Raw genomic sequence first — 288,358 nt, 5'->3', positions numbered from 1 at the left:
GAGTGAGCAAGACTGCTGGGGGATCCGATCTCATTTGAGTTATAGATCCTTTTTTGTTGAAGACTTCGAAAAGGCAAAAATGAATCCATTCATCTTTCTAATTTCATTTCCTAGGACTTCTTGAAGCACAAGAAGCCATGTCATGAACATTCTGTGCTATTTTGATAGCAGTGGGAAGGGGACTAGGGGACATGAAATAAGAGCGGTTGTTTCTCCTCTTAACGAGCTTTTCCTTGATGATCTGATACCAATTCAGCTATACTTCTGTATGACTATACACACATATCGCTATTCCACACAACTGTAAATACGAATTTTGTGCTAAGCATTTTCAGATTTGTACGATCTCTTCTTTATATAAAAGAACTTCTTTATATATAGAAACTTCTTTATATATAGAAACATACCCACAAGCCACGGCCAAGATTTGAAGACATGTTTTTGACTCCTAGATTGAAATCTTTTCCGTTGCACCTATGTGGTTCTCATAGTGTGGACCACAGACCACCAACTTCAGCATCAGCGGGGAGCACATTAGAAATGCAGAATCTCAAGTCCTACACCAGGCCTCCGGGATCAGAAACTGTTTTACCAGGATCTGCAGGTGATCTACATGCACACTTGAAGTCTGAGAAGCTGACATTCCACCATACCCACTCCTCCAAGTAGAGGGCATTCGTGTCTAGCTATGGCATTATTCTGGATATAAAATAGCTGAGAAAAGTTCTGTACACAGTTTGAAAATTCTATGCCGTTAAGACACCATATGGGATTAAAATGTAAGCTACAAAGCAGGGTGTACAGAATAATTTAATTTTAAAATAAATTTTATATAAATAGGCATGTATATCTATGCAGAGACTAAAGACTGGAAAAATTTAGGTGAAAATGTTCTCTCTGGTGATGGAAATATGAGCAATTTTTTCTTTTCTTTTCTTTTTTTTTAAGGTTACTTTGAGAAATACCTACTAATTTTTAAAAGTTAGTTTTTGGTAATTTTCACTGAATCCAGTCAGCTAAGGGAAGAGAAAAGTAAGGCACAGAAAAATCACAAATGAGCATAAAAGAGTCCAATGGACTGCCACTACTATTGATGAAAAATTGATCAGTCAATCGAAGAAAGAAATGGAAGATTTTATTCAAGTCAAATTTGAGGGTTTTAACCCAGGAGGAGCCTCTCAGAAAGCTCTAAGAACTGTTCCGCCAGTTAGAAGTAAAGGCAAAGTTACATAAGTTTTTTGAGACAGAGGGCTGTCCATCAAATGAGATGTTATTGACAGTTTACATAATCCAGATCTAAGCCTCATCCTAGTGGGTCATGTGATTCTTTACAAGGTCAAGAAGGAGTGCTCTGTCTTAAGGAGTTGTCTTGTTGATGCTAGGAGAATGTTGCTCTTTATGGTTGAGCTGGTATTTCTGCCAGTGGGAGAGGTTTGGTGCATAATGCAGATACACGATGCACAGTGCGGGGGGAGAGAGGACACCAAATTGCAGAGAAATTTTTTTGTATTTACTTGTCTTGCCATAAAATAAGAGTTTTATTTCACACCAGTGAAGTTTTCTAGGATTAAACCCACCAAGCACAGGGGCTCACAAGCATTCTGATGTATCAACCTCCTGCAGCCAATCCACTCCCCGCCAGTGAGGGGCTCGTGCTTCTGCCCCGGAAGGGGCAGCCCTGCGTAGGTTTTCTAGAGTCTGTTCTTCTCCCCCACAGTGTGAATAATCAGGCATCATGTTAGCCATAACTCATCCAAAACCCAGAGTATGAAAAATTCTGGGCATGTTAACAACAACAAATACTATAAACATAAAGAGATAATATTTTATAAATAGAGGCAAAATCCCCAAATAAACAGAAAAGGAACAGAACACCAACCACCCACATTGTTCAGCCAAAGAATTCTTAACTACAATGGGATCTTGTCTGTGGAGGGTGGGGAAGGTGGGAAGCATCAACACGTGAAAGACACTGGACCCAGGTCAGATTGCTGAAGGAAATGTCGAGTTCGGCTTCCTTCTAGCTGCTTAACCTGGGGCAAGTCCCTTAATTCCAGGTCCTCTCTTTTCATACCGTGGTCAGCTTCCCGATCCTCCACGTAGAGGATTTACTGAGAGCTTCGATAGCTGTCAAGTGTACAAATGTGAGACTTGCCCTGTCGTGCCGGTCTAAGGAAAACCACACACCTGTGTGTCTCCTCCACTCTCACTTCCCTTCTGCAATGCTGTTTCACTTTCAACACCAGACATGTGAGTTTTCCATACACCAAGCAATTCTGTAACCCCAGCTGGCTGTCCTACAATGTAATTCAGTTCTGACTGTCTAGCGGGGAGAGTGTCAGATCCCCCAAGTGAAGGGCTCAGTCCCACAAGACAGCCCTCCACCTCCCCTCACTTCGGATGTGAATCTCGGGTCCCAGGTTTCCACCTGTACTTTTTTTTTTTTTTATTGAAGTACAGTCAGTTACAATGTGTCGATTTCTGGTGTACAGTCCAGTGTCCCAGTCATGTGTATACATACAGATATTCATTTTCATATTCTTTTTTATTAAAGGTTATTACAAGATACTGAATATAGTTCCCTGTGCTATATAGCAGAAACTTATTTTAAATCTATTTTTATATATAGTGGCTAACATTTGTAAATTTCAAACTCCCAAATTTATCCCTTCCCACCCCCTTTCCCCAGTAACCATAAGATTGTTTACTGTGTCTGTGAGTCTGTTTTGTAAATGAGTTCATAGTGTCCTTTTTTTCTTTCTTTCTTTTTTTTAGATTCCACATGTAAGTGATATCATATGGTATTTTCTTTCTCTTTCTGACTTGCTTCACTTAGCATGACGATCTCTAGGTCCATCCATGTTGCTGCAAGTGGCATTATTTTATTCTTTTTTATGGCTGAGTAGTATTCCATTGTAAAAATATACCACAACTTCTTTATCCAGTCATCTGTTTATGAACATTTAGGTTGTTTCCATTTCTTGGCTGTTGTTATATAGCTACAAACATTGGGGTGCATGTAACTTGAATTAGAGTTCTCTCTGGATTAGAGTTCCCAGAAGTGGGATTGCTGGATCATATGGTAAGTCTATTTTTACTTTTTTGAGGAATCTCCATACTGTATTCCATAATGGCTCCACCAAACTACATTCTCACCAGCAGTGTAGGAGGGTTCCCTATTCTCCACATCCTCTCCAGCATTTATTTGTGGACATTTGAATGATGACCATTCTGACTGGTGTGAGGTGATACCTCATTGTAGTTTTGATTTGCATTTCTCTGATAATTAGCAATATCGAGCATTTTTTCATATGCCTATTGGCCATTTGTATGTCTTCATTGGAAAATTGCTTGTTTAGGTCTTTGCCCATTTTTTGATTGGGTTTTTTTGTTGTTGTTTTTGTTGTTGTTATTAAGTTGTATGAGCTGTTCATATATTCTGGAAATGAAGCCTTTGTCAGTTGCATCATTTACAAATACTTTTCTCTCATTCCATAAGTTGTTGTTTTGTTTTGCTTATGGTTTTCCTTTGCTGTGCAAAAGCTTATAAGTTTAATTAGGTCCCCTTTGTTTATTTTTGCTCTTATTTCTGTTGCCTGGGTAGACTGCCCTAGGAGAACATTGCTAAGACTTATGTCAGAGAATATTTTGCCTATATTTTCTTCAAGGAGCTTTATTGTGTCTTGTCTTATACATAAGCCTTTAAGCCATTTTGAGTTTATTTTTGTGTATGGTGTGAGGGAGTGTTCTAACTTCACTGATTTACATGCAGTTGTCCAATTTTCCCAACACCATTTGCTGAAGAGATTGTCTTTTCTCAATTGTATGTTCTTGCCTCCTTTGTCGAAGATTAATTGACCAAACGTTTGTGGGTTTTTTTCTGGGCCCTCTATCCTGTTCCATTGATCCATGTGTCTGTTTTTCCACCTCTACTTCTGACCTAGGGTCTATGAATCTGAGGTTCCCATGACCCCTCCCTGGGCTCAATTTATTTGCCAGAGCAGCTCACAGAACGCAGGAAATTGTTTACTTACTAGACTACCAGCTTATTATGGAGGAGTATGTCTCAGGAACAGCCAGATAGAAGAGATGCACAAGGCAGGTTGCATGGAAAGGGTTGTGGAGCTTCTGTGCATCCCCTTCCCTCTCCTACCACCTCCAAAAAGCTCATCAGATCTTGCTGTTCTAGAATTTTTAGAGAGCTTCAGTCTCCAGCCCTCTCCCCTTCCCAGAGATCAATGAGTGGGACTCAAATTTCCAACCCTCTATCACTTGGTTTTTCTGGTGACCACCCCCATCAGGAGATTCTGCTGGGACCCACACTAAATCACCCCATTAGCATAAAGCTAATGAAAGGGCTTGTCATAAATAACAAAAGATACTCTTAGGAAATTACAAGGGTTTTAGGAGCTTGGTGCCAAGAACTCAGCACAAAGATTCAATATATGTCTTATTATACCACAGCTGGTTAGTCAACATTTTCTCCACTAAATCCATTCTTTGCCCTTCTCTGAGCTAGTCTGTGCCTTGAGAGGCTGGTGTCTCTGGGCTGTGTTGTCCAGACTCCCTTGCCCACTGGCTTCTGTTGGATTTGGCCCATGGGAAGGAGCAAGAAGAGATTAAAGAGAGGAGGAGGCAGAGGTGAGGGTATTTACTCCCTCCCTCCTGCTCCCTTCTTGTCAGATACCTATGTCATCTTAAAGAATCCTCAGGAGCATCGAGCCATCATCTCTACTGTGCAGTGCTGCAGGCTGGAAGGCATTCTCCAGATTTTGAAGGGGTTTTGTGCTAATCATTGAGTAGTTAGTCTCTTATTCACATTGCTGCCAAACGCTGAGCAGATAAGCCTCAGAACCTTAGGACAGGGAGCAGTATGGGGCATAATTAAGCCAAGTAGTTCCCAGACTACGAGTGACAGTCCCCTGGTATCCAAGGAGCTCTGGAAGAGAACACCCAACATGTGCGCTTATCTCTGGCGTTGTCATCAGTGTCACAATACAAAAACTCTGTTATTTTCCAAATGAGGGTGGATAGAATCATGTCAAAATACCAAACCTTGTAAAGGCAGGACTGAACTCACAGGGGCTTGGAAATGATCACACATTCTCAGTGTGATTAAAAGTATAGTTACCATCATGGAGGACCTTTTTTAATATCAAAATTTTGGAAATAACTTCATCTAAGCTCACTTGCAAGGAATTCACTCTTTTTGTCATTTTGATTTATCATTTTAGGTAAGTTATTTTTCCTTCCATTGATTTATTCCACAAAACCTACCTGAACTCTTCATATATGTTCAGCATTGAAATAAACATTTGGATTCTTTCAAAAAGTGAAAGGACAAACATCGTCTCATGGACCCTATGTTCTAGTGTAGGGACACTCATTAGCAAATTATTCTCCAAATATTTCTTTAAATTACATTTGTGGCATGTGCTTATAGTGAGAGTTATGGGGTGAGAGTGTAGACATATCAAGGGACATTGCCCAGTCTAAAATGTCAGGGAAACCTTCCCTAAGGAAGAGCTATTTAAGCTGAGACTTGTTAATACTCTTGAAGGAAACCACTTTGCCCCACTTTGCCCTTCGTTAAGTCTGTGACCAGCCCATGGGACCTATCTGGCACTGTGTACACTGTGCAGCAACTCCCCAGTGACTTGTTCTTGCACTTGGGCTGGAAAGAACTTTAAAATGAGCACTTAAAAAATGTTATTAAAGTACAGTTGGTGTACAATGTGATATAAGTTTCAGGTATGTGACATAGTGATTCACGATTTTTGAAGGTTATACTCCATTTATAGTCATTATAAAATATTGGCTATATTCCCTGTGTTGTACAAATGATATATCCTTGTAAATGACTTATTTTATACATAGGAGTTTGTACCTTTTAATTCCCTACCCCCAATTTGCCCCCACCCCCTGCTGGTAACCACTAGTTTGTTCTCTGTATTGGTAAGTCTCTTTCTTTTTTGTTATATTCACTAGTTTTATTTTTTAGTTTCCACATTTAAGTGATATCATACAGTGTTTGTCTTTCTCTGTCTGACTTATTTTGTTAAGCATATTACCCTCCAAGTTCATTCATGTTGTTTCAGATGCCAAAATTTTATTTTTTATTATGACTGAGTAGTACTCCACTGTGTGTGTATGTGTGTGTGTGTGTGTGTGTGTGTGTACACCACATCTTCCTTATTCATTCATCTGTTCAAAAAATAAGCACTTTTAAATTATCATATTCGTTTGCACTCCTGTTACAGAGGGGCATTCTGCTTCTTGCCATGCATATATTTGAAGATGCTCATTTTTAAGACCCCTCATGGGAGATTGCAAAAGAGGATGGTTAAGCAGAAGTCTTATCATTGTGATTTGATAGCATTTTTCTTTCCTATTAAGAAATTAACTTGGAGCAGTTGGCAAGTGTGCATATATTTGTTTATTTTAAAAATAGTTCTGGGTTATGTTGAATAATATATTAGCCTTTGAATCTCAGAATAGTTTCCTCAGAGTTTTCAGTGCAGATACATGATGTTGATTCAGAATCTGGTTCTGGCATGTGCTGTGGAGATGATGATTTTTACAAAATCATTTTCTCCCAGTCATCAGACTGGGAGAAAGAGAGCTCTCACTCTGTTAAAGACAGGGTTGTCAAAGCTCTGAGATTTGAACTTAATTTTGCACTGGACTTTAAATAATTCTTGAAGTCCTCTAATGTTTGAGAAAAAGAAAGTGACGCATAGAAAACTGTCTAGTCCCTGCTATTTCCGAAGGCCAGTGGCCTTTCTTGTTACCGCTCAAATCATAGCACACGTAACACCACAATCATCAGTGGGCCTCCACACCAGGGAAGTGTCCTCATTTATGAAATTAGGATAATACTAATACTTACCTTCTATGCTTGCTGGGAGGTTTAAGTGAGGCAATGCCAGTAACAGACTTACCGCAATAGCTTGCACACAGCAACAGTGAAAAAGTGCTGGCTGTCATGATTAGCACTGCTATTGTGCTAGTTGGAGAGGGGGCCGTGTCCTCACCATCACACTCTTAGCATCCACGACAGTGTCGGGCATCCAGAAGATGCTCATAATTTGTGGAATGAGTAAAGATATAATTAAAGATCTAGGATGCCCAGAGTTTAGAATTCGGAAATGTCCCTATTGATTTTTTACTGCTTACATCAAGAAACCCAGTTAGGGAACATGACCTCACCACGACCCTGAGAAAAGTGAAAAATGCAGTGGTTTTATCCTAAACAACAACAGAAAGAATGTGTTTCTAATTAAGGGGAAAAAAAGAAAAAGAAAAAAGAAACCTTGACCACTAGCTTCCAAATGCTGACTTCTGGAAAGAAAGTAGAAAACTCCAAATCTAAATAAAAATCTTCAGCTTCTCCAAGACCCATGCTCAGGGCCATATCAGCTAATGCTCCGGGAGGGAGTAATTTCCATCTGCCAATGAAACTAGCTTCCCTTTGTAAATCCCCTTTTATAGGCAGAATTCCTTTTCGATTTCCTTGTGGTTTTATTCCACTTTGTGGGCTGCTTGCAATATTCCAGTTGGAGGGAGCAAAAGGGAGAGAGGGGGCAAAATGCAGGGTGAGTTCCTCCAAATGTCAGTCTGGGTGGTGCCAAGACAGCTGGGCCCGAAAACCCGCACCCGGGGAGGGGCACTGGTGTGGCGGGGAAGGATGTGAGCTCAGCCTCATCTGGTTTCTTTTAATGCTCGCAGCAAAGGGCCTGCGTTATTGCATTCTTTCTCGATGTCTTACATAAAATCAGATTATTAAGTGCAGAGACAGTCAACTGTTCTCTGTCCTCCTGGCTAGTGGTTTAGCATCACCATGGCAACATCAATAAACAGAGAAGTAAATTAACCTCTGAAGAAGTCTGCCAGCTTGACCGTCCAGATTGCTCTTACTTTCCCTTCTTCAATGCACACACACACACACACAGACACACTCACACACACTGTCGTGTAATTGTTGTTTTTCTGGTTAAATTCATGTGCCGTTGGACCCAATGGTGACAAGACCAAGATCCAGCTTGGTTCCTGTCAGCCTTCTATTTAAAAAACCTTCAGTTCCTTCCTGTTGCCTGCAGAATTAAGTCTGATTCCTTTGCACGGTGTTCAAAGTTCTCGATCTCTTTCAGAGCCACATGTCTGCAATGATTTGTCAATGGCCCCCCTAAACCATTCAAGGAGAAAAAGGTCTGCTTTTCTTGTAAGACTCTTGCCTGGCTTGGCACTTCCACCCAAGCCTCCGGCGACCATCTCAGTATCATCAAGGCAACCTTCACGTCCACCTCCAACACTGAATCTGAAACTCCCCCTCCTCTCTGTTTCTCCTGCCACCAGCCCGGACCAAGCCATCCCAGGTCCAACCTGGGTGACCTGTGCAGGACTGGCCTCATCCCTCCTTCTCCGGTCCTGCACCATCTGTTTTTGACCCAGCCGTCAGAATGATCTTTTAACACATAAAATGTACTAATTCACTCTCCTGCTCAAAGCCCTTCAGTGACTTCCCTGGCCCAAAGATTAAGTCCAAAGGCCTTACGATGCCCCCTGGGCCCTGTGTGACCTGGCCTGTCCCTGTTCATGGGACAGCCTGCCTCCATCCCCGGCGCTTACCCTCCAGAATCACTGGCCTAATTTCCGTTAGTCAAACATGCAAGCACCTCCCTGCTTTCAGCCTTTGCGTTTTCTCTGAGTCTAGAACCCTTTCCTCTGATCATTATGGGGTTGACACCTTCTTATCGCCGTTCAGTTCTCAGTTTAAATGTTTTCTCCTTAGAAAATGTCTTGATCACCCTATTCACAGTCACCCTCCATCCCTCCTCAACACTATTAAATTGTTGTATTTTGTTTCCTTGATAGCACGTAGCCCTATCTTGTGTTATCTTGCTTATTAACTTGATACATTAATTAATGAATCGTTGTGTCTTTCTGTTAGAGTGGAAGTAGGGCGGGGACTCTTTGCTCACCACAGAATCCCCAGCCCCTAGTAAATTGCCTGGCACCCAAAAGACCGGCAATAACTCTTTTTTGAGTGAATCAAGAAATAAGCCTCGTTTCTCAAGACCCAGTTTGTATGTGACCTTCCTTGGGAAGCCTTTCTTACCCACTACTAGCAACCTCCTCTCCCGCCCACAAGTACCCCCTACGTGGCATCCATCACCTCCTTTCTTTTAGGGGAGTGATTTGTACAGCAGCTATTTCTTCTCTATTAAACTGTAGCTTCTTAAAGACCATCTCACTTGTTTTCTATAACTTACCACACCTGTCCTTTTACATCAGAGGTGCTCAGTAAATGAACGTAAGTGTTTTGCTTCTTAACCCGGCCATCACCCCACAGGCACAGGCCTGGTTCTGTGCTGGCCCCCGGCTACATGTTGAAGCAGATAATGTTGATTTCTTGGCCACTAATTATAGCAGACACTTTCAGTGACCTCGGCCCACAGCAGCCGTGTGAGCTGGTGAGGACAGGTCTTCGCAAGCTGAAGCGTAATGGCCGGTGTCCCCAGGTGGGTACCACACACGAGCCTTCTTCAAAGTCCAGCAGGCTGTTGGAGAGCTGTTGCGGGAGAGCTGTCACCCCCACCAACCAATGGAGACAGAAACTGGGAATAAGCGCCTCACTCTCCTGTTCTTCGTGTGGGCCATTTGGGGAGACATTCTAAACAGTTTCCAGATGTCCTGGCAGAACCAAGCCTCTGTCATGTTTGCAGTACCCTCCATGATACACTTTTAGACTGGATTTTTATCCTTTCTTGTGTCAATCTCCCTCTCCCCTCATTCCTGCTTCCTGAGACCACCTTCCAAATAAATTCTCTGTAAATAATTTCTTGCCACAGGCTCTGCTTCAAAGAAACTCAAAATGAAACATTAACTTTTCATCTAAGAATTTCCTTTGCTTTCAACAGTGGTGTGGAAAAAACTGAATAGCCGCATGGAAAATGATGAAGTTGGACCCTTACATCATACAAAGATGAACTCAAAATGGATCAAAAACCTAAACATAAGAGCTAAAACTATAGCACTCTTAGAAGAAAACACAGGGGAAGGCATCATGACATTGGCTCTGGAAATGATTTCTTGGATATAACACCAAAAGAACAGGCAATGAAAGAAAAAATAGATAAAATGGACTGCACAAAATTTTAAACTTTCATGCATCAAAGGACTCTATTAACAGAGTAAAAATACATCCCAGGGAGTAGGAGAAAATATTTGCAAATCAGGTATCTGATAAGGTGTTAATATCTGGAATATATAAAGAACTCCTGCAACTCAGCAACAACAAAAACCAAACAATGCAATTCAAAAATGAGCAAAGGATCTGATAGCCATTTCTCTATAGAAGATACACAGATGGCCAACAAGCATGCAAAAAGATGATGCAACATCGCTAATCATTAGGGAGATGCAAATCAAAGCCATAATGAGATACCACTTCACATCCACTGGGATGGCTATCAAAAACCCAGATTATAACAAGTGTTAGCAAGGATGTAGAGAAATTGGAACCCTTGTGCATTGCTGGTAGGAATGTAAAATGGTTCGGCCTTTATGGAAATCAGTACAGCAGTTCCTCAAAAAACTGAACGTAGAATTACCATATAATCCAGCCATTCCACTTATGGGTATCTACTACAAAGAACCAAAAGCAGGGTCTCAGACAGATATTTGCATGCACAGCAGCATTATTCACAATAGCCCAAAGGAAAAAGCCACCCAAGTGTCTACTGACAGATGATTGAATAAACAAAATGTAGTGTATACACGTAATGGAATATTATCCAGCCTTAAAAAGGAGAGCAGTTCTGGCACATGGTACAACATGGAAGAATTTCAATGACATTGCTAAGTAAAATAAACCAGTCACGAACAAATACTATATGGTTCCACTTACACTGTGGACTGAGAGTAGCCAAAATCACAGAGACAAAAAGTACAACGGTGGTTGCCAGGGGCTGGAGTAGGTGTGGGAGCTGCTGTTTAATGGGGACAGAATGTCAGTTTGGGAGGATGAAAAATTCTGGAGATGGATGGTCATGATTGCACAACAACGTGAGTGTGTTTAATGCTCCTGAAGTGTACACTTAAAAATGATTAAACTGGTAAAAACAAACAAAACAAACAAACAAAACCCCCAAAAGCCCAGACTCCTTTGCTGCAAATTATAGAGACAGAAAGTAGGTTATTGGTTGCCTACACCTGCAGGGAGGGTTGGGGGAAATAGGGAGTAAATACTAATAATGGGTGAAAGGTTTCTTTTGCGGTGATGAAAATGTTCTAAAATTGACAGTGGTGATGGTTGCACAACTCTGTGAAACACTAAAAGCTATTGGAATGTATGCTTGAAATGGGGGAATGATGTGATATGAGAATTATATCTCAGTAAGGTTGTTGTATGTTAAAAAAAGAAACCTCCCTTGCCATTTGACAGCCCTTCTACTTAGGTATCTCATAACAATCTTGGTCATCTATCACATGCCTCCTCTTCACATCCAAAAATTCAAATGTCTTTCTTCTCCATCAAAATTAACTATGCCGCCTTTCCTTTTCATCCTGCTGTCTAAAAATAATATGATACAGGTTTATGTTTTTTAAAAGCCCTAATGAGTTCCTATGAATAAACACACTTGATAAAGAGCCTCTGAGACTGAAAAGTTTGAACTAATGTGGAAAGTCCAGGAAACCTGGCAGAGCGAGGAGAATATATTTAGTTAGGTGTCACAGCAAACGCACTAAGGCTGCCCATGATCGCTTCTCTTTTTGTTGCCAGGAGGAATAGAAACTATCGGTCACAGGGCTAAGCCTTCAGGTTCCAGAAAGGAAAAAGAGAGAAAATGGAACAGAGCTTCCCAGCAGCCTGAGTCACCGGACTCGGCATTACAGTGGTGTTCCAGATCACCGTGGGTCCCCCAAAGATAAAATCCTAGCAGTCACTGAAGAGCTCGAGATTAGAAGGGGCAATCTGGGCTCTAGGGCAGCCCTGCTCTATGTCAAAGATAAAGCCAGACACTAGTTAAAGCGGTAAGGACAGATTTTAGTCCTACTGTCCTACTGCAAATGGGAAGAGGCCCGTGTGAACTGACCTCAACTTGATTCGGACAGAAGTGACTGGGTGTTTTAAAGGGAGAATGAGGGCTTAGGGAGTGTGGTGAGCAGAGGCTCAGGAGAGCCAGGGAAGTGAAAAATTACAAAGCTGGGAAGGGAGGGGCGGTCCATGTGAAGCCACCTGGTTTGTTGACTAACGGCTGCTACCAAAGTTGGGCTCCTCGCCTCCCACCGAGGCTGGGAGACGGGGTCCTCTCCTCGGGTGTTGGTGGAACAAACAGTGAATTCTTTTGGCAGCCTAATTTTTCTCAGGTGGGCACTTAAAGGGGGTTAGGGTCATCCTAAGGGTGAGGCCTTGAGCTGGGAGATGTCAGCATTTTGTCCATGTTTTTATAGGCCAAGGTTGAGACCTAGTGAAGAGATGTCAGAGGACCTGGCTGGAGTTTGGTCAAGGAGGCAATCTGTCATCTGTCACTTAGGAGCTGTGTGATCCTGGGTGAGTCACATATTGTCTCTGACCCCTAGTTGTTAAGACCAAAATCAAATTCTTCTAGGCCCAGTACCGGTACCAATACCACACCCCTACCATAGACTCCTCTTGTCCTGGAAGGGAGCGGACTTGGATTTGAGTCTCATTTCAGTACTTCTTAGCTTTCCATCTTGAACAAGTCATGCAGCCACAGTGTTCACGAATGACCTTAAATGACGACCAATGACCTTTACAAAGACTAAAATCTCTGACTCCTGCTTCACTACATTTCCTTGAATATTCCAAAGGTGTGTATAATGTTACTTGGGACTTTTACTATTTTGTGAGGTAAAGTGAAAAAATTTTAAGTTCTCAAACGTTCTTCAGTTGAGGACTGGTTAAGTAAACCACACACTCAAACCTTGGCATCCTAAGCAAAAATTTAAACATAGATCTTTATAATAGACTTAGAACAAAGGCCGAGAAACACAAAGTAGGGGAGAAAATCAAGTCATAGAACAGAATTATTAATTAGATCTCGTTTCAATTTTTATTAAATACAAAACATATAAATAGGTAATATGTGAATATGTACACAGACATGTTTGTGTGTATAGAAGTAAAAGCTTGGTAGAATTCATCACACCAAACACTAATATACCTGGACTGTAGACTACTGTGTGTGTGTTATATGAGTGAATGTGGGTCTTGGGGAGTACATGACAAATTAAATTTAAGATTAGAATCCATCAGTGAGGACACCACTTTTCCTTTCATAATTTAGTTAATTTTTGCCAGACAACTGTGCTAAGTATTTTATATTTAGTAACTCATTTAATCATCCAAACAACCTGAAAGGTGATTATTATTAATACAATTATTATTATTCCCATTTTATTTATTTATTTATTTATTTATTTATTTATTTATTTATTTATTTATTTATTTATTTTATTTATTTATTCCCATTTTAAAGATTAGGAAAATGAGGCACAGAGAGGTTAAGAAACTTGCTCAGTATCACACTATTGTAAAGTGCCAAAGTCAAGATTCTGCCTGTGGCACTGACTTCAGAGTTTTTCCTCTTTAATCAGTATTTTACTTCCTAGCTAATTGACATAAAAATATAAAATAAATGCTTATCAGAAGAGCAATCTCTAATTTGAAAATGGTTCTTGTGCCCTCATCAAAAGGCCACCATTTACAGATTTCTCCATTCTCCATTTAATATGGGGAAATATTTCCAATATAGGAATGTGCATAGGCCTCTTGTATTACTTTAATACCCATCACTAATATTTGTTCTTACTAACACATAGTTTAAAATCTTCAAATTATCCGTTTGATTTCCATGCCTTTGTATAAATAGTCAACAAACTGAGTGAGGGGGAAATCCCAGTATCTGAAATTCGGAAAAGTGTTGCTCCCTACTTGCTTCTGCATATTGCCCCTGCCTCTAATCTGAGGAAGAGCAAATGTCTGTAGATAAATCCATAAGCCAGAAAACTCATTGTTTGAGAGTAAAAATGAAAAAGACTGAAAATTTTTTCAACTGCTTGAAGACAAAAAGAGTAATTTAATTAGAATACAATTTCTTGGTTATCCAGCATGCACCGAATAGAAATCGTTCTGAAAGATGACAGGAAAATGTCAGCTCTCTTTGGGCCAATCCACTCCACTTTCTCAGCAAAGAGCATGGAGTTAGCCATAGAAAGGAAAGCGGGAATGGGGACTCAAACATAACTCTCCACCCCTGCCCCCAACACACACACAGACACACACAGACATGGTATATAGTCATCACATAAAATGAACAAGGAAGCTCACTCAGCCGCTTGTCTGCAATCCTTTATTGCATGACATCAACCAGTTTGAAATTCTCACATCCCCCTTTTGTGAAATCACATCCTTCCTACTTCATCTCTCACAGGAAACAATTGCAAAGCATCAATTCTTTGTTGAGTGCTTTGAACATGAAGGATTTATAAGTAGAAGACACGATAAAGGCAAAGTAATACCCTGGGGCCAGTGATGCAGGTAGACTTCTCTTCTTTTTCCTTTTCCTCTTTCTGCTCCATATGAACCTTGACCCCCTGCCTCTCCTGGTTCCCTGGTCTCATTGCTTTGGAAGCCACCTGTTTCACAGGCACATTCCCTGTTCTGTGTTTAATCAGACAGGTTTCCTAGCATCTGAAAATGACAGAAACTACTTTTGTTTCCACCATTTAAACTATTTTTTGTTTCCATCATTTTGATGTAGGAGGGGGTGGGAGAGGTGTGGCCCATTTCATAGCAGAAGAGAACAGAATTCCATCCTGCCCAGGGGCAGAGACTGTGAGCCAGTCTCCAGAAACATCTACTCTTCTTTCTGGGGCTAGAGCTAGAAAATGTCTTCCAGGCTACCTTGTGGTTAGTGTCATTGGTTCATAAAAAGCTCCCAGCTCTCATGCTTCCTCTGACTTGATGCTAAAAAATGACAGCAATCAGAGAAGCTAGATGTTGAAGGTAGCAGAAGCATGGAATGGAAGGAACCTGCATCACCCTGTGCAGGAGAGTTACTGTCCAGTCAGAAACACTTACTGTGGGTTTTATGTGGACAAGAAATCAACTTCTCTTGTATTTGAGCCATTATGCATTTTGCAGTGTGTTTGTTACAGCATCTATTTTTGCCTAACTAATACAAGTTTTCTTCCACTGAAAGAAAGACTGATATGAAGAGGCCATGGCTAAGACTCTGATCAGGTTAACAGAAGACTATGATGTCAGCAGGACCCCACAATCATCCATTGTGGTTGGGAAAATAAAGACCTCAAGATCAAGAGACAGACTGAAAGACCAAGAAATCAAATCAAAAGAACTAAATAGTTCTATATCCAGAAGAAGACTTTTTAAAGTTTTCTGGAGTAATCCAAGAGTGGCAAAAAGGCTCAGAAATGCACATACAGGGCTTGAATATATAGACTGGAGGGATGAAAGGTAAATGCTAAAGAGAGGATGAAATGGAAAAAATAAAATGGCAGCAGTGTGAGGACCTGCAGAGAAGTTGGCCAGTGACCGTTGCTAGCAGTCTGACTGGCAATAGGATTTTAGGAACATGAGAACCTAGCATTACATTTTATATCATCAGCTTTGTTACATGACATAATTCTCTTTAACTAATATGGTATATTTCCTTCTATTGGCATATTTTTTAAAAATCAAGGAAAATATGCTGTAGGTACATCTGGGTCAAACCTAGCCTACCGGAGAATAGAGTAGATAGAAAGGTAAGAGTGACAGTAACAATTCATCAAAAGCCAGCAATATGAGAAAGCAATGAATAGGAAAATATGTAAGCCTCCAAGAACTTTTAAGGTTAATGGGAGAATGCTGGATTTCCTACTATTTGTGGATATGTAGTAATGCAAATTATACTTTAACACTGGCTCTGAAGTTGGGCTCCCTGTGATTTAACCCAAGTCTCAACAGTTACTAACTGTGCCTCTTTGGACAAGTTAATTTATTTCTCTGGGCCCTATAAAAAGAGGCTAATACTAGACCCTGTCTCATAGTGGTGTTATGAGGGATAAATCAATAAATTGATGTTCAGAGGAATAAATCAATAGAACCTGGCATATAGTAAGCCTTCAGCATATTTAAACTATTATTATTGTCATTATTTTTACTATTACATCTGGAAGATAATATTGGGGAGTCAGGAATTGGGGATGATCAAAGCTTTTAGAATATGTATTTTTAAGAAGTGATTTATAGCAAGTGACATTTATGTCCAACTGTTATGAGTATGAAATTAGTTGGCAAAGAAAGAAATGATTGCCTAAAGAAACATTATTAAAATAAGGTTATTTCCTGCCAAAATGGCTAACATTAAAAAGATTGACCTTTTTTTTGCTCTTATTTTTTTAGTGAAGTGTAGTCAATTTACAATGTTAGTTTCAAGTGTATAGCAAAGTGATTCAGTTATACATATACATACATACATATATGTATTTTCCATTTTTTTCCATTATGGCTCATTACAAGAAATTGAATATAGTTCCCTGTGCTATACAGTTGGTCCTTGTTGTTTATCTGTTTTATAAATAATAATGTGTATCTGTTAATCCCAAACTTCTAAGAATTTACCATTTTTTAATTCAAACTGAAATTCTTATCTAGTGCCAGAAGGAGTAAAAATGGATACAACCACATTGAAATGGCTTAGTATCATCCATTAATATTGAGCAGACACAAACCTGTGGCCCAGCAATTCACTACTAGATGTATTCCCAGTAGAAATCTATGTGTCTGGTCACTAAAAACTCCATAGAAGGAGGTTTATCGCAGCATCATTCTTGGTAGCCTCAAACTGGAAACAACCCCAATGTCCATCAAGAGTAGAATGGATAAATAAATTAATACCATGTAATCCTACAAAGAAATAATAGTAATAAATGAGCTCCTGCTACATACAAAAACATGGGCAATCTTCCCAAAATAAAGTTAAGAGAAAAAAGGCAGGATTAGATAATTTGAATGGATGAATGAATGAATGGTTTGAAATGAATGGTTCATTTATATGCAATGAATATACAGAGTTAAGCATATACAGTGTTATAACTATATAATGAACACATAGTGTTGAATACTGTATACTGAGATGAATATATAGTGTTAGATGTCCGGGTAGTAATGACCCTGAAGAGGCAGGGGTAATGATTGAGAAAGGACACAAGCAAGATTTTTTAGCAACATTCTAGTTTTTTCCACGGGAAGTGGCTATTCAGGCATGTTCACTTTGCCATAATTCTGCAAACTACACACTTATGATTTGTGCTCTGTTATACTTCAGTGAGAATTTTTTAAAAAGAGGACCCTTGGTAAGGTTGGATTCAGGGTCAGTCCCCAACAAGATCCAAGGTGGGATTTGCTCTCTGTTCCCAGGATCGCAAACTTTCAGTCTCCATTATTGTTGGAGACGAAACCATAGAAAAGACTATGGCCTTACCACAAAATAATCTAAAAACAATGACGTTTCTTAAAGGCACTAAGCAGTAAACCACATATTACGCTCAGTTCCCCCACAAGCCAATAATTCCATATAAAGTTTAAAGAAGCGAAAAAAAGTTCTTCCATTTCCACAAACCTATTTGTCTTACCATTTCCCTTGCTCTGCACAGTGGGAATTTTCTTTTTTCTTTCTGTTTTTGAATTGGCTATTTTAGAACCAATTTGGAATGCATTTGAATAGATTCTAACCAAAAAAAGTGATTTGTGAATTTTTCTATTAAAAAAAGTTTCAAGTTCAGTCACCCAGTCATTCCTACATTTGGGGATACCATTTTGTCCCTCAAAATATTTCATCATAAATTTAATATTCAGAACTCCCAATCAAAAAGACCCCTCATTTTCATCACTACTTACACTTGTAGTTATGTATTTAGTGTGTGTTTGCTTAAATTTCTGTCTCACATACGAGATCATCCACTTCATTGGGACAGAGATTAAATCTTTTTTGGCTCTTTTTTTTTTTTTTTAATATATTCAGGATCTAGAAGATATAGGAATAAAATAAATGACTAAATATTTGTATGAGTTACCAATGTCAATATGTTTCCAAACATTTTTAAGGGAGCAGCCACAAATCTGCAGATCCCGATACATCAAGTATATAAAAGTTAAGGTGCCAGATTGTCTTCAGGTATCTCTATACAGTCCTAAGGATCCTTACAGCAGAGTATGAAGACAATCTGAGGACCTAGATAAATAACTGTATTGTTTTCTGTGCTGGGTAGAACAATTCATGTATTCGGCTAGCAGGAAATTTTCTGGATGCATCTAGCAGATCTGCAATACACAAGAGCAAAGCAAAGAGACACTAGACCACTGTGAAGCCATTATCATCAACCTCATCAGTCAACCCAAGCCTATTATTTCGTGTGGACTCTCCCTTTCCATCATTCAGCAATTTGTTCACCCATGTGAAGATGTCAAGTAGAATAGTGAAAATAGATCTTTATTTCCTGAACAATTACTCTGTGCTTGTGCTGTGCTAAGCGCTTGACAAGCATGATGTTAGGTAATCCTACTTATTACCACCATTTTGTAGCTGAAAGAAGTTGAGTCTAGAACACATTTAAAAACTGGACACAAATCAAATATCTGCTAAATTGGGATTTGAATCAAATTATTGGTTCACTCATTGATTCAGCAAATATATGTATTTGAGTGTCTGCTTTGTTAGATCTAATTCGTATTTATCCCTAAACAACTTCCATATACCACCACCAGCTAAATGCCTATTGTTGCAAGATGCCCCACATTTTCCCCAAATCCATGTATTCATTTTCTTTTTTACCACGAGTGAGAAGTCTTTTAGCTTACTATTTAAAAAAAAAATTATCATTAATATTACTCTGAATGACAGTCAATATCAGTGAAAGGAAGGTATGTTTGCCTTGTGTGCTAGGCATCCTAATTCTACTCCTCAGAAGGTCTATAAGGAGTTAGCCCCATTCTCCCAGGAAAGAGCAGGAATGATGGTCACCTTGACCATGGCCTTGAACATGCAGCTTAATGGAGTAGAGATTGGACAATGAACAGAATGATAAAAGAGAAATTAAACACAGTAGACTCCCAGGCATCTGTCTGTGGTTAACTCTATGGAAAACAAAAAGTGATTCAGGGAGAAATATAAAGAATCTTTTCCATCTTACCATCTACATTCCACGTGAGCCTCTCATCAGCTTATAGTCCAGATGTTCCTTTTTCTGAACTTAGATTGTACTTACATTCCTATTCAGAGAACCATTTTTATTTGAAAATCTCCAAGGCTTTTTCCCCAGAATCAGATGGAAAAAGCAAGACAATATAAAATGAAGAGATTATATCATCCAACTCTACAAGAATCCTATTTAGAATCCTCCTCCAAACCAGGCTTTTTTTCCTTATTGGGCCATGTGGTTAGTTAATTAGGAAGTATGATGTTTCTGTTATTTTGTTTTTTGACTTAGAGAATTCACAGATATACATAGAATTGACTGGGATTTGGGTTTGGGACATACACTGTGTAGTGGGGTAAAATTAGCCCAGAGAGATCATTTCAAGGCTTCTAAAGAAAATGTCAGAATAGTGACTTGGATAGGGAGATTGGCTTCTCCAGGAAATGTAGCTCTAATCTCAAGGGTGATGTCTAAGAGCTGAGATGAGGTGAGAGACTCACATTAGTTCTCAGTAAACTTCTGAGTCCACACAAGGACCTCAATGGTTGTATATGACTGCTCCTTCTTGTTGTTTGTATAGTGTCCGATTTATAATGCATGCATTTTCTGCTTTTTTGCATGTGATTCTTCATAGGAAGAAGCTAATGAACTTAATACTATGAGATATTTACTCAGAATTACTAGAAGTGATAATATACTATGTAGAAAATCAATATGAAAAGCAGGCAAAATAACGTCACTGTAAAATCAATGCTCTCCTATATGAATTCATTCATTCATTCATTCAATAAATTCAACAAATATTTATTGGGTCTCTAGACATGTGCCCAGCACTGTTTAAGGCATTGGGCTTATAATAATAATTTTTAAACAGGACAAAACCTTTACCTTCCTGGGGAAGACAAATAAAATTAATAAGTATATTAAATTACATGAGAGAAGGTATTAATCACAATAAAGTAAAATAAAGACAGGAATGGGGTTAGGGAGTGAAGTGGGAATGATATAATTTTAAATAGGGAGGTCAAAGAAAGCCTTATTAAGAAGATTGACTGTATTAGTCAAGGTTCTCTGGGGAAACATAACCATAGGATATAGATACATAGAAAGAGATTTATTATGAGAGATTGGCTCACACATTTATGGAGGCTGAGAAGTCCCAATATCTGCCATCTGTCAGCGGCAGGTTGGGGAAGACCGGTGGCATAGTTCCAGTCCAAACTCAAAGGACTGAGAACCAGGAGCACCAGAGTCCTAGAACAGGAGAAGGTGGATGTCTGATCTCAAGCGGAGAGGAAATTTATCCTTCTTTCTCCTTTGTATGCTATTCAAGCCCTCAACAGATTGGAGGATGCCTACGGACATTGTTAAAGATGATCTTTTTTACTCAGTCTACTGATTCAAATGCTAATATCTTCCAGAAACATCCTGACACACACCCAAAAATAGTGTTTTGCCAGCTATCTGAGCATCCCTGAGATCTATCAGTTTGACATAAAATTAACCATCACAGTGACATTTGAAAGGCTTGAAGTTGAGTGAAGAAACCATAAAGACAGCTAGAAAAAGAGTGCACAAAGTTCAAGGCTGAGCCAAAGTCAAGTTCAAAGCCCTGAGATAGAGTTATGCTTGTTGTTTTGGAAGGGACAAGACCACTGTGGCTAGAACAAAGCCAGAAGGGGAAAGTTGTAGGAAGTAGACTAGAAAGTAGTAAGAAGCCACACAATTTGCTGACATTTGTCCCAGTTTGAGCAGAAATAAATTCAAAATATCATAAATCAGCGGTGCACGTATCCAAAGCTATTTGCTTAGGTCAGTTATCAAGACATAGGAATAGATACTATTTGATTAGTAAGTAAACAGTAATTTTTAAAAATTAAAGATAACCACTCCTCACAAAAATATTTATGAGCCCAGAAAACTTGATGGAGGGAGTATATTTGAATTAGTTTATGACAACATAGAAAGTCAGGGAGAATTCAGAAAACAAATGTAGGACTTTTGATTACACCATCTGAGATACTCATAGATGTGTCTCTATATTGCAGAACCAACATCTTGTTGAAGGGATATCTGAGAAAGGATTTCTCTACCATTAGTAATCAAAATGCAATTCAAAATTGGTTTAACTAACAAAGGAGGTGTCTTGCCTTGTATAACTAGAATGTTCAAAGTTAGCAATGGCCTCAGGATTGATTTAATTCAGCAACTCCACAATGTCACCAAGGACTCATGTTTCCATCAGTGTACTTGGCCTTCCATATTGACAATATTATCCTGAGAACGGCCATCCTCAAGAAAAAAAAGGCCACAGCAGTGCCAGATTTCATATCCTCATACCATACCGTCAGAAGGTGGGAAGAGATGCTTTTTAGACGCTCTCTTAGAAGAATGAGGGAGTTCCAAAATTACTCAGCAAAGGTTTTCCTTCTGTTTCATTGACCTAAACTGGGTCAAAAGTACATTCCTCATCTAAACCTTCAGCTAGATGAATTGCATGCACCGATGTCAAAGAACTGGGTTGTGATGGTTCATTCATTCACTCATTCAGCAAAAATTTATTTAATTGAAGTTTAGTTGATTTACAATGTTGTGTCACTTTCTAGTGTACAGCATAGTGATTCAGTCATATATATGTATATATTCTTTTTCATTATAAGTTATTACAAGATATTGAGTGTAGTTTCCTGTGTTATACAGTAGGACCTTGTCACTTACCTATTTTATGTATAGTAGTGTGTAAGTTTTATATATAGTAGTTTGTATCTGCTAATTCCAAACTTGTAATTTATCCCTTCCTCCTTTTCTCTTGGTAACCATAAGTTTCTTTTCTATGTTTATGAGTCTGTTTCTGTTTTGTAAATAAGTTCATTTGTATCATTTTTTTTTTAGTTTCACATATAAGTGATATCATATGATATTTGTCTTTCTCTTTCTGACTTATTTCACTTAGTATGATAATCTCTAGATCCATTCATGTTGCTGCAAATGGTATTACTTCATTCTTTTTATGGCTGAGTAGTATTCCATTATATATATATATTCTGTTGTGTGCCAGGCATTGCTCTAAGCATTTCGAATATGGTGATAATCAAAATAAAGATTCATATTATCATGTAGGGGAGACAGACATTAAAATAATTGAGTGAATTATATAAAAGTTCTGATGGTGATAAATACTATGGAATAAATGGGGGGAAGGCAGGGGAAAAAAGAATTGGAATATTAGAAGTTGAAAGAGATGGTTTCAATTTTAAAATGAGGTGGTTAGCACAGGATTCTTTAGGAAGATGGCATCTGAACAAAGCCTTCAAGGAGAGGAGGAAGTTAACTATCAGATTACCTTCCGGAAAAGCATTCCAAGTAGAATCAATAGCCAATGCAAAGACCCTAAGACAAGAGCTCGCATAGCACGTTCAAAGAACGGCAGTGAGGCCACAGTGGTGTGAGGGAAGGATCAGAGGCAAGATGAGGTCAGAGACCATGGAATCTGATCCTGCAAGTCTTGTGAGCCCTTGTAAAGTCTTGACTGGCGTGACTATTATTTGGAATGAAAGGGAGGGTCACTGTAGATCTTTTCAGCAGAAAATTACATGACCTGACTTGTTTTAAAAGGAGCCATCTGTTTGATGAATTATGAATGGACTCCAGAGGGACAAGAGCTGAAATAGAGGGTCCACTTAGGAGCCTACTGAAGTAATGCAGGTGCTGCTCAGATGAGGGTGGTAGCAGGAAGTTGTGAAAAGGAGTCAGATTCAGAATATGTCCTGACAGTTGAGCTAACAAGAGTTTCTGCTGGGTTGGATATAGGGTATGAAAGACAGGCAGGAGTGAGAGATGATTCTAAGCTTTTGGGTCTCAGCAACTGGAAAAATAGTGTTAGCAATGAATGAGGAAGAGAAGGCTCCGGAGGAGCAAGATTTCAGTGGAAGAACAGGAATTCAGTTTTGACACCTCAGTTTAAGATGATAAGAGGGTAGCTGAATATAGAAGCCTATAGATTATAAGAGGGTACTGAATTGGAATAAAAACTAGGGAGTCCTCAGCCTGTGGGTATTATGAGATCATCAGAGAAGTGAGAGATCCGGCTGGAGGTCAAGTAAGATTACAACTGAGTATGGAGCATTGGGTTTAGCAATATGGAGATTATTGGTGACCATGAGAAGAGGAGTTTTAATGGAGTGATAGAGAGGAAAAGATGTGATAGAAAGTTTACAAAGAAAGCCTCTACCACTTCCTTCCTCCTTGTATGGGAAAGTTGTTCTCACGTCAAGAAGGAAGTCTAATACTCCTCTCTTTGAATTTTTGTGACTTTGACCAATAGACGTAATGTCCTGGGAAATTACAATGTACCCAGGCTTCTTCAACACTTCTGTTTGGAATGTTCCTGCTTGGAACCCAGTGACCATAGTGAGAGGAACCCAAGCCACATGGAGAGGCTATATCTCAACATTCCAGCTGATGGTCCCTGTTGATAGTCAGACAATGGTCAGCTCTGCAAATGAGGCATCATAGATGTTCAACCCAGTCCGTCTGTTAGGTGACTCCTGCCTCAGCCACTATCTGAGTACAACCATGCTGTGGGTTGGGTTCCCCAGAAAGTAGATTCTGAGATAGAGACGTTTCCTTAGGGAGTGCTCTGGGAATGAATACCTATAGAATATATGGAAGGCAAAAGTGGGAAGCAGATTGACGGAGCAGTGAAGTTCCTAAGCAATCCCATCAGAACTTCAACTGACGCTTTTAGGGAGTTCTGAGGATGGGATGGTTCCTTGTATCTGTTCCAAGTAGGGATAAAAGAGTTGTGCTTTATATGCCCTGTATTAATCGGTCCTTGGATACGGGCTACCCTGGGAAGGGTGTGAGACCCTGGGTGAGGTGATTCTCATGAACTGAGGCTTTCCCTGAAAAAGACCAACAGCTGAGGGCTGTCAGCCACACTCCCAGCAACTGCTGTAATGAGTCCTTCATTTCTGAAGCCAGATCGGATTGACATCGCAGGGATCATGACAAACTTCTTGATAGATCCCAAGGGAGAGCTGCCCAGCTGAGCCCAGTCAACCACAGAATCATGGGAGGTGACAATAAATTGTTGTGTTAAACAAGTCAGGGTCTGGGGATGAGAGCTGGTTAAGCAGTCGTGGATAACCAGAAGGGAAGGTGGAACAAGGCCTGAGCTTTGGAGCACCACGACGTTAGGAGTCTGGAGAGAGGAGGGGGAGCCAGCAGAAAGTCAGAGGAGTTACCAGCAAAGTAGGGGATAAAGCAATCTGTTGTGGCAGACTTGGCCCCGTAGACCCTCATTCCACCCCTCAGCCTCTTCCTCTTGGATCTGTATGGCAGTGGCACTGATCGCTGCAAGCTGGTTTTCCAAGATTCTCATGCTAGTTGTTTTCCAGCTGGGACTAGTTTGTGAAGGGCACTGATGGGAAATTGGAGGTAGGGAGAAAAGGGAAACCAGGGATTTTCTTTCTTTCCCTGGTTGTGGCTGTATCTCTTTCCTGGCCCCAGCTTCCACCAGACAAATCCTCCATGCTTCTAGCTTCTGCTGGATCCCTCCAGCCCATGGACTTGTCCCTCCTCTTTGTTCCTCCAGCCTAGCTTGATACTGTGTTTCTGCCGTTGCCAGTCTCTGGTTTTCTCACTTTCTCCTGTTTGACTTTTTAACTCTTTTGTCACCTCTGTTATCAAGCCCTGAATTAAATTCCTCTTGTCAAATACTAAGAATAATTTGCATATTCTTGATTAGATCCTGATTTGATTTGGTCCTGAAAGCCAAGTGAAGAAAGTATGTCAGAAAGGAAGGAGTAATTAACTCTGCAATATGCTGCCGAGAGGTCAAGGAAGCTGAGGGCTGAGAACGGATGATTAGATTTCACAAAACGGAGATCACTGGTGACATGACCAGGGGAGTTTCAATAGCGTGGTCGGCAAGAAAAAGATCACTTAGGTTAAATCAGGGACCACCTCTGCAGCTGTGGTAGGGCCAGTCCCCCACAGGACCATCGTAGGGAAGACAGAGAATGGATGGGGGGAAATAACTACAGTATCTACTCTCACCAAGGGAGAGGCAGAAGGCTGAGACCACAAGAGGGAATTCATCTCTGTGGAAAAAGCCAGCGACCAAAGTCAGGACCTTCCAGCAAATAAACTCAAGGACTCAGGTGCATGACAAAAATACATGCCAAAGCAGGAAGGTAAAGTTACTTAAGGAAAATCCAGAAATTCTGGTTAAAGCACCAGAAAAATTCAGAATCCCTTTGGGGAACAGTGACTTTCTGCTTTCCAAACTTCATTTTTGGAATTGGACAAACCAATTAACAGTATATTGTGGGTGAATTTATTGCAGGAGGTTGTGTAAGTTGATAAAATATGTTTATCTGCAATAAACTTCAGAATACAACATTTTTGAGTAGGGATTTCACTTGAGTGAAGCTTATCTGAAGAAATAATCCAAAAAAAGGAAAATGTTTAGGCGTGAAGATGAATACTGAACTAATATTTATTGGAATAGAAAAGTTGGAAGCATAATTGTTTAGGAATCTGGGAATATGTAGTTAAACTATAGAGCATCCACTCAGAAGACTCATATGAAAACCGTTGAAAGTTATGGTTCTATACATAAAAAATACAAATAATTTAATGCTCAGCTTTTAGGATGAAGGATGCAGCATTTATATGCAGAGCATAATTATAACTAAGTGAAAATATGCCAACACGTAGCAATGTGAGGATGGTGAGACCCTTGGTCAGCTTTCTACTCTCTTATGCTTTATTCATTGACCATGTATAATTTTTTAATAGTGGGAAAAAAACTCTTTAAAAATAAAAAAAATTCAAGTGATATGAGACAGATTATTTTCTTTGAAGAAATTCTGTATTAAGGAGACACAATAGAGATGGTTTCTTTTATTCTTAGGATAGACCATATTTTAGTTTATCAGAGCCTTAATCTGAGTTCCATTTTCTTTGGTTACTGGTGATCAGAACAATATTTAACTTGTGTCAAAGCTGCCTCCCTTTCAGCCTTTTATATCCCATTACTGAAGTGTTTAATTCACTTGTCATATCATAATACTTGAACTGACAAAATTGCTTATATGCAAATGTCTTGGCCAACTGCTGCAAGTTTCTGGGATCCTAATTACATAGATGAAAGCTTGTGTTGCATGCAAATGGATTGAAAACCTTCACAGAGAGAGGAATAAGAAAAAAATATGCTGTAATAAAAATATCTTTAACACAATCTTTAGGAGAAAAAAATGGGGGATTGAATCCGAGATGAAATTATGTCTTTCAAATATATTACAAGCTCTCAGTCTCAAATTTGAAAGTTTCTGTCCACAAATCTCCCCATCCAGAACCAACACCCTTTTCAAACCACTCTGTTATTTCAAAACCTAAATGGATAGCTTACGAGTTATGCTTTCTTTGTATTGTTGGAGAGTGTATGCCAACAAAAGATAAGGGAGCTCTCAGACATTAAGCTCAGAAGAATGTCAATGTCAACCAGTATAGTACTTCCAGCAAACCCCAGGAACAAAGAAATATTTGGGATTCCATTGGAAATGAAGAGAATCAGACAGTTCTTTTTGCTTCTTCTTAATGTTAACCAAGAAGCATTAAGCAACATTATCTGCTTGGCTTTGATCATAACAGCAAAACATTCCAGATATCTTATGCAGACAAGGAGTAGAGGTCTAAACTTCAGTTCCCCTTACATTCCTCAAATTATTTTAAAAGATGAATAAACAGTGGATATGTTGTTTTGATAACCCAAGAGATTCTAATCAGGTATATGAACTTTTTTCTCCAAAATTTAGTGTTTTTCTTTCCCTCAGGTCAGACACTATGTTTTTTCCCACTCAAAATTGTTCAGATTCCTCCTCACCCACTAATAGGTTAATGACCAGCCTAATCCATTTGAGTTTTAACAGCATCTTCAGTCAAAAACAGGGAATTGTATAGGACAATGGATATAGCATAGCTTTAAAAGCATAGACCTATGGGTCAAATTTCCTGGATTCAGATCCAGCCTTTACCACTTACTAGTTGAGTGGCCTTAGGCAAGGACCTAACCTCTTTGAGAATCATGGGTTCATTCCTGAAATAAGGATAACATGAGTATCTTTCTCCAAGGAATATTGTGAGACTAAATGAATGAATACATTTAGAGTGGCCCTTGGTGCATTGTATGTACTTAATAAAGCATTAGCTGTAATTATAATCAGCAACCTTTGTGTCCGGCTCCAGGAAATTCTTTGGAGATGATTATACCCACCCTTCAAGATAATGTGGTAGGACTGATAATTAATCTCTCTAGCTCATTTAAGTGAACATCTGGTAAAGTTTTCATTCCAAACAGTATCATTTGGAATGACTCGGCCAGACCATGACTAAATAAGGCAAACATTCTCTAATTCTACTGTATTGCTGACCAGAAATGTTTTTCCCCCTCTGCTTAGAGCCAGAGACAATGTTGAGACACGGTGGTAATTCATTTCATTTTACAGACAAGGGAGTGGTTAAGCTAAATACATGGAATCCAACTACAAATATCTGGGTAAAATATTTTTTAAGAGCAGACAATTACAACACCATTCTTATTCTCTGGGAATGTAACCACCAAATCCTGGTTATTTTGTGTAATAATTTCCCTCTTACAGAGAGAAAAGAAGGAGCCAATATAACTGATTAACAAACAGCAATCTTCATCAAAGTTGCCCGCTGCTTTGTAAAATGTAATACTTTGTCCACAAAACCTTTGTGCCCCAAGGATTCTAAAAATAGCAAAGACCTCTTTACTCCGTAAGAATAAGAGAGATGCAGAGATCTTTGAGGTTGTCTTTTGTTCAACCACCACAGTTAAGACTGATAATTTAAGAGTGAAGCAGAAAACTGACTTATTTAAGGCCGTGTGGCAAATTTAGCACAAATCTGGAACTAGGACTAGATCACCTAACTCCTAAAGTAGAACCTTTCACACCTTTCCCATGCTTCCCCAAACTCCACTGCCTGCGATTATGAATGAGAGGGTCTGGGCACCTTCACTTCCGGAGAGATATCAGTGTAGGTTTCCTCCTTCTATTGTGTTTTTTGCAAGTTGCAGCCAAAGTTCTTTTCCATCCTGACCACCTGCACACCATATGTAGCATTTTGGCACTTCAAGTTGCGGGTGTGCCAAAAAAAAATTCCAGTAAGTGATCAACATACATTGTACCTGGGATGATTCTAATGATCTATTATTGAAGACACAAAATAGATCGGGTCCTGGGCTGAATGCTTCATAGGGACGACTTGGTTGACTTCTCACAAGAACCTTATGATGTAGTTAATATTATTAACACTCGTTGACAGATGAGAAGATTGAGACTTAGCAAAGTTAAGTCAGTCGCATAAAGTCTCCCGGGTGTAAAGTATCAGAGTCTATCCACTTTGATAATCTTACCCCTCAAGCTTGTAGGTAAGTTTTTTTTTCTGTTTTGGGACTATCGCTGCCATCCACACATCTATCACTGTCTGATTGTTCTATTTCTTGCTTTAGGTTCGTATGCGTGTGCTCTAGATTTGTTGGCTTAATGCTGTTTTTTCCAGTATCTTACTTATCTAACAAGAGCTTAGATAATAGTTAGGTGCCTGGCGTTGTTCTAAGCTATATATATATCACATATATATTTATTTCATCTTTACTGCAACCAAGGGAGTTTGGTAAAATTAGTATCTTCATTTTATAGGCAAGGAAACTCAGGCATGTGTGTAACTTGCCCAAGGTCACACAGCTAGTAAAAGACAGATTGGACCATAAATTTGCATCATTTAATGTTATACTTTTTTCTCTTATTTTCTTTCTTTTTTTTTTTCAAGAGCGTATTCTCAAAAGAAAATTTTAAGTAGAAATGTTCTGATAGAAGGAAGATTGGGTTGGCCCAGATTTCCCCTCAACTCTCATCCCATAAGTCATCTTTGGGGTATACCAAGGATCAGAATCTGAAAACCACTGCTTTAGACTGTAAGTCATTTTTTCTTCCTCAGTTATTTCGCATAATTATTATCTGTTCTCAACCCAAAAGAATCGTGTTGCCACAAGCAATAACTTGCGGGTGATGTTGCAACCATTTAAAAAGTGATCTTCATAAGGGCTAAGTAATAACATGGCCAGGTGGCTATACTGCAATATTGAATGGAGCAAAGGAACACAGAGCTGCAGGCATTATGTGGTCACAGCTGTATAAAAATCCACGTGTCTGTACGCCTTTGAGGGGCTGTGTTAGAGTAGTGGGGTTATGGGTGATGTTTTTCTTGTTCAAATTTCATCTGAAGCTATTCTACCACCTAAATGAAAAATGACTCCAGCAACATACCAAAACAAAGAAATATTCCTGAGAAAGGACGTATCCTTTAACCTAAAGGAAAGACTTAGTTGTAGATGAACTATCAGGATAGCCACTTTTCTCCAGATTATGTTTTTGGGATATCTGTCTCATAATGCTTACTAGCATTTGGTAGATTATGTTAAGGGTGTTGCTCTGGAAAGTTAGTCAAGAGACTGACAAATTGAATTGCGCCCATCCTCTTTAAATAGAATGTAGCAATTAAAATTATTATTCACAGTGAGTATGTTATGGCATAGAAGCATGTTCAGGTTAAATAAAAAGCAATATAATGTTTAAAAGGAAAGCAAAATATAATATTGTGTGTACAGTGTGATGACAATTATAATAAGGAATAATTTAGAAAAGAAATACACCAAAATATTAAGACTGAGTTGGAGAGAAAGCAGTTGGATCATTTTCCCCCTTTCTTTTTATTTTTCTGTATTTTCCAAATGTTTTATAATAAACACAAACTATATTATAATGTAAAAGTATAAACTGAAGTTTTAAGAAGAATTAAGAACTCTTAAGTAAAAAGCAAGAGACTCAGCATCTTATTTGAGGATTCTGAGAGTAGCAGAAATTGTTCACAGTTCCATTTCCCATCTACCCATCCATGAGGGATGAGAGACCGAAGAAACTGGAAGATCATTCGGTCTAAATGTAGCCCTCAGATTTCTCAAAACCACATAGATAGCTCGTATTTTGCTCTCTAGGGTCTTAGACAAAAGTCAGGTTTCAAAAGCTTATGCACCTTGTGAAATTTTAGGAAAGAGCCTCTTCTCCAAGAAGCCATTTGTTTTTCCTTTTAAATACAGCTCAACTTCAAAGATATTACAAAAATTAGAAAAAGAAAATATTATATTGATTGCATTTTCCATTTGAGACCAACAGAAACACTTCTGTTTAGGAAACATCTGCACCATCTCAGAAACTCGCAAACCTGGCTGGTTACCAGAACCACCTGCGAAGCTTTAAACCTAATAGCAGGTGATTGGGCTCGCAGGAGACTGCGACTCAGTAGACAAGGGATGCGGGTCCTCTCTGGTTTGTTTACGCAAAGACCTGTAACTAAGCTAAAATATATTATCTTCGTGTGACCAGCCACATTCTCATTTTCTCTGGGATGTTCTGATTTTAGCCCTGAACATCCCGCATCCCAGGAAGTTCCTCAGTGCTGAGGAAACAGAGCCAGTTGGTCACCCTAAATCATCTTTGCAGACTCCTAACCGGGACATACCCTTGGATCACTTCTAGTCATTGTGCAAACACAGAGAAATGAAGGACAGAAAGAATGGAGTGAAATCTTTGAAATGTACAACTCATCTTTCTCAGACGTGAAGCCATCAAAATGGTCACATTGGAAAAAAGTAAAACCACTTAGTTTTTAAATCTTCCAGCTTCTTGGATGTTTCTCTTTCCCAATGAACATTTTACTTAAGAGACCATGATGGGGGTTCTTAGCTGTTATGACTCTATTTTAAAATGCCTCTTAGGAAAAAGCCAAAAGAATGACAGTTTTATCCAAAATGTAGGTCCAGTCCTCAACCATCATGGATAAACATTGCCTTTATTTTTGTTTCTTTCTTTTTTTTTCCTTTTTGGAGTTCCAATGGTAAGATAATGAGCTCAAACATTAACTGAAGGGCTTTCTTTCAAAGTTTGAGCTGGAATTAAAGCGTCTGGGTCACTTGTTTCATCTGCTGAAGTTGGACTGGGTTGGTGTATAAATTCTTGCACTGTGTTACCCTCTTCAGCCTTTGTTCAATAACAATCTAGTTGGAGGTGTCGAGTAAGACCTCTTGAGCATCAACAATGGGAGGGGTGATGTGTGTTATCATTAGAGATTCATTCTATTATGAGAAGCACACACTGAACCATGAGAAATCACACGACTTTAAGCAAGCCGCTTACAAATGTAGTAAAGAGTGACTTTTGCCCTTTCCACATCAAATCACAGTGTGGAGGCAAAAAGACCAGTTATTGTTCAATCATTGTCCCAAATAAAGAGACACTATTTTCCTAGGAAAAGCAAAACCCTGTTATTCTTACCTTTCTCAACTCTGTGTCAAAGAGAAGGAAATTATATGGATGTTCTAAAAGATATGATTTCCTAACAAGCCCTATTGACATTCATCCCCAGTGCAGAATCTTGGGGAAAGTGGGCTTATAAAATTTTAATAGCTTTGGCTGTGCTTTCAAGTGTCTTATTTACTTTAACAACAGGCTTCCTAACCATGATCCCAGAGCAAGGAATCTGTTGCTGAATCAGTCTGTCATCGAGCTGGGGCCGAGGAAAATCTGAGGGATGGCAATGCTTTGGTGGCCAGCGCGCAGTCAGCAGGCAGTGCTGTGTAGTGGCTTTGCATACCAGTGATCGTGTTCAAATCCAGGCTCTCCCTCTTACTAACTCTGCAACCGCAGGAAAGATGTTTTACCTTTAAGCCTCCGTCCCCACCTATAAAATGGAGCAAAAATTCTAGCCCCAGAGAGCTTTTTTGCAGCTTGAATGAAATAAGCAAGGCAGCAAACACAGAGTGGGATGTGAGGTGTGTGCTGGGTGAGTGCTGGTGGCTGATGTAATTCTGTCTCTCTCATGCTCTGTGCTCCAGCCACGTGTGGTAGATTAGTTCCTACAATGAACATATTCAGTCTCGCCTGTAGGCCTTCACAGATCTCCTTGCACCTGCAGAAGCTCCCCAGCCCCTCACCTTAGTAAATCTCATCATCCTTCCTGCTCAGTTACTAGGGGAAGCCTTCCCCACTCACCTAAACCACAGGCTGGTCATAACATTTTCCTGAACTCTCCCTTTGTTTGTCAGAGCTGTCCCATAATAAGCACTTAACAAATGATAATTATTTACTAACACCATTCTTGTTGAGAAACTTACTGTCAGAAATCAAATAAATGGCAGGGGGAGGGGAAACAGCTTTACAAAAGTAATGGATTCTCCCACCTCTTGTGGCAGGTAACCAGGTTACAGCAGAAGGTATCACGTAGCATTTGCCAAACTTCAGTCATTCTTATGCTAACATCAGGATGTCTACCATATCTGCAATATTCATACTCTGCCCAGAATTTTCTTTATATTGGTTCATTTTGTTGTTGTTTAGGTCGGTCTGTTTTGAAGAAATATTAAATCACAACCCTTAATGAGAAACCAGTCTTTGGGAACCACCTACCTATTTCATCTCTCTCCTTTTCCACATCAGGAGACTGAGGCCTGGAGAAGGGAAGGAACTTTCCGCCAGTCTTTTGCCAAGTATGTCTCAATGGCATATCAACGGAGAGAATTCAGATTTCCCACTTTTTCACCCGCATCCTTTACAGTACTCCCCGCTGCCTCGTGGGAGTTTCATTCTAGACAAGTCCTGTTTTTGTGTGCCTGACACATTTGGAAGGGACTGCAGAATAATCCATACTTACTTTTGCTCATTTATAAAGCTAACTAAGGAACCACACTGGTGGTAGCTGTTTCTGGTATAAAATAACGCCCTAACCCAATGGAGTCATTTATGTTTCAGAAACCATGACTGACTGGTGACTTCCTAGCTCTTGAGATCCGCTCCAGTAGCTTCTCCCTACTTTACCAACAAGTAAAAACAATAGTTAATTCGAACAAACTTCATCATTGCAGTAAAGGTATTGTAATGGAAAAGCTGTTTCTTCTTTATAAAAAGCTTTATTGAGATTAACTCACATTTCATACAATTGAATTACACTATTCAGTGTTTTTAGTGTGTTCCCAGGGTTGTGCAACCATCACCACGATATAATCTTAAAAGTTTTTCCCCCTGAAAGAAACCAGCATCCATTACTAGACAATCTCCATTGCCCCACCTTCCCACTCCCCAGTCCCCTGAACACTAAGTCATCACTAATCTGCTTAATCTACTTCCTGTCTCCATGGATTTGCCTGGACTTTTCATATAAGTGGTCTCATATAATACATGGTCTTCTGTGACTGACTTCTTTCACTTAGCATAATGTTTTCAAGGTTAGTCATGCTGTTGCATATATCAGCACGCCACTTATTTTTATAGCCAATTAATGGTCCGATGTATGAATATCCATTCATCAGTTGTTGGACATTTGGGTTTTCCACTTTATGGTATCTATGAATAACGCTGCTATAAATAGCCACGTACAAGTTTTTGTGTGGATGTATGTTTTCATTTCTCTTGGGTGTGGAATTACTGGGTCATGTGGCAGTTCTACGTAAAGCTATTGTTCTGCCTGCCCCAAATCCTTGACTCTTCCCTCTAGTAACAGTCTTTCCCACTTTCCATTTTGCTGTGTAATTTCTCCTACTTCAGCTACAGTCTTGGTGGAACTGTTAATCAGTTCATCAGAACCTGCCCTGGCCAAGGGGGGAGCATGTGATCCAAGTCCTGTCAATCAGATGCCCTCTCCCTGAAATTTGGTTCTTTGGCAGAAGGACAGTGAGGCTGAGAAAGGGAGGAACTCATTCATCACTGTCCATTCACCTTCTACATCACTTTCTACCATCTATATCTCAGGGCTGTACTTATGTTTCAACTTTTTCTTCAAGTATCATGTTATACCAAATCCTTCCAAAAAAATTCCTTGATTTTTTTTTTTCCTCTTAAGCAGGTCAAAGGCAGCTTTGTTGCTTGCATCTACCTTTAGCCACATTTTGAATACTTTCTTTGGATAAATAAAAATACATACCTATTTCTTACCCCAAACTAGTCTTTCTTTTGATGCTACACTGGACTCAGTTGACTAACTCAAATCTTTCCCCCTACCCAAGTCCATCATCCAAGAGGGAAAGGAAAAACACTCTCCATTATATGCCCTGATCCCCAAAATGTGGAATTCAAACAAGTCCTTGAATTCGCCCTGTGTTTCAAAGACAAAAATGCTTATACCAGAGCTACCAGCAGTGGTTTCTTCTTTCTTGGTCAAGTTATAATCTCAGGCTTTCACAGCAGTCTGGTCCCTACTCTTTCATGTATGTAAGGAGGATGCAGTTAAGACAAGTTAAAGGTTTTGCATACCTTCATCCTGAATTAAACCACAGGCCCACAGAAGGGTTCTTCAAATCCAGAGAATAGGTCCTGAACTCTTCTTTCCAACTGTGAAAGATAAAATGCATGGGTAATTAAAGAGATGATTTTGTCCCTGCTATTGCAATAAGGAAAATGTTCATTAATGAAGAGCATCTCAAAGGAAAAGACAGGGACCTGTGGTTTATAGAGGGAAGTAGATAAGGCATCATGCGGCAGAGTGGAGATGGGTGATAACTGAGTCATATGGGAAGGGTTGTCCTTTGAGTTTAGATTTTCCTGATACAGTAAAGCTAAGGAACACTTAGGTGAAATTCAGTGTAGTTCCTTCCTTCCTTCCTTCCTTCCTTCCTTCCTTCCTTCCTTCCTTCCTTCCTTCCTTCCTTCCTTCCTTCTTTCCTTCCTTCATTTCTTTTTTCTTCTTTCTGTATTTTTGTTCACTCAGGAAAAGTATCTTCCTTTATGCTGGGACTAGGGCTCTGGGCTTAAGACAGAGGATCCCGCTCTTAGGTTCCTGTGAAAGGAAACAGAGCTTAGTAGGTGTCTTGACCTGCATAGGCTGAGGAAGCACTTGGTTTTGAGGCAGATTCTCTTCCTCCCACTGCCTCATTCTCATCATTTGCCTTCCCATGTCACCTCCCCCTCTTGGTTTCTATGCCTTGGATCAAGATGCCATTCTGTCTGGATAGCACATCCACATTTCCCTACTACCTCTCAGGTCAGTCTAAATGCCTTTTCCACCCAGGAATTTTTCTAGATTTCAAATGAAGTATATGAGTTGGCTTTGATGGTTTCTACCTTCTACCAAGCCCCATGGCATTTCTTACAGAGAGATCTACTTTTTCTTAGTTTTATGTAAGGTGGTATCTAAAAGTAGCTTCAGGATAACCTCCAGTCCCCTCTTCCCACTGAACTGCCTCTCCTAAATGCCTCACACAGAAATTCTAACAGGTTCCCGGAGCTGAATGACTCTCTCCCTCTTTTATTTATATTCTTTAATAATCTGCCTTACTGAAATCATTTGTAAATATCAGCTCCGGTAGTATGTATCATGTGTCTTTCTCCCAGAATGCCTTTCACACCTATTGGGTGTAAGTCTTCCTGGGTTTGAGGAGCAAAAGTGAACTGTACTTATTACAGGGAAAAACTGCGCCTCAGTGGAAAACAATACCTTGTCTACAGTGCATACTTCCAGTGCTGTCTTACTCTGGTTCTATGGGAGTTACTGTTCTGAAAGCTGTGAATAACTGATAGCAAGGTAAAAGAATTCTTGTCTATAGACATGCAAATTATGTCCGGTGGAGGAGGTCCAACTGACTCTCTGCCCCCAATGTGGAAGAGTTCTGTTTAGCCTCCACTTTACATTCATTTGAATATTTCTGATCTATAAGTGTGCTTTTTTTTTTTAGTGGTGCTTTTAACACATCTCAGGTTTCCTCTTGAATGAATTAATATAATTTTTGACATGTGTTCATATTTAGATCTATATGAGAATCATAATTTTACCTTTTTTTGAAAATTATATTTTACCAAGATTGAGTGCAGTAAATTGCTCAGATCATCCAGGTTCATTGAGGAAACGAGTTCAGGGGAAACAGAGTGTAGTAGTTAAGAATATAGGATTTGCAGTTAGACTCCCTGGATTCAAGGTGTACCCAGATCTACCACTTTTTTTTTCTCCTAAGCTCTGTGACCTTAGGTATGCTGCTTAACTTCTCTGTGCCTCAGCAAACATAACAGTACTTGTATAAGGTTGTAAGGATTACATGAGCTCCTCAATGTGTGGCATATAGTAAGGACTCAGTAAATACCAGCTTTTAATACTATGATTTAATAAGGAGACATGTAAGTAGATTCTGGGCCCCAGTAAATCTTATCAGGTTAAAAACAGCAAAAATTTTCCAATCACATGTCTTAGGTATCACAGTCACAGTTCCACGTGTAGCAGGACAAGTTGAGGTGTCAGAAAGAGGTAAAATCAAACACACTTGAGCTATCATCTGCCACCTAGTCCCACTTTACAAATGCAAATAAGGCATTAAAATGTTAGCCCTGGGATTTTCAAAACAAAGCCTCTTGGTTGACAGACAATAGGCCCTTCCTGTTTCTCTCTCTCACTTTTAGACACCACCTCTGACACCCTCCCAGGATTTCTTACCCATCTCCCCTCTTGACTCAAAATAGGAAATGGGCTGGGGCACGACGATCAGGGTTATTTCTGTCTCAGGAGACCCATTTTCAAGGTACCAATTTAGAAACCCTTTCTAGCCAATTCCTGCTAATGTATTGTCTGAGACATTTTGGGGTCCTCTGTGACCTTACATTTTACCATCTCCGTTTCTGGCCAGATGATAACAAAGCTTCTTTGTAAGTATCTCTGATTGGCTGTCAGAAGGACAGAGATAAAAAAGAAGATAAAGAACCCAGAAATGGTAAGTTAGACTGAACTGGAAAGCAGCCTTTATCTTCACACACATGGCAATTTGTGAACTACACTCAGGAGGAAGAAATTTTATCTCAGGTAAACAATCAGAGTGCTGTTTGGTTCAGTTTCTTGTTTGTTTGTTTGTTTGTTTTAGGAGGAAAGTTTTTTTTTTTTAGCTGCTTTTGTTTTATCTGTATCAGAACAAACTTTTGAAGATTTTGATGCATAGTTTTAGTTTGAAGTGTCTGCTTTTCCACTATGTGATCATCTCCTTAAGTAAAAGATGAGAACCACATCGATTTTTTTTCTTCAAGTGTCAAGATTCTTAATTATGAATTCATAGACCCTTAAGAGGTCAAAATAGCTGAACATTTGAAACATATATATTTTAATAAATTCTTCTGGGGGCTTTACTTTTGTTAGCTATTTGAAAGGGCTAAAGATTAACCCAAATTTATGACTCACTGATTTAGCGGATTTTTTAAAAGATGGAGTAATGTTATCCTTTCTTCCAGTCAGTAGGCAAAACGGACAGGCAAGTGAAGAAGGGATTTTGACTCAGCCTTTGTTCTGCCTCTCCTCCAAGGCCAGCGCTTGGCTTTGAGTGAATGTAATTCAGGGATGGAGAGAGGGATTGCAGAAAGCCACAGAGTATGTGATCATTGCAATTTCACAGACTAGCAGGAGACCACTTTTCAAAATTCTCATTTATTCCGTGCCATCAAAAAATAAAGAGAATTGGGTTCATCTTTCATTTGGAGAAGTAAGCCTTCAAGGTCAACTAGTTTAGTGAAGTGGACCAAGTTCATTCCAGTGCCAGATAATGTTCTGACTTTTTAGAATGTTTGGAGGGATTTGTTCTCTGACGAGAGTGAAAAGTCACCACATTAAGGCTATCAATGACTCATTGCAAAGGTCAGTGGGGAGAGACTATTCTCTGCCCCTAGCACAGCATAAATGGTTGAATTCATTCTCCCAGTTTCCAACCTGCTTCTGAAATGTCCTGGACTAGAGAAAGCAGAGGGGAACGGGGGATGGGGGAGCTTATTTATTGCTCAGTTTAGTTCCTCAGTAGACAGCACAGCCATATTGAAAAAGTTTTTAATCATGTATTTAGCAAGACTCAAAAAAGGAAGTTGCTTTTGATGAAGGAATTTCATATTTAGGAATCATTTACCTCTGAACAGCATCTTTAGAAGTAGACCTGGACCATCATTAGCTTTAAAAAGTTCTCCAAGTGATTCTAATGTAAAGCCAGAATTGAGAGTCATTGGTTAGAGTCAGAAAAATCTGGTTTTTCACACCGTTTCACTATAAATCACTTCAGACTCAAAGCCTGTTTCCTTATCTCTAAAGTGGGGACAGGCAACAAATAATATGTTAGACTACAATAAATATGGAAAAGGGGGAAAAAAGAAGGGCACACTCTTAAAATGATATGTTAATCCTTTCCCATCCCACAATAGACACTCTCCTCCACAAAGAGTTATAAAAGTGACAAATGTCTCATTACCATATTCAAATGTAATGAATTTTAAATGACTGGGCTTTTTAAGGTGATTAATTCTGACCAAGCACTTTTTCCTCTTGGCTGAGAGAACAATAATCATTAATTTACAGTAAGCAGGTGATTCACAGTCTACTCACACACAAGAGATTTCCTGGCCAGAGCCAGTGGGGAAGATCAAGCCATCTTGGCTGGCTGCCTGTCCTTCCATGGGATTATTATTAAGATGAAGTGTATGCCCAGCTGAGACAGTTGTCCTAATCACCATGCATCTTCTGGGGATGTTCCCCGATCCCCGCCACATGTCCTTTGTCTCCTTTCTAATAACACGAGCAACCATTTTGGAGAGCTTTCTCCCTGCCAGTCAATTTGTGCTAATGATTTTACGTACAGTATTGCATTTAACCCTCAGAACAGCTTTGTGAATGAAGTCTATTATCTCCATTTTACAGACGAGGAAATAAGCTTAGAAAGGTTAAAAACATGCCCGTGGGCACAGAGCTAATATTGAACACACAGATTTGAATTCAATTCTATCTGGCTCTTAACCATTACCCTAAATTTCTTCTTGGCCCAGCCAGATTCTGCCTTTTGTTCTAGCTCAAATCAGAGAACAAGTAACGTATCCATCTCAGAAAACCCATACTTAGTGTTTTTGTTACTATAATAACTAGCATTTTTGAAGGCTTACCAGGCATCAGGTACTTTCTATGCCTTCAGCTTTCCGTTCAGCCACCTCTTCTAGACTTTCTACACAAATTCTTAAATTTGTAAACTAATGAATTTTTTTACACATTGAAAATTATGTATATGTACTTACATATGTATATCATTATCATGTCTATTCACTTTATTTCTCACCCTCTTTGATACCTTCTTCTGCTCATAGGAAACTATCTGCACTTCCAAGAACCAGCCACGCTATCTCCTGCCTGTGGGGTTTTGCATACAGTCTTCTGCAGCATGCTCCTTCAAGTTCACTTTCCTGCTCCTTACTCATTCTTTTTTTTTTTTTTTTTTTGAGCAAAGGTAGATTTATTCAGAGAGATACATTGAAAGGCAAGAGAAAGTCCACGAGGTGTGGGGGTTGGGTGCTCAGATTAAAAGTAGGTATACATTCCATAGACAGAATGTGGGCCATCTCCAAAGAGAGAGGGCCTCATTCTTTAGATCTTGGTTTCCCACACCCTCCAGAGATGGCTTTATGTGCCCCATGTCTGAGCTGATCTTTTCGGTAGCACTAGCGTCATATTTTCATATCCTTTACTCAAAATTTATGTCTTCTCTGTGATGTTGGGAGCTCCTATACCACAATGATTGATTCACCAGCTGTTCTTAGCAAAATGCCTGCGTATTGTAGAAACTTGGGATTTTTTTTTTTTAATTAGGGAATTCACTCCAATTTCTGTAATCTGGGCGGCACCACATGCCACATTTCAGAACCTTGCATTGCCAGCCTTCGTGAGGTGTAACTAAAAGCTATTTGGTACAGCACAGCAGGAACATGTAGACCTATTTTACTTGATCAATGACTTTCTCTTTTCTTTTTCAATTAGCTTTTCCTGAGCCATTCTCAAACTTTGCATTTAAAATTTTTTTTTAATTTTTATTTTACTTTCACTTTTATTTATTTATTTTTGTTTTTTGTTTTGGTGGGGAGGTAATTAGGTTTATTTATTTATTTATTTAATGGAGGTCCTGGGGATGGAAGCCAGGACATCATGCATGCTAAACATACACTCTACCACTAAGCTATACCTTCTCCCCTCAAACTTCGCATTTGACAGACATAGACACATTAGCTAAAATCAGTTTGTTGCAGATTTAGAAATAGGACTAGGGAGCCATTGGAGTAATTAAATTACTAGCCTCATCCAGACTTCTTTTGGTCCTTCTTGATACATGGAACACAAGTTCAGTTCTTTGGAGTTAATGTTAAAATTTAAAGCAGAGTATTTTGGCTTATAAAAAATAGCAAAGTCAAAACAGGATGCTGTACCATAGTGTACAAGATCTTTTTAAGCACCCTTTATAAAGTAAAAAACAATCTAGAACCAGTCAGAGCGTTCTAGTGTAGGTTAGAAAAGTCCCAGGTTGCATGACTTACAATCAGTATGACCTATCACCATTTAGAACAGAGAATCCTGAGCGTTCTGGGGATTTGCTCTTTGGAAAATTCCATCAGTCGCCAAACTGTATTCAGGTGTGTGAACTGCCCTTGAAAGGACCTATGAGGTGTGGTGCTGAAAGAACAGTTCCTAGGGAAGCCTTTTCACCTACACCAGCACAGACAGGGAAGTGTGACCTGGCGATCTTCTCCAAGTTAGGAAGCACCAGCAACATGAAACAGAGAAAGAGCTTCAGTTGAGATGGTTTCTGATTAGAGATAACAAAGGATACTGTTTCTTAGAATGTGCCCTGACTGAGAGCCACCTGCCGCAGAAATACCTGGGAGATGCATGCAGATTTCTTGAATATATTCAGACTTTTGCTTATCTGTTGTCAAACTGCTGTTTAAAAAAGCTGCACCTACAAATATCCCCAGAGGTGATGAAAACATATTTTACTATGTATTTATCAGCCTGAACTCACTATAAATCAAAGGTTGACAGACTTTTGCTGTAAAGGGCCAGATAAATACTTTCAGTTTTGTGAACTGAGCAGTCCCTGTTGCAATGATTCACCCCTGCAGCTGCAGTGGGAAAGCAGCCATAGGCAATACGTAAACAGATGAGCATGACTGTTTTCCAATAATACTTAATTTATGGACTTTAAAAATTGAAACATATGATTTTCACATGTCATAAAATATTTTCTGGGTTTTTTTTCCAGCTTATTTTTATTTTTTTATTGAGATAAAAAAACCACAAAACATAAAATTCACCATTTACCCATTTTAAAGTGTATAATTCAGTACTTTTTAGTATATGTATTCACAATGGTGTGCAACCATGACCATGATGGAGTTTGTTTTTTTTTAATTGAGGTACAATTGGCATATAACATTATATTAGTTTCAGGTGCACAACAAAATGATTTGGCATTTGTATACATTGTGAAACAATCACCACAATTCTAGTTATGAATATCCATCACTGTATGTAGTTACCATTTTTTCTTTTTTTTCTTGTGTTGAGAACTTGTAAGATTTACTGTCTTAGTTTTTTTACCCCAAGTATTTAAAAATGGAGAAAACATTCTTAACTTGCATGCCACAGAAAAATAGAAATTGAGTTGGATTTGGCCCACGGTCTGCAATTTGCTGACCACTAAGATGGGTGTCATTAAGTTGGCCATAGTAATAATCACAGAAATTACTTTTGGATTGCACTTAACTTTCACAACATGGATAAAAGATAAAACTCCTGAATCTTCCCCTATGCACTTCCACCATTCCCTTCTAAAAGAAGAGAAGAAATTTTTATTTCAACTTAATGGAAAAAGCCCTGCAAGGGTTATCACCTGCAGAGGAGCTGGGAGACTTAGCCACGTGCACATAAATGAAGTTCTCAAGTCTCCAACTTCAGACCACGTCTGAGCCTCATCATGAGAACTTCTGAGGCCACCTAGAGTCGAAGGGGGCTGCTGATTCTGCAGTAGGAGCAGCTGATGGAGGCTGCCTACCTGGGAGAATCATCTTACTGTGACCACATAGGCAAGAGTCTGCCACTGATCTACCTCACAGGATTTGGCTTCTCCAGCTCAAATATTCGTGGAGGTTCTTATTCAACTAATAACTCATGGAGATATTCCCTAAGACTTTCTCCCTAAATTTAATAAAAATTTCCATTTCACATACACTTCTACAACTATACCATTTCATCCTTACAGCAATCTTGCTGGAACCTTATAGCAACTTTGCAAAATAGATAAATCTGTTAGGTTTACTGTCCTATTGTTCAAATTGTAAAGATTCAGGCTCTCTGCCTAAGAGCCCTCTATTAGTAACTGACGCCGCCTGAAGTAGAATCCCGATTCCCTAATGCGCTCTTCCCACCGCTTCACAAGGACTCTCAAAAAATCCTGCTCAACACAGACATTTTATTTAATTCAGTATATGGTTTGTTGTCTGTTACTAGGCACTGTACTATCATTTTGTGCATTTGTGCTGATGCCTTGAATACTATAGGGCAACATTCTTTTGTTAAAATATAATTTTGAATTATGTGGTCATATCCATGTCCCTATAACCATCCTCAAATATTATACATATAGATATTTGATACTTTGAACTTATTTTGATTCTTTGATATTTTGGTGCTTAGTGTAGTCTCAAGCAGTAAGTGCTAAGTAGGGAAAGAAGTTGTATAGACATGTAAGAAATGGCTAGGCTGGCCCACTTTTCAACAACTTTCCCAATGGAATAAGAGTATTATTATGAAATCCTCACCTATTAAAGATTCTGGCCTATGTCTCTTTGTGGCAAGTAGAATTCTAAGGTGGCCCCCAACTGTCCTGCTACCCTGGTTGTATACACTTCTCTCAGTTATTTAATCAAACATTAATCTAGGTGCTGCTCTGAAAAGCTTTTTAAGATGCAATTAAGACCATTAATCAGCTGATTTTAAATTAGGGAAATTATCCTGGGTGGGCCTTGCCTAATCAGGTGACACTTGGGGGAGGAAAAAAAATCAGTCAGAAACTGAAAGCAACAGAGATTCTCCTGCTGATCTTGAAATTGCACATAGCCATGTTGTGAACTGCCTGGGAAGGGGATCACATGGCAAGGACATTAGGGTGGCCTCTAGGGGCTTGGAGTGGTCCCTGGGTGATAGTCAGCCTGGCTGGTGGACATGTAACTGCAAAGAACTGAACTCTGCCACCAGTCAATGAGCTTGGAAGGGGACCCCAAGACTGAGATGCGATCTCAGCCTTATCTGACACATTGAGTTCAACTTGGTGAGACCTGACCAGAGGTCCCAGCTAACCTCTCCCCAGATTCCTGACCCTTGAAAACTCTGAGATTAAAAAAAAAGTGTTGTTTAAGCTGCTAAATTTGTGGTAATTTGTTATAGAGCAATGGAAAACAAATACACTTTCATACAGAGAGAATGAAATGTTTCTTCAGGTGCCCATATGTATTATTTACTCTGTTATTTCACCCCCTGCCCTGCTCCCCAGTTAGACAGAATTCTGCTTATCTCATCAGCCACAGATCTAAGCTTTGCTATTGAATCACTGGTTTTCCCACAACTGTTCTCCCTTGACAACAAGAGTTCAACTCTCATCTTAAGCACACTGCAGACTCATTTAAAAACTCTCCCTTTCCGTGGTGGAAATTTGTCTCTCAATTCTAAATCTTTCTCCAAACCCTCCTTACACTCCACATTGAGATTTACTGCTCCAGCCTTCTCTTCACCTCCCAAACCACTCAGCAAGGGATGGGAAATCCATATAGTGGGAGCTGGAGGAGTTATCCCTGTCAGGAGAATTTCAGTGCTTTCCTGCAAAAGCATTGAAGTCTTCAGTAGTAGAACAGAAGTGCTAAAAAGGCTTTCAGACAGCAATATGAAGACAGGAGAAATTTTGGTAAAGGGCACATGCAGAAGTGATGGTGACATCTGAAATCATTCCTAGGAACTCATGGCTATCAGTAAGGTTAATATTGCAAAGCAGGTAGGGCGCAGTGCACACTTATTTTCCTAATCAAAAAGTTTCTCCCCTTTTATTCAGGGTCCCCCACATTCAAGCCCTGTCCAATCTTCCTGGACTTACCCATTACTAGCCTGCAGGCCCTGTGCTCTCCAGCCAAGCAGGACTGCTCACTGCTCTCCCCCGTTTCTCAGTCGGCCAGGAATGACCTCACCCATCGTCAAAATCCCACTCACTCTTTGTGACTTGCGGTTTGCTTTTCAGAAGGATTTTGCTGATCTGTCATTCTCTTTTCCTCTTACGACACTTATTACAATCTAAGCAGCATTATATTTGAATACTTGTCTTATCTCCTGTATTATAAACTCCCGCAACACCTTGAATATTCCCTGGCACAAAATAAGTACTCAATAAATATGTAATGAATTGAATTAATTAAAGAGACTGTTTCCCTTTTGTCACTCCAGAGGGTTCTCCTCGTCCCTTAGCTGAGGGAGAGTGGACTCGACTCAGATATTGTCTCCCCTGCATATTTTAGGACAACAAACAGAGCAGATCTTTGGATTAAAAAAAAAAAAAGAATGAATAGGCTAATTCAAGAATTCACAGTGTTTTACAAGAACAGATTTCAAAGTGGTTTCTTAGATATTATCCAATGTCTTCAAAGGTAAAAAAACAACAAGCAAGCTTAATTTCTGTACCATCAGGTATACTAGAATTTGGGAAAGAGTACACAAAGGTCTACAGAAATAGTTATATATCTAATAAAATTGAATCTGCCTTCCCCATGGGGAGTTTTCATTTATGCCTTGTCCTGAATTAAAGACTTCTCAGGATCCAGATGTAAAAAGCACTGGTAAAAATCCAAATGGTGAAATTAATCATCATTATATGATTTAAGCTTGTATTTTAATTACTGATTATTGAATTTTTCAGAAGTAATTATGTGCTTGCCAGCCAATGTCAAAAATTATATCCGTAACAGAATAATCCAGCTAACAGTATTGCATCCTCACTGTATTTTGTTTCAAGAGTAATTCCCAAGGTCTACATCCACTGGACTTATCACAATACTGTAGATGTTTTATAAATCCTATCCAAATCTTGAGTCACTCAAGTTTTTTAGTTCAATAATGAATTTTAAGTAAAAATTAAGCCATAAAATAAATTATTACATTAAAGATAAAACACTTCACTAGGTAATTAATCTACTGCTATAATTTTTGTGTAGTATTTGACCTCCAACTTTCTTTTGAAAACCCTTCTAATTTATGTACTCAAAAAATATATGTTTTTAAGAATTTAGGTTAGTCCATCTTGATATACTCCAATTATTCCTGGAAAATCAGTCAATCTTATTGCAAAAGACTGCAATATATATTTTTGTAGGTGTAAATTTTATAGCCAAAAAATTCTTTCTGATACAACTAATGATTTTGTAGTATATTATTTGAGTGTAAAGTCATATTGAATAGTTTTTGAAAAGAAATAAACACTTTAGCAAGTTAACATTGTATTTTAAATGTTATAATTCCTAGTGACCAGCCCACATTAAGAAGTATTTAAAAAGTTGTTAGACATCATATAGTCATAACTAAGTAAATTTTAATAGGAACTCTGCTTTAAAATAACCGTCTTTAAAAACTTCTGTATCATTATTTTTAGCATATTTTTATACAAAAAGTTTCACATACACATCTGACTATATCTTTGGTCTGAGATAGCTTTGGAAACCAATGTCTGAGAGGTTTTAGGATTAGAATAGGAAGTAATCTGACTTAGTTTCCCAAAATATATTTGCACTTCAGTTATGACTCAGAGTGATTAGTAATTATTAGCTAGATTTTACATACAGTTCCATCTATAATTAAAAAACAAAAATTAGATACCCTTAGCTCAACACTTGTTTATTTGTTTATCGATTGAATTGCAGAAACTGGCACCAGGCATTGAAGAAAAGAAAACAACAACATTTGTAGAGAACAGTTACAGCTTTGTATGTCACACCTCCCTTTTTTTTTTTAACACCACAGCCTTTTATTCCCATTTTGTTGATGAGGGAACAGAAATAGAGCATTTATGCAATTCCCCCAAATTCTCTGAGCCCATGGTGGACCCATGATTGTGGTCTGGTTTTGCTGACTACAAATCCCAAGCCTTTGTCAAACATACCACACCCAACGTGAATACTCTGTTATTTCTTCATCAGAAATGGAAATTGGAGCTACACAATTAAACTAATTATCCCTCTACAATGTTTTCCTTCATGTTTCCAATATAAATCACTCTAAGAACTTGAAGCATTGAAGGGATCCTGTTTCCTATCCATTCATCTTAATTATGAAAGATCTGGAAGAATAAGGCGTTCCAGGGAGCTGCCTAAACAAGGAGATATTTATTAACTGAAAAATGAAATCAGACAACAGCCGTGGGATAAGAAGGCATCTCTGATGCATTTGTGTTTTCTGAATCTATATGTAGCAGTAAAATTCTCAATGAAAGAACTATTCACCGTGTTTCCAATTTTTCTCTCCCGTATCTCTGAGTGTATCTGTCATTCATACTCTTGCCTGTCAGCTATTTATGTTGGAGCCAGGATGTTTCCTAGTCTTGTGGAGCCAGCAAATTTCTGTCTGGACTAAAAGGAGCTTCTCTTTTTAGACTGTCATTTTATTTGACTGTCTTTCTTTGTACATTACTTAGTTTAGGCTCAAGGGAAAGCTGAAATAAAGTCATCTTTTTATGTGCTAAACGTACATTTCATGTCTGGGGTCCTTGAGCCACTCAAGGTATGATAATATTTCCAATAAGAGCAAAATGGTTGTTTTTTGAGCCTGTTTCTAACAGAGTTAGTATTGATTGTTTCAGAAACCCAGCCATCTGAAGACACCCACCTTCTGTTAGAGTTTGAGCTGGGTATTTTCTGCCCTCATACATGAATTCTGATTGCCTTTATTTTAGCAGAAGATACCCTAATGTTATTCTGCAAACCTTGGTTTTCTAGGAGTGAGGGGCTTCTGTCTACTATCCCTGACCAATGGGTACTTTTAAAAGAAAGTAATTAAACTAAGACAGTATAAGACAGTAGTTTCTTTGATAAGAAAAAGAGTTTAAAAAATTTTTTTATTTTTTGTTGGGGAAAGTAATGAGTTTTTTTGTTGTTTTTTAATGGCAGTACTGGGGATTGAACCTGGGACCTCGTGCATGCTAAGCACGTGCTCTACCACAGAGGTATACCCTCCCCCACATAAGCCTTAATTAAAGGATCAGGTTCCAACAGATAGCAGACCCTAGGAGAGTAAGAGAGATTACTAGAGATCAGTGGTTCTTTTTCTGTTGGAGGAAGAGACACCTAGGGCACTGCGACTCCACTATGGTTTATTGCTTAAAAAATGTAATTAAAATATGATGAAAAGTAAGCATTTACAGATTCTAGACAGTGAGTACATAGGCACTTGTTAAATTACCTTCTGCTTTTCTGTAGTTTTGAAATATTCATTGAAAAGGAAGGGAGGGAGGGAGAGAGAAACAAAGGATTCATTCCTGTTACATTTTTCTCTGCATGGCAAAAGGTAAGGGAGGATTATTTTCATTCTAAGTAATCAGAATAAGATTGTTACAACAATAATGTAAAACCAGTGAGATTCCTTTCGTAAATGAGCAAAAAAACAAAGAGTAACTGGGAAAAAAATAAAATAAGTACATTTTTTAAAACCTTGGAAACACATGATGAAGCATTGTGGCTGGTTTTACCCAGGCTGGACAGGTTCTAAGTTTTGTCTGTTTGTTTTTTTCTGTCTCATCCTTTAACTGGATTTTATGTCTGGCCCAGACTTCGAGATTTTCATTGAGAGGATTAAGTTGTACCTGTGGGCCCTCATCAAGGAAGCCAGAGAATTAGAGCATTTGAAGTGAGCTCTGTTTCATTTTAGTCAGCAGCTACTTCCATATGTCTCCTTCACACTCAAGGCAGAAGAAAAGTCTGCGATTGAAAATGCCTTTCAAGTGTTTGAGAACAGTAATTTTGAGAGCAGTAACATCACAGAGAGATGCTTTATGTCTAAAATGGGGAAGGCAACCCCAACAACTCCCCACAAGTGAGGTGATTATGTCTTGTCTTATTAACTAATCCTTTGGTGGAAAGGATTTGCCTGGAGGACATTTTATAAAGCCCTCATTTCACACCCTCATCATTTTCTCATCATTTTCTCACTTAGCTATCCAACTGCTGGGAGGCTTTGCATGAGGTGACAACTTGACTCTGATGAGGAACCTAATTTTCCTTTATTTTTGGTTTTCATCTTAGATAATAGGTCTTCATAACAGAGCACTAACAGCTTTGTTTGAAAATTCTCCATCAGCAATTGTCAACATGCTCAATATGTGCATTTTCATCTGAAATAACATCCTGGACACACATTTAAAAATAACAAACTATAGTTATAAAAAGTTAACTCACACTTATTATAGAGATTTTGAGATTTTGGAAAATAGAGGAATGTTTGAAAGAAGAAACTAAAAGGTACTTGATCCTGCAACTTATCCTTTATTAATATTTTTACATATATCCTTATTGTTTCCCCCTAAACGTATAGATTCATGAAATAGCAGGAATTTTTTTTTTTTTTGGATACAGTTGGGATTACTAAAAATACTTTATAAGCTGGCTTTAATATGAATACTTTGGTCATCAAATATTGAGGTGAAACCGAGTTGTGATCTGTCAGGAAAATTTTTAGAGTGTGATGGAGGTATATTGGAAATTGCAGTCATTTTTAGACATATATACAGACATTATTACAGTGTCAATTTGTTCCTTAAAACCCTGCAAAGCTAAAGTTACAGGGCATGGTCAAGCTCATTATTACAAACCCTCTGTGATATAACTGATATATGTAAATATACTCTGAGGAGTCTGTTTCTGTTTTGTAAATAAGTTCATTTGTCTTTTTTAATATTCCACATGTAAGTAATGTCATATGGTATTATTATTTCTCTTTCTGACTTACATCACTTAGAGTGACAATCTCCAGGTCCACCTATGTTGCCGCAAATGGCATTATTTTATTCTTTTTTTATGGCTGAGTAGTATTCCATTGTATAAATATACCACAGCTTTATCCAGCTATCTGTTGATGAACATTTAGGTTGTTCCATGTCTTGGCTATTGTAAGTGGTGCTGCTATGAACATTGGGGTGCATGTGCCTTTTCAAATTAAAGTTTTCTCTGTATATATGCTCAGGAGTGGGATTGCTGGATCATAGAGTAAATCTATTTTTAGTTTTTTGAGGAATCTCCATGCTGTTTTCCATACTGGCTGCACCAAACTACATTCCCACCAACAGTGTGGGAGGGTTCCCTTTTCTCTACACCCTCTCCAGCATTTATCATTTGCGGACTTTTGAATGATGGCCATTCTGACTGGCGTGAGATGATACCTCATTGTAGTTTTGATTTGCATTTCTCTGATAATTAATGATATTGATCATTTTTTCATGTGCCTGTTGGCCATTTGTATGTCTTTACGGGAGAACTGCTTGTTGTAGGTCTTCTGCCCATTTTTGGATTGGGTTTTTTTAGTTTGTTTGTTTGTTATTAAGTTGTATAAACTGTTTATATATTCTAGAAATTAAGCCTTGTCAGTCTCATCTTTTGCAAATATTTTCTGTCATTCTGTAGGTTTTGTTTTGCTTATGGTTTCCTTTATTGTGCAAAAGCTTATAAGTTTAATTAGGTCCCATTTGTTTGTTTTTGCTTTTATTTCCATTGCCTGGGTAGGCTGCCCTAGGAGAACACTGCTAAGATTTATGTCAGATAATGTTTTGCCTATGTTTTCTTCTAAGAGGTTTACAGTGTCTTGTCTAATGTTTAAGGCAACAAACTTATGGTTACCTGTGGGGGAAGGGGATGGGAAGGGATAAATTGGGAGTTCGAGATTTGCAGATACTAACTACTATATATAAAATAGATAAACAATGAGTTTATACTGTATAGCACAGGAAACTATATTCAATCTCTTGTAGTAACCTATAATGAAAAAGAATATAAATACAAATATATGTATGTATTTGTATGACTGAACTATTATGCTGTACACCAGAAATTGACACAACATTGGAAACTGACCATACTTCAGTTAAAAATAAAATAAAATAAATATACTCTGAGAAAATGGTAGACTGATGGTTATTGAGCACCTACTGTGTGTCAGGCAGAGTGCTGAATATTTTGCAAAGATTGTCCCATCATATACTGCATTTATTGGGTGAAAAATGAGATGTCTAACGTGTGTACTTACAAAGTAGGAAAGAGATAATGTAAGCTCAAAACCCTGCACTTCAAAGAAGGAAAAGACAGAGGGTGGGTTTTGATCAGAAATACTTAAATTCACCTGAGTCAAGATAAACTGCATAACTCCTCTATTTCCTCCTTGTTTTGAGCATGGAGGCACAGCCTTAGTGTGTATTCAAACTTTATCTTCTGTTGGGTAGATTTTTGCCTTACAAGAATGCAGTGCAATGTACTTTGCATAAGAGAGAGCCTGGGCGCCTGCTGTATTGGGATTGCTCTGCGCATGCTTACTGCTGAGGAGTCTCTGCCTTCCTCTTTCTTATCAGTAGGTAATAGAAGATGCCTCTGGAGTACATTTCCCTAAAGTTATGATCGGATATGCACTGGGCTCACAACACAAGCCATCTCAATGCAAAGTGGCAAGTCATTTGCTACAGAGTTACAGGAAATGCAAATTTGACCTGGTGTGTGACAAGTTGAAAGCTCTATTTTGTTGCTCATGTTATAGAAACAGCACACGGTTTTGGATAACTTTTTCACTGGGAGGTGACCTAAGATGGCCATAGACATCATGCTGCTCTTACGTTTGTGACTGTCCTAAGTAAGATATCCTCTGCCTTAGTGGGGAGAGAGGTGAGAAAATCGGCATGTGTTGATGGAAGTAATGCCTTTGCTAGGAGGACACTGGTAAGAAATTTCCTTTTTAAATTAATTAAATTTTAAAAATTGAATTATTGTCATTTTACAACGTGTTAATTTCTGGAGTACTGTATAGTGATTCATATATATATATTCCTTTTCATATTCTTTTCCATTATAAACCATTACAGGGCATTGAATAGAGCTCCCTATACTATACAGTAGGACTTTGTTTATCTATTTTATACATAGTAGTTAGTATCTGAAAATCCCAAACTCCCAGTTTATCCCTTCACCCACCCCTTTCCTCACAGGTAACCATAAATTTGTTTTCTATGTCTTATGAATAAATAAGTTCATTTATGTCATTTTTTTAGATTATGTCATTTTTTAGATTCCACATACAAGTAATATCATATGCTATTTTTCTTTCTCTTTCTGGCTTACTTCACCTCGTATGACAATATCCAGGTCCATCCATGTTGCTGCAAATGGCATTATTTTCTTTATTATGGTATTCCATTGTGTGTGTGTGTATATATATACATACACACATATATAAAACAACTTCTTTATCCAATCATCTGTCTATGGACATCTAAGTTGCTTGGTAGGATATTTCTTTATGTTTGTATTTACCTTAAAGTTAACCTCTGCCCAAGAACAGCTGGAGGCACTTAGAATAATCTCCTTTGTTAACATCTTACTTTTGGTCTCCCCTTATGTTATCTCTTTGGAGCCTTAGAGCAGAACTCTGTCAAGGGGCAGTTTTTAAGATCAGTGGCTCTGAATTAGCTAGTAGAGGATTTAAATTCTAACTTGGAGTGCCAGCTGTGATACTTTGGGCAAGGAACTTAACTTGCCTAGGCCTCGTTTTCTCCACTGGTAAAATGAGACAAATAATCACACCCAATTTATGGGGTTGTCATGAAGGCTAAGGCAGTGCAGATGGAATTCGCAGGACAAAGTCTTACTCAAGGAATGAAGTCCTTAATAATCCTGTTAGGTGGGTCAGACAAATACGAAGGAGAAAGACATCCAGAAGTTAAGTAAGTTGCCTGGCCCAAGTAAACATGGTTGTAGAGCTGGAGTCAGATTAGCCATTCCTATTTCAGTCTTTGTTGAAAGGCTGCTATGCTTTCTTCATCAAACACATGTGTGTCTATGCAGCTGTTGACTCTTAAACATGATGTTTTGTTAACAAATATAATTACGAAGCATCTACAGTGTAACAGAGTGGTGACGCAATGTGGCTGTACCAGCAGGGCTCCTCTACACTTGTGCGCCCACACGCGGGAGCACATACAAGCCTGCATCTTCGGTCAGAATGTGCTCCAACCCTTGGACTCTTTGCACGTATCTTGCTTCTAGTTATGATTCTGTCATAAGTTGGGCGTTTACTCAGAGCCTCAGCTTCTTTGCTAGGAAAATAATGGTACCTGACTTGTAGTGTTTTTTTAAGATTAATCAAGACACTGTATGGAAGTCCTTAGCACTGAGCCTGGCACAGAATAAAATCCTAAGTCTCAGCGAATATCTTTATTGTTGCCCTTGCTGGTGGTGCCGGGGCCAGTGGTATTTACAGAAAGTCAAAGGGGGAAAGACTTGAAGTCTTTCCTGACCAGTCAATTAAAAAGTGGGCTATCTTATTTTCTTCATAGCTCTTGTGACTATCTGACTTGACCCATCTTATTTACTGTCCGTTCCCATCCCACCTAGAATTATGTTCTGCAGAGGAGGGAACCCACGACAGCGATGGCCATATATAGTAAATGTCCCCCTAACAGTCTGTAAATGATTAATGACTGGAGGAGAGGTTAAGAGCAATGGGAAAGAGGAGGGAAGAACCTAGAGGAGCAAACAGAGAGGGAATGGCCTGTTTTACTGTCTTCTCACATGAATTTCTGGGTCCATCCCCAACCAGCATTGGTTTAAAAGGAGCAGCTGCCCAGAGGAAGTCAGCTTAAGAAATCACGAGTAATTTTGTTAAAGCAGAGGCAGTTTTGCAAGTGCCTTTCTCCTCACTGGGGTTAAGTATAACTTGTGTCAATATTCTTGTCTTTGTCAGGTCAACTTCCATCCCTCAAACCTCCAAGGCTGTCACAGACCTGTCACTGAGATCCCATTTTCCAATAGCAATTCCCCCCGAGACTGGAGTTCAGAGTTTCAGTTCATCAACTTCGGTGCAGATGCCTTCAGAGAATGTGTCTCTGTACACAGAGAAGCCAGCTCCGGGGCATTAAAGGAATTCATACGTATGTGTGAAACAGTTACACTAATGAGTGGCACACAGCAACCTCACTATAAATGTTCCCTGTTGTCACTGTTATTACTATGATTGTTATCCCTTCATTCAAAAAGGATTTTTGGACGTTAACTTATATGTCTCTAGATGTTCTAGACTCAAGATATTCAAGGGTAAACTCAGCAGACCAGGTACCTGCCTTCATGGAGCTTATGTAGTAGGGAATTCAGAAAATGAAGTTGAGTATGTCTGTTGGGCAGACCAGTTAATGACTGGACTACCTCAATGGGTGATTGTAGACTATACTTTCCGTGGTGGGGACATGTCCCCAACTGCCTTGGTTACCACTCCAGTATCTCCTGAAGAGCACAGTAGGCACCCAGTTCATGTTGGATGTCTAAATAAATGCATGAGTGAATTTCCGAGAGGGGTGGGTTTAAGGTGGGCATCACAGGTTCTGGGTTTAGGCTGTGTGTGCAAATGCGACACAGGCCCTGCACTTTGCGGACTCTGTTTACGAGGCAAAGTCCGGCTTCGAGTGTATGTGGCTGGATGTGGGGAAGAGGATGAGGTAGTGAGAGCATGCCTATGCATGTGGAAAACCTGTGTGTGTGTCAGGCAACAGGAAAGGCAAAGTCTTTGGTTGTACATTTTGGAGGTAAATCTGGACTTGTGTGTGTGGCCATGTGTAGGGTTCTGACCTCAGTATGTCAGGCATCAGCCAGGGGGTTGTTGTATGAGGACAGGGTATTAAGAGTACTTTGCAAGGCCTGTCTGTGATCTGCAATGTAATTGTGTATGAGGCAACTGTGTATACGTATGAAGGGTGGGTAAAAAGCAAAGTCTAGGGTGGTATACAGGAAGTAAGAGTGGGTTTAAGTGTGTGAGTCAATTATAGGCTTTTGTGATGGTCAGTGAAGTAAGAGGGTCTGTGTGTGTGTGTGTGTGTGTGTGTGTGTGTGTGTGTGTGTAAACCAATAATCCAGGAGTTCATTATGTGAGGGTGCAGGTTTGCGAGGCAGATTCTAGAACGGGGAGCAACTGTGAGACAAGTCTAAGATTAGGATGAGACAAGTCTGGGATTATGGGTAAACAAAGTCTAGGACTGTGAGTCTGGTAAATCTGAGTTTGTGTGTGTGTGTGTGTGTTGTTATAAATCAGGAAGGACTTGGCTTTGAAATCAACCCACCTGAGCGAACAAGGTTTCCATGCCTGAGCAGGGCAGAGAGATTTGTGTTCGTGAGGCCAACTCGGGAGTTGGTGTGGGGAAAGCAGGCTTTGTGCGCACGTGTGAGTGAGGCAAGTTCTCTGAGTGTGAATTGGGGGTTGTTGGGCGAGCGGGAAGAGTGTGTGTGCGCGCGCGCGCGCGTGTATGTGTGTGTATGTGTGTGTGTGTGCGCGCGCGCGCGCGCTCGCGACGGCGCCAAGTTGGATTTCTCCTTTGATGGGCAACAGGGATGCGTGATCGCGGCAGGACACCTTAGGGTCCGGGCGCGCTGGGTGGTGCGGCCCGCGGGGCGGGCGGAACTCGCCGCCGCTCCGGCCCCTGCGCCGCGCTCGCTGGCTGGGGGCTCGCCGGGACTGGCAGGAACCGGAGCAGCACTGCCGCCTCTGGCGCGAAGGCTCAGGCGCCTCCTCCCGCCCCAGTCACTGTGGCTCGGCGCGCGCTGCCGGCAGCTGCCCTTTCCGCCTCTCGGGAAGAGGACCCGCGGGCCGCGGTCGCCATCCAAGCATGGCCTCGGGCCGCAGAGGCTGGGACAGCTCCCACGAAGATGATCTGCCCGTGTACCTGGCCCGGCCGGGCACCACCGACCAGGTCCCGCGGCAGAAGTACGGCGGCATGTTCTGCAACGTGGAGGGCGCCTTCGAGAGCAAGACGCTGGATTTCGATGCCCTGAGCGTGGGGCAGCGGGGCGCGAAGACTCCCCGGAGCAGCCAGGGCAGCGGCCGCGGCTCGGGGGGCCGCCCCGGGGCGGAGGGGGACACCCCACGCCGGGGCCCAGGCCGGGAGGAGAGCCGGGAGCCCGCGCCCGCATCGCCCGCGCCCGCCGGCGTGGAGATCCGGAGCGCCACCGGCAAGGAGGTTTTGCAGAACCTCGGGCCCAAGGACAAGGTAAGGGGGCTCCGGTCCCTTCTCCGCTGCCCTCGGTCCCTTCCCAGCCCGGGGCCCTGTGGCCCGGGCACAACTTTCTCCCGCTCACTTTGCACTGGGATGGAGGACTAGGGGGAGGAAAAGGGAACCCTCCGCTGAGTGCACTGAGACCTCCCAGCCCAGAGCTGCATGCCTGCAGCATCTTCGTGCGTGCGGGGCCAGGGTGCCTGGGCCCCCCCGCCTCCCTGCCGCACCCCCGGGCCATCGATTCTGAGTGGGTGTGTCAAAGCCGTTAGCCCAGGAAGAAGAGTGATTTCCAGCCCTTCTCTCAGTCTGAGTATCTACCAGCACGATTTTCTTGGTCTCCCCTCTGACCCCAGATTAAATCTCAACTTGGGTCAAGGGGGCAGAGGGCTAACTGGTGCTGGAAAATGGGGTCATTTCCACAGTACCCGGATGAAAGTGCAGGCTGGGCCGTCTCACTCTTCAAACATCAGGTCTGCCCCTGAAACTTTTGGGTGTGGAGCCAGTAGACTAAACACCCGAATCTCCATGCCTCGCTTCTGTCCTAGGTCAACATTTCACATCTGTGTTTGTAAAATGTATATTTGTGTAGGTAGTTCGGCCCCATACTGGGTACCACGGGGATCCTGCCATCTCTGGAAGAGTATTGTTGTATTTTTGAAAACAGGGGAGCGTGTTAAGCGTGCACATTACACTCGCACGAGCTACAAGTTCCCTGCTGCTCTTCCATGTGCCAAAGCCAATTTCTTCTGTATGTATGTTTTTGAGAAACTCATGTCATATTGAGCTGACTTAAGATGTGGCACTGAAATCCAGCCTGCCCTCATTTATTTGTTTATTTCATAGAACATGGAGACCATAGTTCAGAAAATTTAGGGCCTGGGCAGGGTTGGAGTATTAAGAGTTCAAACGGTCGCTTTTGAGTTGGGGAACAGTAGTAATTAGATACCTCACCCTTGTCTAGATAATGACTGCAAAATCTATCTGCATATATTATACTAATATATTATGAATACTACTGCTAATAATATTATGAATGATAACCTGAAATGGAAATGTTTGCCTCAGAACAATTACAGTTAAAGCTTCCCTTCAGATGTTTTTCCATTAAAATGCAATGAGCCAATCAAAGGACAGCACATCTCTGCACTATTTGATTTTTGGAAGTTTTTTTTTTTTAAACAAAGCTTTCTTTAACTATTGATAACAACAGGGAAAGGACTGAAATTAGTACTGTTTAAAGGTGCCTTGGGGAACTTGGTCAGTGTGCCCTAGAGTCACTGATTTAGTTTGTGATTTTCACATCATCCTTAGAGTATGGGATTCCTCTAGGCCCTGCTCAAATACCCTTTTAGGGAATACTGCTGATATTTTGGAAAGGGTTTCCCAACTGAAGAATGGCCTTAGGGAAAGGTTATTGGTTCTCTTTAGGTCTGACTTTGGTAAGTATTGAAATGTTCCCTTCCTGACTCTCAGGGGCGGGAGAAGTGATGGAAGAGGTCGGTAACAATTGCTGTGAGTCAGTGCTATTCCCTTTGCTGGAACACCCCTGATGTAAGCCAGATAATATGCCTGCTTTGCAAGATTTAAGAATGGTAACTAGAGAAAGGGAAAATGTTCCTCCTTTAAACCCAACAATTCTCTCGTTTTCCTTCCTTTTGCAAACCCTATACTTTGGGCTCCTAATTGAAAAATAATAATATAACGTAAGCATCAGCAGGATTTCTGGTGCTACATGGTTATTTCTAAGTTCGGGCTTGCTGTTGGCTTCATTCAGGCCATGTTATTTTCTCTAATTTGGTTGACTCATGCTGTTAGAAGAGACAGCCGAGGTTATCTACTTCTGAACTTGATTATCCTTGAGAATAAGGATGTGTGTTCAGATTTATCTTTGTGGCTGAAATGCCTGGTGTGTTGGAGGTGCTGGATGAAAGTTTGATACATTAAACCTCCTTAATGAAGCCCATCTCTTTTGCTACATAGATGCAAAATCATCATTTGGCCTCTGTTTAAACACTGCCATTTTCAGGGAGCTCACTACTTCAGGAAGCAATTTTGGATGACTTTCCGTTAAAAAAAAAATTAAATAAAGCCCAAATCTGTTTGCCTATAATTTATACAAACTGTTCTTAGTTCTGACCACTGGAAATATATGAATAATTATGTTTCCTTACTCTGAGTTATTTTAATGAGTTTCAGCACGTGGGCTCGTGAATCTGTCAGAAAAGGTGAGGTAATGCCACAGTAACAAACAGTCCCCAAATCTCAATGGCTTAATCAAACAATAACAGTTTATTTTTTGCTCCTGCTTCTTGTCCATCATGGATCTGCAGGGCAGCTCTGCTCATCATTGTCCCTCAGAGACTTAGATTGATGGAGATTCCATGTCCTCACATCCATGGTGGGAACAGCATGTGGCGAATTGCACACAGACTCCTAAACTCCCACACTAGTCATGAGTATGATTTATGCTCATATTTCATGGGCCAGAGCCAATCATTAGACCATGTCCAACTTTAGAAAAATTGAGAGAGTGCAATCTTACTGTGATCGTGTAAGACAGTGGTTAGAAATATTTGAGAAATAGCTTTAATATCTCTCCCAGATCTGGGGATGGATTACTGGGATGAAAACTGGCTCAACTCTTACAAATTATATGACCATAAATGTGTAACTGATTCTCTGCACCTCAGTTTTCTCTTTTGCAAAATGCAGATAACAGTGACTACTTTGCACAGGGTACTCAATACATGTTAGTTATTATTACTCTTTGATTTTTACTGCCCTTCATATGTTTTCAGGGCAATTATCACATTCTCCCTAAAATTCTCTTTTTTAGCCTTATTCCTAGCTTCTTCAGCTCTGCCTTGTATGAGCCTTTAGCCATTTGGGTTTGCTTTTCAGGTTATACTATATTTTGTAAATATCCTTCTGAAACTGTGGTGCCCAGAACTGAAAACAGTGTTAGAGATGAGATACAGCTGTGGCAGAGTGCATTAGGCTAGTTACTTTCCGTGATTTTTACACAACATATGCTTCTGTAATAAAGATTACAGATAATAATTCAGCAATCCATGTCCTGCTATTGTCTCCGTAGTAAACTTCATGTCATTCAAGCCTTTAGAAACTTTTCCACATAAGTCAGGATATCTACATACTATGCTGGTACCATTGAACTTAAAACAAAACCAAAAGGAAAAAAAAATACTTTAACTGTAAGATTCTATTTTTTGTCCTTCTATAATATTCCTTACCATCTTAGCTCATCTTTCTATTATCATGATAATGTTGAAGCTTAATTCTGTGATACAATGTCCCTTACCCCAGCTTTGGACTGTCTGCAGATTTGATAATAAGTATCTCTTTTTGAGCTCTTTCCTTGTTCCTGACATAAATATATATATATATATATTTTTTTTTTTCCTTTTTTCTCTCACAGAAAATGATTTTAAGGAAATTGAAACCCAGAGAATCTAAGTGTTTAGCCCCAAATCACATGGATAGTAAGTGGGGAGGCAGAATTCAAACTGATTTTTGTGATTCCAGAGGCCATCCTTTTTCTAAACTGGGAGGTTGCTTCATTATTTTAATTCAGTGAGCCTGACCATTGTCTGTTCCTGACATATTACTATAATATAGAGCAAGGACAGATCTTCCCTCCACACCTAAGAGAACTTCCTCCTCTCCCTGCCAGCCCTTTATTCAGGATGCTTGGTGATCAGTTTTGCTCAGTCTTTAAGAAACAGTTGCTACAAAATCTTTATTCTTCCAATTTGATTCCAAAGCTATCAAAAGAGTTGTGTTAAATATCATGATACAATTAAAACATGCTTTGTCTCTAGCATACCTAGTTATTAATTCCCACCTTAAGAAAATGAATTTAGTTAATAAACGAATAAATTGTGAAGGGGTTAAATAACAAAAGTGTTGGCACAATAAAAATGTAAAAAAATGTCACTGAATTATCTTCCAAATGCCAAGTGCCAAGTTTGAGGTGTCACTGGGTGTGGTTGAGGTATCTATTGTGGTTCTGGACCTATTTGTAAACACCTTGTTAAATGACGTATTTACATTTTTTTTTTCTCATGATAGGCACTCATATTGCCAAAGTTCTCCACACAACTTTTTGTTTATAATGTTTTGACAGTCAGTACATAAAAAAGCAATTGTAAGTGAAAAGTAAATATTTTTTCACCATTTGTCAAGCTGGTTTCTATGCATGCAGAATTTTTCCAGCAGAGAGGAAATTACTAAAGGGAAGAGAATTATGATATGTGGTCTGCCAAGAGCAAATAATTCTGCAAAGACTCTATCATCCAGTGAAAACAAAGTAATGACATCATGGTTACATGGGTCCATTGATAACTGCCTTTTGGGAGCTGGAGATCATCTCTAGTTCCCTGTTTCTCACATGGGCCACTTCTGTGCAAGATGTTTGTGTGTGAAATCAGCAGGGCTTCTGGGTCTCGGAGGAGAGAATTTGAAACAGATGAGATGTGGCTCTTACTTTTTTACCGTTTGCCATTAGTTTTTTTTCTTTTCTTTTCTTTTCTTTTCTTTTCTTTTCTTTTCTTTTCTTTTCTTTTCTTTTCTTTTCTTTTCTTTTCTTTCCCTCCCCTCCCCTCCCCTCCCCTCCCCTCCCCTCCCCTCCCCTCCCCTCCCCTCCCCTCCCCTCCCCTCCCCTCCCCTCCCCTCCCCTCCCCTTCCCTTCCCTTCCCTTCCCTTCCCTTCCCTTCCCTTCCCTTCCCTTCCCTTCCCTTCCCTTCCCTTCCCTTCCCTTCCCTTCCCTTCCCTTCCCTGTCCTAGGCGATGATTTTCAAAACGATTCAGAGAAATCAAAGTTTTCCTCCTTACCCTAGACAAGAGAAGACAGCTGGCGATAGATTCTAGGCTTGTAAAAGCCTCTCTAGTCATCAGAATCCAAACCCCACAGTGTCAGTGAATTTTACAAGGCTGCTCTGACAAACTAAAGTGTGCACTCAGGCTAGGAGAAAACAACTCTTACTTACCTGGCCCTTGGGCCACACTTGAATCTGGGAGTATATTTACTTAGCCAAACTTGGAAGTGTTTGAAACCATTCAGAACTTTAGTTTAGTTTGACAGGAGGCATTTGAGGAACATAAAAAAAAATGTGCCTTCTAAGTAATGCTGTGATTGGCAGAGTTCCCTCCAAGTAATGGTTCCTGGAGACAGGGTTTTTGCTGACAGCTCTTGTAAGTAATGTTTTAGAAGGCTGGAGGACGGTCTGTGATGCTTTCCTGAGTGATTTCTGTAGCTGATTCTCTGTATGATTAGGGTCCACTGGGCATTATCCCTACAAATAATGTTCCTGTGAGACAGTGGATAACGCTTCCTAGGAAGAGGAGATCTGGCCGAGGAGAATGCAATCCGTATCTGGAAGTTCAGCCCTCCTTTTGCAAGAGGAGGTCGAATGTCCATTTGGGTGGGGAAGCACTTTTTAAAAATTAAACTTTTAGGGAAATGTAATGTTAAAATGTATCTGCACTCTTTACATGGACTCACATAGCATTCAAAACACAGTTCTACTCTGTCAAAACACAGAGATGAGGCAGAAAAAAAGACAAGTGGATAAAGCATTAGCTTCTTTTAACCAGCTAGATCTAAATTGTAGGCAAGTTACCTCCTTTCTGAGTTTTAGTTTCCTCTTTTCTAAAATGAAGGGGCTGGACCAGATGGTCACTGCTGTGGTGGTCTGTAAGCTTTTCTGATGGTACACCTTCATGCAAAAATTTTTTGAGCATGCTCCCTTTCTATATATGTGTATATATACATATATGTACACAGCACATGTATAATTACATATATGTATATATTACATAATATGTGCGTATATATACATACATCTCTGTATATATATGTATATACATACATATGTATACACATGCACATATATAAAAATTACATATATAAATGGTGTAATATCCTATGACATAAAATACAAAGAAAAAGTACAAATTAGAAAAGAAGCAATATCATCATGAATACAAATATAAATCCTACTTTTTTTTTCTTGTATCCTGGTGGCACATCCCGCCGACCCAGTTGGTGAGTGCTTGTATTTCTAGGATCTTTGGAACAAAGCCACACCAGTCAGTGGTTCTAATATAGCCACTAAAGAGTTCATTGTCAGTCTGAGTTCCTCATGGACATACCCACCTTTATGGACTGGTGTCTAAGAGAAAAGTTCAGAACTGTTGAAGGCTTGTGAGGAGGCTGCAGACTGGATGCTAGTTAGTGCTCAGTGTTTTCCTTCCAGATGTATATGTGGGTTTGGGCCAGTGAAGTGTGGACAACAAGGGTCCCCATAAAGATAACGAGGAGTCCCCAAATCTCCCTTCATGCACTAATTTTCTCTTTTCCCTTTTATTCAAAAATATTTACTAATCACCAGCTATGTAGGCACACAATCAAAGACTCATATTGAAGGAACAAAGGTGAACCCAATAGATAAGCATTAGGGAAACATAAACTGCCTTTCTTTATAATCTTTCAGAGAAAACGGCCATTAACACAATAGTGTATTTTTTTACTCCAAAACAGAAGTGGGAATATGCAGTATTCTCTGTTTTTAAACTGTTTTTTCCCACCACTTTTAAAAACATTTAATAAACTGTATTTTTGAGAGCAGTTTTAGGTTCGTAGCATAACTGAGTGGAAAGTATAGAGATTTCCCATGTATTTCCCACCTCCACGCTTGCATAGACTCCTCCATTATCAGCATCCTCCACCAGAGTGGTGCTTTGTCACAATTGGTGAACCTGCGTTGGCACATTGTTACCCAAAGTCCAGAGTTTACACTAGGGTTCAGTCTTGGTGTTGTACATGCTGTGGACTTTGACAAATGTAGAATGACACGTATCCACCATTATAGTATCATACAGAGTATTTTCACTGCCCTGAAAATCCTTTGTGCTTTGCGTATTCATCCCTCCCTTTCTTCTGACCCCCGGCATCTACACATCTTAGTACTGCTCTACAGTTTTGCCTTTTCCAGGAATCGTATAACATCTAACCTTTTCCAGGAATCGTATAATATCTAACCTTTTCCAGGAATCATATAATATCTAACCTTTTCAGAGGGCCTTCTTTTACTCAGTAATATGCATTTGGTAAACCAAATACATCTTTTCATAGTTTAATAACTCATTTCTTTTTAGCACTGCATATTCCAGCGTCTAGATTGACTACAGTTTTTTTGTCCATTCACTTACTAAAGGACATTTTGATTGCGTCCAAGTTTTGGCAATTACGACTAAAGCTGTTGTAAACATTCATTTACAGCTTTTTTTTTTTTTGTGGCCATAAATTTGCAATTTGTTTGGATAAGTTGAGTGTGATTGCTGGATCATATGGTAAGAGTATGTTTAGTTTTGTAAGAAATCTCCATACTGTCTTCCAAAGTGGCTGTAACATTTTGCATTCCCAGCCTCAGTGAGTGAGAGTTTCTGTTGCTCTACATCCTCACCAGCATTTGGTGTTGTCATTGTTTCAGATTTTGGCTGTTCTAATAGTGTGTAGTGGTATTTCATTGTTGCTTTAATTTGCAATTCCCTAATGACATACAGTGTTGGACATGTTTTCATATGCTTACTTGTCATCTGTATGTCTTCTTGTGAGGTGTCTGTTCAGGTCTTTTGCCCACTTTTAGATTGGGTTGTTCATTTTTTTATTGTTTGTTGTTTTAAGAATTCTTCCTTTGTATATTTTGAATAAAAATCCTGTATCACGTGTGTCTCTTGCAAGTATTTTCTCCCAGTCTGTGCCTTGTCCTTTGATTCTCTTGACATTTTTTTTTTCTTTTTTGTGGAGAAGTCTTTAATTTTAATCAAGTCCAGCTTACCCATTATTTCTGTCATGAATTGTACCTTTGATGTTGTACCCAAAAAGTCATTGCCATACCCAAGGTCATCTAGGTTTTCTTCTATCTTATCTTCTAAGGGTATATAGTTTTGCATTTTACATTTAAGTTTGTGATCCATTTTGAGTTAAATTTTGTGACAGATGTAAGATCTGGATTCATTTTGTTGCATGTGAATATCTGGTTGTTCCAGCACCATTTGTTCAAAAAAAAAAAAACTGTCTTTGCTCCATTGTATTGCCTTTGCTCCTTTGTTGAAGATCAGTTGACTATATTTATATGGATCTTTTTCTAGGCTCTCTATTCTGATCCATTAATCTATTTGTTTATCCATTTACCAAAACCATACTGTCTTGATAACTGAAGCTTTATATTAAATCTTGAACTTGGATCATGTTCGTTCCTTAGAGTTTCTCACCATTAGGTCTTCAGATTGTCCATTGCTTCTTGTGTGGGTTTTAACAGATTGTGTCTTTCAAGGAATTAGTCCATTTCATTTGGGTTATCAAATTTATGGGAATAGAGTTTTTTTGTAATATTTCTTTATTATCCTTTTAATGTGCATAGGAATCTCTAGAGATGTCCCTTCTCTTATTTCTGATATAAATAATTCATGTCTTCTCTTTTTTTCTTAGTTATCCTGCCTAGATGCTTATCAATTTTACTGATCTTTTTGAAAAACCAGCTTTTGGTTTAATTTTCTTTATTGCTTTTTTCTTATCAATTTAATTGATTTAGGTTCTAATTTTTATTTTATCTTTTCTTTCACTTACTTTGGATCTAGTTTGTCTTCCTTTTCTAGTTTCCTAAGATGGAAGCTTAGACTGTTGATTTTAAATCTTTCTTCTTTTCTAATATATACATTCAGTGTTACAAGTTTTCCTCTAAGCATTGCTTTAATTGCATCCCACAGATTTTGGCATGTTGTCTTTTCACTTTTATTTAGATCAAAATATTTTAAAATTTCTTTGGAGATTTCTTTTTTGACCCATGTGTTATTTAGAAGGATGTTGTTTAACCTCCAAGTATTCTGGAGATTTTCCAGCTATCTTCCTCTTTTTGATTTCTAGTTTAATTGTTTTGTGGTCTGAGAACAGATATTAATGTGATTTCTTTTCTTTTAAATTTGTTAAAGCATGTTTTGTAGCCCAGAATATGATCTATCTTGGTGAATGTTCTATGTGAGCTTGAGAAGAATGTATAGTCTTCTGTTGTTGGATGAAACAATCTGTAGATACCAGTTATGTCTACTTTATTGATAGTGCTGTTGAATTTAACTGTGTCCTTATTTTCTGCCTGCTGGATTTGTCCATTTTTGATAGAAGGATATTAAAATCTCCAAGTATAATAGAGGATTTATCTATTTCTCCAATTCTATCACGTTTTGCCTTAAATATTCTATTTTTAGGCACATATACATTAAGAATTATTGTGCCTTCCTGGAGAATTGACCCTTTTATCACTATGTAATGCCCTTCTTAATTACTGATAACTTTTCTACTTTGAAGTCTGCTCTATCTGAAATTAATACAGCTACTCCTGCTTTCTTTTAATTAGTGTTAACATGGTATGTTTTTCTCCATCCACTTTTAGTTTGTATGTACCCTTATATCTAAAGTTGGTTTCTTGTAGACAGCGTATAGCTGGGTTATATTTTTTTTATCAACTCTGACAGTCTTTGTCTTTTAATTGGTACATTTATTTAGACCACTGATATTCAAAGTGATTATTGATGTATTGGGTTAATATTTACTCAATTTGTAAATGTTTTCTACTTGTTGTTCTTGTTCTTATTTTTGTCTACCTTTCTTTTCCTGCCTTTTTTGATTTTAATTGAGGATTTTATACGATTCCATTGTCTCTCCTTTCTTAGCGTTATCAATTATACGTCTTTGGTACTTTTTTATTGTTTGCCCCTGATTTTGTGATATACATTTACAACGAATCCAAGTCTACTTTTCAAATAACACTGTACTGCTTCACAGGTAGTGCAAGTCTCGTTAATAACAAAATAGTCCCAATTCCTCCCTCCTGTCCCTTGTATCATTGCTATTATTCACTTCACTTATGTGTAAGCCTAAATAAGTCAATAAATAATTGACTGCATTTTTCCTATTATTATTTTGAACAAACTGTGAACATATTAGGTCAATTAAAAATAAGAAAATTAAGTTTATTTTATCTTCACTTGATCCTTATCTAGTGTTCTTCCCTTCTTTATGTAGATCCAAATTTCTGACATATATCATTTTCCTTCTCTCTGAAGAACTTTTAACATTTCTCAGAAGGCAGATCTGCTGCCAACAAATTCCCTCAATTTTCCTTTGTCTGAGGAAGTTTTTATTTTCTCCTTCACTTTTGAAGGATATTTCACAAGGTCAGAGTTGTAGGCTGTTTGTTTTTTTCCCCTCTCAACACTTTAAATATTGTACTCCATTCTCTTCTTGCTTCCTTTGTTTCTGAGAAGTCTGATGTAACTCTTACCTTTGTACCTCTATAGGTAAGGTGTTTCCCCTCTCTTCAGCTTCTTTCAAGATTTTTTTCCTTTATCTCAACTTTGAATATGATATGCTTAGCTGTAGGGGTTTTGCTGTTGTTTGTTTTTGGCTTAGCATTCTGTGAGCTTCCTGGATTTGTGGTTTGGTGTCTAACCTTAATTTGGGGGAAATTCTCAGTCATTCTTTTTTTTAAAAATTGAGGTATAGGCAGCTTACAATGTTGTGTCAATTTCTTGTATACAGCATAATAGTTCAGTCATATATATACACAAGTATATTCATTTTCTTATTCTTTTTCATTATAGGTTATTACAAGATACTGAATAGAGTTCCCTGTGCTATGCAGTAGAAACTTGTTTATCTGTTTTACATAAATAAAATAGTATCGGCAAATCTCGAACTCACAATTTATCAGTCGTTATTTCTTTAAATATTGCTTTTGTTTCTTTTCCTCCTGATAGTCCCATGTGTGCACATTACACTTTTTGTAGTTGTCCCAAAGTTCTTGGATATTCTGGTTTTTTTTCCAGTCTTTCTTTCTCTTTTCTCACTTTTGGAAGTTTCTTTTATTGTAAGTGCAAATTCAGAGCAGCTTTCCTCGGTTGCATCTAGTCTTCTAAGGAGCCCATCAAAGGCATTCTTCATTTCTGTTACAATGTTTTTGATCGCTAGCATTTTTCTGATTTATTTGTTAGGATTTCCGTCTCTCTGCTTACATTGTCTATCTGTTCTTGCATGCTTCTGCTTTTTCCATTGAAACCCTTAACGTATTAATCATAGTTTTTCTAAACCCCTGGTCTGGTAATTCCAACATTCCTGCCATATCTGACTCTGTTTCTGATGCTCATTCAAATCTCTTCACACTGTGTGTTTTTTTTTTTTTTGCCTTTCAGTATGCCTTGTTATTTTTTGTTGAAAGCTAGACACAATGTACTGAGCAAAAGGAGCTCCAGTAAACAGACCTTTATTAACTTGGGGGTAAGATGTGGACAGAGGGGAAGCATTCTGTAGTGCTATGATTAGGTCCCAGTCTTTGGGTAAATCTGTGCCTCTAAACTGTGAACTTCACCAACATCTTAATCCTTCCTTGACACCCAGTAGGATGTTTGGAGGGGGCTGGAGTTGTATATTTTCCTTCTAGAGGTGGCTAGTGCAGGGTATTGCCTCCTCTCCACCCCCCCACCCCCCCAGGTAGGTTAGGCTCTGATGAAACCCCAGCAGGTTGGGCTCTGGTAAAATGGTTTCTTCTGAAGTCTGGCCTCTTTAAGAAGAACAGAGGCCCTGATGTGTTTCACAATGGTTCCTCTTCCCCTCTCGCTGCCAGAAGCAGCAGAGGATTTTTCTCTGATGTTCCCTGTGAGGTCCAGGTAGGGCTCTTGGAGCTAAAAGGTGCAGAACTATGAGGGCCCTCTGATAACTGGGTAAGTGGGCTCCCCTGGGGCGTTTACTTCTCTGTTGTCCACGCTGCGCCTCCAGCTACTGTCAGTCCCAGTTCAGGTTTTCCTGCCTCAGCACTGGTTCCTGTGGGAACAAACGTTTGCTTCTGATTTTCTGTTCAGGTTGGTTGTGATTCTTCTCTGTATTCACTTGTCTGTTTCTCCACTTTGGGGGGCAGTGGTTTTCCCTGTGTCCTCCCCGTTCTCCTGGGTCTCAGAGTTGTTGGTTTGTTGGTTTGCTCAGCTTTTTACTTGTGGTTAGGATGGCGTGGAGACTTCTTAGCTCCTTACGTGATGGACCAGGAACCCTAAACTATTCTATTAAACTTAAGTTACTATGGCATCTTTAGAGCACCAACAGTTTTCCAAAATATAATTTACAATAGCTGTCTAGTACTCTGTTGTGAGACACCACCCATTTAATAATGTACTCCCTTTAATTGGGCATTTATTTTACTTTTACTTCCTCTTCTTCTGCTGTTGTAAATAAGGAAGGGGTAGACCTCCTTCTAGCCAAATCTTTTTGTGTATTCATTTCGTTACCATTTCTCAGTGGAAAATTCCCAGCAATGGCCACCTGTGATTGGTCATTTTCAAGCTGCAGGAACATTGAGCGTGGGATGGTTGTTTCCTACGTGAAACTTCACAGGCAGGGCTCTACAGTGTGTAAAGCCAGGGAAGTGTTTTGTGTAAATTTTATAAGAAAGATGGGTACAGCCTGGACCATATTGCTCAACAGCAGATGAGATTAAGGGGCTGCAAGAGTCCGGTAAATGGGGACAAGGAAAAAGACAAGGGAAGAAGATTTTAAGCCTTAACTGGAGAGAAAAACATAGGAAGAAAGATAAATTTGTAAAAGGAAATCCGCTAAAAGAACAGATTTTTTTTTCTCTACCAAAGTAATTCCCACCATAATAATCTCTGGGAATTTTACTTTTCCTTGGGTTTAGGTGCACAAATACCAATTTCAAGATGTGTTCTAATGAAAAGCCCCATTTGTGGAGTACCACTTTATGCAAGGCACTGCTGTCTCTATTCCTCACAATAACTCTACATAATAGGTATGAAATCTGCAGAGTCTGGAAGAGAGACTGGATCTCAGAGCAGGTACTTGACTTCCTATAGTCAGGCAACTGAAAATGGACAGTCAGGATTTAAGCTCTAGGAGTAGGATGGTCTGATTGCTTTTTCTATACTACTTTGCTGTTCTCCTTACATCCAGTGGCAGGTAAACTTTGGTATTGAGTGTCCAGAGCCTAGAACTGGCTTGGTTGAGAGGATTATCTAAAAGAAAAGGTCTTCTGGGAGGTGAAGGGATGGGGCTTCCAGAATTAAAATAGGAAAGCAGAGTTTGGTCAAGTCCAAAAGTGAACTCAGTGGCTAAAACAGAAAATATTGGAAAATAGGAGGCCCTGGAAAGGGACAGGAAATAGAGCAAGGGAAGGAAAAAATAGAAAGGGACGCTGGTAGTTGTCATGAAATACCTCAAATGCTTGATAATTATTTGTATTGGGTGCTGTGGCTTGCTAGTTGGTTGACCTGATTTAAAGGCATCTGCTAAGGGCAGATGGTTTTCGAAAGATGGTGGCTGAAATGGAGCTCAGATCCAGGCCTGCAGGACCCCAGAGCCCACACACCACTATTAAAGACAGTCTCTTTGGAGGGCAGAATCACTTGGTTTATTTCCAAGAAGCTAGACTATGTCCATAGAGAAAAGATACAGTGCTTACATGGAATTGAAAGTGGGCGGGGGAGGGGCTGTTTTCCTCTGACTCCATCCTGTCACGTAGAAATAAATAAAGCCAATGAAATGGAAAGTTGTGTGATAAATGGATACTGAGTGAGACGGAAAAAAAATACAGTTGATGGTATTTCACACAGTTGGTAAGAAGGGAAAACCTTCCCAGAGAGATAGGAAGCCAGTGAGATTACAGGTGAGGAGTGGGGAGTTTCAAGTGGAGGTGATTTGAAATGAAGGCAGTATCTGGCAATGCTTGCTTTTGGCTAAGAGTTTGCAAATAAAGGCTGAGGCATCCCTCAGTTGTCTACAGCAGGAGTCTGTAAAAGTCCAGATAGTTAATATCTTAGGCTTTTCAGGCTATAAGGTATCTGTCCCAAGTACTAAATGCCATGCAACAAAGCCATCCACAGACCATATGTAAATGAATGGGTGTGGCTGTGTACCAATAAAACCTTATTTGCAAAATCAGGTGGTGCCCTGGATTTGATCCAAGAGCAAGAGTTTGCTGATCCCTGATCTTGAATACAAGAAAAGGGGCAGGTGTGTGTGTGTGTGTGCGCGCGTGTGTGTGTTTGCATGTGTGATGGAATGGCAGAGTGAGTCATGGCCACTTGTCAATATGAAAAGATTTAGAATTTGATGTAGATATGGGAACTATGCAAGATAATCTAAAAGGCTCAGAAACTCCCCTCCCCTTTTCAGGATGTCTGAGGTTGGAGGAGGATATTAAAAGTAAATTCATATATGGCAATGAAGGGGTGAACAATGCAAGATATTTTAGAGAATGAAGTAAGAAGTGGAGGCAAGGCTTTGTCAAGAACAGAGACTGGGGAAAGGGGGAGGTTGCCGAGGGTAACCTGGATGTGACAATGGGAAAGAAAGAAAGAAAGGCAGTCCAAGCTATTAGAAAGGAGGAGGTCAAGCTCTGCTGGGGTGCTAAGATAAAGGAGAGGTGCCAAGACAGCAAAGAGCTTGGAGCTACAAAGAGGAGAGGGGACAGTGGACAAGACTTCTTGGAGATGTTACCAGAACATGACACTATTAAGTGAACAGGGAGAAGGCAAAGCTCACTCACTCTTAAGACATGTCAACAGATTAAAAATGAGGAGCTTTGAGGGCTAACATATTGGCTTGTCCAATAAAAGTGCGATTAGGAATTTTCAGAGGAAGGGTGTGATTGGGTGGGTGTTTATTACCTTTTGGAAGATGCGTGCTCACTGTTCAGGAAATCTGACTTCTGGGTGGGGAGCTCAGCTGTGGCTGGTTCCACTGGAGGGAGAGTCGGTGGCTCTCTACTCACTCTTTCCTTCATTGATTCTTTCATCCTTTCACGGGTCCAACAGATATTTACTGAGAGTCCACCATGAGCTCTTCAGGGTCACCAGCAATCAGGGAGATCTGTTGGGTATGTGAAGGGATATCGTTGTGGACAAAGGGATGGCAGCTTCAAAAGTGAGTGCTCAGAAGAAGGCACTGGTTGTGCATTAGACCAGAGGAGGGAGAGGGCAGGAGATAGCTTTTCATGGAAAGATTTCTCCATCCCAAGACAGGTCCATCCAACTAGAGGGTAGAGTCTCAGAGGCAGAAGCAGTTTCAACGATCATTTTGTCTCTTTCGCTTTATAAATAGGAAAATTGAGACCTCAAGAGGGGATTAAGGATGAAAAATAAAATTTATTGAGTGCTTATTTTATGCCAGGCACTGTTTTTTTAATACAGTAGTAAGATATACAAAACATAAAGTTCACCATTTTTAACCATTTTAAAGTGCATTTCTGTGGTAGTAAGTACATTTACAATGTTGTACAATCATCACCACTATCGAGGTCTAAATCATTTCATCCCCCTAAAGGGAAACTCTGTCCCCTTAAGCAGTCACCACCTCCCCAACCCCCACTCCCTCCAGACCTTGGCAACCACTGATCTGCTTTCTGTCTGTGTAGATTTGCCTATTCTGGACGTTTCATAGAAATGGAGGCTCTTTGGGTCTGGCTTCTTTCACTGAGTGTGTTTTCAGGACTCATTTGTGTTGGAGCCTCCATCAGTACTCTGTTCTTTCTGTGGCTGGATCCTGTTCCCTTGTATGGATATACTGCACTTTGTTTTTTCATCCACCAGCTGATGGACATTTGGGTTGTTTCGACTTTTTGGCTGTTGTGACCAGTGCTGTGCCAGGCGCTTTGTAAAACACTTTGCACTTAGTAATTTAATTCTTTTCACAGAAACCTCGGAGGCAGGTTTTCTAATGACAGCTATTTTACAAGTGAGGAAAGAGAGATCAGGTCGTGTGCCCGAGTCACACACTTAGAAGAAGGGGGTTGGGAGGGTGGAAGTAAAACCCAGATTTCCTGTTTCCCTGGCCAGCGCTCTTCCCACGCTGCCCACGAGCTCAGCTGCAAGGGCAGGACCCGCCACGTGCTCCTGAGGACGCTGCCTCCCTGGCCGTCACAGTCACGTGGGCTCAGTGTATTTGCTATAAATGAGGTGCATTAGACTCCTCTGCTGAAGAATACACAGAAAACGAAGGAAGGACTAGAGATCATTTATAAGAAGTCATTCTTTACTTTAATATTAAATATATAGGACAACTGATTCAATAGCAGGACATAAATAATTTATGGCCTATTCAAAGGGCAGAATACATAGCACCATTAAGAACAATACTGTGGAAGCCTGCTGGCATGAGAAAGTGTTCCTGGTTCCTCAGCCCTCTGAAGGAAGGCACTATCCACTCCTTGGGTAGGAAGACAGGCTCACAGAGGTTCCATAACCTGCAGGAGCTCAAACAGCTTGCAAAGCCAGAATTCTGTCTGAATCCTCAAACCCACCCTCTCAGCCACAACAAAAAAATTAAACAGAAATTTAACAAAATCTTAGCCATGGGAGAGTGGATTATACTTGTATTTTAGTCTATTTTTTTCAGAACACTTTCCGCATTGCCTCCTGGGACCCCACATTGCTTTTGAAATTGAATGAGAGCATCTTGTTCAAGTCAACCTCAAATCAACCTCTTTTACTAAGTAAAAGATAGAACCTCTCATGGAAGAAAATAAGGGGCACCAACAAAAGCGAGGGATCTCGGTGCTGGCGAGAAACCCTCAGTGGAGGTCCTGTTGTATGGTTGCTTTATCTTCTCCACATTTGGGAACTATTAGTGAATGTTGACCACCCCTTTTTCCTAAATAAGCATTTCTATGTCCCCATTCCTTGCAAAGCTCTTCTGATGATTTGAGAAGCTGTTAATAAACCACACCAAATCATCCACTGTTGTCACCTGGTCTTGGTTGCCATGGTGGAAATTGGAAGCATTCGGTTTCTTAAGTTATGACCCTCAGTTCTCTAACCTCGATCTAAAATTAAAAAAAAAATTTTTTTCGGAATTATTTTTCTTGTGAGAACTTTTTAAGATCTATTGTCTTAGCAACTTTGAAATCTACAGTGTAGTATTATTAACTGTAGTCACCATGCTGTACATTACATCCTCAGGACCTGTTTATTTTATAAGTGGGAGAAGTTTGTACCTTTTGACCCCCTTCACCCACTCCTCCCACCCCCATAACCACCAGTTTCTGAATCTATGAGCTTTTTCCCCCCCTTTTTTTTAGATTCCATGTATAAATGAGATCCTCATTTCTAGTTCCTGCCAGTGAGCACTTGCTTGGGGCCTGATTTTTATCTTCTCTATGTCATCTCCACACAGGATTTGAGAAATAACCTTTCTTCACATTGTTAATACAAGAACAATATTAGTTTGTTACTGTTTGTTACTGTGGGTAGTTAGGAAAAACTAGTTATTGTTGCTAAGGACTTAGGTTGTTGATACTTAATTCCAAATTTCCCCTTTCAAGTCTGTCTCTCAGTCAGTCAGCAGTGATGTGTCTCTACAATAGCTACAATATTGTCATCATTTCCATAGAAACCGTCCATAAAGCTGCAAACACTGGATTACCCCCTCCCTGCAGGCAGAGGCAGGAAGGCCAGATGGTCTGTGAAGGGGAAAAGGCCCTCGATGGGACATAAATCACTTGATGCGGGGGTTGTGAGGGGGAAGGTGGGGGGATGGGTGGGGTTTGACAAAGGGGGAGGGGGTGGGGGGGGAGGAAACCACGTTAGGAGGAAGACTGTGTTGGGTGCAGTCTTTGCCACCGGGTGAAATTCCCAAATGAAGTGGCCAGCCGTGCGGGCTTCTTTCCAGGGCTGGTGTCTGGGCCTGGTTATTTGCTTGTAACCAGACGCTGAGGAAGCTGGAGACAGAGATTTCTTCCTGTGTGGGCTGCTGACTTCCCTGGTCGACAGCTGCAGACAGACAGACAGACAGACAGAAGGCCCTGGTCAGCTCCTGTGTGTGTGAAGATAGGGATTCTGTACTTCTGTGGTGTGTAATACCATCCCGGTGTTCCAGGCTGGACCCTTCATAGGGATCTCTCTTTGGACCTTCACGGCATCACGAAGGGGATGATATTATTATTCCCATTTTACAGGTGGGGTAATTGGGCTTCTCTCACTCCCTCTCCTTCAGATCTCAGCTTCATCTTGAGGGTTTCTAGGGACCTTTCATGAGCCCTTGAAACCAGATGAGGTACACCTGTATGCTCCCTAATGCACCTCTATTTGATCCTTATCAGTTTGTGTTATAAATTCTTATGTACTCCTTTCCCACTAGCCTGGAATCCCTGAGGGCAGGGCCCTTCCACAGTGATTATCTCATAATTGGTGCTCAATACGTATTTTTGAATGAATGAATGAGATAGTTTCAGTAACTTAATCAAAATTTGTCTTTTTTACATTTGTATACCTGGCAATTAGCACAGTCTCTCATTTGTAATAAAACCTCATTAAATATTTGAATGAAATGGTGAATAAATGAACATCAGCTAACTCTTTACACAGTGTCTCCAGGAGTCACACCAAGCTTTTCTGACTTCAGGTGCTGTGTTGCATTAGCTGATAGAAGAGGTCATTGTCGTGTTAGGCCAGGCAATTCAAAGTGCTTGACTTCCTGCCAGCATCCTGGTCCTGTCTGCTTTTAGAAGCTCATCTTATTATATAACAGCTCTTACACTTATCTGAAGCCACCCTCAGCCTGGTGGAAAGAACATTTGTCTGACCGCCAAGAGACTAAGGGTGAGACATGGTTCTCCATTACTTACTGTATAAATTTGGCCAAATCCCTTGGACGTTCTGGGCCTTAGTTCCTCTATTTTTAAAATAAAATGTTAGTTTGAGTTAAATTTGAGATTTTCTAGTAGCATACCTCTTCTTTTAGGGAAAAAAAAAGTAATCTTATCCATAAACCCAATGAAAGTGGAGCCGCATGGATAGAGGCCTTCCCCAGCTTCAGTGGGAGGTCTGTCCCACCTCCCCTCTGGGCAGCCTCTGAGGAAGGTCACTGGGCAATGAAGTCTCTGGTCAACACAGGTAGGGACCCATAAGAATAGATTATGTTCAGGGCTCCTCTCCTTCTGAAGTTCAAGAATTCTAGAAACACGGGCACTGAGCCCCACAATCTATGTAGTCAGTCCTGGGCCGATGGTATGTCCCACCTGTCCTTACCAATACGCCTTGTGTTGGAGACTTGGGGGTCTTCTGATTTTTGGACTCATAACTGCCACTGCCCCAAAGGGTATTACCATTGAGCAAGTCAGTTCATGTCTCTGAGCCAGTTTCCTTCACTACACATTGGGGCAGGTATTCCTTCATGGTTGGGTTTTATGAGACTTACAGTGACAACTACCATTTACTGTGTAAATGACGAAGTTCTTAGCAAATTTTGTTGGGAGAGGCGACGCACCGTGGGCTTTGGGTATCCCTGCGTGTTCTTGCTAGTTATCCCCCAAATGCAAGGCTCTGAGGGCTCTTTACTGGGATCATTTCTCATGGTTTATGTTTTCAGAGCGCGAGCTTGGGACATGAGGTAACGTTTCCCCCAGACAAAGAGTAGTCTGACTTCAGCTTCTTGTTAAAGTGGTGAATCCCCCAAGCACAGTGTTCTCCACAGCACAGCCCACTGTGTGTGCAGGCATCCATGATGGGCTGTCTGCATCGTCCCTGTGAGGCTTGGGAGGCGTGAGCCATCAATGAAAACCAACATGAAACTGGCTAATGCTTTTGTTATGAGTAATAGCGTCTTTGTCTCTGACCCAGGAGTCTCCTCTTCTGCCAGCATGCATGAAACAGTAACAAGCCAACTTGTTAGTTGTGAGCAGGACAAACTCTCAGACCCTACACAGTTCTTGACATGTTATATATGTATTATATGACATTCATTAAATGATCACCATAACCATATGCAGTGGGTAGTCTGAGTAATCACAGTTCATAGATAACAAAACGAAGTTTCACAACAAAGTTCAGTAACTCTCCAGAGATCATACAGCTATTTCATGGCAGGACCAAGATTAAACTAATGTCTGCCTTACTCCAAAGGCAGTTCCATTACATTAACTGTAATGTACTTCCTTTCTGAATCATATGATATGAATCATTTGAAGTAATGGCTATGAAATCCCTCCCAAATGCTCAAGGATTATATACATATGTTATTATTATTAATGAAAATATAATGATGATGTGAGCACTAAGAAATTGATTCATTTCAACACATTTGTATTGATTATCTCCTATGGCCCCAGTTTCCTGTATCAGATAAAGCCGCCTATTTAACTTTTGGGGGTTTTTTGGGGGGTGAGGGTAAGGTAATTAGGTTTGTTTATTTGTTTACTTAAATGGAGGTACTGGGGATTGAACCCAGGACATTGTGTGTGCTAAGCATGCACTCTACCACTGAGCTACACCCTCCCCCAATAAGCCACCTATAAATTGCTGTGGAGAACCTGGGGTTAGTAATCAGCATGCTGCTTACTAGCTGTGTGACATTGGACAGATAGTCCACATCTTTTTTTTCAGTCATAAAGATAGACACCATCATAGCTAGTTCAGAAAGAAGGGATTTAATACAGAGAATTGAGAATACACGTGTTGGAAGCTACCAGAGCAAAAAGGAACATAGCAGTTAATTTAGAGATAGTTAGTGGAAGTACCAGCCACCCAAGGCTGAGGGAACAGAGAGGTAGGGCTGCCCAGATGGTGGTGCTCACAGCTGCTCCCCTGCAGGGCTGGCGCTCAGAGTTCCGAGGAGGGATCTCCCCTTGGCTGCTCCCGATGCCCTTGAGAGGGTGTAGCAGCGCACACTACTGTGTATAAAATAGACAAACAGGAAGTCCTACTGTATAGCACAGAGAACTATATTCAATATCTTATAATAACCTATATGGAAAAGAATCTGGAAAAAAATGTATATGTATAACTGAATTACTTTGCTGTACCCCTGAAACATAAGTCAACTGTACTTCAATACAAAAATTCTAAGCAAACAAAGTAAAGTGAGAGAAGCCGGAGGTTGCAGACTGCAGCTACGGGAGGGATGCTGCAGGGAAAGAGAAGCAGGAAAGAAGTTCTGTTTCCCTCTTCTTTGCTTTCGCTTTTCCATTTTCTGCCTTCTGTTTTTTTAATTTAATAGGAAACTAGCTGGTTATGGGTCCTGGGTGATGCAGTTTGCAGAGGTCTGGCTGTGTAGAGATTAGAGGGTACAGACTGTGAAAGGATGGACTTGGGGCCGAGGAACAGTAGGCAAGTAGCAGACACAATTGCCGTCCCTGGGTCCCCTGTCTGTAAAATGGGGATGATGTCTATCTCACTGTATTCCTTTGGCGGATTAAAGGAAATAACCACTCAGTTGCTTGAGACTGATTGTAAGTGCCCAATAAGTGTAAGCTTTTACTGCTCTGATTATGCTAAGCTTGCTTGAGGAATAATCTGCCACCTTTGCCTGTGTTCCAGGGGGGCTTGGGTGTTGTGCTTGCTTCAGGGATTATCAGGCCAGCTGGGAAGCTGACTTTCCTAAACCCCATGTAGAGAACAGGCTTCAGAACTCAGCAGTTGCCCTTGAGAGTCAAGATGGGAACCCTCTCCCCAGAGGCATTTAATTAGCTGCTTGTCAGAATGGTGTTGAGAGATGCAGTGGCTGTCTGAGATTGGATCTGTGGTTGCTCTGATGTGGGTTTCTCAGTTTCCTTCATTTGTCATCCTGCTTCCTCTCTTTCTCAACGTAAAGGCCCCCTCGCCTTTCACTTCTCTCTCTTTCAACCCTTGCTTCAGACAAGATAAAATGTCCTTGGCTGAGGCAGCAAGATTTGCACGCCACCCAGCTCCTCCTCTGTGCTTGAGCTTCCTGCTGGAGCAGCCTCTCACAGTGCGCCGCCTGCTCAAGTTTCAGCAACATAGCCTGCTAATTAGGGATTTCGATTGTGTAGAAACAACCAGTGTGCAAATCCCTGCACCATGTTTTATTAACTCTCTGATCGTGGGCAGATCACCTCTCTGAGCCTCAGTTTCCTCATCTGAGATGAGCTTGGGAATTGTATGTATATGTCATGGGGTCGTTGGAAAAATCAAAGAAGGTAGTTCGTGTAAAGCCCTAAACCCAGCATGCCTCACGTTTCACAAATCCTTAGTATACGGTAACTATTATGACTGCCTATCTGCACTTTTTTTTCCTTTTATAAATTCCTGAAATACTCAGAGATGAATTTATTTAATCCACAAAGGTTTGTTGGTCACCTGTGAGGTGCCAGATACTGTGCAGATAATTTGGCGATCCAGAAATGAGCAAGATGCAAACCTGACTTGGTGAAAATAGAATAGAGTTCTGCCTTTAAGGTGCAAACATTTTGGGAAGGGGCTGGTCAGGTTCACAACACACTTGCAGTACAGGGTGATCAGCGTTACAATAGGGATATGCACATGGGGCCACAGGGGCTAAGGGACAGATGGGAGACTGAACCTGGGCTTGGGGGATAGGGAAGGCTTCCCATGGTCCCAGGGCACACTTGTGTTATCCTGGCCAAATATGCATGTATGGTACAGTGATGGGAAATTTATGGGGGGGGTGTGTGTGTGTGTTGGTGGAAGGACTGGGCGTTGGGGTGACTGGGGGTGTTTCCAGGCCACTGATCTGTAAAAGAGAAAGCATAGCATGCATAAGAACTGGAAATCCTGTAGATAGTAGGGGAATCAATTTGGCAAAAGTCAATGTCAGAGAGGTCTGCCAGGGCCAAATTACACAGAACCTTACAGAGCATGTGCTGGACCACAGATCCTGGGAGCCTTCTTGCATTCTCTTTTCTGCCTCCGTTCCAAAATTGCCATCTGTGTCTCAGACCACACTTAAATCTTATGACCTTTGTCTAACCAACAATCAGTTATCTTCTTTCTTGCTAAGACAGTCCTAATGTTGTTGAGGGGGACAGTGTGCCCAGCTTGGAAAACCTCCATTTTCCAGCCTCCCTTACAGATGGAGATACACATAGCTGAATGTTAGTCCTCACTAACACTGCTGTGTACAACCTGGAGATACAATGAAAATAAAAAGTCAGAGTGTGTATTGAAAAGATCTGTGACCCTCTTCTAACAGACCAGTAATTAAAGAAGAAACATTTGAAACTTTGAGAGATGCCCTATCTTACAGAGTGCATAACCCAGGATAAATCCTTTATGAAAAACATTTTTATAAGAGCAGTAATTAAAACGGGAGCTCAAAATGGTAGGACACAAGAGACATGAATTCTGGTTCCAGCTCTAAAAAGTCTAATTGTGATTCTGAATGAGCCATTAACTGTCAAATAATACAATTCCCTAGGAAGATGGAAATAAAGTCTCTCCTGCAGTATTACGGTGAAGATCAGAAGAAACATGGTAATAATAATACCACTAGCTAATATTCATTGAGTGTTTCCTGTATTTCAGGCAGTGTTCTAAGCATATTAATGTATCATTTCACTTAAAACAGAACATTATAATAATCTATGAATGCTACCATTTTATAGATACATGAAATGAGGCAGAGAGACTGAATCACTTGCCCAAAGTCAGAGAGCTTCTAGTGGGAGGGGTCAGGGTTAGAATCTCTGCCATCTGACTCCAGAGCCCGAGAGAGATCACATTCTTAAGACTAATCTCATCATGTGGTAGAGATTTTGAAAAGCTGTATACTACATACAAAAGGAAGATTGTTATCACTTCCACAAGTGACTTGCATGGATCACTGAGGCTCAGAATAGATAAAATATGCTAAAACTCATCTTGTACTGGGTGGTGCTCGATATTTCTTTAAAGATGCCAGGGGTCTTTCAAAATCTGACATATTTTCAGAATCAAAGTTGTCTTGTAGACCATCTTTCTTTCCCTCTGCTTGCCTTTAACACCTTTGACTTTGAGTTCTGCAATTTTAGTAAAAGTGTTTCTTTGAACACAACATATTTTTTGAATCTGAGAATTCACATGTTCCGACAATTCCAGAAATGTCTTAGCCATTATTTTTGGAGTATGGCCTCTCTCCATTCCCTCCCCTTTTATATCTGGAATGGCTGTTAATTATGGGGAGCCATCTCACTCATGTCTAGGTCTCTTAACCTGTCTATTTTATTTTCCGTTTCTTTTCTTTCTTCACAGTTAGAGTTATTTGATCACATTTACATTCTCACAAGCTTCCTCTTCAGATGTATTTAATGTGTGTCTAACTGTCCATTAAGTGTTTAATTTCACTGGCTGTTTTTTTCATTTCCAAAAGGTATATTCCCTTCCCCCTTCTTAAAATCTGCATTTTCTGTTTGGATAATGTCTGATTCTGTTCCTGTAGTTAACTGTTATTTTTTACTGAGAATTTCATCATCTTAAACATACTGATTTTTATTGTATCTGATTATTCTATTGTATGAAGTTTTCAGGGGACTTACTATACTTATTGTGTCTTCTCAGTCTTGCTCATGGTAGATTATGTTCTTAATGTGTTTTGTAATTTCTAATTGTGAGCTCATGTTAGGTGATGCTTTTTCTGGAAGAGCCTACTGAACCTGGGTCCAGGGTATCTCTTTTGAGTGGGTTTGCTTTTGCCAGATGCCTCAGTGCTTTCTTTGCCATGATCATTTTTAATGTTAATACCCCACTTTAAGAATTCCTCTGATTTAAAATAAAATCTAAACCTGTGTGAAGATCCTCTCATTGTTTCAAATTCTAATGAGGTTTGCCCCTCAATACCCCATCGAGAGAATGGACCAAGGCAAAAAAGCGCCCTGTCATCATCCTTTATTAATAAAAAGATTTTCCTAGTTTACCTTTTTCATGACAGAACCAAAATTTATGTGGGGCCTCTGTTCCAATCTCTCCCTCTTTGGTGAGGACCAAACAGACTCCTTTCTTATTGTCCCAGAGCTTTAAAATCCAACCCCTTGGTTACCAAGATGGGCAAATTCCCATAAGGCAGCCAACATGTCAGCTCTTCTGCTTACTTCTGTTTGCAGTTCCTATGTTTTTACCCCTAACTGTGCATTTATATATTTTATATTGGAAAGGTTAGGTTATCACATCTACTGTATTTCTGTCCTCATCATTATGAACACCAATTATTTTATGGTTTTAAAAAACTGTCCTTTGACTTGACCCTGGATAACTGAAAGTTTGTATTAATTCTGATAAGATCAACTTGTTTCTTCCTTTGTTATGCGATTGAGGGACTCATTGGTGTTAGGAATTAATTTTCTGTGCCAAAATTATAGATTAATTCAAATCCTTAATTTAATTTTGAATTTCAAGATGCGATTTATGACCACGTGTAGCTGTATCAGTTCCAGCTGTATCCCACCACTCACTTGGCTCTATGAGCTTGGTCAAGTAACAGAGATTCATTGTGTCTCCTTTTTGTCTTTGTAAAAAGGGCCATAATAATAGTATTAATCTCAGCAGCTTGTTATGAGAATTACGTAATGGATGTAAAACATTTAGAAAAAGTCTTGGGACGTAGCACTTAGTAATTACACTGGTCATTGTTCTTACTGTTATTATCTGTAGAAGCGGTATAATAATCATATAGTCATTTCTGAGGATGTGTTCATTGGTGCTACTTTGTGTTCACGCTACTTTGTGTTCATGGCTTTAATCCAAGTAAATTAACTTCAGATTTTTTTTTCACTCTGATTTTCCTGTCTAAAACCTTTAGGAGTGTTTTCAAGAGTTTGAGTCATCGTTCTCATTATGGTAACATGTTAAGGCAATCCTTGATGTGGGATTTCTTCTGTAATTTCTAATTACTTAGATCTTTCCACCCTTCCTAAGGAATTTTTTACTTATTCTTTAATTTAGCTTGTATTTCTGAACTAGCTTTGAGGCTCTGCTTTGTTCCAGGTGTTCTTTCCATTCCGTTTAATAATTTTTTCCATTTTGAGCCATTTATCTTGTGAGTTAGGTCTTTCTGGCTAGTCTTTAACAATAATGATCAAGTTGCATCAATCCTAAGAATTATCTCAAAAATATACATGCAGGCTTTCAGGTAAGAGTATCTTCTTCAGAACTCATTTTGACTTTCCTTTTGAAATGCCATTATTTTAACTTTATCTCTTGAAATGATTATAGGTTCACTGGAAGTTGCAAAAAATGGTACGTAGAGTTCTTTGAATGAAGTTCTTTTGCTCAGCTTTCATCAGTGGTCACATCTTATGTAACAGAAGTACAATACCAAAACCAGAAAACTAACGTTGGTACAGTAATGTTCACTAGGTGGTAGGGACTCATTCACATTTCACTCTGTGTGTGTGTGTGTGGTTCTATGCAGTTTTTACTCCATGCATATTCATATAATTATCATGATGCAAAATACAGAATTGTTCCGTCACTACAAAGGAACTCCCTCTGGCTACCACTGTATTGTCTACCTAACTCATTCCTGTCCCCTGGCAACCACCAATCTATTTTCTAACTCTATAGTTTTGTCATTTTGAGGATGTATTGCATAGTATGTCATTTTATGAAATTATTTTTGTTCATTAGTTATAATGCCCTTAAGATCCATGCTAGTTTTTCATCTATCAATAATTTGACCCTTTTTATTGATGTGTAGTATTGAATCATGTGGATGTACCAGGCTTTATTTATCCCTTCACCTATTGAAGGACATTTGGGTTGTTTCTACGTTTTGGCTATGAGGACTAGAACTGCTATGAACATTCCCATACAAGTTTTTGTAGGAACATTGTTTTCATTTTTTTAGGATAAATGCCCAAGAGGACAGTTGCCAAGTTGAATAGTTAATGCATGCTTAGTTTTTTTTTTTTTAATTGAAATATAGTTGACATACAATGTGATGTTAATATGTATGTAGTCTTTTAGGAAACTGCCATATTAGTTCCTGGAGGGACTGTACATTCCAGTAACAGTGTATGAGAAGACTCCCACTTTTGATACAATGATATTTGCTCCTTTAAGAAACCTCTGAAAATCCAGATTTTAAAAAATAAAAGACTTTTCTGGTGGTGAAAACGTTCTCCACTTAGATTGGGGTAATGGATGTTCAACTCAATATACTAAAATATACTAAAAAACCCACTGAATTGGATACCTAATTTTTTTTATTCAGGTATAGTCAGTTTACAATGTTGTGTCAGTTTCTGGTGTCAAGCATGGTTCACTCATACTTATGCATACATGTATTGCTTTTCCTATTCTTTTTCATTAGAGGTTACTACAGGATACTGAATATAGTTCCCTGTGCTATACAGTATAAGCTTGTTTGAATTGAGTACTTTAAATGGTGAACTTCATGGTGTATGAGTTATATCTCAATGAAGATGATAAAAAAATAAAAGGGTATTACAAAAAGAGTTCTAATTATATTACAAAAAAATCTTACCCCTTCACTAAATTTCTAGCACTTAATAAGAATTTACCAAATGTCAGGCATTACATGTAATGCTTTACAGTATATACATCAACTCCTGACCCGTCTACTATGTCATTTAACCATTGCCAACATCTGCATCCTTTTCTGTAGTAAAATTACCTCCCTTTGTGAGGTTTAAATGAAATAATGCATATAAAAGGATTTAGAATGCTGCCTGTCTACTATCATCATCCTCATTATTACATTCATGAAAAGACATTTTCCTCTTAGCAGTTCATGACTGCCCGGTAACAGTGTTACGAGAAAGTGAACCATGTGTATGAATAAAAGATGACATATTTTCCCATTGAATGTCCAGGAGGACAAGGGAGACAGCTGACACTTACTGAGCACCCACTCTGCAGCAGGCACTGTGTTTACTAGTCACTGTTCTGCACATTTAATCCAAACATTGCTCTGTGACAGCAGTAGTACTGTCCCCACATAATAGAAGAGGAAACAATGCAAGAAGCTTAAGAAAAATTTCCAGTTTTATAGATTTCCCAGTCTCATAAAAGCAAGTATTTGATGTAACCAGGTTCGAAAACCCGGTCTGTGTCCCAAGTTCATGTTTTTCTACTTTTCCAGATAAAAGGAATTGATATAAATTAGACTTTTCTTCCAACACTGCAATTAACTGAGGGTATTGAAGTCCTTGTAGCTTTTTCTCTCCTCTTTATCCAGAAACTAATATTTAGCATGTCTGAGGTTGTTGGTCTTTAAAATATTTAAAATACATTTTTGGAAGAAATATGAAGATCCTTATGAGAGTTCAGAAAGAGCCCCAAGGTTTCATTTAACCTGAATTTCCAACTTTTTTTTTTGGAGCTTGAATCAAAGTGAGAATGTAAAAAAGCAGAACTGCTGGTGGGAAAGCTCATGGTCAGAAACGCTCAAGAAGAAGTGAGATTCCAAAATGGCAAAGCACCCCCTACCCAACTTAAGTAAAAAAACAAAAAAAGGAATTCCAAGCTAAGAAGGGAAGAAAATTGTTTGCAATAATATGGCAGCGAAACCCTTTCTCAGGGTTATTCACCCATGGATTAGTCTTTGTGTCCTTTCTCTTTCTTCTCCAAACTCCTTTCTCTTTAGAAACTGCCAAGTGTTGTAATGGAAGCAAAGACAGGGACTGTCATGTCAGCCAGTTTATGGAGGAAAAACAACAGAGAGAAGTTGCTGCTTTGTAGTGAGCCTCAGAGACTGTGCCTTAGGTTTGTGGAGGAACTTGGCTGCAGGTTTCTACTGGAAAGAAACAAGGATTTGGAATTTCACTTGGAAAACTTAGGTCTTCTTGATTTCTGGATCAACACAGGAGTGGAATCCCAGTGAGCGCTCTTGCGTTAATGTGAGACAAATCTTTGGATAAGAACCCACTGATTGATTCCCAGGGCTTTAAGTGTCCAGCTTCATGTGCTGGCATATTACAACTTATTTTATTTTCCTTTATTTTATTTATTTTTGTATGAGCAGGAGAAACAAAATCTGGTTTCCGTATGATTGAAAAAACAAAACCGAACAGTCTTGGGTTGGGTTAGGAAGTTCTCTGAACCATGAAAGATGACCTCAAAACTGGCTGAAAAACCCAACAAGAATGAAAAATAGCATGTTGTGATTTCCAGAAGGATGCTGGCGAGATCGGCCTCAGACGCATTTCATTTTGCATTGTTATTAATGGCTTGGAAAGAGGCTGTAAACCCATTATGGCAATTATATCTGCAGATGAGGGTAAATGGAATGGCATTATAGACACTAGTGAGGAAGAGACATAGTACAGAGCAACCTAGAGAGATTAGAAATTTGGACAGGAAATGAACAAATGAGATCAGCCTGGGAAAGTAGAAACATGCATCTGGAGAAATAAATAATTTGAAAAAGAGAGAGGTACTTAAGGGAAGGGTCATGCTTGGAAAGCAACAATGGTAAATAGGCTTTTCAGCAGATATCAGTCTTGGGTGTTTGTGACATGATGGAAAAATAATACTAAGGTCTGGTGTTTAGATGGCCTTTTGGAGTGTATTCTTTTCAGACAAGGGCATTTCCATTATCTCATTTGATCTTGGCCCAGAGAGGTTGAAAGCAAATAATTTATTCTCCATTAAAGAGATAAGGAGAGATTAGGTGAATTGCTTAAGGTCAAACAATTGGTTCATAAGATAAACTCTGCTAAGACTTGGGTCTCTTGACTCCCTTATTTTTTTTCTCTTTTCACTATTACACCTTGTCATTATATTTTGGATCTCAGAATAGTAACTGCGTCTGGTTCAGTAGTCTACTCCTCTCTCTCTGATATTGTGCACAATTTTATTTCACCTGAGACTGAGCTTTGATAAGGGCATGAACCCCACCTTCCCCCCCACCCCTATATTTCTGGGATGAAGGAGGCAGTCTGTAATGGATGGTGGATCTCTGGATTAGGATCTCTAAGGGTGTCACAACTTGAGGGTTAGGGGTGGGCAAACCAGATGCCTTCTCTAGTATGTGTTTCAGCTGTAGGACTGTGTGGGTTGATTGCTTATGGTCTCATGGAACTGCTCTCTTTGAAGATCAAAAAAAAAAAAAAAGAAAAAAAAAAGAATGAAGCTAGTGCAAATAGACAATCAAAGACAGAGACCCAGAAGCCTGAGAGCTGGCAGGGGAAGGGGAGACATCTCGGCACAATTACGTGTGACACCCGGACTGTGAACACTTATTAGCATATGGCGAGCAGGCTGATTTATGTTGTCAAGGATCACCTTTGCAAAACTTACCTCCATTTCGTCTCTTTGAGTGCCTATCTTAATGACTATCATTTTTTTCTTTCCCTTGGTAGAGCTGTGTGAGTTTCAGGGCATCCTCATCTGCCCTTTTATGTGGGCTTCAGGCAGGAATCACTAGATGTCTTTTGTGGTTCTGCCAAGGTCACAACGGCCCCCTTTTCTCTGAGCAGTGCCTCTGTATCCACATGCGTGGGCTCCTTGCAGCCATGTTTATGTCCTGATTCCTCCATCCCTTCTTCAAGGGTAATTGGATTGTAGGGTAACAGTGGACTCAAACAGAGCCAGCTTTTTCCAGTTGGGAGTTGGAACCAAGAGATACTCCTTTTATTCTCTCAATGTGATGAGAACAAAGAAATACAGAGTGACAAATGTTTAGAAAAAATATGTAGATAATGTAAATAGAGGCTAGTGAATGACCATGACGCCCCAGAAGGTGAAAGAGACAGCAGCTGACATATCTCGATTCCAGCCTGGCTGGATGCTTACACATGAGTCTTTTTAATACAGTACCCACCCCCAACCTCTGCCCACCAGCTTTTAAAAATTGTTTTGCTAAGATTGTCTTTAACTTCTAGACAAGATGTTTTCACCAAGGGTTAACTGAATTGATACCCTGTTAACATGCAAATGAGCCTATCCAAAACATCCTCCACCGCAGCCAACCCGTTGGCCCTTCAGGATTCTGCTCCAAGTAGGGTTTACATTTGGTTTGAGTTTGTGCATGTATGTGTGTGTGCATGCATGTATATAGGTAGGTTGGTATGTATTCATCTGAGGCAATTATCTTAAGACACATCTCATGAGTGCCTTTACCTGTGTGCTGGGTCCTGTGCTGGCAGTGGGGATACTGTAGTGAATAGTCAGAGCCCTGCCCTCAAGGAGCCCTACCCTCATCCTTTTGAGAATCTGAAGATGAAGATGGCCAAGAAAACAGGTAGTCGTTACATAGACTATCAGCGCAGTGCTGGAAGTTGGCAGAGGCTCAGGGAAGCACCAGGGGTCCCTGGATAGGTGTCAGGGAAAGCTTCCTGGAAGAGAGAGTGCCTGAACTGAGTCTTCGAGGAGTGTTTGGAGATTCCCAGGTTAAGAAGAGGGACGATGATTTCAGGGGGAAGGTACAACACGGACAAGCACTTGGAGGCAAGAAACAACATGATGTGAGAGGAACTCCTGGTTCCTAGGGTCACGGGAACATAAAGTACATCTGGAGTGAGGGGAGATGAAGCCACAGAGATGAGCATAGGGGCCACGTGTGGGGAGTTTTGTTCATCATATGAGAAATCTTAGGCTTAACCTGAGGGTGCTGGGGAGTGGTTGGAGACTCCCACACAGGTAAATGAGGAGGTGATATTTCAGATGAGACCAGAATGATAAGAAGGGCCCAGACTGGCTGAGGTTGATCCAGGCAGAGGGAGCAGACAGTGCAAAAGCACAAGGTCTATAAGGCTGTAGTTTCTGGTTAAAGACCAGGTGAAGCGAGGTATCACCAGCCAAGCTACTAAACGTGGGAGACAGTGCAGAAGGTTCTGGAATCTATGTTGAGTGTTCCTGTCTCTCTAGGAATTAGATTGTAAGACGGAGTAACATGCAGAAGGTTTTCTGTGGGTTGCTCTTGAGATCAGCACCAGTGGACGGGAAGGGAAAGGAAGGAGAAGAAGCAGAATTGGGTGGAGGGAGAACGCAGCCCCAACCACTGACCCTGCTGGGAGGTCTGCAGAGAGGATGAACCTTCAGCTCTGACCCGAGTGGGACTAAGAGGGCCAGGCCTCAACTCTTCATTGGTTTCATTGGATGTGGGCCACCCTGCAAAGCAATGCCATCTTGGGCAAGGTGGACCACCTCAGCTGAAGCCACGTGCAAAGGGGGCTGACAAATGAGAGATTCTGCTGGTGGCCCTCGAGTAGCTGGGATCATAAGCCCTTTACTCCCGAAGGGGGATCTGGGTGGTCACCACAGGGTCCACTGCAGTGGGGTGGGGGTGCCTGTGGCTCACTCAGGTGGAGACGCCCTCTATGCTGTTGGATGAATGAGCTTGCAGCTGAGACAAGAGGTCTGGCCTGAGATAAGGGTTGGGACGCAGTATCACATCAATGATGAGAATGCTTGACCTGTATGGAGTCATGCACCCTTTTGAGAATCTGAAGAAAACTAGAGATTCACCCTCCCCAGGAAAAAATATGCCCAAATAATTATATACCCACAGAATTTGTTCGGCTTTCTTTGGTCTGGGTTCACTCCCTAACACTCTGTATCCTGGGCAACATCATGCAATGTTTTAATTGATCAGATTAATCAGTCCAGTGTCTTGGAGCATTCACAGGCTATTAGATACTGTCCCTTACTTCACCTAATCCTCTTTCCATTAAGTTAACCATATCACCCCATTTTACAGAGGAGGAGACTGAGTTTAGATGAACTTGTCCAGGGCACTATTGTTAGTGGGCACCACATGGCTTAGAACTGCAGTCTGTGTGACGAGCAGAGTTGGATTCCATTTCTGAGCTCTGTAGAGGGCTCTCTGTGTGCCCACTTGGGCACACTCAGGGTAACAGTGATTCTTGCCAAGTGGGGAGAAAAACCAGCGGCCCCAGGGACCAGTCAAGCAGGTTTCTGGATACCAACCTCCAGCAGCCATCAAGGTACAGAGACTGACTGTTGGGGAAGGAGAATACACTGCTGGCATCAGGCAGACGGCTCCAGAGTGCAGGTTGGGGGGCCGCTGGCCAAGGCTTCCAGGGTCGAGTTAGCTTGAGGGCAGCCCAATGGTCAGAGGAGTTTTGGCGGGGGCGGTGGGGGGAGCACTGCCAGTCCCTCGCTCTGTCCCTGGTGATGGGCAGTTGGCTGCCTCAGATATTTTTCTCTTGTGTGGATGTTGTTATGGAGAATAGAGAGCCTCCCTGTGCTCTCAAGTTCATTGGCTACTTAGTTTCTATCTTACTTGAAAAAAAAAAGTCATATGAGTGTTATTAGCTCTGTCCTTCCAAGAGTCTTTACCACCTTTTTATACTAGTGAATGAGATGTCAGTTAGCAAGACCATAGTAAATTTGTCATGAGAGTTAACGAGTCAAATCAGCCTTCTGTGGCAAACATAGTTTCTACCCTTATCTGAGTAGGATCTTTTAAGGCAAACTTTGTGTCCTTGTCCCTTAAATCTACTCCTATAGGTGATTTCCAGGGCTCCTGTATGGAAAAAGAAAGTGGTCCACATTTTAACTAGTTTTAATTAAAGCTGAGTCAGAGATGTGTGGGTGTTTATAATAATTATTTTCCATAGTGGCATTAGCTTTAAACTCTCACTATAAGGGAACCACTGTTCTATTAACCATGTTGTTATATGTTATTTTTCGTCATGCAGCAGAGATTCCCCATGAAATGTACAAACCCAGCAGGTGTCAATAACAAAATGTGTTATCTCTGTCCTGAGCAATACTTGGAGTTTTTGGAGGTCACTGCCAATTATTTGTGGCTATAAAGTGATGAAAACAGCAGTTGGTTAGTCTTTAAACTATGCATTAATTAATTCTGCGTGTCTTTTTGGAAGATGCTCAGTATCCCATACTGTTAAGTCCAGAAAGTCCTTATCTGCTTTGGTAGATGATCACAGCAGGGAGGCAGGATTAGGATTTGACTGAGTCCTTGGTTGGTCAGGGGTTCTCTATGTTTTATCCTCACTGTTACAGGACCTATTCTTCTAATCATGCTATGCCGTAATGACACACGTCAGCAACTCCTTTTAAATGAATCAGTTCCTCTTTGTCCTCTGACCCGTTCTTTCATGTTTGTGTCAGCATATCCATATATTTTGCTGACCCATTTTACAGATGAGGCAAGCTCAGGTTTTCAGGCTCATTCCAAAGTCAACTTATTTGAAATGAATTTGGAAAATCTAAGTTTTCCTCTATTTCAGTCTCAGTTTCCTGCCTCTTATGTTCACTGTCTCCAACAAAACAAAACAAAACAAAACAAAACAAAACCAAACAAAACCAAACCATGAGTACCTGGACCTTCAATAGTAACCAAGTGTTCTGCCTAGGGCCGGGTCAGTGATGCTGGGCATCTCAAGGTCTGAAATCCAGCATTTCTCTTGGGATCAGTGCGCACAGGTGACTCATCCTACAAAGAAGTGCTCCTTTGTTGACATACCAGTGATGTGAGAGAAGCCTGTTTCCACTCCCCACTCTTGAGGGAGTTTGCTCAGGGACACCTGGGACTAGACCCTCAGGCATATGTCTCTGCCATTCCTCCTCTGAAACAACAGCGAGCCAGCCAGAGGCTGATGGGGCCCTACGGCCCCAGAGCATTTGCTACAGCCGAGTACAGGAAACGGGAGGGAAAAAACACAAAAGACGTGCAGCCAGAGTCCCTTCCTGGAGACGGATGGGAAACCTGGAAAATATAAACTGAGGTTGCAGCCTTGCACTTGGGGGTTGGCTTGTTATTTTGAGCCTCCATCCAAGAGTGAGTCTCACATCCCCCCTCTGGGGGGTGAACTGCTGCTCTGGACCCAGAGAGGTCTGAATCCAATCACATGTGTTTCCATTCAGCCCAAAGGTGAAGCTGACTGCACTTAACCAGAGATCCAGCAGCTCCAGCCCACGCTCTCAAACTGGCTTTCAATACAGGGTCAGGCTGTTCTGAGATTCAACCCTGTGCTTTAGGGCCCAGTTGGGGTGGGCTGGGGAGGAGGTAATAGTTTCCTGGAGATAACTCACTGCTCTCTCAGTTCTGAATAGGCACCAAAGTCGGCTTCGAGATACAGAATTTCTAATGCCTGAATAATTCAGTCTCCAAGTGGTCTGATAAAAGAAATTCAGGTGACTGTAAGCCACGCAGGTGGCCTAAAAACATGGAAGCCGACGCTATATGAAGGAAGAGGGGGCAGCAGACATTATGGTTCATTGGGAAATATGTGTTCTGTCCAGTAACTCTAGCTGGTGGGCACCAAGGTGTATCTATGAGCCTAGACTTCCCAAGTTTTCCAATTTTAAAGAAATCTAAATTTGAGTATGAAATGTATACATTTAAAAATCTTGCCTAAATAAAAAAAGTCTCCCCATATAGATATAAAGCAGCCTCACTGTTGCAGGTTGGGGTTCCTGGAAAGCAGATGCCGAGAAGAATAAGATGCAAGAAATTTATTAGGGGGTGTTCTTAGGATCGACATCGGGGGAAAGGAAAGAAAGGGAAGGACTGGGCAGAGGAGGGTGTTGATCTGTAATGTGGTCGTAACAAAGCCTTCAGCTAACCCAGCAGCCCTGAGACTGGGGTAACCCACTACAGCTGTGACCCTTTTGTGCCTCGGAGGCCAGGCCTTTATGAAGTCACATTGATGACGACTGGAACGGCGTGTCCCGACGGGTGTGTACCTTCGACAAGGAAGGCGTTGAGAGCGCCTGGGGGCTGAGCCCTTCCGTCCTGAGCTGGGAGCTGGGTGGAGCTTTATGTGTCTGTGCAGACCCCTCCTTGCCCCGCTCAGAGTCACTGCTTTGTGTAATTTCTGGGAGCAAAACCTCCAGGATCCATCTGAGCCTCTTCTCTTGGGGGTCTTAGGGCTTCTTTTCCCAAAGCGGGTCTTAGGGCCACAATAATACCCATTGTTGTCCTCTACTAGCCATTCTAGACCACACCTTTGCTGGTCCGGGTGCTTTCCTTGGTGTTGAGATGTGGCTCTGCATCTCTCGGGTGGGAGATCCTGGTCACCACGTCCATCTCAGGATATGGCTGGTGTACTTGTTCATTTACCATCAAGATCAGGCAAGACTGTACCTGAAAGAACCCAGGTGAATCATTCGCATGTCCTCCGTACTCCTCCCTGCCCCCCGCTCTGCAACAGCAGCCCCATCTTCTCCTGATAAACAGGGTCCTACCAAGAAGGACACCAACTCTCCTTGCCTCTTTGGTCCCTGGGCTCAGAGACCAAGGTGCCCTGTAGCAACGTAGCATACCGTTCAGTAGGGCTCCTGCTGTGTCCCCTGGTAGAAGCCTTTGCCCTTTAGGGACAAGATACGAACCCACCCAGAGTTGCAGGAAACACACGTTTCCCAGCTGGGTCTCTGGGCGTGAAGGTAAAAGGGGTCACTCCTGCTTCTTCCCCTTGGTTCTCGGATCCCTGTGTTCTTCCCCTTGAAACACAGCACCATGTAAAGGGCACTGATTGACAATGTACAGCGCATTCTGGAGGATGTTGTATCTTTGCAAGGAATCGTCACTAATTGGTGCTTCAGTTGTGCCTTCAGTAGGCTCTTCCACCACTCAGGATGGCAGCTTCAGGGTGATGTGGTATCTGATGTAACTAGTGGATCCCGTGGTCCTCTGGCCTTTCCTGTATCTCACTTGCTGTTTAAACAAGTCCCTTGGTCTGATGTGATGCTATGTGGGATCCCATGCCAGTGCATCAAACACTCAAATAGTGTTGACTGTGAGGCCATAGCAGCGGAAGATGCAAATCCATACCTAGAATATGTGTTCATTTCCGTAAAAATGAGTCATTGTGCCTTCCAGTGTGAAAGGGGTCTCAGGTAGTCCACTTGTCCACCCAGTGGCTGTGTGTATCTTTGAGGGATGGTGCCATATTGGGGAGGAAGTATTGGTCTCTGTTGTCGGCAGGATGGATGTTTGACAGCACCAGTAGCTGGATCTGTACTGGTGAGTGGGGTGTTGGTTCCTTGCATAGCCTCTATCCCTGTCACCATGTCGTGTCGACTCCATCCAGATGCCTACTGTGCCAGCATTGGGGTGGGTGATGATGGAGGGTGACTGAAGTCAGCTGCCTGAGTCATTTTGTCTACCTCTTTGTTAAGTGCCTCTCCTGCGATGGTTGCTCTCTGGAGGGCATCAAGCTATAATATCTTCATTCTTTATGCCCACTCCCGTAGGTCTACCGTATTCTTCTAGCTAAGCCCTCCTTTCCCTTAGTCTTTCATCTTTCTCCTTACTGCCAAGAACACTTCAACACTATATATAATCTTGAGCCACTTTTCTTTCAAAGTGGATGCTTAAGTGCATTGTTTGAAGCTCTGGCCAGTTGGGAAGAGATCTGTTGACCGTTGTCTTTCAGTGCCGCCCCTGAGTGGGACTGTCAAGTGGTCACGGCCTATTTTCAGGTTGATCTGTGGACCAAGCCAACCCAACCGGAAGTTAGGCTCGGGTGTTTTCCTCCTCCGTCAGCTGATCACAGGTGTGTGCTCACAGAAGGGAACTGGAGCAGCAGTAGTGCATGACGTGGGAGGTCGGAGCGCCCCTTCGGGTAGTTTACTTGTGCCTTGCAGCCCTTCTCATGGTTAGTTGGTGCTTGGCCCAACTGATCTTATGACTCGGTGGGTCTGCCAGAACCCAGCTGATGATGGACGTGTCTGGCTGCTTGGACGCTTCATGACGCTGGTCAGGCCTTCCATCTCTCCCAGGGTCCAGCAGCACTCAAGGACCTATTTTTCAAATAGTGCCCAATTCTTTGGCTCTGGAGCCCCAGGAGTGTAAACTGTGATACTCCTGGTGGGACTTCACGACCTTCCCGTGGTGACTTTTCCCACCACAGATACTTCCATTGCTGTAGCATCTATTGGGTCTTTTGGCTAAAGGGGCAGGGCTGTTTATGCTGCATCCTGGATCTGCTGCAAAGCCCTTTTCTGCTCCAGTCACCACTCAGAACTGACAGCCTTTCATGTATGAATGCTGTAAAAGTATTTCCAGATATGGATAAGTTGTCTCTAAAGTCTGATGGATCTCCCAGGCTTTATGCTTCCTTCTTTGCAAGGGATTTGCCCCATGCAATAGTCTGTCCTTTACTTGAGAGGCAGTGTTGTGACCTGCCCATATCCACTGGACTTTTAAAATTTTACAGGTGTCAGGCCCCTGCATCTTTGTAGACTTTATTTTCTACTCTTAAAAAGTTCATGTATCCTTCATGAATGCTCTAGGGTTCATGGATCCAACCAAAGCCTTCAATATGCTTGTCACTGCATGCTCATTTTGTCAGATTTGTGTGATGTCACCAAAAGAATGTCCTAATGGGATGTTCTTCAAGATGTCCGGACAGTCTAGATCTTTTGAGACAGTATTGTGATGGAAGGATAGTAATTGCCCCCACCTGATTTCTGCCACCTGCCTTTTGTTTCAGAGTCCTTGGTGAGCCTTGTTCTATGGCTTACTTTCTATCATTAATCTTGACCTAAAAAAAGGTTACGTAATAGTTGCTAAATTTATGCATGCATCATCGAATAAAGGAATGAAATAAAATTTCATCATTTGTGAATTTATACCAAGTCCCGAGTTCAGCCCTCATCACTCCTCAAAAAGCATCCAATTTCAGCTCCCTGGTTTTCTTTAATGGGTATTTCAACTGAATGGCACATACAAAAATGGTTTTAGTCAGAAAGGGAGCTAGTCCTATAGGGAATTGAATGGACATAAGGCTCTACCCACAGCTGACCCTAAATACTGCAAATCAAAATGTTTTACCCTGGAATGCCTTCTTTCCCAATTTCATGCACACCCATAGCTGTGGGAACCTGGGATTTGTTGCTGGAAAGCGGCACGCAGCAAGAACTTTGGGAAGGCAAAGCCCTCTCAAAATTTCTGAAGTTCAAGTAAATGAATCAGATTGTAATATCTCTGTGATCTTCAAGGCAAAATGGTCACGATTTCTTTTTATGTTAGTGTGAATGTAACCTCACCTGTGTGTCTAACATGTGCTGGGAGACGGAGATAAACACATAGTAATCCATCCCTGCCTCCCATCCTTACTGCCTAACCCCAGCCAGCGTGGCCATTCCAGGGGCTTTGGAATGAGCTGCCATCAGAGCTTTTGGAGAAGGTCAGAGGCCTTCAGAATCGTCCTCCACTGAGGAAATGCATGAGAAACTCCATGCAGCAAGAAGCAGGTTTGCATACCTTGCTCATGCTGATATAAGTTTGATTTGGGAATAGGCTGTGGGAATACTTTGCTGTGGCTCTCAATTTTTTTTTTTTCTTTTTGGCTTATGTGTTTCGAGGGTAGGATTGTTTGTCAGGTTATTTCTGTGTATCTAATATGTAAACATCTAATAATAGCAGGTGAATCACCGCTTTGATTTTCGTTCTGTGATACTGGAAGTATATGACTAAGATTTCCTTTGTTTGAAAGGTAGGTAAAATGAATGGACCCAAATGACTTAATGGGCAGTTCTGAGATTAAATGTTCATTCATTCACATTAGAACAGCCTATATATTTCACAAAGGCCCGGTATGTGGCTTTTGCCCTTGCAAAATGCTTCTGTATTTCTTTGGGGTCTGTGTTTTTCTTCATCCTTCAAATCTGGATCAGGGGGAAATGCTTTCCCATATTAATTTAGCAAAATATAAATTTGTTTTTTAAAAAGTAGAACATATTTTTAATAGTCAAAACTGTGTAAATGGCTAAGCACTTATTTTAGATGTTTCGGAGGTTACAAGGAAGACAATATTCTTGGCTTTTCCCTCTATTCAATTTTTTTCCCCCATTGATGCTACTCTATTCCAAGCCTCATGAAAGAGCTGGAGACGACTGAGATGAATAAGACATGGTCCCTGACACACACAAGTTCAGCAAATAATTATCAGAACATTAAAAATAATGGTAGGAATAGCTGCCATCTAGTTAACTTTGTGCTAAGAGCTTTATATGAATAATCTTACTTAATCTTCCATATATTCACTATCCTTTCCTCCCCTATACGTCTCTGCCCTCCCTTCTCTCTTAGTCAGCTTAGATCCCATGCTTTAGCCTCAACTCCCTTGGGTTTCTTTCTCCCTTCTCAGCACTCACCTAGCGAAACCCTTGTTAAATTCCACACGCTGCCTCCTCCCTGCTGCATGTATGCGTAGAAGAACAGCCACAGCCAGGCGTACGGGACGCTCTTTAAATTCATGACCACGACCTACAGGGAATCTTTGGGGTTGCCAGGTAATCACACCGTATTTCTCTAGTCTCTTTGCTCTCTTAAAAAATGATTTCATACCAACTCCTCCCTCCTCTAACTTCTGACACCTTCTTTCCCACACTGTCGTAGCTAATGGCAGAGAAAACAGACATAGTCAGAAGAGAGCTTTGGTAAACTTCCTCCATGAAATTTCCCAGTCTCCGTGCCAACATACTCTTCCCCTGAGTTCCTTGGGGAGGAACGGTCCTTGCTCCTTGCTAAGGGCAAGCCCTCTGTTTGAACACTAGGTGTCACCTGTGTTGTCTGTTCAAGAACCATACCCCAATTGTCCCATTTCTCTCCTGCAGCGTGAAGTTTCCTCTTCTTACTGAATCAGCCCGTTGTCATAAACCATGCCATTTCTCTCATAGATTCCACTTTCTCTGCTAGTTCTTGCTGTGTATCCCCTTCCCCGTCTACCATAAAATCCCCTGAAAGAGTTGCTGTACTAGGTGTTTCCAAATTCCACTACGATTTTCTCTTGGAAACACTCCAATCAGATTTCACCCCCCACAGCTTCATTAAGACGGCTCTAGTGCTCATACCCATTTAGTAGCTACGAAATATTACTGGAATAATTTAATACTTGTTCAGAAAAAAACAGCCACTGTGCGGTGGGCATGAAGATAGTCATTTTATAGGTGCTCTGTTCAAGGTCCTCAGTGATTTCATGCCCTGATGAATTCTCAGTTCCCACCGTCCTGAACCTTTGAACAGCATGTAACAAAGTGAACCCTTTCTCTTCCTGGAAATCATTCCATTTCTTGCCCTTCACAACACTATGCTTTCATAGGGTCCCCACACTCTCACTGACCACTGTCTCTGCGGCTTTGTCCGGTGGCTTCTTTCCCCTCAGGATACTTAGAGTCACCTCGCAGCTCCATCTCCACTCACTTCCTTGGTCAGTCAACCAGCATGGCTACTTTAAACCATACCAGCAGGCTGACAACCTCCAAATTTGTGTCTCTGGCCAGCTCTCCCCTTAGCTGCCTAACCTTGCATATCTACCTCCTTGTGCAGCACTTCGCTTGGATGTTTAATAGGAAATGTCCACAAACATATTCCTGACTTCCCCCCCAAATTCCATTTCTCCCACAGTTTTCCTTATCTCACCTTCGTCTATTGAGTTGCTTAGTGTAATCTCTGATTCCTCTTTTTTCTGATAGCCCAGTCAAATCCATCAGCAAAGATTGTTGGCTTTACCTTGAATGATAGACAACATCTGACCATTTCTTACTGCTTCCACGGTTACCGTTTGGTCCCAGTGACCACCATCTCACCTGGCCTTCTGTGACCCCGATATGGAAAATTCCAGCCCATTCCTCAAGACACTGGAAGGACTCTGACTTTCACTGCCCCATCCCTGCTTTATTTATCCCCAGTGCACTTGCCATTATATACTTTAATTTTTCACTCTTGATTTCTGCCTTCCTTAGAATGAAAGCTTCAAAAGGGCAGGGGTTTCATCTGTTTTATTCAAATATTTGTATCCCTAGTGCCTAGATACCCATAATAGGCACTCAATAAATATGAGTTGAATGAATTAATAAATCATCACAAAAACACTGTAAGGTAGGTAGTAAGATGTTCATTTTAGAGATGAAATAACCAAGGCTCAGAAAGCTGAAATAATCTGCTGAAGTTCATGGAAGTAGGAAATGGATAATGGGAATGTGGACTGAGGTCCCTCTACTCCAAGGTCCACATCTTTAAACAGAACACCGTTCTGGGTTCTAGTCCACAGTTTTTCTTCTGAACATAATTATCTTTTTTTTTTTTTTTAAAGAAATTCTTTAACAAGGCTCTTATCTTCTCTTACGCTTGGACGGCAGCTCCTTTCAAAGTCACAGCTCTCTAATCACTGCTCAGGTACCAAATCTATTCTCCTGAGCCATTCTTGAGTCCATTTGTTGCCTTGGAATTGTGACTGGATCCTATTAGTAAAGTGATTCCTCACCATCTTGAATTCACTTGCTCTGAAACCTAGAATCACGAAACTCTAAGAAGCCTTAGAGAATCAAATATAGATTTTTAAAAAAAAATAATGATAATGATTATTTATTTATTTTTAATTGAAGTACAGTCAGTTACAATATGTCAATTTCTGGTGTACAGCATAATGTCCCAGTCATGCATGTACATACATATATTTGTTTTCATATTCTCTTTCATTAAGGTTATTAGAAGATACTGAATATAGTTTCCTGTGCTATACAGAAGAAATTTTTTAATATATTTTTTATATAGTAGTTAATATTTGCAAATCTTGAACCCCCAAATTTATCCCTTCCCACCCCCTTTCCCCCAGTAACCATAAGATTGTTTACTATGTCTGCGAGTCTGTTTCTGTTTTATAGATGAGTTAGATATTCTTGATTCTGGATTCTAATCACATGCCCTTTAATTACAGGAAAGTTCTTATTCCCTCTATTTACTCTTTCTTCAGACAGTTTAAAATGCTCTTCCATTCACTCACCTAATAATTATTGACCAACTCCTATGGGCAAAACCCTGTTTCACACACTCAGGACATGGGAGTAGATAAAACAGACACATTCCCTGCCCTCAAGGAGCTTAGATTCTAGTGATGAGGAGGATAATAGTAATAAATTAATGTGCCACGTGGTGAAAAGGACTATGAAGATAAATAAAAACAAAGAAGGGGGCCTAACAAGTGATAGATGGTGCTCTTCTGTTTTTTGTTTGTTTTGGGGGGATTATGTTTATTTGTTTGTTCAGTGGAGGCACTGGGGATTGAACCCAGGACCTCATGCATGCTAGGCATGTGCTCTCCTACTGAGCTATACGCTTTCCCCGAGATGGTACTCTTCTGAATAAGTGTATAAAGGAAACTCCTTAAGATCTGGGATATTATTATTGTTGTTATTATTGTTCACCTCTGTAGCACTAGTACTTAGAAAAATAAGAAGTACACACAGGCTAAATACCGTGTGAATATTGTGAGAATGAATGAATGAACGAATGACTGATGGCAAAGAAGAGAGCCCGATTAGGAGGCTACTGCAGTGGTCCGGGGAGTAGCGGTTGGTGTCTAGACACAGAGAGAAGCTTTGCAGATGAAGACAAGGGGTCACAGTGTGGTTGTATTTAAAAGACAGAACCAGTAGTAGTTCCTGACAGAAGGGATATGGAGTGCAGACTGGATTAGATTGAAGGAGGTAAGGCCAGGTTTGGATGCTGCCAAACCTGTGGCCTGAGCAACTAGAATACAGTAGCCTTGACCAAGGTGTGGAGGTCTATGGATGTGGTAGATTTGGTAGCCAAAATTAATTTTCTTTGGGACCATAAATTAAATCTCTCTGTGTCTCCCTGTCCCTCTCTCATAGTTTCCTGAGATACCCAAAGCCAAGTACTGCCGTGTATCCAAGGAAAACCATTCAGAGTCATTCTACTGTGGAAAACAGCCATGCTGGTTTCACTCCTCACTCTCTTGGCCAGACACAGAGGCATCCTGTGTCGAACGCTGCCTTTCTTCTTATTCCTTGAATAAGAAAGGCACAGCCAAGGAAGGCTTTTTTCCTTCAGACTCTTCTTAGACACTTGATTTTGATTTAAGAAAGAGAAAGATAATTGAAGGGGATGAAAGAGGGGAGAATGGTGTTTGTTGGACATTTCTGCTGATGGCAACAGCTTGAACCGATTAGCTGGTTATTATGCATTCCTGTGCAGGGCTTCTCAGCAGTCTGATGCAGAGAAACACATCACAAGTCCTATTCTGCATGGCTTCTTGCATGCAAAACTGACCTCAAAGAGATTAACCAAGTCTTGTAATTTGAAACAATAGACACACAAAATCATCAAGTGATCAAAAATGTGGTATAAATCTATTTAGTAGGCAGTGTTCTGGATTATAATGACAGGAATAGAGGAGATCATTAGGATGCAAGAAAGACAAAAACCAAAGGACAAACCCATGAAATGCAAAAAAAGAAGGCAGTAGTATTTCTTTAGGATGTAAATGTCCCCTACATATTTTTGCTTTTCTTAAGGAGAACTTGTAAGATTCCTTCAAACAAGTTTGGGGAAGTAAAATCTATGGGAAGGATTCAGAGAGACCTCTGCAGTGTTGCATAGTATGTAGTTAATTCTCTTTTTACTCAATTCTAAATATAATCCTGCTCATTTGCATGCCAGTCCCTAGAATGCTTTGTAATTTCACAACTCTTGGCCAGTGCTCTTAAAGCACTTATGCTTTTAAGAACAAAGCGAAATGCTTAGGGCGTGCCTTTGATTTAGTCTTTTTTCCCCCTGTGCTTTTTGTTAACGTACAGGGAGGTGACCTCTGCTTGGCATTCATCCTCCAAGCGACAGTATCACAGAAATGAAGTGGAGAATGCTGTGTGCTTTTTCTGTGAAGACTGCATTTCAGTCCAGTTACCCATGAATAACCGGCTGCTTGGATTAACTCACTCGAGCAGGAGTGTTTAGGAGGGCCTAGCCTGCCCTTTGCTTATGTGACCAGGCTGGTTCATTTCAGGTTTAAGGAATGCCCAAGCTGGAGTGTTCTGAACCCTCTTTCTGTGGCTGCTTTATATAGCTTCTCTATTGCAAAGGAAGCCTTCAAGTTAATGAAAAGATGTCCTGAAGTGTGATCAGTGGCCTGCCTTACAGAAACGTGAATTCAAGATCTCTAGCACAGACCTAGTCATGCTCAGTGACATCTACAGAATTTATCTTAGGGGAGGATTCGCTCCACAGGGGGTGGTGTGGTCACTGGAGACTTGTCCTGAGAGGTTTGTATAATTTTGCATGGCAAGCCATTTTCGTTGTCATTGTTGTTATTCAATTGGTGTATTTGGGATTTTTTTTTTTCCAGGAGAGTTGAGGAAGGTCCCCTATCCGACATCCCTCAGCCCCCAGCCACAGTGACTCTTGGCCGTTTAATTGAAGCTGGTAGCAAAAAGCTAGTATGTTCCAGCGCCGAAAGGTCACGTCTTTTGCTCCTAATAGCATACTGACCTTTGTCTATCAGCCCTACCTGAAGTAGACTGGGGGCTGTGAACAGCGCACATCGGACCACTCACAACATCCACGGCTGCGCAGTAGCCGGCCAGGGCTTTTGCTTTTTCACTACAGGTGTTTTCTACTCTTTACTTACCGAGCAGTGTTACCGCTCATTCTTCGATTCTGAGAGCTAGGCAGTGAAGTTCCTTTAAAACACATTATTTTGAGAATTATTTTTACAGTACAGAGAACGGTTGATATTAGCGGACACCGTGCCCCCTCGCAGTCCTCCGAGAGTGAGTGGGTTGTTTCACGTTTTCTGATCCGCATTTTCATGGTCTCAGGCTCGCAGCGGCCGGCCAGGCTGCCCAAAGTCTGACCCGTCCTTGGCTTTCTGAGGGATCGCGCCGGCTGTTTATACACCCAGCGACCAGCCGAGGCGGCGCCCAGGCTCCTCTTAACAAAGGCGGCGGCCGCCGCATCCAGCCCGCGCGGTGGCCCAGGAGAGCGGGTTCCGGGAGGGAAATCCGGAGCGGACTCCTTCCCGAAATCAGGGGAGGGAAGGTGGCAAATCCGACCTAGGGCTTCTCGGAGGCGTGGGCGCTTTCCTGGGCTTGGCCCCCGGGGCCAGGAGGGCGACGCTGGTGCTTCTCTCCGGACACCGGGGACTGCAGCATCCCCGCCCCGAACAGTCCCTCGCGCCCCCTGGTGGCGGTGGAACGACCTGGCTCCGCCGCACTCGCAAGTCATCAAAAAAAAAAAAAAAAAAAAGGAAAAAAAAAAAGTGGGTGAGGCAGATGCAAAGAGGAAAATCAATAGGGATAAGAGAGAAGAGGGAGGAGTCGCGGATCAGCCATTCTTGTCTTACGGGGTCCCAGCTGGCAGCGCAAGAGAAAAAAAACTCGGGCGTGAACGCGAGTGGAGGAGGGTGTGTGCGACGGGGGGGTCGGGGGTGAAAGGGGGACCAGGGAGATTTACTATTGTCTCTGGCAGCCGCCGCCGGAGCCCGGGAGGGGGGCGGAGGCGAGAGGAGGCGGCGGTCGCGGCCAGCGCACCATTCGCTCCACCTGATCTCGGGGCGCTGTGCGCTGAGGAAGGCGCGGGCGAGAGGGAGCAGAAGAAGGAGGGAGGGAGGCAGCTGCTGCAGCCACCGCCGCCACCATGTCCTACCAAGGCAAGAAGAACATCCCGCGGATCACGGTGAGTCGGGCGTCGCTGCCTCTGGGTCTCGATAGCTTGCTTGCTGCGGGCTGTGCCGCGGGCGGGGGCGGCTTGGATCCCGCCCGCTTCCCCAGGCGGGTCCCCGGAGATGGACGAGGACCCCGGGTCCAGGGGGGTGGAGAGCGGCGGTCAGTCCAGCCGGCGCGGCGGGGCGCCACCCAGACCGATCGACCCTGGCGTTTGGGGAAAACAAAACAAAGAGGAAACCCAAACAGTGGCGCGGAGAACTTTGGATTATTTATCTTCCTTTTCCACCTCCCCGTAGTTCACAAATAACACAGGGCTCTTGGCCCTCCCTGGACCCCCGCGCCACCTGGGGTGTGCGTGTGTGCTGCCCCAGGCGAGGTGTGCTTTTTGTAGAAGATTCCTTTTTGCCTGGCAGGGTATACAGAGGTGACACCTTTTCCTAGGGGTACTTGGTAGCCCGACCGCGCCCCTCTGCGAGCTCCAGTCCCGTGGACCTGTCCCGGCGCCACGAGGGTGATGGGTGCCAGGACCATCCGTCCTCACCTTGGTCCCCTCTTGCTTGCATTTACCCCAGTTCATATTTCTGTGCGTCATACTCGGGACTGGGCAGCTAACGTGGCTGTAGTGAGAATGACCAACTTTTTTTGCTCTCGATGCGTTTCACATTTCTGTTGTCATTTCTCCCCCTCATCCCAAGAAAAGCCTGGGTTTTTAGAGCAGATTTTCGTGGCGGTGCCCGGCGCACGCTGTGTGCATGCCGTGTCCAACTGCCATTGTGTGCAAAACCGAGCCCCCTGCGGGTGTCAGATGCGCTGAGCGGGCGCCTAGGGCGGGGCGGAGAGGGGACAAGCCATTATCAGGTACAGAAGCCGCATCTTCGCGGGCATCCAGCAAGCAGCTCTCGTGGCAAAATACTGCGCCCGGGTCCGGGATTCCTCCCGGATGTGCTGAAATGATGCCCCGAATGGACAGACGACAGGCTGAAATGGGCTTTTTTTTTTTTTTTTAAAGGGCAAAGCAAGACAACAAAACCACTGACATTTGTTGGTGAGCACGAAGCAGTGCTGTTGTGCTTTGTAGTGAATGGTGTGTGTGTGTAGTGGGGGAATGGGTGGCTACTCCATCTTTGCAAGACGAACAAAGAAAGTGATCAGCTGGCCCCTGGGAGGCTCCGCAGCTGCCCTAGAGCAGCGCTGTACCTGCAACTGTAGTCCATTTGCCCGAATCCACTAGATTTTGCTGTGGGTGTGAGTCTGTTGGCACTTGTTCTGTTAGGCTTGAAACAACCTGTGTACATTTGCAGTTGCTCTGCAGGACCTTCTCCTCTGTAGGCAGGAGGAAGCAATTCTTGCCTCTAGTGCACTTTATTGTGTCAATTGGTTAATTTTTACTGCAGCATCTTGCCTTTTTCATGCACCTGAGCTTCTCCTGACACAAATGCGCCCCACCCCCACCCGCAGCCCACCTGGTCCCAGAGAAAGAACACTCCCCAGGGGAATAGAATTGGAATGAGTAGGGATCCTTTTGCCAGGTAGAGGCATTGGGTTTAAACCTATCCTCCTTTATCACTACCTGATATCGTTGACTTTACATTATTATGAAGACATAGTGGGTCTTTTATAATTCACAGTATTTTCTTAGTGCCAGTTGTCTTTGCAAAGAGCTGTGGATGGTATCTTTTTTTTTTTTAAGGCTGATTGGGACAAACCTCAGCTTTTGTACTTATTTCCCTAACTGAGGAGGGATGAACCTCAGCTCTCATGCTGTTTCTTGTGGAAGGTATGCTGCATATATGTGTTTGCTTTACATCCAGTGTACATTTGCCAGTTCTGTTTGGGATAAGCAGAGAATAGATTATTTTTCTCTTCCCGTTCTGGAGACTACAATGGTTTTTCTTATGGATTCAGCCTCTGATACAGTATTGAGGGCCACACCCATTCTTCTAGGTATCACTTAAGCCACCTTTAAGGAAAGATACAGAAATTTAGCCTTTATGGTAACTGTCTCAGAAGCCCCAGTAAATGTGGCTGTGCCCTAATCCCAGGGCCAGGTTTGCAGGGGGTTCCCTTTTGTTCCTGCCTGGATGCTCTTCCCTGGGGTGCGTCCTTCATTTTCAGTGTGGCTTCCATCCTTTCTCTGTGTGTGGGGCGTGGTGCTGCATAGCAGCCTCTGCCTTGAGGGAGGCTGTGTCTCCTGCAGCTGTGATGGAAATGGATAGTGGCTGTGAATTTCTTCAAGCCAGCCTGCCTTGCATTCATTGTTGAGAGGGATGTGGGATAGTAGAGGCAGAGGGGTACGGTAGGAGGCGGGTGTTGGTCTTTGGGGGCAAGGAATCCATTTGTAGATTTTTCTCACGCTTTGTGTTTGTATTTCCATGAACAAGGATTCTAGTTTAGAACAAACTATCGTAATTTTTGAACATTTGCATGTCTATAGATGATTACGGTTATCTACAGATTACAAGGGGTGAGATACCTTTCCTCGATATAGGTAAAAACAAAAATGTGGACACAGATCTCCATATATAGAAAATATGGTTAATGATTTAAATATAACATATATCCCCTACTGTCAATTCTAGTGCCTTGTTAAAAATGGTAAGATTATAGAATTGGAGTTGTTTCTTCTCTATATTCTTTTCTGTGAAGGCTGCCCCACCCAGTAGCTAAAATGTCACTGTAATCTGAGGACTGATGGGGGCAGTCTTTCTTGCTGAATACCTTTGCCTTTGCAGGCACTGCCCTCTCCCACAATTTGGGGGACACAGTAGGATTTTGTTTGTTTGCTGTCTTTTTTTGCTTTTCCTTCCACCTCTTTTTGCTGCTCTCCTGAGAGTGAAACCTTCCTACTACCCCCTCCTACCCCCTCATACCCCATGTTTCTTGGTTTCCTGGAAGGGAGTATTTCTCTGTTGCTGGTAGAATTGGCTGGGGCTTTCCCTGGGATTAGTTCAAGTCTCAGATCTCATTGTTGCTTCTCAGGTCATTTACCTATATGAGCTGCCTGTCCGAGCCCAGCACCAGCTTATGCTTCTAAATGTCAAGAGACGGCAGCTGGGGTGGTCCAGCCAATCAGAGCAGGGACCTGGTGTGGTCACCCTCCTCCGTCTCCGCTGTCCAGCACAGTGCCTGGTACATAGATGCCTAATGAGGATGTTAAATCAATAAAGGAATGAAAAATTGTTCCTAAAGAGAACAGCTCACACCTGCTGAGTGTTTTATTTTGTGTCGGGTATTGTGCTATGTGCCTTACAAGCGTTGTCTCATTTAATCCTCAGATCAACACTATCTGAGAGGCACTATAGTTATCCCAATTGTATAGATTTTGTTTTTCTCTGCCTGGGGTCAGAGATATAATTATTGTCAGAAGCAAGACTCAAATCCACGCACCTGACTGAAATCCAAACGCACATCCCTCATTGCCACCCCCCTCTTGGTGGCTCTGCTCTTACCATCGTGATGTTAGCCGGGCAAATGGTTTAGAGGAAAGACTCACACTGTCTCTATTTTTTGTAGGACCTGTGAAACTTGTTCTTCCTGCCACTTTTTCTTTTTGTTTTTTGTTGTTTGAATGATGGTCAACTGTGGGTAATATCTTTTGACTGCCTCCCTGATAATTTAAACTTTTATTTCATTCTAGGTAATATTATTGAAGAAATCATGGTTTGATTGTGGAGGATAGCTTTACTCTAGCATACATCAATTTAAAGACATTAATGGTAAAATGAAATTGTTCATCTTTACACCTTCTAAAATCATCTCCGGCATCCCCCCACCCCCCAAGTGGTGCACAGACCTCAGGAGTCAGTGATTCTTTGAGACTGGACTTTTGTGGGCATCAGGGATTTGATATGTGGATGGTTTGGTCTGATCTAGCCTCAGGAAATCCTTCTCTCTTTGGGTTTCTGTTGGAATCATTCATTGTTTCCAGATCTCCGGGCCAAGAGATTCCATAACATGGTCTGCCTTACTTTTTATGCTGAATAAACTAAGCAACAATTTGGGGGATGGTAGTTCATCATCTCAGCTCTGCAGGTGGGAAGTTTGGGTAGTTACCCTCATTGTTTTCATCTGAAGTAAGCTACAACTTAGACCTGCAAGGGAGGGTAGAGATCTCACACTCAGGTTCTAGTGCTGGGCATGTATTCTTTTATGAGGGTCTCTGCAAAAACCCACTTTAGAGTTAAGGACATTGAGACAGAGACAGTTGAAGTCAGTTAGCCAGAGTTACACAGCGAGAATCTCGGGCAGAGCTGCAAATCACACCCATGTCTTGTCTGCCTTCACAGCCTCAGCTGCCTCCCAGAGGCACCTGCAGTGGAGAGTTTGAAAGGTGTGGATAAAGACCTCCAGAATTCCCTCTAGGAGACAAATCATGGAGAACTGACTTTTTGCAAATACTGACTGGATTGCTGTAAATACTGTCTTGCAGCTAATGCATTTTTGCTGCATTGGAGGTTGTGGTGTATGTGTGTGATGTTTGAGAATTGCTGGAAGATACATCCTCGGTCTGGAACATAACCTGGAGAGTTGGGTCCAGGGGACATAGTCAGGATGCTGTGATCTCATTTGAAGGATGTGATTGTGGGCTTTGTGGATGCCCTGGGAATTTTTTATTGGAGAGGGGACATGCAGGAGCCACATGAACTGGAAGAACACTCAGATCTCTGCGCAGTTGAGCACAGGGCCTTGAACTAGACTAGGTCCTGGGGAAGGGATGAGTGCAACTCCATCCCTGGATCTGTGCCTTCCTTTTGCTTCAATAGGCGTCACTATGGACTGGGGACAAATATTAGGAGATGGAGGACTAGAGCTGGGGAGACCAAAAGAAGAGATGTCACCCAAAGCCCCCTCTCTCCATGTAAGGCATCGTGGAAGGGAAATTTCAGAGAAAAGACAAAGGAAAAAATATCAAAGGAATGGGCAGCATCTTAGATACCTGATCATGGAAAATCTCAGCTCAAGCCCTGCCTGGGGTGTTCATTCATTGTATTTTGAACAGGGATGTGGTGATTCCCAGCCAGGTGATTCCCCTTTCTCAAACACTAGCAAACTGCCTCAAGTGGAGAAAGAACTCTGACTAGCAGTAGTCAGGAGCCAGCTGGGCACGTGAGGGAATTCTGGAGAAATAGATTTCCTGAGAGAATTCAAGTCGATGTAATAGAATTGTCAGTTTATAAATAAAACTTCTCCCTCCTTATCTCACCGGGCTACTGAAAGGCTCAAATGAGGTAGGACTGCGGACAGTGGTCTCTGAACTCCAGATGTATTCAAGATAGGAAACAGTGATTTATTTATAAAATCTTCGCTACTTTGGAGTGTGGAAATGAATAAAGGAGGACTTGATGAAGGTCTGGAGTAGAAAGAGACTCCTTGGGAATCAATTTTTTAATGCATATTTTAAAAGCCAACAAAAATGAACACAGTGTTACATTAAAAACCCTTCTTTGTTTCCTGCTTTAGTTATGTTACTGTGTTGCTCGGAATCATGCCTGTCATTCATGTCTGACGGGCCCACAGAGGCCATAGACTACCTTTGGACTTTGATACAGAGACTCTTCCAACCTAAATAAAGGACAATTTCCTTATTTAGTTCAACTATATTGCTTTCAGTCCTGTTCAGCTTCTGGCCTAGACTGATGTGGGTTTTGGATACCCTTTCTGGCAATTTTTTCACAACTCCCTGTTGAATGGCTTTTTCTCTGTCCTTTCTGCTCAGTTGGAAAAAAATAAAATTAAACTTGAAAAAGAACCAAAAAACTCTTTGGATCCTAAAGGGCTCTCTGTTCTTTACCCATTGACATATTTTGTAGAAATACTGATATCTGCTTATTACATTTGAAAATTTACAAAATGTTTACAACAGTAAGTAGATAAGTGCGCTTCTCTTTGACTAAATCAATGCTTCTAATCTCAAGGGGACTGGAAATGTGAATATGCCATCACCTCCCGGGATGGATGCTAATGGGAGGACTGGACTGCCCCCTGGCCACTCTCTCTTCAAGTCAGTCCTCTTTTTACCCCCCATTTTCTGCAGCCAGAAGGAAACCAGTGAGAAAGACCCTGGGCAACCCAGAGAAATAGGCTCCTCTGTTTTCAGACTCTTCTGCTGTGAAATCCTTTTCATCAAATTCAGTATGTATCTATTTCAATATATGAAATAGACTAAAAAATGTGATGAAATAGGATGAGCTCCTCAGCTTTGCCTCTTCTTTGGCCCTAGTCTGTGTGTGGAATCCAGTTCTCTTGAGGAACATTTCTTCTGTTAACTAGATTATAGGGGACCCCATGCTTAGAGAGATGGGACTAAGCATAGTGGAGCTATTATTTATTGCTACCATTTATTGAGAGCCTTGGCACAAATGACATAGGTTCTCTCATTTGACTGACAACAACTCCGAGAGCTACAGTGACTAACTGTCATTTTGCATCCTGGCTAGAGGTTCAGAGAGATTAAGTAACTTGACCAAAATCACACAGCTGCAAAAGCAAGATCCTGGGATTGATCCCTCCAGACGTGAGTTAATTACACAGGTAGGAAAGCAGTAATTCCTTATCAACAGGTGACTGTCCCCACCCCCTCACCTCCAGCTAGCCACACCTCACACATGGGGCCAGTGTTCATAGGCTGGAAGGGGTGGGAACAGTCAGGCCAAACCTGTCCCATCACCAGTGGAACAACTGAGTGCATGTCCTCCACATCGCGGTTCGTGCCTTGCCTTGCCAGCTGTCCTAACTGGCTCCTGGCTCTTACCCAGGAGCATGTGTGAGTGCAGGGTGGAAGCTCAGATGCTGTTTTTTTGCCTTGCATAAGTGTGGATCTGGCCCGGAGCCCCTTCTCACTCTCCATCCCTGTCCTCTGCCCAGATGTAGAAGGAGCCAGGCTCTCTGTTCTCATTCAGCCAAGCAGAGAAACCCAGGACACACCCAGCACTCTAAGCCAGATGGGGGAGCTCCACTCTAGAATGGTCCAGGAGCCTGTGGGGACATCCAGAATTCAAGGGCACGTTTCTCTTGGCTAAATTAGTCTATTTCTTTTTTCCTATGGAAGTGCTGGACACTGAGCTATGGAAGATATGGAGGATAAAGTGAGATTTTATTTTTAAAGAGAGGGGTTCCTCTGCCTAGTAGAGCAAAGGCGCCCCCTTGTTTTGCAAAGCGCCCCCTTGTTTTGTGATGCAGGGAAAGGAAGAGAGCCCTGGATGGAGTGTCGGCACATTGTGGTCCAGGCCTGCCCTTGCTTCTAATTTATGTGTGACTCTGGGCAAACCCTTAATATCCCTCTCCAATTCTGCATCAGATGAGGGCATTGAACTGGATGATCCCCAAGTCCCTGCCAGTGCAAATGACCCTGTGAGCCTTTATTTTGCCTTCTGTTTTCTCCTGAGATCATTGTCAGCCCTCTACACTTGGTTCCAGATCCACAGAGAGGAGTTCTAATCCCTCCCTGGGACGGAAGAGAGCACAGTGAGGACATGGATGAGGGCAGTAGTTGTTGGCTTAAACGCGGCGGGACTGGCCCACATCTGTGTTGGATAGAACGGTCTTTGGTTGTTTTTTCACCCTTAAAATCCCAGGCTTTTTCTCATTCAGAGAGTATACTTGATTAAGACTCATTCAGAGAGTAGACTCTGTCCCAGGGAGCAGCAGGATAATGATGATTGATAGGTCTTTTTCTTAGCAGAGCTTGAGTATTAATTCAAAAGAGTATTATTAAACTGGTACTGTGATTCATTTGCTGGCACATACATTGTCTCTTCTGGATAAAGCTACCATTGAGAAGGGCACAAAGGCGACAATTGCCCTGAGTCTAGACTGGTCAGACCAACACGCGAAGCACCAGGGAGCAGCTCCGAGTCTACATATGGCCCCCAAGCTCTTGTCACTTGCTCTTGCCAATATCTGAAATGCAATGGCTCCCATCCAATGGGAATAACCTCCCCTCAAAGGCCAAATACTGCCACGGACACTCCATGAGGTAGGGATGGGTTTTTTTTTCTGTCATTATCACTGATCTCCAGCACTGTGTCTTTGGCATCTTTGGCAGGCACACGAAGCTCTCTGTAAATGTTTGTTGAATGGATGGATGCATTGATTTAACACTTACTTTGCAGAGATAATTTCAAGCGAGAAGATGATCAGAATGCACATGTATTTTTGCTTGTACATCATCTTCCCTTTCGCTGACAACTTTCTAGAATATTAGCTTTGAAGAGATAAGGTGTGTCTCTAAGAACCCAGCACAGGCTCTCCGGGCCGAGAGAAATACAACAGCACTTGAGCAGAACCAGGAGCGTTAACTGTGGTCCAGGACCTGAGTGGGGTCGATGTACTAGGGAGTCCATCCATCCCTTGTACTTCTTTCTTCTCAGGCCCCCCTTCCTCTCCTTCCAATTCCGCATCTGGCCTCATTCTCAGCCTGTTTCGGGGGCTACCTGGGTACTTCTTACTTGCAGACAGATCTGTCGTTTCTCTTACTGAAAATGATTTAAAAGAATTAATATAGACCTTTGTGTCTTCTTTTAAAGAGGGAAAATTACATGACAGTTTGAACCAGGAACTAACCTAGATCTTCACTGAAGCCTCTTTCTGCCTTTGCGGGAACCCACAGGTCATTCCAGGTGTCAGCAGCCAGTAGACAGGTTGGTCTGCGTTCGTCCAGCAAACCCCACCTTTCAGAAGGTTTGGCCAAGGAGCAGCCTGTAGTTCTTTGTCATTCCTCAGGCTGGGTTGGCCATTTTTGAATGGAATGTTTTTATGCTTGTGTGTATGTATTTTCCAGTTACAAAAAAAAAAAAAAAAAAGTGATGAGTGTAGAAAAATTTACCAAAAAGCCAACAAAACAAGGACATTAAAAATAAGCGCCCATGAAATTTTTTCAGCTGATAGGCATTGGAAAGTTTGACTACATCTATCTAGAGTTTTTTCTTACTACTGTGTATGTTGTTTATTAAAATGGTCCCCCATATTTGCTGTTTCATACTCCATAATGTATTATGACATCTTTCCCCGCTTTAAATTTTCTTTCAGAACATAATTTGAAATACCTACGTATTACCCCAGTGCTTCAAAAAAATCCCATTTTGCTTGAATTTTTTGGTTGTTCATGATATTAACAGTACAAATGAGATGGTAGGTTTGTTTTCAGTTTGGCTGGGTTTTTTTTAACTGAAGTTAAATTACATTAAATTAAATTTAGCTACCCCAGGGTGAGGAGTTGAGTAACTTGCCCCAAAACTGCTCAGTTTTTGAGTCTTGGACTCTGATTTGAGTCCTAGTGTCTTTTTTAAAAAGTTACTTTTATTTATTTGGGGGGAGGGTGGTAATTGGGTTTATTTATTTTAATGGAGGCACTGGGGGTTGAACCAGGACCTTGTGCATACTAGGCAGGCACTCTACCACCAAGCTGTACCCTCACTTAGAGTCCTAGTGTCTTTAATCTTACTTCTGTATTCTTGTCATCACTCCACGAGCTCCAGCAGTTTTGCTGTTTTCCTTGGGAAATTCTGCTTTCGCTCTTTGTTTTCTTCTGCTCTCAAGTGAGCACCTTTGTTTTCTCCCTGCCACCCTTGCCTGCCTCCCTGTCTTGCTGAGGCTGTTGCCATCTGTGAGGTGCACAGTGTCTTAGGACTGAAAGCTACACAGCTGGAGAGGAAGTATGCCTGCTCCTCCCTCCACCCTCCCCATGTCCTTAATGACTTAACCTATAAGCTTGGGAGCTGGTTTTAATTTTACATTTTCTGTGTGTATACGTGTTTCTTTTAAAAAAAGTTTTTCCCACTTAATTCTTTCAAGGAGACCTTTATTTGAAATTGTACCCTCTTTCCCTCCAAGCCAATCCCTGCCCCAAATCTTGATGAGATTACTTTGTTTGGGGATATTGATAAATTCATAGCGAGGTTTCTGGTTTAGCCAAATAAATTGGTTTAAATTATGGCCTTACAGAGAGAGAGGGCTTTAAACAACTTGAATAGTTTTCAAGCAATTGACCATAAGCCTCTGCGTCTAGAAAATTCATCCTAGGTTTATTCATACAGAGAAGGTATGATTTTGTTATGCTGTGTTTTGTTTTGATTTCGGTTACTTCATTGCACACTCGGTCTCAGATTCTTTGATGTGAGAAATCATGGGGAAAACTTAGCTTTGCTTGGTTAAGGGCAGGATGAGAAATAAGGGATCCATTATTCCAAGCCTCTCATTTTAATGATTAAGAAAATGTGGGCCAGAAAGGGCAGATAATTTGCCCAAGGTCACACAGCAAATTCTTTTTTTAAAAAATGAGGCAAAGGACTCATTTCCCTTGCTCTGGTTCAGTGCTAGTCTCATATTTTTTTTTTTTTTTTGAAGGGGAGAATGTGAGGGGGAGTGTGTTATGGGCAGATTTGTCCACTCAAAATGCATGTTTCGAGGTCCCCCCAGGATCTCAGCAGGTGACTATATTTAGGGGTAGGGTTTTTAAAGAGGTGGTTAAGTTAAATGAAGCCATTAAAGTGGGCCCTGATCCAGTTTCAGCCTCTGGAACTGTGAAAAAATAGATTTCTGTTGTTTAAGCCACCCAATCTCTGACACTTTGGTATGGCAGCCTTAGCAAACTAACACCAGAGGAAGGGAAGAACAAAGGCATTCGAAATTCAGAACTTCAAACTTGGGAAGTTCTCCATGAACTGAAATGGGAAACCCAGATAATTATTACTACTTCTAAGAAATAATGCTGTGCCAAAGCCCATACTAACTTGATTTGGAATCATAGTTTTGTATGTGGCATCTCATTTCATGCTTGTAACATGCCTGAAGTATAGTTATTATTAGCTCCACTTTGCAGATGAGGAAGCAGGCTCAGAAAGTTAACTCATCGAAAGTTACGTATTTATGGGCTAAGTGATTGAGTTAGGTCCAAATTCACCTCTTTGTCTGACTTTAAAACTGTCACTTACTACACTGAAGTCAACCCACACTGTTTAGTAACCATTGTTACCAAGTTGCTTAAAGTTAGGAAGAGAAAAAAATGTCCTCTGAAGTCTCAGTGGCCTGGAATCCACTTAAATGATTGAACAGGAACTATTTGGCCCCTGATTTTAGGATAAAAATAGAGATCTGGGAAGTTTGAAAAGATAGTGAAGGTATTCGAGTTTCACTACAAAGGTTTCCCGGTGGCTTATACCTTCACACGTCAAAATGGACAACTTCACATAATGAAGAATTAACAGTCATAGTGATGGACCCCAGGCCCTCAGGAAATCTGAGCTGTCGGAGGAGAGTCAGTTACCCACAGCAGGTCACACTTGCTGAAGCAGGAAACCAGACCCGTGCCTCTGCAACATGAGTGGATGTGGAAGCTCTCTGTGCCAGAGTTTTACAAATACCTATTTTAGAAGTATTTTTAACAATAAGACCTGATAAATATGCAACAGCCAAAAAAAAAAAATCAAACGAGCTTGAGCTGCTGGTAAAACCTCTTGTTATGATAGAGGAAATAGGAGGTGCTGTAGATGTTGACTGTGGGGGGCTCCGTTGTGCCTGCGTCCTCCGTGTTTGAGGATCATGTGGTCTGTCATCGCTTAAATGTATGAGTTCAACCTACTTGGACTTCATTAGTAAGAAGACACAAGCAGATTGAGAGGTGGCTGGGCTTTGTTCTCAGCAGATGGTGGGGTTAAGGCCCAGCTCAGCGTGTGCTAGCTGTGCAACTGTGTGGGCTCTGCCTTTAGAACAGACTCTTAATCCAGCCACTTGTCACCACTTTTCACCCCTGCCACCACCACCTGAGCTCAAGCCTCTGTCACCTAACTGCATGAACCCAGCAACGGTCTCAGTGCTTCCACTTTGCCAACCATAAGGTCATTTCTCCATGCATAAGCTGAGTGATCCTTTAACAATGTAAATTAGGTCAAGTCACTCCCCGGCTCAAAAATCTGTTGCACTTGGGATAAAACCCAGACCACGGTGCTCAAGGGTCCCCATGGCCTGGCCCTGACTGTCTCTCTGGACTCCTGCCACTGCCGCCCAGTGACTTGGCATCAGTCGGCCTCCCTTCTTGCTCTCCCTTGAACCTGACATGTTCATCTCCAGCTCAGAGCTTCTGTACTTGGGGCGCCTCGGAATGGGGAGCGGTCGTTTCTTTACCTGCGGAGCTCAGTTCAGCTGACAGCTTCCTAGACGTGCCTTGTTTGAAAACCTAATCGGAAGCAGTCCCTGACCCTCTTCTAAGCCTCCACCATCCCCTCACCCTCTTTCTAAATGTCACTCATCATTGTTGGAACTACACTACCGATTTAGTGTCTGACTTATTCTTTGCTGTTTCAACTCCTACAGTTGCAGTGGCAGGGAATCTGTTTTGTTTATTCTTGTATCCCTAGGACTGTGAATGGGGGCATTTACAAATGTTAAATGAAGGAATGAATGGATAAATAAACAAATGAAAAGGCATGCTGTCCCTTTATTTCATTTTTGATTTATTTTTTGTTTGTTTTTGCTTTGGGGGGGAGGTAATTAGGTTTACTTATTTATTTTAATTGAGGCACTGGGGATTGAACCCAGGACCTCCTGCGTGCTAAGCACAAACTCTACCCCTTGAGCTATACCTCCCCCGTTTACTTTAAACTAATGTGCTTACCCTGGGCTAAGTGGTCTGGAGAGAACAGGTGTCAAGGAAACTGTGTTATCAGAAGGCTACTAAACTCTCTGCCCTATGGTGATAGGGACTATCTGTCTCCTTCTCCCCTCTGTCACCGCGGCCTAGCTCAGTCTAACTTCAAGTGAATGAAATGATCAATGAAAGATGAAAAGACTTCGGGTAACAGACACAAGCGATAGCACATAGATGAACACCTGCTGCGTCTGAGGTGACTTCTAACTTGTTTGCTCTTTTTTTAGACACAATTTAACACATGTCACCGTGCACATCTTAGTCTGGTATGCAGCAAACCCCTGCAATTGTCAACTTTAGTAGCCCCGGCACTTTTGGAAACGTTTCTAAGCAGAGACATGTCGTAAAAGAATGGGCTACTTCGGAACTATTCCAAAAGATTATTCTCCTGGTGTTAGAATCATAGAATGGGAAATAGTGATCCTTGGGAAGGGAAGAGTGTAACTCATGACTTTGTAGGTAGGGATGAAGTCCGTGGGCCTTCAGGCACAGGGAATCGATCCCTGTGGTGTGGGCATGGCATTTGTGAATAGAAAGCAGTCTTGAATATATTCCAGGAGGTGCCTATTGGGTGAAGCCTTTGATCTTTGTTGAAGGTGAAGAAACCTTTTGTTATAGGATTAATGCCCCCGCCTCCACTAGTCTCATTTCTGAGTTCTATAATTTTCAAGAGGTGTCTCAGTTGGATTTCAAGGGTTCACTTCACTCAAAGTCTCCCTAATCTGAAGTCCTTGTTCTCAGAGCACCTACAGTTTTCTCTGTCAGTAAACTTGGAGAAGTTTGGGGCCCAAGAGTCAAAAATTGTCACTGCTTTAGTAACCACCTGTCTATCAAATGGAAGCAGAGGTATGGATATGCAGGTTCCTAGGCTGACAGAAGACTGGGACCCAGAGAATCCGTCGTCACCGTTACCTGCTTCTTGTGTCAAGAAAGAGCCAGAAGAAAGAGAATTCCCCATATTCCTTCTTAAGAATTATGTCTGGGTTCTTCTAGGAAGGGAGTTAAGGCACATATATAAACTGAAAAGAAATGAAAAATCAAGCTACTTTTCAAAATAGTGGAGAGAGTTGGTAGGTGTCCTAGTGAAAGGCGCTGAGAAGATGTGAGTCCGATTTTAAAGACGTGCATTTCTTGAGCACCTCCTATGCACCAGAGTTTGGGCTTTCTCCTGACCATGGTCCTTTGGGGCCGGTACTGTTTTCCTCATTTTATAGCTAAGTGTGTGATGCCAAAGCCCTTCTCTTTTTCACCATCCCAGCTGGCTGCTCTGGCACTGATTCACCACTTGGATCCTTTAGCTGCAAAGAGACTGATGAGGCCCTTTTGCTCGTTGTCCTGGACAGACCCAACCTCTGATGTCTGGACTCCATGGAAGAGCAAACTGGGGCCATCTCTGCTCTTTGAAATGGTCCCTTCCTCACATGCTGTCTCTCCAAGAGCCCTTTCCGCAGCCTTGTGGTGTGAGCTGGAACATGGCAGCTGCATGTTCTCAACACATCCACCACGGGCCAGTTTTAGGAAGCTGCAGAAACCAGTGGTTGTGTGCTGAGAACCGCAAACCCTGGGCGGCCCCTGCCAGTTTTCAAAGTACAAGGTCAGACTTGGAGCAGAATCCCTGTGGCCTCCACAAATAGATGGGGAGCAATTGCCTGTCATTTGAAGGTGCCGCTCACACATTCCAAGACCCAAGCCCTCATTCCTCCTCTGGGAATTGCATTCTGGCTGGCTTTCAGATTTAGTGAAAGAGTTTCTTGTTTCTGAGAAGCAAGAGGGTGGGAATTCACTAGGCTTCCCTGTTATTCGAAAGGTCCAGCCAAGCCAGCTGCCAGGCACAAGTGAGCAAAGAAGAGAGCTACTTCTGAAAGAGGGGCATGGGTCCCACTCAGTGGACAGCAGCCCAGAGGGGTGAAGTGTCTTGCCCGTGGTCACAGAGCTATGACCAGAATCCAGGTCCCTCCTATTCTTCGTTGCCTTTCATTTGGTATATCCATCTCAGTGTGGCCTTAATTCAGCGCCATCCATCAGCATCTGACCATTCTCTCAATCACAGGCCCCCATTTCTATCTATGTGCTGTGTGGCTAACCAGCATCTCAAAATTCTTATTCATACTCACACCCCAACTTTGTGACTCTCCTTTCTGTCTTCCTTTTTTTTTTTTAGTGCTTCTATTTCTTTTTTTATAATATCACTGTATTTTAATTTTATTTATTACTATTTTGGGGGGGGTGGGGGCGATAATTAGGTTTATTTACTTACATATTTATTTGATGGAGGTACTTGGAATTGAACCCAGGACCTCGTGCGTGCTAGGCACACACTCTACCACTGAGCTATACCTTCCCCTTCTTTCTTTTTTTATTTTTAAAAATTGAAGTATAATTGATTTACAATGTCTTGTTAGTTTCAGATGTACACACACATATATAACTATTCTTTTTCAGATTCTTTTTTACTGTAGGTTATTACAAGGTATTGAATATAGTTCCCTGTGCTGTAAGTAGGTCCTTGTTGTTTATCTGTTTTATATATAGTACTGTTTATCTGTTAATCCCAAACTCCTAAATTATCCCTCCCCTCCTTCCCCTTTGGTAACCATAAGTTAGTTTTTTATGTCTATGAGTCTTTCTGTTTTGTAAATAAGTTCATTTGTGTCTTTTTTTTTTTTTTTTTTTTTTTTAGATTCCGTATATAGGTGATATCATATGATATTTGCCTTTGTCTGGCTTGCTTCACTTTGTGTGATAATCTCTGGGTCCATCCATCTGTTCTCTATTTTTGTTAATGGGTCCTTCCTGGCCATCCTGCCTGGAAGCTGCGTTCACCTTTGGCACGTCCCTTTCTGTTTCCCCGCAGTTTCCCTCGGCTGTGCGCCATACACATTCTGATCCACACTCTTGCTGTCACCTGGCCCAGAGCAGTCTCCTTATTGTTCTTTTCCTTTTTTCAAAAAAAATCCTTTATTAAATCCCTTTTAAAAGTTATGAAATGGCATATGCATTGTGCAACTAGCAAAATAATAGAGACATAAATTAATTAAGGAAATAAGAAATACAGGAGAGAGAGACAGAGGTCAAGTCCTCTTCCCTCCTCCCTCTGCCTCCCTCCTTCCTGCCTCACCGCATGTTGATAATTTGGTGCACATTCTTCCGGACCTTTCTCCTGCGCACACAAAAACAGAATAGACGTATTTGCATATAGTATTTTTCGTTTGCTTTTCCGAGAATAGTGTCGTGTTTTGCACATTGGTCTGCACTTTACTCATTTTATGTATTTCAGTCTTTACTCATTTTATGTATTTCAGTTTTACATGTTCAAGATACAGCTTTAACCTGTGTCAAAGGTAGCTGCCCAGCAATCCACAGTGTGGCTGTGTTGCAGTTAATTAAATCCTGCCCTGTGTTTGGATATTCAGGGACTGGGCTAGATGTTTCCTGTTTGCCTCTCCAGCCACCCTCTCCACGTTTTTCTGCCCCCCTCCATACCCTGGACCTGTCTGTGCTGCACTGATACATCCTTTGCCCTTGGGCTCCTGGCTGGATTTAGTTCACGTGGCACCACTAGGAGATTGGAGGGAGGGCGGGCAGTGAAGCCAGGATCTCCCCCCACCCCCGATTCCTTTCTGCTGGGTTACAGTGGAGTGGCTGCGTGCCTCTGCTGGAGGTCCCAGGTCCTGGCAAGGCGCCCTCTCCACTCGGCTGCCCTCTTCAGCCTCCTTGAGCGCATAGGTGAGATGGCTCCCTGCTGTTTAGTGGGCCCTGGATGCTGTACATCCATTTAATCTCCCTAAATCCTGCCCACTCTTTGTTAAATAATCCCTTTGTTAAACTCTCTTTAATAATCCAGTCTGAGGATTCCATCTGTCTCCCAGCATCTTCAGCTGTAAAGGTTGTTTCTTTTTTTTTCCCCTGCCACTTGTTACTACGTTCTGACTCCTTCTGTCCTTTATCTCCAGCATGGCCATTCTGTCAGCTTTTTTTTTTTTAAACCCTGAGATTGTATTTCACTCATTTCCTTAAAATCCTTCCAGAGCTCCCCAGGACCCATGGGGTAAAGGGCAAACCTGATAACTAGCCATTGTTTGCATCCCCTGTTCCAGGATCTTAAGCATCAGGGACCCCACCCATTTCCAAAGTTTCCCCCTGAAATGCATTTCTTGAATTGGTATATTTAGTTTTCCCAATGACTGCTTATGTGATGCCAGACCCTGTGCCAACCCCCTTAAGCTTCCATGTCTTCTTCAACTTATGGGGGATAATAGCAGATAATTCATTTCATTGAGGGTTAGTAGAACAGAATGTACGTAAAGCTTCTAAGGAGTTTCTGGCATGTAAGAAACTTTCAGTAAATGCCAGTTATGAAAGCATGGCTCCCCACTCTCATCAGAATTGCCTTTGGCCATACCTGTCTGTCCAGGTCAGCCATTTTCTCAAGACCCACCTCGACAAATCTCTGTAGACCCTTTGATTTCTGCCAGAGAATTTTCCTCCCATTTCTCTCTCTCTTAATTAATAAACTTTGCTTTTCAGAGCACTTTTAGATTTATAGAAAAATTGAGCAGAAAGCACTGAGAGCCCCCATATGCTCACTCCCTTCACCCTAAACTTTCCTCTTTTATTAACATGTTGGTGTGATAGACATTTGTTACAACTGATGTACCCACATCGATAGGTTATTAACAAGAAGTCCACAGTTTTACATTAAGATTCGCTTTTCTTTTGGTCACTTCTTTGAGTTTTGACTAGTGCATAATGCCTTGTATCCACCATTAGAGTATCTTATAAAATCATTTCACTGCCCTGAAAACCCTCAGTGCTCTGACTGTTGGCTTGTTCACCCCCAACTCCCCACCGCCCCAGACCACTGATCACTTTACGTCAATAATTTTACCCTCTCTTTCTACTTCACCTTACTCTTTGTGTTCATGGCTTATTTTTCCTACTGTTTTGTCTTTGTCTTCGCGTACACCGAACATCTCCATAGCCAGCAGTCACACAAGTGTACCTTTCAGCAATGAATTATTAAACCTCTTCATCCCTGGACTCAAAGCCTGGTTGTAATTTCAGGCACTCCTTTTAATGAAATGGGCGCTAGGCTTTTGCACAGGCTGTTGGGCTAATGGGACACAGGATCCCTGTAGAACGTAGCTGGACCCAGTTTCCTAGTCTGTGTGTGGACAGAGAGCTTTTACCCACAGCACATGAAACTGGGGCCTAAAAGGAACAATGCAAAACAAACCCCCAAATAATAAAACACAAACCTGATATATAAATCCAGACCAAAGATGGCCATGAATCAGATCGCTGAAGCACTGACTTTTCTTCAGTCTATGTTCTGATTCACACTCTGGCTCTGAGCAACACACTTCTCAGGCGCCCTATATATAACAGTAATAGCTCCCTTACATTGGTACTGCAATTTGGATTCGCCTTTAATGGGACATCTATGTAATCAGAGCGATAAAGTGGAGGTGGGAGCACGATAGTGGAATTAGCAGTGGTAGTGATATTTGTCATGCCTGCCACTTAGGGATCTTTTTCTAAGTGCCCAAGCCTGCATCCTGCTGTTTAATTCTCACAGTAGCCCTGAGAGGTAGGCGTTATTTTCTGTACTTTACAGACACATGAATGGGTCTTTCTGGAGAGCTATACCTTCACTCAGCTGAGGAAGCTGAGGCCCAGAGATGGATCAAGTCACTTGCCCAAAATCACACCATATGTGAGCAGCAGAGATGCTGATGCAGCTCTGACTTCCAGACTCCCTTGGGTGGTACCTAAATTCTGAATGGCTGAATGTGGAAACATGGTAGTAAATGCAACTAAATTTTTAAGCTGTGATACGAAAGACATAGTTCTCTTACTTTTTCCAGGACTATAAACATCATATTCTTTCAATCAGTATGGAAACTTAAAATAAATGTAGCCCAAATAGCAGAGGCAGAGGCCTGTCCCCTTGTCCTGTGAAGCATAGTTCACATCCATGTCCCATCCTGAGGTGGTGGAAATCCACAGCCCCTCCCAGTGTTTTCTGGAATGGTTGTGGGCCCCAGCCTGCTTTGAACCTTGAACTCTCAATCATGCCTCACCTTGCTTGGTTCTGCTTTGCCAACTTAGGTTGAAAACTTGCCCTATTTTTCTTGACTCACTGTCCCCATCAAAAAAAAAAAAAAATTTATGGCTGGTTTCCATCCAGGCAGCCACTTTTCCATTTTTCCCTCCTAAGAGCCCAGTTAAAGATGTAGCCAGTGTTTTTCTGTTATCCAGATTTGGCACTTCCTATTTAAAAAAAAATTTTTTAACAACTTTATTGTGGTGTATTTTATGTACAGTAGACTACACATATTTCAGATGTACAATTTGATGAATTTTGATAGATGTAGACACCCATGAAACCACCACACAATCAACATAGCTAACATTTCCATCACTGCCCAAGTGGTACAAATTTCAAATTTCCAATTTATCCCTTCCCATCTCCTTTACCCTCTGGTAACCATAAATTTGTTCTCTATGACTGTAAGTCTATTTCTGTTTTGTAAATAAGTTCATTTGTGTCTTTTTTTTTTTGATTACACATGTAAGTGATGTCATATGGTATTTTTCTTTCTCTTTCTGGCTTACTTTACTTAGAATGACAATCTTCAGGTCCATCCATGTTGCTGCAAATGGTATCATTTTATTCTTTTTAATGGCTGAGTAGTATTCCATTATACACGCACGCACGCACACATATACACATATATACACATGCACACACCCATCTATCTTCTTTATCCAGTCATGTATTGATGGACATTTATGTTGTTTCCATGTCCTGTTTTCTGATCAGGCGTCTGTGCTCTCACACTAGACTTACCACGGCCTGCCTCCCTCCCCCACATCCCCAGCCTTCTGACCCAGTGATCCTCCATGATCCCCAGTGACTTCCTCCCTCACTGTGTTGCCCAGTACCTGGGAGGTCCCTGTGCCTCTGCTTGGGGCCCTGTTCTTATTTCTGACAAGCCTGGGTCAGCCCCTGTTGGCCCAGGTCAGCCCCTGTTGGCCCAGGTCAGCCCCTGTTGGCCCGGGTCAGCCCATGTTTCAAGTGCAGGGTTGCTCTTCCTGCTGCTACGTTAGATCATTCTAGGTGGTTCTGGAAGAGGGCACTAAATGACACTGAACCACAGTGTGAAGACTTTGGTCCCCTTTGTAATTCTTTTTCTAACCTTCTGAAGAGATCCAGGAAGAAGTCTCAGGGTGGTGCTGGTCTGTCTTGAACACCGCCTGACGCTTGGTAATCTTCTTTCTAACAGAGGTAGCAGATCTGGGCTCATCTTTCAGAACCCATCCTTCGGAGGGCAGCAGGATGTAGCCAGAATTTCATGATGTTTTTACTGTATTCATTCGTAGGCTTGCTGTCTGGTTTTGGTAAGTGATACTGGCTTAGAATTTATGGGAGTGAGACAGCGTTTGCCCTTAAAATACATTTATGTAAGGATAATATTAAATAAATAGCAGTACAGGTTGTATCAGGATATGTCTGAGATCATGGAAATAGGGTAATAGTGACTGAGGCCTGGGCTTCCCCGGCCCAGCTGACCTTCCTGCTTGAGGGTGGGGTGTGGCTCTGTGGCTCCTTCTGACTGGCCCACCCATCCCATCCCCACCGTCTGGTTCCTGGCCTGGGTATCCATTTATGCTTATCTGTGTCTGGAACCCTGTAGAAGATTGGGAGCCGGTTATCAGGCCCTGGGATTAAGATGCCATCCACACTTCATGCCCCTACTCCAGTCTGACCCTGGGCAGGCCACATGGCTTGTCTGGCCCTTTGATAATTACATCTTCAGAACGGTTAACGTGAGGTTCTGCGGTGGAGGGGGATGCACACGGGCTTTGATGTTCCCGTGCAGAAGACTGAGCAGCCGCCCTGCCCTGCTTAATACTCTCCTTGGCTCCTGCTTTCTCTGCATTACTGCTTCTCCCACCTCGTGTTCTGTCCTTCCAGAGCCAAACCAAACTCACCAACGAAAAGGAACACAGTGCTTGCCATTTGAGGTGAATTCTGCTTAGGGGGCTGTGTTTTGAAGGGGATGCCCCAGGTTAACCTGCGTGGTGCACCCTAGATCGTCAGCCTGGGTGATGAGAGGAAGGAGAAAAGTCTTTGAGACTCATCTGTAGCCGTTCAGGGGCTTGGGAACAGCCACCCTGTACAACAATGCCTGGTTTCAGTAAAGACTCAGAGCCAAGATGCTGCATTGCTCTTGGAGAAGTCTTATTGTCTCCCTGACCTGAACTCTTTCTCTCTGTCTCAGTGGCCCATTTGTCACTGAGGAGCCTAAAAACATCCATGCATTGGGCAGGGAGAGTGAGTTTGGGGGCAGGTTTAAGCCCTCGCCACCCATTCCCCATTTCTGCAGGAAAAGACCGAGTAGATGGTTATCTCCTCTCAGAGGGTTATTTCTAGAGGAAGGATGACCTGGGGGGCCCTGGGAACTTGCCCAGTGGGAGTGGGTTTAAAAGAAGAAGTCTTGGCTGAACTCTCGGCTGCTGGTGGCTGGAGCTGAGAGCAGTTGCCGAGGGTTGGCTGGGGACTGGTGTCTCTGGAATTCCCTTTATGACAAGGTCTGTTCAATTTTGATTAACATAAGTGTTCAACTTCCAGAATTTAAGTTCAGTCATGATGGTCCAGAGAATAATCACGATGCTGGCTCATGGGAACTAAGCATGTCTAGTTTGCCCAGAAGAATTCAGCCCTTTACATACAGGTTCCCCGTAATCCTAACCAGCACCCTGAGAGAAAGATGTCATTGTCCCCCATGTCACAGATAGGGTGGCTGAAGTCATTTGTCCAAACACAGGTAGTGTTAATGCCAGAATTCAAGCTCGTGTCTGTGTGTCTCACCCAAGGTTGCATACTTAACAGCAGCAGTGGCGTGAGAACACTGGTCTCCTCAGAACCTACTCAGTACCTTTTCCCAAACACCATGCTGCGTCCACTGGTACTCTCTTAGACAGCCTGCTCTCTCTCTTTCAGTGATGCTGCTTTGGGGAAGAAAACAACAAAATTCCATCCATGTAGTCTGTCCATCCTGATGTATTCTTAAGAGTGGGAGTGTTTTTAGGAAGTCAAATCTAATTACCCAGATGGGATGTCTTTTAAATAACCACCTGTGCCTTCATCTGGATTTTTAAAAGGGTGTGGAGTCCCCACTGAGGGTCAGAGTCTCTTCTTTGTGATTTGAACACAGGTAATAAAAGATATGGTTTTGGAAGACTCCTTCTCCAGTGTGCATCCTCTTTTTTCTCTTCCTAGGATTAGAGTTCTTATTCTGAGCTGCTGGGATGTCTGCAGAGTATAAACAGATGTGCCTTAAGTACTGTTCTGGGGCTGAGTTTATTGGCTGGGAAGAAACCCTTGGAGGACTCTGGTTTCTCTGGGAGCCATAGTCTTATTAGCTCAGGTAGACGGAGGGAGTAATTTGAATTCTGGAAGGTGAAGACTAGGTGAGGAAGACTAATCTGGGAACCAGCATCTCCAGCAGGCTTGGGTTCCAGATTCTGTCCTTTCATTCTCTATTCTAGTTTGAATCACAGCCGTTCTTAACAGCATCCCTTGTTATAAGTTTATTTCTTCCTCCCTCTTCTTCCCCCATCTCTGTCTCTATCTTTTCTCCCTCTCTTCCTTCCATCTTTCCTTTGTTTCTGTCTGTCTCTCTTCTCTCTTTTTTTTCTCCCAAACTGCTAATTTTTTATAGTTGATTTTTCTGATTATTTACCATACTCTAGTGAAGGAAAAAAGGTTGGTCTTCAGCAAACTTCAAGGACCCCTGCTACCCTGGACTGCAGATCTGGTCCCTTTGTGAGTGGCGTTAACACGTTCAGGCCATAAGGGGCGGGTGCGATGCACCAGTTTTGTTAATAGTGGCTTACAAGTTATTGGATTCCTTAAGTTATCTACCGCAGAGAACTGGTCAGCAGTTTTAGCACTGGGACTGTCAGATTCAGTGTCCAACAGAGAGGAGAGTCCTGTCAGAAAGAGCCACTTGGCATAAGGCTCAGGGTCTGTTGCTACTGTGGCCTCAGGTGGAAATCAGTCTGGTGCCAAGAGGTAGATGCCACCAGACTGCCAAGACCTGGATTTACTTCCAACTGGAACTGATGTCCTCTGTCACTTGCAGGAAGTCATCTGTCTCTGTGTACATCTCCCCCTTTGGAAAATGGGAGCAGTAGTCCCTGTCTAGTATGTTTCTTAATTTAAGGCTTTTTACAAAAATTTAAAGTGCTGTAAATGAGTAGAATAAATATAACTAATATTTAAAGGTGTTTACTACACGTTAGTGTGTTAGCTATTGTATAGACACGTGTCTGCATGCTCATTTTCCTCTCTTCATCCCTTGCATTTATTCCTGGCAGCCACCCTGTGAGGTGAGCTCGGTATTATTATCTACTCAGAGCTAATAAAAAAAAAAGTGAAGTTCTGAGAGGTTAAGTCCTAAGTCAATATCACACACCTGGTTAAGGGTTCTGCCTGATTCTCCCAGTAGTGGGAGGACCCAGCTGGACCCAAGCTTGCCAGCTGGTACTCCCGGTACCCCGCCAAGGCTGCAAGACGGGGTTGTACCCAGCCGTGGTGGCTGTGCAGGACCTCAGGCAGCCAGAGTCCTTGACCTGTGGCTTCAGGCTCTGGATAGCTTCATCTTGGGCTCCACATGCCCTCCAGATTACCCCTGTGTGCTCTGGAAGTATCGTTGTTCTTTACATACATCGTTGCATGACAGACATGGTAGGCTCCGGTCTAGACCACTTCTCCTCTTCCAGCATCCTCTCACGGGTACCTGGGGTCCTCAGCTGCCGAGAACAGAAAGCAAAGAGCCCCACACAGCCGCAGTCTCTGACCTTCCTAACTTTGTCGAGGGTGACTCGTAACCAGAGCTGTCAGATTTGTTCCTCTCGTTGGTGTTTGACTGTACATAGCACGTGTTACTCGCTCAGGCTGGTCCATGACTTCACAGACAGGCACGTCCTGTAACCAGGGAGGTCTGGTTTTATGTGGCCTGGGACTGGTCAGCCATTGAGTCATTCTTCAGCACCCAGTCCAAGACTTGCCTTTCAGATGCTTCTGTGTCTGATGACAGTTTGCCTAAACTGCCCTGTGTAGTGGAAACCACGTGCCTGGAAGGAGCTAAAATGAATAAGAAGCACTTTTATTAACCACTTTAACGAAAGTAAGGGGGACAGGCTGAGGGCTCTTAGGAGCAGCATTTGCTTGAGCTCTGTGAGTCGTGGTTTTGAAATCTCTGCTCTGCCTGATGAAAGCAAATAGTAATATTAATACCGTAGTCCATAGAGTAGGGGTCTTATTCCCAACTCTGAAATCTCCTCCAAGCCTCTACTTCATCTGTGTGCTCCATTTGTTCAGATTTCTGACGATGGAGCCAGAGAACTTTATTGAATTCGCATCTGAACAATTTTGAATGACGCCACCTCAATGATGTTCATTCCACTCAGTCACCTCTTACTATCCCCCCAATGTACCTGGGGCCTGAGGTAGCTTTTGCCCCTTTGCTGACATTTGGTGCTTCTTGAGGGAAGTGATGCCCCACTGTGGCTCAGGCTTGGATGTCCCTGGGTAAGAGGCTGGTCGTATTTCAGAGCTGGGCTCAGTTCAGGCAGTAACTGGCCCGTTTCCAGAACCCACCCAGCTTACGTCAGCTCTTCGCTAGAAAGGTAAAGAACTTCAGGAGAGCACTGAGCTTTGAGAGGGAACTCTTCCAGTGACCAAGATTGTTAAGATTATCAAGCTCCTGCTGGAGAAGCTTCTGTCGCCTTCACAAACTGTGTCTGGGGCAGTGGTCCCTGGTGCTGGTCTGACTTGGTGCTGGGCTGGCTGATGGCTGCATAAGAGCCATTTAAAGAGCTTAGAAAATACACATTTGTTGGCCTACAGCAGGGCCTGGGAATCTGCATTTTTCTCATATGCCCCCTAGCTTGGGAAGCATAGTCCTAGGACAGCCTCATATAATTTTGCAATTACTTTAAAAATGGTAGATTACAGTAGCCTTCAATTAAAAATTGTTTTTTTTCTTAGAAGTCCAATTTTCTGACACATGATATTCTGACTTAGGTGGCCTTTCCATCACATTGTTATAATACAACCTCCTATGTCCCTCCCTTCACCCATGCATTTGGCCAATGTTTAACAGCTATCTAAGACAGACCACAGGAACTAAGGTAAAAAAAGATCCAAAGACATAAAAAAGAATGAAATAATGCCATTTGCAGCAACACGGATGGATCTAGAGATTATCATATTAAGTGAAGTAAATCAGACAAAGACAAATATGGTATCACTTATATGTGGAATCTAAAAAAATAAAAAAAGATACAAATGAACTTAGGTACAAATTGGAAATAGACTCACAGACAGAGAAAACAAACTATGGTTACCAAAGAGAAAAGGGCAGGGGAGGGATAAAGTAGGAGTTTGGGATTAACAGATACACATGACTGTATATAAAATAGATAGAAAACAAGGACCTACTGTACAGCACAGGGAACTATATTCAATACCTTGTAATAACCTGTAATGGGAAAGAATCTGAAAAAGAATATATATATGTATTACTGAAGCACTTTACTGTACACCTGAACTAACACAACATTGTAAGTGAACTTCACTTCAATAAAAATTTTTTTAAATGGGGAAAAAAGATCTAAAGACACATGGCTCTAAGGCTAAAGTATTCTCTGGTCTAGCCAGGAGACAGCTGAACAGTAAGGTAGCTACTGTAGAACAGTGTAATGAGCTACCCTGCAGTGGGAGCAGGTGGAATTTGCTGGAAAGTCAGGTAGTGCCTCCCAGGGGGAAACCCTTCGCCTGAAGCTTGCCAGAGGAGGGGATGGTTGTCAGATGCCAGGGGAACCTAGGAGAAGGCAGAGAGAACAGCTTTGTAGAGGTTAGTGGAGCACCTGATATGTGGCCAGAACTATGTTTCTTAGTTTTGGCACCGTATAAAATCCGAGGCAGTAAGTGACAGAAGCCGGGGTGGACATACTGATGGAGGCCACCTCATGAGGGGCTGGGAGACCACGTGAGGTGGGAGTTTGTATCTGATCTCATTAGCACATCTTCTTTGCCACATATGTGGCGTTTTTTTCTAAACATCTCACGGAGCTGTATTTTTTTTTAAAATCCTACCCCCTGACAATACGGCATGATGAAATTTCTTATTCTTATGCAATACCTTGGAAGCAAGCGAGACTAAGTGGTAATTGGCTATATCCCCAGTGGAGTCTTAGCTTCAATTCTCATTTTTCGTGCCCTGTTCATGCTCTTTGATTTCTGAAGCCAGAAGTCAGCCTGTATGTGGGGCTTCCTTCCCCATAAAACCTAGGTTCCTTTTCAAAGCCCTACCTCACCAATGTCATCTCATGCCTCTTCCCTCCTTGGCCTCTAAGCTCCCTCTGCACTGATCTTTCTCAGGCTTACGAAGAAACAAATCTTCTTCCTACCTCAGGGCCTTTGCAGAAGCAAGAGGTGAAATTCCAGGATAATTTGAATTAGGGGCAAACAAGAAAAACTGGGTCCCCAACAGATACACTCAGCTCAAAAACTGAGTGCCCGGAGCACACAGACGTCTTAAGAAAATGGTTCCTGCTAAACTTCTAAAACAGTGACCTGGGGGGTAGGGTATAGCTCAAGTGGTAGAGCGCATGCTTAGCATGCATGAGGTCCTGGGTTCAATCCCCAATACCTCCTCCAAAAATTAAATAAACCTAATTACCCCCTACCCGTGAAGATAAAATAAAAAAATAAATAAAATGATATGATAGTAAATAAATAAAATGTTAAAAAATAAAATAAATAAAGCAATGACTTGGGAGAACCTCGGTGACCACTCTTCTGGCTGTGAGAATGACTCCTGTTTTCCTTCTTTTCTAGAGTGACCGTCTTCTGATCAAGGGAGGCAGAATCGTCAACGATGATCAGTCCTTCTATGCTGATATTTACATGGAAGATGGCTTAATAAAGTACGTATATAGAACCCTTGATTTTATATTTTGGATCTTCCTTAGAGGCTCAGAAAGAAACTTGCTTCTCTTTTGCTGACAAGACCATTGTTTCTATATATCTTATTTCTCCTTCTCCTTAAAAATGAGTCTTTATCTTAGCCCTTCAGTCTAGATGCACAGCATCCCTTAAAGTGGGAGCTAGACTTAGTTCACTTGGGTTGCCTGAATGGAGTGAAAAAAATCTCAAATCAGTCCCCCAAACGAGGCTAAGGACCAGCGGCGTTGATGGACACTCTGTGCATCCTGGAAAAGTGGGAGATGTGACCTTAAGGCTACTGAAAAATGTCCACAGATTACCGTACCCTAAAAATAGAAGGTCTAGCGTGGTAGGTACCAGAGGAGTTCTAAGAGTTCTAATTAGGATAAGTGATTTAGGAGTATGCAGAAAGGAGAAATCCCTTCGGAGGAAGGTTTTCGGGTGGAGAGGGTATTTCAGCCGAACTTTGACTTGGGGAGGACCTAGATGGGCAGAGCACAGCTAGGACATACCTTCCAGGCAAGATTTCCAATTAGGAAATATTATTGGAATTATATTCCAATGTAATTATATTATAATAATATATAAACTATATTTACATATATTTATATATTGTATTAATTACATTTATATAATTATTTAATTATAATTATACAATTATAATTATTGGAGTATAATTATATTGGATGTATATAGGGATATATAATTACTTTACAAAATGGTTTGCTATTGGATGCCTGTAAGCAGCATAGCCAGGTAGGCTTTATGTGCAGCTTCCTTACATCGTGAACTGTAAGAAAAGGTTTGATTTACACATAGCCCTTCATCACATAAAGCAGGGGCCTTCCTCATCCTGATAAGATAGTGTATAAGACTGGTATATCCCAACCCACCCTAATCGCCATCCCCAGCCTCGTTCCATTTTGTTTTGATATTAATCCACTTCATTGGCTAGCTTAAAATTCTGGTGATAGGCGATTGCTTACTTGTCTTTGAAAACTTGGCTTAGATGTAACTTTTCTGCGGGTGCAAATCTAGGCTAGCTTCCCCTTCGGTGAGCTTTCAAAACACCCTGTGCTTTTGTCAATCATAGCAATTTGGACACTATTTGGTGCCCTTGGGAGCAAGGACCGTCTCTTGTTCTTCCCCACATCTGCAGTGTTTAACCCAGTACTGAGCATCGAGAGACTTGTGTCAGAGCTGCGTTTTATTGAGTTTATAGTACGTGCTGGGTACTGGTAAATGTTTTACATGCGCTGTCTCATTTAATCTGCCAGCCGTCCTAGGAAGTAAGCACTCTGATTACCCTCTTTTCAGAGGAGGGTAGAGGGAAAGAGGAACAGAAAGTAAATAACTTGCTAAAGGTCAACATTTTAATCAAATACATTGAATGAATGAGTGAGTGAGTGAATGAACAAACAAATGCAAGAATGAAGATATTCATGTTTAGTTCCCTTGCCGATTTGCATAAATACTTTTTTCATATTAGAAGTAAGAAAAATGAAGGGGAGGGTATAGCTCAGTGATAAGAGTGCATGCACAAAGTCTAGGGTTCAATCCCCAGTGCCTCCGTTAAAAAAAAACCAAGAAGTAGGAAAAATGAAAATATCACACAAGCCAACTAATACAAAACAATACTTTCTTCAAAATAGAAGCCACAATTAATTTTATTTTTTTTCTTTTATGAAAAAGTAATTGTATACAGTCTGCTCTCTTTGGAGGCAGGACATTCCTTCATTTAGACATCTTCAGAGTTAGGAAAAAAATTAATACCTAAAGCTTCTTCCTCATTCCAGAGTTCACGTCAGGCATCACCAACTGATCCTAGCACTTTTCACAGCTGAGCCTTAAATACAGGCTCAGAGTCTGTCTTCATGCAGTGATTCGGGCACCTACCACCACAGTTGAATATGTACACTGAATCTTCTTTGCCATCTCTGTTAAAACAGACTGGAAGGCCACTTGCCTAGGATGTTACAGAAGGAATTTAACCATCAGATGTGTGTGTCGGTAGTGGAGAGAAGGGTATATAAATTTACACGAACTTCGTCTAATCCTATAATTTTACATGTCTCCAGCAACATTCTTAACTCACGGAGCATAAACATAGAAATAATTTCCTCCAGTTTTTACAGAGTCGTTTGCCTGTGAGTGTTTATGGGACGCCTGCTGTGTGCACCGCATTTGTCCTCAGGCATTGGACGCACACTGCGTCACATGCTGTGGTGGATATCACTGGGACCCAAATCACTGTGCTCTCTCCCCCCCAGGACTTTGCAGTCTTTTAGGCGAACTGAGAGATCTGTCCATGCAAAGCACGTGGCATTACCAGATAGTATCAGCATCAAATATTGAATTAGTAGAATAGGTGAGGTCCAGAGGAGGGAGAGGGCTATTTGAGATTAGGATGGTTATTAATTATAATAGCTGGTGTTTATTGACTTTTTATGTGCCTAATAATGTTCTATAGGCTTAACACATAGTAACATTTAATCTACACAATAGAAGTATGCAGGAGGCATTTTTATTACATTTTACAGATGAAGGAATTGAGACATGGTGAGGTTAAGTAACTCGGCTGAAGTCACAGAGCTAGTCATTAGCAGAGCCAAGATTTTGAATCCAGACAGCCCACATCCAGGGCAGAGCCACACTCTCAATTATTAGACCTGGCTGTCAGTAGAAACCTGACCAAGGAGGGGAGCTGGAAGCTAAGCCTTCAAGGATTAATGTGACGTTGATTGGGTCAGTGGGGAAAAGGGGGAAGGCATTTCTATTTCAGACGGGGTATTATACTAGTTGTGACTGGGTGGAAAGGCACATACACAGACATACGCAAGCCAGGCAACTCCTCAAGCCTTGGTTCTCAGTTTCCCTCAGGGGTGAATCAGTGAGGGAGGAAAGTGGAACACACCAGCCAGGAGCTGGGCTAGGTGGAGTTACAGTCAAGGCTGTGTTTCTTCCCACAGTGTGTTTTGAACTGTGGTGGTTTTGGAATGGCCCAGGCGTGGTGTGGTAAGGTAGAGCTCTTAGAGACGTCAGGGAAGCTTACTGTTAGTTGTGGGACTTGGATTTGTCAGGCTGGGGTAGACTTCTTACTGCCCCATGAGAGTGTCTTTCTCAGCTGGGTATGAACAAAAGGGGTTGTTCATGCCCCTGGCAGTGGGGTACAGGTATCCCCAAGGCAGGAGATGTTTCATGAGAACATAGATCCTTATGAATCGTAAGTCTACGTGGAATTCACTGGATGTTTAAATCAAGGTTGTGAAATTGCATATCAAACAAGCAGCACTGGATGGTCTGTGAGGTGACACTGTACTAGGGGTAGGTATATTTATCCTTTGCCCCATGTAGTGTGCCCTTGGCATGGTCATCAGCTTCCTCCCCACCCCAGTCTCCTCCTCTCTTCCTCCCTGTGATGCTCTGAAGCTTCCTGGGTGAAGCTGTGTCTGGTGGACTTTGTCATAATTACCTTCCTTGGCTTTAAGCTTCCACCAAGATACTGACCAGACAAAAGCAGCTGGTGTGGGCATCTGCATCTTTGACATCCTGTTTAAAAATCTGCCTTCGGCTGTGACTGATGGACAAACTATCAGGGAAAGATGGAATTGGGAGTGAAGACTGAGGTGCGAAATCCCCCGGACAGATTCCTTTTGTTGTTAGGAGCAAGATGAACCCACCTAGAGGTGAGCCAGGTTCACACACCTGTTCTTGTAAAATTCATTACCTCCTTCAGTCTCTCCTAGCAGATCATTATTTTACTCTCTTTCAGTTCTATTGCAGATGTTCTTCCTCACTCTAGAATAAAGAACAAAATGCAAAAGATAATAAAAATACTTATTAAAAATATTAATTACATACCCTGTGTTCTAGACACTTGTCACACCACTGGGGTTACAGCACTCAGCCAGGACATTTGATACCAGATACCAGATTGTTTTGTGTCTGTAAAAGTTGATTTCTGGGTGGACCTGGCGATTATCAGCCTAAGTGAAGTGAGTCAGTCAGAGAAAGACAAATATATATCACTTAAATGTGGAATCTAAAAAAAGAAAAAAAAAAAAGACAAATGAGCTTATTTGCAAAACAGAAAGAGACTCACAGACATAGAAAACAAACTTATGGTTACCAAAGGGGAAAGGCAGAGAGGGATAAAGTAGGAGTTTGGGATTAGCAGATGCACACTACTATATGCAGAACAGATAAACAATAAGGACCCACTGTATATATAGCATAGGGTATTATATTCAATATCTTGCAATTAAAAAATTGTTACCTTGTAGTAACCTGTAGTGAAAAGAAAATGAAAACAAATATGTGTATGTATATGTGTGACTGAAACACTATGCTGTGCACCAGAAATTGACACAGCATTGTAAACTGACTATACGTCAATAAAAAATAAAATGTTAATAATACTCAGTGAAAGGGTTGAAAATACTGACATCAGTATGGAAAGCCGGGTAGCAAGTGGAAGAAAGTGTTAATAGGCTAAATGCTCATCTTTTAATACAGGAAATAAAAAAGTCTAAAAATTAAAAAAACCTGTTTTCTGTGATTGTATGTGTACCTGTCTTTATTTGGTTCTAGATTGCTAGGCTGCGAATCACTGGCAAGGATTGCTTTGATAAACACATTTAAAATCCTTGTATTACTATGTTTGTCTTGGAAGTCTTTCGTTCCTTTAAATTGCCAGTCATTTCACTGTCTCACCAGACAAATTGGAGACAATCTGATTGTCCCTGGAGGAGTGAAGACCATAGAGGCCAATGGGAAGATGGTGATTCCCGGAGGCATGGACGTCCACACCCACTTCCAGATGCCATACAAGGGAATGACCACAGTGGATGACTTCTTCCAGGGGACTAAGGCTGCCTTAGCCGGGGGCACCACCATGATCAGTAAGTCCCCCGACGTTGCACACTCGTGTGAAGTGTGCTTGCGGTCCCACGAAGAGAGTAACCAACGAGTTGACCACAGTGCTCTCTGTTGATAACTGGTACACTTCCCTCAGTTTCCTTTAGAGACTTTCTGGCTGACGGGACCCGGGACAAGCAGGTTAAAGTGAGGGCATTGGTGGCTCCTGTAACTGCACAGAGAGGTTCATGAGGCTTATGATCAAGAAGTCAGCTGCCCTCTCGTCTGCCTTGGAGCAGCGGCTGGGTGTGCTGTGGGCAGGGAATCAGCATTTATCATCTCTGGGCCAGTCCCTGGGGAAAGTGGCCCTAAAAAGTTGTGGATCGTGGGCAAAAAGTTGTTTCAGAACTTCCAGCTCGGGCCTGAGGCAGGAGGGGGCAGCGAGCGCAGGCAGAGCACTGCGACTGGGGCTAGAAGCATCCGGGAGAACATGAGGATGGACACTTGTGATTCTTGAGAACTCTTAGGAGGCTTCAATGGTGGTTAGTGGTGTCTGATCTAGGCTGGTATTTTGACCAATTCATAGCTTTAAGATTAGGCAAGCTATGAGGTTCTTTCCCTTATTTTGTTTTGTTTTTTTGATGACTTTTGCAATTCCTAAGAACCCTAGGGAGTTGCATGCCATTGGATTACTGACAGATAGCATTCCAGGGTGGTCCTTCCTGTCCCAGAGGAATCTGGATGAATTGGCTCCCATCCCAGCCGTGGCCCCCAGTGCTCCTGCTGACCACCATATATATCCACGCGAGGACTCAGAACAGCCTGAGCTGTGGACTTATTTGCTGTCTTTTGCTTCCTTTTGACGGGAGCACTGGCAGAGTAGGGCTAAGCTCACTGGATGTAGAAACCAGGACAATTGCATCAGGGCCATAAAAGGTGCAATTCTGGGAGACCAGAGCTTTTCTCTAGCCAGAGGGAGGGAGGGAGCCAGCTGACTTCTCAGCAGCCGCCTGCCCACGACAGCCCTGGTGTGGTTCCAGGCATCAGTAACACAGAGCCATGCCTCTGCTTTCCGATAAGTGCACTGGGGCTGCTGGTGCTCAAAGGCTGAGGAAATGAGTGGTCTTGGCCCGGCTTTCTGCCGTCTGGCCGAGGAGCTGGACCTGTTCCGGATCCCGGGCATGTGCATTAGGCTTGGGCTTCTGCGCTAGGGAGGGAGCAGGAGGGAAGTCGGGATTCCACGTGGCAAGATAAGGAAGGCATTCAGTGAGCCACAGAAGTGACATGTCCTTCAAAGATAATTTAAAAAAAAACCCTAGCTACAGAAAAAGCAAAGAAAATTCAGAAATCCCACCTCAATCTTACAGTTTGGCTATCAATTTTTTTTCTATTTAACATGATGAACATACTACCATTTTCACCAAATAACACGTCATGGATGTCTTTCTGTCGTTTATTTTTATTCTACCAAATTCACAATAGACCCCTAACATCCGTTTAATGGAATTACCACAGCGTGTGTATGTAACCAAACTTCCCTGTTGTAAAAGACTGTGTTCCGGTTTTTCACTGATGTCAGTGTATAAATCGTGGCCAACATCTTGAGAATCCATATTTTGTATCCAGTCCTGTTTATGCTTTTAGGAAGAATTTGTAGGCATGAAAATGTCAAGCTATTTGATACACATTTCAGAACCATCCAGGAAAGTTGACCAATTCACACTTTCTCTCCACAGCGGCCATGGGAACAATGAAAGTGTAACTTTTGCCTTATCCTCCCCAACGCTGTTGGTGTAAATGTTACTATTTTTAAAAATATTCTGCACCATTGCAGGTGCTGCAAGAGTAAGGTGGGGCCGCAAAGGAACTGTATTCTTGATAAAGCATTCACGTGGAAATAAGATCTATGGGCCCAGGGTCAGAGTCAGTTAACTGATACCAGCTCTTTCCTTGGGCAGTAACCACGAGGATGTCACTCTCTTGTGCCCCTGATGTAACTTTAAAGCCCCCCCTTCTGCCCATAAAAGGGAGTCCGACTTCAGTCACCAGCAGCGACGCCCGTAGTACTGGTATTAACGGCACACGTAGATGCTCATCTATTGATAGCCGACGTTTATTGAGCGCTTACTGTGTGTTAGGCATCAGGTGAAGCACTTTCCATGCATTTTCTCACGTAACCTCTTAACACACTTAGAGGGAAGACACTATTTCTCCCCACCCCCCACCCCACTTGATGCCCATTTTAAGGATGAGAAAACCGAGGCTTTGAGAAGCTAGTAATTTGCCCAAGAACACATAGCCGAGTGGCAGTTGAATCATCAGCAACCTTGAAACTGCCTGGGAACCCTTCCTAAGGTTAATCCTGTGCTCAGGAAAAAGATCCTTTGCCCTCGTAGCCGAGCAAGCAGGAGCAGACCTGCGCAGAGCACACCAAGGGCCGTGTCAGTGAGTCACCCGTGCGGGGCCTCTGTTGTACAGTTGACCACGTGGTGCCCGAGCCCGAGTCCAGCCTGACGGAGGCCTACGAGAAGTGGCGGGAGTGGGCCGACGGCAAGAGCTGCTGTGACTACTCCTTGCATGTGGACATCACCCACTGGAACGACAGCGTCAAGCAGGAGGTGCAGAGCCTCATCAAGGACAGAGGTGAGCCGGGCTGCCGTCGTCCCTTCCCCCTCGCCCGTCCTTCCTACACCACGCACTCATCCGGTCACTGCTCCTTGCTGGGAGCCCGGGACCTTGCGTGTGAGTGTAGGGTGCCCCTGGGGTCCAGGTGCTTTATCTCTGTTTATGCCATCCTGCACATTCCTACGGGGTCCCCATGAGATGGGGCTATTCTCCTTCCAGATGGAGAACCTGGGGCTCAGAGTAAGTAACCCGGGATCGTGCAGCTAGGAAGCAGCAGGTCTACCCAGAGTCCCTGCCATGCTGCCCAGTGTCCAGGGGCGGCCCTGAGCTCAGTAGAGGCTGACATGTCACACGAGGTCTCACAGCCAGTATACGTGAGATTAGAAATTTCTAACCTCTATCATTTTCATTCCAAAGATCCAACCGTTGCTATTAATGTAACAACAGCATCCTCGGAAAAGCAGAAGACAGTGGGAGCAAAGGTGTGTCGTACTCCAGCTGGGAGCTTAGGGCCTGAAAAGAGTGTGTGTGTGTCCTCTTCCTGAGTACACAACTTAGGTTCCAACCACTGTCTTTTTAGATTCTTCTCTGCTCTCCTTTCTATGTTCTGATCGCTGTTTCTCTCTCTCAGACACACACCACACACACACACACACACACACCCATATGTGCACCCAGCCATGCGACATGCTCTGCATCCCAGGGCAGCCTGGAGGACTCAGGGAAGTATAAGGAATGGCTCCTGCCAAGTGTCCATGGAAGAAGGAATCAGGCCAGTGAAGAGCAACAGGATCAATGCCACGAGACGCAGAGTATTGTTATAATGGGAATATTTTAAGACTAATTATGCTGTAATGCAAGTTCTAGTACTATGATACAAGTACTAATACTATAATAATTATTATAATACTCCTTATTATAACACTAATTTTATAATACGATTATCAGAGAGCAGTCTCGTTCAAACACCAGGAGTGCAGTGGAGGCAGGGTGCTCAGGGTTCGGGGGGGAAGGATGGCCTCCCAGACGATGAATTCTCCTTCCCACCCCTCTCCACACCCCACAGGCTCTGCCCCGTCCTCCCTGATTCAGTGTGAGATTAACCTCTCCCTTCTTTCTCGTGTCCCCTCTCACACTGGGCACCTCAGCTGGGGTAGAAAATTGAATGGCTCTAACACCCCTGCCCTTCCGAAGGGCCTGGGTCATTCCCCGGATGACACAGAGGCTCGGGGGAAGGGCGGTGTTGGGAACAGCTGCCCCAAGTTGAGCCTTTCTGGGTAAGGAAGTTCTCAAATTACCATCCACTTTTGGCGTGGAAGCCTGTGGGCTGAGATGGCCCTAATGGTTGGAGACCAAAATTACCCTCCTTTCCTCAAAATGATCGTCTGTTCCCCTGTCCCACCGATTTCTGTAAATTACTCTGTTAATAGTATATGTGGGGGGAGAAAGTAAATGGCTTGTTCCTTATAACCCTGCTGACTTAGATATTTGAGCACAAGGTGAACCTTGACTTCTGCCCAGCAGCTCTGTCGCTTCCCCGAGGACAGAAGCTCGGTCTCAGTTCTCCCTCAGCCCCAACCCCCCACCCAGGCCCAGTGTAGAGCAGATGCTCACAAACTGTGACCCCCGGAGGTCAGCCGTGTGCCAGGCCCAGTGCTGAGAGCTCTGCATGTGTTCTCTCACTGAAGGTGTCCAACCACCTGACGAAGCAGGCTAGTGTTATTTTTCCATTTTACAGGTGGGGAAACTGAGGCTCATGAAGTTATGTGGTCTAAGCTTACTACCCCGGCATGGGGTGCCCCCCACTAGCCTGCACCCTGTGGGTACGCGACACATGTGCTGGGGTGATTCTCGGTGCTGGGTCTTACCCTTAAGCAGTATTGAAGCTGGTTGGCCCTCTGGAATGGGGGATGGTGGAGATGGGAGGCAGGAAAGAGAGGCAGAAGAAGAGACCATTCTGCTCTGACGTTGTGGGATTTGTCGATTTTACGGGGTGAAGGACGAAACAGAATACCTCTCTTGGAGAGTGGGAAGCATCCGCATTGCACTGGGCGGCAGCCTGCGATACACTCGGGGCCCCGGGGGGCGATGCAATAGGATCGGACGCAGCAGGGTGGTGATAATGTTGTCTTCCTTCCCGTCTCTCTCGCAGGGGTGAACTCCTTCATGGTTTACATGGCCTACAAGGATTTGTATCAAGTGTCCAACACAGAGGTAACGGCCCTTCGCTGTGTGGTGTGGGGTTTCAGGTTGGCTTTCCTCTTGTTTCTGGTGACCTTGGCTCTTTGAACCTGAGTCACGGTGGTGAGTGTGGGAGGATGATGGGCAAGAGTGTTTCTTGAAGTCCTCGTGGTCCACACTACATTTTAAATAAGGGAACGGGCAGGGTGCCCGTGGCAAGGCAGACAGGGAGCTAGAATTTCCACTGGAGCAGCTTTCTCAAAAGGACAAGAGGAAGGGCTTATCTAAATCTCCATCTACCGTGCACGCTCCACACCCCTCGTGCACTCAGTCGGAGTGTGAGTGCTCAGCCTTATGGGATTGAGGTGGGTCTTCTGCCTTTTGGGGGAATCGTACCAGCTTGGCTCCGACTTACCCTACAGAATTCATGGGGTGTGTTTATTTTAGACAAATCTCATCTTTTCAGAAGAAATAGAAAAAATTAATTCCCATAACTCCTGGCTAGGAGATAAAGGGACATCTGCCTTGAGAGGCTAAGAGATGGAGGTTTCAGCTTTTGAGTGAGCTCATGGCCAGGCTGCAGTGGCTTTCAGAAGTGTGTGTTAAGAAGGATTCTGAAGTTCTATCTGAGCTCACAGGGCAATAATTCCATTTCAAATGTGTGCAGGAGGCAGAGTAGAGGGCTCAGTAGTACTTTGTTAGCTGTGTGCCCTGTCTGCCTAGGAGACACGAGAGGGTCCTGATATAGACACTTTCCTAGGGTTCCTTCAGACTAGCACTCCACTCTGGTCCTACATGTTTTAGTCTGTATTTCTGCCCTGGTCACTTATTTCCTCTGGTCCATCCCATTTGTTTTAGTTCTGGCTCTAGTCATTGGCCCTTGCATGAGATTGCTCAAAGCACCGCATTTTGTGAAGGTGACAGACTCATTTCTGTTTCAGCTCTATGAGATCTTCACCTGTCTGGGAGAGCTGGGAGCCATCGCTCAGGTGCACGCTGAGAATGGGGATATCATTGCCCAGGTAATAACGGCGCAGCTCCCTGGAGTGCACTCTGTGCTCGCGCGAGGGTCTGCATCCCATTTATTTTCTCATTTCTTCAGTGTTGCCCGGGTTCTCTGGATGTGCGAGGCCCCGTTATAAGTACTCTGTTAAAAACAGAACCTGCCCTCAAGGACCTCATGGTCTAGGAGGATGCAAAATGATGGCAAACAGAGACAAGCGAGGGAGAGAGGGAAGATGCTTTAAATGGAGCAGTCTGGCATTCTGGGGAGTTAGAAGAGGCATCTTGCAAAAGGAGGTTTTCAAACTGGGACATTTAGTGGGAGAGCATCGCTGATTCAGTTTTGAAAATGAATCTAAGCTACATGACATTCTCCGTCTTAAAGAAAAACCCTAAAGCGGCATTTCTTAGAAGCCGGAAATGTGACCCAGGACTGCGGAACTCCTGGCCTTAGGTAATAAAGAATTCAGGTCTTGTGGGGATCAGACGTCCTGCTGGCTTCCTTGAAATCATATTGAGAAACCTGAGGAAAGAGTGGTGACAGCGAGGGCCCCGAGGCCCAAATTGACTATTTGTAAGGAAGCAGAAAGCTCTTCTCTCTCCATCTCCTGGGTTGCTTAATGGACTAGGTGCGCAGATGTGTCTTCTCCAGGATTTGGTTTATCGCAGAAGCACGCAGGATTGGCCTCTGCTAGGAGGAGGCAGCCAGCAGAATGTCGGCTCTCTTAGTCCATTTGATGACATTCATAGCAAGAACCCATTATTCATTCTTTCAATGAGTATTTCCTGAGCGCCTTGTGCCAGACATTAGTCTACAGAGGTACCCCAAAACAAGTGCTTTCCATGGCTCTCCAATACTCAGGATGTACCTTCATTGTAGAAGTTGTCCGGGGCTTGGCCAATGTGGTTGGCAGGGTTGTGGGTACATGATGAGGCTGACCCTCATCTCAAACCCGTCGGCTTCGAACCCCAGGTCTCACGTGGTGAGCCCTGACTGCGGTGAGCCAGGCCCTGGTCCAGGCTCTCGTGTGTTCCCATCTCTTCTTCACCCCGCCCTTTCGAGATGCCTCCCATCCTCCTCGGTTGATCCATGAGAACATCGAGGCTCTGAAGGATAAGGTCACTGGCCCAGGGATCACAGCCAGGACCTGGGAGAACAGAACCTTAGCGTCTAAGGTGATATGTTTCCGTGGGCATCTTTACCCAGAGATGGTGCGTCAAAGACCCTGGGCCCCGCCGGTTCAGCTGCAGGCTCCCGGAGAGGCGGCGCTCCAGCTGTGCAGCTCCAGCTGTTACAGGTTTTCAGACTCTAAATGTTGTCTCCCTAGTGGAGGAGGTGAGCTGAGTGGCTGAATGTGCAGTTTTCGTGCGCTTATGACCAAGGAGGTTAATTAGTTAGGCCCCTGACAGCCTTCTCCCACGTCCGGATAATGAAATCATTTCCCAAAGAGGGTCCAAATGCCTTCCTCCCACGGGAGGCGTCCCGGTGCGGTGGAGCTGTCACTCCTCCGCTTTCTGCAAGGGTTCAGTGTAGCAGTCAGATGCCCTTGCCCTCCCTCCAGATGCCCTAACAGCCACACTGCCTGCATCCTCACCCTAGACTCTATGGAGGCCAGCGGGCTCAAGCTCACAGCCCTTTTCCAGCTTCCTCTCCTGGCCCCTTAGGACGGAAGTGTATCTGGTTTTCCCCACCCCCAACCTCTCCCTACCTTGGAAAGCTCTGTTCTCAGGAAAAGAGTAAGAGCGTTTTTCCATTTGGATGAGTTTCTTGTGTGTGTGTATTAAATTCAGCTCAAGCTGAAAGATTTTGTCACCTTGTTTAAATGAAGGCAGGTGCTGTAACTCGGAGTTTCTTGATGTGCTTTATGCAGAGTGACTAAAGAGTGACAAGGGACATTTTCAAAAATTTCAAGCTGGCAGGGCAGTCTGATAGCACAGCATCTTTAGCCATTCATCTAACAGATAGCTACTGAGTGCCTACGCTGTGCTAAGCCTTGGAGAGGGGAGGTGAAAAAGATGGAGTTCTTTTCCTCATGGAGCGAACAGAATTGTGCCGTGACCCAAATTGATGGAATTACTGTGGTGATCAGTGCTCACACCTCCCTTACCCATGTCACGGGGCATCTGTGGGTCTTTACTGCCCCATTCTTAATCTTCCAGCTGTAGGGACATCACAGCCTTAAGAACATACCTTCCCAACATGAGCCTTGCGCTAGAATCACCCATGGAGCTTAATGAACAATCCCTAAGCTTCTACAAGTTCCGGAAATCCTGATTTGGGAGGTCAGAGTCGAGCTTGGTCAAGTGTACTTTGGAAAAGTTGCCCTGGTGATTTGAATGTGCTCGGAGACCCACTGCTCGAGTGAGTGTCATCCTGTGTGTGGTCCCCGCGCTTTTCAACAAGAGAGTGTCATGTCAGACAGAAGGCACTTTAACTGAACACCAACCCTTGTGTGACTTCAGCTGGCAGTTCAGAGTGGAAGCTTACCCGAGTTTGGAAGAAATTATATTTAATCCAAGCTTCGATACGTGGAGCAGGAGGAATGAAAAGTGGAGGCGCTTTGCTGGAAGTATCAGCCTTTTGTCAAGCTCTGTGGAGCTGAGGCAGTGACCATTCAGCTTCTCGTGGTTGCAGTACAGACGTCTTCCTCCCCCTCCTTTAAAAATTTACATAATTAAAAACAAACCAACAACAACAAAAGAGTTCCTCTTTTCCAGAGAATCCCTTCCTTTTGAAACATCTCATAGTTTCCAAGTGAGACAAGGCCTGGTTCAGCTCACCCGCCTTCATCTCCAGAAACCCCGGCACGAGGTTCCTAGGAACTGGCCTCGCTGCTTGAGCGTGAAGCCTGCAGAACTGTAGATCTGGGACTGAGGATGTGTGCCAAGTCCCATTAGCCCCCGTGGGCGTTCCCAGCCCAACCACCTGCTTCTTCCAGAAAGCTGGCCCGATCTGAGGAATTGAGCCATCAGCCACGAGGAATTAGACAGATCACCACATCTGCAACCTAGTTACACAGAATTTGACCAAAGGGCTAATTCAGGTGATGCTGCTTAGAGGCCTTATTTAGTCTGGTTAAATTCTGAATCTACTTACTAAAGCCAGGCATTTACGGCATGAAAAAGCCTTGAGGGCCTTATTAAAATGCAGAATCCTAGAGTTTTGCCTTAAATATTCTAATTTGATAGGCCTGGATAGGGCCAGACATCGCCACTGTTAGAAAAGCAGCACTGGGGATTCAGATGCAGCCAGTGGATCAGACTTTGGGAAACAGAGTGGGAAACTGTAAGCTCTGTGAAGTCAGGGGCCTCATTGCCCTAGTTCAAGTACTTAACTTAGGGCCCAGCACGAAGCAGGTACTCGGTACGTTTTGTGGGATGAATGGGTTTTAAAATGTGTGAATGAATAAACAGATGAGTTAAGCAAGTGTACTTTCAGAAGTATCTGCCTCTGAAGGAAATGAAAAATGAGTGAACTGGTGTGACTTCTGATGTGGAATGTAGGAAAAAAATTGATATTCTGACAGAATGTCATCCTTTTAATAAAAAGCCACCCTTAAATGCTCCTTTCCTCTTTCAGTTAAGATTCTCCCCTGTTTTGCAATTCCAGTTACAGGATTAACAAATGTTTGACATTCACATTTCATTCATTTTTTTCCCCTTGAATGCATCTTTAGATGAGAATATACCAGTGTGACTTTTCCAAACCTCAGTTGAGTTCATCTAAAAGCTCTCTGTCTTCTTTTCTTATTCTAGGAGCAAACCCGGATGTTGGAAATGGGGATAACTGGCCCAGAAGGCCACGTGCTGAGCAGACCAGAGGAGGTAATTTGCAGGGGGCTGGGGTGGGGGAAGGGTGCAGGGCAAGAAGCTGTCGCGATGGGGGCGTTCTTGGTTCGCAGCATCTTCCGGGAGACCTCCGTTATCTCAGTCCTCAGCAGCCTGGCTTCCAGCCCACTGCTCATTTTACATCGCAGTGTTTGGGTTCAGCATCCCATTTCTTGGCACACACATGCACAGCTTAACACACCTTGCTGCAAGGTGGTGGGACCCTTTGAATACCAGGCAGGCATTGGAATGTTTCTTCCAGAAGTCACATCTGATGGACCCAACTCAAGGCCTCTGAAAAAATTAGAAAGAAATGGAAGGGAAACGCTTACTTCTGACCCCCAGTCTCTTTAAAGAGAATCCAAGTTGGAGGGCACTGCATGCTTAGTAGGAGCGGTAAATATCTAAGTCCTTCTTTAGTCACCAGGAATCTCAGAGACATTCCTGTCTGTTCCCTTAATCCATAAGATATTTGAAGCCCTGCAAAATATCAGCCGTATCTCTGGGAGGCTGAATAGGTTTGTCATAGGCACGCCATCCACTGATTGGTGTGAGGTGACAGTGACACCCAGGTATGGAAGTTTTGCCCACGTGTGAGATGAACGCTGGTGAGTATCTGTGCTGAGCAACTTAGGTACGAATGAACGGTCACTAGTGGCTGATGCCATGTGTCTGGGATGTCAGCAGCCTCGGCGGCTGGCACAGGCACAGAGCTGGGGGCCGGCTGCCCGCATGGCTGGGAGCACAGTGGCTTTGGGAGACCAGCCTGGGTCTGGCACCTGGAGCAAATTCCAGACCCTCCGTGCCAGCAAAGCAAACCCTTTCCTGTTCTCATCCCAAGCACCACACTCTGCAGCAGGTAGAAGCAGCAGCCAGAACCAGAAATGACAGTCTTCCCGTTGCCCCCTCCATGTTAGGATCTTTTTAAAAATGAAAACGTAATGTGCATAGAGAAAAGTCGTCCTACCATAAAGGCACAGTGACTTTCCCAAAGTAAGCACACTGTGTAACTAGCTCCCAGATGGAGAAACAGGACATCGTCAGCACCCCAGCACCCCAGACTCCATTGTGTTAAATGATATTTTTGTTGCTGGTTGAAATGATGTATCATTTTGTCCGCAAGGGTACAGTCACAGCAGTCCTACAAAGTCTGTCTCCTTAATGCCTTCCGTGGAATACTTGCTTCTACCTGGTACTGCGCTCGTTGCATTTAGCAGAGAGAAACATTCTCCTTGCCCCAGTCTGAGTAGTGGGTGTTATTATGTGGAGCAGCTGGAGCTCAGAGGGATGAAGACACTGGCCCTCAGTTCGAAGGACTGGAAAGCTGTTTACCCGGTGTGAGTCGGCCAGGGTGATCAGCACTGTTTGTGAAACTTCTCTGAAATGCCGGTCACTGTAGAGATGTGCTGGCAAGATAGATTTCTTCGTTGGCAGCCAGGGGATTTCTGAGCAAAGTCTATTTTTGTCCCTTGGTTTGTTTTTCCAACCCCCCCACCCCACTCCTCCCTGTTCCCGTCTCCTTTTTAGTAAAAAGCCTCTCAGCTACAGATCTCGACAACCCTGGAAGCCCTTTTGGGTGAAGTTGGAGGGTGATGTAACCTTCCAAAGATAGTCATGTTGTCAAGGTGCTTAAAACCCTGCGGGGGGTGGGCAGAATGAGATCAGATGGGACAGGACTGTGGTCACGGGGCAGCTGGAGTGATCAGCATAGGCAGAAAGAGGGAGGAGTGGGCACAGGATGGGTAGCCCCTCTTTGGTTAAAGCACACCCAGATAGCACCCTGAGTGATGCTGTGCAGAGAGCTGAAGCAGAGGCATGGAGACGGCCACTGAGCATCTGGGTGCCTCAGGAAGGTGGCCTGCATTCACCTGTGCTCGGTCCAGGGTCTCGCCACGTGGAACGTAGCACAACCTGAGGGACGTCTGCTGGACCAGCCCAGTTCTTCAGAGCCACACCCATCAAGGGCAGCGACTGGTTTGCGTTATACAAACATTGGGCATCTCTCTGCAAGCTGTTTTTGGTATTTTTAAAAGGGTTGGGCTGCATAGCTAACCCAGAGTGTCACACCCGTCCAAAAAGGAACTGTTGCTGATTGAAAGGAAAAATGCCAGCGTGTCTGCTTTGCGCTGACTAATTGGGGCTTTAGGTAGAAATGCAGGCTGTTTCCCTCTGGTCAGAAGCTGTCATCAGCAATAAGACTAGTAGCTAGCCTTCAAGGAACACTCGCCTTGTCCCGGGATGGGCTAATTGCCTTGCAAGGATTAAGTCACTTAATCCTCTCAGTGGCCCTATGTGTCAGGTCTTGTTATTACCCTCACTTTACAGACAAGGAAACTAAGCCTTTGGGAGGTTGTGGAACATCTCTGAGATCACCCAGCTTTTAAGTGGCAGAGCCAGAACTCAGACCCAGGTCATGAGCAAAGCTGAGCTTTAAGATCTTGCTTTGTTAATGAAGTAAATGAAAACTCATTATTTCTTTAAAAAGATGTTCTTATTGCAATGTAGTTTATTTACAATGTTGTGTTGGTTTCTGGTATACAGCATAGTGATTCAGTTATACACATATATTATTTTTCATATTCCTTTTCATTAAAGGCCATTACAAGGTATTGAATATAATTCCCTGTGCTATACAGTAGGACCTTGTAGTTTATTTTGTATATAGTAGTTTGTATCTGCTGGTCCCGAACTCCTAATTTATCCGTCCCCTCTGCCCTTTCACCTTTGGTAACCATAAGTTTGTTCTCTATGTCTGTGAGTATGTTTCTGTTTTTTAAAAAGTTCACTTGTGTCATTTTTTTTTAAGATTCCACATTCATTATTTCTTACTTATTAAATTCAGTGGGGTTGGTTAACATATTAAAAAACAGGCATTCCACACTAGGGGGGCTGAGGGATATGGATAACGGAAGAAGTCTTTGTGCTGAGAAGTCTGGGAATTATTAGTGTCAGAAATGCCTGCTGGGACTAACCAACCGCTGACCACCCATTGCTGCGGGAAAGGACTGAATGCCTAATTGCTTTTACCAGTTATTTTATACATATTGGCATTGGGATTGTGTTTTGCCAGAGATTCTGCCCTGGACAGACTTGGGGGGCAAAGGCTTCCATCCCTTGTAGCTTTTGTGATGATCACAGGGAGAGGAGCGAATAGACCAAGGGAAAACTAGCTACGTTGATGCAGTGCCCACTCTGGCCAGGCGCTGCTCCCCCACAGCAGCCCCCTGCTGCCCTCTCCTGATCTCCACTTCCCAGGTGAGGGGCAGAGGCACTGGGAAGCCAAGCAAAGCATCACAGCTGGAAAGCTGCGGATCTGAGCTCTGGATCCCTGGCGTCTAACTCCAGATCCTCTGTGCGGCACTGTGTTCTCAGTTTGTGGAGGCAGCAGGGTGGCATTCTGGGAGGCTCATGCTCCCCTTGACTCCCAGGGGCTTGTTTTTGCAGCTGGAAGCTGAGGCTGTGTTCCGTGCCATCACCATCGCCAGCCAAACCAACTGTCCTCTCTACGTCACGAAGGTCATGAGCAAGAGCGCGGCCGACCTCATCTCGCAAGCCAGGAAAAAAGGTGATTCGTGCACCCAAGACTTTGGAGCCCCCATTTTTTTTGGTTCCTCTCCTTGGCTGTCCTCTGTAAATGGTGCCTATTTTGCTCAATGGCTTGCTCTCTGGGAAGCCCTTCATCTGTGTTAGCCCATTGGATCCTTTCTGCATCTTGTGGGGCCCTGGGATTTCCTCTAGTGGTCTTCCTGAGATGACATGGCTTGAAGCAGTTCTTTGGCGACTTGGCACGTCTTTTTTTCCCTTTGTTTCATCTTACATTGTCAGTTCACATTATCTGAGCTTTCTAAATGGGCATGTTAGTCAGGATTTTATTGGCTGCAGCAATCAAAGATCCAACTCAAACTGACTTTAACGAACATGTAAATTATTGGTTGAAGGTGTTTCAGGCATGGCTGGATCAAGGGGTCTAAACAATAATATTAGGGCTCCATCACTCTTACTCCTTTCTGGACTCTGCTTTCCTCTCTGTTGGCTTTATTGTCAGTTTGGTGACAAGAATAAATGCCTAGAGCTCCTGTTGTCCCCCACACTTGGTAGGGGCATCTTTTCCAACAGCTCAAGCAGAAGTCCCCAGGAGGACTCTGATTGCCTTGGCTTGGGTCATGGGCGCCTCCCTGAACTAGTATCTGCTCTGGGAATGGTGGAATTGATTGGCTGGGGTTGAGGGCAGGGTGCAGGGATGGGGTCCCACCCCTGAGCCACACAGGTTAGCACAGGTTATTTTAGAAAAGGTGTTGAATGAGTCTCCCGAGGACAACCATTGGCATGGCCTTCATGACTGAGGCTCTGTCCTCACAGTCTTCTGACTTCTGCGTCTTTCCTCCATTGCTGTTAACTCCGGCGTCCTTTGCTCACCTCCTGCTCGGCGAAAGTTCACCCTCATTTCAAAGCTTTCTTTTCTGCTTTCCATTCTTGTCCTCCATGGCACACTCATGGGCTCCATCGTGAACAGAGTGTGGTGGAGACCCAGAGGTGCAGGGCTCTGTGTTTGGTTGGAAGAGAGGAGTGAGTGGGCTCAGCTGTCCGATTGTTACCACTGTGTGCAGGGGCAGAGGCCCAGGAGGAGTGATTCATTTGCCACATTCAGAACTGGTCTGTAGAAGTCCACGTGTGACTGACTGGGGTGCCTAAAAATAGTTCCAGCTGACTGACCCTGAGTGTTCGGCTGCCTGGCCTCCTGGCAAAGGGGACCCTTTTCTTATGGGAGGGGAGTCTTCCTAATTATCCCAACAGGCTTGCTAGCTGGCTGATTCTGGGGCACCTCCTGCCTCACCCTGCTCCCAGTAAGCCTGCTGTCTTCTCTCAGCTTTTAAATGTCTCCAAAAGACATGGTGTGGTTGCTCCACTGGGTGTGAGTCATCCCGAAAGAAGCAGGAAAGCAGCCCAGTGCTCCTTATCCGTTCTTGGAGAAGGGAAAAAAGAAAGAAAAACGGAAAAGGAAAAGGTGTCCCCATGACCACCGACCAGATTCACCCTCTGGTGCCTTCTGCTGATGGCTGCATCCTGCCTGGGACCCTTTCTCCAATGACTGGGGCTCAAAGATAGAGTGCTTCCATTATATGCTGGGGTTTAAACTTCGTGTAGAAAGATTCCTCACCCCGAGCCTCCTGGCTCATGACTCTGGCACAGAGAACTGGTGCAGCTGTGTCCCCAGGGTGGAAGGGAGGCATTGTTTTAGTGATTTACAAAAATAAGCCAAAACAAGGGCTGCTGAGATCGAAGCCAGTAAACATCTTGAGAACTGTCATTCTCAGGCAAAGAGTCAGTAGCATTCAGAGCGGGAAGACAGAGTCTGGCGGGGTTTACTCTTCCCTCCTGACGAGGGTACCATTTCAGCCCCAGGTGTTTAATCCCCAGGTGTTCATTGGCACCTCTGCATGGCTGCTCAGAACCAATCTCAGGAATTACAATGTACTGAGGACCAACTGGATGTCCTGCACTGAGAGATAATTTGTTCTTGTGTAGAATTCACCAAGAACCCTGAGAGGTTGGCATTTATTGTCACCATTTTTCAGATGAGGAAACTGAAGTCCGTCCTGTCCAGGAATCTCCTGGCCGGGAGAGCTTGTATTCAAACCCAACTGTGTAATTACAATCCTTGCCTATTCTAGTCCTCGATCTAAAGATAGTCCGAAGGGAGAGTTCTTCCACTTTTAAGGTTGTATTTCTCTTACTAGTACCTGAGTGCTTGTTTTAACTTTCATTCTTCTTTTTAAATTGAAGTCTAGTCAGTTTACAATGTTGTGTCAGTTTCAGGTGTACAGCGTAATGTTTCAGTCACACATATACATGTATTCCTTTCTATATTCTTTTTCATTATAGGTTACTACAAGATATTGAATATAGTTCCCTGTGCTGTACAGTTGAAACTTGTTTATCTGTTTTATATATAGTAGTTAATAGGGCCTAATTAAACTTGTAAGCTTTTGCACAGCAAAGGAAACTATGAACAGAACAAAAAGATAACCTGTGGAACGAGAGAAAATATTTGCAAATGATGGGACTGACAAGGGCTTAGTTTCCAGAATGTACAAACAACTCATACAAGTAAATAACAAAAAAGCAAACAACCCAATCCAAAAATGGGCAGAAGACGTAAATAAGCATTTCTCCAGTGAAGACATACAAATGTCTTAACTTTTATGTCTTCATTTCTTTGTGCTCTCGTATGCTTTGGTTTGGTCAGTATTTTTGGACAGCCCTTGAAATTCTCATTAGCCATGTGTATAACCTTTTCACTGTTGCTCCAAAGAGCAGGACTGTCCTATGTGAATCATTGCTGTTGCTTTCTTCTTTTGCCCAAGGCAGGCATTATAAATCAATTGTGAGTCTAATAGGGTGATCAGAAGCACGTGTAGAATTCTCCCTGACACAGAAATCCAGGCAACCAAAACCAACTGATTGAAGTTGAAACAAGCCAAATCCTGAAATCCTGGCCAGAAAGCCTTAAACTTTGTCTTCATGGGAGACTTGAATGGGGAAGACAGCGGGCCAACCTGAAGAAGCCCAGGACTGCCCCGGAATCTTTAGCCCAATTCTGGCCCAGAGAAGCTTGGTACCAACCCACCTTCTATACAATAGCATTTTCCTTCTGTATCTCTATTCTTTAAGAAGCTCAGCTTAGATCAGTGTATTTCCTAGTATCCTTCCTCCCCTCTCCTTGGGCATTTAAGCCCCTCATTCCAGACAGAGTCCAGGAAGCTAGCCTCATCTTTGCTGTGTCCCAGGTTGTTGGGTGTCCACGAGCAAATTATTCGTGGCCTTAAGTTAAGGAGTAACAAACATGATGGAAGAGGTCATGAGGCCTGTCATCGGCAGGAACAGGTTTTACTTTGTGGAACCAAAGCATCTCCTTGCAGAAGCAGGATTTAACAGTTCCCAGTGACGTGGGCTCCTATAATGGGAAGGAGTGGGAAATGAAAGGAAATCACATTTATTTAGCATCTCTTTTGGGCCAGACACTTTGTATATGCCATATCCTTTCATTTTCACAAAGCTGAGAAGTAGAAGTCATCTTATTTCATCAGTTCCAGGACCAATTTATTCCACATTTTAACATTTTTGAAATGAGGATCAATCTTAAATCAAAGTATATATATTTTTCTTTTGCCTCAAATTTTAATTTGCCTCCAAATTTGACAGTGATTCTGCATCTTACAACCAGTGGCTTCTGCAGAATATAAAATTGTTCCCATTTCGCAGATAGAAAAGCAGAGGCTTAGAAAAGGTGGGAACATGGACTTGAACCCAGGCCTCCCTGACGCCAGAGCCACAGCCTTGAGTAGGCTCGGGCCATGAATATCTAAGCCAAGCCCAGGGCAGCACATACATGATACAGACTCACTGGCTGTCTCCCACCCCTTCCAGGAAATGTGGTCTTTGGTGAGCCCATCACCGCCAGCCTTGGCACGGATGGAACCCATTACTGGAGCAAGAACTGGGCCAAGGCGGCTGCATTTGTGACGTCCCCACCTCTGAGTCCTGACCCGACTACTCCTGACTACATCAATTCCTTGCTGGCCAGGTTGGTGCAGAATGACAAACAGCAGGCATTGCATGGAGATACCTTAGGGCCGATGAGACGAGGACTGGAGCCAGTCATCCATCAGCTAGCTCAGTGTCTGCAGTGAGGGAGACGCATCGCCAGTTCCCCTGCAGTGCTGAGCACGGATAACAGGCTCTTCCCCGTCACATTATAAAAGATACTACAGTAATCATATTATTAATGGCAATAGCAGTTAAGGCATACTGTGTGCCAAGCACTAGAGTGACATTCCACATGTGACCTCATTGTTCCTTGTAACAACTGTGAGTGAGGGACTATCACCATTTTACAGATTGAGCAACTGAGGGTCAGGGAGATGAAATCATTTGCCGAATTTTGACCAGCTGGTCATGATGACGCCCAACCAGAATTCGAGGGAGACGCGTTCGCTGCTGCCCTCTGTGGATAAGTCCCGTCACTCATTTGGGTCCTTTTTATTTTGCTACACGAGATGATCTACTCCCACCCCCTCCTTTTCCAGATGGGGTCACTGAGCCCCGGAGAGGGGAGGAGGTGCACCCAAGTTCACACAGTGGGCGAGAGGGAGAGGAAAGGTTCCCAGCTCAAGTCGCGGCACTTCACATGCTCACACTAGACCCTCGGTCCTGCACCCCCGGGGCGACCTCTAGCCTCCCTGATCACATAGAGCTTTTCTCCTTTGTCAGTGGGGACCTGCAGCTCTCTGGGAGCGCCCACTGCACCTTCAGCACTGCCCAGAAAGCCATCGGGAAGGACAACTTCACAGCCATCCCCGAGGGCACCAACGGTGTGGAGGAGCGAATGTCTGTCATCTGGGACAAGGCGGTGGTAAGGATGGAGGTCATGGGAGGGCAGCCAAGGCCAGATCAGAGCCAGTGGGGGTGCTGGGCGTGCAGATGAGGCTTCATCCCTGCCGAGGTGTCTCTAGACCCCGGTGGCTTGGGTGGTTTGGGAGTATACCTTGTCCAGTGATGAACTTGGAGGTCTGGGATTCTGAGGAGGCCTCCTCTAGATTGTTAAGGACTAGGAACTAGACACACAGAGCCTTCATCTGATGGCAAGAATGATCTGTACTTAGAATAACAGTGTATTAAATCTTTCTGTTTGGAGGGTTTTATCATCTCTTTTGAAAAGGATGGCTATAAGCCTTTGAAAGGAGAAGAGATGTAAGATTGCTCACCAAGGATGCTTTGCACTGGAGTGTGTGATCATCCAGGCTGTACAAGTGATTATTTATCAGCGTCTTCTAGTAAAGTGGCCTGGTTTTCTTTTCTTCATCTACACAGTGTAATCCACCAAGTTCCCCTTTTCTCCTTGGCTCCCAGGAAACTGAAAACTAGATCTTACCCAAGCTTTCTGTTTTGAGAAGAGGGAAAGTATAACTGCTTTTGTCTCTTTTCTTACATACTTAGATTTTGCCATTTTTTACACTGTTACATATTTATGAATGTATGTATGTGTTTACCTTGGCACTATCTGGAACTGTTAAAAAATAATACGTATTTTAAAATTACCAACGTGACACATGCTCAATAAAGAACATCTGGAAACCACAGAAAAGTATACACACAAAAGAAAAAATGTCACGCATAATCCCAAACCCAGCTATAACCACTGTTACCATTTGGGTGAGGTTCTTCCATATTTATCCTGTGCCCATGCAAATACAAACACAGTTTCTAAAATATGGACTCATGATCATATTTTACTATGATCTTTCTATAATCCTTTCTGAAATTAGAAGAGATAAATAAGTAAGTAAATGTACGTACATTTCCTGGGAAAAAAAGGCATATTTCCAGAGCAGTAACTTCCATCTTAAGCCATGCGTTTAACCATTTTGCCTGGGTGATCACATCAGCTTGCCGATTCTGTAGCTTGCTGGGTGGCTTCTTTGTAGAGGTGACTCTTTGTAGTTCTGGGCCTTTGTGTTCATCCGGCTCTGAGCTCAGAAGCCCTAGACTGATGATTGTGTGTGTGTGTGTGTGTGTGTGTGTGTGTGTGTGTGTGTGTGTGTGTTTCAACAGGCCACGGGGAAGATGGATGAAAACCAGTTTGTGGCCGTGACAAGCACAAATGCTGCCAAGATCTTCAACCTGTATCCCCGCAAGGGAAGAATATCTGTGGGTTCTGATAGTGACCTGGTGATCTGGGATCCAGATGCTGTCAAGATTGTCTCTGCCAAGAACCACCAGTCGGTAAGACCTGAGCGGGCGGGCGTGGAGCCGAGTGGAGAATGTGGGCAGGGAACGTGGTCAGGAGAGATGTGTGTTGCTGGTGAACAACAGTCAAGCAAGATGGTGTTGAATAGTCAGGCAAGGATGTGTTGTGATAACCAACCATCCCAAATTCCCAGTGACTTAAAACCTCAGCAGTTCATTTCTCTTTCCCAAAGGGGTGAGCAGAGGAGAGGGGCCCATCACAGTCACTCAGGGACGGGGGCTGATAAAAGCATCATCTCTACACGGGCTTCTGTGACTGCTGAGGCCAAGGTTTCAGGACGTGGCCAGTAGTGCACTGGCTCCTAAAGTCTCCCGAGACGTCACTTCCTCTCACACTGCCTTGGCCAGAGCCAGCCCTGTCACCATACCTGACTCCAGGGGGGCAGGAAGCACACGGATACCTCATGCCTAGAAAGGGAAAGAATGGGGGAAAATTGCTAAGCATTTCTGATGACCTCCCCATGAGGAGTTTTATGTGGAAGATGATAGTTAAAGTCCAGAAAGGGCTTAATAATACCTGTTAGTAAAAATAGTGTTTTTCAGACAGTTACGTTTCGGGCACTGTGCTTTTAATTCATTGAATCTTTGTAACAGCTTTCACCAGATAGACACAATTATTGTCCATTTTATAGATAAGGAAATGGAGATGCAGAGAGATGAAGTAGTTTATGCAGCCAGCAAGTGGTAAAGCTAGGATTCAAAGCCAGACAACTTGACTCCAAAGTGATGTCCTTAACCACTTTGCAGTAATGCCTTGTACTTACTGAATAAAAGAAGGAGGTTGGGAGAGAGCCCATTTGGGGTGGCAGTGACCTTTGCTTAAACATTGTGTCATATCCCACTATTTAGCTTTGAGCTAGTGAGGACTTGTGTCATGTGACCCATCCACCCAGTACAAGACGCAAATACACCATCCCTGAGAGTTATCCAGCTTCTCTTTGAACACCGCCAGTGACAAAAATTCACTTCCACGTGAGGACCTTACTAAAGACTGGCTGATTCCCTTGGCTAGGAAGTCTGCTCTTAGCGAGCGCCTGTCTCCTGGGCCTCGACCCACTGAAAGATCACAGATGCTCTGCAAGCTTTTGCTCGGTTTACCTGGTGAATCAGTTCCCAGTGACGCTGAAGGCAGGATCCCAAGCACGGGGAACTGCCCGCCTCTTTCTCTCCCTACTACACCATCACAGACGCTTTCCCCTTGCCTGTCTCTAGGCTGCAGAGTATAACATCTTTGAAGGGATGGAGCTGCGCGGGGCTCCGCTGGTGGTCATCTGCCAGGGCAAGATCATGCTGGAGGACGGCAACCTGCACGTGACCCAGGGGGCTGGCCGCTTCATCCCCTGCAGCCCGTTCTCGGACTATGTCTACAAGCGCATTAAAGCCCGGAGGAAGGTGAGGAGGAGGCGGCGCCCAGAGGTCGGGGGAGGGGCTTTGTGTCCTATCCTCCCAAAGAATTTCACAGCCGCCATCTCTCCCAGATGGATAATCACACGGATTTAATGGACTATATATAAAAAGGGGTTTCAAAACCCTTTTTGGCTAAAGAAGGATTTTTTTCAAATGATTTCCCCTCATTTTTAGAGTGCTTTTCTTTAAAATAATTGAACATTTTAATAATTCAAATAATGTCTGTATAGATTTTTTAAAAAACTACATTACTCTTTTAAGGCTTATAGTGAGAATTAGCACACCTGTCCCATCCCATGTCTATCTGGTTTTGCTCCATCAGGGCAAATGTTTACAGCTCTTTTAGCCGATTCTGTGGTTCAGATGAAATCTTACTTATGTCCCTGATTTTACAGATAAGTAAGTAGCTGCACACACACAGGTGTATATGTATATGTACATGTCTACCTCCCTGCCTCCCTCCACATTACAGACAGAGTAGCTCTAGTTTGATAGAGGGGTAAGAACCAGTACTCTGTCTTTTCAGCTCCCTCTCCCATCCCCACAACCAATCTCCAGGTCACCTTCCTGTAGGGAAGCCTTGGGGCTCCTCAGAGCAGGATTTGACCAGCCCTGGGACTGTGGAATTTGAGTCCTGGTCCTGACCTCTTCAGTTAGAGGAGATACAGTCATCCATGCACATGGGATGGAGGAGAGGGTGGGGAGAGGAGGAGGAAGGGGCTCACTTGGTAAGTCCCTGTGGGCCAGGCCAGAGGAAACAGCTCATGCCCACCTGTGTGCGTGGACCCACCCTAGTCCCCCTGCAGCGCGCTTTCCCTGGGAATTGGTCTCTGAGAGGGAGATTTTCACGCAGGAGGGTCCCTGGGGATTGCTCAGGCTCACCCCTTGTGGCAAAATGAAGGAGGCAAGACAGGGCAGAGGGAGAAGTTGGGCTGGGATGCAGTTGTAATGAAGGTCCCAGCTAGTCCTTAGCTGGCTGGTCCTTGAAAAGAGTCTGGGCTTTATCTTCACTCTTTCCTCCCAGACCCCAACCTCTACACTAGTCTTTGGATATGGGCTAACCCCCTGGCAGAGGGTAGGGTTTTGGGCCAGGCGGCTCTCTTCATCCCAAGGCAGTTCTTGGGTGGGACTCCATTGAGACTTTCCAACTGTCAGCCCTTTAGCAGCTGGGAGAAGGGGTCTTTAGATGGTGGTGATGGGGTTCGGGGTTGGAGACAGGAAGTGGGTGCACACTACACTGTCCCTTAGAGAGAGGCTCACAGGCACTCAATGCATAAGTGCCCCTCCTGACTCCCAGACCCCAGTGAGCCCACTAAGTGGTCGTCTAGCCTCTGTGTGGACCTTTGCAACATGGGAGGGCCTCCCCATCTCATGAAGCAGGTGCCCAGCCCTACCCATGAGAACCAACTTCTTTATTTTTGTCTCTTTTTGTTTTCAAGTCTGATGGAAAGTGAACAGATAATCCAATCAGTTATAAAAGCCAAAGTGGAGGATTCAAGAATGATGATGGTGATATAAGCATACATTGAAATAAGTTATTCAGAATTCTGAGACGCTAGATACTGTGGTGCAGATAGCCCCAGCATGATGTGATCGTGGTTGTCCAGTGATTGAGCTCAGATCTTGGGAGTCCCTTATAATTCCAGATGTGGGGTTACAGAGGCAGTAGTTGAGTAGAAACCAGAGAACCCATATCCCCCAGAGTTCAGTGGGGGATAGCGGCCATGTCCATAACCCCCAGAGGAGAGCGAACTTCGTTCTACTGGGTCTGCCTCTGTGAAGCCACCCAAGTCGCTCCCTTGTGCTCTGGGCACCTGCACAGCATGTGCTCAACCCCTCTCTGAGCAGCTGCATGTTCCCAAAGTCAGCAGTCCTTTAGTCTACATATCCCTGCGGCCTTCCGCTGTTCGTTCATGACAGTGCTCTCAGTCCCTGCACCATCCTTGACCCTGTGTGCATGATCATTTTAAAGGCAGGCCGTGTGGATTCAAATTCCACACTCCCGTTTTGGTCTAAGAGAAGAGAATGAAACCCAGACGTCCCATTTTTCAGCTCTTCATTTCCATTCATGTGGCTTAGCTTCTGGACCCCAAGAAATGCTGATGAAATACAGTTACTGGTCACGGTTGTGGGGGAGATACAGGTAGAGTCATCATCCCACCTGAATCATTAGCATCTGCAAATTTGATGAGCTTTGCCTCTGTGCCTGTACCTGAGTCACTAAGAGGAGAAGGAAGGCTCAGTGGCCGACTTCCCTGGAGCCTTACAGTGAGCCGTCCTGTGCTGTCAGGCTCCTCTGGTGGTGTGTGCTCCTGGCCCCACCCCTGGTGGAAGTTATGTACTGAACATACCACTGCCTTGGGTGATCTTGCAGCATTTGTGTAATAGCCTGTGAGCCCCTTTAGGGGAAGCACCCTATTCCGTGTGACCCTAAGCTCTGGTCACACCAGGCCTGGCACAGAGCACGCGCTCGGGTGATGTTGCTGGCAGGCTCCTCTGTCCCAGGGCAAGTGCACAGCCACAGCTGGAGCCGGTGGGTCAGACCCACTGACTGAGGACACTCGTTTTGAGGCTGCCAATTCCGATCTGTGCTGAGGAGCCCGAGGATGTAGCTCTCATGGGAGGGTATCCTTGCCGGCACTTAGAACCTCATCTCAGACTGCTACGCCTCCCACCCGCTATGCTCCAGCCACTCAGGTGGTTCTTCCATTTGGTTATGTTTAGTTGGTTGTGTTGATTTCCTCTGCTGGGAACGCTGCCATCCACGCCACTCCTCTGCATCCCTCAGCCTCTTCCCTCCCTCCACCCCGGCCCCTCAACAAGCTCCCTTGATCCTTAAGGTAGAAGCTCATCTGTTTAGAGAAGCCTTTACCTGCCACCTCCATTATCACTCTATCAACACCACACTTCATTTATTTTATACCACTTCTTTCCTTAAAATACCTTTTTTCCAGTTTTATTGAGATATAACTGACATACAGCAGTGTGGAAGTTGGAGGTGTGCAGCATGATAATTTGACTTAACTTCATGGAATGATTACTGCATGAGTTCAGGGAACGTCTGTCATCTCACATAGATACATTAAGTAGAAAAAATATTTTCTTCCTTGTAATGAGAACTGAGGATTTACACGCTTAACAACTTTCATATGTAAGGCACAGGAGTGTTAATTATCTTTATCATGTTGTAACTTACGTCCCTAGGAAAAGGAACATGGTGGTTGTTTTCTGTTTCTCACCACACACACTTAATTCCGTGACACATCTGTGCTGCCTAGAGCAGACCCTTGACTGTGTAAGGAGTAAACAGCGCCGCCTTTCTCTGCGCAGATGGCGGACCTGCACGCGGTGCCCAGGGGCATGTATGACGGGCCGGTGTTCGACCTGACCACCACGCCCAAGGGGGGCACCCCCGCCGGCTCCACCCGGGGCTCTCCCACGCGGCCCACCCCGCCCGTGAGGAACCTCCATCAGTCGGGCTTTAGCCTGTCAGGTGAGTCGGACAAGCTGATGGTGACCCTTAGTGAGAAGGAGGGGACAAGGAGGGAGGGTGAAGATCAGACGCTGCAGGCTGGTGGGGATCCCGGGAGATAACTGGGGCCACAAGCAGGAAGGTTTACTGAACCAAGGAGGAGCCCTGGTGAGAAAGTAAGCCAAGGTTCAGGTAGGTTAAAGATCAGGTTTAAATGCTGGTCAGTTCTGCTTAGAGATCAAACCAAACCTGGCGGAGGTGGGGTGGAGGTGGAGGGCGGGGTGGAGGTGGAGGGTGGGGTAGGGCGGGGTGGAGGTGGAGGGCGGGGTGGAGGTGGAGGGCGGGGCAGAGGTGGGGGGCGGGGCGGGGCGGGGCTGGGCAGGATGGGATGGTGTCCCTATAAATCTAGCATGATTTTCTGCATTAGACTGAGAGCTGTGCAGTATGTTGTGTTTCCTTTGTTTGCCCAGGTTAATAGCTCAGGTTATTTTTATGCTCAAATTGCAATAGCTTCTTCTAACCTAGGGTTTTAATTATATTCTCCCCTTCCTTGTTGTAATAATAATGCTAGCAGTATCTCCCATTGATGAACATTTACTGCGGGTTCACTATATCATTAATGTTGTCTTTAAGAACTATCTGATGTGAATAGAAAATATTCAGTTGCTTCACAACCAGTCATCTTAAAACGGGGGGAAAAAGTGTAGGTTTGCATTTCTATGATGAAAATTTCAAAGTGAGGGAAACCAGTTGACAAGAAGAGGAAGAGCTATGTAAAGGGGCAAAAACGGTGTTTGGGGGAGAGAAGAGAAGTAAGAAATGGGAGAAATAGGGAAGTGGGGAGGAAAAGACGTTATGGGGGACACAGTGGAGTGAGATAAAGGAAAAGTGCTAGAAGTTGAGGTGCCATCAGAGATCACGTAAGCCAGTTGCCAGAAATTTTTCAGTGCTGTTGCCTTTTGTCATTGCTCCCTGGCTACCCTAAACTTTTTTTTTTTTTGGCTCCTTTCTGAAAGGACATGAGCATATAGCAGTGTTTCCTTTTAGCTGTGGCCCCAGGATGATGGTCATCACTCCAATTTGTGAGACCCTGGGCAAGTTGCCAGACCTCCCACAGCCTCAGTCACCTGCTCTGCAAAATGGGGTAACACCAGTACCTCCCGCAAAGCAGGCTGATGAGGACTGAATGAGGTGATCTGAGAAGCACTTAAAACATTGCTCGTCACCGTGAATGTGAGCTGCTGTTTTTCATAGCGTTACTCTTTTTCTTACTATCATTGTGATGATGCCGAGAGTCCAGTGAAATCCAGCAAGAACCTGACTTTTACTGGCAAAGTGTTGTTTTCAGGAAGGTGGGTATGGAAAGTCTGGAATACTGGGCAGACTGGAATGGGAGTTTCTTGGGAGATGAGCAAGGCACTTAATATCTCACACTCTTCAAATTAATCCAGTTTCTCTCTTGTCCACCCCACCCCCCTCCTTTTTTTTCTCTCAGGCACCCAAGTGGATGAGGGGGTCCGCTCGGCCAGCAAGCGCATCGTGGCGCCCCCCGGAGGCCGTTCTAACATCACATCCCTGAGTTAAGCGACCCCCCTCCCCAAAGAGAGGGGCAGAAGCAAGAAGAGATTCTTTTGAAGCCAAAATGGTACACCAATATTTAAGAAGGAAAGCGAATCCAAACAGTTTCGATCTAAAGAATCAACAAGCCTCAAGCCTTATGTTTCTCCAATGTTAAGCTCGCTTGCCTAGCTTTACGAATATTGCTTTGTTTTCTGTTTATGCATAGCCTTGATTTGTTTGCCGCCCCTCCTCCCATTTACAATGCATGCAATCAGACAGGCCACTAAGGTAAAAGAGTCTGCTATATAGTGTTGAGAGCGTGTGTAGTGCTGCATCTTACGACAAGGGGACCGACGAAGCTGGGACGTCAGGAAAATGAACAAAGGGGATGCCGGTCATTTGGGGTGCGCGGGTGGTGGGAGCCGAGAACCAGGCGGAGCTCGGAGGGGCTAGGGTAGGGTGTGTACGGGGGAGGCGGGTGGGTGAGCATAGGGGTCTCGTGTATTGTGTTGATGAAGTGCGTGTATTTCCGCGGAAGATGGCCCCTCGGGGCAGCCGTCACGCCATCACGGTCCCCCCGGGGTCTGCGGAGAAGACGGGAGACCCTCGGGTTCCAGAATTCATCACGTCCCCTCCTAGTAGGTTTTATTCCGTGGAACATTTTATTAAAACACCAAAACCCAATCGTTGCTTCCACCTGCTTGGTCTGCCGGTGGTGTTTGGTCGGGCCTCTTTTTCAGTGTTGCTTTCAAATACTTCTCTTTTCTTGGGCTGGGAAGGAAGAGGAGAGAGAGAAAGAACTTTCTCTTGCGCCTGCCCTCCCTGCCTCTTTGGTGCTCTTAAAAGGCAGCAGCTGGGAGCACAGCACGGGCCCAGGGGGAGGGGGAAGGGCAGCCGCGCTTAAATGACGCCTCCCACCAAACACGTGCTGGTGCTGGAGACCGCCCTCACCTCTCCCTGCAAACCGAGACAGGCAAGGCGCACTTGGCGTCACCGAGTTGGGGCTGGAGCTGAGATGGGCTTCTCTCGCCAGTGGTGAGTGATTCTCTTGATTTCCCAAGACCCAGGCGCCTCCATGATGAAATAGGATTTGTTGTTCTTACTGTTGAAAATTTGTTTTCTTGCGTGTTCCCTAACTTTTATTACTAATAGGGAACCTCAGTTTATACGGGAGTCCAGCAGGGATGTGGGAAAGCCAGTCTGGAGCAGAGGGAGTACATTCTGTGGCCTTGGTTCTGTTTCTCAATTCTGAACATCTGTTTCCCCTTCCCTTAGCATATCCTTTGGGAGAACTTTTTGTTTCAGTCCCAGAATCTCCCCAAACCTCCAGGTGAGTGGAAGGGACGGGCAGCCTTCCCGACATGATGCGTAAAGGACTTCAGCTTAAAGCGTTAGCATCCATCTTGTCTGTCAGGCCTGAATGTCCAATTCCCTGTACTACCACTTCCGAAAAGGCAGTTTTGGAGCAAGTTCTGTGAGCCTGGTGAGGATCTGTAGAGCCAGACGCCCATATGCAGGAAAAATATATTCAACCTGGGATCAGACTTCTGAGCTCAGGGGATCCGGCTGGTGGATCCTGTAACCCTGTGTACTAAGTACTTTCAAGAAAAAAACAGCTCTGAAACACCTTTCAAGTGCTGAGGAGAAGCTGCTACCTCTGCAGGTTTTAGTAAGTTGAGGATCAGAGAAAAGGGAACACGTAGCTAGAAAGGAATTTGGGAATAGCCAGAATTTCCCTAGGAAGCTAATTTCTGTTCTAATCATGAAAATGATGATTTCCCCTCATAAAAGGAGTCTTGGCTGTTTTTAAGGCTTTTTCATGGTGCCTTTATTTTAAAGGGAACTTAAGTGAAGGAGAGGATGTTACTCTTCATTTATAAATGAAAGATTTGGGGGCCTATGAATGACAGTTTTGCAGGCAGAGGGAGCTACTCAGATCCAAAGCACCTGTGTATATACCTCACTGGCTGGGCTGTGCTTCAGAATATGTTGCAGTACCAGCCACAACCACCAGAGGGAGGAAAAGGCACGTAAAGTACTCTTGTCCGAGCACCCATCATCGCGTGTCGTCTGCTGCTCTTACCCAGCCTCCGAGTCCAGCTCATCTTCCCATGACCTCTCTGCGCCATGAAAATAAATGGGCCGCGTTTCACGACCACATTGGTTGCCCTTGGGACTTCCGAATGGCACGTTCAGCCAGAACTTTATATTCTACATATTCTCCATGCTGTAGGGACAACCCCTACATGCCTTCATGATGGGCAACGTTACCCAGGAAGTCTCCCTTTCTTCACTTACTGTCAGGCACTTTCTAAGCATGGAAGTTCCTGAGAATTTCAAGAAAACTCCCCCTATTTTCTTGACTGTGATTTCTGGTTCCTTGTTACTTAAGTTAAAGTTTATATTCCAATGTGCCCTATTCTGTGAGACCCATCAGAGAGCCCTAGACAAAGAGTTTAGGAAGAGACCGTGGCGGCGAGTCACAGCCCTCTTGGAATTCCCTGGCATCTCACCCGGCGGTGGGGGGGCATGCATCTTCCGTCAGCCCCGAGCTTCCTTCTGCTGTCTCATCTCTTGGCCTGGCTCCACTCTGAATGCCCTGCCTTCCCCCTAAACCTTCTCACGTTGTTCCAACCCCAGCTGGCAGTCACCTGGGAGGGCCACCGTCTTGGGTAGCTGAGAAGGTAATAGTTGAACTGTTCCATCAGCCACCCCTCTTGAGATCTTTCTAAGTTTTCTAGAGATGGCGGGGTTGTAGTTATCCCCAAAATGGGTTTCCTCAAAGTCCAGTCAGCCTATGGCCTTTTTCTTCATGATTCCACCCACAGAGTCATGCTCTGCTCCAAGGCCTCGATCCCAAGCCTGGACTTGGTTCACCCTGAGGAAGCCCTTCCCAACAGCTTCCTGCCACAAGCTTCCCAGGCCATTCCCCTGGAGAACTCCAGCTCGAGTCCCCACGTCCACCTGGGCTGTCCCGGGCAGCCAGCATTCCTTGTAAGTTCCCTCCTTGGAGATGGTGTGTGGGTGTTCAGTCCTGTGTCTGGTGAATATGGACAGACGGTAATCTCCCCGTGATCTGTGGTAGCTGTGAGGCGGCTCTGAAGCGTGAAGAGCTCTTTGGTTTGAACCGTGAAAAAAAACCTGTGTCTTGAGTTTAGCTGAGATTAAGAAGAAAAAAAAATTCATCAAGTGACTGTTACTGTAAACCTGGTTATTAAAATAACTATGAAACTGCAGCTGTCGTCCTCAAGCCTCCTTCCGTGTGTGACGTGCCCTTCTTCCTAAACTGTGACAGTTGCACGACAGAACTGACAGGGTTAGTAAGAGGGGCGGCTCTGATGCAAACAGTTACGCTGAGAAAATCTGGGGACTTTGTCTTTTCAGTTCAGCTTGAGTTTTGGCCTCAGAGTTAGATGACCATTATTGAAACTGTGGGAAATAACTAGAATTATTTTTAAAGAGTCGTCAAATTTAGTATTGATGTAAAAAATCATTGCCATTTGGGATAAATCTAGTTGAGTACAGAACAGATCCTGAAGTCTTTGTTTGTTTTTGGTCATCTCCTTAAAGTGCTTTCTGCTTCTTCCTAAAAGCCTGGACTTTGGGAAAATTCAAACTAAGCATGTTCCAAAGTATATTCTTTAGCAGACTGTTTCTAAGCAGTCTAATGAGTGTGGAAAAGGATTATTTACTATGTCTGCTCCTCTGAGAGATTTAAAGTACATTTTCTCAGGTTAAAGGATCTGTTTTGTAAGTCTTTCAATATTTGTCTAGCTCACAGTTATCAAGCTTTTTTTGACTACTGAACCGTTCTGTATCATCTTTTAAACTTTCCACTAGACCTGTTAAGACTAAACCCTTTTGGGGTTAACACTCCTGGATCCAGTTACAATTGATGTGGGACATTTTTCTTTGCAAATGTTAGACTCGTGTAGGCAAAGACAGTTTTTTGGAAAGGGTTTTTTAAAGTCTGGTGTTTTAAAGTCTGGTGTAACTGAGAACTTGAGGGATAGATTTGGGTAGACTTAAGCATAGCTGGATGGAGAACATTGTTTCTTTCCATCTCTGAGCCCTGCTTGCTTTTAGTAAGTGCCTCGCTCTTGGGAAAGCTCTTTCCAGGTAGGAGCAAAACTGGCCATCAGCATCTCCAGGCTTGCATTTTACCTATTTAGCAACTTCAGGGGGAGAGAGGCTCCCTCAGCAGTGCCAGCCAAGGAGGCTGATTCTGATTGGTCCAGCTTGGTCACATGCTCACCACTGTCCTAGTCGCTGTGGCCCTGGAGATGGGGCTAATTGGCCACACCTGGGCACATGCCCCACCCCTGAGCCACTGAACCACGTGGACTCTTAATGCAAATTAAGTCAATCTGATCCCAGCAGAAGAGGACGTGGATGGTGGGCAGGCAAAAAGAGCAGGTGGCCACGGCTCCAGTCGCAAGCCTGCAGAGCACGAGTGCTTTGCTCAGCAAAGTATCTGCATGTAGTTTGGGGCAGGCAGAGAAGGGGATCAGGGGTGGTCATTTCTGACAAATTGTTTTTCTGTGTGAACCCCCCTTGGTTTGGCAGCACAATGCTGTCAGTACAGGAGCACAGAAACCACCTCAGATGCTGCTCTGAGCATATAAAGAATTATTTCAGTTTGACCCCAGTTTTGGTGATTAATAAGCTTTGGCCCGTGGTCTCCTTTTGTGACTCAAACTTAGAATGGACGAAACACCTCTCTGCTCGGGACCAGGGTGGCAGCCGAGCCCTGCTTAGGGTTAGCATGGTGTTAAGGGCGTGGTCAGTGCTTGAAAAGAGCTCAGCCTGCAGGGCTCTCAAGGAGATGAAGCAGTTTTTAAGCTGGTGAATCTCACACGTTGACTTCCACACTTCTGCGGACTGGAGGTATTCAGGGCTGAGTCACGGCAGCCGGTGGGGAGTGAGAACACGGAATAGGAACAACAAGGTCTGTCTGGTTTCAAAGAGCTTTTCGGATCAATGTTGCTACCATCAAGCTATCACTCGGGGAACACCAACCGTGAGCAGGAAATGGGATGACAGGGCCAGAGCAACCTGCAGAAACGAGATCACATCCTTAGGGCTGACATTCCTCAGAACGGAAAGAGGTCTAGAGGGCGCTGAGAACATGACAGGAAACTTAACGTGACCTGGACAACAAAACACTCAGCGTGCAGGACTTCAGAGCCCCCGAGACCCACAAGTACCTATCACCAGACTCAGCTGGCCTGCTGGCTGCTAAGCTATTGTGGGTCCAAGAGGCGGTGAGGTGGTTGGAAGTTCCCTTGATTCTCCCCTAAAGAAGTTGCTTCTGGCTGCAAGAGTACAGAGCTGTCGTTACCCTCCTGTCCCAGGTTATGGGCCTTGGAATACCCACCTGCTGCTTGTGTGCGCGAAACAGGACAGGACCAAGACGTTGAGGGTTAGGAAAGCGGAGTGCTGCAAAACAGGTGCGTGGACTGCCGTGGCCTTCAGGTCACGGTGAGAGGGCAGATCCAGGATTCTGGGCTGTGCTTCCTTAGGTGTGAATACTAGAGGGGTCAGGATTTCAGTTTTCTTACGTTGTTTCAGCTGGACTGTGATGCATTGCGTTCTTGAACAGTTGACACCAGCTTGTCTCTTGTCTTCTTCACAGCAAGAAGTGGTGACTTTGGGAACCCATAACCCTACCCCTAGGGGACATGATTTTACACACACACACACACACACACACACACACACACACACACACAAAACGCTGACAAAGAAGGGTCAGTGGCTCACTGTGTACAGAAGACGCTTTAATACACGCAGGCGCAATGACAGCTCAGCAGAAGCACGTATTTCCCATCCAAGGGCTGCCCGTTCGCAACAGCACACATAACTGGAGTTTGGATTTTTCACATCACTGTTTTGTTTGTATGACACATTGAGATTGTAAGAAACAGGAATCACAGGCAGACGGAGTTTCTAGGGAACAGGGATTTGTGTCGACAGAATGCAAACACCAAAACAACTCAACTGTGTTCTTCATGCTTTTCATTCAGCTTTTGAAGCATTAAAGCCGTCGCATTACTGCATCAGCCAAAAGCAGCAACACTAGTCCCTGTGAGCTCTGTGACCCACTCTTTCTCCCCGTGTTAATTATTCATCCGTACAGTCTAGAAAAACCATGACGATAGTCTAGTTGTTTCTGTCCCATCAGAAGCAGCCTAACCACTCAGTAGTTACATTACTCTAATTAATTGAGCAATGCTGTGTGCAGTTTGACATTGATTCCTGCCCCAGCAATGCCCTCGGCTAAAACCAGTGCTGCCATCTGGGCTGGAGGCCATTCGCAGAGTATTACCTTCCATGGAGTTTGGGTCATGGTCAGGGTCCCAGGGCCACCCCACCACCCATTTGCAGTCCCTGTGAATGCGCGGGGGTGGGCGGCCCCACTGCAGCGCCAGAGCATTTGAACCAGGAAGCTCCTGGTCTTCAAAACCTGCTCAGACTTTTCAGATGCTCCACACAGGTAAAGGAGGGAGCTGTGAGGAGAGAGAGTTTCCAGAAATACCAGACAAAAGGATGTAAGAACCACCCTGTTTTCTAAAATTCTTAGGCCCGAGCCTTGGTTGTCACAAGCCTTGGTGAGTTATGTTCCACCCAGCGGGGTAGTAAATTTTAGCCCAAGTTGCAGCATTAACCAAAGGATCTGATTTCGACAACTAGCAATCACAGTAAGGATTTAGGGATCCTTTTATTTTTTAGAAAAATTTTTGTCCTGCTGCCCAAAATGTCCAGTGGTGGGAGGTGCTTAGAATCAGCTGTTCTCCACCGACAGCTGTAATGATGCAGCTTTTCTAACTTGAAACAAACACATTGTGGGTCTGTGGTCTGATTAGGACTGGAAATCACTCTTCTCTCTGAGGCTGTGCTCTGTCAGTGCACCCATGGTTCCTGAAAACCCGTAAAGGTGCCTTAGACATAGAAGCAGGTCATTGGAAGTAGAAACTAGGGATTCAACCTACAGAGGCTGTATTGGGTTCCTATCCCATTATAAACTGGAGATGTGAAACAGAGCAGAGGATTAACTCCCATCCCAGTGGAGATCCTACCAATCCCACTGCACTTGGGTGTTTCCTAAAGTCTCTCCTTTGGGATGATACATACAAGGTCATAGCAAGAGGAGGAGCCAGATGTCTGTCTGGAGCGATGAGTCAACAGCACATCAGAGCTTGAATTGAAACAAATGAAAGACGGAAGTTGGTTAACACACAAGTGGCCACTGACACTCCTGGTTACCAGCCCGGAGCAGGATCTGGTCACCTCCTTATAGCTCTTCTCAACCCATCCCTCCACTTTGGGAAACTGAGTCAGAGTATATACTGTTTGGAGGAAAATCAGCACAGACAAATAATGCAAGAGAAATGTAGAGAAAAGGAATTAAACAACACAAGAGCTGGTGTTTACTTCTTAACAAAAATATGGTTACTCTTAAAGAGGCACTGTTTCACAGCTCTTCAAGGCCAGAAGCTCTGGGCCTATGAGTTGAGCGAGGAGAAAACCATAAATGCTGAGTTAAAGTTCCGCACTGGTTTTCTCCCCCTTTTTGGTTGCCCCACTGCAACCTCCCTTCTGGGAAAGTCCTTTGTAGCTGGCGGCCGCTTCTGTTACTTCTGCCCATTTCCACCTGGCTGGTTTCTCAACTGGGTGCCAGTCTGGTCTCCTGTGTTGCCAGCTGACTGCCATCTCGGTGAGGCCCGTCCTCTGCATAAGTAAGGATGAGGTGAGGTGATCTGAGTGGCCAAGAGTCAGCCCCTCATTGTCCCCGTTCATTCTGGACCACTCAGCAGCACCTGCAGGTTGCCAAGAAGAGTTTCTCTGCAAAGATCTGGGCATCAGGGGAGTGGAGTGAACATGCCTCACTTGGGTGAATTAAACTTTGTGTTCAGCAAATACATAAATAAAACAGAAAGAAAAAGAGTGAATATCAAGCCGATTTTAAATAAGCAATCCTGCCCGCCACCCTCGTCGTAAGTGCAAGTCAGTACTGCTGCTCCCTTAGTCAGCCTCCATGACCTTGGACCTCTCAGAGGTGTGCGGAATCCGTGGTTCCAGGTGTGGGTCCAGTCTCTGTAAGTGTGTACAATCTCTTCATCATTTTAGTTCACCTGGAGTCAGCCAAAAATGAGACCATACATTAAAGACATAACGAACCCCCCAAAATGACCCATTTCATTAGCCAAGGGTCTCGTGATACTGGGCTTCTTTCAGAAAAGATACTCACTCTATGTTATGTATAATTAAAAGGATTTTTCAAGGGTAAATTTTACTATGGTCCCAAATTCCCCTCATGCTCTAACTTAGACTGTAACTCCTGGGTAAGGTACACCCTCGGTGTACTACAGGGCGGCCATGCTTTCAGCGTGGTGATATTCTTTTCTGATCCTCTCCAGACACAGGTCTCTGACAGTCTTAAGGGGACAACTAGCTCTCAAGAAACATGCTTCTAGAAGAAGGCAAATGGTGTGCTAATAAATATTCCACAACTGGCTTGCTCAGAAGGGGAAAGAAAAAAGCCCTGATTGGTAGCATGTCAGTTTCCGTGGTATAAATACTTCCGCCGTCACCAATTTCAGCCTCCCCACTTCATATCCCTGTGCAGGGAACTGGAACAGATGTGCATGGCCGGCTCTTTATGAGCTGATACAAGCTGCTGTGGTGTCCTGACCCCAGCACACGACTGGAAGGTCCTCAAAAATCTGTGTCACTGCTAATCTCGTCCTACTCATTTCTCCTTGAATGGATTCCTTACTCCTGTTCAGTTGGGTTTGGGGATTCTGATCTCTGTGAAGTTTTCTAGCTCTGAAGAGCCTTGCCCCATCACCGACCTCTGTCCATTTGTCACAGTGTAATTCAAAGGAGTGGAAAAATAAATCTACATCCAAATCTTCCTTTCAAAATAAAAACAAAGGCTGTTTAGAAGAACAGGATGATGGGAGTAGAAGTCAGAGTCGAGCTCTAGTTTTAACCTCTCATGTCAGAGGAATAAACTGAAGCAGAGAAAGCAGTTCAGTGACTTGCTCAAGGTCACACAGTGGAGACACGAGTTCCCAGGAGCCCAGGGACTCGTCACTGTATCCCGCTGCCCCCTTCCAAAGGTATTCATTCAGTGTCTCAGGTGTGTGAGGTGTGGAGAGGTGAGAATTACTGTCAGCTCCTCCTGACGTGGAAATCAGAAGCTCCTGGCCCAAGGTGCCAGGAAATGTCCCAAGAAGAAGATGTTGACTTCACAGGTGGTTATTCCAGCCATCCTCTTCCTGGGGGTCTTTGGTTTGTTCCAAGGCTACATTTGCTTGTCTTTTATTAAAATCCCTTTTTACTCTTAAAAGGAAAAAAAAAAAATAAGGTGGGTTTATTCACTGAAGTAAAAAAGATACAAGCTTTTGAAATGACAGCATTAAGCCCAGCAATTTATAAAGAGGCATGAGCCAGGGTAACCTTAAAAAACACTGATTTTAAATATTTGTAATTCCCCATTCTTCTGCCCTTCCCATCAACAGAAACCTGAAGCCAAGCTATTTTATCTGTTACAATTTTTGAAATCTCTTACAAGAAAAGGTTTCTGAATTTTCCAGATTTCCTGCATCATTTTTGTGATGAGAAAGAATAAAAAATACATTAAAGCTTTGCAAGTAAAATCTGGCTGAAACACTCCATCATCGGCTGAGCAGCTCTTCTTCTGTGAGTTACTTACTTTTCTCTGTTGAAAATGATGAACTCCTTCTGGACAGATTCGAGGTGACTTTGAAGAGCGCACGTCTTCCAGGTGAACATTGGAAAGAAGGAAAGAGGTATAGCTAGCAGACCATAAAGACCGCCAAACAGCCAATCACCTATTGAATGTCTGTTAACTGAGTGGCCCAACCGATGAAGACCAATGTATCTTGTGCGTGGATGGTATCTGAAAGTTTACTGCAGGAGGGAGACCCCAACCAGATTAACAGAGGGGCAAATAACAGGAAAGAAACCGAGGAGAAGATATGTCAGCTCTCTGCTCCCCACAATGAGGCAGCAAGGAAGACCTGGGTCAGGGCTTCTCAGCTTAATGTCTTTTAGCTGTTGAGCCCGAGAAGAAACCACAGCTTCAAGGCAGGTGGGGACCAGGGTTTACGGAGTTGGCCACCTACTTGCTTCTCATCTCCGGGCCCTCATGTGAAAGGTTTGGGCGTTCTGAAACCAAGTCCCCTAAAACCGAGTTCCCCTGCCAAATGTATGGTTAACCTCTCTATCCAAACTTTAGTCCCTTTTCTTGTCCTGCCCCTGTTCCCCTCAGGATTGAGGGGTATCAAAGAGAAAGAGGGACTGAAACTGAGCAGGACCCTGTGGGGCTTTCCCAGGTCCAAAAGTCCCTCTGTCCCCAGTTTCTTGTTTGTAGGAAAAAAAAAAAAAAGGCTTTAGTCTCCTAGGCCTTCCTCAAATTCCAAAGGGCAGGCTTAAGCTGTTAACAGTTAGGGTGACAGAGTCACAGGACTCCTAGGTCCTTCTGCAAGGATACAGATAACAACCTGATGCATACCTTTGAGTTGTTCTGCAGAAACTAAGACACCTCCCCCCCCCACACCAGTGGAGGATGGTGACTGCGTGCTGACCACAAGCACTAGACCCCAGACTGGTTGGAACCAGAAAGTTGAGATCCCTGAAACATCACTCTGTTATCTCACCACCAACCAATGAGAAGAAAGTCCAGGAGCTGATCATGTGTCCTATGACCCTCTCCCCTAACCCTGTCTTTAAACACTCTTGCCTGAATGCCATCAGGGAGCTTGGGTCTTTTGAGTACAAGTGGCCCGTTCTCCTTGCTTGGCCCGTGTATTAAACTTTCTCTGCTCCCAACTCTGATGCTTAGGTTGGTTTGGCTTCACTGTGCATCCAGCACACAAACTTGGGTTCAACAACAACAACAACAAACTTGGATTTAATGAATATCCTACAAATGTGTCTTCACACTGAATTCTGCTGGAACGTTCCCCTCAACAGCTGCACTGGGGTCGATTAACTACACTTCAGTTGCAGAGAGCGGCCTTCTTCATTGGTGACTTTCTCATTGATTTGCAAAGCATTAGCTTTGACACTTCGCTGCCTGGCTGTCAATATCTTTTGATGACTTTTCTGTCATAATGAGAAAGTTTAACCTCAAAGAAAAAGGATGACAATCATCAGGCCCAGGACAATGTCAGCCCAGACCAAGTGTTTGAAAAGTCCACAACAGAATACTCCCAAATTACTTCTGATGAATGCCACTCTTCTCTAGGGGGGGAAAATCATTCATTCATTTGGGTTTTAAATCCAGGAATTTGAAAATCCTAAGTCCTCAAGTACTGGAGAGTTTTTTTTCTTTTCCTGAACAAACATTTAAGGGACAGGAGAATAAACTAAAAAAAAAGAGAAGGAATTTCAGAGAAGAGGGGAGGGGAGCAAAACAAAAGAAGGAAGATTCTACACCTCACTCTTACCCCCAGCTGGGGTACTCGGAACCCTGAGCGTTTCCAGGATTAGCCACGGGGACACGAAGCTACAGGGTAGACACGATCTGATAGAGCTTCTTGGAGCAGCAACTTTACACCAAGATTTTAGAAAAAAATATTATTTTCTTCTTTTGTTTCTATTTTTTTTTGTATTTAGAAAAAAATGTTTAACATTAAAATATTGCACAAAAAGAAAATATACAATGTTTTAACATACTTATATAATATTTTGTGTTTATATATTTTATATACCTGTGTTTATGTACACATTATATATGTATTTCTATACATTTTAGAAATACATAAAATGTGTATATAATATAAACATATATAAGTATATACATATATAAACATAAAATGTTATATAAACTATAACATGAAAAATATTTAAAATATTTTAACATTAAAAATCACGATGATAGTCAAATAAAATGCAGATGCCCACATGTGTTTTTCCTGTGTCACAGAACTCTGTTTTATTTAAACAAAGACGTGAAAGGCACACTCAGAGACGAGGCTGTGACACGGAACTGCAGACCCCACGAGCCCCGCCCCGGGCCCCGAAGGGCTCACAGGCAACACGTTCTGTTTCCTCTCCTTTGGGTGGAAAAGTGTAAGAAGCCCAGCTCCACGGACTAGTCAACAGGAGTGGCCAGAAACAGGGTGTGAGGGCAGGAGTGAGAGCAAACAGGATGGGGGGACTAGTGGTTCTTCTGTGACTAAGAAGGGAAGTGTTGGTTAAAAATCTTAGAATGTGTGTTTCAGGGATGAGAGAGAAAACAGTGATCAGACTGGTATCAGTGGAGATGGCTTCAGAAACGTCTGACGGGTTGAGAGCAGGGGGAGATCTCGGGAGGCAGAAACAGAGGACTTAGAGCATTTGCTCCTACAGCAGGCAGACTGGGTGGTGTGCCAGTCTTTTTGGTTCTTTAAAGGGGTTGACAAGCCGAGAGGGATTAAAGTGGAGAATATTCTGGAAGCAAAAAAACAACAGAGACATCTACGGTGAGCATGAACAAAAGCCACGGAGAAGAATGAAGTTAGAGGTCAGGGGGGAGGTGGAAACGTTAGCTATCTTGATTGTGGTGGTGGCTCCGTGGGTGTGTACCTCTATCAAAATGCATCCCGTTGCACATCTGAAATACGTGTAGTTTGCCGTACAGAAATCATGCCATTAAAGAAAAGGAGGAAGTAGAGTGGAAAAGTAAAACATAAAGCAGCTAAGTTTTGGCAGACACGTTACATGTTCTAATTGACTCAGATCAGTCTATGAAGTAGGTACTAATACTAACTCCGTTTTATAACTGAGGAAACCGAGACACAGGGGAAAGGAGAACCTTAGCTTTTACTCAATTTAATCACATGCTGGATTCTACAGCTTTGGGTGGTAACCTGAGTGGCACACCTGAAGAATGCTTAAAAATCCTGCTGCCCAGGCCACGCCCCCAGACTCAAATGAATGAATAAACATGATAATAATATAATCACTTGCTAAGACTGACCCTCACATTTTAAAATCCTTGAGTAGAGAGAAAGTGCTGTTTTGAGATTCACCATCTTTCTGATGCTTCTTTGGGGGAAGACTAACTCTTTGTTTTGAAGCAAAATCTTTTATTTTTAAACTGAGGCTCTAAGATTAGGAGAAATTGGAGTAAAATGGTGGCATAGGCAGCTCTGGGCTCCCACCCCTCAACTGAAACAGACAAATTCAAGCAGAAACTGTCACAGCCAACATCGTCAGAACTCTGGAAAGCAATCAAAGGTTTATAGCAACCAAACAAACACTGAATCAAGAAAGAAACAACTTAAAAATGGTTATGCATATTTTACCATGATAAAAAAAAGTTACAAACAAGATGAAACAAGCAAAAAGATTAAGAGGATGTAAACTCTGATTAAGTATGTAAAGACCTCTATGTCATGGGCAGAGCTGCTGCTTGGCGAGTGATTCTGAAGTTGATATGAGACCTGGGAGGAAGAGGAAACTGCTTTTTTTCTTTTGCTTAGTATTAGAAAATTCTGGGGGTTCTGTACTGTGGGTCAGTGGCTCATGGCCTTTTCCAGCAGGGGAGGGAGTTTGCCCCAAAACCGGGTGGCTGGATGCAGGTTGGAACTAGGACGGTGGAGGACCAAAGGGAGACGTCCCATGGGTGGAACTTGATTTTGTAATTCTAAGATCAGCAATGACCAGTTGACCAGTCGACACTGTTTAGTTTTAAACTTTTCTTCTTTTAATGAATTGATCAAAGACTTGTTGAGCCTCTACTGTATTAGAGGCACTCTTGGGGTACCATGAAGGCAATGTGGGTAAGACGGACCTGGTCCTCATCCACAAGAAGCGTTCACTTCAGTGGGCCAGAAAAAGAAACATAAACAAACATATAAATAAAACATTTATAAACCGTGTTAATGTTGCAAAGGAATAAAAAATAAGGGCTGAGAAGGAGAAAGATGGTGAGGGGACCTCATCTTCGCTACGGTGGCATTTAAGGAAGGGAGGAAACCCCTAACTGAAAATCCAAGAGGAGAACCTTTCAGGAAAAGAGTAGAACAAGTGCCCTGAAGAAGGACAAGACTTGCAGTGCTTGAGGGTCGGACACCTGCAGGGCCAGTGTGGCTGGAGAGATCTGAGTGAGTCAAGAATGGTCGAGTACAAGGATGGTGCCGGGAGAGGCAGACAGACCACGCGGAACACGGTAGGCATGGCAAAAAGTTACAAATTGCTATCATCTCTAACACTTCAGAAAACTTACAATACAGACAGTGTCTGTCTCTACATGTGGGGGCCTGTTAGTAGAGGAGTGAGGACAGGCAAGCTCTCCGGAGGCGTGGGCCTGGAGAAGCCAGCTGGTTATGGTATGAAGAACAGATCATTAGCAGGAAGAGGGTTGAAGTAAAAAACAACAGGCAAGAGGGGTTTGTGGCGCAGCTAAGCATTCCTCGGAGGGCCCTAGGAAACACTTATGGGTGGGAATCTGTCAAGAGGCCAGTTCTGTGGACAAGCAGGATGTGGACATTGGTTACTTGACCATTAAAGGGCACAGTGGCCCCTGAGGACTAGAGAAACTGGGGACAGTGAAGATTCACATTTGTTTGCACAGCTATTTTCATCACAAGAGTATGCATTCTTCCAGAACAGAGATGTCACTGAATGCAGGAATTACATCGCACCTTTATCTATTTTCAGCGTTGAGCACACAATGCGGCAGATAACAGGGATTCAATAAAAGTAGCCTAAATAAATGTATGGAGGGAGGGAGGGATAGATGATGTTCGTTGAGTGGGTACGGAGGTGGGTGGATGACAATGTGGATTAATGGATGACCGTTAGCAGCCAAGTGGATATTTATTCCTTCACCATCATTATAATACATAGAACCACATGTATAAAATCCTGCTGAGTCCCTGCGAGTTACTATACTAAAATCTGAGATCTTTAACTGATAGAGAATAATATCACCAGTTACAAAATTAATTTGTATCAGCCTGAGATCCAGCAGTAGTGCTCAACCACGTTGAGAATTCCGTATTTCTGTGAATAGATAGCACAAGATTTTGCTTCTGGCAAAGACCAGACACTCCCTCTAGGGCTGGCTGCTCCCGGTGACTCCTTGATGGGCGGGGGCCCAAAACAGCCCTGCCTGTACTCTGGGACCTGCCCACTGCCGCCCTTCTAGGGGTGGTCACCTGGCCCAGGCTTGGCCAATTAGAATCTCTCCTAGGAGACGGCAAATTTTAAAGGAGAGGACAACAAGTGAATCAAGTTAATGGCAGAGATCTGGGGGGGAAGGTTCAGGCTTGCAATATTGCTGGAGGCCCACAGAGCTGCCCTTTCAGAAGCGGGGGTGTCCAACCCCTCCTCAGATTCCCAAAGCAGCAAAATCAAGGTGCTGGGATGACCTCCCACCAGAAGCTCCCCCAATGAAATGCAGCAGCCGTGAAGAGCCCCAGGACCCTGAGTCCGAGAGGTCTGCTTACCTGGGAGGAGTCACATTTCCGCATCTCCTTCTCCTTCTTGGCCAGGCGCTTCTTCTTCTTGTGCAGAGGCTTGGACTCCAAAATCATTTCTTCGAGTTCAAAGGTGGGGTCGCAGTTCAGCCTGCCTTTCTGCAAGGAAGACAGGTTGGCTCGCTCTTTAGATTCCTGCATCTTTCTAAAAATAAAACTCGACCGAGTATGGAGACTAACCCTGAGTCCTGCGGGGGCAGTCCAAGAATAACAAGCTGGGATTCCCACTCGAAGTTTTTGATAATTTACTGCCAGCATTGTTTTTCATGTTCTTTGATTTTGTAATCTGTTTATTTTTCTGAACTCTCAAGAAGCCCTTCGTGAGTTAGAAAGAAGATCAAGTTATAATTACTTTTCTAAAGTTTGAACTTTGGGGCCATGTTTCTCCAAGTGGCTTCAACGGTGGATCAGAATCTCCCGAGTTGTTTGCTCAAATTCCCAGTTCCCCAACCAGACCTCCAGAATCAGTGCTTCCGAACGCCAGGGCCAGGAGACTGCATGTTTAATAAGCTCCCCAGATAATTCAGATTCACAAGTCAGTCAGAATCACACGGAAAAGGTCTCTCGAGGCCGCACTGATGGATGGCTCATGGCAGAGTGGGGCCAGGTGAGACCCCCCCCCACTGTGCCACATGCTCACCCCCAATTCCTCCCCGCTGCTTTCTCGCCACCTGTCACAGCATCTCCCTCTGCTCTTGGCACGTGAAGGATCACACCCACAGCAGACTCCTGGCTTGGGCTTAAGAACAGAAAACTGAATTGTCTAAGAGCTCATCATTCTGCCAGTCTTCCTACAACGGAACGCGTGGAATCAGGCTGTAGGGAGAGAGGAGCTAGAGGTCTCACTTGGCCCCTTGGAGGGAACTTCTGGATCTGGTTTTACCAGTGGGCTGCGGGAAGCCACAAATGTTTCTTGGCCAAGTACCTCCAGTGGGAATTACTTCCCTTTGGCTATTAGTCATAGTGAATATAGTTCCTGGCATAGACCTACCAGAGGTAGAGGGGTGAATGGTAGAAATAAATACCTCACCCCAATCCCAACAGCTTCCAGTCCTTGGATACTCCCAGAACTCCACGGATACCAATTTCTACATCTTGGGAATCAGAGAAAACTTTTTTTCTGTAATTAGCAGATTTCTGGAAATGACTATTTGTAGAATTAGGGCTTCTGTCCAGTGAAAGTAAGCCGCAAAAGGTCTAAGGAGCCAGCACTCCCGACACAGCCCTGCACTAGCGTCCCAGCTCGGCCGCTTGATAGCTGGGTGACGTTTGGTGGCCAGTTTGCCCTGTGTGTGCCTCAGTTTTCTCACCTGTAAAATGGGAATCTGGGCTGTCTTACAACACCTGCGTCCTTATCTAACGAGACCACGTGTATATCTGCACACAGAGTAATATGAGTTGGATGCGAGCTACTATGGATTTGTTAGGGTTGACTTACGTTAGGAGTAAATCCTGGAATGAGCCTCTTCTGCAAAACTGCGTCCCACTTCACATCACTCATGTACGGGAAATTCTGAATGTCAGACAAGTGAGAAAACCGTTGGTCTGGATTCAGTTCCAGAAGCTGCCGATGGAATACCAACAAGGTCATGAGGAAGGTCAAAAGTTAGAGGACAAAAAAATCTTAGACTCCCTACACATATTTTCAAGTGTAGGATTGGAGGATATAAGGCAGCATTCTCCTTCCCCAGCTGCATAAACAAGTTACACAGATGACAAGTGGTCAGAATGCACCGTAAGTTGGGTTTTGCAACGTGGCGAGTGAAAACAGCTTGTTCTACTGAGTCAAACCTGCCTTTGTTTCCTGATTCCTCTACTTACTAATGATGGGCAGGTCTGTTCTCTATTTCATAAGGCTTGGCTAGGATTAAATGAGGCCATGTCCATAAAGTGATGAAGAGGTCTGTTGTTATTAGGTGGAAAATGTGCATTGGTTTTTACAAATGAAATTCATTTCACACTAAAAATTGTAGCTGTTTTTACAGCTAATCAAAATATACTGGGGTTGACACAGATAAGATGTAACTAAGGTTATTGCTCTAGTTCTGGGTTTTAGGAACTAGGATTAGATTTTTTTTTCTCCCTTAACCACCCCAGAGCCAAGACCAATAGAATATATCACTCAAATGGGAAATACTAGTTCCACTTGAGAATGGGCTTGGGGGTGACAACTGTGGGTCATCAGGGTATATACTCTTGGGGGAAGAGGGCTGTGTTGAAACTAAGGAAAATTTGCTTATGGAAAATGACCCCCTATTCTTTAGCCTTGATATCACCAACAGCAATACCTCTATTCCAAAACAGGACACTTGACCCACAGACAAGGGACACAGGCTTTGAATCCTTAGCCCCCAAAGTGTTTTTCTTTGACTGACAACAACCTGTGCAGATTTTCTCTCTTCAGAAAAAAGCCACGCCCATCCTCTTGGGCTCCTTATTCTTTCTTTCACATAATCATTCAATACACATGACTGAGCTCTTGCTACCATTGTCCTTAATCATTCTGAACCTTGAAAATTTGATGGAAACGCTGGACCTCGTTAATTCAAATATCAAATGCTACCACCTGTCAGGCTCTGGGCTGGATGCTGAGGATACCTTGGTGAACAAGTCAGACGTGGGCCCTCCCCTGCGCAGCTTAGAGAACAACGGTCATTAGCCCAAGAACCACACATGTGCAATACAGAAGTTCAAACTGAAAAATACGATGAAGATTGCGCTACATGGGCTAACGAGAGAGGGAGGCTCTCCGGGGATGTGATATTTGAGCTGAGATCTAAAACTGTGTTTCTCAAACTATGCAGAAGGGCTAGGTATTTCTCTTTGTTTGTTTTGATTTCCAACCCACTGAAAATAATACATGGTCTTACTGTGCATAGCTAGTCTGGAACTCCACACTGTGTGCAACTTGTTTTTGGGGTTTGACATCAACCTATATAGGCTTGTACCCTGTTCAAGGAGACGTGCTTTGAGGTCTCAGCAGCATCAAATTCTACAGAAGTTTTCTGTGCTTCTCTCAATTCCTCTTCTGGCCATGGAGCTCTGGGAAGTAGTTTGTGGACCTGACCAGTCAGTAAATCACACTGAATAGTACTGATCTAAGGGAGGGAGTTGGAAGAGCTGGAAGAGCTGGGGAATGGGAGCACTGTTTGAGGCAGAGAGACTAGCATGTGCAAAGGCCCTGTGGTGAGAGACTGATGAATGAAGTTGGGGTTGGGGAGGGGAAAGAGAAGAGGAAAGATAGGGCAAAACAGTTTATTTATAGTCAAAGGGGGGACAAAAGTCCAAAATAAGACTTGACAGGTAGTTAGAACTTTTATACTATATAAATTATTTTGATCTGTATTCTAAGAACAACACAAAGACAATGAACTTTGCTTTGAACAGATCCCTGTGTTTATGGAGTGTGTAAAAGTGTGCAGGGGCAAACCAGTTATAAGGCAAGACTTGAATGCAGGAGGACTGGGACAGTAGCAGTGGAGGTGGAGAGAAGTGACAATGTCAAAAGATATTTAAAAGGTCAGCTATGAACGTGGTGGTGAGGAATGGTTTCTGGCTCTGGCTCGTGTAAGTGAGTGGATGGAAAGGTCAGTCACCGAAAGAGGGAACAGTGGAGAAAGTCCAGGAAATACAGACAGTTCAAGAACTCCATTTTGGGCAAGTGGAGTTTGAGATGTCTTTGGGACTTACAGGAGGACACGGGCCTTGCCTTAATGAAGTCATGCGTTTGAAAGCTGTTAGCGGCACAGCCCACTCTGGACACGTATATTATCATGACGGCTTCCAATATTGCACCTTAACTTCTAACCTCAAACCAGAGCACACGTGTCTGTATTTTAATCACTTCCTTTTGTCCTGCAATCTTCCTTCTTACCTTTTTAAGAAGTGACACCATTTCCTGTGACCAGGCAGAAGGGTAAGTCACAAGAGCCGTCTCAAACAGGTGTGCAATTTCCTTGCTGGAAGTGCTGGAGCGAATATGATACGGTCTCTTAAGGGGGAAAAGAAGTGAAACGAAATAGGAGGCTTCATTTTCATAGGGGAAAAGAAAAAAATTGTGCTTTGCAAATGTTTCCAAGCTGGTTTTCAACCAGTAAAATCTCAATGTCATTTTCATTTTTTTCTCAAAGAACAATTCAATTTATTTAAACAAAAACAGTTCAACCATTCATACCACCTCCCATCCCACCCCTCACCCTGTTTCTGGCAACCACCAATCTGTTCTCAGTATCTATGAGCTTGTATTGATGGATTGTCAATATTTTCAAATTCCTTTCAGTTGATTGTGGTGTTTGTGTTGCCATATGCAAATGCAGTCCACTGTTTCCAGACTTCCTACTTTATAAATAGGGTACCAGAGATCTATAGTTTCTTGTGAAATCTCAGAATTTTAAAAGTTGGTAATTCCTCTGTGTCAAAGGAAGCATTCCTATGGGCTAAATCCACCCTGAGATGCCAATTTGGAACTGTTTTGTAGGGTAGCTTATATAAGTACTCACATAAAATATTGGACTAATGCTCAGTAAATGGAAGTTTTTAAAAATGTTATTTAAGTGTTGTTTATAAAGAGATCCAGAGTTTTACCATATACACTTTTTTTTTTTTACCAAGTTCGGGATTGAAGGGTACCCAGAAAACTTCAAACCTAATCCATAAATTCCCAGTTCTATGGAGTAGGGTGGAGACTTTTATGATGAGGCAAAAGTATTTTTATTTCTGAAAGAACCAGGTTCTTCTTTTAATTTTGGAGAAAAGAAAGCAAAAAACAAACAACTGGTGGCTTTGTTATAGTTTTCACAGACATCCACTAGAGGGCAGCCTTTACCTGTGTTAATTTCTGTTTTTCTAAGTACTCGCGTTGGAATTGTCTCTCTGTATGTGAACTGTGAACTACTTAATGCCACAGATTATTCCATACATGCCTGCGGGACCTAGCACCTAGTAAGCTCTCATTACGTGTTTGTTGAATGAAAAAAATTTTAATATTAGATTAACCAACAATAAGACAGTTAACATGGATATGAGCATTTATCAAGAGCCTGGTTCTTTCAAGATACTTAATAAATGATTGTGGACCGATGAACTAAATTGGAAGAAATGGAGGAGTTACATTTTTTCCCTTGTTGTAGATCAGTATTAAAAGGTGATATAATGTAATTAAGTGTTTGAGCTCTGGAGGCAAAAGACTTTTGAGTGCTAACCTGGGCCACTCCATTTGGTTTTTTGTTTGTTATCATTTTCTTTTCTTTTTTCATTGAAATATAGTCAGTTTACAATGTTGTGTCAGTTTCTGATGTACAGCATAATGTTTCAGTCATACATATATGTACATATATTATTTTTCTTTATAAGTTACTAACAAGATATTGAATATAGTTCCCTGTGCTATACAGTAGAAACTTGGTGTTTATCTAATTTATATATAGTGGTTAGTATCTGAAAATCTTGAACTCCCAATTTATCTCTTCCCACTCCCTTTCCCCCAGGTAACCATAAGTTTGCTATGTCTGTGGGTCTGTTTCTGTTTTGTAGATGAGTTCATTAGTGTCTTCACTTTTTAGATTCCACATATGAGTGATATCATATGATGTTTTTCTTTCTGGTATTTCTTCACTTAGAATGCTGGATCACTCAGTTTGAGTTTCAGTTCCTCCATCTGTAAGATGAAGCTACTTCATCTGTAAAAATAAACTGCCTTAGGAGATTGTTGGGAAAATTAAATGACACATACATGTACAGTTCTCAGTAGAGTGGCTAATATACTGGAGAGATTTTTATCATTATTGACAGAAGGGTAAAAATGATGGTGGATATAAATGTAAATAGCGAACAGCAAGATGAGTCATGAGTCAGGCTGATGTGAAGGAAGGCTTAACTCTGCACATAGTATGGCAGCAGCAGCTGCTCAGGGAACCAGGAAGTGCGAGAGGCTGACTCCCGAAAAAGGAGACTGGCCAAATTTCATTATTTTATGCAAGGTCTAAAATCACTCACCATATATTTACTTCCTTCAAGACCGAACGAAGGACCATAGTTAATTCATTTGTCTCAGTAACGATACAGGAGAAGTAACCCTCGTAACTCAGCGTCCTAGGTGCACTGTCAGCATCCGCAGTGTTACTGACTGTTAGCTGGCTGAAGGGCGCCGTGGGTCACCATGTGTGGTTCACTGCGTGTTTACCATTAAGAGCTTGGGCCGGTTTGGCACACTCAAGCTTCTGAGGTTACAGGTGAGGGCACACATTTTTTTTTCTTTTTTTCAAATTTACTTCTTTAATTCCCTGATGTTTCTAAACCTGCCTCTGAGACATCTAAAAACACAAAATGCTTTGATAAACCACTAAATGAACTAATGAATGCCACAAGCAAATGGCTTCAGCATGTTGTGTTTTTTTTTCATTTACTTTAGAAGGCCATATGACTGAATTTAATATACATTTTAAATGCTCATCATCTGTCAACTTGCTAAAAAACAGTCAAATTGCCTTTGTCCTGTGCAATAACTTATTTTTCTAGTTCTAAAATTTAAAATCTATGTTAAGTCATCCACAACCACAACTGTATATTTGTTCATTTACTGAATATTTATGGAATGCCTGCGACGGTCCAGTACCTCTGCTTGGCATTGAGGATGCAATGAAGACAAGAGAGATGGGGCTTCTACACTGGTAGCACCTATAGTTCACTCAGTGAGACCGTGAATAGTTACAGAGACTGGACATGGACACACGGACACACACACGCATGGAATACATGCTATAAAGAAAAACCATAGTGTGCAATGACAGGATATATCAAATAATTCTAGGGCAGTGTATACATGAAGAATGAGAATATAAAGAATAAACAAGGTGGAAAAAGTAAAATGTTAGCCAGGACAAAGTGAGGTGTTGTGGTAACAGCCTTATTTCAGGGGTACAGAAGCAAAAGAGTTGCACCTAAAGGTGTACAATTAGTGCAAAACAACATGTACCTATCAGAAGCTAATATGGATAATACAGAACTAGAGACGATGTGGACCTTGCCTTTACAGTGGCGATGAGTGCTGGGACAAGAGGGATGACAGCAGTGTCAGGGCTAAGGGACCCATTCATCAAGACCACAGCCAAGCTCAGAGACCACAGGGATGTTCCAGGCACATTTCCCTTGAAAGCATGTATTTTTCTGTAAATTAACAATTTGTAAATTTGGAGGCAATTACTGTTTAGCACCCTTCTTCTGTAGTTTAGTTGTGTTGATGGTTGTAACTAAATACCTGCATTTCATTTCTTCTGATTGGCTATATTTTGAAACATAATTATGTGCAGCCTCGCTGGTGAGTCGTTGCTGGAATGTGTCAGAATTGATTTGCAGTGACTTGCTCCTCCATACTTTCAACCTGCATCTGTTAGGTACCCATTTAAAGTTAAATACTGTGGCTGATACTCAACTGTATAAAACACTTGCTTCACCTTTAATAAATGCACAGTCTAGTAATACAAAGGAGAGAAAAACTTAAAAATTGATATACCTGGAAGAATTTACAAGGGTAATAAATTTGCAAAATGGATTTAATCCTAAAAAATAAAATAGATTTAGGTATTCGATGTAGAAAGTTCTACATTTTATCTTAAGTGAAAAAAAAAATCACAACAGAAAGGTAGAGCACACGTCTATTTTTTTCTGAAACAACAACAATAATACTATATATGTGCGTGTATGTGAAAATAGATTATTCTCATAAAACAGAAAAGGTTCAGAAGTGAATACAGCAAGCTGTTCATTCTGGAATGATGAGACTGGAAGATCAAAGGAGGGTTTAATTTCTTTTTTTTTTTAAACACAGGTTTGTTTGTTTTTATTTGCAGGGGGAGGTAACTAGGTCTACTTATTAATCATTTTTTTTTTAATGGAGGTACTGGGGATTGAACCCAGGACCTCACACATGCTAAGCATGCACTCTACCACTTGAACTATATCCTCCCCTGGGGTTTAATTTCTTAATTGAAAATTTTCTTTGCTTTAGAGGATATGGTTGATGTTGACCTTCATTTCCATGCTTTTCTATATTTCCCAATAATGTTAAATAAGGAAAGGTCTTAAGAGAGTGAAAGTACATAAATATTTGGAAGGGATACAGGTCACTTTAGCAAGAGAGAGCAGAGAAAGTCTCTTTAGAGAAGGTGCTATGTTGTCCAGAGCCATAAAGAACAGGGAGGGTTTGAGTCTGAGAAAGGCCCTTCCTGCAAAAGAAACTTGGGGGCATCTAAAAGTCTGTTTCTTCCTTAGAAATGATCAGTATCCATTAGACAGAAGGCTTCTGCAAAGCTCTACAATTAAGACACATCCTTAACTTTATTCAAACTCAATGGAGCAATTTCCAAACTTATTCAAAGAATGATTTAAAAAAAATAAAAGACCAGGGTTTATCTGGAAATATCTTTATGGGCAGAGGAATAAGAGGAGAGAAGCCCCTTGGGATGCCTTGAGAGAGAAGCAAGTGCAGAGAGGCTGAAATGAGCTTGTCAGGAGTCAAGGTCATTCAGACTGAAGCAAAATCTGAAAAGTGAACCCGGTTCTAAAAGTCAAAGAACGCCAAGCTAAGGTATCTGAGGAGTGTGTGTGAGAATATGTGAGGCACTGGGGAGCAAAGCATTTTTTAAACATGAAAAGTTAGATCTGTGGTCTACAAAAAAGAATGTGCCCTTCCATGTTCACTGCAGCACTATTTACAGAAACTAAGACACAGAAACGACCTAAATGTCCATCAACAGATGACTGGGTAAAGAAGACACACATATATACATACATACTTATATAGTACATGCTTACATATTATATATGACATGTACATTTATGCATAATATTATATGGATATATTGTAAGTGAATAATGGAATATTATATATAACATGTAACATATAATTTATATGAACAATAGAATATTATTCAGCCATAAAAGGAAATCCTGCCATTTGCAACAAGATGAAGGACCCTGAGGCCAATATGTGAAGTGAAGTAAGTCAGACAGAGAAGACAAATACTGCATGGTATCACTTCTATATGGAACCTTAAAAAAGTCAAACTGAAAGAAGCAGAGAATAGAAAAGTGGTTGCCGGGGGTTGGAGGTGGGGGAAATGCAAAGAGGTTGGTAACAGGGCACGAACTTTCAGGTCTGAGATGAAGAAGGTCTGAGAATCTAAGTAGAACATAGTCATGGTAGTTGATAATGCTGAATTGATGAATGCATGTATAAGTTCAGCAACCTAAGAGTAACTTTTCTTTACCTTTCCTAAGCAAAAGAAGAAAAGAAAAATGAATCTGACAAAGTTAACACATTGTCAGTTACATCAAATCCCAGGGAACCACCATGAGGTCCAATAATATGGGAGGGAGAAAAAAAAAATCTTTTCCTTCCAAAATTCTTCCCCCAAATTTCTTCTTCTTTCCTTCCAAAATTCTTAGTTTAAGAAGTGTTTCTTTTAAAAGGAAACTACTCTTATTTGCCGCTGAACCCAGAACCCAAGAGCCAAATGAAAGACAGGAATCCAACAAGACAGGGCATGAATTGTGTTGTGTTAATAATTCACACTCACCTTGGGGAAGTGTGTCCGAGGTAGAGTCCTGTACTGTGACTGCAAAATGATTTTCTTTAAACAAACAAATATATTTATACAGGATATGGGGGAGTGAGGTGTATTGATTTCCCCTCTCTGGGAGTTAATAATATCCCTATTGTTCATTTAATTTTATCTGCATAGTTTAATATCAACTCACATGTTTGGTCCCACATGTAGGAGAGTGAATTCATATGTGCAGAAATCCCAAAGGTGGTTACTAGCATCACTGGGCATTGTTGTTTTCCCCTCGCAAACTACTTGATTTTTAGCCAAAAAAAAAAAAAAAAAATCAATTCTTTCATTCTAAAAATGGAACTTGCAGGAAAAGTAACCAAAGAGAAGTGTAATTACCGTACCCGGCCTCTGAGCAGCTCGTACGCCGTCACTCCCAGTGACCACCAGTCAACAGCAAAGGAATAGCCCGCTTCTCTGCTGGAGCTGAACATCTCAGGTGCTGAAAAACACCGAAAGGTTAGGTCAGTTTTACTCCCGGAGACATTAACAAATCTATCTTCCCAACATGTTCCTCCAAAGGTGAACTACCCAGGTAAAGGGTATAAACACTTTCATGAGTGTTTGTCATCCATTGCTAGATTGCTCACTGCAGTCCCAAATTCCTCAGTTTTTTAATCTCTCTCATTCATCGACCAGCACACAGGCGCAGGCAGGCGCAGGCCTTCGTGGGCAAATTCTTCTCTTACTCAGACCATGCCCCTGTTAAAAAGCTGGATCCCATCAGGCCTCAAAGGGGTGGCTGACACTGAAAGCAAGAAAGCTGAGAAGAGTTATTGGTTGTCTTGATTGGGAAGGGTTGTGGTAAGGATATTAAGTTGTGTTACTGCTGCGAACGGTGTGCAGAATTTGTCTCAAACTACACGGCACTGGCTTTCCAACTCAGAGTCATCAGTAAGAAGTGAGGGCAGCATTTGCAGCCTGCAAGGAGGGGTGCGGGAGGGGAGCGGAGGAGCGGGAGCTCCCACAGGGAGAAGGTGTCACATGAGCAGTGGCGCTTGTACACCTTGTACCCTAGTCTTTGAACTGACTCGAATGAACGAACAATACTGAATCAATTAATCAAGCACTGGTTGCAAACCTTAGCTCTGACACCAGGCTGTCTGGGTTTGAAACCTGCCTTCACCACTTATTGTGACCTTAAATAAGTCAGTGGGCTGAGCTGGAGAATCTCCATCAGCAAAATCAGAATAAGAAGAAAGTGATCTTTACCGAGGTGAGAAATTCAATGAGAAAACGCATGCCAACGTCTCAACACGCTGCCTGGCCCCCAGAAAGAACTCAAAAAATGAGGCATTCTTCTAGAAAGGCGAACATCCTTAATAATGAGAATTTGACCTAGCCAAAAGCTGCACACTTGACCCAAGACCCTGACAGTAAGGTGCTGGTTCTGGACAAAGGAAATTGGTGTGTTGTGGCACCTGTCTACAGGTTTGCCCTGCCCAGAGCACTCAATTTCTAAGCAAAATCCTGTGGGCAACTTCCAATTAGAGAGGTAGAATGTTGACATCCCAATGCCTAGGACTGACCCTGGCTGTCAAAGCCCGCTGTAGCAGAACTGAGTAGGCTTCGTTCCCTGGTGAATTCACCTTTCATGCATCACTGCACCCTTCCTGCAAGTCACAGCTCCCCATGCAATTTGGGAGGTTACGGCCCTGACCCCATGGTACGCCCACAGGCTGGACGGAGTGGACTCTACTTCTGCTTTCCCTTATCAGGATCTCACAGTAAGTCATCTTACATCGTCTCCCCAGGGGACAGATGACAGATAGCTCAGAGAAGCTGCAGAGAACTTTGAGAGATAAATAGACACAGTGCTAAAAGGATACCTAACAGAATCAACATTACCCTATAAAAGCTGTGTATTCTCGTCTTGGACCATCCTTGGAGTTTATATGAGTATAATCCTCTTCTACTTACTCTGTATTCCAGCATGAAGATGCTTGAATATGTATTCATTCACTCAACAAATATTCATGGTGTGTGAGGCACATTTTTGAAGAACATTAAGAAAAAAATATGGTGGCAACATACAAAAGCGTAACAGATGGGCAATTCTTTGAGCTCCCAAAGAACAGAAAAGCCAGAGCAGGGGGATGCTGAGGGCTTCCATCAACCCTGCAGGAGGACCCTTTGCTCCTCAGATGGTACAAATAGAAGTGGAGAGGGTCTGAGTTGCCTTCAAAAAAACCATTGAGTATTTTGTTTGGTTTTGAAAGCATTTCTATACCTACATTCAGAAAAGTAAATAAAACATAAAAGAAGAATTTCGCAAGCAGTTATAAGCAATTGGCCACGTAACCTTACATAGGTCACGACATAGAATCTTGACCCCACCAGTGAGTGACCTGTCCTACTGACAACCACAGAAGTAATCACTACCCTGAATTTATGTTAGTAATTTTCTCCTTGCCTTTCTACATAGATTTACTATCTATGTATACATTTCTAAGCAATACTTTAGTTTTGCCTGTTTTAGTAACTAGGTTACATATATATTATGTATGTATGTGTATATAACATCTATGTATGTCTGTATATATAACAGATGTGTATGTAACATATATGTACATGTATTTATGTATATAACATGGGCGTGTGTGTGTGAAATCTCACTCCTTGTTTTCTTTAGTGTCTTGCTTTTCTTGCTCAGCATCATGTGTATAAAATTTATCCAATTCACTGTACATAGTTGGTTCACATTCAAAGTTACAGGAATACACTGTAATTTACCTACTTTCCCTATTGTTAATAGCCACTTAGGTTATTTTCAGTTTGGAGAATTTTGAACCACGCTCTCATGAACATTTCTGCACATGTAAGACCTCTCTAGCCCACACCTCTGTAGGGTACATTTCTGGGAGGGGGAACACAGGGGATGGGCTGTGCATGTCCATACATACTAGATAATGCCCAGTGATTTACCGAGGTGGTTGTACCAATTAACACTGTGACCAGCAATGCGTGGGATTTGGCTTTGCTCCACCTCCTTATCCCTACTTGGCATTAACCAACCTTTTGACTTGCTAGTCTAGTGACATAATGATCTCTTGTGTTTAAATTAGCATTCTCCTGATTGCTGATAAGCTTGCCCACATTTTAATATGTTTCTTAGCTATTTAGATTTCCACCATTTGGTTTTCAGATTTTAAAACAACTGGACGGTAGATTCTGGTCAGGACATAAAAAAAAAAGGGTCCAAAAACTAATAGAGAAATGTAATACAATGGAAATAATTCCTGGAATTTGCAAAAGTGATTCTAAATTTCATCCATAAAAATGTGTGAATGAGAAAGGATTTCTTCAAAAGTATTAAAGGACTTGCATTCCATGCTTTAAACTATTACAAAGCTATAATAAATTAAGATTGGAAAGCCACATAATATAGATACTAGTTCATAAAAATTCTTGGTTTATGAAGAACATATTTCAAATCAGCATGTAAAGGACCTTATTTGACACATGGTTGCAAAATAATTGTTTGATACTGTAACAAAAATGAAATCAGATCCTTACCACATATCTTCAGTCAAGATAATATTAATAGTTGGATCAAGAAAAATTAAACTATAACAATAATAAGAATATAGGTCACATATCTAAAATCTGGAGGTAAGAAGGTCTTGCTAAGAGTAGCATTAAAGATAGAAACTGTAAAGTAAAAAGGCTAATGGTTTGATGTTAGGAACATAGTTCTTCACGTCAAAAATGCCAAAAAAGAACAACATCAACTGAAAAGTAGGAAATCATATTTGCACAACATATATGCTACATTAGAATTTAATATCCTTTATATCTAAGGGTCAAGAATTATTTATGTAATCAATAAGAAACAGGAAAAATGTATGAAGACCCCAATAGAAAAATGGGGAAAGAACAGGAACAGGCAATTTACAAAAGAACTGAAAAAATGCAATTTCATGTCATAATGAGGTACCATCTTCACTTGTCTTTTTGGGAAGATTAAGATATTGACAGTGCAGCCCTGGTGAGAATGCAAGGAAGTGGACATCCTCAGACACTTCCAGACCAAATGAGTAGAAATCCTTGCAAACTTTCAGGAGGGAAATGCATCAATGTATACATTCCCTTTGACCACTGAGGATTTATCACAGGAAACAAGTTGCAGTGCACATTTCTGCTAACAGGATTTTTTATTCCAAATTTATATTTCAAAGTGAGAAGCAACCTGACATTCAACAATCAAGAATTGGTTCAATAGATTTTGATGCAGCCCTCTAACTTGGGAGCATGTGATCATTCAAAATGATAGTTAAATATGTGGGCCTGGAAAAATAAGTAGTGTCCATTGTCAAGACCCAGGCTCTGGTGTCAGAGACAAGCGGTTTGGGTTCTGGCTAAGACACGCTAATTGACAGGAGGCAGAGAGGCAGTACAGCAGAGTGATGAGAATTAGACTCTGACGTGCCTCGCAGAACGGCCTTTAGCTTAAACGATGTAACACGTGCACTCAGAGCAGTGCTTGGCCCACAGGAAGAGCTCAGTGAATGTTGCCATTATGCGCCGAGCCATCGTCATCACCCTCACCATCAATGTTCCAGACTTGAGACGTTTTACATTTGGATTTAACTTTGTGCTCTACCAGTCGCTTGCTGTGTGATTGTGACCGTGTCACTTTCCCTGTAGGCCTGCTTGTTTTTTAATCTATGAATAATAGAATAATAGTAAAACCTATTTCATAGGGTTGCTCTGAGAATTTATTGAATTTATTAAATTTATTAAAAACTTAGCAAAGTGCTTGGGACAGCAGATGCTTACTATATGATGCCTATTATTATTTTTATTTTTGGCTTTTTGGGGGGGGTAATTAGGCTTATTTATTTATTTAATGGAGACACTGGGGATTAAACCCAGGACCTCGTGCATGCTAAGCACACACTCTACCACTGAGCTATCCCCTCCCCCCAATGCCTATTCTTATTATTGTTATTACATTATAAAGTGAACATTTAGGTTGCCAAAATACAGTACAGGTGGGAGGCAGGGTATAGCTCAAGTGGTAGAGCGCGTGCTTAGCATGCATGAGGTCCTGGGTTCAATCCCCAGTACCTCCTCTAAGAATAAATAAATAAATAAACCTAATTACCTCCCCCCAAACAACAACAACAACAACAAAATCCAGTATAATCTGACTTTTAAAAAACTTAAATGTGTTTTTGTGTGTATAGAATAAAGCTCTTCCAGGAAACCATAAATATCTACAAGTAGAGAGATGACTTTCTCCCTCACTTAGTGAGCATTTTACACATTTGTCCTAGTATATGTATTTGTTAGGTTTGGTTTCTAATTTGGAGAAGAATGTTTTCATTGGTTATGCTCTGAGCAATGTGGATGATATTCAGAGAGACCAGGGGTAGGGAGAAGGAAGGACTGGAGTGTTTGGAAAGAGCATGGAGGTAGAAGATTATGAATTAAAAAAAGCAAAACTTCCTTGTTGGGTGGCAGGTGCTTAAGAGCTGGTGGACAGTTCATCTCCTGGCCAGGGCCTAGGGACTGCAGCATAAAGTGCTCAGCATCTTACATTAGAAGATGTTGATGTTCCTGTGATCTTCGTTCCATACTTCATCCTAGTTTTCTTTCTTTTTAGAATCTCTATTCCTTTCTGGTTAATTGCTAATTATATTCTACGGGAACACGATAAAATGGGTGCTGGGAATGTCTGTTAGATTTTACCAAGTTATTGGGTCCATAATCTTTAAGAAGAGAAAGCAGACTTTCCATCCATGATCTCTCTTAGAGAGCCTCCCATCCAAAAATCAAAGGCAAGGACAACTTCTGGATAAAGAGATAAGTGTTGACACTCAGCTATATGTTTGTTTAATTAAAGAAGAAACATTTCTAATAGCTTGGCCTGCCTACATTAGCTTACAACCATTTAAGAACCACAAATAATTTTTTTTTTTAAATCTCTCTCTCTCTGTCAGGGAGTTCTAAAGTCAGAAAGAGCTTGCTTTTTTTTTTTTTTTAATTTAAGTTTTTTAATAGAGGTACTAGGGATTGAACCCAGGACCTCTCATGCTCTACCACTAAGCTATACCCCCCCTCACCACCCAGAAAGAGCTTGCTTTAAATCTAGGCTTTTTCCATTATTAGCCATGTAATCTTGGGCAAATTGCTTAGCTTCTTATTTCCTCGTTCTAAAATGGTGATAATTATAGTGTGCCTCGCAGGCTTATTGAGAAAAAATAAATCAGTGAATGAAAATAAAACACTTAACATGTTGTCTGGTCCCTAGAAGGCTTTCAATAAATATTAGTCATTGTTAATTATAAGGGTGAAGGTGGAGAGGTGCAGGGAACCTTGACTGGATTCCAATTTCCCAGCTCTATGTTGTGAAAAGGCTGGAAATGACAATTTTGAGGAGAATTAAATTATACAGATATTGTATTTAAAATCACTGGGGAGAGAAAAGAAAGATGGTCTTCCTTTACTCCTCTCACCATGGAAACCAGGCCTAGAAAGCCCAGATGCACATTTTCTGATTTGGCTCCAAGAAAATAGCCCTTAATGTGGAAACCCAGGAAACCTGGGGAATCAACTCATCAGACCAGCAGGCTCAGAGATTCCTTTTTATCAGCTGAGCACCGTGGGTTTTAGGCAGAAAAATGGGCTGAATTATCTGTGCCCATTATTTCTGAAGTAAAAAAAGAGACTTTTCCCTCCCACTGATAATTGGAAGCCAGGACATTTGCAGTTGTTCAAATACCATATAAAATAAGGCTCATAAGAAAGAAATCTTCTCTGGGGAAGTGAGGTGGCCCGGCATGGTGGGGTTCTCTTTTCCTTTCTCTCTTTAGTTCCATGAGGAAGAGAGCCACATATTAAAAGGAAGCGGCATTGCTCTTATCCTTAACTTCAAGTTCAAATACTTTGGCTGCAAATGGCACGCCATAGCTAGCAATTTGTTCCACCCCAGAGTTAATTCCACCGGTTTAACCAGCAACATCTCCTGCTTTAAAGCATCTCAACTAATTAGGGTAAGAAGCCTGAACAGTTTTGACTTTTCTGTCATCCGCTAACAACTATGCAGTGTTAAGCTGCCCGTTTTTGATGGGTACGGACAGGGGTCCTTTAATAATAACTCATTCTGTTGCCTAATACAGTTGAATCCCTTTTGCTTATTAAAACATTTACATATTTTAAAATTCAGCCCTGTGAATATTAAAATGAGTCTCAGATCTGAGTCAAAACTTACCCACCCCGCCAGGCTGGATTCAGCCACCTTGGTGTCGGGATGGACAGCTGAAGTGGCTCTCACACCTCCTCCTCCATCTCGGGGAGAGCACTGTTTGATTTAGATTGTGGAAGGGGAATAGCAGAGGCAGAGGGATCCTAACACAGGTAACTTGCTTGGTCCCCGGGATGATCTCTCTCTAGTGGCTTCTGATAGCTCAAAGTTCATGGTCTGTGGACGAGGCTCTCACCCCTGCCTGCATATGTATAGAGCTTTCAAACCACCCTATGTTCGGGTGTCACCTCCAGAGAGTCTGATACAGCTGGATTCTCTTGGAACTGGTGGTGTCGCCATTAAGTCACGCTGACGGGAGCCTCCCTCCCTCCCTTCCAGGCTGCACACCCCGAGGCAGTGGAGGGCCGCTATGAAGCTGGACCACACCCTCTGGCTAATCCGCCTCCCTCCAGCTCCCCCACACTCTCACGCACTGCTGCAGATCTCTGCCCGCTACTGCCATGGTCCCCAGCAAGACCTGACTCCGAACTACCAACCCACTGTGGCCAACTCCGGCTCTGTGAGCCCAGGGAGCAGTCAGCAAGCCAAGTGACGAAAGAATGGAACCCCAGGTGCCTCTCCTCACAGCCACGCCCAGACTCGACAGAGAATTCTCTTGAGCTCTGACTTACCTGCCTTAGGAACAGCCGCGGGGGGGGGGGGGGGAGGTACCCGGTGCCCCCAAAGGGCAAGGCTTCTCCCTTTATATCTCTGGGGTGGATGGGAGGTAGGGCTAGTTCTGCTACAATGATGTCTACTCAGAGTTGGCCGCCTTCAACAACAGAACTTAGGATTTGTATTACTTTGTGACTGTTAACACAATTAATTGTGAGACCTACTTGAGAATTTGGGCACCTAATGCTACCTTTCAGTCACCCTTTGGATAAGTTTCAAATCTTCAAGCAAAGTCCAGGTCCTCTTCTTTAAAAAGGAGAATTCATAGGATTGTTGTGATAAATCTAAAACCAACATTGTAACTGGAAGGCACTTTGCGAACTTCATATAGCCCTGTGCATATTATGCAGTATTATGTAAATCACGGTTATGATAATACTAATGTCACTTATTACCATCTTACTTATTGCTGCATCCTCTCTGTTTGATTCCGTTTTGTTAAACTCGTTTTATTTAGAAAGTCAGCTCCTTAGGCTGGAGCCCCAGTCTGTTTTGCTCCCTGTAAGATCACCAGCACCTGAAACAGTGCTGAGCACACAGAAGCAAGCAGTAGGTATTTACTGAATTAATTACTAATATTCTTCATCAGGAAGGAGGGAGTCTTCCTGATGAGTCCTAAATAACTCATAGAATAGTGTTTTCACATGTAACCCAGGGCCCTCCCGAGTCAAGATCAGATTGGGTGCTTGGCTAAAAGGCGATTCCCGAGGCTCACGTGAGACCTGGGAAACCAGAAGCTGCGCAGGTAAAGTCAGAGAGGGCCTTATTTCTAGCTGCAGGTCCCTGTAGATGACCGGACCCGTTATCACAGTGTCCACAGCAATGAAAAGCAAACCCCTGCGCTCGGTCGCTCGGTCACGACGGCGGCTCGGGGTGGGGGCTGGGGGCTGGGGGGAGGGGCGCCTACCCATGTACGGCTTGGTGCCGGCCACGGCGGTGATGCGCACGTCCGCGGGCAGCGTGGTGGCGACGTTGAAGTCCGTGACGTGCGCGTGCCCTGCGAGAGAGGAGGGCCACAGAGAAGTCAAGCCCCGCCCAGCCGCGCCGCGCGCCTCACCCCTCACCCCAAGCTTCTGGAAGCTTCGTTCGTCAGTTCTTGTGTGCCCCCGGCAACCGGGCACACGCAGTTGAAATCAATTATTCTATCCTCGAATAGTCTTAAACCAGCAACCCTCCAGCGGCCAGAACCTGACAGGAAAAGGTTAGTGTCTGGTTGTAAATTTGTAGTTAAGCCTCAGAAAGTTTTAACCTCGGTGGTGAAGAGCTTACGCTCTGGTAAATTCTACGTGGGCAATCTTTGTCTGTCGGCAGCATTTTAAGTTGCTGCAGCCTAGAGCTAGCCGAAGTGCCAACTTTCCAGGCACTTCTGACGGGATCCTTTTTCTTTTTTAAAGAGACAGACATTGTTAATACAAAGCGGACCCGAATGCGGATACGTATATTTATTTCTTTGCCAAGAAAGAGTTCTTTTCTCTCCTTGTTTTTCCTAAATATCATTAGTAGTTTTTTTTTTTTTTTTTTGGTCTGAGAGTTCAGGTTGTCCCCCAGTGATGCCCAACAAAATAACGCATCAAGGGAAAGCAGAGGGGGCGGGGGGAGGGGGAAGTCAAGTTTTATTTTTAAAGAGGCTGTATAAATAAAGAGCCCTAGACTGGGAGCGAGGACACCTGGGTCGTGCCCGGAATTCTGCGCCTAATACACTGTAGATTTCAAGTCTCCTTCCTGTGCTGAACCTGCATTTCCCTAAAAAAAAAAAAAAAAAAGAAAGAAAAAGAAAAAAAAGAATAGGTGGACTAGCTGTCCTCTAGGATCTCGCCTGTTTTAATATTCATGGCGACATAGACCGGGTCTCACACTTGAGTTCAGCAGGGCGCGCACCCTACAAGGTGTATCAGGGAGTGGGAAAAGGGCGGCGCCAGAAGCTCAGGCAGACCGGCCCGTCCTGTTAGCTGCTGGCCCGAAAGTCACCTGTTTTGAGAGGATCTTGAAGTGCTGGCATTTCCATTTGCGTGCTTCTGTGGTTCTGATGAGCTATGGTGATAACTGGAGAGGATGTCACCGGATTCTTTTTCCACTCCCACAGTCCACCACCCCCTCTGCCAACTTCACTACCTACTCCATGAGAGCACCCAGCTTGCTCTAACGGTAAATCTCACTGCTCTTTATCACCAGGGTTTTGTTTTGTGCAAAAGGTGTTTTGTTTTTATCAGATGACATTCTAATAAAGCAAAAGCAGCACTCACTGAGCTGAAAGATGAGGTAGGTATTCTTGCATAAATGGTACCAAAAGAGAGGATTTCAAGAACTCACCCTATTGTAATATTGGTCGTCTCAGTTTTTTCTTTCTCTGTTTCTTCACCCCGGGTCACACCCAAAGCACTGAATCAGTGATTCACAAGGTTTGATACAAAATAAGTCAGCCTGGAGGCTTAGTGATTGAGAAGAGCCTGTTTTCTGGAGTCAGACTACGTGGCTTCTAGCCCAGGTTCTACCCCTAACTAGCTGTGCTACCTTCAGGTGACTTACCTTCTCTGTAAAGCTGGAATATAGGAATAGTCTTCTCATGAGGTTGTTGGGAGGATCAGGTGAAATAAGGCTGTGGAAGACTTAGCATTTGGCAGGAAGTAAGTATCCAATTGTTTGGTATTTGTCATGATCAGAAACTCCAGTGTCATTTTGCAGAACACACCTGCCCGACTTGACTCTCCTGAGACGCCAGTGCAGTGGGACTGATAGGAGAGCCAGGCATCCACGTTAAAAACAGTAACAGGAAACTCCACCAGTAATTCAGATGGGCAGCCAGGCATGGGACCCTCTCCTTGAGCCTGGCAGGTGTTCTAAGCCGGCTCAGTCCTGAGATTGTCTATGCTCGTGTAGCAGTAGAAGGACGAGGATGTTGTAGAGCCATTTGGTTTTCTCACTTTAGGCTAGCAGAGTAGTCCCTGTTTTATAGAAGAACTGTTTGTGGCTAAGTTTTCAGGGCTCAGCAGTAGCAGAGCTAGGATTAAGATGTAGAATTTGGTCCAGGACTCCTTTGGTGAGTGATCAATCTCCCCAAAACTTTTTGTGCTATATGAAGAGACCAAAGAGCTGAGCAAACTAAAAGAACTACCTTCTGGTTGACTCAGGGTTTAGTTCTCCCCACAGAATGCATAGGAAATGATGGGGAAGAATTATTTAAGGGTCAGGATCTACCAGAACCTCTAGCCTTGAGCCCTCAAGGTGAACAAGTAAAGCAAAGCTTCACGGAGCCGGTAGCCACCAGCCCAAAGTCTCAATTCCAAGTCCAGGATGCTGCCCTGCTTCCCTCTGCTCACCTTGAGGCTCTTTCTGCCAGGTTCCCTTCTGTGCCAGGTGGGAATGAATCTGAGAGCCGGCCCCCAAAGGAAGGTCTGGTGATTTTATATATATATATGTATATATATTTTATTGAGGTACAGTCAGTTTACAATGTTTTGTCAATTTTTGGTGTACAGCATAATGCTTCAGTCATACATGAACATACATGTATTCATTTTCATATTTTTTTACCATAAGTTATTACAAGATAATCAAATATATTTCCCTGCACTATACAGCATGAACTTGTTGTTTATCATGTATATACATATATATATATGTACATACGTATACACACACACATATGTATGTTAGTATCTGCAAATCTCTAACTCCCAATTTATCCCCTCCCACCTCCCTCCCCCGCTGGTAACCACAAGTTTGTTCTCTGTGTCTGAGAGTCTATTTCTGTTTTGCAAATAAGTTTGTTTGTCTTTTTTTTTTTAGATTCCACATGTAAGTGATATCATATGGTATTTTCCTTTCTCTTTCTGGCTTATTTCACTTAGAATGACAATCTCCAGGTCCATCCATGTTGCTGCAAATGGCATTATATTATTCTTTTTATGGCTGAGTAGTATTCCATTGTATAAATATAAAACAACTTCTTTATCCAGTCAACTGTCGATGGACATGTAGGTTGCTTCCATGTCTTGGCTATTGTAAATAGTGCTGCTATGAACATTGGGGTGCATGTATCTTTTTGAATTAAGGTTCCCTCTGGATATATACTCAGGAGTGGGATTGCTGGATCATATGGTAAGTCTGTTTTTAGTTTTTTGAGGAATCTCCATACTGTTTTCCATACTGGCTGCCCGAAACTACATTCCCACCAACAGTGTAGGAGGGTCCCCTTTTCTCCACACCCTCTCCAGCATTTATGGTTTGTGGACTTTAGAATGATGGCCATTCTGATTGGTGTGAGGTGATACTTCATTGTAGTTTTGATTTGCATTTCTCTGATAACTAGTGATATTGAGCATTTTTTCATGTGCCTATTGTCCAGTTGTATGTCTTCATTGGAGAATTGCTTGTTGTAGGTCCTCTGCCCATTTTTGGATTGGGTTGTTTGTTTTTTGTTATTAAGTTGTATGAGCTGTTTATATATTTCGGAAGTTAAACCTTTATCAGTCATATACTTGCAAATGTTTTCTCCCATTCCATAGGTGGTTTTTTTTTGTTTTGCTTATGGTTTCCTTTGCTGTGCAAAAGCTTTTTAAGTTTAATTAGGTCCCATTTGTTTATTTTTGCTTTTTTTCCTATCGTTTGGGTAGACTGCCCTAGGAGAACATTGCTGAGATGTATGTCAGATAATGTTTTGCCTATGTTTTCTTCTAAGAGGTTTATAGTGCCTTGTCTTATGTTTAAGTCTTTAAGCCATTTTGAGTTTATTTTTGTATATGGTGTGAGAGACTGTTCTAACTTCATTGATTTACATGCAGCTGTCCAGTTTTCCCAACACCATTTTCTGAAGAGACTGTATTTTACTCCATTGTATGTTCTTGTCTCCTTTGTTGAAGATTAGTTGACCAAAAGTTTGTGGATTTATTTCTGGGATCTCTATTCTGTTTCATTGATCCATATGTCTTCTTTTGTATCAATGCCATGCTGTTTTGTTTACAGTAGCTCTGTAGTATTGTGTGAAGTCTGGGAGGGTTATTCCTCCAGCTTCATTCTTTTTCTTCAGTAATGCTTTGGCAATTCTGGGTCTTTTGTGATTCCATATAAATTTTTGGATTATTTATTCTAGTTCTGTGAAAAATGTCCCAGGTAATTTGATAGGGATGGCATTAAATCTGTAGATTGCTTTGGGTAGTATGGCCATTTAAACAATATTAATTCTTCCAATTCAAGAACATGGGATATCTTTCCATTTCTATCTTTATTTTTTTCTTTTCTGTTTCTTTAAGTCATCTTTAATTTCCTTACTCAGTGTTTTGTCATTCTCTACGTATAAATCTTTCACTTCCTTGGTCAGATTTGTTCCTAAGAATTTAATTTTTTTTGGATGCAATTTTAAAAGGGATTGTTTCTTTACTCTCCTTCTCTGATATTTCATTGTTAATGTAAAGAAATGCCACTGATTTCTGTATGTTCATCACGTATCGTGCTACCTTGCCAAATTCTTTTCTCAGCTCTAGAAGTTTTTGCGTGGAGCCTTTAGGGTTTTCTATATATAGTAGTATCATGCCGTCTGCATATAATGGAAGGTCCCGTGATTTTAAAAGAAGACCTGACTTAGTCTTAGACCTGCTGATTGAGGGACCACTATGGCCTCTTCCAGAAGCCCAGGTCCTGCGGGACCCTTAGAATGGAGTCTCTCAGCCTGGCACCACTGAGTTCTGGGACCCAGTTCCACTTTGCTGTGAAGGCTGTCCTGTGCATCGTGGATGCTTAGTTGCCTCCCTGGCCTCTACCCACTAGATGCCAAAGGCACTTCCCGCTCCTGGCTGGGACCCTGACAATCAAAAGTCTCTCCAGATATCTCTCCATGCCTGCGGGGAGAGGCAGTAGAGCAAAAGCATCCCCAGTTAGAACCACTGCCTTACTGTGAAGTTTTTCAGGTACCAGGCTCAGAACGTCCTGACTGAGCACGCAAGGGGATGATTTGCCTGTTCTTTCACCTCGGTACCCTGTGGTGCAGAATCGCATTAAAAATCGGAGTTCATAGTATTGAGTCACTGAATTTAGTCATCATCATGGTCGTTATTTATCCTCTTTCTCACTGTGCCTGTATTCAGCCTGAGGATCCTTCTCAACACAGCATTCACAGACACCAACCAATTGGTTGGTGTTGCCCCTAACTTTTCAGAATTTGCCCAACTCAAAAATGTTTAGATTGTGTGTGCCACATTTTTTTAGGATTCCTATTAAAAACGCATCTCCTTAGGCACTGAGGCTTATAAATCTAATTATCTGTGGATAGGGTACAGTGTTCTACTGTTTGTGTGTGTGTGTGTGTGTGTGTGAGAGAGAGAGAGAGTGTGTGTATGGTTTTTAAGGTGCTTCCCACTTGATTTTTAGGTACATTTTGGGACTCTGCAGGGGGAGAAGCTGTTAAGGTAGCAGGCTTAGTTCTTCCTCACACCCCCCAAACTGAGTTTTTGCCTTTCTCTTGTTCCCTATGACTAGGGATGATATTAAGAAACCTAACTTATGGATTATGCAGTAATTGTCATTCTCTCAGATATACCAGAGAGACATTATTGTTCCTTTGTCTGCAGCATTTATTTCCTGAACACTGTAGGGAAAACACAAGAATTTTAGATACTGTAGCACTAATAGAATTGGATAGGGTACTTAAGTTGGTAGGATATGAAAAATATGTATCAGGGTGGTTGGTTATGAGCCATCCAAGATCTAATGCCATCTTAGGCTCTGAACTAGTGCGTGAGACATTTGGGCAGAACAGTAACAGGTATGCTTTAAATTAAAAACATTTTTTAAGTCCAATTCTGATGTGTAAGAAATATTCATTCACACCAGTGGAAGGAGTCTCCATTTACAGAAGAATTTAGCTCCTTTAAATTTCCATCTTTTCTGATGAACACGAACCAATATGAATCAGTAAGAATAAAATAAAGTTTCTGCCTGTTACTCATGGTGGTGAGTTAAAATATAAGTCACATGGTGTCATACACAGCTCAGCTGGAGAAATGATTATAGGAGGCGTATCAGAGATAAGCGATTATCCTTCGCAGTTGCTAACTCCCTGTGCAAGAGGCACATGTAATGGTCCGTAAGGGTTGAAATGTTATAAATGTGGACAGAGGAGACAAATGAGGGTTTCAAATATGAGACAGGGAAAATCACACCGGAAAATACTCCAAGAGGCAGGCACTGGTTTCTGGTCTGTTGGCTTTTGCAGGAGCAGCTCTACACAATGAGCTGGGGAGTGGGGGCCACCAGGAATTTCTTCATTTAAAAGTAGTTAATTATTGTCCCTGAGCAATGCCTGAAAGTCTTAGCTTTTCAGAATCTGAATAAACAGAAAACAAATAACCTCAAGAAATGATCATCTCCAGAAAGGGTTCCCAGGACAATGCTTAGAGTGTGGCTCTCAGTCTTCTTTGTTTGATTCTATCTCATTCACATATCCAGTCCTTCCCAAAGCAATGTTTCTCTTCTTGGCTGGAGTGATTCTTCAGTTGAGTTTAGGATGGGAATAAAATACAGAAAAACCCACCCCTAAGTCATTGTCCAGCCCCCCAAATTTAAGAGTGAAAAAGGTCTTTGTAAATGGTACACCAGATAACAGGTGTAGACTGGGACTGGCCCCATAGGCAGACGGGAGAACAGCTCATTGTCCCTAAGCAACAGAGTCCCAGTCCAACCAAGAATAAAAGGCCCGGACAAGTGGACTTAGCCCCCTGCACGCATGAAGGAAAGGCAGAATGGGCTGCTGAAAGTGTAGCTGCCAGACAGTAAAGGGTCACACAAAATTTTTTAAACACAAGACCTAACAAGTAGACATACCATCTTTGGTATATCCCTTCTGGAATCAAAAGAATTCTTCAGTAAAGACAGGAAGGTCCCCAGCTTTCACTGATTCTATCTATCTGATACAGACAGAGTCACATAAAGCAAGGTGAAGTCGTCTAAGCTTCCCTCCCTGGGGCAGAAAGCCCCTACTACCTCATGGGGTCACAGCAGTAGTTAACTTTTATTGAGTGAGTTCCCTGTGCACATGGCAATTAAGCACTTTATGAATAGTATTTCAGTGTTTACAACAACCCTGAGAAAGAAGAACTTTTGATCCCTGAAGAATCTAAGGAGCAGAGAAATTTTAGGCAACCTGCTAAGACTCTCAGAGTTGCTGAGTGAGCAAACTAGGTTTCGAGCTCAGGCAGTCTGTCTCCAGAACCCACGCTCTTACTGACAATATCCCCTAATTACTCTTTCCCAAGGGTAGTCTGAGGGTGGTTAAACTTGAAGATTAATTCATTTCTGAACCTTTCTCCTAGTTTACCGTCACCAAGTTGACAAGAAAATGACAAGGAGAAAGAAGCTGAACAGGACGACCTCATGGTCAAGGTAAGATGAAACCAAGTTTGAGACCTGAAATGGAAACACTGTTCTCTGGATGGAAGGTAAATCTTAAAAAGGTTTCGATTGACAAGACCTATATGTCTCCATTCAGGGCCCCAACAAATGATGGAGAAATATATTGGGCACAGAAGTGAGTGGTTGAGGGGGAAGCAGGGACAAGCTCGAACCAGGTCTGCCTGACCAGCCTGTGCCTTCACAAGGTTATGTGGGGTTTCTTTGCATCAGCGGGAGAGGTGATCCTGCTTCTTATTTGAGGCAGAGATTCTTGGTGTTTTGATGAAAGTCACCTTCATGATAAGTCTCACCACTGCCCACATTTCTGAGATTCAGAGAATCTGTTCCCCAGTGTCAGAAGCCGTAAAGGGAAGGAAGAAATAAGGCACTGGAGGAAAGTGGAAAAAATCTTTTTAGACAGCTCATAAATAAATGATGACCCTGAGCTCTGAAATCGGAGGTCACACGCAGACGTGTTTCTTAACCCTCTAAGCACATGTGGCAGTCTGACAAGTCAGGTTTAAAATGCAACTAGGTAAATAAATAATGAGTGATGGATGGTCCATGGAGTTTCAGTCCCACTTGCAAATCCCTTTTGTAAAAGCAAAATGAATACAGAGCTTTGCAGATCTGGGACTCCCTCACCTAGTGGCTTTCTAAAAATCTTAACAAGGATCCTACTGCCTCTGTACCATTTATGCCATGCGGGCTGTGTGTCCTACAGGTCTGCTCTGAGGGACCAGTACATCCCAAATGTACATTAATATTAGGAAAAGATTATACATATTTAATCATTGTTGGTCAAAACTTGTTCTATAGGACATCTCCCATCAGTGTTTCTTGAACATACATTTATCACCTTCATGGTCACTGCCATATCCGTCTGTCACTTTCATAGCTGGGTACCACAGATACTCTGATCTGCTTTATATGTGTCTCTGAATAAGCTGATTTTTTTTAAACGGAAAAAATCTTTGAACAGAGAACTTGATCTCTCTTCTGTACGTGAAAAACCAATTTGTCCTCACGAGATGGAAAGCATGAAAGTAGATGCAGTGAGAACAAAACAGTGTCACAAATCTCTAGGTAAATACTATTGCCTGCCAAATGCTCTAATCTTAAGGTTTGTTTCATCTTTATGAAAAAAAAGGGAGATGATTGTTAGAGAGGTATTAAGTCAAATTAGCATCAAAAAACAAACAAACAAAACTGGGGTGGTTTTCTTGAAAAATTCAGTAGGAGTGGAAGAAAATTGAAAAGAGAATGTAAATTCAAGTTTTTTTTTAAGGGTATACTGGTTTAGTATGCCACTGCAGTAAGTGATTGTCCCTCCCACATAAAATTGAGTTTGCACATATAATTCAACTGAATCGAGCAAGACACTTTCCCACACGTAATACTCCTTTACTGGGGAGAATCAGCTTGTTCCGCATGCATGTCATGTAGCTGATTGCAAACAAATCATTTACTTACCATGTTCATCAAGCAAAATGTTGTCAGGCTTCATATCCCTAGGGGAGTAAAAAGAAAGGAGAAAGTTGCTTATAATAAGACAAACAAGAAAGAAACAAACAGAACTAAAGGAGAAAGGTGAACATGCTCAGAAATGGTAGCTCGGGTTGAGACTGTACTAGCCCCACATTACTCACAGTCTCATTCACTTCTCACAATGAATTGACCAGATGCTTACCGCTGATACCCTCAATTTCTAGATCAGAAAACCAAAGCTTAAAGAGGTTTAAGTAATTTAATTCAAGGTCACAGAGCTCGCACATGGAAGAGCTGGGCTCTGAACCTGGGTCTCTCTGGGTTCCAAAGCTTAGTATCTTAATGTCTTTAACATATTACACCCAAGAATGTAAATATTACCCCATAGATCATATGGCATTTAAATTGTCGTAAGGTAGTAGTACTAATCACATTTTCACCTATGGAACTCTAGAGCTACACTGACGAAGTGAACTTAAAGACTATAACACGAGGCGGGGGGGGGGAGGGTACAGCTCAAGTGGTAGAGCCCATGCTTAGCATGCACCAGGTCCTGGGTTCAATCCCCGGTACCTCCTCTAAACATAAATAAATAAATAAATAAAACCTAATTACACCCCCCCAAATAATGAAAATAAATAAAAAAAATTTAAAAAGACTGTAAAATGAGAAAGAAAATGTGATTGTATTTTAAACTTGCAGAGATTAGAATCTTTTCTAGGATATGCTATAATGTCTCTAGTTACTTAATAAATATTATTCCTGGGGATGTTAATTGAAGAACTTGGACCAGTCTTCCATGCATTGGTGAGATCCTTAAATCCATAGGCGGGAACACAGTCTACCCTCTTCCAATGAGGGGAGTAGTTTGATGGTAAATACTTAGAGGTTTGATGGTAAATACTTGGAGGAATGGCCTGTAGAGTTTTAAAAGTTCTCGTGAAACAAATGTTACTGTAAGCAGTGCTCCGCGATCCAAGCACAGCACTGCAGTTTGTAACAGCCCTCACTCTCCCACTCTCCGGTTTTTATTGCCTTTCCCTAATGGACCGTTAAAACCCTTCAACCCAAATCCACAGAAACCATCAGGGAAGAAATTCTGAAATAGGTTTGGGAACACATTTTCAGCCTAGTCAGGTGGCTTTTATGTTGCTAGAATAAGGTGACCTTAGTCTTTGACATACCGAGGCCATCACAATCCTCTTTTCTTGAAAGTATTAATGAATAACCAGCTTGTTACCTACAAAGAGAATCAAGTATATGTCACACCCAACAGGAAGGTGTATGGGTGGTTCCATAGACTTTGAATATCTTCTCTGTTGGTTTATTAGGTTCTAAAAATTAGTTCTGGACTCGTAAGTGGTCATCTGTAGCTGTGGCAAATGTTTCTCTGATTCAGTGTACAATTTGCTTAAAAATATAGAGTGCAAGGGGATTTTGAATTGCATGTTTCCATGGCTAACCACTTAATACTGCAGACTCCACCTCGACCCCATTGATGAATTTCATTATTTCAAAGATGATCAAGCCCAAACTCACTCATACGGGATAAAGGTCCTTTCCTAATCAGGCTCCTGTGCTTCAGCCACATGGAAGTGCATGGAGTCCCCTGAATGCTCCCTGCATCCCCTCAACTTCTGCTGTTCCTTTGCCTGAATCAGAGCCCTTCCACTACTGCTCCCAGAAAATGCAGATTCATCCCTCACCAATTAGCTCAGATGCCACTTCCTGCAGGGAGCCTTCTGTGATCTTCCACTTCTGAGTCAATGGCCCCTCCTATGTGCTTTGCACGGTAGACTTCTCTCACCATAATATTTATCACACTTGCATTCATTTTTTCTCCAACTGGATCATAAACTCCTTGATGGCAGGGATGGTTTCTTTCTTTCTTTCTTTCTTTCTTTTTTTTTTGCAATTTAAAAAAATTGAAGTATAGTCAGTTTGCAGTGTGGCAATTTTTGATGTACAGCATAGTGTTTCAGTCATACATATACGTATGTATATTAATTTTCATATTCTTTTTCATTGTAAGTCACTGCAAGATATTGAATATAGTTCCCTGTGCTATACAGAAGAAACTGGTTGTATATTTACTTTATATATAGTAGTTAGTATTTGTAAATCTCGAACTCCCAATTTATCCCTTCCCACCCCCGTCCCCCTTGGTAACCATAAGTTTGTTGGTTTTTTGATTAATTTCTAAACCGGTATACAGCAGAGCACTCCAGTGAACCATCAAACACTTTCTGCGATTTAAAGCTCGAGGCAAACCAGGCATTAGGCTCTTGCCGCCTTTTTCAGACCTGCATCCAGTGAGCATCAGAGAGTGTTTGCCAGGTGAGGGGGAGCCTCCAAGGAGCCCTGCCAGGTGGGAAGGGACTTGGGTGTGGCAAGTTGAGCAGAATGATTTCCTGGCTTGAATGTATGAAGGCTTTTTGGGAAAAATGAATTGCTGTGAGCTTGGCACTTTACCAGCTTTCTATTAAATTCCTAGACATCATTTAAAAAAATTTATTAAAGCCATGATGTGTCATTATATCCACTACTTTACTCAGAAACTCCCTCAAAGCTTAAAAAACAATACAGAGGTCAGGGAGGTAACACTTCAACAGGTGGTATGTTCTACTTTTCACTCTTCTGTTCATTTATTCTTCAAATATTTATCTACTTTAATAAGTCACTGTGTTACGATATAGGAAATATAAAGATGGATGAGATATAGTTCCCTCCGGGATGCAGAGGATAAGAAAGGTTCATAAGGAACCATGCCAAAAGGGTTTGAAATGGTAAAGGAGCATGTTTATTACTAAATTCAGAGAAAAGGATATGAGGAAAATCTCAGAAAATGTAAAAGAAAAAGTGGACTTTTAACAGAAAAATAAAGTGTATAAGCATAGATTGTAAGTACATAGTTTCTCCAAAATGTAATGAGATAAACTTTAAGTCACTACAGGGTGAACAGTAATATAGTAAGATTGTTTATTCATGTAGCAGGATAAAGGAAATGAAAATAAACCCAGGGGCTATATTAAAATTCCTGCTAGAACAAGTTGAGATTTTTCTAGCTCAGAAATTGAGCATCACTTTCTCATCTTTTCTGTCTTCTCCAATAATCCTAAATTGTTTCCCTCATTTAAGGCAGTCTCTAAGATGGTACCACTTGGTAGTCACCGAATCTGGGTATGTTTAGATAATCACCTGAGGGAGCTTAGAACCACATGCACCCCAGCTGTTTCCTTAATCATTCCTTTGTCATCACTCCAGCCTACCCGCTGGCCAACACGACCTTCTGTCATATACCTTTGGTCACCAGCACTGACCCTGAAACTCTAGACTAACAATATATAACACTTCCTGCCTGATGTTCCCATCTGTATGTCTAACAGTCATGATAAATATAAATATAATATGTCCTAAAGAGAACCTTTACTATATCCATCACATCACGCATATACCAAAACCCTCTTATCTCAAAAGCCCCGTGTGTGGTGCCAATATTCTACTGTAAGAGTGAAAATCTTGAGATAATTCTTATTTCTTTTCTTTCTCTTAACTCATAACACCAGTCCCACAGCAACTCTTGATAACTTTGAAATATAATGATTGAAAACAGTATGGTGGTTCCTCAAAAAAATTAAACATGAAATTAACACTTGATCCAGCAATTCCACCTCTGGTTATGTACCCAAAAGATTTGAAAGCAGGTATTTGTACACACACGACACTACTATTTACAACAGCTCAGAGGTGGAAACCACTCAGGTAAACCATTGATGGATGAATGTGGTCTATACATACAATGGAATATTATTCAGCTTTAAAAAAGAATAAAATTCTGATACATTCTACAACATGGATTAACCTTGAAGACATTATGCTAAATGAAATATGCCAGGCACAAAAGGGCACTTACTGCATGATTCTACTTATGAGGTTCTTAGAGTGGTCAAATTCACAGAGGCAGAAAATAGAATAGTGGTTACCAAGGGTTGGGAAGAGGGGAAGGATTGATGATTCATTGTTTAATGGATACAGAGTTTCAGTTTGGGATAATGAGAAAGTTCTGGAGATGGACAGTGGTGTTGGTTGCACAACAGTGTAAATGTACTTAATGTACTTTGTCACTTAAAAATGGTTAAAATGATCAATTTTATGTGATGGATTATTTTACTACAGTAAAAAAAAAAAATATATATATATATATATATATACACACACATATACACACACTAGAATGACCACCTCCAATGCTACCACCATCATCTTTCAGTTGAAAGTTGAAACAGTAACCTTGTTCTTGCTTCTCCTGACAACCCATTATCCACAGCACTCAGAGTGGTGTTTTTCATTACACACATCTTCCCTGCCTAACGTCCTCCATTGGCTCCCAACCCATGTGGAATAAACTCCAAACCCTTTACCTCTGGCTTCATATGACCCGCATGTGCTCTGGTCCTGCAGAGCCCTGAGCCACACCTCATAGCATCCTCTCCCTGCCACCCACCATGCTCCAGCCACACTGGTCTTCTTCATCTCCTTTACATGCTGTCCCCGCTGCCTGCAGTCCTGTCCCCCTAGACCGTCACGTGGCTTGCTGCTTCTTGTCCTTCTGATCTCAGCTAACATGCCACGTCCTCCAGGTTCTTTCCTGACCACCCCATCTGGAGCGGCATCCCTCTCCACCCTCATCTCGTCACCTCCATCTTATTTTCAGTACAGCACTGTCATTACCTGTTTTCTTCTGCATTTGTTCATTATTTGTCTCCCTCACTCCCACCCCCACCCCATGTAAATTCTCAGAGGAAGGACTGTACTTGTCCGTACTGTTCAGTGCTGGAGATCCCAGGTTCATCCAAGTGCCCAGAACAAAGTCAGTCCTTAAATAAATAAAAAAATTGTCAGAAAAATGAATGAATCTGGCCCATTGGCTTCTTAAACTTCGGGAATAATAAGCCAAGAATTCCTTTTTTTTTCTCCCAAAGAAGAAAAAATAAAAACAAAAGAACAACAACCGTAACACACCCTCCATCTGTGCCAGATGCACTGTATTCATGGTGGGCAACTACAAAAACTGGATCATTTTGGGGAGTGGTAAAGTGCTCCAAGAACACACACATTCTGTAGGAATCTTTCACTGCATCTTGATTTGATGAAATAGGAAAGGACAGGTCCTGCTGGATCAGCTGATTCCTACTGTGGAACTATAAACAGCAGCATGGAAATACAATGCTCCCTGTGGCAGGGTCCAAAGCAGAACTGATATATCTGTTCTCACTTGAATGACTTTAACAAGACATTAGCAGAACTTAATAGGCTAATTACATCCCTCCGTGTGCCTGCCCTGGAATCAGGTTGCTCACCCTGCTGTCCGATATGGGGTATTGAGAAGAGGGGACAAGAAAATGAGTGTATCCAAAACCAGCTCAACTCCTTCGGGGTCCCACAGCTTTCTGACACGTCCATAGTTTGGGTTTGGTTCTTTGCTACATAATGTTCTCCTAGATTGGGTCCTCTCCAAGTTCTTGAGAGGGGAAAAATATTATATGTATAATGTTTTATTTATATATATGTATTTATAGAATATTCCATAATATTGTATTTATTATCTGTATAATATATTAATTAGGGTGTCACACAAAGCTGTTGGTCACACAAACAGACCTGCATTAAGAAAAGAGTGGGACAGCAGTGTGCGAGCGTGATGGGAAATTCTAAGTAAAAATACAGGAGGCAGAAGTAAAAAGCTGCCAGGGCTGAGGAGCAGGTAACATCCTCCAACTTTTCTGCCAACTGGATGCTGCTGCTTTTTCTTTGTTTTGTTTTAAACCTGAGCTGTAACTGACCTAGTTTCAGGTGTATAACACCATGATTCAGGATTGTGTATTGTTATGTGTGTGTATATTGTGATGTGATCACCAGAGTAACTCTCGTTAGTGTCCATCACTGCACGTAGTTGCAGATTTTTTTTTCTTGTGATGAGAACGTTTAAGATCTACTCTTAGCAACTTTCTGGCCACTTCTTTTTTGTTGTCTTTGTTCAACTCCTGCATTTCCCACAGTGTGTTCGAGGGAGTCTTAGTTACAGAAGCCATTACAAGGAAATGAAGTAAAGGGACCAAGGGCTTTTAGCTTGTGTGGATAAGGAAGACCTCCATGTTCGGGGGAAAAGACTGATCAGCAGTGCTTTCAAAGCCACAGGAAGAGTTGGTTGAGGAGAGTCTGTAAAAATGCTTTCAAACTGCTGTCCTTCCCATGAGTCATGAGAATGGTTATAACTGCCATTTTTTGTCCATGCTGTGGCAGGCACGTGACAGGCACTAGAGAGACAGCATCTCTCTTATCGCTCACAGCAGCTCTGTAACTTAGATATTACACCCATTTTTACAGAGGAAGAAGGGGGAGCTCAGAGATGGTCCAAGATGACAAGTAACAGACAGAGCCAGGATTACAAGCAAAGACTGCGAGGTGCAATCTTAGTTAATATCTCTAATGCTCATCTCTTACTTCCTCTAAGGAGAGAGTATGTCCTCATATACCCAGGGGCCTCGGGTATGGTTGAAATTGATCTGCAGCAAGTTTAATTTTTTCATAGTTTCTATTGTATATTTGAAAATCGTGTAGATCTTACGCCCTACTCTATAATATATCCATGTCTCTTTTCATAGAAAAGTAAAATTCCACCTTTCTTCCTGTGGATAAATCTGTTGTGGATAAATCTGTTGTTCTAGGAAGGTGAATCCCCAGCAGACACTCCAGTTTGAGAAGTATGGCTATATACCACCATCCTAGAAACTTGGGATTTTTAGCCATTTTGTAGTCTTTTGGAGGCAGAATATTTGGATAAAAAGGCTTCCTGTCTCATAGTTTATCCATGCTCATTCATTACCACTGTTTTCTTTAATTTGGATTCACCCAGCTGGAATCCTAGGTCACATTAATGCATTCTGCACCCAGGGAGGCAGGAACACAGAGCATTCCAGACCCGAACCAAATCACTCAGAGACCAGCCTGAACTCGGGTCTCCTGGGCCTTCCACTCAACCCCTTGAAAGTTTTAAGTAAGGAGATGTACTAGTTAGAGGAGGGAAAAGAGTCCACAGAGTAAGAGGAACTAGAACAAGACCAGTTGTGATCTGTTGATGGTAACAGATAAAGTCAGGAAAGGGTCTTGTTTGTTCTGTTTTGTTTTCGTTGATGAAACTTAAGGAAAGGGGTGGTCGCCAGTTAGAGGTGGAAAGTAATTGGTTTGATTTCATCCCAAGACCCCCAGACCTGAAGGTATCCTCTCTAGCAGTAGGAATAATAAACTTGCCACTTGAAACAAATGAACAGTCTAAGGCACCAAGAGAATAAAAAATAAATCTGAAAGAACTTCTGATCTTTCCAGAACCAACTGTGAACTCATTAGCTTTTGGAAAGTGGGAGAATGTATTCAGGCACTGTGCCTGGCCCCGCCCCACAAAAAGTCACAAAATAAAACTAACTAGTGCATTCCCTAAGGTGGTTTGCTTTACTATCTTATAAGTGGTAAAAACATAAAATAAAGTGGCAACACTGATTCTGTTTCATGTGTCAGAAACCATGCTAAATGTTTTACAAGTATTATTTCATATAATTTCTCCCTTCTCACTGCCCCCCCCCCCCAAAAAAAAAACCCTTGGAAATATGTACTAGTACTACCAGATTTCCAAACAATGGAACTGAGCTCTAGAGAGACTGGGCAGCTTTCTAAGTCATGTAGCTCCTGGACAGTGGTCCCTGGCTTTTGAGCATGGGCTATGTGAATCCAGACCCTGGTTCTTGAGCCAGCAAGGGAGACATAGTGATGGGCTGCGGGTAGATGAGTATGTGGTCATAAGGGTAAACAGAGGAAGGGGGCCAAACAGGGGAGACCAGATGTCAGGGACCAGAACCCTGTAGGAAAACCCTTGGCAGATGCTGCAGCCAAAGAGGGCTTGAGAAGGAATGTAAATGGCTCAGATGAGCAACACTGCAGTGTGGGATGGTTAGTTCAGGCTTGTGTTAATTAGTGTATTAGTTAGAGGTGACAGAAACCCTGACTTCCACTGGCTTAAGTGAAGAGTGTGAGAACACACAGGGGAGCCCCAGACAGCTGTCAGCTGCTGCAAAGAGCCAGGCTTTGTTGAACATTGGCATTGGACAAGGTCACCCTGTGACTGTGATTGAAGGGAAAAACAGCCATGGATCATGGAACCATGTTTGAGCCCAAAAGCAAGAGCACTGTGCATACCCCATACCGACCATACATCCCCTACCCTGGCCACCAGGAGTGACTGTTGTGTCTCTGCTGGTGACAGCTTTGCCTACTCCATTCCTCCTGCCTCCTAGATAAAAAACTACTAAGATGACCAGTCATAGAACTGCCCCTCTTTGTGATTGCACCTAAATATGAGGAAAATGCTGCTTCCTCAAACCTTCTCCAAATCACCTATTACAGCCTCAATCCTATTCAAGTCATTCCTAATACTCTCTTCTGAGGTGCCCCACAGTTCCCCATGTATGCAGTCTTCCTTTTGGAACAAATGCCAACAAACCCAACTTTGTTGAACAGCAAGTGTGATCTTGATGGTCTTTGGCAGCTGGATATTAGCAAATGTTATGTCTTTCTCATAAATAGCCTGAGGGAAGTCCAGGGTCCATGAATTAGTTCCACACTATCATCAGAGACCCAGCCTCATTCTGTCTTTCCACTCTGCCAACTTAGTAATTTGACTTGTTGTCTCATGGTCTCAGAATGGTTGCTTCAGCTCCAGACATCACATGTCCCTTTAGGGCAAGAAGAAGCTGAGAAGGGCAGCAACAAATGGGTTTATAGTCTTTTATTAGGAGATCAAAAGCTTTTCTGAAGGCCCATACAGTAGAATCCCCTTTAGTTCTCATTGGCCATACTGGCTCATGCCCCACTTTAAAGAATGTGTGAAGAGGGAACATCATGACCAATGTAGGCCAGTCATCCCCTAACCTGGACTGAGCACACTGCTACCAAATTGAGGTTCTAATACCAAGGAAGAAGGCAAGGCGAATTTCAGCATCTCCTATGGTTAGGCAGTATGAGAACTCAGTAAAGGGTAGAGACGCTGACACCAACATGACTGAACTCCAGGCTGGTCTTTTTTGACCCTTACTAAATCTCCCTGTGCCCCATTTTCCTCATTTGTCGGGTGGGGATGATTGTAGTAGTACTTACCTCCTAGAGTTGCTGTGAAGAGTAAATATAGTAATACTTGTAAAGTACTTAGAATGGTGCCTGGTGTACCTAACCAGTCAATCAATGATAGCGCTTACTAGTAAGAGTTAGCTATACATATGGTATGGTTTACTGTATTTTATTTAAGCATTACGGGCATATACAATATCCTCTACAAGTATATGTATATACTTATGGGCAGGCAGAAGTGATATTCAAAATATTTAATAACCAGAACAGCACAGTCATCAGCTAATTAGAATGGACGCTGGTGGAGACACAGGAACAGGACCTTGAGAGACCTCTTTTGGGCCAGGGAGTTAGCACTTTAGCTCTGGATCGAGGGACTTAGTGGGTGGGTGGGAGAGTAGAGGACAGGAGGAGGGGGTAGGGGGACAGGAAAGGGATTGGGTAGCAAGAAGGCTCTGGCAGCAACCCTTCATCAACCAATATGCTGAAACACAGGAAATTCTAGTATTGGCTAGATACTAGATGGCTATACCAGTATATGGACCTTGTGTATGCTAAAATGTATTGTATCATGTAGTGTGTGAGTGTGTGTGTGCGCGCGCACATGTTTGTAAAGAACAAAGTTGCTAATAGTCTCAACCACAAATGGTCCTATCTAACCCCAGGCGTTACTAGGTTTAGTTGAAAAGCAGTAGGTCCTAGATGTAAAGAGAGTGGGCTTTGGAGTCAGATGGCCCAGTTTTAAATCTCAGCAGAGAATTTACTAGTTCTGGGACATCAGGCAAATTATAACCTTGTATAATGTACATTGTGGTTGCCTCTGAACATGCATTCTTTATTCTTTGATTATTTCAATTTTTATTTGGGTGTTTAACCTCTCTGCCACACACACACACACACACTCACACACACCCACACACACCCCTCCACTGTAATCCCTTTGTTTTTGGAAAATCTATCCCACCCTTGACTTAAAGGGAGGGTTCTGTGACTCACGCCTAACTTACTAAGAGTTATGCCACTCCACTGTCCCAGTTACTGGTTCTAGGATGGGCTGATAATCCAATTTAATAGGAAGAAGAGTTATGCTATGGACTGGGGAAGAAGCTTCCTTGCTCTCCAGGAGTATCGTGATATACTGGATTTAAAGGAGTTAGCATAGATTCGTGGGCTGAGGTGTTGAATCAAGACAGCCTGCAGGTCTGGCATACATCTGGACTTTCAAGTGTCATAAAATAATAAATGCCCTTTATTTTGTCATCACATGTGAGTTAGGTTTTCTTTTGAGGCCCCCTCTGACTCAGTCCAGTGACTCGACCCCCTGAATCTATAAATTGAGGACCATAAAAGTAACACCTTTTTAGAGCTGTTGTGAAGATTTAGTAAGGTGTTGCATATAAAAACTTTAGTATCTGGCACATAATATTTGTTCAACTAACTTTCAGAAAATACTGAACAAATCATTAGGAAGTGTCCAGTGCAGGAAGGGCTAGTTGGTGAGAAACTGATGTTAAACTGAGAAGAGTAAATGATGAACAGTTGTTTTCAACTACCACTGAACCTTTGCGAGGTATTAACGATGATAGATTTCATTTAATGGAACGTGTGAGAAACCAGGATTAGTGCTTTACATACTTTATTCCATATTATCCTCAAAAACCCAATGAAGTAGGTACAGTGATTATCCCTGTTTCACAGATGAGATCACTGAGGCACAGAGAGCTAAGATAGCTATCCCACTGTCACCCATTATCATGAGAAGAGTCTGGTCTCCAATTCTTGTTTACCTGACACCAGAGTGATATTCAAAATATTTAACAGGGCACAAACACTGATTAATCAGAACAGGGCACTGACCAGTAAGAACCCTGGAGGCTACTGATAAATTACCAGTCAGACTACCAGTGGGTGATGACTAACAGAAGCCCCATCTGACCTGAGGTCTTGCTTAGTCCAGCACCCATCAGTGGGCAGCAGTGGAACCACAAAGCTAATCAGGAGTCAGCGGAAGGAAGAACTTTCTAATAATTCGGCATGTCTGAAAATGAAATCGTCTACCTTGCATGGTAGTGAGTGTCCCATCCCTGAACTATTTAAAAGCTAGGAAGACAATTCCTTATTGGGGAGGTTGTGGAAGAAATTCTGCCTTTGGGTGGAGGTAGGACTTGACCGCTGAGTGAACTTTCACTCCAAACATCCCATGGTCTTATAACAGCCCATAGTTGTTCTGCAACTGTCAGGAAGACAACAGTAGTATGGCTGCTTTTTCTTAGCCATCTCTGATTTCCCAAGCACTATAATAGGCGCTTTTCGTATTTTTCCTGCTTGATTATATAGGACACTATTAAATTGATTTTAACGTTAAAGAAAGAAATCTCAGAGTCTAATTTGCCTAAAGTCCTGCAGCTAGCAAGTGGACAAAGCCCCACACTGAGCCCTGAGCTGACTAGTCCAAAGCCCCGCATCCTCTCTACTGTGTGGCACTCTGCTTTCTAATGAGAATATTGTTTTTTTCTGAATGGTTGTATTAGATGATAAGTATGTATACATATAAATAATACTATGTTCAATGACTAAACCTGAAAGAATGACCCTTCAGCTTTGTACTAAGATGTATGTTAGGCAAAGCAAAACTGAATTTGGACTAAGTCACCAGTTGCATATTAACGAAACTCTTTACCATATAGAAATTATTAAAAGCTCAGCACAGACTAGTTAAATGTTAACCTGCAGATGAGCAGCTCTTTGCCTTTTTCACCTGGCTTTTCACAAATGGGTGCCCTCGTGTGAGCAGCACAATTTCAAAGCCCCTTTCGAGACTGCCTGACGCACAATACAGAGAAGGCAGAGTCTCCTGTTTTCACAATGTGTAATTCATGCTCATTCATTATTCTGTAGCTTGGGAGCAGGTGCTGAATAGAACACATCAACCTAATACCCTCATTACTACGCTGCCGTTTTGTTTTGGAGGCTCAAGTGGCCCTTCTGCCGTGGGAGTTGGAGAATATTTGCAAGGGCTTGTGATCTACTGAAGGGAAGATTTACCAAAACAAAAGGAAAGGGCGTTTTGTATCCATGCCACAGAAAATGGCAGCCTGAAGCCAAAATCTATTACCCCACTGCAATAAACAGAAAATATTATCAATACACTGAAAGGAACAAAGCCAGCAGCACGTGGAGCAGGGACAATGCAAGTAATCAGATAATCAATCTACAATTATGTTTGGACTTTTAAGTTTCTCATAATGGACATGCTGCTTTGATAAACTGGAAAAGGTTTAACTTCCGTTAGAGATATTCAAGGGCAAAACAAAACACTTTGGACCAATGACACGTTATTAAAAAGCCACAGCTATCTGAACTGTCTCACCAAATCTGAAATATGAAAGTAAGCAGAGACACTCTAGGCAATGGAGAATAGGTTACCATATACTAAGGCTAACAGATTTGACTTTTTCAGCATAATTTAATAAACAATTCTAACAAGTTTGTTATCTGGTCTCCCATCCCATAATGTGTTTGAAGCAGCGTGTCAGGAGTGAAGGCAGAGCTGCTCTGAGGAGCACGTGTTAGAGATGCAAAGAATGAAATTTTAGCACTGAAGAAAATTGTAAAAGCACACTGTATTAGTTTGCTAGGGCTGCTACAACAAAGTACCACAAACCAAGTGACTTAAAAAAAAAAAACAAAACAGAAATCGGTGGGGGAGGGTAGAGCTCAGTGGTAGAGCACATGTTTATCATGCATGAGGTCCTAGGTTCAATCCCCAGTATTTCCACTAAAAATAAATGACTAAATAAACCTAATTATCTCCCCCTGATAAATAAATAAATAATTTAAAAGTAATTAATAATTAAAAACCAGAAATGTATTGTTTCACGTTTCTGGAGGCTACAGGTCCGAAATCAAGGTGTTATCAGAGCCTTGCTCCTTTAGAAACCTGTAGGTGAGGCTCCTTCCTCTCTTCTTCCTTGCTAGTGTTGGTTTCCTGGCAATATTCAGCCTTCCTTGGCTTATAGACACATCACTGCAGTCCTCTGTCTTCACATGGAATTATCTCTGTGTCTCTTCACATCATCATCCTACTGTGAATGTCTCTCTCTGTGTCCACATGTCCTCTTTTGGTAAGAACGTCAGCTACATTGGATTAGGACCCACTCTAATGAACTCATTTTTACTTGAGTACCTCTGTAAAGACCCCATTTCCTAATAAGGTCACATTCTGAGATACTGGCGATTAGAACTTCAACATATTTTTTGAAGGGGACATAAAATTGAACCCATAACACATACCAACTAAAAATATATATCTAAACTAATGTTTGTTGCTCTTGGGTAAACAGCACTGAATAGCTCATCTGAACTTGAAGAAGTCTTTTATTTTCAGAAGAATGAAACTCAGACTGCCTATATTAAGAGGAAGATCTTTGAATCCTACTTTTGCATCTGGCCTTTATACTCAACTGTGTGGTACTGGGAAAGTTAGTTAAGCCTGTCATAGTATCACAGACTGTCAGGTTAGGCAGCGTGTGGGTAACGTTTACTAGCACAGTGCCTAGTTCTTGGCATATATATAAGAAGTGATACCTAGTCTTAAGTCATTAAGAAAATGAGATAGGTATGTACCCGTGGTATAAACTACCCAGTGAACAGAGAGGAATGAAACACCTTCAGCAGCTAGAAAAGCATCTCTCCAGATGGCTCATGCCCACAACTTCAGAACGCTGGGCTGTCACTATGTTGGCAAGTTCATTCATCAGAAGCTCTTCTGTCATGCAATGATCATTGACTAAAATGATTAGCTGCAGAAAGATCTTATTTTTTTCCTATGAATTATCATCCCAGGAAAATAAGATGGGACTTCCAAGGTGCTGCAGTGTGTATGAATCAGACGAAAAGGTGACATCTTAGCCTCGGAGGTCCCTGCCTGTAACAAACTGAAGACTTTGGTTGAAACGAAGAATTCTGGTTCACAACTGAGTTGCAAAAAGGCCTTGATTAGTAAATGTGCTAAAGGCTGTTTATCCCTCCCCACTGCCACATGCCCTTTAGACAGTTCATTTCAGTCATACAGCCTTCCTGGGGAGAAGTGGGTGTGTGGTCAAGAGCAGAGAAAGACGTTATACTTTGAAGAACATCATCCTAGCAGCGCTGACAGGAATCACCCTAGACTGTCAGGTATGAAAGAGCCATCCCTGTGCACTTGGTTAACCCTCCTCACCTCTTCCTTGACAGGGACATTCAGGTCCCTATGTTTAAAGTCATAGAGGAAATTGATGAATGAAGCTGCCGTGAGTCTTACAGCCACAAGGCAATGAATTCTGCCAACATCCTGACTCAGCTTGGAAGTGGACCCCTGCCCAGTCCAGCCACCAGAACCCAAGTTATGGCCAGCACCTTGATTACAGCCTTTCTGAGAACCCAGCTAAGATGTGCTCAGACTCCTGACCTAAAGAAACTGTGAGGTAATCACCAGGTGTTATTTTAAATCATTCCATCTCTGGTGATTTGTTACGTGGCATAAAAATTAATATGGCATGGAGGAAAGGCAGCACATGGCCCCACACCATGGACACACAATAGGAATGGGGTGGAACAAATTCAAAAGATGCTGAAGACATAATCCACAGCATTCTGTACCTTCCACACCCACCCAAGGATCATGTGTATATTCTGTCCTCATTCATTGGTTCAGTCACTGATTTATTCAGCAACCACTCTGGATTAGACTATGTGCTGGGAATTGGAACATGAGTGAGAAGTATTTTTCATCCATCAAGGCTTCAATGTAGGAGGGAGAGACAACCTTTTATAAAGGATATTGTGATCCAGGAGCTACAATTAGAAGTATGATCAGGACCACTGTGAAGATGCACTGAGTGTGAGTGACGTGTGTGTGTCTCAGGATACACACATTAACTGCTCGTTTTCTTCATAGTACATGCTGCAGAATTTACATGCCTTTTTTGGTCTGAGTGTTGAAATGTTTGCTTGATCCCCTTTCCCATTATATTATCAACTCTGGATGACAAGGAAGTGGTCTGTCCTTTCACCACTGAAGGTCAACACTGAGGACACTGTCTGGCAAACAGGTACATGAGAAACAGCGTTTGAATGGATTCTTATGATAGAAGCATTATCCCTACTTTTTTCTTCACCATCAAGATGCTGATTTCTAGAAGAATGATAAAAACTCCTGGCAAGTAGCTACTTCGGTCCAAGAGGGGATGTGTGAAAACTAATTCCTTTGTGTATTTTACAGAGGCTCTGAGATGGACCCGGGTGTCAGTTACTGGTTTCTACGATTATAGCAAAGAAGACAAAGGTGATGAATAAAAATATCGTCCTACTGGTTTTTTTTTTTTTGACAATCATACATTTTCTTTTATTCCTAATTCAATATATCTGTAATCAGCTGGAGGTTAACTTTTGCAACTCGCTCTGCTGTGCTGCAATTATTTACACCAGTTGCCTAATTAGATTTTTTTCTTATTCCTGTAGGAATTTAGAAAGCAGTGAGTTAAGGCTAACTTAGAGTAGGGTAATTCTTAGAAGGAGAGAAAAGCAATCAAACATCCACTCAAATGGTATTTTGACCCAAGATGACTCTAGTATTTAAGCGTCCCAAACAATTCATCTCATTAGCTTAAATTCATCAGTGAGTCTTTAACATCTGACGAGGAATGAGTACAAATTTGTCTTTGGACTGTAGTAATTAACTTTCCACCACATTATTCACTGGAGAGACTTGCAATCAGCACAGAGTACTTGTCCCACAGGAAGAATTGTAATGTGTTTAATTTTCCTTATTTTTTTAAAAATAAAAGCAAATAATCACTGTATCCCTATTTTAAAATCTTCATTCACTGATTTAATGTAAGCAAAGGGGAACATTGAACTAGAAACTGGCCATAATTTAGAAAATAAAGATGATTTTCAAGCTGTACTCACAGAAAAATGTTTGACTTCTTGTCTAATAAGAAAAATGTCTAATTACACAATTCAGAATGAATGGTTACTGTGCAATCCTGTGTCTTTTCACAACTATAGAAAAGAAAGATTCTAAAATTGAGGGAAATAACCTAAATAGTCGACATATTTAGGAAATTACCAAAAAAATTCAGGTCTGTGGATTAAAAAATTTCACAAACAAAATAAAACAAAGCCCCCTTTATGTCTCACTTAAAATTTATGGCAGAAATAGGATTTACGGTGTTTAAAAAATAACTAAGCTAGACCTTGATGGCACGAAAGTCAATGTGAACAAAAAATTAAAAATCAAAGCCCATTCTTTGTAACCACAGGGAGACAAATGAATACTTTCATTCAGAGTACAGTTCCTCTTACATGGACTAAACGCTCCTTCCTGCTTTGGTTATTAAAATCCCTTTTAAACACTCTGAGCTCTCAAAACACTTTGTTTTGTTACCCCAGACCCGTCTTCTCTTCTGAAGTACTTTAGTCTTTCTCACTCAATTCAGCTTCTAGTTTTAGGCTCTTCTGTCGTCTCTTGGTTCCGTGTACGTTGTTATCCCTTGTGCAGCCTGACAGTGGGTACCACACCCTCCTCAGGGCCACAGCCTTGCTGAACATCAGCAGTGTGGAGACTGGCCAGAGCTCTGCATTTCCTTCATGTGATGCCTCACGTGCGTGTTAGCCGAGTTACTTGCTGAACCGAAGTTTCATCCGATGTGAAATGGGGACAATCACACCATCAACCTCCTGGAGTTGTGCACAGACCAAGTGAAATAATTCACCACAAGTGCTCATGAGCAGAGTGCCTGGTGCCCAGGAGGCCCTCAGGAATGACCAACCATCACTGCTCCTGCTCCATGGATAATCTGGAGCCTTCTACCGTGTCCAGAGACAAAAATGTTATTTTCAGACTGAAATTAGGAAGTCACATATTTTATATCTGCACTTTTAGGAAGATGGTCTTTCCTTGCCTGAGGAATCTACTCTACTTAGTTGATTCTTTTTTGTTTTCAATCATACTTTAATACCTTGGAACTCAGGATGTGTCTGACAGGCCAGTCTTCTAAGTAGCTGAAAAATGTTTGTTATCTTAGATTCCATCAAATACAGCGTGAATTTTGCAGATTCTTTTGAAGAAAGAGATTTAGGAAGAGCATGACAAGATTCAGAAGCCTCCACCTCTTCTTCTGTGCCTTTAACTCTGCCCCAGGAGACCCAGCCTCAAACCACCACCATGATGATCCTTTAGGTGCTGCAGACAGAGGGACACTGCTTGTTTCACCTTGTACTTGTTTTTCTAAACTATTTGATATCATTTCAGTTTGAAATCACTTCATACTGATATCTGATACTCCAAAGGCGGGAAGTCCTGCTTATTAGAGCTCTTTCACAATTAAGGCACCTGCTTGGTCACTACTGTCTTCAAAAGCCCTAATAAGATTGATGTATGTCCTGATTTCCCCAAAACATTTATGAGTTTTGCCTTCTTGTCCCAGCATAATTATCAACAGCAACTCCTTTCATTCTTAGGAGTACCCTGGTTGGGATGATAAATGATATGATTACCCAATGTGAAGACCAAGGTAGGTCTAAAATGTATGGCTTTAATGCCCTATATTTTAGTTTGTCTTTGCTGTTTGTAAACCTGGGCTTTTAGTCAATTAGTCATCCATGTGATTCAGGCAGTGTTCACTCCCTCAGATTTTTGCCTCATACTGGTTATACAGTCAGAAGTCAAACATACGTGGCCCTAATTCACGGAGTTTACAGCTTAGGAGAGCACACAGACATTAGGTAATTACACTCCAAAACATCACAACTCCTCAGGAGAGGTACAAGATGCTATGATTGCCTGTTAAATATAGCCCTTGGGGAGGCAAGGTGGGACATACAGGCAGTAAAAATACATCTGGATTGTTCTGTGATCCTAAGAGGATGCCATCTCATTTTAACACAGCATTTGTAACATCACCGTTTATTTGCCTCCCACTCACCTGCCATGGTGAGGAGACATTTCAGTATGAGGAGGCCCTCTGAAGATGGGCACTATGGAATACTGTGAGTGGGTGCAAGGCGAGGAGCAGACACTTAATCCTTGGTTTCTCACTGAAGTGGCAAAACCAGGATGGGAGCAAAAAAGAGCAAGGGGGAGAAGGACGGAACAATGGCATTTGGTATTATTAAGTTCCTGGAGGGTGAAAACTATCCAGTTTTCTATTTTGTTTTTTGTTGTTGTTGTTGTTGTTGTTTTTCTGCCTTCTTCTTGGAGCATGGTTCTAAGACACGGCAGAAATGCTAAGAGCATCTTGACTTGTGATAACAGAGAAAATGAAGCTCAGAACTCAGATTCAAACAGAAACAGGGGAAAATTTAAAGGTGCCCTCAGGCCATTCTGGCTTCTCATAGTCCCTGACTCCTTCTTCCTGACAGGCTCAACACCAGCAACCCAAACAGACTGGTTTGACAATGTCGGGGAGGATGGGGGTGAGCATGAAGACTTTGAGGGGACTGCGTAGGCTACAAATATGAAAAGTTTCTCCCCCGAAAGAACTCGGGGGACCAGAAAGACAAGATGGGAGAAAAATCTCTTATCAACGGGATTCCCAGTTATTGACAAAACACTAGGTGTGTAAATTTACTTCCAAGATCATATGTGATGAACTGGTCTGCTTTCCATTTATCCACTGCCTGAAGATGACATTTCCAATACAAGTAAGCCCTTCCAAAGGTAGGAAATTAAATAATAATTACGGAAGTGCATAGCGCCAAGGCCAAAAGTGTGTGTGTGTGGGGGGGAAGAATGGGTCCATAAAACCTGCACAGAGAATCTATAAAGTATGGTGCTAAATCTTCAACCACCGGCTCTGTACTAGTCCTGATAAATTCCAGAAAAATGTCACTAGTGGTGGGTAAATATTTTATCTAGCTAAATTTTTACGAAAGGAGACATAATCAAACTTAAAAACTCAGCAAATTCTTCAAGGATTAGAAATGACAGTGGCAGAGTCACACGTGCTGATTGTTCATCTAGTGTATCATTAATTCGTGTACATATCTCGTGTACAGGGTAGTCTAGTAGACAGAGCTCTGACTTTAGGATTGGAGAGACCTGGGTTTAAATCCTTGGCAAATCTTTGAGCCTCAGTTTTCTCATCTGTATAATGGGGATATTATAATGAAATGTGGAGTCTTCCTTGAGTTTTGAGAATTTAATAAGATAATATATGAGAGTACCTAGCAGTGCCTGGTATATATATATAGAAAACCAGGTAAAGGATAGCTGCTTTGATGGTGATTAGGTTTGAAATTCTTATAAATAACCTAGATGATAATTTCATGTCTCCAAATCACAGTTACCACATATTTAATACTAGTCTAACTATACCTGCTCTGATCACTGACCACTTACTATAGAGGTCAAGTGAGATATTATATAGGAAATCGCCATCAAAACTACCAATGTCTTCATAAATGTAAAGTATTAGCCTTTTCTCTCTAATGTCTTTCTAGGTTTAGAGCTACTATTGTTGTTTGTTTGTCTTTTACCCAAAGGCCCCTAGTGAAGGAGACACGCTGCTTCTGCTGACTTCTGTCTGCAGCGCACACACTACAGGGACTTGATGTAGAGTGGGTAACAGGCAGATGTCAGGACTCACATTTTCTCCCCTAAGAATTTTGTTCCTTCCCATTCTATTTCTTTCCCTCCAAGTACTTCCTCCATTTCTTTTAAAATTAATTCATTTAATATTTATTAAGTTCCTATATGGCCCCCTTTCTTCTCTTTGTCAAGGCTTAGTTATAAGACAGTACCAACACTCATTGATTCTGGTCTTGTTGTTTTGCAGCTGTGATCTTGGGCAAATTAAACTCAATATACTCAATTGTTTTTTTTTTCAAATATGCAAAGTGGGGATAGTAAACCTACCGTAAGGAACTACTGTAAGAATTAAGTGAAGATTAGATGTCCTGCTCAACAAGGACTTGTTGGATGCTGCAGGTTGTGAGTTCCAACCCTTGCATGCGGTCCAAGGCTGTCCCCTTGGACTTGACTGACCTGTGAATGATGCGCTGGCCCTGCAGGTAGTCCAGGGCCATGGCCAGCTCACAGATGAACAGCTTCACGGTGTCTTCCTGGAAGCGGACATTCTGCTGCAGGTGATAACGCAGGTCCCCGCCCAGCAGCAGGTCCACCACCATGAACATATCTTCCTCGTCTTGGAAGGAGTACCTGGAATGGAATTAGAAATGAAAGTGGGTTAAGTACATTTACACACTAAAGAGTCCTAGAGGCAAATGACACCTTACAGATCAGGGCAGAGCATCCCTGAGCTAAGAGGTCAGGCTTTGGGAGTACTGTCCATCAGGAGGTGTAGACTCTCAGTTTCCACGTGTGTAAAATGGGAATGATAACAATATCTTCCACACTGGATCACAGTAAAGATGAAACATGATGAGTATTATATTTAATGTTATTCCTGGCACAGAGCAAGCACTCATTAACAGAGTTTGCAAAGCTGTAAAGCCCAGGAAATAAAACCCCATTTACTCACTTATCATTCATGAGCCTATCCTAACTGTACTGTTGCAGGAGGTCCGTAAACTATGAATTATGAGGCCTCCCTGAACCATCTCATGCATATTTCCCCATACTAACAACTTCACTGTGGAGCAAGATTATAACAGACCATGACCCACATTAATGATAAGAACAGGATGTGAAAAGGGCAATGAAGGAGTAGATGGACAGTAAAAGGAAGGATTGCACCCAGTCTTTGGGATGAGGATGTGAGGGAAAGCTTTTTAGCAGAGGAGAAACCTGAGTTAAATTTTGAAAGATGGTGACAATAGTAACTACAAAATGAAGGTGATATTGCTGACTTTTCCCTTGAGTGACTCCTCCCGGACAGGCTTTACACTGTCCAAGGGGACCACAGCCCACCCCACAATACTGCTCTTATGCTCCCATTTTTACAAATGAGGAAATCAAAGCCCAGTGAAGTTTAAGTCATTTGTACAAGATCAGACACCTCACCAACGGTAGAGGTGAAGGGTTCTCCAGGTCCAAAAGCAAGATCCGAAAGAGGGAAACAGCATGGATTTTGCACAGATGTGAGAAAGAACATAGTCTGGGTTCACTGGAATCACAGGTGTGATGGGAAAGCTTGAGGCTGGAGAGGAAGACTGAGGGAAGATCCCATGACAGGAACTTGTTCATGAGTCTGCAGGTGTTGGAGAGACATGGCAGAGCTTTCAGCAGGACATATGCTCAGATTTGGGCTTCACACTTGAAGGAGCATGGGCTGGAGGGGTGGGAGGAGGAAATGAGACCCAGGTGGGCAGAACTGGTCTCTGTTGTTTGCAAAGAGCCTCCTTTAAAAATGTGTTCCTCTTACAATGATTTGTTTTCCTCAAAGCACCAGCATGATTTCTAGTCACAATAAGGCTCTCTGTATCAACACTGTTTTTGACGTATTTCTTTCGACATCACGTCACTGAGGTCACACATTGAAGTTTTATTTGAATCAAAAAATTAAGAGCCTGCAAAGCAGTGGCCAGGTATGCAAACCAATTCCTAGGGACCAGTTCTTTGCTTAGAAAACAAATGTAGACTATCGATGGGAGAACTGTACTTAGTACATTTTCTTCTTTATAGCGATCGCTGTGCTGGGTAGAGGAGGAGAGGACTTGGAAACAAAAGAAGAGAAAGTCAATGAAGCATTAATCTGAGGCAGTAACATTCTAAGGAAGACTAAGTCCTTGCTGTCTGCTTGTTCAATAAATGAAGTTTTGTTTACCAGTGAAGACTGATTCATACATAAGATATCAGAAATTACGTCCCTGGTGGGAATTTACAGAATTCCAGAATTACAGAATACATGGGAAGTGCTTTGTAAAAATGTGAGAAGAACATCCTTGGTACTGTCTTTTTTTTTTTTTTTTAATTGAAGTATAGTTAGTTACAATGTGTCAGTTTCTGGTGTACAGCACAATGTTTCAGTCATATATGTACATACTGTATTGTCTTTTAGGAACTTAGATTCTGGGACTGGCTGATCATCTCTGTCATAGGTTTAAGGGGTACCAGGATAGATGCCTGGACCTGGGCTCTTTGGTTCACAGTCCTCCCAGCTGCACCACTACACGTTATACCTGTTGGGTTTTACAGGTCTTTCAGGAAGCAACAATGTGCTAATTAATATGTAATGCTGCCTGGGATCTATTGCACCACAGGCTGCCCTTAGCTAATAGAAACAATGATGACTCATGGAATGTGAAATGGGTCTCGTTGAGATAGCTGGCAAATGAGATGGGTGAGGACTGGGTACCCAAAGACGAGAGAATAGAGTACTAACCATAAACATAATTCCATGCCAGTGGAAACAGTGTAGGCAGACTAGGGTAGCATACAGAGCAGCGATCGGCTGCATTCAGCTCCCCACTGGAGGCAGGGTGGAGGTCAGGAACGTGGCGAAAGACCAGAGGACTCCTCTTCCATTACTTTGAACTCTAAGTAGGGGACAGTGTTCTTATTAAATTCATCCTGAACGGACAGACATTTTTTTTGTGGCTTGGGCTAAGCTGTTTTTTTTTTTTTAATTGAAGTATAGTCAGTTACAGTGTGTCAATTCCTGGTGTACAGCACAATGTCCCAGTCGTGCATGTACATACATATATTTGTTTTCATATTCTTTTACATTAAAGCTTATTACAAGATATTGAATATAATTCCCTGTGCTATACAGAAGAAACTTGTTTCTTTTTTTAATCTATTTTGATACATAGTGGCTAACATGTAAATCTCAAACTCCCAAATTTATCCCTTCCCACCTCTTTTCCCCCGGTAACCATAAAATTGTTTACTATGTCTGCGAGTCTGTTTCTGTTTTGTAGATGAGTTCATTAGTGTCCTCTTCTTTTCTTTTTTTAAGATTCCCACATATGAGTGATATCATATGGTATTTTTTTTTCTCTTTCTTAGAATGACTATCTCCAGGTCCATCCATGTTGCTACAAATGGCATTATTTTATTCTTTTTTATGGGAATGGTAGTATTCCATTGTATAAACATATCACAGCTTCTTTATCCAGTCATCTGTTGATGGACATTTAGGTTGCTTCCATGTCTTGGCTATGGTAAATTGTGCTTCTATGAACATTGGGGTGTTCCCTCTGGGTATATGCCCAGGAGTGGAATTGCTGGATCATATGGTAAGGCTATGTTTAGTCTTTTGAGGAATCTCCATACTGTTTTCCATAATGGCTGCACCAAACTACATTCCCACCAGCAGTGTAGAAGGGTTCCCTTTTCTACACACCCTCTCCAGCATTTATCATTTATGGACTTTTTAATGATGGCAATTCTGACTGGTGTGAGGCGATCCCTCATTGTAGTTTTGATTTGCATTTCTTTGATCGTTAGCGATATTGAGCATTTTTTCATGTACCTTTTGGCCATTGGGCTAAGCTATTTTTATTCCAAGAACAGACTGGTAAAGTCTGCCAAGTTAATGACAATGACAGTGTTTGACCATGCGGGGGATTATTAATCAAAGAAAGAAGAAGCCCAGGCAAGAGGCAGCATGCTTCCCTTGTCCAGTATGATTAGACATTTATTTCACCCTGGAGCCAGGTTTGGCTGTTACAAATCATCCTTCTCTTTCAGCACATCAGATCAGAAGCCCTCTATTACAGATCCTATCTTCTCGGAGGTAGAGAAGATAAGTATTTTATTTCCAGACCTATATCCAGTAAAATATGTGGGCATCATACCGTTTGGTGATAACCAGGATATGAAGGTTCATAATCTGATTTTTTAAAAATAAAAAAGTAAGAGCTTCCCTAAACCTTGGCCATTTTGCATTTCCATTGCTTTTGTGTGTGTGTGATGCTCTATCATGGCTTATTTATTTCTTCATTGACAGCTCCAAAATTATTAAGTCTGGTTCCAGTGCATGTGAAATGCATTGTAAAGTCTGCTCAGTAAGAGAAGAGAAAAGTAACAGACAACCACCACCCTGCCCACCCCCCATTCCATCCTGTTTGACCCAGACTATTGCCACAGACTATTTATAGCCCTCTCTGTGTAATCTTGGACCCCTCCAGTCCGTTCTACACACCAGGCATCTACAATGTGATTTTTATGTTTTCCAGCCTCATAAAAACCCTACACCTTTTTCCATGGTCTGCAGGACCCTGTGTGGTCTGGCCCGGTTTATTTTTCCAGACTTAGCTTGAAGATCTTTTCTTTCCATTTATCAACTAGTAGTTCATGCCTCCTCCAGCCCTAGAAGATTGTGATGTGTATGGTGTGACCTGGGCCTGCACTCACAATGCTGTCTGCTTATTTTCTATTCAGCTTTCAGTCGCAGCCCAAGCGGCACTTCTCACAGAGACATTTCTAACACCCCATAGTGAATTAGGCCTCTCTGTTACACACCACGCCATATTCCTGTCCACACAGCTTAACAGAATTTGAAAGTATTTTCCTTTTGGATAATATTTTCCTGTGGATTAACTGCTTTCCTTCCCACTCTGCCATCAGGATGCATGGCTGCATTTACTCATTCTTGACTATCTGGATGCTGTAGACTCTACAAATAGTCATAGAAAAAGTGACAAATTCCTGAATGAACTAAAGAAAGGAAAGAGAAAGAGCAAGATGAAAACTCAAGTTTGGGTGGTCTGGTAGCCATTCCTTACGTTCTATTTTTAGAAATTAGCATGATTACCAAATCAGTTCAGAGAAGTCACTCACCAGCTTAAAACTGTCTCATGGAGGCCACCCTGAGATAAATCTAAATCTGAGCAGAAGAGATCTAACATAATTTCCCATGGGTGTTTTCCAAAGTGTGGCTCATAACCCACCAACGGGTTGTGAAATCACCTTGCTTGGTTCTGACAAGCACTATTTTTGAAGAAATCAGATAGACTGAATAACAGAATAAATGCTATTAACATGGAAAGTTAAACATTGTTTTTGTGAGTATGAAGTGTGTTTCTGTGAATATATCTACTGGGTTGTGATTAGAAGTACATTTCTTCCTGTGGGTGACATGACATTAGGGGAACCTGCTGCCTATTCCAGAACTACTGTGTCAAATCCTCATTCAGACTTGACCTCAACAAGGGTCAGTTCTAATGTCTCCATCTAGCAAAGCACAGGAAGTGCATGGTGAGATTATTTATCACTTTTAAAAGCTCTCAGAATTTGGAGAAAAAGACACTGATTCATTAAAGGTGGCATCACTTTAAAAACATACTTAAGTAAAATACAAATGGAAAATGCATAGGCTTCAGACAAACCTGGGTTTAAATTATCACATGTGAATTTTGAGCAAGTCCCTTAAAGGAAACTGAAACTCAGAGAGGATATTTGTACATTGGAAATAGCTTTATGCACCATGAGGCAAAGGGTAAATTAAATATCATGTTTGCAAAGTAATTAACACAAGGCATGGCGCTACAGCATAGTGGTCAGGAGCCTGACTACTTGTGTTCAAATCCCAACTCTGCCCATTAATGTCTTTATAACTGGAGCAAATTATATATGCCCTCAGCATACCCACCTATAATGGTACATACCTCCTAGGGCTGTTGAGAAGATTAAATGAAGTTACCATACATAAAGTGCTTAAAACAGTACGTGGAAGACAGCAAGTATTGGGTGTTAGCTATTATAATTACCTTTCTTCTTCCATCCGTGAATGTAATATAGTCCTGGTAGTAAGCAGATTAATTTATGTAGTTCTTTCCTATTATTTTATATGAAGTAATTATATGAAGATATTTATTGTCCATGGTATAATCAACATGGTTCCCATTAATTGAGCTCTTACTATGTATCAGATACCATGCTAGGTCCTTTATGTGTATTATTGCATTTAATTTTTACTAAAAACCTGTGAGGTAAGTAATATCATTATCCTCATTTTTACTGATGATGGGAATTTAGGGTTAATCCTCAAAAAAAAAATAGCAAACCAAATCCATACGTATTTAAAAAATTATACACCATGACCAAGTGGGGTTAATATCTGAAAAATCAATTAATCTACTACATCATATTGATAGAATAAAGTACAAAACATGATTTTCTCAGTAGAAAAAGGAAAAACTTTTGACAAAATACAACACTTACTCATGATAAAAACTCTTAAACTTGGAATAGAAGGGAGCTTCCTCAGTCTGATAAAGGGTATCTGCAACAAAATCTGCAGTGAATATCATACTTTATAGGGAAAGATGAATACTTTCCCTCTAGGGTCAGAAACCAGAACATCTGCTCTCACTTCTATTTAATATAGTGCTGGAGAGCCTAGCCAGTGGAAGAAAGAAAGGACGAGTGGAAGGAAAGAAGGCAGGAAGGTGTGGCAGGCACACTGGAAAGGAAGAAGTAGAACCTCCTTTAATCACAGACAACCTGATTCTGCATATAGAAAATCAAAAAGGATCTACAAAAAACTATTAGAACTAATAAACAAGATAGCAAGGTTGTGGGATATAAGGTTGATATACAAAAATCAGTTGTATTTTTCTAATACAAGCAATAAATAATATGGAAATAAAATTAATAATACAATTGCATTCACAAAAGTTTCAAAAATTATAAATACTTATGAATCAATTTAGCAAAGAAAAGCAAGCCACAGAAAATTACAAAGCTTAGGGAGATTAAAAAAGATCTAAATAACTGGATAAACATTCCATGTTCATAGATTGAAAGACTCAAATATTGTCAAGATATCAATTATGCCCAAATTTATCAATAGTCAGTGCAATTCGTATTAAATTTCTGGCAGTTTCTTGTTTTTGAATGAATTGACATGCATCACTTAAACTGATAGAGAAATGCAGAACACCTAGAATAGTCAAAATAATTTTGAAGAAGAAAAAATCAGAGGACTTTCACTTCCCAACTTCTAAATGTACTATAAAGCTATAGTTACCAACACAGTATGGTCCTGGCATAAGGAAAGATGTATAGGTCAATGGAACGGAATTAAGAATTCAGAAATATATCTTTATGTTTATGGTCCATTGATTTTTGACTAAGGTGCCAGGAAAAGACAGTTGGTTTAACAAATGGTGCTGGGATGATTAGATATTCCTTCCAAAAATGATGAACTTCGACCTCCACACCATACAGAACAATGAATGCAAATGGATCACAGATGTAACAACAAAACTTTTAGAATAAAACATAGGATAAAATTTTTAAGACCTTGGATTAGGCAAAATTTCCCTAGAAACAATACCAAATGCAAGGTCCATTAAAAAATTGAAAAATTAGACTTTATCCAAATTCAAAACCTTTCCACTTCAAAATACATCATAAGAAAATGAAAAGGCCAAAGCTCTAATCTGTTCTTAGAAACAATAATCAGTTCATATATGCAAACTAAAAAAAAATGTGCAGCAACTGTATATATGTATTTACATGCGATATCATGTGTATGTGCAGTTGAACTGTAATAATTCTACCTAATCAAACTGAGAAAGAAAAAGAAAGTGAAAAGGCAGGCAACAGACGAGGAGAAACTATTTGCAAAATATGTAACAGATACAGGATTATACCCAGAATTTACAAAGGACTACTACAACTTAACAATAAAATAACCCAAGAAAAAAGTGGACAAAGATACGAAAAGACATTTCACTAAAGAAGATACACGGGAAAAGATGCCCATATCATTAGGCATTAGAGAAATGGAAATGAAAACCACAAATGTCACACTCCCCTGAATGGCTATAATACATGAAACAGACAATAACAAATGTTGGCTCTGGGATGTGGACAAACGGGAACCCTCATAAATTGCTGGTGGGAGTGAACATGGTGCAGTCACTGTGGAAAACAGTTCGTGAGTCTCTCAAAAAGTTAAACATAGAATTACCGTATCACCCAGCAGTGCCGCTCTTAGGTATCTACTCAAGAGAAATAAAATCATATTTCCATGCAAAGACTGGTACACAGATACTCCTTGCAGCATTATTCGTAATCACCAAAAACTGGAGACAAGCTAAATGTCCATCAACTGGTAAACGGATGGACAAAATGTGGTATATCCATACAGTGACATACTATTCAGCACTAAAAAGGAAGGAATTAATAGCACATGCTACAACATGGAGGAACTCCATAAACATGCTACATGAGAGAAGCTGGAAGCACGAGATTACATACTTACAAAACTGTCAGAAAAGGCAAATTTATACTTTATATACACACACACATATATATATGTATTTTATTATATTATTTATTTTTCTATTTATATTATATATTTATAAGTATTGTATAATATATATTATATAAAACTATATTTTATATATATAATATATTATATATATATAAATCTACTGTAAATAGATTATCAATTGCCTGGGGCTCAGGATGGGAATGGAGATTAACTAAAATGGCACAAGGAATCTTAACAGGGAGGATAAAAGTTTCTAAAATTGATTTATAGTGATGATGCACCACTTAGTAAAACTACTTAGGATCACTAAATTGTACCCATGAAATGGGTGAATTTTATGATGTGTAAAATACACCTCAATAAAATTATTGCCGAAAAAAGAGCATATTGATTAGGGAAAAAAGGGGTTATGGTGTAGAAAGGTTAAATGTTTGCTCTAGAATCACGTTAGGAAATTGTGGAGGCAGGATTGCATCTAAACCCACGCAGTTAATACACGTGCTATCCGCAGTTACCAGTAAAGTTCATGAGACAAAAAGCATCCAGTGAAAAATCGGCTGATACAATGGGAGTCCCTGTGTATGTTATTTTTTGCTTTGACCTTGCTGCTTTTAATATTCTCTAAAAAAAAAAAAATCTAAAGCTTATAATAAAATCCCGTCAGGGACTAGAATAATTATTTAAATGCCCTTCAGTTCAACTCTCAAAATTCAATTTGTATGCATTTTAGGTAGTCTCATTCCAATGGTGGGACATTTCCGATCTTCTGCCAGGGATCTCCATGGAAGTGTTAAGAACCAATGTTGTCCTGTGCACTGAGCTGATGGAACAGTTAACCTGTGTTTTCCAGACTCTGACCAGGGAGTGAGTGCCGCAGGGTTTTCACAGGTTAAGAAAAGCATTAACCCTTGTGAGAAGAGGAATGGGCAGAGCGGGTTAGGCTACACTGTCCCGTTTGATACATACCAATTTGAACTTTAAAACCTTTCTTTGGAGCAGTGGCCCAAATTGCTCCTCTTGTGGTTCTGCAGTAAGTTTCCAAAGTGTACCTAGTGTGAAATTCATAAAAAAATAAAACCAAACTAGTATTATTTTACCTGATGAATTTACCATGACAACCCAGAAAACCCAAGGTTTGCAAAAGTCAGATTTCAGTAGTTTATAAAAACCATTCCCAGTTGTTGGTGTGTGTGTGTTTTAACTGAAATGCCACAGCATGCATGACAAACTGAGGTTAAAAAAAAAAGGTTAATGGCTTGGATAACATTGGAAACAAGTTGAGACAAGAATCTAAATTCTCTGTGCTATAAATTTGGAGGGAGGGAATTTACAGTCTAAACAAGCATGTCTGACTCCTATTCACTAGCGTGTCAGAGGGAGAACATGTCCATCAAGGCTTGGCGAGAGCCACTGGTGGTGTGAACAAGGAGAACCCGGCACTCTCATACGCTCTGGGTGGAAGGCAGTTTGGTGAAAGTGCCTTTGAGGACAATTTGGAAATGCCTCTTTAAAAAACATATGGCATGTGACCCTATAATTTCACCCCTAGAAACTTTCACCATGGATATACTTGGAAAATTGTATCAAGATGTACTTATAAGGATACTCATTGCATCATACAAAAATCAAAACAATTTGCATGCCTATCAACAGGCGAGCATGTGAATAAATTATGGTAAATTCATGTTCCTGATTATACAGGAATTTTCAAAAAATAAAGCAGGTGTATATTCGGATATGGAAAGCTTTCCAAGGTGTTACATTATGAGACAAAATGAGGGAAAGGACAATGTTTATACTGCAATATTCATTATAGTACACAGTATACATAAAAGGATATATTAAACCTATACACATACAAGCACAAAAGGAAAAGAAACATTACACACACAGGGTGCTATGTGCATAACATTTTTCTAAAAATAAGATAACCAGTTCTCTAAATGGTAGGATTATAAGTCATTTTATTTTTATTTATATTTTTGTATTTAAAAGGCCTAGTAAATACAACAAGAATATTTCTTTCTACTCTTATAGACTTAATATATTCTGTCTCCTTCCAACAAGTAGTAAATAAGCCTAGAGCTCTAAAACACAGTGTAGTGAACAGATACAACAATACTGTATTATAATCAATACGCTTGCCTCTTGGTTAGAATTTAATGAATCCAACCACTAAAAAAAGGATCGTTATGTAATGTGACAGAGGTGCTAATTATCGCGATGACAACCCTATTATAATACATTTGTGTCAAATTAACATGCTTGCACCTTAAATTTACACAATGTTATATGTCAGATATATTTCAATTTAAAAAAGAAAAATGATCCATGTTTTCCCATAAGGAAAGGAACTAACACAGATGAGTCAGTATCTATAAACTATTTAAATCATCTAGACTAGTAGTTTTCATCCAAAACTCAATGTTTACAATTCCCTTACTGTTCTCTAAAACTGTTTGCTTTTATTTACCTATTTATTTATTTAATTTTATTTTGAGGGGGAGGTAATTAGATTTATTTATTTTTAGAGGAGGTACTGGGGATTGAACCCAGGACCTTGTGCATGCTAAGCATGCGCTCTACCACTTGAGCTGTACCCTCCCCCTAAAAATGTTTGCTCTTAAAAAAGGAACTTTTATAGAATATTTGGGTCCTCTAAATGGATTTAAAGAAGGTCCATATTTTGTCCATGGTGTATGTGCCTTTAAAATCTTTTTTATTCTATAGTTTCCCTGACCAACTTTTCTTTTATTCTTAGTAATTTTTTGTTGAAGAAACAAAAGCATTTTTCCTGTGGCACTTCCACAGTCTGAATTTTGTTGTTTGCATGCCGTTGTTTGCATGCCTGGCGTGGCTTTCTCTATGTTCCACAACACTCTGAATTTTGTGAAAATTGGTGGTTAGATTTTAAGTTTTACTCAGATTCAGGTTTGATTTGGGGGAGGGAGGGAAGACTGCTTTACAGGTGGTGGTGTGTACTTTGATCAGGAGATATGTAATTAAGTCTATCTTTTCATGATATTTCAGCCACTAATCATCTGAATGTCTAAATCTAAAAATTCCTTCGGCGCTGTAATATTTGAATCCTACCATTTCTCCTTTATATTTTACCTCGAGTACTTTTCATAAAGAGAAATTGGCTTTCACCAATTATTTGGTTACTTTGAGATACAGTTCATATAGGTTAGGTAAAACAAATACTTTGAAGTATTTCTTTTACTTACAACTTCTCAAAATAGTTTGTTAGTTTCCTAGAATCCTCCCAAAGCAATCAATAAGTTCTTTAAAAAAAAATCATAATGAACTCATGGGTTTCATGTCATCACCCTTAATGATGTTCATAATGTCCATTCTTTGGTCAGTAGGAATATAGCCAGTTTGGATCATACGTTATTTTGACATGACTCTAGTAGGTTTTGATAGCTTTATGACTTTCTGATATGAAAAGATATTCCCGGTTATCTTGTATATTTCCTCCCCCAGACTATCTGAGTGACAGAAGTGTTTGTTGCAACTGGCTTATCATTGTTACTAGGTCTTTTCAATGGACAGAGCTGGGAATAGACATAGATATTTGACGTAAGTGTAGGCACAGTGTACACATACATACACAAATGACACAGAAGATAAATGCACCATAAATTCTTAATGATATTTTCAGTTTATATTCAAGACTATAGCAACTCTTAATCTCATCAGTATTATACCAGTGCCTCTTACTCCTTACTGAAAATCCTGGTTGTCTTTTTTGTATTTCGGCCAGAATTACTTTGGGGTAGATTCCTAGAAGTGGATTTGCTAAGATAAAGATTTGTTAAAACAAAGGGTACAGGCATATGTAATTTGAGACTCTATATTGCCCAGTTTATCTCCATAGAGGGTGTTATCATTTTGAATTCCCACCAGGAATACATGAGAGCACCCATTTCCCCACGTTCTCTCTCTAGAATGTGTTGTCAAATTTCCAGGCGTTTTCATCTTCAGAAAAACCCAACAGTTGAGTAAGAAGATTTGAAACTTATAACGTGCTTTTTCTCTGTCTCAGAAGTAGCCTTATAATATTCTCCAAGAGAAAAAACACACCTTAAACGCCCCCAGCAAAACACACATAAATGACCTCGTCCACGCTTGTGTATCTTGTGTGTACAGTGCATCCAGGTTCAATATTCATACATCTAAAATTCATAAATGTGGAAAATCTAGAGTTACATAGATCTTTTTGGCAGTGAATAGAATGGATTTGAGGGACCTCCCATATAATAGTTATGAAACATGTTCATTAAAGCTTCCTTTTTAGCCAGAAGAAACTTGTATGTACATCTCAGGAGACATGAAGTGTCTGTGTTCATTTCTCCTCTACTGTAATCTTTCCTGACCTCTTCTTGCCGAACATAACTTAGATGCTGTCCCTCTGTGCCCTTCCACAGCACCCAGCCAGTCCTCTGTTATAGAACATTATAGAAACCTCACTAGAGAGAGTTGCATTGTATTATATTCATACCAGTAACATTTTTGGCCTGAATTCCTCATTTGACTGGACACTTTGGGGAACTTGTGCATTCCTACCCATCAGTAACCCTATTATACAGCTTGGTACATAATGGACACTTGTTTATTCAGTGGCCATTTCACAGCTATTTATTGTATATTTATTTACTTGTACAGGGTGCTGAGGCTAAAAGAGTAAACTAAGGAATATGGCTTCCTTCTTAAATCTAATCATCACAAACAAACATGTAGTTATAAAATGCCGTAAGGGCTGTATAAGAAAGGTGCAGGAGAATATCAGAGGGACCTAATTTGATCGCAGGGGGTCATACAAGCCTCAAAGACAGTAATACACTTGTCTGATTCAAACCATAAACTGTAACTTCACATAAACTGAACAAGAATACACAATTTACACAATGAAAAAGACTGGGGATGACTTTTACGCACCACCCGTAACAGGCTACAGGTTATTTTCCCCACCTGCTGATGGCGTAGCTGATTTTCTTCTGACCTTTCTCTGGACTGAGCTTTGGATGCTTTTGTGATCTGTCAGCTCATCTGTCTCTGGAGATGTTATGTATGAAGCTTCTCTGGGGAAGAGACGACTATTACGATTTTCTCCAGAGTCTCTTGAGATAGTTACCTCAGAGAATTAGACAGCCAGTAAACAGGCAATGGGGAAAAGGAGCAATTAAATCAGAATCTTACCCATAGAATTTATCAGGGGTCCAGAGGAAAAATGAACAATTTTTGCACTTTGTGGGGATCATAGACCGCCTGCAGAGAGACAGTCTAAGTGAGATGACTTTGGGTCATTGATGGGGTTACAAATTGCCACTAGTGATTCAGAGAGTGGCTAGGCAGGCCCTGACGGGGCCGAGAGGGTTCCAGGATGTGCTCAGTTACACATTTTGATTGGCTAGAGGAAAAGTTCCCGCGGCACATGGCACTGTCTGCCCCTCTGCAACTCTAGCCAGAAAGGCAGTTTCTTTCCTTACTGATCTAGCTGCCCCGTCTCAGAATTCCAGGGCAGTGGGAGGACTTCCAGCACTGCTACCAAATACAGAGATTCTTACTTTGCCCTCTGTGCTCTTCTCCCAGTTTGGCCCTTTTTAATGCATCTGACTTCCCTTCCCCTGACTAGTGTTTAAGCGTCAAACTAGACCAGCTGAATCTTCAGAAATGTTTTGATCTTTCCCACCTCTGCTCCCATCTCCTGAGGCTTTCCATCCATCTCTAATTCTGATACCCAGTACCTGGAACTCTCCTAGGAAAGCAGGAATAGGCATCATGTCATACTGTCAAACTGGAATATATTAAGTTAAAAGTGGTGATTTTGTTTCACTAAAACATTATAACTCATGAAGTTAAGTGGCTCCTTGAAATTTTTAAAACTGATTTTGCAGTTGTTGTGTATAAATTGTAAAGTTTGGTTTCAGATTTTTAGAAGTAATGACACATATATAAGTAACAGTAAAATAAAAGTTAACATTGAGCATCTTAAATAATTGGGGGGGTGTGGAGGTGGGATTTAGAATCTAGATTTGCCATGACTTTCTGGTTCTGTGGGTTTGGCAAGGAATCAAACCTCTCATCTTTTAGCCTACTTATCTTTATAAAGGGACCAATACTATTCCTATTTTATAGGAGGTAGCATTTGAAGATATATGAGATTATGCACGTAATATTTTAGCACAACAGCTAAAAAATAAACCCTCAAAAATACTAGCTTACAGTGACCTCACGGATGTTAGATTTTCTTAGGATTCCCCTAGGAATCTACTTCTTGAGTCTACTTCCTCAAAATACACTTTTCAATTCATCAGATTTTGTCAGAGTGAGGGTATCTCTCCCAATGAAACATCAATCCTGATTAAACACACCTATATACTTTAAAACAGAAACAAAAACTAACCAATATCTATTAAGTACATGCTAAGGAGAAAAACACAAACAATGGTGATTGGATTCACTTTAAATTTAGGACCGCAAGTCTCAAATAGATATTTAGCAAGTCCAATTCTCATTCTCTATTAAAAATAGAGAATGATGACTCATGTCACAGAAGCAGTGGTACGAGACCTACTTCATCTGCCTACCTACAAATCCACCACCTTAGGGATATATACACTTACACACTCCGCCTTCCCTCCTGGTTCAGTGAGAGAAGTGTTCTGGCTCCTACCTAAGGGCAGCCCATTTGCATGGGCCCTGAATCACATCCATCTCACCACCTCCAGTAGCTCGTTCCCCTACCTTCCCCTTTCTAGCCTACAGTACCAGTTCCTTCCTGTTTGCTCATACTCTGCATGCAAACTCGTTTATGCACATTAAAAATGTAAACATACACATAATAAAATAAATGTTTATAAATAAAAATATATTAAGTTATAATTTAAAAATATATATTATAGTATTTAGTGGTATCTACAAAATAATAGAACATGACCAACTAGGGTTTATTTTAGGATCAAGGTTGTTTTAAGATTGGCAAATGAATTAATTTACTTCACTACATAACAGAAATGATCTCAATTAAAAAGAACACATTTGACAAAATTTAATAACCATTCGTGATAAAAACTTCTAGCAAACTCAGACTGAAAGAAAACTTTCTTACTGTCCTAACGGATATCTACAAAGAGTTTTCAGCGAGCATCATATGAAATCTTGAAATCCTGAAAACCTGCTCCATGAAATCAGGACAGACACACAAGGATGTCCACTATATGCAACATCGTTCTCAATGCAAATACAATAGGCAGGAAAATAAAAGGTAGGAAGCACTAAAACTGTCATTATTAGTTAATGACATGATTGTTAATATCGAAGATCCAAAAGAATCTACAGGCCACCTGGTAGAATGAATAAGATAATTTAGCAAGGTCACTGGACACAAAGTATTAAAAATCAATTGTATTTTGGTAAACAAGCAATAAACTACTAGAAAATTAAATCTGATAAACAATTACTATCTGTAATCATGTCAAAAACATTAAATACCTAGAAATAAATCTAAAGACGGACATGCTAGAGCTGTACACTAAAAACTGATACCAAAGAGAGAAATTAATGGATACTTTAATTATACATATGTGTATGATAAATTGGAAAGTTGAATAGTTAAAAAATATATTAATTCTCCTTGAATTAATCTATAAATTCAATGTCACCCAATATAAATACCAGTAGCTTTAAAATGCAAATGGACAAGCTGATTATGAAATTTATATGGAATTGAAAAGGGCCAACTATAATTAAGATAATCAAGAATAATTATGTTTCTGAATTCTTTTACCAGTCTAAAGCTATAGAACTTAAAGTAGTGTGATAAATGTATAAAGGTACACAGTAGATCAATAGAACAAAGTCTAGAAACCCACATATATATGGTGGCGTGACTAATAACGAATGTGTTACTGTGATTCAGTAAGGAAAGCATTAAAGATCCAGTAATGGTGTTGGGTTAATTAGGTATCCATATGGGGGGAAAATGAATCTTGACCCGGGATTATAGATCTAAATGTAAAAGCTGAAACCACAAAGCTGCTAAGAAACAGGATAGATATTTTGACCTTGGTATAGGCAAAGATTTCCTAAAGAGGCCACAGAAAGCACTACCCATAAAGGAAAAGATTGGTAAATTCTATCATATTTAATTTCGAGCTTTTTGATAATGGAGTTAAAAAGTTAAGCCACAGGTTGGGCAAATAATTTATATCCATAAAAAGACTTGTATACAGAATATGCAAAGAACTTCTATGGATCATTGAGGAAAGGCATACAATAGAAAGATAGACAAAAAACTAAAGCACTTCTCAAAAGAGGATTCCAAATGGCCAATAAGCATGTGAAAATGTGCCCAAACTCAAAGTGACCCAGGAAATCCAAACTAAAACCACAGGAGATACCATTACACATTTACTAGAACACCTACATGTAAAGAAACTGACAATATCAAATGTTAGTGAGGATTTAGAGTAACTTTAATTCTTAAACATTGCTGATGTGAATATAAATTGGTACAGCTTCTTTGGAAAACTGTCAGCTAAACCTACATAAATCCTAGGATCCTGTGATTTAATTTCTAGTGTTATGCCCCCAAATATGTGTACTTTTGTTTACCAAAAGATACAAACCAGAATGTTAATAGCCAGACTATCTGTAAAAGTCTCAAACTGGAAACAACCCAGATATCCCATTGATAGTGAGATATATAAGTAAATCATGGGATATTCATACAATGAAATGTGATAGACAAGTGGCAATATACTATTGCTACTTGTGACACCGTGAATTAATCTCAAACAAAAACATTTTGCATTCCACTGTCCCAAAATAAAATGACTCAATTCCTGTATTCTCATGAAGCCACTCCGTTGGTGTTTGGTACAACCGTTTGGAGTTGGCTCTTATCAAGGTCACAACATCTGTATCCTCCCAAGTGAATGGTCAGTTCTTTGTGTCCTTACTCCCGTCTTCTCCGCAGTGCTGGAAATGGTTCACATGCCTTTCTTTCTGAAACACTTTCTGTTCTAGATTCCAGGATGCCTCCCTCTCCTGATTTACCCCTAGCTTGATGGCCAGCTTCCTGGCAGTTCCTTCTTTGTCTAATTTCCTAAGTTTTCCTCCTTTGTCAGAACAATTAAATGCTCTGTCTTTAGTCACCAGCCTGTTGATCTCTCTAACCTCTTTCCAAAGATGCTCCCTCCAAGTCTCTCGTTTAAACAGCATCCATACGACAGTGATTCCCATATTCGTGGTGTTTTGGACTTCCCACTGGACTCTGGAACTTCTGATCTTCAGACTTAGCCCCAATTCAGCAGCTCTATTTGGATGACTAAGACGTAACTCACAATTCATATAGCTAAAAGAGAGTTCTTGATTTTCATGACTCTGCTCCTCTTCAGATCTTCCTACCTCAGTGAATGCCACAACTATTCACCAGGTTGCTCTGGCCAACAATCTCAGAGTCATTATTTATTTCAGTCTTTCTTCTAACCAAGGGGCAGGCATGTTTTCTGAGCAAGGCCAATTGGATTCTCTCCCAGGACTTTGAACCTTGAGTGGGTAATGGAGGTTAAATAATTGTTTGGAGCTGATGCATCCCAGCCGAGACAGCCTTGAGAGCCTGTCCATTAGTTCCTGCTACCTAGAGTCCCAGAACTGCCTTCGTCGCTCACCTTCCTGACACCTACTTATTCCGCTTTACTTGTGTTACTCTGTAAACTACCCTATATCCTTCTAATAAGTTTTTTTTTTAGCTTAAATTTTCTAATAGCAACTTGTATTGTTTGCAATCAAGGAATCCTTTGTAATACTGATGAGTAAATGACTAAGTGAATGTCTACATTATACAGACCCAGTTTCCTGGCCATTAGTCCATTAGTCAGTCAGTCAACAACTATATGGAACAATTACTAGGCATTGGCCACACAATCACACTGTTCTCTGCTCAGGTCTTCTTTGGGGACTGCTCCCTTCTTCCCCACATATCCAAGTTCATCAGGGCCATACCCAAGGACAACTTCTTCCTAGGACAACACTGGTTAATTCAGGCTAACCTCAAGATCCCTAATTTAATCATCTATTTCTAAGATAACAGAACTGGATACTAGTTAAAGTGGTAAGGACAGATTTTAGTCAGTAATATCCTATTACAGTAGGAAAGGAGTCCATAACAATTGAAATAGAGAAAAAAAATTTTAAACCAGAAGAGAGTAATTTGCAAATATTTTTAAAACCTAGATGAAATGGATACTTTCTTAGGGAAATAAGAATTACCAGAAGTTATCCTATTTGTTTAAAAAGCTCAAGCAGACCAATTTCTGTTGGGTAAATAGAGGAATTTATTAAATAACTACCCCCAATAGAAGCACCATGGCAAGGAATGTTCACAGATGAATGACAGTAAATCGTTAAAGATTAGATTAGCTAATGCTCTAGAAATTATTCCAGTGCATTGAAAAGAAAAAAATAGATCTTCCAAAATTCTTTTTTTAAACTAAGTATAACATTGTCTAAAGCAGATAGAGTAAAAAAATAAAATAAAAATAAAGACTACATAGAATGGAAAGAGTCTGAAAGTAGATGTATGTATGTATGTATGTATGTATGTATGTATGTATGTAATGTATAACTCAATCACTTTCTGAACACTTGAAACTAATACTGTGAATCAGCTAGACGTCAATAAAAAATAAAATTAAAAAAAATAGGAAAAGAGCCAAGTGTGAACTGAACTCGATTTTGATTTGGACAGAAGTGACTGGGTACTCTAAAGGGAGAATCAGGGAGTAGGGAGGACAGAGAGCCCGGTGGAGGCTCAGGAGAGCCAGGGAAGTGGAAAATTACAAAAACCAGGAAGGAAGGGTTGGTTTGTTAACAAACTCGACAGAAGTTAGGCTCCTCCCTTCCCACTGGGGCCAGGAGATGGGGCCCTCTCCTTAGGTGTTGGTGGAACAAACAGTAAATTTTTATGGCAGCCTTGAGTTTTCTCAGGCAAGCACTTTAAGGGGGTTAGGGTCATCCTAAGGATGGGTCTTGAGCTGTTAGGAACAGAGTTGGTGTTTTGTTCAAGTCTTCATAGGTCAAAGTTGAGGCCTAGTGGATAAGAGGGAGTTTGATCCTGGCTGGAGTTTGATCCAAAGAGAATTGTCATCACCAGGTGAGCCCAATGCAATCACAGGAGGCCTTAAAAGATGGACAAGGAAGGCAGCGAGTCAGAGTCAGAGAGGTTTGAAGACGCGAGGTTGCGGGTTTTGAAGACAGAGGACAGGGCTGGAAACCATGGCATGTGGGTGGCCAAGAAGCCGGAGGTCAGGAAACCATTTCTTCTCTAGAACTCCAGGAGGGACACAGCCTTGCTGACAGCTGACAGTCACTGAGACTGATCGTGCACTTCTGACCTCCAGAAATGTAAGATATTACATTCGTGCTTTTAAAACATTTTTCATGCTCTTTTAATGAGGGAAAATTCATTTGCAGTGAAACGCACAGATATTAAGTCTATCATTTAAAAATTTTTGTACAAATACATACTCTCATATAAGAAGCACAATCAAGATAAAAGAATCGACTGCTCCAAACGTTCTCCACGTGCGACCTTCTAGATAATCATTGCTCTGATTAGTTTTGCCTGTGAACTTCACCACAGGCTGATCATGGGGGGCAAAAGGAAAATGTCTTCATTTCATTATGAAAGTAGCTTTACCCTCAAGGACTTCATGTTGTTTTAAGCCAGTAAGTTTGCGGTGATTTGTTACAACAGCAACACGAAACTAGTAAGAGCAGTTATTTCTGAGTGATGGAATATGGTATTTATTATCTTCATTAGAACTTCCTGTATTTCCATATTTTATACAAAATAGGTATGTTATATTCAAAGAGTTTGTTTAAGTTAAAAAAAATTTAGAAGAAAAGACTTTCTAATGCCCCAGCCAGCTCAAGTCCAGGTGCACTTGTCCACTTTGGAATTTGAGAATTGCCTCTGCCTATGGGGGCAGAGGGGACATTCCATTTCTGGGCAGGGCCTCACTGAGTTGTTTCAAGCCGTCATTTATTAAACAGCTGCTGTGTGTGAGGTACCTTATATATGTATTCTTATTCATAGTGGTTTCTTCTGCTACAGATATTGTTATTCCCAATTACAGATGAAGAAACCAAGAAAATTCACAATGTCACGTACTTAATTTGCAGTTACTCAGTGGTGACACAGGGATTCAAACTCTGGTCCCTTTGATCTGGGGACCTGCACAGAACCTGGAACAGGTGTGATTAATTGAGTGTGCCAGAGGTGGCAGAGGTCTGAAGGGACAAGAGCTAAAAACCAGGAGCCAGAGCCTAATCCCCCTGCTAATTCACTCGATTCATTCATTCATTCATTTGTTCATTCAGTGTATATTGATCTTGCACTTACTGTGTGCTGGGCACTGTTGTAGGAACTGGAGAATGAGGCGCTGAACACAAGGTAGAAACAAATCTGCCTCGTGGAGTTTGTATTCTTGTGGGATGTGGATGACAAACAAAATAAACTCCACTTCTTTAGATATTTTGTAAGGGAGTCTCAGAAGATGTCCATGGTGGGGGTTGGGGGGAGGTAAAGTGTTGCAGGGAGAGCAGGGGATTTGAAGTCCGGATTCCTGGGTTTGCATGCTGGCTCTGCCAGTTCTTGGCTGTGAGACTCTGGGGAAATGGCTTAACCTCTCTCAGCCTCAGTTTCTTCAGGTGTAAAATGGGAAGAATAATCCTCATCCACCTAGGTCTTTGGGACAAATATGAGGTCATATATGTAAAACCCAAAGTAATAAAACCAGGAAGCTATTAGGGTTGATGCTGGGGTCTGAAGGCTACCCTAGTTCTCACAGTGTCTGATTCTGTGAAGAGACGCTGGCGCTCTGAGTCACAGATGATGGAGTTGCTTCCAGGGAATCCATTTATGGGGCTTTGTTCAGCCATCTGACAGGACTCCCTTTTCACACTCCCAGTACAAGTGGTCCTTTCCACTTGAAACAGACTATCTTGTCTTCTCATTTCTTGAAACCACATGCAGACCCTTGAGGTTGACAGGAACAAGAGAACGGGGGTGAGGAGAGCTCTGAGCTCAGAGGAGGAGCTGTGTGCAGCTGCAGGCTTAATCTCAATTAACAAAAGCCACCTGGGGACCCAGCTGGGCTGGGCAGGACCGGGGTGATTGGTTTGCAGGCTGAGGGTTGCCAGGGCTTTGTTCGAGGCCCTCAGGGAGGGGCTCGCAGGAAGATTTTATTTGCTTTTCCTGGATGCCAGCCCTGTCAGGCAGCCTTCACTTTATAACATGGCCTTTATCTGATGACTCTGTTCTCAGTAAGCCCAGGTCCATGGAGACTGGGGAGGTTGACATAATTCAGAATGCTCTTTAGCCTTAACACTGCTGCTCCCAGACTAGCAACCTTCCTTCCCTGAAACCCCTCAACATACACACCCCACACCCCTCTTTGTACTTGGTCCCTTCTCAGTTTATATATTTATGTGCCATTGGACTAAAATCAGCCTCTCAGAGTTCATGATAATGTGGGACAGATCAGGAGCTTTGTTCCTGCTCATCACTGCAACCCCCTGGTACAGGTCTCTGGTACAGTTAGGGTCCCCAGATTGAGCAAATAAGAATATAAGATGCCCAGTTAAATGAGAAATTTGGCTAATGAGTAATTTTCAGTTAAAATATGTCCCGTGTGATACTTGACATATACTAAAAATCACTGGTTATTTTTCTGAAATTCACATCTTATTGTGCATCCTGTATTTTATCTGGCGACCCTAATTACAATTTGTTGATGATGCTCAGGATATGTATATGCAAATAAAGGAATGAATGGTGCTTACCCATAATCAAAATCAGAAACTAAGTGCAGACATTTTACCAGGAAATACACACTGTTAGGAGTGGTTGTTTTGAGGTGATAGGATTATTGGAGAATTTTCATTTTTCTGTATGATTTTGTTCTCCAAGTTGCAATGAGCAGGACAGTTTTCAAAGATCATGTGTATATGTATTTATATCAACATGTACATATACCAATTCTCAACATGAGTGTAAAACCTGTTTGAAAGAGAAAATTTGTTTTCCTTCAACCAGAATTTTCTGAACACATCCCCAGGGGTTAGGAGCTTTTTGAGCATCCATTAGAAAATGATTGAAAGCAAAATTGAGAGACCTACGTAGCATATCAATAAAATGAAGCACACAGTGGGGTTACAGAGAAGTTGAAAAAAAAATAGTATTGCTCTTATGTTAATCAGTGCTTAAGAAAATCAGCTCCTGAAACTTTGGGGATGTAAAGATAAGTCTAGTTAAACCCAGGACACACAAATCGTGATTAAAATGAATGTAATATATTGGGGAGTCTTTTTTTCCCTTTGATTTGTATAGTCAGAGGGTGGGGAAAAAAAAAAAAAAAGAAAAGCTCTTATGGAGATTGAGTTAAAGACTCACCCCCTTCCCTCACCACACACACCACGTTCCAAGATGCCTTGGGGCCAAGCACCATACAAACTTGTCTTTGGGTGTCCACACGGGCCATCAGTGATGGGCATGTTCAGAATGCTACACCTTAATGGAGCAAGGAAGCAAAGAACTACCGTTTGTGAGATGCTGATGATGGGCTGGTCACCAGGCAGAGCACTTAATCTCATTTGAGTCACCGAAACCACTCAATTTACACACAGTAACCCTACCTTACCATTTTTTAATCAATGTGACTTAAAAATGATAAAATTACTCATAGCCTCACCTCTCAAAGTGCTGCAAGGTGCTTAATAGTTGTGGAGAGTCACTTACATTTACTATGCTGTATGTACTAAGGCATTAATTAGAAGGAATAAAAATGCTTTCTGAATTCTTGTATCTCAAGGTTTGAAAGACAAAAGGGGTTTCTGCTGTACTTCTGGAATGCTCCCTTCCCAGTTTCGTGTTCTGAATGTGATGCTAGAATCTTGGGGGTGGACTTGTCTGTTCTCTCTCCTCTGTCAGTGGCACCAGGGTTCTACTGTAAGATTCAGTGTCAGAAATGAGAAGGGCAGAAGAGGATGTATGTTGCATTATCAGCAAGTCAGCATGCATGGGGGAAGGAATGCTGTCTGGAATGACACCACAAATAGCAAAACCTCTATACTCTGGCCAGCTTAAAGTCTCATAACACTAACGTTATTTTTTTTTAAGGAGGGGAGTGGGAGGGGAATGGAATGAAACCAACTTTGCCTAATCAGCGATGAGAGACAAGCATGAAAGGGCAAGATGCAAAGTATGTCCTTCTGAAGGGTTCAAAGTCTTAAAAAAAGAAAATTAGTTGAACTTTTTTTTTTAGTTGAACTTTTGAAGAAGGAAAATGTGACTCTGAACAAAGGGAAGATTATCATTCTCAGGGTGAAGAGAGGGGGAAAAACAGCAATTTGATGATTGCTAAGGATGGGAAAGAAAGTGCTGCATCCATTTAACTCTTTACAAGGCAGCATTTTGAATAAGCCACTCTGAAATACTGATTAAATACACTGAGGCTGAGCCGAAATTAGCCTCCCATGTCTGAGTAGTGCATAAACTCTAATAGATCTATTTCCAAGTCACACAGAACCATCTTCTTCTCAACGGCGGCACAGGGTCTTTGAGTAAATTGTGTATTAAGTGAACTGTATTAATTAAAGAGGGAGGGAGACAGGTTTTATGCACTGATTCCTCCAGTGGAATCTGCCTAAACACACAGTGACATTTCAGTGATTTTTTTTTCCATTAGTATTCTCTGAATAAAGACTTTTTTCCCCCCTGTGCTAGTAAGTAAGAACTGTTTGGTATGCATATTTAAATAAGTCACAGTGAATTAGCTTTAAGAACTGGCTCTTAACATAATAGATGCATTAAAATGTAAAGCAAAATAAGTGAGTGCATAAAGACCTAAGAAAAGAGCTGAAAGTAATAGATAATGCAAGCTTCTCCCCTATCTTCCAAGCCTTGGATTATGATAATGGCTTTGAGAGCAGATCCCAGTCATTTCACGTCTAGCTACTGACATAAATTAGCTCCAGTTGTGTTAAAACTTCGTTGGTGAGAAAGGCAGCAACGTGCCTTTTCCAACTCACAGGTGTACATTTGGTTCCTTAAGAAATACGCTGCCTGGAAACCAGGTTTGCTGCCAGTCATTTCAAGGAGAATGAACAACCTCATGTCTGCCAGCAGTGCCATACTTGGCTCTCAAAGTCTCTGCCCCACAGTTAGTGAGGAAAAATGTCTAGTGATGAAAAGACATCTGAACTCACTCCTCGTCAGCCTATGTAATGACAGTGCTTTAAATACTGACCTCAAGCACAAGGGAGAAATAACGGTGGCTGAACTGAGCAGTGTGTATTGGCGACAATAAAATAATTTTGTTTTGTTATAAAGTCAAAGAAATCAAGGAGAACAAAGTCCTGACGAAGAATGTAATAAGAGCCTTGCAGGTACACAGGTAGAAATCAGGATGTGTTGGTGTAACAGGATTTGGGGCTGAAGGTAGGAGTGTCCCATTCAGGGTCCAGTAAAACCACTCACCACAAATTAACCAGGAAGGGATGCTCCAGGCCCTGCATGATCTGGAGCTCCTTGAAGACATTCCTCACTTCGTTGCGTTCCACGCACTTTTGTTTGTTCATGTATTTCATCGCATACATCTTCTTGGTATCATTCTTCTGCACGATGCAGACCTGATGGAGCCAACCAGAGTGAGAAGTTGATTAGGGAGATGACGGATGGTGGAGATAAGATAGAGCTAGACTCGTTCCTCAGCATAGTTTGGAGGCCTTATCACTTGCAAATTCCCTCATGTTCAAGTTGCCACTTAGCTTTGATTTCAGAGGAAAAAAATTCCGTTTTCTTCCCCTGCACTGGGTCAATTTCTAAATTTCTGCTTTCTCAAACAAGTTTGCCTGTTTTTGCTTTTGGGGATTTTTGAGAGATAGCATTTTGGGGAAGACAGCTGCCTCAATGTCAGTGGTCTTCTAATGACAAAAGACATCCTTATTCTGCTTTCAGTGACTGAAATGGGCATAGCTCAACTGCCAAGCTGAACATTACTGTTCAGAGAAATTCTGTTGACAACCATGGGTGATACAACCAAAAAGAACTTGAAGCATTGGGGAAACTCTAAGCAGGATGTCCATATTTCTGAAATGCTTTTAGAGGTTCACACAGTGTCTGATAAAGTCAACAGCAGATGATTCTAAAATGCAAGTTCCATGTGAAATGGTCTGTTAAAGCATGTCTCCACCAAGAAACTAACCATCAGGCTATGAATCGAGGAGATTCTCATAAAAATTAGACTGGATATGTATATGTTTCATGGTAGGTTTTTTTTTTAAAATAAAAATATAGTACAAGTGGGGAAAACACAGAAATCAGGTGGCCTCTTTGCCACATGAAATGATGTAATTTATGCTGACAAGATAACTGTTACTGAAGGTACTGGTACAATTTGAAAATGATGAAATCTTGCTCTTCTCATTAGTGTAGAGAAAGTCTGAAAGTCTAGTGAGTAAACTGATGTGACTTTGAGATAGTTCTGAGAACAGGATATGTTCACCATGTAGGTGCCTGTCACATATTTTCGTGAAACTGTGGTAATTATTTTCTAAAAATCCATGATGAAAACATCTCTGAATTATCATTTTGTGTGGTCCCAGTAATAAAATTATCTGAACACTCTTGGACTTTCTGTTCCCTGAGCTATTATACCCTGCTAGTCGTTAATCATTTGAGGTCTCACCTTCCCAAAACTGCCTTTTCCAATGGCTCGCAAAATTTCAAAGTGGTCGAAGTTGACTGTAAAACAAACAAAAAGAGCACTGTGAGTGATTCGACTGCTCTTCAGTAGCTCATAAGTAATAAAGACTGGGCTAAACTGAAGCACCTTGTTGAAAACAACATTCCAGGCTACCTTAAAATGCCCATTCGTTCCTCCAATAGATATTTCTTGAACATTTATTATGTCTTAATCACATTGCTTAGTCCTGGGAGATACAGTGGTAACAGAGCAGAATTCAAATCTCTGCCTTTATGGAGCCTGCAGTCTAGTGAGGGCTTCGTAGAGAGATGCTCATGGATTCAGTAGTTACAGAAGGAGTGGACAGTTAAACCTCTTGCTGAATGTTAAGAAGGAGACAAGTTGTGGGACTATTAAGTCAGTGTAACGGGGGAGCTTCGCATAGGTGCTAAGGTCAGGAGGAGCGTCTCTGAACACAAAGGATTATGAAGAAAACTAGTCCTCTGTGCATTCAGTTCCACTAAGGATCCACACATTAAAAATCTTCTCCTTGCCTGTGTTCTCACTGCAACCATTCTTTCATATCTATGTGATTTCCGTTTTTCCAAGAAGGAAGCTATTACACCTAAGTTCCTAGAATGAGCAGATCCCCAAGGCACAGACATCTAACAGATGAGGATGAACATGAGTATAAAAGTCTACTGTATAAGCTGCATTTAAAATGAGATGATCTTTTACATCTGCCATTTAAAAATTTCCCCTCCTAAACGTTAAGTGGAGAATAATCTACAAAAATATTGAATCACTGTGTTGTACACCTGAAAGTAATACAAGGTTGTAAATCAGTAAAAAAAAAAAAAAAAATTACATTGCCACTCTTAGGAGTCAGAAGGAAGAGATGTTTAGTTTATAGATAGCAGGGTGTCCTGGGTCAGTGCTGATGAAATGCTTTTGGAAGAGAACAACAAAGTGTAGATTCTTCCAGACAGGTGGCAGTCTTTGGTTTCCTGCCCTGATGATCTGCAGAAAATGTCCCACTTTCTTTCTTGGCTTTTGAAATCAGTTCTGAGATGAGCAAAATTCCAAATGAGGAGTTTGAAGAATTTAATCAGAAAAGATTACAAAATACAAGAAGGTACCAGTCTTCTCTTTAAAAGACATATTTTGTCAATTTCAAGAATAATTAGCTCCTCTTGAAGGAAAGAGGTGAGTCAGAGGCACCTCTCATCTTCCAAGCTCTCTCAAGGTTGAAATGTTTTTATAATATGACTTAATCATCACTTCTGAACTTGCAAGTCACTTTATTTCAGCAAAAAAACCATTTAATCATGTGAGGCAGCATGTCTGTTACAAATAATCCTGGACTCAGCCTGAAAACAATGGCAGGACTCTGACAAATGACAGATTCTCTGAGTCTCTGTTTTCTCCTCTATAAAAATGGGACTGACTCTGCTAGCTAAGAAAACACCTTTTTATCCAGGAAAATGCTGATCAAACAATCTACTTACTTAAGTCATTCACTTGACTAAATATGTTATCTTCCCAGACTCCTTGAGTTGGGAGTTTCTTTGACCACTAGATCATAAGCTTTCTGAGGGGAGAGATTACATACTGTTTTGTTCACCTGGTTTTCCTGGCAATTCAAAATCCCTGGCTTGAAGTAGTGGACAGCATCTCTGCACTTCCGAGAGAGCCGACTACAGGGATTTACACATGACTGAGCCTCAGCAAATAAAGTAAACTGTAAAGATACAAAAGAATCTCCAAATAACCACTGCTTGTAAACATGAGCAGCGTGAGAATTTGGGTCTTGTAAGGAAGTGTTTTTCAAACTGAGTCAAGACCCATCAATAAGTTAATAAAATACATTGAGTGGTAATAAAAATGATTACAAAATTAAATGGAATAGAATGGACTAGAAAATGCCTCAACTGTAGTAACAGCAGCATTGCGTCTGACACTTTTGTTTCGGTTTTATGTGTGTAGATAGATATGTACTATAGTACGAGATAATTTTGTTAGTGTATTTTTACTGTGAATTGTGGTCAAAATACCTTAAAAACTTTTATAAATTTTCTCTTAAGTTTCAGACTGACAGAACCAAAGCAATGATTTCCTCACACTCATTACACAAGGCTGAGTTTTGCATTATGTACTGTGCAAGTGTTACAGAAAAATGACCAAGACAATTGTAAATAGTGCTGTTGGTAATGGTGGAGTGTATGTGTCTTTTTGAATTAATGTTTTTGTTTTTCTCAGGTATTTGCCCAGGAGTGGAATTGCTGGGCCATGTGGTTCTGTTTTGGGGGTTTTGAGAAACCTCCATATTGTTTTCCATGGTGGCTGCACCAATTTGCATTCCCACCAAGAGTGTACGGGGGTTCCCTTTTCTCCACATCCTTGCTAACATTGGTTATTTGTGTTCTTTCTGATGATGGCCATTCTGACAGGTGTGAGATGGTGTCTCATTGTGGTTTTGATTTGCATGTCCCTGATACTGGTGATGTTGAACAGCTTTTCATGTGCCTGTTGGTCATCTGCATTTCCTCGTTTGGAAAAATGTCTGTTCAGTTCTTCTGCCCGTATTTTGAATGGGTTGTTTGTTTAATTTTTAATTGAAGTACAGTTGATTTAAAATAAAAAAAGACCAAGATTTATTTGTGAGCCCAAGATTTTATCTTCAGCAAATCCAGTAACTCACAGTGATTTCTTCACTAGCAGCCTAGCCTAGAATGCTGTGATGACATTTTGAATCTCCCAGCATATAACAGGTAACCTAGAAGGCATGACGTTCCGTTGTGATTTTAATCCATTTCATGAACCATGTCCCTTTATAAGCCATTTTAAGCTTTAATGAAAATGATAAAGGATTAGATGCCAGGTTGCTGATAAATTTCTACTAGCAGAACTGCCTTTATTAATGTCAGGTAAGGTCCCAGAAAAGTGACAAGCCTCAAGTTTGAGAGATACCGCATCTTATTTGTGCCTTTATTTCTAGTCAGTCAAAGAAAGACTCTAGTCCAATGCCATGGTGGCTAAAGTCACTTCTCTGTATGATCATACAACCTGGAGAGAAAGCCAATGACAGATTGAAAGTGACTGGAAAATAAGCTCTTATTCCATCCTAATGGTCCTTTCTTAAATGTCCAACAACAGCATCACTAATCTGGAGGAAGGCTGATTGAAAAGGCAACCAAACCTCATAAATTCATACAAAATGAGAGAGAGAGCGATGAAGTCAGAACTGTGGAATATTTTGTCAACAGAAATGCGATTACATTATCAGCATATAGGATTTGCCTAAGGGGAGTATGGAATAGCTTTAAACCTTTGATCAACATATGCGGTATTAACCAGCAGATTACATATGGCCCACAAGCCAAAATGGGCCTGCCATCTGTTTTTGTACCTCCTAGGAGCTAAGACTGGCTATACATTTTTAAAGGATCGAAAAAGACAATAAAGAATGTGCAACAGAGGGGGAGGGTATAGCTCAGTGGTAGAATGTGTGCATAGCATGCACAAGATCCTGAGTTCAATCCCCAGTCCCTCCACTGAAATAAATAACTAAATAAAAAACTTAATTACCCCACCAAAATAAAAGTAAATTAAAAAATAAACAAATTTAAAAAATAAGCAACAGAGACTCTATGAAAACCTATAATATTTACCGGCTGGCCCTTTACAAAAAGTTTGCCAAGCCCTGAAATTTGAGAGCACAATCTCTGGAGGCAGACTGCAGAGTTCCAAGCCCAGCTCCTACAATTCATGTCGTGTAATCCTGGCAACTTTTACTTCTATGCTGTTTCTTCATCTATAAAATAGGGATGAAAATAGTATATACTACATAGGGTTTGTAGGAAGATGAAATGAGTTAACATATGTAAAGTATTTAGGATCTGAACTGGAACTAACTTCTTTGACCAGCACTACTGCTACAACTACTTCTTAGGGAATAGAGTAATTCAGAGCTCCCAGCAAGCACCACCATGAGCCGCTGTCATCACACGTGGATATTAACAGGCAACACGGAGGGAAAGGGCAGCCACCAGTGTCCCTCCTACACGCCTGGGGCTTCAGAGTCTAGCGTGGTGCAAAGTTAACTTCTGCTGTGTTGTTTCCTGGTGTCTTTGTCATTGTCTCATGTTCTAAAACTCTCCTTCTGGTTCATGGAGAAGCTCTCTGGTGTCAAACATAGAAAGGTCATCTGGGGACACTGTTAGACCTTGAGTTTTTGTGGGGTTTTGAAGGTAGTGGTTGAGTGTCAGGAAAGACAGAACCTGGTTCTCATGTTCACTGATGGGGCTGGCCAGGGGACGTGGCCTGTGGGAAAGCCAACGGGCAAAAACCGCTCATCCTCCCACACCTTCCTCATCTGCCTCCGAGTCTCCCTTTACACAGTCCTTCTCATCCCAGTCTTAGCCACCATCATGTCAGTATGGTACCCAAAAGGTTGCTGAGAGATGTATCAGATAAATAGACTAAGTTGAATGAATCCTAATGTTATATCACATGGAATATTTTTAAAACTAAATGACTTAAAAGGACTTTAGAGGTTTTCTTTTGGATGGGTGCCCATTCTCCCCTCATCAGCCACAGAAATTCTATCTGCATGAGGAGTCTGTTTATGTCTGTTTCCTTTTTATGTCTCATTTTATCCTCACAATAACCTTTAATAGCCTTTATAGATAGAAATGATTAGCTTCAGAGATTAAATAATTTGCCATGATTGTAACTAGCATAATGACTATCTTACCTTGGGGTTAGGTTCGTAAATCAGGAAGTAGGGCCAAACCTTGTACAGTCAAAACTATACATGTAAATCCTCTAAGAAGGCACCTCATTTGAAAACAAAGACAGTCTGTCAAAAAGTTCAACACACTTTTGTTTCCCTCATGTGAGTACCCAGTGAAACTCATAAATTGAATTTAGAGGCTGTCATATGAAAAACAAAAGCTTAAGCACTTAAGTCACCCTCAGCTCATTGGCGGGCTCAGGTTTATTAGTCACGTGGAAAGTCAGACCAGCTGCAGGGACAGTGGTTGTTGTGGCAAAGCTATGCCCAGCTCTTGTGTGGAGGAGTGGATAGAATCAATCCACCTTGATGTAAGTTCATCTACACCTTCCTGATCATGGACCCACACCCTAAATCGCTATCTTTTAAGTTGTTTTAAGGTTATTCTCATTGTGTATCCACCAATCCCAGTGGGAGAGTCAGGGGAAGCAAGGTGGGACTTCTTGGTCTCTCCTTTAGAATCACATGAGTCAAGTCAGGCTTTCCCAAGTCTTTCCCTAAACACAAGAATGCTGATAGTGGAATCCAGTGCTTTGTATTTCTTCTGTTCTGTTTCTCTTACCTTCTCCCCAGTCTCCACATTCTAGTCAATGAACAATGTTGAAGGGAAGGAAAAGGGGGAAACACTTTTTAGACTTGGGTATATCACCCTGACACTTGAAATTTGGGAGAAGAGCATTCTAGAAAGTAAAACAGAAAATCCATTCTTTTTCCCATTTTTGAGGTAAAATATTTGGAAAATATTTTATTTTTTCCTTTTAAAAAAAAAAAAGGATTCCAGTCTTAGTACCAAATCATGAACATATGTGAGATTATTGAGAACTGCACTTGTTGATATTTCTGTAACCCTTCTGCTGATGAGTGAACAAGGACACCAGCAGTGTGACCTTAGATGAGTTACTCCCTCTTTTCAAATCACAAGGTCCTCATCTGTAAATGGAGCTAATTAAATTTGACTCACAGGTGGTTTTGCAGATGAGATGCTGTAAACCAGAAGTATAATGTCTGGCCCACTAAAAACTAAAAATTACACATGAGAAAAAGTATGATTATTCAGAGAAAAGTAAGTCTTCTTCCCATTCCGAATATTTAGTTCTATTCCTAGAACTATTCCTGGAACCACTATTAACCAATTCTTGTGTATCCTTTAAGAGATTTTTTTTCTGCATGTATATAGTCCGTTTTGACAGCAATAACAACATACTAGCCTTCCTGTAGGGATGTAGATTTTAAGCCCTTTCTGCATAATATTGCTTCTGTCCTTTCATTGCCAGTACATATAGCTCTATATCTACTTTAAATAGTTCCTTTGTATTTCATTGTGTAAATATACCATAAAATATCTAGCCTACTGATGGACTTTCAAAGATGATTTAATTATCTGCTATTACCCCGAGACCACCACAAACATCCTTGGTCAGCTTAAGTGCATGTGTTTTAGGCTAACTTTATAAAAGCAGAACTGCTGGGACAAAGATTACGTGAATTTTCCAATTTAACAGATATGGCAAAGAGCCCTCCAAAGATGTTGCACCAAATCTCCTTTATCCAGTGATGTGTAAGAATGACATTTGTCCATCGCCCTGCCAACACTGTGACATCAGCTGTCCTTGATCTGACAAGTGAAAAAAAATTCTGAATTCCTGATTTACTTTATATAGTTGACTCTTGAACAATGTGAGGGGTTAGAGGTGCCAACCCTCCTCTCAGTCAAAAGTCCACATGTAATATGTAGTCTGCCTTCCATACCTGAGGTTCCTCATCTATGGATTCATCCAACGGCAGACAGCATACTACTGTAGTACGTATTCATTGGGAAAAAAAAATCTGCGTATTTGTGGACCATATAATTGTTGTTCAAAGGTCAACTGTGTTTCTTTAATAAGTAAAGTCTTATATCTTTGTACATTTATTTTTTCAAAGAGCTGCCTATTCATACATTTTGCCTGTTTTTAATGAGTTATTAGTCTTATTGATTCCCAAGTGCACCTAAAATGTTAAGTCAATTAAACCTTTAGTACATCTCAGGAATATTTTTCTAGGCTGTCCATTTGGCTTTTGACTTTAAAACATTTTTAACAACATAGAAAACTTAAGTATTAAATTCATATTTTATAGAGGCAAATTATATATAGTCAAATGTATAAATCTTTTCTATTTTGTCTCTGGGTTTATGTCTTTTTTAAAAAGGCTATTTGTTTTTGGTTGAAAGCATGTACTTGGATTTTAAATTGATAGCTTCTGACATCTTTTAAAATATAATCTTAGAATAAATTATGTTGTATCTATTCAAGATACACAGAACAAAAGAGTTTACAGGTTCCATAAATTCTAAAAAGTCCTGCTACTGCTTAAATTAAAAGGTAAAACAATCAATCATTTCCTTGTATGCAGTCATGCCAATGTGATTGTTAATAAGAGGATACTTTAAAACTTTTTTTAGATTTTTACACAATTTTAAAGTTCACTGCATTTATGGTTATTACAAAATATTGGCTCTATTCTCTATAGTGTACGATCCATCCTTGAGCCCCTCTTACACCCAGTAGTTTGTACCTCCCACTCCCCCATCCCTGCATTGCCCCTCCTCCCTCTCCGTCATTGGTAACCACTAGTTCTCTATATCTGTGAATGTCTCTTTTATGTTCTAGTCAATAAGTAGATACTTTTAAGTGCTTTGGGAGAGTATCCCCTTGAAGCAGGACCTCCATATCTTGCTGTTGCTGACTATTTATTTAGTAAACGCTTCACTTACATAGCACGACGTTAAATTCCAATGCGATTTGGTCCCAACTGACACCTTAAACACGTTTGCTGCTTAAATAGGACACTCCTCGGAGCTATGATTCTTTAAAGGCAAAGTCAGTTCAACATGGAAACAGAAGTGCTTAGCTGGCCACGTGTCTCCCTTTATCCCTCTAGTCCAGGAAGAGTGTGTTTTGTGTGCGTGTGTGTATGTGTATGTAATTCCCCACCACCTGTACAGCAGAGTAGACACTCCAGTGGAGTAAATGTGCAACCAGACATTGCTCACTGAACTCAGTCTGTGTGAACTGACAACAACAAATTTCTACTAATTTCTCCTGCACTAACCGGAAGGCATTGGGCTCAGTACTGGGGAGAAAGAAAGCCTAGGTTGCCTGCCTTCATGGGGCTTACAGTCTAGTAGGACAGCAGAATAATTAATAATAGCTAATATCTAACCTTTTTGTAAGGAATCGCAGGGATTATTGTAAGCACATTATACATATTACCTCAGTTTTTCATTAAGCCTATGAAGTAGTACGACTATTATTGCCATTTTTTCAAGCTAAGTGAACTGCAGCCCAGAGTAATTAAGTAATTTTTCCAAGGCCACAGAGTAAGCAAGTGGCAGTGTGGTGGAGTCCAGGGCTGCCCTCAAATGCTGTTCTCCTCTGCAGCCCATTAAAGGCAGATAATTGTGCCCAGAAAGCAGGACTCAGGTAAAGACCTGCCTCACAGCCACGTCCACATGTCTGTTTCCATTCTGTTTCATAGGAGCTTCTTATTCATGGATCCTGTCTTACAACACTGGTCTCACCAACCACATGCGATCACTGCTATCTGTTACTCAGAATATCCCCTGCCTCTTGCCAGAATCCTTGATCTGAGAATGGGACTGTGACCCTAGCCATTCCAATTTACACACTCTGCATGCCGGATTTTCTGACCTGGAAATGCATGCTTCCTCCTATCACAAAGCTTCCCAAACACGAGACTAGAACTGGCGAACGTGGAAAAAAAAAAAAAAGCAAGTCAGTAGATCCCAGGAAATAAAGCCAACAAATGGAATAAAGTAGACTCACAAGATTGAAAAAGAGCCCTGATGACATTAAAGTGTGTGGCTTTGTATCCACATAGGTCCTGTGTTGATTATTCTGCAGGCACCCTGATGTTCTTCCAATACACTTAAACATTTTTTTTTACTTTCTTAGCAAAACTGATTCAAGTTCCAAATGACACAGGCACCACTGCTGGAGGGAGACCATCAGAGAGTCATGGGGATGGAGAGCAGGAACAGCCCACTTAGTCCGGGAAAAGCAGCACAACATCCTAGAGGTGATGAAAACCTGAGAAAAATGTTGCAAGGGACTTGCTTTTTCTAGTCTTTCTTATTTTTATCCCTGTATTGAATCAGGGTGTCAGAAAGATAATCTCCCAGGAAAAGACATGAAATGCACACATAAATATCTGCAATAGAAAGGAATATATGTCCTAAGAGCCTCCATGTGATTCCCAAATGGGTCCGCCCATCAAAATCACACAAAGCACTGGTTTTAAAATGCAGATTCATGAGCCTCATCTGAATCAGACTCTGGAGGCTGGACCAAATAATCTGTATTTTAATCAGCCCCCTGGGGAATTTTGATGGAAACTGCCTGGTACCAGTCTGGAAGTCTTTATTTATGAACCACTGCTTTGTACCCTAAAAGCCACAGGAGTTCTAAGGTGGGAGAAATCCCTTCTTACTGTAGAAGATAAAAGAGCTTCAAGGAAGAACAGCTATTTTATCTGGGCCTTGCAGGAAGGGTAGGAGTTCAACAGGTAACCAAGCAGAGGAGAACAGGGAGGATGTATTTACTGAGTGAATCAAACCCTAGGGTGAAGAGGCTCTTAATAAATGTATGTCGATTATTTAATTTGATTTCAGTAGCCTTAAACCTCCCTTTCCACCTTAGCCTCCATCCCCATGAGTTTGAAGCAAATTCGTAATGCTGTCTATAAATAATTAATAGCCCTCTGTTGCCTGTATCCCACATCTTAGGTCAAAGTTGATCATTAAACTAGTTGTCTATTATGTACATGCATGTAGAGGCACTGTCCAGGTATATAGTATATACATTATCTTATTTAACTGTCACCAAAATGCCATGAGGTGGTAATATTAGGGCTATGTTGTGGATGAGTTATAGAGACCCTCCAAAAAAGTTACATCTCTCAGGGGTGGAGCTTGGACTTGAAACTGACTTTATGTGGCTCCAAGTTGCTTGATTTTAATATTACAGAAGAGTGCTGGAAGTCGGCAGTACAATATTGTAGTTAGGGGCATGAAGCTCTGGGTTTGGGTTTTGGTTGCTCTACTTACTAGCTCTGGACTTTAAACTGGGGAAGCTCTCTGAGTTTAAATCTCTTCCTTTGTAACACTGACTACATTTAGCACCTCTTCTAAAGTTATTATGAGGACTAGGTGATATAAGGCATATCAAAAGTGCATATCAGGTGTTTTAAGCAGAGTAAGAGCCCAGTGAAAGTACCATTAGAACTGTTTTTTCTATTGTTACTAGATGAGTCACTTTGGTATCAGCCAAGAACAATGCTTTTGTTGCCAAAACATTAGGCAAAATGATGTTGGGACATCACACAGGACAAAGAGTACCAAGAATACATCCTTTATGAAGGCAGACACTGGGTACATCCTCTTCGTTATTGTACCTACATCGCCTGCAGTCATGCTGGGCGTGTAGCACATGCATAAAAAATACTTTTTAAGTGGAGGAAGTACCATCACCAAAGTTTTACAGAATATGTATGGCTTTGGAGGAAAGATTTCAAAGATTTTTCTTCTCCGTGTTGATTTCCTAGCAAGTCATCATTTGTAATAGGTACCTCCTAAGAAATACGTTACCAACAACCTATTATCAAAAGGCTTCTTAATGAGCTAATCAATACAAAAGACTCCATTTGAATATTGACAACTTGAGGTCTCACTAAAGACCTTGGATTTACATCTAAAGCCCTCAAGGATTGACTTTCTTATTCTTTGAGATCAGAAGTGTTGAGAACTGCCCCCTTTCCACCGCATCAACCTCACAACCAACGACTGTCCAAGGCAAGGACATGGATGAAAACCTCCCCCCACCACAGGAACTGAACGGTAATTAACAGCAGGAGTCAGAGGATATTTGCTTTGTTAGCACTGGGTGATCTTCAAACAGAAGTAAATGTGTCTCACTATGGCAACAGGAAGGTACCCACATTAAATTAGTCTTCCACGAACCTCATCATTCCTTCCATATACCTCCCACTGTCCCTTTGCCCATTTATTTTTAAGAATGGACATTGCATGATTTGCTAAGAAAAGAATAGAAGGACAGAAAAAAAATGGAAACTCTGGTTAAAAATACGGTTCTTCTGGTGGATTTAGCAGATTTTCATTGATGAGGTGAAGGTTTAGTCATCATGCTATTTTCCCAAGTGGAGGCAGTTACCAAGAAAAGCTCACTTACACCTTTTTAAGAAAGTCACGGAAAAAAGGTAAAGAAGCTCCAGAAGCCATAGCAAGTCAAATCAACAAATATTTGTTGAGCATCTGCATGCTCAGGACTGGGCTAGGCACTGATGGATAGATAAACGGAGCTTGGGACTAAGTCACAGCCTCAGGAAACTGAGTATGACTCATGCAGCTGTATTCGTGAGAACACAAAACCAGGACTGTCAGATGCCCTGGCCTTGTTCTTATTTTATTTTGTTCTAGTGTAGGTATCTTTGGACTCCAGCCTTCAATCTTTCCGGAATGAGATGGGTATAAATAAATAAATAGGCAAATAAGGAGACAAATGTTAGTAATTAAGTGTTACGTTTGGTAGAGCAAGAGGCTCTGTGGGGTCTCAGGGAGGAGAGCAAATATTGCAGCATGACAATTTTGCATCTTGGTTTTTAGTGAGGATTGAATGCTTTGATGAAAGATAAAAAAGATGATTTGAATCAGACAGATCTGCACTGGAATCCTAGCTGTCCCACTTACGAGATAAGTAGAATTAGGAAGTTTACCGGACTTTTCTGAGCTTCAGTCTCTTGTTCATAGTGAAGATTGTTTTTTGCTAAAAAAAAAATTAATATGCTTTTCTCATGAAAAATAAAAGAAAGAAAAACAAAACTAGCTAAAGATCACCATGAATTAATATTTTGATTAGTTTTCTGTCTCTTAGACATTTTTATTTTTATCAGAGTTAGGTGTCTGCATCTATCTACATTGATATACAGTTTATCAGAGTTCTAAGAGGCTTTTTATCAAACACTGACGTTAGTCCTATAATCCACTGATCTCACTCTTCAATCTCTCCTGGCCAAGAAATGAACACTTTTACCTCTTTGAATTAATAAATTTGGTAGTTTCCACCATATCGTCTAAATAGTATAATCTTGTTTTTTCTTGTCAGTTTTAGGCATTCCTTACTAAATTTCCAAGATGGCAGGTGGGCATTTAGTTCACTGTCTTGGTCTTTTGGTCTTAACCCCAACATGGTCCCATATTTCTAACGTAGCTGTGTTGGATATAATAATTTCAGTTAGGTCAATTTTCAATATTTTATTACTATGAGTATGGAAATGGTATGCACACCTGACTTGTGTAGTGGACTATAATTAGTTTTCCTTTCTTGCACTTTTTATTTTTGCTTTTCTCTGGGGTTCATAATTGTCTTGTTGACATGTGCCTACTTTTCTGTATCCATTTTCCTAATTCAATCCCAAAAACTTTTTTCTAGTTGCCTAAGTTCCCTTTCCACCTTCAAGTGCATCAGTCATATTGCCATCTTCCTGAAAATGTCTTTACCAGAGCCCTCTGACCTCATCCAATCTGGACTGTCGATCCTTTCTGCTTCATGGCTGTCTCCCTGGGGTTCCCCCTCCCCACGGTCCTGGGGATTTCCTTCACTCCTCTTCAATGATGGAGTCCCTGTTTACTGCACGTACTGTCTCCCTCTTTTTTGTTCTACTCCCTTGTTTTTTGTGGCATGCATCCTACAACAGCTTTTTAAGAAAGACTGCATGCTATTTTATTCTACTTTGTAAGAAAGATAGCATGCTATCCCATTCTACTGTCACTTAAGTGAAACTTTGGCTGAGTGTTGAATTCTAGGTTAGAAATTATTTTCCCTCAAAATTTTGAGGCCTGGCTCTCCTTAATTTCTAGCATTTTGTGTTACTATTAAGAAATCTAAAGCTATTTAGATGCTAGACCCTCAGATGTAACAGTTCTCTTCTCTGGAACCTTGCAGGATTGTGTACTTACATTAAGTGTTTTGAAACTTCATAATTAGAAGGGCTTATTTTATTTGCTGTGCTAAGTCCTTGACAGGCTCATTCAGTCTGGAAAAGTTCTGGACTTGTCTTTTTCCATTAAACTAAGTAGTGACGGTTTCCTCCCTTTTATTTTATTTTCTCTTCCTCTTTCCAAACCTCCTACTATTTAGAACCAGAACTCTTAGAGACTGACCTTTAAATTTTCATATATTTACCTTCTATTTTCTGTCTCGGTTTATTTGCTCATTATTCTGGGAAATTTCCTTAAATTTATCTCTAAACCATCTTTGGGGTTTTTCCACCCATGCTTTAATTTTCTTTTCCTTACACCAATTTTTGGTCTCTGAATGTTGCTTTCTTGGTGTCCTTTTTTTCCATTCATAAAAATTTGGCTGCTATATAATAGATCTCTCTTATTAGTTTTCCTGAAGTTGTTTTTTCCCTGTTCATTTGCTTTAGGATCTGTCAGTCCTATTAGAAGCCTTTCCCACATGTCGGTTATCTGTTCATCCTTAAGTGGGGAGACCCAAACCCCTGTTGGGAAGCTCTGAAACAGGAGGGCAAATTTTGTCAACAGTAGGCTTCACTTCTAGCGACCAATGGCTGGGATATTGAGTTAGAAAACCTCCAATAAGATCTTTCTTCCTGGGTTGTTCATAGTCTCTAGAAAAAATTCCATCTGGAGTCTTGTCTGGAGAGCGAGGCCTCAGCTGGCAGTGTTAGCGGAGCTTAATGAAAAAACAGGTGGAGGGTCCGAGCACCCAGCGTGCATTCACTTATCCCATCCCTTCCTTCTCCACAAGGCACCGCCGCCCTCAGTGGGCCAGGTCTTTCCCGTTAAGGGACCCTCCTCTCCTTGACAAAGCTGTAGAAGGTCATGACCAGCTTTTAAACAGATGTCCAAACAAGCCTCTTTATTTAACACTGCCCCCCCCCCCACCAAATTCTAGAGACACGTGACACTGCCACTTCCCAGGGGGCTGGAAGGAGAGGAATGCAATTCATTCACCATCTTTCCCTGGAAGCCTTGCTTCTGTTTTTTCTCTTCCATAGAAGAGACCTGATACCTACCCCACAGGTAGCTCTGTGAGATAAAAGTATAGCAGTAGTAGATTGAGAGTGTAGTAGGTGTTCAATAAACAAGATCTATTTTTGGGTTTTTTTGGGAAATGTACCAGTAGGAGTCAGAGAGAGCCATCAATTTATCATTTATTTGCTTTGTGATCTTGGCTAGTATTTGTTTAAACCATTTTTAGACTCGTATTTTCACCCAAATAAGGGATGGTAGCAGCTTTCTTATTTCTATCTGAGGATTACTTTAAGAGTCTAACTAGAAGAGGATGAGTAAATACCATGGCAGACAAAGCCGCCTCGGGCTGGAGCAGACAGAGATGGCTGAGGACTCGAGCTCGGCCTCTTCCTATGGGGTGAGCCGGGCAGGCTTTCTAACCTCCCGGAGTCTCCACTCTCTGCTCTGGAAATCAGTGTGGCCAATACCTTCCTCACAATTTGTGATGAGGGTCAAGAAAAGTGCCCCATTCTAAGAAGCCCTCCTGGAAGCACTGCTCTCTTCTTCCACCTGGCATCCACCTGTCTCTCTGATTCAGTTTTAACTTTTCTGTGTTGACAGTTGCTTATAAACCTACCTCAAGGGTGCCATGAGTCACTAAATAAGAGTACAAGCACGTTCTTAAATTTGAGGGGACGACATGATCTCCCTGGCTGAATACATGAACTCTTTTTCTAAGGAAAACTCTTTTTCTACAAACTAATCTTGGTATAAATAACAAGGTTCCTTAGAATTCTATTCATAGACTCCATGTTAACAATTCGGGGTTCAAGATGAAACTCAGTGGTAGAGTGTGTGCTTAGTATTCATGAGGTTCTGGGTTCAATCTCCAGTACCTCCATTAAAATAAATAAACTTAGTAACCCTCCCCTGCAAAAACAAAAACAAAAACAAAAAAAGAGGAAACAGTTTGATGTCTTCTAAGTGAAAGATGCTCTAAACCAGAATCCTAACATAGAACCCTAAGTATAAGCCCCTTCACAAATCAAATGATAATCTGATAGCACTTTTGAACACTCAGTATATGAAGCAATGTGCTAGGTGTTTCACTTGAATTATTTCATATAATTCTTATTAGCCCCAAAACACGAGTAAAACACTGAGACCTGAAGAGAGTAGGTAACTTGCTCAATGTCATAAAGCTACTAAAGGATGGAGTTGGCAATCAAACCAAGGGTATTGGTTAGGAATTGAGTGTCACTCCCAAAAGATACATAGAAGTCATAAGCCCTAGTACATTATGTTACTTTATTTGGGAATGATGCTGTTGCAGTTGTAATTATTTAAGATGCAATTACTGGAGTAAGGTAAGCTAGGCCTCTAAACCAGTAAGACTGGTGCCCTTGTATCAAGAGAGAAGTTTGCACAGACACAGAAGACCACGTGGAGACAGAGATTGGAGTGATGCTGCCACAAGCCAAGGAATACCTGGGGTACCAGGAGCTGGAAGCGGGGAGGGAGATCCTCCCCTAGAGGACCCAGAGGGAGCATGGCCCTGCCAACGCCTTGACTTCAGATTCCTAACCTCCATAACTGGGAAGATATCTCTTGTTTTAAACTATCCAGTTTGTGGTACTTGTTACCACAGCCCTAGGAAACTAATTTGGAGTGTCTGATGCCAAAAACTAAACTTACTGCTAGACACGTGCTTTCCACACGTCAAAACCCAAGAATGGTTTGAGTGAGTGGCATTTTTTAAAAATGTGATGAAATGTTAAAAGACAGGAGAAAGATGGGCTAATTCTAAATCCAACTACATATTCCAAGAACTTAACGAGTAGATGGAAGTGTCCTCCTACTGTTCAAGAAGGATGTTTGAGAAGATTGTCAAGGCAGGCAAAAAAGCAGTTTTTAAAATCCTCAAAGAGAGGGTCCTCTGATTCCTTGGGATCTCCACTGTACCAAGCTCAGCATTCAGAGGAGGGAGATTAATAAGACGTACTTTTGCTGTGTGTTTTTTCTGTCCTTAATTCAATCTGCAGATGGTTGACATTGCTTACTGTCTGCACATTTTGAACAAAAATAAAATGATAGAGCCTGGCCGCCTAAGCATCCACTCCAGTAAGGACAGGGCAAAAGCTCTAGTATGTCCAGCAGTGATGTCTGGGCTAAGGACCCAGGAGTGGTTCTGACTTGAGCTGTTAGCTGACTACAGGGTTCCTCTTTGAAGGGAATAGAAACTTTATCCTCCACCATCATGTAAGGGTAAATGCAGCCCCATGTGGCAAATGCCTATAAAGGTTGTGCTCTACAAGTCATCTCTGAGCAAGTCCACTCTTAGGTCTATATACCAAAGAACTGACAGCAAGAACCCAAACAGGTGCTTGTACACCAGTGTTCATGCAGCATTATCCACCACAGCCCCAGGGTGGAAACAAGCTGTGTCCATCAATAAATGGATAAAAATGTGGTATATGTGTACAATGGAATATTATACATCTATAAAAAGAATGAACTTCTGACACATAGCACAGATGAATCTTGAAGACACTGCTAAGTGAAGTAATCCAGACTTGAAACAAAAAACACTACATGATTACACTTATATGAGGTGCCTGAAAGAGTCAAATTCACCAAGAAAGTAGAAAACAGATACCAGGGGCTCGTGGGAGGGGGAACTGAGGAGTTATTGTTTAATTACTGTGCTACTATTTGGGACGATTTATAAGTTCTGGAAATGAATAGTGGTGATAGTGGCACATGTCCATGCACTTATTGCCACTTGTACACTTAAAAATGTTTAAAATGATGACTTTTATATAACATATTTTTCTAAAGAAAATACTAAAAAAAAGAAAGTCACTTTTGAGCAAATGGTACAAAACTCTACAACTCATTCAAGTGACTTTATTTTTAATTAACAGTCATACTTTGGTTTATTTAGATGGGATTAATCCTAACTGCTTTGAATATTTTGTTACTATGGTGATGATTTAATGCTCCAAAATAAGGAACATTTTCTCTTTTTTTTGCACCCAAATATTTTTCAGGATTAAAAAGTTTTTAAACATCACAAAAATGTAACTGCAATCTAAGAGAACTTCAGTATATTTTTAGCACTTAGGTATGTCTGGAACTGTATGTGTATTTAAATAAATTACAGTATGTTCAGGTTGTGTAGTATGTTCTGGTTGCACAGCCACTTAATTATACTTTCAAGAAATCAACAGATTTTTAAGAAATCGGAACAAATTAACATGATACAAGTGAAAGTGAGTCTGCAGAAGTATATAATGCATCATCTCAAATATATCAAATGCCTTTTATGCACAAAGGATATAAAAGTGAACAAACAGACAAAAATTCCTGTCCTCATGGAATTTACTTTCTAGTTAGGGGAAGACACAATTAACAAAGCAATTAAGTCAATTAAAACCAGAAATACAAAGAAAAATACAGTGGGTAAGAGAGAGGAGAGATTCCAGAATGAAGATGAGGGTTGCCCATAGAAACGCCTCTAAATATTAGCAGGAGTTAGCTGGGGGTTGAGGCATTGTGGGTAATTTTTTCTTCCTGATTTTATTTTCCAAGCTTTCCATAACTCAGGTGTACTACTTTTACCATTACAAAACTTGCATTTAAATATACATTTCCTAAAAAGAGCTGCAATATAGTTCACCTACCTTTATATTAGAAACCCCCACAAAATGTTCACCATAGGAATATGGGACCATAATTTTCAGTGGAAATCCACTGAAGAGAGAAAGCAAGCCAATTCTAATTCCCAGTTAGGAACATCAGACTACAAGAGAAATTCTTTTTAATGCTTCAGTCAAGCCTTAGTTTAAGACATTTTTTCCTATGTCCTTAGTATGTTATATCCTGGACAGAAAATGAAGTCGTCAAAGAGGCAATGACTTTAATATTTTATAAAAGTAAATCAAAATGATCTTACAAGATACCATACAATTAAGTTGATCTAAAAAATGTTGAAGAGATGACCATGATGGTGAAATGGATCGGGAAAGACATGGATGCAGGTCGTTGGAATTGTTGGCCTTGGAATCAAAATGAATAGAGGAAGACAAGCAAAGCTCAAGAGTAGTGTGATGTACTGCGAAATTAACTCCAGAGAAGAGGTGTTATATCCTGAACCCCTAACACTTCAGCAATAACGAGGCCTAAGGGAACGTGCGAGTTACAGCAGACGTGAAGATGAATGTCACTGAAGTGAAATGACTCAGCTCTCCGAGAGCAGGATTCAGTGATAGGCACGGAATGAGTGTCTGATGTATTCCTATTGAAAAGCAGTTCCCCTAGGTTTGTTTAATTTTATGAATTCATTCTGGTTGGCCATCCTGGGAGGACTTCTGTAACTGAATTAAATGAGGCTCAGTTTATATCAAGATTTAGTATCTAGCCATGTGGCTATCTGATTTCAGGTCAGTGGTTTAATTTTCCTGTGCCTCAGTCCTGCCATGCTTAAACTGCAGACTGATCTGATGATAAAGTCCATTATGGTTGTTGATCTCTGCCGCCACACCTAGTAAGAACCTTACATCTTCACATCACTTGCTTCCAAATTGAACTCCACAACATACTCAGTATCTGGATGGGAAGGTTGGGGTGAGTGAGATCCCAGGAGACAGTGCCTGCTGGCCACCTACCAAACTGCCACCTGGGACAATGAGAGCCACCACCATGCTGCATCTGAGTATGTCATGGGGGTGCTCACCTCCAACCATCCCCCACATCAGCACCCAGATCTCTGTTGTCAATGAAAGGGAGGGGCTGGGAAACTCGTCTAGAAGCCTTCCCAGGCAGGGGGCAATGTGTGAGGCGAGGCTCCAAGCCCCTGGGGCTGGAGGGGAAGGGAGGCTGCCTGCACTGGTCTCATGTAGGTAAAGCCAGTGCTGGTTCCTGGTCACATGATTTCATAATTTCTTCCCTTTATGTTGGTTAATTCCTATCAGCTTAGACTTGCTCTACTATCTCCTCTTCTAAAAAAAAAATTCCTCCCTTCATATCGTACTCAGCTTCAGCTCTTGGCTCATTTCTCTGCTTCCCTTTAGACCAGACTTCTTGAAAGAGTTGTGTGGACTTACTGTGTCTACGTCCTCCCCGCCTTTACTCTCCTAACTCCCCAGAGTCTGGCTCTTGCCTCCACATCCCGGCTTGAGCTGTCTTTGTCAGTCTCACCTCTATCCTTCTGGTTGCCTGATCCCACAGAAATTTCTCACTTTACTTAACCGTACAGGAGCATTCAACATAAATGACTACTTCCTCCTCCTTGAAATTGTCTTCTCTCTAAAATTTCAGGGCGAATGTTTTCCATTCCTCCTCACTGGCTGTTCTGTCTTGATTTCCTTAGCTGATTGCTTTCCTCTGCCTGACTTCTAAATATTAGAGTTCGTCTCCTCCTCTGTTTTTACAGACTCTCCCAAGGCTGACTCATCAACCCCCATAAAATTAAAAACCCCATCTTTAGATCTCTAACATAGACTTTTCCACTCATCTCTGGACTCACAATCTCAGCCTCCTACTTGACGTCACCATTTTACGCAAAGTCATTGGATGCATCCAAACAGGAACTCTTGACTAGGCTTAAACATGGTCCCAACCCCCAATTATTTTATATTGAAAATACATGTTGAATAAACTCTCAGTTCTCCATCTCTATTCACTCTCTTAGCTCAGGTACCACCATCTTTCACCTCAAATGAATATGACTGTCCTGATTAAAACAGGCCACCTCTTTTTTTCCTATCTCAGCTACATAAATGTCATCTACATCAGACTTATTAAAATTACCATTATATTTTGGGATTTTACAGTTCAGAAAATCCCATCCACCTAAAAAACAAAAAGCAAACAAAAACTAGGGGAGAAAAGGAAAACCAACACTGGGAAGCTTTTACATGCCAAGTAAGAGCATTAACACTATGGTGGCGATGGTACACAGTAGTAATAATACTCGTTGAGCAATTAGTATGTGCCAGACACTATGCTAAATACTTGTTATGGATAATTTCTTTTTATTCCCACAAAAATAGTTGAGGTAGGTACTATTATTAGCCATCATTTATATATAAGAAAACTGGGGATCAGAGAGACAAATTACTTCTTGAAGTTCTCACTGTGGAAAAAAAGATTGTTTACACAGTCCTTAATACTAGACACACAACAAGAAAGAAGTTGATCTTAGAATTAGAAATTTTACTGGCGTTAGCGCTATAAGAAACTTATGTCACGACACTGTGAAATGACTAACTCAATAAAAAAATGTTAAAAGATGGAATTTGACACAACATTGTAAAATGATCATAAATCAATAAAAAATGTTAGGAAAAAAATGTTAAAAAAAAAAAAAAAAGAAACTTAGGACATTGCCCTCATTTTCCTCTTTTCACCATAGACTAAGAAAAACATTGCATCTGTCCGCACAGGGTGTCTAGAAGCCACTGACTGAACGTGTACCTCTGACACCATGATGTTAGTTAAGGTTGAAGGTCCACTCTAGAACATGGTGATCCACTGATGCAGAATTACTTAGCTGGCTCACTAGCCCTTTATCATCCCAAATGGGTGACAGCCAACGGTTGCCACTAATACATGTGGAGCTTGGCAGGGCCTTTAAGGATATATTTGAAACTTCTCCAGAGAAGGCCTCCAAGGCCAATTGATGGCATCTGCCTGCATGGTCAGCACTTCCCTTTTATGAAACACGGTGCCCCAGGGAGTCTGGGATTTACTGACACTCATTATTGGTGCCAAGACCAAGCAATGGGCATCAACAGCTTCTTTTACTGCTGCCTGGACCCCAATTCATGAATTTGCTCAGAAGTCAGAAATACACTAGCTATTTCTTTAGAACAAATCGTGAAGTAGAACAGTGGGGCAGGATGGGGGGATCAATACCCCCAGCCTCTCAGTTGACTAAATGCCCCCAAGAGGGAAAAAATTCTACTTAATGACATTTCAAAAGAATTACTGGCTGTACCCGTTTAATGAAACCCAGTCTGTATGGCTAGCTAGTAACACATATTACAAAAATAATGTATTTTATTCTCTAAAATAGTAGATTTATCAATCCAAGTACCTTGACTGACTCATTATGATGAACCAAGATAGCAGGTGAAGACTGACTTCATTAAGCATCTACAGAGAACATTTGCAGATACTAACTACTATATATAAAATAGACAACAAGTTCATACTGTATAGCACAGGGAACTGTATTCAATATCCAACTTATAGTGAAAAGGAATATGAAAACGAATATACGTATGTTCCTGTATGACTGAAGCACTGTGCTGTACACCAGAAATTGACACATTGTAAACTGACTATTCTTCAATAAAAATATTTTTTTAAAAAAGCATCTACAAGAGAACAGATCGCAGTGTCCTTGCCAGTCCCTCACTCCCTTAAGGCTAGAGGGTTATGAACGAATACGTCAATAGCTTTGGATAGGACAAAAAGTACAGCAGGAGTGTTATTTAATAATCAGCAACTCCTTCACCATAATTTGTTCATAAGATGCTCTTTGAACTAAAATGTTCTTTATTTAAAAAAAATAAGAAACGAATTACCTCCAAATCTAATCCTACTTGGACTAGAAGTCTCCAACACATCCCACAATTAAACAGAGCTACCTTCTGTTTTACTCATTCACCTGGGTAAACATGAACAGTGCTGCATGGGGAACTTGTGCTGAGGAGACCTTACAGAAGAACATCATTCTTTAGCTGTAGAGAGTCTGCATGTCATAATCTGCAGCCATCAAACCGGGGAGGGGCAGTGGGATCCATGGGAGAAACAATGTTTCCAACAAAAAAAAAAAAGCGGATGTGTTCATGACCTTTTGTTTCCCTAATTGAGATCCACAGAGTATTGTGTGCTTCAAGGGATTAAAAGGTTTTCCACAAAACTGATGTAATTTTGAAATAAGTGAAAAATATCAGAATATTGAGATTTCAAGATTGTAGAACATTTCAGCTTTATCATGCTAATAAGCACTGTGAGTCTCCAAAGGCAGGATGGAACCTTGCTGAATTTGTTTGAGTAGATGCTCCTAAATGTATATTCATAACTCACTGCTCAAGAAACATGCAAATTGGAAGCACTAGCTTAGTCTGTGATGTCTTTTTTCTTTTATTTTTTTCACACTGTTCAAATTCACTTAATATTTGTTGAACTCTCTGCTTCACTTTTTTTCTTTTTTTTATTGAAGTGTAGTTGGTTTACAACGTTGTGTTAATTTCTAGTATACAGCATAGTGGTTCAGTTATACATACACATATGTATATATTCCTTTTCATATTCTTTTTCATTATAGGCTATTACAAGGTATAGAATATAGTTCCCTGTGCTACACAGTAGGACCTTGTTGTTTATCTGTTTTATATATAGTAGTTAATCATAAAACCCCAACTCCCAATTTATTTTTCCACCCCCTCCTTTTCCCCACTGGTAACCATAAGTTTGTTCTCCATGTCTGTGAGTCTGTTTCTGTTTTGTGAATGAGTTCATTTGTGTCATTTTTTTAGATTCCACATATAAGTGATATTATATGGTATTTTTCTTTCTCTTTCTGGCTTACTTCACTTAGTATGACAGTCTTTTTCTTGGTTGTCTAGTTTGTTTCTACCTGACTCTTCCAATCCCTTGGGATGGGGGAAATAAAGCCATCACAAGTTTTAAGTGTTTGTTGCTAGAAACTGGTGGATCTGAGGTTATTTATGACAAATACCTTAACTAAATGTTAGAACCATTCAAGATAACAACTTTTTTAAGAAGCCAGTTCTCACTAGGGAAATTTTCATTTTATTTTCCCGAGTCATTTTAACACAAAAATAGTAAATAATAGAAAACAACTTTACTCAGGTTTGACAGGGGAAAGTCTGAAATTCATTGGTACCCGCTGGGTACCAATATACAGTGCTCGATAGACATTAAAATAACAAACAAGAGTCTCAAAGTCCTTCATTGCTGGAATCAATTCAATCACCTCCTTCTTTCATTTGGGTTGCAAATCTGTGGCCAAAGTTTTTGGCCCAACATTTTGAAGGACCCATTGCCTCTGTCACCAAAGAAGATGTAGGAAAGCTGGAAGCAATCACATATCCTAGGAGACAAGTGTTGCCAAATGAAAGTAGAACATTGAGTTTTCAGCAAGTCCAAAGGACAATGTAATAATTGAGCTCTCTCTGCAAACTCAGGGCATGGATGCACTCTTTGTAGAGGCTTTTTACCCTAAGGCCAACTTTTCTTAGTGACAGTACGCCCGAAGAAAGCCGTCTCTTGGTTTAACTAAGCCAGCTCTATCACCTCTGCAGTCTTTGTATATTCTTGGAAATACACACTACTTAGAATGATGGCAAGATCTTCTGTTGCCCAGACCCTGCATTATAAACAAATCTACTTTCCCCTATATTAAAGAATTTCTTTTTCTAAATCAGCCTGAAAAATTCAATGACTGGACTTTGAAAATGTTGATTTTTTAATAAAGCAAGCAAAAAAAAAAAAAAAAAAGAATGAAACCTGAAGTACTGCATTCAGATAGAGGAAATAAAGCAGAGAATGAAAAAGAATTATAAACATTAAAAACAAGTATCACCTTCACTCCTTTGCTTTCAGAAAATTTACAATGTCTTTCTGTATCATTAATTATTTCTCAGAGTATCCACATGGTAGTTAGGTCTAGGGGGCAACTGTGTCTGTTGATCAAATGGGATTACTTACATAATCATTAGGGCTTTGGCTTCATCAGAAAAAATTAAGTTTATTGATTTTCAACCCAATGAGTTATTGATTTTGCTTTTAAAAGTACAGTCACCCCAGGGGAGGATAAAAGAAAAAAAACAGGTGAGATTATGTTTTTCAGAAGTCAAAATTTGGCTTCTTTTCAGAGTGTTTATATAGGTTTTCACAGAATCCATAAAATCTTCCATCTGTCAGTCCAACTCTATTGATAGAATTATGAATGGATCATTTTAACTATGGTGTCTACACAGTTGCATTTAATCAATTTTGTTTCTTCCAGAAGTTGAAGTACTTCAAAGAATTCATGCTCAGATTCTGATGCTAGTAAATAATACTATAACTAGCATTAATTGGGTGGTTACTTTATATCAGACACCTTGCTAAGTGCTTTACTTGCATTATTTTATTTTATCCTTACAATGAACCAATGAATTATTCCCAATTAACTTGCATTTTACATATGAAGAAACAGGCTTACAGAGGTTTAATTACTTGTAAACAGAAGGTTGTTTTTTTTTCCAAATTAATTCACTAGTAATTATTTAGCTTTGGAGACTTTTTCCCATGGTATTTCGAATCCCTTTAGAACACTTTATAATTAGTCAGATCGACTTTGTGTTTGTTGGTGGGTTGATCAGGCTACATCCTCTGATTTTTCTCATAGAAATACACAGACTGCCAGTCTGTGACACAGATGTGTATGTCTTCCACTACCAGAGCCCAGGCCTGTTATTCGAGGTGGTCTCCCACTACTAAAACACAAAACATAATTAGGTAGAAGACAGTATGGTGGGTGATTCCTCAAAAAATTAAGTATCAAATGATCCAGCAACTCTACTTCTAAGGATGTACTTGAAATAGTTTGAAAATAGGGACTGGGAACATATACTATTACATCCATGTTCATAGCAGCAATGTTTATGGTAGTCAAAAGGTAGAAACAACCTAATATTCACTGATGAATGAAATAATAAAATGTGGTATATGCATACTGCGGAATATTATTCAACCTGAAAAAGGAATGACATTTTGATACATGCTACAATATGTGAAGCTTGATAAGTGAAATAAGTCAGACATAAAAGGACAAAAATTATATGACTCCATTTATGTAAGGTACCTAACATAGTCAAATTCGTAGAGGCAACAAGTTGAATGGTGGTTGCCAGGGGCTGGGGGGAAAAGGTAATTGGGGAGTTACTGTTTAATGGGTACAAAATTTCCGTCTGGGAAGATTTAAAAGTTCTAGAGATGGATGGTGGTGATAGTTTTCCCCACAGGTGAATATACTCAATGCCACCAAACTGTACACTTAAAAATTGTTAAAATGATATTATGTACATTATACCAAAATAAAAAAGTAATTAGGACTGAGATTTGCACTAAAATATGAAAGCTAGAGCCCTGAACAATAGTATAATTTGAGATCTACTTTGTAAAAAATGACTCTACAGTAAATAAGCCTTATTCTGATCAACAGTGCTTGTGAATCTTAAACTTGGTTTTCACTAAATAAAGGTCAACATAAGTAACTAATAAAATGATTCTTTCAAGATCAGTATCAGATGGAACAACATGAAAGACAAAGTGTCAGGATGAGTTCTAGCAAGAACAGTTTATCTCAAGGGACATCTGGTAACATCTTATTGCTTAATTACCTTCAAAGTGAACCAAAACTTTTTTTTTCCCCATGAGAAAGAAATCTTGAAATATTACTTGGGAACAGGAAGAATTTTCTCTCAAATCTGTATATTGGGAATAGAAAACACTTGGAAGGAAATTGTAAACACTGTTTCATTACATTGTGGGATTCTTTTCAGCAATATTTTTAAAATAATTAAATTGGTTCATTTAAGTGCCCTAGATTCTGACCCAATTTAATTATTTATATAAAAATAGATGAAAAATGATATAGGCATTAATGTTCTTGGATTAGTCAGTGCTTTTTGTTTCTTGGTTAGAAGTTTCACAATAATCAAAATTTTACCTTGTGCTCAATCCAGAGCTATGAAAGGAGTCAAATCAACTTTGTAGGATTTCCTGGTTAAAAAATAAATAAATAAATGCCCAGGGTGTCATACTTTTCCTTCCCAAAACTCAATGATCTTGTAAACAAGTAAGTTAACATGGCAATTAAATATGCTCCCTTTTCATAATACACAAACGCATACTCATCAGAATGTGAAGATACAGGCAACTGGCCATTTCTGATTTTGTCACTATTTGGACTTTTTCCTGTGCTTGGACTACTCTGCCTGTGTTATTCCATGAGTGGCTTCCTCACATTTTTCAGGCTCCACCCCAGAGGTCACCTCCTCCGAAAGGCCAATCCCGGCTACACCCTATCAGAAGTGGTCTCCCCACCAGTAGTCACCCTGTCTGTCTGCATCAGATTGCTCAGAGCCATGGCCTTGGTGGCACTTTCACACTATCTGAAGTTGTCTGGTTTCTATATCTGTTAACTTGTTTACTGTTTGCCTTCTACCATTAGAACACAAGTTCCTCAAGGGCAGAGGAAGGGCCATCTTGTTTCTTCTTCTGTCCCTCAGCCTAGCAGAGTGACAGGCTCAGAGCAGGTGGTGCTCCCTTCCTACTTCTGCCTCGCAGCGGTGTGTGTAAATGGACTCAGAGCCCCGCCCCTGGGAAGTGCAGGCACACTGCTGTGCCAAGCTCTTCTCTCTAAGGGCGCTGCTGTGGGCTCATCTCACTGGGCTGGGAGGCTGGACAGCAAAAAGTGGACACCTAGAGTGTTAGGAAAGACCCGCTTGCTTCTTAAGCCTAACTCCACCTCTGGCTTTCCCAGGTCCCTTAAAGGTACTTATGAAGTGGTAACTTATTTCCCATTTGCCATAATCCCTTGGGGCAGCTTCCTCAGGGACTCCATGAGAACCAGGGTTGGCTGGATTAATGAAGATTTGGACATCTCTCTGTTTTCTCATCATCATGCTATTCGAAGACTGTAAAATGACACATGTCCCTAGCAAGTGACAAGCAAGAGGCTGGCCTCTCTTTCCTACTCTGTTCTCTGAGGACCAGCTTCATGCACAACATTAGTTCTGAATCCATAGGCAACAAAGTGAACCAAGCAAATGAAATCTAAGCCTTCTTGTCTTCCCATTATAGAGATGGAAAATTCAAGGAACATCACTGGTCTCTAGATCCTTGACTTTACAACTTGATAAAGCAAAGCAAGGCAACAGATATAAGAGTGGGGAAAAGTTTTCTTAAGATCGTTTTCAAACTCTATAATTTCTATGCAATATTTTGTATAGGCAATAATGAGGCACCTTTAAATTGATAGTGAGTAGCTGGGAAAAAGGGATCTTGATCGATCAGATATTTTTTTTTAAAGAGTCCAACCAAAGACTCAAAAACTAAGATCATAGCAGACTTCTATTTGCCCCCCCAGCCACAGCAAATAGCTAATTCTCTCCTTCTTTTGTAAGAAAACAGAACTCCTTATTTAGAAGGTTCATGGCCACACAAGATAACTAAGTAAATTTCCCAGTCTCCTTTGTAACTTGATACTGCATGTGAACGAAGGTGACAAGCAACAGGCAGATCATGTGCTTAAAAGGAGGGGGCTCAGTCTCCCCTTTCTTCCCCCTCCCACTGGCTGGAATTTGGATGTGGTGGGGAGCCATCCAGAGGCAAGGGTGACAGCAGCACTCGAGGATGGGAAGAGAAGGAAAGAAGCTCACTTGTCAGAGCCAGAGTCCCCTGCCCTTCAAAGCCACATATCACCTGCATTACTTATACCGAAATTGTTACGTAAGAAAGGAAAACATGACCATCTTCCTAAAGCCACTGTTATTTGTAGTTTCTGTTTCACCCAGCTTTCCTTTGATGTTTCAGATGGTGCTTTAGAATTTTTGCAAAGTGGCTTTAGGAGCTCACAATGATAAAACTTTTGAGTTGAACAAGACCTTCAAGGTTAGTACCCTATCCTCCCACTTTACTGATGAGGAAATTGAAAACAGAGTCAATCAGCTTTTTAAGCCTCACAGGTAGCTGGTAGTAGGGCTGGTGCCCAGATCTCCTGAATTTCAGCTTGTTGTTCTTCTCTTTTGTGGTCAATTAGCAGAACTCCCTGGAAATGACTCAACGGGCTCCCTCTGGGGGGCCTGAACAACTTATTAGCTGGGAGGCAGGTTGTTTTCCAAGACAGCCCATAAACAGCATATACATACAAGGCTGCTCACACTTCTGCTCTAGGAAGAAAGAGGGTCACGGGGAGGCCCATGCCCGGTTCTGGCAGGCCTCGCTCTGGGATGACAGGTGGGTCAGGAGGACCCAGGCCTGCACTTCTTTTCTTGCTGAACCCGGTCTGGAAAGTTTCCCTTTCCTCCGGTAAACCTGATTCCCTTTCCTGTGAACTTAGCATTGTGGAATTTGTCTAGGACCCTGAAGCATGCCAGTCAGAAGCTCAGAAGGCACCAACTTGCATGACTCCACTCTATAATACTGTGACTATCGATTACTGTTCACGTGCAAGTTGATAATATAAGAAAAATTTTTGTAACAACTAGCAGTAGGGGTAACTTCACCTGTCAAGAAAACAGCACAAAGAACAAACAAATCATGTAATTTCAAGGTCTTGTATCCACCAGGTGTCCAACCACAGTTCCCTTTGGACAAAGGGCACTGGTACAGTTGTGATTATGAAAGCTGTCCAGGGTCCTGTTAAAGTGTAAGGTAAATCCAGCTCTTAGCATACAAGGTCCTCAGGCTGACCCCTGGAGTTCTACCTTTTTAAAGATCTTACTTTGCAATTTACTTACGAAGCTAGGAGCTTCTATTTGAATTCTGGAAATTCTACATTTATACACAATTATCACGTTTCTCACCATCCTCGTTTTCGTCAAACACCGGTGGTTTGCTTGAAGTGTTTGCTCCCATGGTCAAGTCTGCCTAGACCTCTTGGATCCTCCAGTTACATTTTCTAGGCAGAAACAGTCATCTTCACTCAAAAGAGGTCCAGAAACCTTAGCTGGATATCTAGGAGAGAAAAAGAAATGGTATCCTTATGATACACTGTATTCTACATACCCTGATTACAGACGGTGGCCAAAAATTAACCTAATATATACCACTGCAGTGGAATTCCTTTTTCTTGAAAACGGTAATTTCAGAAATAACAGAACATCAAGCATCTGGGAGAACGCACTGCATGGCCTCATCAGATGTGGACCTGGACTTACAAAGAAGGGGGAAAGCAAAATATCTTTCTAAGTATGAAGACAAGTTTAAAATGAGGTCAGCAATGCCTTATTTAACTATAAAATAAAAATAATATTTTATTGTGATGCTCCATATTTTTGAGATAATATGTAAATTTTAAACATCTTTTTAATGTGATATCAATAACTTAATTTTTTTCAATCATAAAAAGACATCTCTTCCCTCCTGCCCGGGAACAAGGTATGATGTTTGGGCTTCACCGCACCAGCAGGCTACTGAATTTCACAGAACATGTTTCTTTTTTTCCTTCCCCTGAACTCGAAGATCATAATGGTTGTTACCTCCAAGGCAATTAAATGTGATTTCATGAGACAAAATGTAAGATATATTCACAGCATAAGTGCTCAGTAATTGTTGGCCACTCGGAAGCTCAAATTAAATGATGTATGTGAGAGCTAAAAAGCCCTGAAAATGTACATTGATGGCTTTGTCCATTTTTCAACATAATTATAAAGAATTTCACTTTCCCAGAAATTGATAAAGAGCAGTAGTATCCAGAGTTCTAGTTCTAAAACTGACAGTGATAATGGCTTTGGGCCAATTACTCCACCTCTTGTCTCTTAAATGGGAGAAACAACTCAGATGCCTGCAAGAGCCAGACAAAAATGCAAATCAGTGAGCTGGATCGGGGGAAGCCATTACTGCCTGGTGGGGACACTGGTGACCTGGTGGATCCAGCCTCCACCTAAAAGACATCACCGCTCTGGGATCTAAAAGATAGTTGCTAAGTGGAAACATGGTTCCAGGGGCTAGATCTTCAGATCTACCTCAAAAAGAGTAAAGATTCAGGTTTTATACAAAACAATGTTTCAAAATTCGTTTTAGCTATAAGGCTTGAGCAAGTCATATGCATGAGAGAAATACAACTCATGGCATATAGTTAATGAGACAGTCTGCATGAGGCAACTAGCACAATGCCTGGCACATAATTTGCAAAGAGTAAGTATTAGTTACTGCTGTTTTTAATAGTGACAGCATTTCCTTAGCATGTATTGTTATTATTATTTTAATTTGATACCTGTTGATTTTCTCTTGGACTCTTTGCACATGAAAGAAATACAGATTAGAGTCAGAATTGAAAAAAATTCCCAAGCGAATCTGGATTAAGGATGAGTTACTGAAAAGGAATTTGACGAGCCCCTGAGCAAATCTAGAAGAAAACCTCCTCTTCCTTATTAGGGAAAACGTAAGTGAAGCCTTCATTTGGGAGGCAGACTCATTAAGGAAATGCGACTTTTCCTACTGAAAGCCAACTGCTGGCAAAGTGCCTTCTGGACTTGCAAAAAAGAATCATTAAATGGAGAACAAAGACAGAGTCAGCAATTAGGAAGCAAGAGATTAAACGGCATGGGAGAAGGGAGGGAGCGGGGAGGGGCAGGTGGTAACAGGTGGCTGGAGGAAGCTGGAGGGGATGATGATGGAGATCATGACAGAAAGAACTCAACTGTATCTCTGAGCTAAAAAACGAAGGGCTTTTAATTCCCACTCCTCAGAGGAGTGAGGAAGAAGCAGGTGGGATGCCCTCAGTGTTCCATTGTGGGCGAGGGAGAAGCAAATGGAGGTGCCCTGTGTGTTTCCTTACTGCATTTAGAGTCCAGAATAAGCAGGGACTAGCGTAAGGGCTGAACCGTGGATGACATCGGATAGGCTTGGTCCTAAAGAGAATATCAGTTTTAAGGAGCTGTCATTGTTAATACTGCATTCTCTAAATTTTGCGCCTAAAGCCTCAGTACATGTATTTTTCACACCACACCCCAATGCTGTCATTCTTACATTTTTCTTCACACCTCAGGCTTTTCTCAAGTAGCCCATCTTCCTGCAACACAAGATGTACCAAGCACTGACCTTGCAAGTTGTCAAGTCAGAAAGAGAAAGAAGAATATTATCACAATTTGCCATATTTCCGAGTTCCCTTCTGATGCAGATAGTTTTGTTCACCAAACATCCAGTGATTTTTTTTGGCGCAAAGAAAATGTGTAAATAGGGAACCACTTTTGTGCGTTTAGAGGAGGAGCAGGAGGAGTGGGCCATTGGGTGGTGGCTTTTCCAATGCACCTAATAAACCCAAAACAGTGTAGAATTGTCTTTTTTTTCCCCTCCCCTTATGGGTAACTAAATGGTAACTCATATCCAGAAAGAAATCAACCTTTTTCTGGCAGCAAAATGGAGACACACCTTTTCCATGCCACTGAATAGGGCCCAGAAGGGCTATAGGACCCCAGAGGGGCCATATCCTTTCCTGACCTCCTGATGTTAAGTCTGCAGTGCATCATTTTGAGATGTCAAGAGGACAGTCACCACCCATGGAAATGGACATCCTAAACAGAAAATAGAAGAGAAACAGCAGTGTGTCTTATAGGAACATAGGGCTTTTTAGATTCTACCCTGATCTGGCCACACACTGGATTATTCACTGCAGACAACAGTTGACCTTTGGCCTATACTTTTCGGGGCTGTCAGTACTTGAGATTCTCCAGGCTGCTGAGGTGCCCTAGGTAAAGAGGTGTCTTCTGCAGGAACTGAAGAATCTATGCTGTGATGAAAGAAAGCTGTGACTTCTGACAGAGCTGTCTAGTTGTATTGCCACAGCATATGCACAGACATAACTTGTTTTGTTTATATTTGAAAACCGTAACTACTCAAGCTGAGACAAATTTAGAAACCCGGGGGGAAAAAAAACAAAGATCCTGAAAAGCACCCAAGTCAACACCCCTTGCAGTTAACTATTGTTTATATTTCTTCAGCTTTTGCTTCATCATTTTTATATACTAAAAACTGTAGGTAAATATAATTTCCACCTTAGTCCTCATGCCAAGTTAACTCCCCTTTCATACTTACCCCAAACAGCCACAATCATGAATCTGGTATACATTTTACATTCCACTTTGGACAGTTTTACATATACAACATGTGTTTTAAGATAAGCCACCTAAATGATACCATATTTTTCATCCTACTGTGAACGTTTCTCATTATACTTATGTGGTCTAGGCACGCTGATCTCTTACTGCTTTTTAAGTGCTGCATAGCAGTCCATTGTGTGAACCCACGGCAACTTTATTTGTGTAAACATGTTCAAATCCTTCAGCTTTGCTGGGGGGAAGGGAATCCTGGTGGAGATGAAGCCAACCATCAAAGGCAGCCTGGATTTGTTTAGAAGCTGGATAAGAGAAACAAGCAGAAACACCTCCCGCGCTCATCTCCCCCCAGCAAATATTTGTTGAAGTCTGCGTCTGGACCTGAGTCAGAGGCTAGGGTGACAAAGTGAGGTACAAAATAGCGAAGAAGCTCGGAGTGGCCCAGCCCTATCAGGTCGTGGTGGGTTATCCTGATCGCTTGCCTTCGTCTTATTTCTCTTCCCTTTTAACTTCCTAGCTTCCCAACGGTGCCCTTAGAATGCACGGTTACTTAAAAGGAAGAGAATCTAGACCATCACTCACCTAGATCTTGGCGGTCCCTCCACGCCTTCCGAGAATGCTTCCACCCGGGGAGCAGGGGCTAACTGAGAAACTCCGAGAAAGGAGGAGCGAGCAGGGAAAGGCACCTGCCTGGCAGGGCGCACTGCGATCGCGAGCGCTGGGCTGGGCTCGGCGGGGCGGGGCGGGGGCGGGCGGGCACCTGCGGCTGCCGTGGGTTCCTAGCGCCGGCCGAGCGCGCGCAGCTACTCCGGGAGGGGCGGATCCCGGGCCGGGGCGGGGAGCAGGTCGCTTGCCGGCGTTCTCGGGCGCCCGGCTTCGCACAATCGGCCAGGCAGCCGCCTGGGCTCCGCACTCAGCCAGGGGAGGGCGAAGCCGGAGGACTGCTCTGCGAGCTGGCAGTGGGATCCCGCGACGGTTTGGCACGAGTCGGGGCCGCCAGGACGCAGTGCGCGCCCCAACTTCCCGGGCCGAGGCCTGGTTCCCCTTAAGTGACCCCCTCCCCCCACCCCCTCAAGATACCCAGGCGACACTGCTGCGGAGGATGGTCGCTTTGAAGGTGGCGGATACGAGCCTGCGGATCTTAGATAGGGAAAGGCGCAATTTCCTTGAAGACTTTCTGGGGGTGTTGCGGAGATCCAGTACAGGGCTGAGAATTTTATAGGTCCCGACATGAAGAATCATTTAACGGTTATGATTTTATAGATTCCCTCGTTTTACGGCTGGGGAAATTGAGACAGAGAAGAAGTATATCTGCTCAGCATAACATCATTAATGAAGAGAACGATTTCTCGACCCGGGTCTCCTGGCTCCCAGCCCCATCTTTAACATCAATCCCACTGGAAGTTTCTTTGTTCTCTCCCACGGCAGCTCCCTTGTACTTCCCTTTGTAATAATACTCCATACGATTGAAATAACTTATTATGCTTTCCTTCTAACTTAAGAGTCACACACACCTAAGCCATCGGAGAGTAGGTACATAGGCTGCTTACTGAAATGGTGAAGGTGTGTAATCTTGGGCAGTTGTGAGGCAGGGGAACTGAAGGGTGTATGTCTAGTTTGGGAGTGGGGTAGGGACAGCTTCTACTCAACTCCAGCATTCCCCTGCGGCGTGGAAATGCCAGCTCCGCGTTCCAAATATTCAGATTTTAAGAGAAGCTAGAAATGAGAACTTCTGCGTGAAATCTCCCATTATTTAGAAACACTGGCAAGTTTTTAAAATGTTAAAAACTGTATTGATCCAACAAAATGCGTCTGTGGCAGACACGTCTTTTTCAGATTCCCACTTTTTTTTTAATTGAAGTATAGTCAGTTACAATGTCAATTTCTCGTGCGCAGCATAATGTCCCAGTCATGCGTGTATATACATATATTTGTTTTCATAAAGGGATATTACAAAATATTGAATATAGTTCCCTATGCTATTAAGAAGAAATTTGTTTGTTTTAATCTATTTATATATATAGTGGTTAACATTTGCAAATCTCAAACTTACAAATTTATCCTTTCCCACCCCCTTTCCCCTAGTAACCATAAGATTGTTTATTGTGTATTTGAGTCTACTTCTGTTTTGTAAATGAGTTCATTAGTAGTGTTCTCGTCCCCCCCCCCCCTTTTTTTTTAAGATTCCACATGTGGGTGATATATGGTATTTTTTCTTTCTCTTTCTGGCTTACTTCACATAGAATGACAATCTCCAGATACATCCATGTTGCTGCAAATGGCATTATTTTATTCTTTTTTTAAATCCCTGAGTAGTATTACATTGTATAAATATAAAACAACTTCTTTATCCAGTCATCCATCAAGGGACATGTAGGTTGCTTCCATGTCTTGGCTATTGTAAATAGTGCTGCGATGAACATTGGGGTGCATGTATCTTTTTGAATTAAGGTTCCCTCTGGATATATGCCCAGGAGTGGGATTGCTGGATCATATGATAAGTATTTTTAGTCTTTTGAGGAATCTCCACACTGTTTTCCATAGTGGCTGCACCAAACTACATTCCCACCAACAGTGTAGGAGGGTTCCCTTTTCTCCACACCCTCTCTGGTATTTTATCGTTTGTGAACTTCTGAATGATGGCAATTCTGACTGGTGTGAGGTGATACCCCACTGTAGTTTTGATTTGCATTTCTCTGATAATTAGCGATATTGAGCCTTTTTTCATGTGCCTATTGTTCATTTGTATGTCTTCATTGGAGAATTGCTTGTTTAGGTCTTCTGCCCATTTTTGGACTGGGTTGTTTGTGTTTTTTTGTTAAGTTGTATGAGCTGTTTATATATTCTGGAAATTAACTTTGTCAGTTGCATCATTTGCAGATATTTTCTCCCAATCCATAGATTGTCGAACTTCCACTTTTTGATCTCTCTAGATAAGAAGTTGCACAGAATGCTGGAACCATTTTGGCTTTGGTCACCAGTTTTAGTATCAGCTTATAGGATGGTGTCTGATGCATCTTAAATATCTACTGTTATTATTGAAGGTGTCAGTGGTCACCTGATAGGCAAGAACCCCGTAATTTGCTAATTAAACAATTATTTCAGAGAACTTATCTTCTTTTATTATGACCTAGCCCCTTTCCTCTTCTTTCTATTACTTCAGCCATGGGCTATCACTAGCTATGGGCTAGTGGTGTGAAACTTGGAGTAACCTTGAATTTCAACTAATTCTCTCTTTCCTTTGGCACTTGGGGTCCTGAGGAAGGGATTTACTGAAAGCCACAGAGTGAGCTGGAGGCAGAACTCTGTAGAAACTTACCTTATGTTGCAGCTCCTTATGAAGAACTGTCTGAGAGAGGATCAGATGATATAAACGAACATTCAAAGAGGAATTTGGGTCAAGTTCCGAAAGAAGGCAACCAAATTAAAAAAAAAGAGCAAGAGAATTTTTAAGGCATTCCTTTTGGGGGAGAGGATATTATTTTTAAGGTACAAATCAGGCAGCTGGCTGAAAATACATTATTTTTATAGAACATCTGGTAGTTTATAAAACTCTTTTGTCTTCATGGCACTGGAGATGCACTACAAAATCACTGGGCTTGTATTATTATCTCCTCTCCCCTAGGAGATAATGATATCCATTTAACACTAAGAAAACTGAAATTGCAAGTAAGTGGGCTGTGACTAGAATTAAAGTCTCCAGAAGCCTCCTTTTGGTCCCGGTTTGCATAAAGGGCTTTGGAATCAGGCAGCCTTTCACCCAAATGCCAGCTCCACCACTTAATATCTCTGAGATGTTGGCCAAGTCACTTAAAGGTCCTGAGCCTCAACTTTCCAGTTTAGTAAAGGGGATAGTGGTCATTCCTATCAGCTCTGATGAATGGAGGATTAAATGAAATAACGTATATAATAATGCATTTGGCACGGTGCTAGGCAGCACAGAGTAAGTGCTCAGAAACTGGCAATCGTTAAGATAGTCATTTTAATTAGCAGGCTGCCAGGTTCTGTCCCAGTGCTTCTCAGATATCTTCTACAAATCTTCTGTCAGTACAGTCACTTTTGCTTAAAATGAAACTAATCTGTCCTAATGTAAAGATTTGGCATACCATGGGTTTTATAGAACAAATAGTGATTCTAATTCCAGTATCATGTGTAGTCTATCAAATGCAGACCTATTTCAAAGAGCTGTTTGTTTTAACCTCCTATTTATTCATACTGTTGTTTATACTGTCCTGCTAGTATTTATGTCTTAAACACAGCTGTTTAAGGAGACCGCCATAAAGCAGTCACTTGGGAGACTAACCAGGCTGGATACTTAATGACAATCTCTGGAGCCCCCCAGCGGCGAGGAGAATGAAGTGACCGGTAAACCAGCGAGGAAGTTTTGCCCAGATAGATATCTAGAGTTTTAAAACATTTTGTTTTTATAAGTAATGGCTTGCAGCAGAAACATTAATACCACACCAATCCAACCATGCCATTCTTGGCTTGATGCTGTATACTGGGTTCCACCACGTTGAGAATAAAGTGACGCTCTTTTCTGCAGTAGACAAAGCCTTATACTGTCCATTCCCTGCCAGATGGTCCAACTGCATCCAGGACCAGTGTTCCTCTGCCCACTCCACTCCAGCCACCATAGCTTTCTAAAGATCATGCCGAACTTGTCCCCACCCCAGGATATTTGAACAGCTCTTGTTTATGCATGGACATGGTTCTAGACTTCTCATCATTCAGCTATCAGCTCATATTCCTCTAGTTCAGAAAGAGCTTTCCTCAGTTCCTTAGCTGAAGATGTTTCCCTGCTACTTCCTCCATTCTCCACTACACACATTAATTTCTTCTCTTATTATTCATCATGAGCTGTAATTAATTGGCTTATGTAGGTTCTTTGCTTTCCCCCACTGAATGCAGGCTCCATGGGGGAAGGAATAATCTCTGTCTTGTCCACCATTAATATATCCAGTGCTGAACCAGTGTTTGGTAAATAGAAAGTGTTTCGTCAAATAAGTAAATGATTGTATATTTCCATAATTCTTTTCTTTCTTATTTCAGGAGGAAAATACAAAAAGACATATTATACTTCAAAGCAGTAACCATTCCCATGATGTAAGTGGACATTTAGTGGGCGAAATTCAAAACATACAAAGACAAATAAGATATGCTCGCTAGACATGAGGGTTTTATGGTTTGATGGAGGTGGGACTACAGCCTAAGATTGATAGATGCCCAGTGGAAGCCCCCTGGGAGCACTGGCTGAATCAGTTTCCTCTGCCTAAAGATGCCAGAAGTTTCAGTAATGTGTATTCATTGTCTTGAAGGATGAATGAGGGGGTCACTAAACAGAGAGCAAGGCCTCCCAGATCTGGAGACTGGAGTCATACAAAAACACAATATTTGGGGAGAAGTATAAAATATTTACTGTGACTTGAGAATAAGGAGTACAGTGGGAGTGAGAGAGGATGGAAGAAAGAGCTGAAGAACCAAATATACTATGGAAAAGAGCTTGAAGTTTAGACATAATGGCAGTGGGAGGCCCTCAGATGCATTAAGCAGGAAATGGACCTCCTTAGAGTCAAGTTTCAGTAACATTCCTCTGCCCTCTCCACATAAGACAAAGCTTTATTTTCTGTTGGCCTGGTATGCAAATTATTCTCACTTACTAGGAAGACGCATTCTCTCTTACAGCAGTAAGAAAATTCTCCTCACTTATAAAATAAATTGTTAGAACCCAGCACAATGTCTCAGATTCCGTAAGTTCTCAAGTATGTGTTGAAATTCAGTTTCATGTTCAGGTTTACCTGGTTTGTCCACTTCGATCAATTTAATCAGTTTGAAACTGTGTATGAAAACCTGAAGTTTTCTTTTAGCTATTATCTTGACAAAAACACCCCATTTTGTTCTTACTTTCATTAAATGACTGACATTTGCAATTTCTAAACTGCCGTTACAAATACTGTAACTTCAAGTTCACGATTTTTTTAACAACCCATTCCTGCAGGGTTTATCACTTGTCTACAGTAGGGGCAGCACCAGCCAGGAGCTGGAGACACGAAGATTAATAAACCAACCCCTGTTCTCGAAGAAGCAAGCATTCTAGTGAGTGCACAATGCGTATCACTCTGTCTTCACCACTCAGCCCTGTGATGTGACATAATTTAATTGCGAGGGAAGGAAACAAGACGTAATGGGAACATTTGATATCTTGTGTCCAAAATAAAAAGATAGACATAGTATCAAATTGTTCCCTCATCTATGCTTACTGGAAAATAATTAACTGAGAAAGAGAAATAGAGGAAAAATGGGTTAAGTGGAAGCACATAAGAAATGAGCAGTCGTGGTGCCGACTGTATATATATATACATCCATGTGCTTATTTATTCCAGAGCATTCACTGAGGCATGAGTAATTTAATTGTTCTCCAGAAAACTTGCCCAGTAGAGCATCATTGGTGAGGAAAAATTTTCTTAGGATCACGCAGACCTGGGTTTGTTTCCTGATTTCACCACCTAAAGCTTCATGCCCTTGTGAAGTCGTTTAGACTCAGAGTCTTGTTTCTTGTTCTGTACAGTACAGATGCTTGTGGTATGTATTCCCAACCAGTATTGCGATGATTAAATGAGATAATACATGAAAACACTTATCACAATGCTTGATGCAGAGAGATACCTAATAATTGCATTATTATTATTATTGTCATTATTATTTTATTATTATACTGAATGTCTCTCTTTCGTACAAAAGGTATGAAAGAATGCCCATCTCACTGTACCATTGTCAGTACTGACCTAAGCTTAAGAGAAACCATTGTTGGGAGGCATGGTTACAACACTGAATGAAATAAGTACGTATGTTAAGGAGTTCATCATCTACTGAAAATTCAGGCAAACTAGCTGGCAATTTCAGTCCAGTGTAATAGGGCTGTGATAACAGAAGTTAGGGTGCTCTGTGAGCACATAAATGAAATGCATAAACTAGTCTAGAGGTGTCAGCAAAGGTGTCACAGGAGAATAGCATCCAAGCTCAGTCCTAGGTTAGATGTGCAAAGGGAAAGGGCAGAGAGTGCTCCAGCCCAAGGGAACAGCACGGGCAAAGCCGTGTAGACAAGAGAGAGCAGGTTGTGTTCAAGGAAACCAAGGAGGTTCAGTGTGGCCACGTATGATGGAGGAAAACATTGTCCACAGAGGAAACAGCAAGTGTAGTATCCTGGATGTGACAGAGGCGATGTGTACGCCCATCCCTTTGTCTCATCTGCATGGCAAACCCATAAATTCTAGGTTGCTCTTTTCTGTTTTCAGAACAGAAAATAGAAACTCAAATGTTTTCAGTAAGTTTCCTAAACTCCCAGCTCTGGTTTACTGCAAAGTCAATATCCTTCTCACTGTATTACAGGCTTCCTCTCTGAATGGTATGTGTGCCTGGGTGGATAAGTGTGTGTGTGTGTGATACAATTTTGATCCCTCCTTCCATAGCAAAAATATAACAATCACTTAAAGAGTCAGCTTTCCCATAAAGTTATTTTAAAGCCAGAAGATTTCAACCTGGTTTATCTGATGTCAGCCCCTCAAATTATTTAACGAAATGATCTGTGAATGACAGCTCATAGTATAAAAAGGATTTAATTTCTTCAACCATTTCTGTATATTACAAGGAAAGAAATCAGGAATTCACATCTTGACTTTGTTTTCTACTTTGGTAGTTTATACCTTTCCTATGAGAGATTGGAAAAGTTGTGAACATGAGGGGATGGAGGGAACTTATTCACCTACAAATAGTTTCATTTGACTCTTTAGGACCAGTTCCCTCCTCAGTCTTTTACTCAACACACACACGACACACACACACACACACCCTACAGAGTCACATATTAGAATATCCAGGAGCATGTGGGGAACAGGCAGTAGACTTGGTGTTTGCCTTGATAACAGCAAACTAGTAAGTGGTCACCTCCCATCTCCCCTCTCCTCCCTTTCTCTTGGTGTTTTCCTATTAAGAGTGTCTTTGCAATGAGCTGTCCTTACATTTGACACAGAAGTCACAGAAATACCATGGAGCTGTGCTCTGACCGTGGAAAATACATCTGATGAAATTATATATCTCTTTTTAATGGCCTAGGGAGATTTTTAAAAATCTACAAGTGTATAAATATGTATTTTTCATGTTTAGGATGAATGTTACGTTTCACTGGAATAATGTATGTGTATTATCTTGGGATCTTTTCCCGAAATTTGTAGAGTTCTGGGGATAGTGTTTCCCCTCCCCCCAAAATTGCCCTCTTTAAACACCAGTGTTTCTCAGTCTAACCTACCTGTCCTGTAATTAGAGATATTTTGACCCAGAGTTGTTGGGAATTTCTTGATTTTTGGAGACTATTTCTATAAAAAGTTTAGAAAAGAGAAAAAGGAAAAAATCCAGGGTTTCATTCAGACCAGGAAATAATGAAATATCTTCAGGTGTCTCTGAAATTAGAGCTAAAATGCAGTCCTTTATTCTCCCAAAGCACAGCCCCATTCAGTGCACATCCACAAAAACATGCTGTGGTCCTCAGAGGCACTGTCTTGGTTTTCTGTAATTCTGTTTAATTCATCATTTTGTACATTTTTAGA

General features: G+C 41.8%; 2 protein-coding genes across 3 annotated transcripts; one reads left to right on the top strand and one right to left on the bottom strand.

Annotated features, from left to right (window-relative positions):
• Positions 1–54,938: 54,938 nt before the first annotated feature.
• DPYSL3 (dihydropyrimidinase like 3) lies at positions 54,939–159,712 on the top strand. Of its 2 annotated transcripts, none has more exons than XM_010990341.3 (14): positions 54,939–55,447; positions 128,182–128,270; positions 133,006–133,190; positions 135,625–135,789; positions 137,924–137,985; positions 138,894–138,974; positions 142,711–142,779; positions 146,227–146,347; positions 150,211–150,367; positions 151,054–151,195; positions 152,395–152,565; positions 153,802–153,981; positions 157,327–157,489; positions 158,964–159,712. In XM_010990341.3, the coding sequence occupies exons 1-14, from the start codon at positions 55,067–55,069 to the stop codon at positions 159,050–159,052; spliced, it is 2,055 nt and encodes a 684-aa protein (XP_010988643.1). In that variant the 5' UTR covers positions 54,939–55,066; the 3' UTR covers positions 159,053–159,712. The 2 variants fall into 2 exon arrangements, with proteins under 2 accessions (XP_010988643.1, XP_031305149.1); XM_031449289.2 differs by lacking the exon at positions 54,939–55,447 and adding an exon at positions 101,237–101,630.
• Positions 159,713–164,558: 4,846 nt separating this feature from the next.
• On the bottom strand, positions 164,559–280,461 carry STK32A (serine/threonine kinase 32A). Its single transcript, XM_031449290.2, has 13 exons — positions 280,338–280,461; positions 276,504–276,654; positions 248,045–248,100; positions 246,835–246,986; positions 222,140–222,313; positions 201,919–201,956; positions 192,971–193,060; positions 184,484–184,581; positions 178,403–178,519; positions 175,967–176,092; positions 174,499–174,627; positions 168,750–168,814; positions 164,559–168,376 (listed from the first exon to the last, which is right to left on the bottom strand). Exons 2-13 carry the CDS (start codon positions 276,553–276,555, stop codon positions 168,283–168,285), a joined length of 1,191 nt encoding a protein of 396 aa, XP_031305150.1. The 5' UTR covers positions 276,556–276,654; positions 280,338–280,461; the 3' UTR covers positions 164,559–168,282.
• Between the last annotated feature and the right edge of the window lie 7,897 nt (positions 280,462–288,358).

The sequence above is a fragment of the Camelus dromedarius genome, chromosome 3 (assembly GCF_036321535.1).
Source record: "Camelus dromedarius isolate mCamDro1 chromosome 3, mCamDro1.pat, whole genome shotgun sequence".
NCBI classification, from domain to species: Eukaryota; Metazoa; Chordata; class Mammalia; order Artiodactyla; family Camelidae; genus Camelus; species Camelus dromedarius.
Note: the sequence above shows the minus strand (reverse complement) of the source record. Positions and strands in the feature narration are given on the sequence as shown.

Coding starts and splice junctions, on each gene's coding strand:
- DPYSL3 (XM_010990341.3), top strand. CDS start 55,067: ATGGCCTCGGGCCGCAGAGGCTGGGACAGCTCCCACGAAGATGATCTG. Junction 128,271..133,005: donor ATGGAAGATGGCTTAATAAA/GTACGTATATAG, acceptor CTGTCTCACCAG/ACAAATTGGAGACAATCTGA. Junction 135,790..137,923: donor GAGCCTCATCAAGGACAGAG/GTGAGCCGGGCT, acceptor TCTCTCTCGCAG/GGGTGAACTCCTTCATGGTT.
- STK32A (XM_031449290.2), bottom strand. CDS start 276,555: ATGGGAGCAAACACTTCAAGCAAACCACCGGTGTTTGACGAAAACGAG. Junction 248,101..276,503: donor GTTTGACGAAAACGAGGATG/GTGAGAAACGTG, acceptor TTTGTTTTACAG/TCAACTTCGACCACTTTGAA. Junction 193,061..201,918: donor CATTTTGCTTGATGAACATG/GTAAGTAAATGA, acceptor CCTCTCTCGCAG/GGCACGCGCACGTCACGGAC.